Genomic DNA, 288,358 nt, shown 5'->3' with positions numbered 1-288,358 from the left:
CTGTCAAGGGATAAAGAAATTTTGGTCATGAGTATATGTATGCATGCACACACAAAGGCACACACATACTTACATATGTATGTTTTCTTCTGGCATTTTAAGGTTTGCTGGTTGGTTTGTGTTTTTCTCTTATATACAAAGCTTCATTGGAAATTTTCATCAGTATAAAGAGTGAGATAAGGATACTACATTCTTCCAAATGACTGACAATTGTCTCAAACCTATCTACTGACTAATCCACTTTTTCTCCACTGATCAAGTGCTACCTTTATTATATACAACATTTCTACTGTTACTATTTTAATTATTACCCCCGTCAGCAAGTTTTTAAACCCCAAGTTAATTACTAGTTCAAATTTTTTTCCTTGGATTTGTGCTACACACTTATAAAAAAATTATTGGCCCAAACACACTTATAAAAAAAATTATTGGCCCAAACCAAACCATATGTATATACAATGCCTCAATTATGTATTATTTTTGTTTTAATAAAAAATGTGTCCCAAACTGTAAAGAGATTTGAGCGTAAATATTGGCCTTTTCCTTAAAAAAAAAAAAAAAAATGCAGGGGAGATCCTCTATTTCTTTGATAGATAGCCATGTTATTAATCCTAGAAACTGTGCCCACCCTGCTTATTGCTGCCTACATGCTTTCCACCCAGCACTGTGGGTATATAATCCTGTGTTTAACAAGCACTCATCTGGATTTATACAGTCATCTTGTATGAAACTGCCTCAGAACCAGCATGTGGTTAGGATTGTTCATCTCCCATTTAAATGCTGCTGCATATAGCACTGCCCAGCTGGGAGCTAGGCTTACTGCTCACAAGAGGTACATTTAAGGGTTGAAAAGGACTTGGAAAATTTCAGGTTTATTGAGTTCTGAGCACTTCTCTTCTTCCCCAATATATTCAGAAGGCAAAGTCTTCCTTTATTTCTTCCACCTCTCCAAGTAGGAAAGTTCCATCTATGTTCTGTGGTGCGATTGCACTGCAGAGAAACAATTTGTACATTCCATACAATTAATTTATAACTATAATGGTAACAGGAAGAGGTTAGTGGCAATCCTGGGATAAAAAATAACTGCAGACTTCTGTTTCTGGTAGTATTGCAGACTTGATTCCCTGGACAACCCTCCCCCTACAAAACAACTAAAAATGCTAAATGAAATTATTTAAATGCTTTAATTTATCTAAATTTAAATGTATAACAAAATGTTAAATTCGAAGTTTGAGTAAGATGCCAAGATATAACTATCAGACATATAAAGCAAGTTATGAGACAGACCAAGATGAAGATGTTCAACACAGCGGGCCAAGAATACAACCCACACTGAAGGCATAAAACAGTCCAGTGACTCTCCACCTGGAACTCCACTGAGTGGGCTGGTGGATAGGGTTCCTTGTCAAGAGTGGCTACTACGTTGAGAGGGACAATGGCACCTTCTCACAACCCTAGTAAGAGGAGCTTCCAGGAAACCTCGCAGAGAGCTTGATATGGGTGCCCTGAAATTGTGAGACACAGAGGCAAGTAATATAGGGCTGGGGAAGCTCCAGGCAGAGGCTGTGGTTTTTGGTGCGGGACAGGGCATACTGATGAACCTGCTTTCTAATGTTTATATGGAAATGCAAAGCACCTAGAAGAGCCAAATTCTTTGCAAAAAAAAAAAGAAAAGGAAGAAAGTTGGAGGAGTTGCAACTTTCTTTAAGAATTATTTATATAGCTACAGGAATTTAATAATTATTATATAGCTACAGTAATTAAGACAGTGTACATTGGTTTAAAGGTAGACAGATAGAGCAACTGAACAGAAAGTTCAGAAATAGACTCACATATATATGGTCAGTTGTCTTTTGACAAAGATCCCAGGGCAGTTCAGTGGACAGAGGATGATATTTTCAACAACTGGTGTTAGAATAGTTGGATTAGTCATATGAAAAAAAAGAAAAGAAAAAGAAAGACCTTTACCTTACACCATCTATAAAAATTAACTTCAAATAGATTAAAGACCTAAACATGAGAGTTAAAATTATAAAACTTCTAAAAGATAACTGTACTATTTATCTATTGCAGAGTAACAATATTACTACCAACTTAGTGACTTAAAATAACACACATTTTGTTTGTGACTCAGAATAACAAAATGTGGTCAGGAGTCCAGGAGTGGGTAGGTGACATCTCAGCTTAGGGTCTCACAAGGCTGCAGTCAAGATGTCAACCAGGCTGTGGTCTCATTCGTGGCTTCACTGGGGACATTTATTGACAGAATTCAGTTTCTTGTAGGACTGAGGATTTCATATCTCGCTAGCTATTGGCCAGAGGCCGCCCTCAGCTTCTAGATGCTGCCCATAGTTCCTTACCACATGGGGTTTCACAACATGACCATTTGCTTCCTCAAAGCCAGAAAGAGACCCTAGCAAAATGGATGCTAAAGTCTTAAGTAACATAGTCATATAATCACACATACTCGTGAACATCCCATCAGCTTAGCCATATTCTATTGGTTAGAAGCAAGCTGCAGGTCCTGCCCGCACTCAAGGCCAAAAGCAATAGCAAAAGCAATTGAAGAATGTACATAGCTTTTCTGCATTGATGGGGAAAAATGTACACGACCATACAGATCCTTTGTTTGTTTAAAAAATAGTTCTACATAGATACTCCTTGTATACTGCATTGTATGGTGGCTTCTTTTCCATGTATGTTTTTAATCCCCTATTTAGGCCGTAAATTCCTGAAGAATGGAGCGTATCTTACACTTTATAAGTCCCAGGGAGCCTGGCAGCAGTGTCTCGCATGTATTAAGTACTCAAGAAAAATTTGGCTAGAGAGTCAAGTTGGCACAATGGAAAACGTGCAGGCTTATGGAATCAGGGGAAGATCAATTCAAATCCCAGCTCTGCGATTTACTAACTGGATAAACACAAACAGTTACTTAATATCTCCAAGCCTCTGTTTCCCTATATAACCTCAGAGTTTTGAGTCAAAATGAGATAATGTGTACAAACTGCCTGCCACGTTTGCTAAATGATAGCAGTTACTGTTGTTTGTAGATGTGGATAACTATAAAATGTTAAAAGTGAAAAAATTTTAATATCAAAATTTAAACTCAGGTTTCTGTGATGAATATTTCTTTGCATCTGTGAAAACATTGGGGTTCCTTTCAACTGCTGCCCGCCTTGTGTAAGGACAGTCTCACCCAGATGTACATGCTCTCAAGTGCCCTAGAAATGACTCTTTTTGCCAAACACCTTCTGTAAACCATCTTTTCCCTTGAACAAACTTTCCCAAATGTATCTGATCATTACTATATAAAATACAGCAGGGTGTGTCTTTTAAGTTCTAGTTGTAATAATACTTTTGCCACAAGAGGGCACAGTGTGACTGTGTATACTTCACAAAACAATTTACAATCCTAAAAGTTAATATTACAAGGCAGGATAAACTGTGCTCCAGTAACTTTTCATTTGAAGACTGTTTTTTTGTATATTTGAATTAATTTTATTCTTTAAAGCAAGAATAATTGAAAGCAGGAAATTTCCACCATTTCCTTCTGGAAGATCTTTTCCAAGGCTATAACTGGTTAAGCACAAACTTAGCATCATTCTTCTCTGTTTAAAATACTGCAATTCATCTCCTTTCTGGGAGTCATTTCCTGTAGGTCCTTAAGAGGCCTTCTAGCTCCAAATTACTGTACATTCCCAGTTCTTGGTATGTTTCCTGCAGGCCATCAAGTTCACGGGTTTTATTATAGCCTTGCAAATTAGTAGAAAAATATTTGCTAGCCCATAAACATTTTATCAACCTTACTTGCTCCTGGGGTCAGATTGGTAACAAAATAGCTGAAAGCGCTGTTATGAATAACTTACTCAGCTATGAAACTAATCATTGTCATGCAAACAGTTTCTAGCTATTTATTTTCTCCTGGCGAAGAGTGTGCATGTACACTGGATGTGGGCATAAACGTAACGAAGTAAACCTGTTGTGCAACACCACATGCAACCTGTGGCATGCATGGCAAGCATGACACACACAGGCAGATTTCACTGACAGATGGAAGTCACCCTCCTGTGAGAAGTTGCACTGGCCCCTGCTCAAGTGAATTACTGGCCAGAATGTGCTTGTTCCCTCCTCCTTCTTGCCCCTCTGCTCTCCCTGACCTCCCCTGGATGCCCAGTGGGAGAGTGGGCAGAACGTTGGCACATGATCTTACAAAGATTTCTGATGTCTGGACTGAAACGGATGCCTCCGCACTCAGGAAGTTGGTGCCTGTGTGGCGTGATGCAGTGGTCCAAGTCACTGTCTACTTTTCCCCCTTTGCAGAGTCACATGTGTTTCTTTGTGGTTGCCAGGGCCATTTCAATTTAGACTTCATGTTCCATGCCAGCCTAATGTGGCTAAGGGTAAATGCCCTTACCCCTATATTTTGGGAGTGCCTGCCCCTTTCTGTAAGTGTAGCTGTGGTTCATCATCCTTCTCTTTCATACCAATTATGGCTCTGCCCACCACATAGAACAAGGTGGCAGATAGACCACGCAATTACTAATAATGGAAGCAGGTACACCACAAAAGAGAAGCAGCCCGCAGTAAGCAAGAGGGCAGGTGAGGACAGCAATGCAGAAGGAGCAGATTCTTTATCAACCACTGGCATTTCTCCCCTCTTAGTTCAAGCCTTAGAGAAGTCAATGGGAATCTGACTGACACCATTATTGGGTGTTTGCTCCTTATTTAAACCCTGCCCCATAAGCAAAGGGAGTTGGTGAGGTCAGTGGAGAGGTGGCAGCAGGAGGATAGGGTGGCTGAAATCAGGATTCCTGGTGGTTCCTAGGCCTGGGCTGCCAAGCAGAATGTGAGGATGCCAGCAACGTGAACTTCACGACAGATTTCAGAACCAGTTTTTCCCAGTGGATGTACTGAGAGAGCTTAAGAGTTGTCCCGTGAAAATAGAGTTTCATAAAGTTTCCTTAGTACAGGACTTCTCAGAGTCTTTAATATATCAAACTTTATCTCCCAAAGAGGGATATTATTTATTACAAATCCTGTTTTTGAAATAATGTCATACAAACCTAGGGTTTAGAGTTATATACATGGGAACTGGTTTTCTAATCATCTAATTTGGACCAATTATTCTAAAAGAAAAAATCCTAATGTGTTATTCCTTATTAAATAAGAGCAAATATTGTTTAATTATATGTGACAAAAAGTAAGATTGAGGAGTACCTTTAGGGGATTATTAGGGGATTGGAGGTAACAGTATCATTGTAGATTTGCAAATACCTAGGGTCCAAGTGAAGGGTACAAAGATTGTCTTTCATCCAGGTGCATCTTTATTTCAACAAGCTTACAATGCTTTGCGGATGTCACCTTGTAAGAATTCCTGAGTTCTAGACACTGGGTTAGAGGTAGCATGGCCCATGGTGTGATGAATGAATAAATGAAGGAGCTCAGTGTTCATTAGGCAGAATTTAAATATCTGATATCTCAGAGAGATATACCCAGCAACTGTCTATTCTTGGTGAGGTATAGGATGCTACCCTTTCCAAACATCGTAGGCTAGACTATTCTCTTGCACGGAGTCAATACAAGTTGATGACCTGAAGAAGCTAAACTGATTAAAAGGAAGCAGGCTGTGGGCAAATAAAACCCCAGGAAAACCTGAAATAACATGTAACTTGATGTTGTTACCATTGTCTTATGTGAAAAGAATTGCTATGGTAACACATGAGATGAGGATGCAAGAAGACGTTTTTACTGAGTCCCTTTGCAGGCCAGGGTGTGTTTTTCTCTCATCTACAAAACTTCCCCCTGCTGATCTTGCTTTGCTCTGGACAGTGGGGGTGATGATGAATGACGGTGACTTTAGAGCATGTCCAAAAAAGTGGGGATTGGCAGGAATTATCTTCTGAATTACAAATAGTGGAAACCACCCATCAACGTTTAGGGGTGAAGAACAGATGACAGTCACTGAGTCCATAACTAATTCTGTTCATGTGATTTCGCCACAAACGATCAACACTTTGCACCTAAAGAAACTTCCTCTAGAGTGTCTGCTGTGAGTACTTGTGTCAAGTTGGTCCAAAAGTTGACCTGCAGCGTTCTGACCTGATACCAAACTCAGCCATCTATCCTGAGAAACCCAAGTCTGAATTTAAAACAAGAAAACCAGACACGAGAAAAAAAGGGGGGAAAAACCCCATAAAACCTTAATCTCCTCCAGAAACCTAGGGAGAGAGAGGAGGTGCATACCAATACTTGTGGCCACACGGAGAGAAGACTTAAATGGCCCGAGAAAAAATGTGCCATTCTAAGTGGAGAAGAAAACAGCTATTGTCTAACACTTAAATAAAAAATACTGTATAAACAGCTAACAGCTGTTTTTCAGCCTTTGCTTTTTAGAGCAAAAGCCAATAAAAGAAAAGACATACTCTTTTAAATGTGGTTTTTGTTCAGAGCCCAGATTTTTTCTTCAATTAATTCCCAGCCCAGAAGCAGGCCCTGTTTCAGATCATTCTGTTTTGAAGGCTACAAAGTTCAGTAGAGAGCTGCAGATCTGGGCAGAGGCAGAGCCAGACAGACTTTGCTGTACCAGGGGGGAAGGTGTATACACATCAGAGGGGATTTTAGTGATAAAAACCGAAACCAGTCCTCTCAAAACCTTCTTCAATAAGTGGATATTGAAAGGAAGAAAACGTTAACTTTGCATGCAGAAGTAGAAAATAAGGTGCATCTCTTTGAGCTATTGTTTGATTTCAGCACCCTTCACTACAATATCATTAAGGAGAGTAAATGACATGGTCCATCCGTTCGTTGTCCAGGGATAAAAGCCACCTGATAAGGCCAGGAGGACTCTAATGAGCACCCATCTTGTAAATAAGGAAATTATAGAGGACTTTCAAAAGGGATATTCATTTGAAAATTACTAGCTAAGTCATAATTATGAAGCCAAAGGGATAAAATAACAGTAAGGCAAGGCCTGGTTTATAAACAGAGACTCAAAGATAAGGTCTTACTGATTCCCTCTTGGTGCCTCTGTTTACTCCTCTCTGAATACCAGTTGCTGTTCCTTAAAGTCTAATACTTAACTTCACGTATCAGCTCTTCACCCATCTCTTGTTTATTATATATATAAAAATATATGTGTGTGTTATACATATATGCATGTATACACATACATACATATATATGAAGAGAGGCAGAGAGAGCTTTGAAATTTTCTCTAATTATTTCTTATATCTTTATCTTAAAATTTTGAAGTGCAGGCTAGGCCTCCTTCTGCATGTGCATATATTGCTGTTGTGTCCAAATGCCCTGAACATTATGAACACGTGACATCCATTCCCAGCATTACAGCAGAGCCGATCATCTGAAGACCCTCCTGCCACAATTCAATTAGATCCTGAATACAGCGTGGTTTTTAATGCGTGCTGCTGGGCTTGCAGGTAGCAAAGAAACCCTCCAGAGTCCAAAGAAACAAGCAGTGAGCTGCAATCCAAGTAGGAGGTGGGAAGCGCAGACCAAACTAGAACAGTAAACCCTGGGCCCGTTGCAAGGGACAAAGGCTAAACTAAGTCTCCCGCTTTAAGCCCTGACACTTGAAGGGGGCTACATTGGCCCTCTGGGTCCTGGAGGAAGCAAAGGGAGACCTCTGCTGAAGTAAGCACCTCCAAGTGAGACCTTCAGGATTCCCACAGATGGAGCAAAGTGAGCTCAGAATCAAAGATCGCCAAAGAGCAAGAAAATAAGCCACGACAGGTAAGAGAAAGCAGAAACAACAAGCAATGCATTCATACTCCCAGGACTTCGGTACTGGAATTGTTAAATACAAAGTTTAAAATATTGTATATGAACTATTTAAAGAAATCCACGATGGAATCATAAGTGTGTGCACGTACGGAGAGACTGTGGACAATGACCAGGCAGATTTGAAACAGAGCCAAGTAAAACATTTATAAATGAAAAATATAATTGTTGAAATTAGGAACTCAATGGCTAGATTAAACAGTAAATAAGACACAGTTGAAAAGAGAATCAGTTAACTAGTGTGTCTGAAGAAATTACCCAGAATACAGTACAGAGAGACAAGAAGATAGAAAATATGAAAGAGTGACTAAGACATGGAGGATAAAGTGAGGTTTAGTATACTGATCATAGGAGTCCCAGAAAAGACTGGAGAGAATAGGTGAAAAGGCAATATTCAAAGAGATAATGGATGAGAATGTCCGGCACTGCTGAGCAATTTGAATCCACAGATACAGAAAGCATCGTATATGTATACCTTGCAGGATAAATGTTTGAAAATCTACACCCAGACACGTTGAAGTAAAACTGCAGCATGCTAAGCTCAGAAAGGAAGATCTTAAAGGCAAGAAACAGAAAAAGAGGCAGATGTCCTACAAAGAAACAATTAGGTTGTCAGCCAACACCTTTGTACAGCAATAGAAACCAGAAAACTAGAATAATATCTTCAAAGTGATAAGAGAAAATAACTGGGAAAGCATGTGCAGCAAAACTACTTTTAAGAATGAGTTGAAATAATCTTCAGATAAACATTATATTTGAACAAAAAAATGAACAATATGATGAGTGCTATGCTTAAGCTCCTTTTTGGGCACCATACCAGGAATGCTTTTTCGTGAAGAAAAAGAAAGATTTAAGTATGAGATTAACATTTACTTAGTTGAGTGACAAAGAGGGTTTTTCGTGTTCCCTCACTCTCTGGGAATTCAGGAAACAATTGAGTTATGGGTGGTTTAAAATGTCAGAGAGGGCTTCCCTGGTGGCGCAGTGGTTGAGAGTCCGCCTGCCGATGCAGGGGACACGGGTTCGTACCCCGGTCCGGGAAGATCCCACATACCGCGGAACGGCTGGGCCTGTGAGCCATGGCCACTGAGCCTGCACGTCCAGGAGCCTGTGCTCTGCAACGGGAGAGGCCACAACAGTGAGAGGCCCGTGTACCGCAAAAAAAAAAATGTCAGAGAGCAGTAACCACAATATGCTTCCCACTCAATTACTTAAAGCATTGTCAGATTTTGAGGCTATTCTTGAGAACTAAAATGTTTTTCTAGTATATATTGCGTGGTTTCCACGCTCTCAGTATGACTAATGCATTAGTCACAAGTTACAATATGAGAGACCCAAGAAAAGACAGTCTTGGTCTCTGGAATGACTTTCTTCCCAGTGCTTCCCACTCCAACCAGTTATTCCCCCTGGTCACTGAGACCGGTTCTGTTCCTGGGAGGAGTTACTTCCTGAGTAGAATCTGCTGCTTCTTGAAGCCTTTACTTCAGTAAAAGCTTCATCCTCCTTCTTGGGCAGACATTCCCCCTGTATTTCTCATCCCTTTTCCTATAATCTGTTGTCTACCAGTGGCAACATGTGTGAGCCCAGCTGTTAGAGAAGTCAGCAAGGGAGAGACAAGAGGAAAAATCACATGAGGCTGATGCAACTTGCACAAAGATATTTCAAGCTGTGCTTTTTGTAACATGGAAAAGCAGGAACCAACCCAAGTATCCCATGATCAAGAACTAGCTAAACAGATTTTAGCATATAGAAAAATGGAATATTATATTGCCATGAGTGATGATAAACGCAAGACTATGTGGACAGTGGGTACATGTGGATTATGGGACTACATCAAACTGTTTAAACTGATGTCAAACTGGTAAACATAGAGCACAGACTCAGTTGTGCACAAGGGTTGCAACCATGTAAGAATCATGCGGGTATAGAGCTAAAGGTTGAAAGAGGACACAGAGCCTTCTAACTTATTAGTAAATGTATTATTTAAGCATTGGTATTTACTGTGCAAGTGTTTTTATGTTCTTATGTTGTTTTTGTTTCTTCCATGGTTCTTAAAGGAGGCTACATTTTTATTTTAAATGGTGGACTAAAAAATATAGTGAATGTATTAGTTAGAGTCCAAACAGGAGACAGAAACCACACAGTAATTTCTACAAGGAAAGTTAACTCTAAAGAATTATTGAGGGATTCCCTGGCGGTCCAGTGGTTAGGACTCGGCACTTTCACTGCGAGGGCCTGGGTTCAATCCCTGGTTGGGGAATTAAGGTCTCACAAGCCGTGCCGCATGGCAAAAAAAAAAAAAAAGAATCTTTGAAAGGGAATTAGAGTACGTGAGTTTGGCTAGTAAGTGGTAGAGATAGCACTAAAGAAAAACAGGAATAGCAAACACAGAGAGCAGCTATCACCCCTAGGGCTGAGATAGAGCATTCACGAAGAGGCCATCTCCTCCCAGGGCTGAGATCTAGACCTCATTGGAGAGGGTATGGCCACGGCTCTCTGGATGGTAGAAAAGTTCAGAGGGGACCAGACCGGTGAAACGTTGCAGAACCTACTCTCTGGAGTGCTGAGGAAGCCATCCATAGAGTGGGATACCAGGCCCCAGAATTCACTGCGAAGCTACCCGGTGGGGTGCCAAGGAAGCCATCCACCCATTTTGGCGCTCTACTATGAAGCCTCCTGTGGGGATTGCCCCAGAAGTCATTCACAGGGAGGTGCCCAGGGAAGCTACCCACAGAGGGCACCACTGCTGCTGGCTACCTGGCACTGCAGGAAGAGCTATGCCCACTGCAGGAGCCTGATGAGCAAGGCCACTGGAACCAGGAAGAGAAGCGCCTTCTTCTCACGGTGTCCCTTCAGGACCCTCTACTGACAAAACTTAACACCACACTAGCTGTCAAAGAGAACTGCTTTTCCATTATTGCCAAGCAGGTAATGAAGGGTCAATTTGGAGCCAAGAGGCAACAAAATGATAAATGTCATAATGAATTAAGCAGATGGGTGGAGCTTGAGCTATACCCATGTTCATTCCAGGTCAGAAGTCCCAGATTTTCCTGTCAGAGATCTAAGCTCATGCCAGAAGCTTGAGCTGCTGATCAGGCAGCTGAGTGAGCTGGTCTTCACCTTCTTGGGTGCAATATCTTTTATGCAAGCCCACTGGCTTTCCATAGTAATCATCATGTCTTGTCTGCCCCAAGGCAGCCTGGGCCACATGGGTCTGCTGGGTCTTAAGATTTAAAATATGCACCTTACAATACAAAAATGTCGTTCAGGTATATTAAGGTAGATCATGAGTTAAGAATACTGCATATATGTATAGTAGCTAAATAAATGCCAATCGTGGTTTAAAAATTTCTGCAACTTCCTCTTTGACGATATAGTGACCAAGGGCCTGGGCTCGGAGCCATTTACTAACTGTTTAACCTTGGGCAAATCATGTCACCTCTCTGTGCCTCAATTTCCCCATCTGTAAAGTGCAGATAATGAGAGTACCTATTTCAGAGGATTGTTGGGAGGATTAAGTGAGTTACTACATGTAAAGCTCTTAAGACAGGATAGCACATAGCACATAGTAAGCACTGTATATATTAGGTATTATTATTAATATTTGAGAACAGTAACACCTAGACTCATTTATGCTAGACTCTTCAGTACCCTACAATGTCTCCCACGCTCCTTCCTTAGAATTTTGACCTTCCTCACAAATGCTGCTCCTAAGGGGCACATGAGCATGGTACAACAGCTGAATCCTGCTGGGTAGCCCATCAGTTCCACTGGTCAGTAGGACACAAGCTTCCTCTTCTATCATCAACGCTGGACAGAAAGGCTGAAAGCCAAAACAAGTAAACCTGCCCCCACATAACTGATCCAAACAGCTTGGGGCCTGGCAGTACCAGTGGAAGAGCTTGAAAAGAAAAACAACCAAAAACAACGCACAGACTTGTCTTTGTCATGGCTGACCCAGCTCGCAGCCAGGCACGGAAACAGAGCGGCTTTATGAGAAAATGCCTTTCTTTCCACGCGGTAATTGAATCCAGTTGTGGATTGAGGTTGTACATTAGTGGGGTTTAAGAAAGGTTTGCTTCTTAGATACATCTACTGCAGCTAAACAATCATTTATTTCTGTTAAATTCTTGTTAATCAGGGTGCTAAAGCATCCATGAGCAATATAATCCTCTGGAATCTGGCTCTCACAACTCATCCTACAGATATGCTGGGAATCTTTTAGGCTCTTCAAAAACTAAAACCTCTTGGGTGGAGTCCAAGACAGCCCCTCTGGACGGTGAATTCTGCTTTGTAGCATACAGCGTTTGCAGCAGTTTTAAGGCAGCTGATTGTTCAGGTCACTTTAGATTGACTTCACCATAACTCCTCTTCAAGGGGGCTCTCCTTGTGTGATTCCCATCTTTCTCCTGGAGAACCCGTAAAGGGGAAGAGTTTGCCTGTGGCTGGAGCAAGATGGATCAGAGTCAGATTTGGTTGCATCTTGTACCGTGGCTATTGCTGCCTGCTGAGAGCATACTTCACTGTGTTAATGAAATTAAACAGTCCCTGTTCTAACAACTGCCACCCACGTCAGGACACCAAGGCTTACACCACCCAGCTGGAGTCCCGCCCTGGAGCCTTCAGGGGCACAGATTCAAAGGCCTTAGCCAGCAGCTCTTCAGTAAAGCATGGTTTTAAAAAAATTTTTAAATTACTTTGGTAGTTTTGTAATGATGAAACGCTCCGTGTGGGAAGTGGAGTGGGATATGGGTTAAGTTAAATAGAGTTAAGTTTCTGCTATAGATGTAAAAACAAAAGACGTTACTGGGCATCCACTGTGTGTGTGGGACTCCAGAGTGCAAGGCTATCATATGTGGTACAGTCTCTCCTGTCCTCAGGTACTTTATGAGCTTCTGCTTTCCAGCTTTTCCCTGGGAAAGGCTTTTCCACCATATATATCAGCTTGCTCGGCAGGGAATAAATGGCTCATTCAAACACAGAGGAAAGTTGACTTAAAGGGACAGTCATCTCTCCCTGGTTGTTAAGCGCCCACCCCTCAGTGAGGCCCTCTCTGTCACTGGAATTTGGAAGGATTGGGATGTCTAAGCAACTAATACGCATAACATTTATGAGGGGAAGGCCTGTCTCCAGGCCTCCGCAGGGCGCCACCCTTCGCCACCTGCCGCCCAGCTCGATCGCAGGCCCGCAGGTCGCTTGGCCTGGTGCAGATGAGCATGAGGTGTAAGATCCCAGGAGAGGTTCCCCCTAGAAGCCCCTGGGGACCATGCTGGCTCCACTGTCACAGCTGAAAAGATGAAAGGTGGAAGAGAAAGACATCAGGACTGTGAGATCTTTGTTGATTTTTCTAAAATTGAGAGGGAATGAGAAAAGAAAAAGTGAAGACAAAGGAAAATGATTTCTGTGAGTGAAATTCTCTTCTGTTTATTTGAGCCCCAAATTTCTAAACGAATCACTGAGCACCTAGCTGTGGTCTCCCTGGGCTCAGCACAGAACACTGAGATGCCTGAGACACAGCCCCAGGTCTGTTTCAGGACCTCAGACTGTGGCCAAATGCCTTCCCCACCCCCGTATTAGTTTTCTGGGCTGCATAACAAATAATCACAAACACGGTGGCTTAATATAATAGACATGCATTCTATCATGTCTGGAGGGTGGGAGTCTGAGATTAAGCTGCGGGCAGGGCCATGCTGCCTCGAGGAGTTGTAGGGAAGACTCCTTCCTTGCCTCTTCCGGCTTCTGGTGACACCAGGCATTCCTTGGCTGTAGCTGCGTCACTGCCGTCTCTGCCTTTGTCTTCACATGGCCTTCTCCTATTCTCCCTGTGTCTTCTCTTCTGTCTCTTATAAAGGCACTTGTCATTGGATTAGGATGCACTGGATAATCCAGATGAACTCAAGACCCCCTAATTACCCCTGCAAAGACTCTCTTTCCAAATAAGGTCACATTCATCGTTCCGGGGTTGGGACATAGACATATCTTTTGGGACATCACCACTCAACCCACTACGTGCCCTCCCCCCAGCCCATCTTCATTCTCTCCCTGCCTCTGGATCCTCACACTGAATCTAGAAACATGCTCAAGCTGCCTCATCAAAAGAAAAGTAAATTCTTTCTATCTCATTAACCTTATCAAGCATTGCCATCCATCCTTTTGTTCCTTCACTCAGCTATCAGACTCTTCCAAAGAGTAATCTGTATTTGCTACCTCCATTTCTGACTTACCACTTAATTTTTTCTCCACTTACTTTTTTAAAAAATAAATTTATTTATTTATTTGGCTGCACTGGGTCTCGTTGCTGCGCGGGCTGACCCAGGCTTTCTCTAGCTGTGGCGAGAAAGCTACTCTGCACTGCAGTGCATGGGCTTCTCATTGCAGTGGTTTCTCTTTGTTGCGGAGCACCGGCTCTAGGCACACAGGCTTTAGTAGTTGCGGCACGTGGGCTCAGTAGTTGTGGCTCGCGGGCTCTAGAGCGCAGGCTCAGTAGTTGTGGTGCACGGGCTTAGTTGCTCCGCGGCATGTGGGATCTTCCCGGGCCAGGGATTGAACCCGTGTCCCCTGCATTAGCAGGCGAATTCTTAACCACTGCGCCACCAGGGAAGTCCCTCCACTTACTTTTTAAAGCAATTTATTATGATGTATTTCAAGCATAGGAAAAGTGTAGAGAGCGATATGACTTTTGAGATGTTTAAATTTTTCTCCCACTTTTTTTGTGGTAAAATATGACAAAGTTTGCCATTTTAACCATATTTAAACGTACTATTAAATTTAATTTTAATTTCTGTTTGGTACAGTAAATACTTAGAAATTATTTATTTAATTAATTTAATTTAAATATTATATTTAAATATACATTATACTATTACAGTGACATTAAGTATGCCCACATACTTTTCAGTGCTTTATAATTTGGCTTTGACCCTCACCACTGTCCTTAATGATTCTCTCAAAGATCACCAGCTTCCATCCTCCACCTTCTCAGCCCCTTTACCAAAGTGGATACTACTGACCACCTCCTTCTTAAAACTCTTTCTTCAGCTTCCCAGACCCCTGCTCTCTTCCTGTTCAACTGTTTCTCTAACCCCTTCTCCCCCTGTTCCCGAAGTCAGGATTCTTCAAGGACTTGCCTGGTATCCCTTAGTTTTGATTGCTCCCTTGGAAACCTCCCATGTTCTCATCCAGTGTTATGGCTTCAACGAACTCAATTCAGATGACTCATTTAAGCTGAAGCTTGGACCAAAAGCTTAGCTAATAGCTTAAGCCTCCAAGGCTTTGTTGTCTTCTGATCTCCACCTACATGTCCCATTAACACCTCAGACTCAGTATGTCCCAAAAGGGGACTCATGGTCTCTTCTTTCAATCTTGTGCTTCCCTTGCCCCATGTTCTCCCCAGATCTCTACACGGCACCACCATCCTCCCACTCACCCAGTGCCTTCCATAGCCACTCTGACCCTGTAACTTTTATCTCTACAGTAGCTCTACCACCTCACCTCACCCCTGTGACATCTTTTCCATCCGACATTCTCCTGCTCCCCTTCTTCAGCCTGGGAGACTGTAGTGGACGTCTCTTGGGTTTCCCTGTATCCACTCTCTATCTTCCACTCCATTTCACACATTGTTAATACATTAGTCTCCCTAAAACACAGTTCTTATCAAAAACCCTCAGTAACTTCCACTACTTTGAGAAAAAAGCCTAAACTCCTCAGCTGAGCCTTCAAGACCCTCCCTGAACTGGCACTGACCCTCTCCTGACCGTCACATACCCTTTGCTCCAGCCAAAGGTATGAACTGTTTGTCCTTTGGACACATCCCACGCTTCCTTTCTTACCTTTTCCCATTCGAAATATGGGTTTCATAGTCTTCTAAAAGACCTCTTTTCTTTCTGTTAAAATATGAGTAACAAAATAAGAGATACTGACCAAAGAGATGATTGCCAAATTCCACAAAGTGGAATCACCCACCTCTCATTTCCTGTACCAAAGAGAAAACACACTGCAGATTATTCTTATCTGACAGGGTTACAAACAGAGCTTTGTTTGCTCATGAAATTCACCAGCTTGGAGTTGAACCATCACCTTTTGGGAACTCAAACATTTTCTTGGTAACTCTCCTGTTGGGGAAAGCATCAACTTTCCTGCTCCGAATTTCTGTAACAGAAAAGGGGCTCTGGTAGCAGATAAGGTGGTAACAAAAGCTATCACTTCAAACCTGAAATCTTGTGACTGAGAGTTCCAGGAAGTCAAACTGTGCTAAAGATGTGATGCAAAAATTAAAAGGAAACTTCAGCCTGTAGAAATCATTGGAGGCACAGAGAGGATACACTGTAAGGTACTTGCTTCTCATGTATTTCAGTTCCCAAGCCCTTGACCATACCAGGAGATGGCATCAGAATGCTTCTGAGTAGCCCACACGTGCACCTCACCAGTCCCAGCATGCCAAAAGGAAATAGCTCTTTTGGAAAACCTAAGTGTGGCATCCTTTAACCCATTTGAAAAGACCCAAGTAGTATATCTTTCTATCTATGCAATATCTGAAACTTTATTCTCTTCTTTTGGATTTCTTCTGCCATTTAGTGCTACTCTGCCCCTGTGGCCATTGAGATGTTCAAAAGCAAACTGAAGCTGCAGCTTCCGAAGGCACAAAAGCACTCTGGGCACTAAAAGCCCTCAGAAATTCAGCTGAACACAAGTTTAGGGAACTTTATGTTTTCTTATCAGAGAAAGATGTGCTGGTATATACAACCTGGGTTTGAATCAATTGGTGGGAGCTACTAGTTGTATCACCTGGGAAAGTTATTTAACCTCCCTCAGCCTCAGTTTCCTCATCTATAAAATGGGATTAGTAAGATTACCTTGCAGAGTTGTTGTAAGGATTAAAAAAAATAATATTTTTATTATTATAATAATAAAAGCACACATGCTTTAGGGCCTGTGCTCCACAACAAGAGAGGCCACCACAATGAGAAGCACGTGCACCACAACGAAGAGTAGCCCCCGCTCGCCACAGCTAGAGAAAGCCCGCGTGTAGCAATGCAACCAAAAATAAATAAATAAATTTATAAGAAAAAAAGAAGATTTGCCCCATGTTTAAAATAAATAAATAAAAAGATATTCTTAAACAAAAATTAAAAAAATAAAAAGCTCAAGACCTGGAATGAAAAAGTTCTCATTAATAGTAAAATTATTTTTAACGCTGTAAATTTGGGTGAAAAGGAAGACTGGGTTGTTCTTCAAGTAGAATCCTTTTTGTGTTTACAAGAGACATGAGAGATTTTTTTTTTAAGAAACAAAAAAAGCCCTGTAGTATTAGATAAGCTACCGTGTACCCTTCAGACTTGTGTCCGTTTAATATTCTTATTTATTTAGTATTCTTTTCAGTCACTCTTTAGACATGACTCTAGCACTTATTACATTTAAAAGCAAAATAAAATGCAAGGAGCATTTCACTATTTCCTAAGATAGATGTTCCCAGCATAGAGCTAGATTCCCAGAACAGAGCTTGATTTTCATCTAAGGGTCTCCCTCCCCCACTTTTAGTTCCTGTGGCCTGGGTGAGGCTTCACCCCAACTCCAGGGCTGCAGCAAGTGGCCCAGATATGACCAATAAAAACATCATATTCTTCAGCCACAGTCACTGGTTCAGAGGTGAGCATGTGACCTATGTCAATCCAATGAGAGGTTCACAGAGGAATTAAGGGAGCCACTGGAAAAGACACTCACTCTTCCCTGCAGGTCTATCTAGACCCAAAAGGATGTAAAGCTGAGGTTGCTGCGGCCATGTTGTCACCACATGGCACTTGGCCAGGAAGCCAGCACAAAGGCAGGCAGGCTGAGCAATGGAGAGAGCTCAAAGCCCAAAAACAGAATGGGATTTGAGCACAGAGAGGAAAAAGTCCCGAGCTGAAATGGCAGAAGGGGCAAAGGATGAAGGAATTAAAGGGTGAAAGGGGAGAGAGAGAAGAGGGGAGCCTGGAGAGGGGAAGGGTGGATACAATAGGTAAACAGGAGGAAAGGACAGGCGCAGCTTCTCTAACCTATGGGGTCCAGCTTCTCCTCTTCCTCTACCTTCTTCTCAAGGTCCTCCTCTATCACAGAAATCCAGTTACTTGTGTAGAGGAGGAAAAATCATTTTCCCTCTACCCTTCTAGGTTCTTGGCCGAGACCCCCTGTAATAAACGAGAGATTAACGAGAAAAACTAATTTAATTATGTACATATATACTAACGAGAGCCCGGCAAAGATATGAGACTCAAAGACTTGACCAAAGCAGGAAGCTTTTATACCTTTTAGACAAAGAAACAATAAATTTGTGACCAATTAACAAGACAAAGGGATTTGAGCTTGGGATAGTAAGTTGGTGATGAAGTAACGAGGTTTGTTTATATAGCCTTCTCAGTCCTAAATTCCCCATCTCAGTTGACAAGAATGTTTTCTACCTTCCTGGTCAGGGGAGGTACCTTTCACATGGGAGATTTATCTCCTGCTTTCAGGACAAAGGAGGTTCAGAGTGTCCTTCTTGTCCTGGATGTTTCTCAAGTTCCTTTAATTCACAGTAATCAATATGCCAAAGTGGTATATTGTGGGGTGGCGTATTCTGAGCCACCACTACACTACCTGTTAAAACACTGCCTATTAAAATACTACCTCCTCGGTACAGCTTTCTTCTTGGAATTTATTCAAAGGAAATTATAAAGAATATGTGCAAAGATTTGTGTGCAAGGGTGTTCATTGGACATTATTTAAGCGAACAGAAAGTTGTGAAGAATATAAATGCCCCACAATATATGTGCATAATATTTATCCATTTTGTGTTTGTGTGCCTGTATATATATATTATATATACATATGTACTATATATTATATATATATATATATATTTCATACACTCACCCAATCTGAGAGGAGATACTCAAAAATGTTAGTAACTATTTGGTGATGAGATTATGGGAGGTTGTTCATTCACTTACCTGTATGTTCTAATTTATTCTATTAAGAACATGTATTACTTGTGGAGTGAAAAAGAAAGAAAATAACCAAGTGTCAAGGTTTCAACCAGGGTAGAGCTCAGCTTCTGCTGACTTGTTGCCACGAGCTCTTCCCGGGAGAGCCAGGTAGGATGTGCCCATCCCATCCTCAGGCAGAGACAACACCTGTGGCCTTCCTATGGGACCAACCTGGACTGCAACTGCAGAGCTGAGCTTGGCCCCAGAAATCATCCCTCTGCTGAAAAGGGACACATAGCTCCTGAGGCTTTTACTCACTGGGCCAGGTCATCACTCTCTCCTGTTTTCCTTCCAGTCAAATAGACCACGGCCCAAGGACCAGATGTGCTGGGAGTGAGCCTACCAGGAACAGGGTGGTGACAGTGGGGGGCTCTCCTGAGTGCCTCCCTGGCCTCATTAGCACCTCACTCACTTCTGGGGATCAGAGCACTAAGATGAAAAGCATCTTCACAGAAGTAATTGTACCTGTGGGGGAAAGACAGGTTTTTTTTGTTTTTTAAGACATAAAAGCTTTTTATTTTTCTTAAACACTCTTCCCAAATGTACTATACCAAGTCTACCTTCCCCAATGGTTAGTAGCTCTCTTAATGGCATCTTAGGCAGATCCATAACTTTCCAGTTGTTTTCAGATACTAAGTCTCAGTGCAGTTGAAAACATCAATTCCAAACTTGATTCTATTCTCACTTCCTTCCCTCTCCCGCCCTAAGCAATGTAAGCTTGAACCTAGACCCTGAGTGATTGGAGGTGTATTTCCAGGAGCCCCTGTCGCTACTTTACCCTTCCAGTGCTGGTTTCTCTAGTTGGGCTACGAGGTAGGACAGGGAAGGGGCAGTGGGCCATATAATTGCTATGCCTGGTAGTAGCTGCTGCTTCTCTGGCCAGCCTGGACTGACTGCAGATGCTCTCTGGAAGGCAAGCACCCGAATGCTGGCTTCCTCTGGGTGATACATGTAGGTTCTTTAGAAGGACTTACAGAGCAGAGATATGGCAACTCCAGGTTCAGCCCATCCATGCCCCCTTAGCTCCTGTCACCTGTGGATGTATACTCTACAAATTCTTTCTGCTTAAGCTTCCTGGGGAGGAGGGGAGAACTGTCTTAGGATGGGGATGGCACAAATCCAACTACTTTCTAAGCAGCACGCATTTGAACCACAGGGAACTCCTTCTCCAGCCTTGACAAACTGGGTGCGTTCAGACTACCTCCTGCAACCCTTCTTTCTCCCTTCTTTTCTTTCTTCAAGATTCTTCTCTGCTCCTAATGATGTACTGGTAAATCAGAAAACCCTTTTCCTAATTAAATGTCCAAATGGGGAACTAATTTACACCCTATCTTTATGAATGATTTTCTTAGAACCCCCTCACCAGAGACCAAGTATGGCTACTTCCATTTCCCATCCCCACAGGAAGGGGAGGAATAGCATCTCCTCATAATCATTACACTCCAGACTTTTAGACTGATTTCTCTCTCTCCTTCTCTCCTTCCTAGTCTTGTTAGGTAGAAGATGGTGGTTGGTGGAACATCGATCTCCTCGTATGAATGCTTGGTTCTCTGGTTCCTATGGATGTCAGCTCAGGGATAGAGAACTTCTCTGTCTTTACTCTTTGTGTGTGTGTGTGTGGCCGTGCCGCATGGCTTGTGGAATCATAGTTCTCCAACCAGGGATTGAACCTGGCCCCAGGCAGAGAAAGCAACGAGTCCTAACCACTGGACCGCCAGGGAATTCCCCTCTGTCTTTACTCTTGAGTCCTAGTAGTCAAACACAACACAACAAAAAGAGTCCCACTCAATAGCTTGTAATGTGTTTAAAGTAAACAAAATTCCATTTCCGGAGCTCTTCATTCCTTTGTGTCAATCCAGAATTTTATTTGGTATCATTTTTCTTCTGCCTGAAGGACTTTCCTTCTTTCATTTTTTTAAAATTGAAATATAGTCGATCTACAATATTGTGTGTGTTTCAGGTACACAGCATAGTGATTTAGTATTTTTGCAGATTATACTCCATTACAGGTTATCACGAAATAATGGATATAATTCCCTGTGCTATATCCTTGTTGCTTATCTATTTTATACATAGTGGTTTGTATCTGTTAATCCTATACCCCTAATTTGTCCCTCCCCACTTCCTTCTCCCCTTTGGCAAACATAAGTTTGTTTTCTGTATCTGTGAGCCTGTTTCTGTTTTACATATACATTCATCTGTATTTTTTTTTTAGATTCCACATATAAGTGATATCATACAGCATTTGTCTTTCTCTGTCTGACTTATTTCTCTAAGCATAATATTCTCTAGGTCCATCCACATTGCTGCAAATGGCAGTATTTCATTCTTTTTAATGGCTGAGTGATATTCCACACATATACATACACATGTACCACATCTTCTTAACCCAGTAGTCTGTTGATGGGCACTTGGGTTGCTTCCATTGTCCTGGCTGTTGTAAATAGTGCTGCTGTGAACACTGGGATGCACATATCTTTTCAAATTAGTGTTTTCGTTTTTTCCGGGTATATCTCAGGAGTGGAATTGGTGGATCATATGGTAGTTCTGTGTTTAGTTTTTTAAGGAACTTCCATACTGTTTTCCATAGTGGCTACACCAATTTACATTCCCACCAATAGTGTATGAGGGTTCCCTTTTCTCCACATTCTCTTCAACATTTGTTATTTGTAGATTTTTTGATGATAGCCATTCTGACAGGTGTGAGGTGATACCTCATTGTGGTTTTGATTTACATTTCTCTAATAATTAGTGATGTTGATGTTGAACATCTTTTCATGTGCCTGTTAGACATCTGTATGTCTTTGGGAAAATGTCTATTTAGGTCTTCTGCTCATTTTTTGATTGGGTTGTTTGGTCTGTTTTTTTTTTTTTTGATATTGAGTTGTGTGAGCTGTTTGTGTATTTTGGATATTAACCCCTTGTCAGTCACATCATTTGCAAATATTTCCTTCCATTCTGTAGATTGTCTTTTTGTTTTGTTGATGGTTTCCTTTGCTGTGCAAAAGCTTTTAAGTCTGATTAGGTCCCATTTGTTTATTTTTGCTTTTATCTCTTTTGCCTTAGGAGACTGATCCAAGAAAATATTGCTATGATCTATGTCAAACTGAAGGACTTTCTTTAACATTTCTTATAGTACAGGTCTACCAGGGAGCAGTTATTTCAGTTTTTGCATGTCTGCAAAAGTCTTTCTTTTGCATTCATTTTTGAAAGATATTTTGCTGGGTATAGAATTCTAGATTGACAATATTTTTCTTTACATACTTCAAAGATTATTGTTCCTCTGTCTTGTCACTTGCTTTGTTTCTGACAAGAACTCTGATATAATCCTTATCTTTGTTCTTCTTTTCATGTCATAAGTTTTTTCTCTACTTTTAGATTCTCTCTTTATCACTGGTTTTGAGAAATATGATTATGATGTGCCTTAGTATTTTTTTCATATTTCTCTAGTTTGAATTTTACCTTGTTCAATATTTTTAAAATATTCTTGTGTGTTGTTCTGGGCATCATAAGTTACTTGGAAATAGTTTGATCCCTTCAAGACTTGCTTTTAAGGTTTGTTAGGAAGGACCAGAACAGCTTTTAGTCTAAGGCCCCACAATTGAAACAATGCCCTTGTGAGTACTCTACTCAGTGCCCCATGAATTATAAGATCTTCAACTCTGGTTTGGTGGGAATGGGGTCTATTCCCTGTCCTATGTGATCTCCAGGGACTGTTTTCTCTAATCCTTTTGGGTGGCTCTTTCCCCGACCTCATGCAGTTCCCTCATATGCATGCACTGATCAGTATTCATCTGAAAACTCAAAGGAGTTCTGTAGAACTCCAGAGTTCTCTCTCTGTGTAGCTCTCTCTTCTCCAGTATTCTGTTCTGTTAATTCTAGCTTCATTGGTCTCTCTGGGATCCCAGCACCATCTTCTCTATGAAGGAATACTGCTGGGGTCCACCCATATTCCCTTTCCCAATGCTATGGCCTGTAAGTTCTCTCCAGGCAGTAAGCTGGGGGCAATCATAAGACTCACCTCATTTTTTTCCCCCACTCTCAGGAATCACTGTCATGCACTACTGTGGTCCAATGTCTGAAAATCGTTGGTTCAAATACTTGGTCTGGTTTTTCACTTGATTCAGAATCCTGGTTTTAGTGTGCATTTCCTGGAATTCCTGGAATCATGGATGTTAGCTCTTAGGTGAGCTTTTTAGAAATCATCTGAGTCCATACCTCCCATTTGCCAGGGAAGAAACTGAATGGGAGAAGGGAGCAGGCTGAGTTTGTGGCAGACTCTGAACTGGGCCAGGTCTCCTGACTTCTGATGGAAGTTGTTTTCAAAGAAGTAAGCTCGTGGGAGAAAAGAAGGAACTTGGGGAACTTCAAATAAAGACTCCTTTGTGTCAAAGAGAAAGTAGAGTTGGTTGCTCTCAGTGTCTCACTGTCTTCCTCATTTCAACATTTGCCATTTTTTGTGCCTTCAGTGTTGGCCCCTTACCTCAATTTCTGCATTGATAATGTAGAGGCTTCCGTTCCCTCCAGATGTTCTCTATCAACTCAATCTCTTAGAAAAATTGCAAGATATTATGGAATCTCAGAACCAGGAAGGAGGCAGGTAGCAGAACTGGAATTTAAGCTCATACCCCAAAGACTTCCCAGGGGAGCCTGAAGAGCATCTGGGCCAACATATCATCTTATAAACAAGGAAACTGGGATAAGATAGGTTCACTGGTGCACCCAGACAGGGCTAAGGTCTTGGTTTTGCACTCAGATGCCCACCTCTGAAAGATGATGTGCTTAAGTGTTAAACAGTCAGCTCTTAATGGTGTTGAATTTATAATATACATTCAGCTCACTACATCATTTACCCACAAGAACTACTCCAAACCCAGCTGGAATTTTGTATCAGAAACTTTTCCAAGTCTTTTTGTCCATGTTTTCAGAGGACATATGATAGTTTGTTTTGCTTGTTCATCCACGCAGCAGGGTGAGAATTCCCAACAGGAACCTGGGGTCACTATGAGAGGAAGTTTTTGGAAAGGCAGACAAGTGTCCCAGAGAAGGAGGAGGAAGAAGGAAGGAAACAATGAAAGCAATAGCCCATTTTTCAGGTCATTTAAAAAGCCTCCAACTTGGACACAGCAGATAAGTAGCTATTTTTCTTTGCTTTAAGTACTTTTAAAGGAAATGCCCCCTCCCCATTTACTTGAACACAATACTAAGCACACACTTCTCAGCACGTAAAAAGGCAGGACGTTCCAGGTTTTGATGCACAAGGCAACCTTGGCTTTGCCTTGTTGATTAGTCATTACAATGGGGGCCTTTCACTGCAGGACCACATGGTTCCGGGCAACGTGACCCAAGGTCTGGCAAAGGCTCCAGGCAGCACAAAGGAACGGAACTTGTCTTTGTGCTGTGAGTTCAGTGTTGGTGTTTGGAGTTATTTGCGATTGCTCCTGGGTTCAGAGCTCAGTTGCACTTTTTTACCTCTCTCCTACACCTGCAGTTCCTCAGTGGCCAGAGCTAAGCCCGGCTCCCAGGGCAGAGGAGGAGGCGGGGCCAGGACGAGGCCCACCTGGGGAAACACACAGTATGTGCATATAAAGATATTTGATAGCAGTCCAAAAACACCCCTCTGTACATACCTTGGTAATTGTTTTAACTTCTTTTGTGAACTTGTAAATTTTTCGAGATTGTTGAATTAAACACAGTCTGAAAGTAGAGCATTTTCACATAGGTAAAACCGTGGGAAAATGAAATCGTTTACTCAGGAAGAACCTCATATCAAAATATACCTTGCATCCAACTAAAGGAAGAACGATTTCAACCATTGTCTTTAAGGCAGATTCACTGTGTGTTACTTAATACTCCCCACACTGCCCGTACAACCTGAGGTGATGCCTCCAGAGAATTTTTATCTCAATCCAGCGGTCCCCAATCTTTTTGGCACCAGGGACCGGTTTCGCAGAAGACAAGTTTTCCATGGACTCAGGGGTGGGGGGATAGCTCAGGAGGTAATGTGAGCGACGGGGAGCGATGGGGAGCGGCAGATGAAGCTTTGCTCCCTTGCCCGCTGCTCACCTCCTGCCGTGCGGCCCGGTTCCTAACAGGCTGTGGGACCAGACCCCTGTCTCAGTCCATAGGAAAAGCCTTCAATTTTGGCAGGAAGGAGGGAGCAGGGTACAGCTGGGCTGGCGTGGCATTCTGTCCATTGATTAGTCTTCGCCTCTTCATGAGGGCAATAGAATGCTACCCAGACGTTTTAAAACAGCAACCCCAGAGTATGGGAAGGTCGTGATGTGCTTTCCAAACCACGAACAATTCCTTATGTTCAGCACCCTTTTGGGGGCTAAGTGAAAATGGTATTCATCATGTGGAGTCTATTGAACCATGTGTACTCTGGACACGCTGCTGTCCTCCATTATCACAGTTTCACTGAGGACCAGTCACCAAAAAAATCTAGAAAGCCATGAGAATATTAATGATAAGATAAACCATGTTTATCAAATTCTTATTCTGTTCTCAGCTCTTCACACATACAGTGTCTCATTTAATGCTGAAAACAATACCCTGAGGAGGGGACCAAGCACATCCCCTATCTTACAGAGGAGGAAACAGGCTCAGCGATGTTAATGAAGTGGCCCAAGATCGCAGGATGAAGACCTAGGATTCAAAGCCAGGCGATGTGGACCCACAGACCATGCACTTATCCACCAGCTGTTGTGGGTATAGTCAGGGAACAGAGCAGGAGGCAGAAAAAGGAGGAGCATAGCAGGTAGGGTTGGATAACATGCCCCGTGAATGTCCCGAAGCCGGGGTGGAGAATTCCAGTCCACTTCTACAGACTGAGAAAATGCAGAGAAAATTAAAAAAAACAAAACCAAAAACCTGCTCCAAAGGAGGGGAGAGAAGAGTACGGATGTAAAATATCAATGAGATGCTGTGGTTTATGCTCTTTGTCTTTTCTCTCTGGCTCCCCTAGCAACAGTGAAGTAGCATCAGTGTTAACGCAAGTAACGTGCTGACTTTGTTCCTCCAGGCAGCATCGCTGCTAAACAGAAACGCATGCTGATTTCCACTCTGTTAAGCAAGGGAAACATCATCAGAGTCCGCCCAGTGGAAAAAGACAAAAAGCAGACAGAAAGATGTTTAAATTTCAAGGTTATGCAAGAACAGAGGAGAAAGAACAGATTGTAAATTAGTTTTTGAAATAGTAAGCTACTAACAAAATCCTAACCCCAATACAAAGAGCAGAGGAAGTTAAGGCGGAGGAGAGTCGTGACTGAGGCTGTTTTGCCACGGCATATTGCTGCTGCCACATTTTTCTCGAGTGTCTGAAAATATCAGGCTTTAAAATACACATGCATTAGTTTTTGAGACGTGTGTGACTATAGCCTCAGGGTTGAAAAACAAACAACTCTATTGCCCTGCGCTCACGCTGGAGTTGGTGTAAATTGTTTCGCCTCCTTATGTATAATGTTTCTAATTAGGACAATTACGGAGGATGAGCTTTGTGTGCTGTTGAATTGGCTCTTTGTGCTAATTGCGGAGGGCTCTGTACCGGCCTGTGCTCAGCTGACCTGCTTCTCAGAGGCATCACTAGATGGGGAGGGTGACCTCCGATCCCACTCTCTGACGTCCCATATTGAGAAACACCCGAGGGGGTGTTGTCTCATCCCCTCACCACACCTGTCATTAAAACAAGACATCTTTCCAAGATACATGAATAGACAATGACTGGTATCTAGTTTGCCCTTTTACTCCTATAAGACCTTTATGTTATGATGTGATTTCTTTTGCATTGTGATTCCTGCTCATCTCGTGCAAAACATAGGATTTAAGCTACATTAAGTAGTTCAAAATGGAGTCACAGTGGCCAGCGTGAACTTGCATGTTAGTTGTTTTGAAACGTCTGCTGTAGGACTGCTAGCATCTTTGATAAGCTAAGAGTGTTACTTTAGGTAAGGAATTTATTTGGTAACATTTGCAGAAAGATTTCACTGGAACAGAAGGAGCAACTGATAGAGATAAGACCCTGGGGTGTATCCATTACACCCTACTGGCAGACTCCTTAAAAAGAGACCACTGAGGACTTCCCTGGCGGTCCAGTGGTTAAGACTCCGCACTTCCAATGCAGGGGGTGCAGGTTCGATCCCTGATCTGGGGATTAAGATCCCACATGCCGCGTGGCCCGGCCAAAAAATAAAAAGAGAGAGACCACTGAGTCTAGAGATTGGAAGCCTCTTCACTGGAGGACCCAACTCCATGATGCTGAGAGCCATTGGAGGGGACACTAGCGAGGCTCTGTTGGAGCCGAGGGTGACTTCTTCCCACTCACACTTATCAGGGACCCACTGCCAGGCTGGGGCTGCTGAGATGCCTCCTTCCCGGACTTCTCCTTGGAGTGGTCATTTTCCTCTTTTCTGTTTCCCCTACTTTGACAATCCTGTGTTGTGTGCTAATTGTGTACAAGAAACCGAGTGACTTGTGAATTGAATGTTGGCTACATTTCTTGGTATCTCCGGTTCTGGGATTCTCACCTGGCCTCACTGCTGGGCCCTATGACAAACACTTTAATTAACAAAAGTCCAATTTGAGATCATTTCTCTAAGAGGGAACGATTTACCTAAAAGGAATAAGGTCAACAATAAACCCTGGCTCCTCCCTCTGCATTGAGTACTTGGGAAATGTCCCTCTTCACCGTTTGTGGCGTGAAAGTGGGCTAGGCCTCTGCTCTCCGAAACACTAAGGCCTTGGAGCAGGGGGTGACCCAGAGGGTATGGGCCTCCCTGGCTGGCACTCTCCTACTCCCCACTTGTGACATGCTTGTCTGTGCAGGTCAGAGACACTAGGGAAATCAGTCCTCAACCACCTGAGGAGCTGGTTGTGAGCAGGTGACTTCCTTCCACAGGTCAGCCTCAGTCATCCTTTTAAGAACAGCCTCATTGATGCCAGGCCCTCTGCCCTTCCTGGGTCTGGCTGTGGTGGGAGAGGCAGAAAAACAGCATTGACTTGGCTCAGAGGTCTCCACATCCTGGGTCTCAGAAGATCAAGTAAAGGTCCCTTGTTGATCTAAAAACACATTTCCACTGTGGAACCTGGAGACACCATAGTACCCAGGGGGTGTCGGGATTTCATGGAGGGTGGGGGCCGGTGCTGAAAGTCTCCCCCAGGGATTCTGCTAAGCTCAGACGGGGTGATGGCAGAGGCCTCAGGCAGGCTTCCCACATCTCAGGCTGCTTGTATCACTGCCTTGTCCAGGCCTGCGGCGTCAGAAGAGCCCAGCTCACAGAGCGAAAGCCACATTGGAAGAAGCCCAAGATGGGGCCTGAGAGCCTGACACTGCCAGAAAAAAGCTCTGTCATGGAGGCCCCAAGGCAAACCTCAGACAATAGGCAGAGCCTTCTGCCCGCTTGCCCGTTGGCAGCTCCCGGAGGACTGGAAATGGAATAGGGCGGTAAGGCTCCAGAGCCAGCAGGACACAGGGTCGTGGATGTCTGGCTGCACACCAGGACAAGGGGGTGGCAGTGGACTGTTGCTCTGAACCACAGAAGCACTCGTGCCTTATGCCTGGTGGTTTCCCAAGACCCATCTGGATGCCCTATCCATGACCTAGTTTTCTAACCTAAGCTGAAATGAGAAAAACAAGCATAGCATAGTAAGTTTTTCACTAAGCAAATTTGCTGAATTTTAAAGAACTGCCATTTGCTCTGGTACTGTGTCCTTTCTACTTTTTTGGTAGAAGAAAAGTATTTTTAAGAAACAGATTGAAGATGTTAAAAAAAAAAAAAGAAACAGATTGGATAATATACTACATGATAACACTTTTGGTTTTGCTTTTTCATATTCCTGTTTATCAAAATAAAATATGACAGTACTATGTTATTCCTCCATTTTGTTTGTGTGTTTGTTTGTGTGTGTATGTGTAGTAGATTAATGATGGTCACAAATTCTTTGGCGCTTCTCCCCCTGAGAGGTGCATCTAATTTTCTTCCCCTTGAATCTGGGAGGGTCTTAGAGACTTACTTGGCTAAAAATATATATAAAGTAATAAACTTTATTAAAAATGTGATCAGTGTGACATTCTAGAACTTCTGAAACGAGGTCATAGGAAGCTTTGCAGCTTCCTCCCGGGCCTCTTGGAGCCCAACTGACATGCTGTTAGGAAGCCCAAGCAGCCATGAGAAGAAGCCCATAGAGAGACGAAGCAAGGCCCAGACCAATAGCACTGGATGAGCTCGTAGCTGATAGCCAGCACCAACTTGCCAGTCACTGAGTGAACCCTTCTGGAAGTGGATCCTACAGCCCCAGTTAAACTGCCACAGCTGATACGACATGGAGCAAAGATGACTCCCCACTAAGCCTTGCCCAAATTACAGGTTTGTGAGGGAAATAAATGATTTGTTTTTTTTTTTTTATTTCTGTTGTTTTAAGCCACTAAATTTGAGGATGATTTTGTTACATAGAAATAGATAACCAGACAGCTTGTTTGTTTAAATGGTTTGTGAAATTCAAAAGTCAGAGAAATGCTGACTCGCATTGTTTATTTAACATCTGTATTAGGCAAAATAATGCACCCCCCCAAAGATATCCAAGTCCTGATCTCCAGAATCTGTGAATATGTTATGTTACATGGCAAAAGGGAATTAAGATTACAGATAGAATTACAGATAGAATTGCCAATCAGATGACCTTGAAATAGGGAGATTTTCTTGGATTCTCTGGGTGGAGCCAGTGTAATCACAAGAGTCCATAAATGTGGAAGAGGGAGGCAGAAAAAGAGCACAGAACGATGCAATGTGAGAAGAACTTGACCTGCTCTTGCTGGCTTTGAAGACAGAGGAAGGGGGCCACCAGCCAAGGAATGCGGATGGCCCCTAGAAGCTGGAAGAGGCAAGAAAACAGATTCTCCCGTAAAACATCTAGAAAGGAACATAGCCCTGCCAACACATTGATTTTAGCCCAGTGAGACCTGTGCCAGACTTCTGACCTCCAGACTGTAAGAAAATAAATTTGTATTGTTTTAAGCCACTAAATTTGTAGTCATTTGTTGACAGGCATAGAAAACTAGTACAGCACCTAGCCTACTCTGCTATATACTATTGACCTTTTAGAGTCAGAATTGATGGTTAAAGCTGTCTAAGAGCTTGTATGGTGTGAATTTTAAAGATGGGAACATGTAAGTCCATAGATTCCAAGGTCAAACAGCTAATTTGTAATATATACAGGAGTAAAACTTAGGTCTTCTAAAATTTAAACTCCATGAGGAAAGGAAATTTGAGGCAGCATCTGTTTTGTTCACCATTGTATCCCCAGTATCTAGAACAGTGCCTGGCACATGGTAGGTATTTGTTGAATGAAAGAAATGAAAACTAATTCCTAACTTCTGGTTTAATCACTTGCTCTAGTAAGGTTACCAAAGGACAAAAACTACAGCTTTTTTAAAGGCCCAAAAAAATCACCATTGTATCTTATAATTTACATCCGATTATTTGGCTTTTAACAATGTTCTTTTTTTTTTTTTTTTATGCTGTACGCGGGCCTCTCACTGTTGTGGCCTCTCCCGTTGCGGAGCACAGGCTCCGGACGCGCAGGCCCAGTGGCCATGGCTCACGGGCCCAGCCGCTCCGCAGCACATGGGATCCTCCCGGACCAGGGCACGAACCCGTGTCCCCTGCATCGGCAGGCGGACTCTCAACCACTGCGCCACCAGGGAAGCCCTAACAATGTTCTATTTTTAAATCTCACCATTTGTTTTATTTTAATTATAAATTACTATATTTGTATACAGATACATGATACAGATTCAATGATACAGATACAAGTTCAAAAAGTATGAAAGAAGACAATGAAAAATAACTTCTATTTTCATCCCAGCCACCCAGAGGTAACCACAGTTACCGCTTTCTTGTGCATACTCCCAAAGATATAGAGCATTTCTTTGAGAGTTGAGAGTCTGAACAGTTTTAAATATGTCTAATGTAGTCACTGGATTTTTACACTACCCTCAGCACCTCTGTCATGATTCATCACTCTGGGCTTCAAGGCACTGTAAGAGTCTGAAATATTCCCCATAAATGCTCGGGACCCATCCAACAAGGCTCACCCCACCTGCTGCAGAGGTCAAGGTCTCCTCAGGCGCCAGGGCTCCCACAGACCTCTAGGAGTGGGGCTTATGGCAGTTAACTCCAGAGCTGATGAACTGAGGCCCAGCTGAATGGGAGCTCTGTCCCATGTCGTATAGCTGGTGGAAGAGCCATAGTATGTTTTGCTGACACACTATGGTGGTTGGTGTTTATACAATCACCGGGCACTGATTTAGTTCAATAAGCTACCTGGCTCCTTTTCATCAATCACAGTCGAAGGGGTGGCCAGTGTTTATTTCAAGATGCCAGGTGAGAAGGTGGGATCAAGGAAATAAAGTGCCCTTCGTCCTTCCTCACACATCTCACCTCTCCCCGAGTGAGACTCCTCATCATACTCTCTTAGTACTACACACCTCCTCTCGGCAGCACTGTTTCCTGTTACTCACATTTATAATACATTTTCATCTTTTATATTACATGTAAAATGCATTTGCAATAATTACATTGTAATATTTGATTAGAGTCTAGACATCCCTCATTTAGACTGGAAGCCTCCTGAGGGCAAGGACAGTGCTTCCTTTTACTCACCTTGTATCTCCATCACCTAAGACAGCATGTGGCTGGCGGGCGCTCGATACAAATGTGTTGAATGACTAAATAAATAAGCTAAAGCCAATTCTTGTGACCCATGCCAGGCCTTAGCAAATGCTCTTTCAATTCTTGTAACAACCTTAGGTAAACAGGTTGCGTTATTATCCCCCTTTACATATAGGGAAACCAAGACAGAAAGTGCTTAAGTGCCCATGATTGCACAGTGGATGGCAGTCTGACACCAGAGTCCACCTGCTTAACCACCACATTACGTCACATTGCATTTTGATAAAATTTTAGGTGGGCACCTGGAGAGTGACACTCAGATGCCAAGTAAAGCAACAAGAGCCTGTGGAGCCCAGCCAACAGAAGCATGTGCAAGACCAGGGATATGGGAAGTGGAGGAAAGCGGCAGACAAGGCATGGCTCTGTGAACAGTGACCGTGGAGCTGTGCCTCATAGGTGGGAATCATAAGACTTGACCTTCAAGCCTTAAGGGGGTTTCCTCTCAGGTTCCTCATGTATGTCCTGGCCCTGGCCAAACCCAAGCAGAGCAGATTCTGAGGTGAGATGGGCAGGGGTGGTATTTTGGGTTTGCAGGGAGAGCACTGAGGCAGCCTCAAGGGAGTCAGGGCCTCACTGACACAATCAGCCTCAGGGGAAACTGCTGACACTCAGGCACACTGGTGACCCCAGGCCCTGCCCTCAGTGGGCTTCTGCAGCCTCCTCTAAGGCCAATCCTCATCTACCTGTCCCAGGCTGCCCTCAGCCACCCTGCACACTCTCCCCTAGCCCAGGGCCTCTCACACCTCTGATTCTTGTCCTGTAAATGGACTGCTCTCACCCTCAATTTCTGTCTCATGTCCTCTTCCCAGTCAGCCAACCTCCAGCCTCCTGCTGTACTTGTCGGAAGCTCGCAGCCCAGTAGCAGCATCCTTCATAGAATTATTCCTCCTGATAAATCAGGCCTGGCACCTTCTCCTTTTGATTCGAGATACACTGTGTGTGTGGTGCTTCTGGCACTTTGTTGTGTGCCCTGAATGAGAGCTGCAATTTGGTAATTATTTGTGTGAAGTCAGCCATGTTGCATCATAGAACTCTTGGTTATGTTATTTAGCTCAGAGACCCCAAGGATCCGAAGCTGTTCTCTGACAAGAATATAGAGGCAGTTTTCAGGTCTGGTGGAGAGATGGCTTCCAAACATGGGCAAAATCCTGTGGGAAGAATCCTCCATTCCTCCTTTCAGGGACCTTGAACTCTCAGCAGTCAGCTCTCTGACACAGCTCTCTATCAGTCATTTGCATTTTAGTTTGAATATCAGCCCATGGTTGTCCTTTCCTACAGTTATTAGCATTTTGGACCTTCTGTCTCTAGTGTAAATGCTCTTTTTAAAGGAATTTGGGGCATTGTCAAATACGTGGGGAGGTTTTTGGGGCCCAAGTAGAGAGGGATCCCACGCATCTCAGGCCCGGGCAGGCCCAAGGGTGGAACCCTGCTCCGTCGCAGCACTGGTACCAGCTCAGTGGGTCTGCCTCAGCTGTCTCAAGATTTAGTCTCCAAATGTGCCACTCTGGTCCAAACTGAGGGAGAAGAAGTTGTGTCACCAGAGCTGTGAACCAGAGCTTCAGGGAAAGTGGGAGATTGATAAGGAGAGAAATTGCTCTGTTTATCAACCACTGTTTCCTTCTGCAAACTGCAAAACGAAATATAAAATGAAATAAAATTACATTTTAAATCTCTGCCGGTGCTTTCAGAGGTAGGCCAGTTCTGGTCTCCCATCAGCAGAGACCAAATGCACAATAACCTCATTCAGTACCTGGTGCTAGAGCAACTGTTTACTTATAATAATGTTCAAGTTCCCAGCTAAGAACAGGGAATGAATTAATACTTAGGAATTTCTCTTTTCTGCACATGACATGCCATTTTAAAAAACTGCCACTTTGATGACTTCGTCATCACATTTCCTTCAAAGAGGAGCTAAGTGCCATGCAAATTACAAAGCCTGATTCATGTTCACATGCAAAAGCCCCCATCTGCAGGGAAGGGCTTGGGGGCTGAGGCCCCTGGTTTTCACTAAGAACTCTGCTTGACTCCTGCTTGTTTGTAGGAAAGGGGAGGGGGCATCACATATGTAAACATTTACTATTTTTTTGTTTCATGCTTTCATTTCATCTTTTACTTTGTAGAAAGTGAGAAATGTTTTTACTTTGTGACTCTTTCACCCAAATCAGTGTTTCTTCCACTTCCTATATACTCCAGGAAATACTGGAGGAAAATTCTTTGTATTTCTTTAAAATAATAATATTTAAATTCTTTTTTTCCCCTTTTTATTCCTTTTATAGCAATCTAAACCAACAAGAAAGGAACTTCCTAAAAAAATTTATGAACATTAATTTAATGAAACAGTAACTTTTAAAAACCAAAGACAGAAAATGCAGCACACATTGCTTTGGTAAAAAACTGAGAAACAGAATATTAAGCCATTAGTATTAAGCCATTAGTATATTAAATAAAAACAACTTTTAGTCCCCCATACCTTATTGCTATATCAACTAAAGATTCTTAAAATAATTTAAAGCACTTGGATGTCCTTGGAAAATAATATTAAAATGTACAATAACATTTTTGTATTACATTTTCATAGATATTATTAGAAGGAATAGTAAATTGCATATTTCATTCAAAATATGGAAATCTGAAATACTAAAACAAAATTGACAAAATTATAATTGTAACCGTAACACAAATCGTGATTTTTACTACATATTACATACATTTGAGGGTATAAGAAACATATTTTTCTTGATTACACAAAATGCTTAATTGCAAAATGCTTAAATACAGCTCTCTAAGAACATTTCCATGTTCTTATCAATGACCATAAAGTGAATACAAGGCATTTTTCAAAATTTTGAGTGTAAGTTTAGGGGAAAGCAGGATGGAAGGTGACTGAGATCCAGTGTTTAGGTGACGTGGCGAGGTCGTCCAAGTAGCAGGCTGCAGAGTTATGGATGGGACCCAGGATTTCCTTGTCTAAAAATGCTGCAGATTAGTGTACTCAAGCAGAAGGGGAAGAGAATCTAATTACAACTGTAGAAACTTTTAATTTTTCAAAACTCAATTAGGTGTCTGTATGGTCCGTTGGTGTCGAGCTTTAACACCTGTTGCCGTAAGTACCGTGTTCCACCACAACCCCAGCTTCGGCACACTTGCTGTTAGCAGCTAATTCTTTTTTGGAGAGTCACAAATTGGGAATAAAGTTCTAACCCCTCTTCTTTTCCAGAGTTAGAGTGATACTGCATGCTTCTTCCTTTTACTCTCCCCCCAAGGGTGGCTTGAGGGTTGATAAGAATGTTGCCAGGTAGATCCGATACAGAGACACGCTTGCCATTTTCTGTTTCACTTAATTTCACATTTAACAGTGTATTAACCATTTTGGGAAGAAGCTCTTTATCAGCTCCCTTGAAAAAGCACAGGTGGATCACTAATCCTCTCTGGACCTCCACCCACTGGGCCGCGGCGTCCCCTTCGGCGGGGCGTACTTGCAGCCGGGCGTGCAGGCACTGCTGCAGGAGGGCCCGGGCCTGAGGTGCCCGGCCACTTTCAGCCATGGCTCAAGCTCGCGCGGATATCCCCCAGGTTCCAGCCACGCGCCGCACAGGCCCGCCCCCGGCGCTCAGGGAGCATTGGGCGGGGCGGGACGCCTTAAATTCTTGTTGAAGAACTAAGCCATGTTCATTATTGAAAATTTAGAGGAAAACAAACTACCCATAATCCCAGGATCCAGAGACAATTATTATTTATAATTTTGATTACCAGCATAAAACCCACTAGGTTGTGATGTATTATCCTTTTATATATCCTGTTGGATTTGATTTGCTAATGTTTTGTTAAGGATTTTTGCACATATATTCATGAGGCATTTGAGTCTGTAGTTTTATTTTTTGTAATATCTTTTTCTAGTTTTGTTACCAACCCTCTCAAGTTGGTCTCCAACAAGGGTCCTTCTGCCCGGTGTCCTTTGTGCCAATAGAACGAGACTGAGTTTGGTTCAGAAGCAAAGGAAAGCTTTACTCTTTGGTCAAAGACAGGAGAGGCGCGAGCTTGCGCTCTAGAGCACGCGTGCTCCTCACAGGCTGTGGGTGGGGCTCCTTAATAGGGTTCTCCTTAATTGGGAAGGGGGCAGAATTCTCACGGAGCCTGCGCAGCTGCTCACGTTCTAGATCGCAGTGCCGGGCTGGAGCAGCGTCTCTGCACACGGCCGTGGAGCTGAGGTGTTGGCTGCAGGCATTTCGCAGGAACCCTGGTCTGATGTGCTGGGTGCAAGGCCTCTGCATGCGGCACCCTGTGAGCGAGTGAAACTAGAGAAGCCCAAGGAAAAGAAAGAGACAGGTTAGACTTTATTTTATTTCCCAGCTTCTATTTTTATTTCCCAGGAATTGTTAATTGGCTTTGCTGGTGAGAGTTTTGGTATCAGGGTAATGCTGCCCTAATAAATTGAGTTGGGATGTGTTTCCTCCTCTTCTTTATTCTGGAAAAGATTGTGTAGAATTGGTATTATTTCTTCCTTAAATGTTAGTAGAATTCACCAGTGAAATTATTTGTTTGTTTGTTTATGCAACTTAAAACTCCTTTGCTAACTCCCAGTTCTGTAGGCCAAACATCTGGCCATGGCATGGCGGGGTTCCCTGCTCAGGTTCTTATAAGGCTGAAGTCTAGGTGTCCTCATCTGGATGCTGAGCTTCTCTTCTGAGCTCAATTGACTGAGTCAGAATTCAGTTCCTTGCAGCTATAGGATGGAGCTCCGTTTCCTTGATGGCTGTCAGCTGGAGGCCACTTTCCATACTCCTCGTCACATGACCCTCACAGTCTTCAAAACATGAAGTGGAGAATATTTCTGTAGTAGTCTGCTAGGGCTGCCACTACAAAACACCACAAACTGGGTTGCCGAAACAGAGGAAATTTATTTTCTCACAGGTCTGAAGTCCACAAGTCCAAGATCAAGGTGCTTTCTGAATTGGTTTCTGGTGAGAGCCTCTCTTCGTGGATTGTAGATGTCTGCTTTCTTGCTGTGGCCTCACATGGCCTTTTCTCTTGAGTGTGCAGAGAGGGGGTGGTCTCTGGTGTCTCTTCTTATAAAGACGCTAGTTATAGCACATTAAGGCCCCAGACTTATGATCTCACTTAACTTTTATTACTTTCTTATGGGCCCTGTCTCCAAATATAGTCACATCGAGGTTAGTGTTTCAACAAAGGCGTTTTGGGGAGACACAGTTCAGTCTGTAATACTTCCTTATGTCAAATTCCTCTCATGCTTCAAAACTCTCTCACCAGGGAAAGTCTATCGTCGTTTAAGGGCCCATATGATTAGATCAGACCCACTGAGAATATCTCCCTGTCTTAAAGTCAACTGATTTGGGATCTTAATTACATCTGGAAAGCCCCCTCACAGCAGTACCTAGACTAGGTTGTTTTGGATTTGTTTTTTAGTTGAAGTATAGTTGATCTACAATATTATATAAGTTACAGGTATACAATACAGTGATTCACAGTTTTTAAAGGTTATAATCCATTTATAGTTATACCAGTGAAATAATTTACTAGAGTTTACTGAAAGGTTTAAACATCAATAGTTACTTTACTTGTTATAGATTTATACAGAATTTCTATTTCTTCTTGAGTAAGTTTTGGTAATTTGTGTCTTTTATGTTATTGCCATAAAATTCTTTTAATTTTTATCAGATTGGTAGTGATGTCCCCTCTTTTCATTGTTGATTTTGATAATTTGTGTCTTCTCTCTTATTCAGTCTAGCTAAAGGTTTTTCTTTTTTTTTAATCTTTTCAAAATACATACTTTTGGTTTAATAGAATTGATTTTGTTTTATTTTTGTTTTATTGATTTCTACACTGATCTTTGTTGTTTCCTTTCTTCTGCTTAATTAAGGTTTAATTTATTCTGCTTTTTCTAACTCTTAATGTGAACATATGTAATTGACTTGTAATATTTCTTTTTTAATATAGCTATTCAGTGTTATGAATTACCCCCAACCACTGCTTTAGCTGCGTCTCATAAATTTTGATATATTTTGTTCTGTTGATTTTAAACTCATGTTTTTAAATTTCCTTTTTGATTTCTTTTTTTGTCCATGAGTTATTTAGAAGTGCATTGTTTAACTTCCAAATATTTGGAGATTTCCCAAGTTTCTTTATGTTGATGATCTCTAGTTTAACTCCATTGTGATTAAAGAACATCTTTTAAATAATTTCAATCATTTAAAATTTATTTAGATTTGGCTTTTGGCCTCGCATATGATCAATCCTGGAGAATGTTTCATATGCACTTTAAAAGAATGTGTATTCTCCTCAATTTAAGTCTTCTCTACCATTATTCATTTTCTGTCCAGTTATTCCATCAATTATCAAAAGTTGGGTATTGGAATCTCTATAGTTACAGAATTGTCAATTTTTTTTCAATTCTGTCAACTTTTGCTTCATGTATTTGGGGCCTCTGTTGTTAGATGGGTATACACTTATAATTATTATATCTTTTGGATGTATTGACATTTCATCATTATGAAATACCTCTTTGTCTCCAGTGTATTTCTTGTTTTAAAGTCTATATATCCTGATATTAATATAGACATTTCAGCTCTCTTATGGTTATTGCTTACATAGCAAATATTTTTCCATTCTTTTACTGTCCGTCTATTTTTATCTTTGAGTTGTGTTTTATAGCCAGTGTGAGAATTTCTGCCTTTTCATTGAATGATTAATAATGTAATTTAATGAAATTATTGATAGGATTGGATTACGTCTATCATTTTGCTCTTTAATTCCTATATATTGCAGATTTGTTTTGTTCTTCTGTTGCCCTTTTACTCTCTTCTTTTGTGTTAAATATTTTAAGTGTAACATCTTTATTGCTGATTTTTAAACTATTTTTAAAATGTATCTTATTAATGATTGCTCTAGGGATTAAAATATACCTCTTACCTTGTCACAATCTAGTTCAATCTTAATTCCAGTAAAATACAGCAACTTTGCTCCAATATAACTCCATTTCAACCCTTCCTTTATGCTACTATTGTTTATATATTATATATATGTATAATAAGCTTAAATATAGTGTTATAATTACAGCTTTACAAACCATTATGGTTTTTAAAGAAATTAAGAGAAGAAAATAAATATATTTATAAGAACTTTATATTTACTGACGTATTTACCATTTCCTGTGTTCTTCATTCCTTCTTTGGATTCAAGTTACGATCTGGTGTCAGTTCCTTTCAGCCTGAAGAACTTCCTTTAGTATTTCTTGTAAAGCTGGTCAGCTAGCAACAAATTCTCTCAGTTTTTATCTGGAAATACCTTTATTTCATTTTAATTATTAAAGAATAGTTTTACTAAATATAGAACTCTTGGTTGACAGGTGTTTTTCTTTCAGCAATTTGAATATGTGATTCTACTCTCTTTTGGCCTTCGTGGTTTCTGACAAGAAGTTGATCATTAATCATATTGTTCTCTTGTACATGATGAGTCATCTTCTCTAAGTGGTTTCAAGATTTTCTCTTGTCTTTGCCTTCCAGTAATTTGACTATGATGTGTCTAGATGTGGATCTCTTTTTATTTATTCTCCTTGGGGTTTGTTGAGTTTCTGTGGTCTGTAGATTGTTGTTTTCATCAAATCTGAGAAATTTTCAGCCATATGTCATTAAATATTTTTCTGCCACTTTCTCTTTTAGCCTTCAGGGACTCCAATGACATGTATGTTGATATGCTCATTGTTGTCCCACCAGTCTCTGAGGCTCAGTTTATTTTTCCTTAATCTTTTTCCTTTCTGTTCTTCAGATTGAATGATTTCTAATGAGCTACTGGGCTGGCCAAAGAGTTCGTTCGGGTTTGGTCTGTCAAATGTTATGGTAAAAGCCCGAACGAACTTTTTGGCCAGCCCAATATGTTCAAGTTCACTGACTCTTCTATGACCTCCTCTCATAGATTATTAAATTTCGGCTATATATATTTCAACTCAATTTCCGTTAGCTTCTTCCTTTATAATGTCTGTTTCTTTGTTGAGATTCTGTTTGTTGAGTCATTGCCATTACCCAGTGCTTTAATTCTTAAGCATGGTTTCCTTTAGTTCTTTGAACCTATTTATAATAGCTGCTTTAAAATCTTTACTTGCTAAATCTAAGTCCTGGGCCCTCTCAGAGTTAGTTTCTGTTGTTTGCTTTTTCCCCTGAGCATGGGCCATATTTATTTTGGAGTATGAATCAGATTTTGTTTCTTCACATCTCATAATTTTTGTTGAAATCCTGATATTTTAGATAATATACTGTAGCAACTCTGGACTCTGATTTATTTTCCTGAGGTGGTTATTATTGTTTTTATTAACTTGCTTGTACTTAATCAGCAGAATCTGTGTCTCTGCAGTGTGATGCTGAAAACTTGGCCTCTGTGAACTGGTGCCAAATTGAATCTTGGAGACAGAGTTTTGGGTGAAGTAGAAAAGAACAGCTTTATTGCTTTGACAGGCAAATGGGGACACAGCAGGCTCGTGCCCTTAAAAACTGTGTGTCCTAACTTAGGGGGATTTGGTGAGGAGTTTTATAGCAATGGTTCAAGGGTGGGGTTGTTGATAAGGATCAGGGTGTGTGCAGGGCCTGCATCCCTTTAATTAGGCCTCAGGTGGTCTCCTGATGAGCTTCTGTGGTTCTCAAGATTATCAAACTGTGACCTTCTCTCTGGAATGAAGAATGCTTCATCAAGGAGTTAACATCTTCCATTTCTTGGGGGTTTTAGTTCTGCAGAAGAGCTCAAAGATATTGTTACGTGTGTCCCTTGAGGGGGAACCAGGATCCTGTCCCAAGGCTGCACTGTTGTTTCTTGACTGCTCCTCCCTTGTCTCTGTATCCCCTCCCTTCCCTGATTAACAACCATTTGAACCTGCCCTTTGGAACTCAGGGAAGGTCTAGAAAGGGGGACCCAGAAAGGCTTTCATGCCCAGGAGCCCCACAGGGTCCTGCTCGGTTTCAAGTGTATGGCCACTAATGTCTCTGCTCAGTTGTTTTGTTTGTTTTAAGTTCTTATATTTAATTTTTAGCCTGGCTGCCTAGGGGTTGTCCCCTGTGTCTGCATAGTTTAGTGGTCAGCCAATGATTAGGCAGAGATTGTGCTCAAACACCATAAGTTTATAAGATCCATCCTCTGCTGATGGACGTGTGTGTGGGTTAAGGAATTCATTCAGAGTTCAGTCAGTTTTCAAGGCTGCCTGACTTGTACTTTCTTCCAGGCTCTCTTGACTCTCCCTTGCATAGACACATGCATAGTTTCCTGGTCAGCCAGGGATGCATGGAGAGATTATATAGCTTTTCTATGGCTCTCTCATTTCTAGGATTTCCCCTTTACATTTCTGGCTCGTCAGAGGCTCACTTCAACCAGGACTGCAATTTCAGGCTAGGAGAGCTGTGCGTTTTCCTTTTCAATTCCTACTGAGTTTGCTACTTTTACTGACAACACTGCTGGTTGTGGGTTTTCACCTTCCATTCCAAATCAAATCCACTCCACCTCTGATAGTGAGGCTGCTGGTTTTCACAGCCAGTATTGCCCTGGTAAAATCATCAGGCTAAATGTGCTAGGGGCACAGGGGAGAGAGCAGCTCCAGGCAGGAAAGCCACAGACTCATCATTCTTTCATAAAATTTTATGCAGCTTTTCATGACAAAATGTTTCTCAATTTGTTATTTCCCTTTGGTTGATTTCCAAAGCCTTGAAATTGTTTCTTATAATTTTGCCCAGTTTTATATTTTATTTTTGGGGGTGAGAATTTGCCAACCTCTTCATTCTCCCACAGCCAGAAGTCTTACCCAATATATAGTTTTAAAATGCAATCACACTGCACATTCCTGTTTTCTACACTGAAAAGTCTAACTATTCTAGATTTTTAGTTTGATAATTTGGCTTCTTTTTATTGATTTTCTAAATTCCCAAATTGGACTTTTGGGATCATTCCCTCCTTTGACCCAGAATCCCTTTAAAAATTCAAAGAAATCTTAAATGATCATGTAGTCAGGAGATTCCTAACTTGGGCACCTTAAACCCTAAGGGTGGGAGAAAGTAGTAACAGAGACAGGGAGGAGCAATCAATACATTATTTTCAATGTTTGAAAAACTCCCCAGGGAAATTATACAATTATCAGAGATAAGGCTAAGCTAACCACAATGTCCCATTTCTAAGTTTTGGGCTGAAATTACTTCAACTCAAAATAAGAATTCTGGTAATCTTATGCTGATCAGAGGTTTTTGTTGGTAGTTATAAATAGCACCGGTTGTACCGGTTAACAAAAGTGGGATGGTAAGCCAATTATTACCTAATAAAGCAGTTTATTTTAAACTTGGGTGTGGGTCCAAGGGAACAAAGTAACAATCAAAGGGATCCTTGGAGATAAAATAGGTGGAAACCTATGATGTGGCCCAGACCCGCCCTGGTACAGATGAGGGAACCTGAAGCCAGTCCAGTAGGCAAGTTGATGGCAGGACCCAAACCTACATCTATGGGCAACTCAACTTACCCTTTAAGCCTGCAAACATATTACGGCACACAGTACCCGACCACTGTCAATTAAGTCCTATGATTTAAATAATATAAACCATAGACCAGTGCTGTCTAACAGAACTTTCTGCAATCATGGAAATGTTCATATTGTACTATCCAAAATAGTAGCCACTAGTCACACGTGGCTATTGAGTGCTTGAAATATGGCTAGTGAAATTGAGGAACAGAATTGAATTTCTAAATTTAATTTAATTACAGTGGCTAATGTTTTGGAGAATAAAGATATAGACATATATGTCATTCGTAAAACTAAATCCCTCCTCTAAGCTATTCCAAGTATAAAGCAGTTATTTTCAAACTTTAAATCACAGAATACCTTCTTAAAAAAAAAGTATATATATATATATATATATATATATATATGGGGGTGGGCACCTTGGGCACCTCCTCAGAACCCCCAAGACTGCACTGAGCACAGTGTGAAAATCAACAAAAAATACAGGAGACTAGAGCAGCAGCAGGTATTTCCCTAACAAATATTTACTGAGCAGCAGCTGGCACCAGACACTGGTCTAGAGGTTGTAGGAGGAACCTACACAGGAAATATGACCCCTGCCGTGAAGAAACCAAAAAGACAACAATGTTTATCAATAACATCTCAGCCAGGTGCTGACCACACCTTATCTCATTTGGTCATCATATCAGTCCTATGAAGTAAGTGTTATGATCCTCATTTCACAGCTTAGTACACAAGGCTCTGAGAGAGAAATTATTCACCCGAGGGCACACACACAACTGGTCAGGAGGAGTTGGGACCCACGTCGGCCTGACCCAACCCTGCGTTATGCCCCTCCAGAGCTCATCATCCAGGTGGGGAGGTTGTCTGTGCCTGGAGGCTCAAGTGAGCTCTCTTGGGAACTGGAAATGTGAGAAATAATATTACTCTATGGGGGTTAAACTGTCAATGGATCAAAGAGGAGATATTTACAAAATAGGTCCCAGGCCCAGAAGCTTCTGTGGAATATATTCAATGTCCAATAAATAAACTCAGGTGGGGCTAGGGGTGGGTCAGCCATGAAAGAACAGAAAAGGAGAGGCCAAGATAGATTAAAAAACAAGACAGACACAGGCATAGTCAGGGACCAGAACTTGGCCGAGGAGTTGAGTATTTCTAACCCAGACACAGGCTCCCAGGGCATCCAACTGTGAGATGAATACATCAGTGTGATATTGTGATGTAATAAATATATATTTGGTCTTCATTCTCAGTTCCTGGCACAGAGCTCCTAAAACCCTTGTAGTTTTCTGAGTGATAGGGGCAATAGTAACATCTTTCGTTATCATACTTGGTCTTAGTCCCTGGTTCCTGAAACAAGAGCTTCTGAGAACCTTGGAATCTCAAGAGTGATGAGTATCTTTTCGTATGGTATGAGGTGACAGATGGCTGGGGGCCCTTAGATAGTTTCAGGTTAGGGGCTGTTCACCAGAAAGACCGAGGCATGATTTCTGCCCCACTCTCCAACTTCTGGGGAGGGGAAAGAGCCTGGAAATTGAGTTAATCACCAAATGTCAATGATTTAATCAATCGTGCCTACATAATGGAACCTTCATAAAAACTGAGCAGGAGGGGCTTCCCTGGTGGTGCAGTGGTTGAGAGTCCGCCTGCCGATGCAAGGGACACGGGTTCGTGCCCTGGTCTGGGAAGATCCCACATGCCGCGGAGCAGCTGGGCCCGTGAGCCATGGCCGCTGAGCCTGCGCGTCCGGAGCCTGTGCTCCACAACGAGAGAGGCCACAACAGTGAGAGGCCCGCGTACCGCAAACAAACAAAAAAAAACTCAGCAGGGTTTGGAGAGCTTCTGGGTTGGGGAACACACCAAGGTGTTGGGAAGATGAGGTGCTCAGAGAGGGCATAGAAGCTCCACAGCCACCACTGCTCCTGCGCCAACATACCTTGCTCAGTGCTTCTTTTCTGTTTGGCTGTTCCTGTGTTGTATCCTTTATAATAAACTGGTAGTAGTAAATAACAGTTCTGTGAACTGTTCTATCATATTATCAAACCTGAGCCCAGACATTCAACCGGCCCTGAAGTGGGGACAGTCTTGTGGGACTGAGCCCTCAAACTGTGGGGACCTCACTAACTCTAGGTAGTTACTGTCAGAATTGAATTAAATTGTAGGACACCCAGTTTGTGTCTGCAGAAAATTGAAGAATGGCTTGGTGTCAAAAACCTCCCATTTGGTGTCAGAAGTGTTTTGAGTAGAAATGGATCATAGTTTCCAGCCTCTTGAGCTTGAAGTCAGGGAATCCTCTGTGTCCAGGCTCACTGTACCCTCTCTCATGGGTCCCCTGCGAGAGGAGGAAGTGCCAGAGAGGGGACACTTTCTTTCCTCCTTGGGGATGCTGTCATTGCAGTTCTTCCGGAAGACCCTGACGGCTGACTCAGGCTACTCAGCCGTGGTTCACACGTCCTTCTCCCTCTAGGGCCCTCTCTCCTTAGCCGTTCCAACCCCAGAGGAGAATGGGAATTGATAAGTAAGGCCTTAGCCTGAGAGGTTTCTATCCTCGGAGAGGGAGTTCTCATGGTGAATTTTAAAGGTAGCTACTTACAATGACATGGTTTCCCTTGAAGTTTTGACCACAAGGAGCAAATATCCTGATTGAACATTGAGATGTGAGATTCAGGTTTGGGTAGTTGCCAGAGCTCATTGACTCTGAGTGGGCCCAGAAGTTAGCAAAGACTTCAAAGCACCTATTACGAATATGTTCAAAGAATTAAAGGAAACTATGATGATAGCGATTCAGTACATAGTGAGTCTCAATAAAGCAGTAGAAATCATAAACAAGAACCAAATGGGACATTCACTTATGGCATGGAGTGAGGAGGTCAACACATCTTCTCTCAGAAATTATAAATCTGGAAAAAAAACCTGTCAAAACATATATAACATTAACTTTCTAAAACTAAGGAACCCTTTGTTCAAACAGAAGAATACATGGAACTCACCTGGTAAATGGAACAAATGGAAAACACCTGAGAAAGAAGCAGACCGACCACCCTCGACTGTGCCCCAGGCCCCGACTTGCTGCCTTCTTTGATGGGTCTGCAGCTCCCCCTTGAGAACCGTGGGGTGAACCAGTAAACTGGCATCATGGGGTTAACTCAGGCTCTCAGGGCCTTTAAAGCTGAGGGTAAGATTCTGGATTATCCAATAATAATCCCATCTTCAGCTGGCCTTGGTTTAGCTCAGCAGATTTCACTAGAACCAATACCTCCCAGAGGGCTTTTGAGAAATTTGTGGGGATTTTAGGGGTTATCTAATGATTGGGGCTTATTGCTGGCCTGCAGTGGACAAGAGCCAGAGTTGTTGGGCCTGCTAAAATGTTCAGGACTGTGCCCCACAATGAAGAATTATCCTGCATCCCTTGCAACTTTTGAATATCCTTTCAGTCATTCATAAGGTGAAAAACCTGTTTATAATTATTTGAACTTAGAACTAAACTTACTTTACATATAAACAGAAAGTATTTTTGCATAGTTTTAATACATGCTGAATTGCTAAGATTGAGCCTACCACATACATCAAGGTAGGCTGTGTTTTGGCTTTTTGTTTTTTAACTTCAGCAAATTTTGTTCATCCTTTCAGAAAGTCACATCACTAATAGCACCATGATGTGTGGTATTTGAGTTGTAAGACATCTTGTATCAGTCTGCATTTTCTCCATAATTCATTGTGGCTTCTAATGCAATGCAATCATGTCAGTCATTTACATATTGAAATAGATATTACTTTATCATAAGTTACTTTCCTATTCTCTTTTAAACTACAGCTAGGGCATTGTATTGATATATTTTGAAATTATATGTGTAGGTCAGTTACCTTATCTATGAATTTCATAGATAAATGGCATTACAAAAGTATTTCATATAAAAAGGGGGTGTTGGGTCTGACAGTTGAGAACCATCAACTTAGACAATATTCTTATCACTTCCACCTTCTCTCTATTACTTTTCATTCAACAGAGGGGCCCAGATAAAATATTAACTAATAAGAGAAACTATGGGGTGAGTACAATTAAATGCCAAAGTAAATGGTTCAGACTGGGCATCTAGGAATAATTCTTTGAGAAGGTTGCTTAGTGGAGGCTGCAGGAATTAGGGAGGTTTCACAGAAATGAGACTCAAATAGGACTTTCATGGGGGAGTAAGGCTTGGAGGACAGGGGAGGGGAACCTCACCCAGAGCTTTGCACACAGGGAGGACTCTACGCAAATGTGTTGAACACAAAGGGGAGAACAGTCTTAGCCCTCACGTGGTGCAGCACACACCAGGCCACCACAGAGAGACACGGGGCTGTTGTGCACGTTCTGCTCCCTAAGAGGCTCTGAGGGATTTCATCGGTTGGTTATGGATTTCGTTGTTGCAGCACTTCCATGATTAATTATCATCATAGCCCATTGCGGTTGCTAAGGAATAAATGTTTAATTTTCTAATTTAGTGACACTAAAAATGTTGATATTAGAGTCATTCATTTAAATATAAAGATTTCAAATCCCAGTAATAATGGTAGGAGATACTTAATTTGAAATAAGCTACTGCTTTTCAACAATTAACATTTCCAAACACATATTTTGAATGTTCTGTACTTGTGCCAGTGGTATTAAGGTTCTGACTTAGGTTTAGACCCCCATACCTGGATGATTTTAACTGCAAGTATTTAAAACAAACAAACAAAGTGACTTTTAAAATAAGGACATTTATAATGTCCCAGAAGAGAATTCCAAAGATAGAACAGTTGCAGAGCTGGTAAAATCAGTGATTCGATCCACTCGAGGATTCTGGCTCTTTCCATCTTCTCAGTGATCTTGGGTGTTTCAGCGCCTCTGAAGCTGGCTCTCTCCATGGTCCCATTGGTGGTCACAGTTGCCAACTCATATACAGAAGTCCAGACAGAGAAAATGGAATGTTAGTGTCTTAGTTTTTGTTTTTTTTTTAGTTTGAAACAAATCCTCCTAGAAAACTCCCCAAAAGGTTTTCCCTCAAATTTTATCAGCCGGAATTGCATGACATGCTCATGCTTGAACCAAAGGGAATGAGATCAAATGTGTTGGTTTTGGTCTCATCACTGTCCATCCTCTGGAGCTGAGGAGGGACCCAGCCTCTATGGAAGGCTAGAATGAACCAAACAGGCTTCTGACAGCAAGGAGAAAGCAGGGGAAGGTTGTGGAGGAGGCCCGTAGTGTGTCACTACTAGGGATTTCCAAATTGTGTTCTATAGAGCATTCTTCGGAGGTGCAGGAAAAAGGAGTTCTTTGGTCAAATAAGCATGGAAAAGGGTGCACTATATCAGTTCCTGAAAATTCACAACGTCTTCAGCATATGAAAGCCTCTGAGAAAGCCTGTACTTTGTGTTTTTTTTTTTTTCTTTTCTGCTGTTTCCCCAATATTTGGGCAACGAATTAAGTAACCTGTGTGTATGGTCAGGCTTCTCAAGATGGCTGTTCTCTTGCTCTCTGTACATCCCCTGCCTGACCAGTGCCTGTTTCACCTAAACCTTATACACAACTGATCTTCCTTTGTTCTTGTCCCGGGCCCCAGCTGGTGACTGTTCTTATCAAAGGGGCGGTGAGGGGCGTGCCATTCCACTGGTTTCCCTCGTAACTAATGAGCCCACCTGACATCAATTCCCCTATAACTGGTAATCTTCCCTCCCCCGCTCACCAAGCAAGACTGCCACCATGTCCTGCCCACCGTCAGCTGCACACAGTGGGGTGTCACTCCAGGACTTCGCTTCAGACATGTAAGATTCCTCTATCAAACCATTGATGTCTCTGCTTCTGACTCTGGCTCTTTCTTCAGTCTTAAAGCTGGACAAGTGCAGGCCTTGCAGGCCTGTGGCGTGCAGCCCAACAACGTGAGTAGGCATCAAGGGCCCCTTTCACAAAGAAGAAACACCTGGCCTCAGGTGGGTAAAGGGCCTTGACCTCAGCTGGTGATGGGAGGAGCCACGGTGTATCACCCACCACTCCACCATTCTCCTTCCTTTCCCCACTTACCCAAAGTTTTCCCTGTATACGTAGAATCAGGAGGCTGCAGGATGGCTGAGAGCCTTTCCTTTGGTGGCTAAAGGTGGGGCACCAGTGACTAAAGCCCTGAAATTGAACTCCAGGCGTGCGCCCACGTTCAGCAAATCCAGGAGGTAAAAATTTAACTTCGCATTGGCTTTTAATGGCTTCGTTAACCCAGGATTTAACCAGGTCTGCTGCTTTTGTTTTTCAGTCTTTACTTTGGGTTTTTCCAGTGATTGTTTCCCTTTATGATGGGAGAACGGTAGAAAATAAGGATAACAATCCAGTTTATGAAAGAATCACATCAGCAAGCGAATTTTCTAGCATCGCGTTTGCAATCACTCCTAAGAATGCATCTACCAGATGAAAGGCTAGCGGGCTGGGGTGGGCGCGGAGCAAAGCCTCGGCAGCATCTAGGTAACCCGGTCCATGGTCCTCTAGCGCTCTGCGCCGGGGGTTCCTCCCCTCCTCCCGCTGGTGCAGCACGGAGACGCGCCCCCGGGTAGCTCCGAGCGGCCGTGCCTGCCCCTGGGGGTTATGTAGACCCCCCCCCCGCAAGTGCAGCCTCAGCTGGGGAGGATGGGGTTAGGGGCTCCCGCGCAGCGCCAGGCGGAGAACCAGGTACTTAGGGGAGACAGGGAAGGGTGCTGATGTTCAGGGAGAAGCACCCGAGTGTTTTCCAAGCATTTGGCCATCAGATCGTGCACTCAGCCAGCGTATAAAATCGTAACGTGGGGCGGCGCTTGTATCCCCGACTTGGCTGAGGATGTGGCGGCTGTCTAGGCGCTGTTGTTCAATGCAGGCCACTCCTCCCGCCCGGAGGCCCAGTGCCCGTATCCCAGCCCCGGCCTGGCTGGCCTAGCGCGGAAGCTGCTTGCAGAGGGCAGCGCCAGCTGTACTTCGTGTTTAACCTAGAATTTTTCAGGTGTATTTGACCACGTACGGACATGTTTTGTTTGTGAAAATCTACGAAGTAGCGTTCCATGAAACACTGTTTGTGAGACACTGAGTTGAATACTGGACCTTCATTTGGCTTTCGTAACTATTTTAAGTTAGGTGTCAGTAAGTTTTATGTGCAGGTACATTTAGAAGAAGAATTTTAGACAGCTTTAATTTGGAGCGTTTTGCTACTTTTTTTAAGAGCATAAAAACGTTGCAGAATTCATTTGTTCCCTTCTCTGAATTAGAAAGGGTTTGGCGACCAGGGCAGGCTGGAGACTGACTTGTTTGCTGAAACTAGATCTGGTGAAAAGATCTAGATTCTAGGTCCGTTGTTTTCATTCCTTAGCCTTTGGAGCAAACAAAAGTTAATTCTGTTGGCCAGGGTGAGTTCCAGATAAGATGTCCAGCCTTTCTATTATTTTGTTTTCCCACAGGACACAGGGACAGGAACAATCCGAAGAGACTATCCAAGTCATACGGATTAAACCACCCTAAGGGCAATGTAATGGTTAATAATGTCCAACAATAAGGGTGTGTGGCCTCACTTAGGTCACTAACCAATTTTAAAAGTTTCCACTTAGGAAGTTATTCCATGTGCCCAACCTGAATCTTCCATAGCTCACTAACAGTGAAATTGGACATTCCTTATATTGACAAGGCCCTGGGAGATTCAAAGATGAACAAAATCAGAAACGTGGTCCTTGCTTTAACAAGCGTTATTTAGCTGGTGTCAAGATACAAGTCCAAATGTTAAAATAATAGGAGAGCAAAATGATGTAGGGAAATTTTAGAAGAAAGTCACCAGATAGTATTAAGGCTGCATGAGACAGACACACTCTGAATTTCTGCTTTTAAAAACTGATTTTCCTTTGTCCAACCCTCACTAGAAAAAAAGAACATGTTACAAACAATCATACAAGAACCGTTCACGTAATTTAGTTGGCAGGAGCCCGTACTTAACTGGTGGTTCTCTTTTGGATTATCTTCTTCAATGAAAGTTCCTATGAATTGCAAATAAGTAATTATACACACACATATATTACAATCAAAGCTAAGCTCCTTGTTCATGACAAAAGAGCTTTTATATACATAGTGTGCGTGGAGAAGCAAATATAAATCTATTCCTTATACAGAAAAATGTATGGAACTTTTAAAACCAATGGTACATCAAGAAGGTGGGTATTTTAAAAAGATTTTTAGATACGTGAGTGGAATTGAAATGCTCATCGTTTAAAAAGCTTAAGTTTCGGGCTTCCCTGGTGGCGCAGTGGTTGAGAGTCCGCCTGCCGGTGCAGGGGACACGGGTTCGTGCCCCGGTCCGGGAAGATTCCACATGCCGCGGAGCGGCTGGACCCGTGAGCCATGGCCGCTGAGCCTGCACGTCCGGAGCCTGTGCTCCGCAACGGGAGAGGCCACAGCAGTGAGAGGCCCGCGTACCAAAAACAAAACAAAACAAAACAAAACTTAAGTTTCTACAAACAGGTTAGGGGAAAAAAATTACTTTGGATTTTCTGGACCCACCTCTCCTGCTCCCTCCCGTTTTCATTTGGACCTGCTCTTTCCTTTGGCCTTGCTGCCCCTGCCTTGTTCAGTTTGGATGATGCTTCCAGCAGTTCCTCCTAAGTGCAGGAGTTTTTGGAAGGGAACTTTGTTTTATTGGTTTGGAGCTTGGGCCCAGACTGCTCCAACTCCATCAGCCCTTTTCGCAATGGCACTCACTGGCAGGCTGGAGTTCTGGAATGGCCAGACTCACCCACTACGGGCTGCTCTTCTCAGAGAGACTCCTTGTGTGGTCACAAAGAGAGGATCTCTTTCTCTTTATTGCTCCCCTCCTCTCCCCTTAGTGGGCCGGACCTTCCAAACCTAGCCTATAGGGGCTAAAAGGCAAAACTTAGGAGTTATTTTTGTTCCTGGAGATGTTTCACATGTGAATGGTACGAAAGTATTGGTAGTTGAGTTTTGCCCATTTCTGGACCATGTCTTTATGAGATTTGATCACTCGGGAGTTGGAAGTACAGGTGCTAATTTATGAGAACCACAGTGGAGAAATGGAGGAATTATGTACTCTTTGGATCCAGACTGGGTGGGTGGCTTCTGCTTCATGTTGCAATTGCTTGTCCAGAAATGAGAGTTGCTCTCATTGGTATAACTACAGCTATAAATGGTATGGAAACACAATTTAATGAACTTCTTGTTGAGGTAGAAAAAAAAAAAGAGGTGATGGGTGAAGTTACCAAAACACAAGGAAGGAGTCCCTCATTTTTTGATAGTTTCATTAAAGAAGCTAAACCCTGGTGCCCGTTACATAACCCTCTGCTTGTAAGAGCGCTCCTTGGCATGAAGGGTGGTGTCCTTCTTGACCTGCAAGTGGCCGACCTAGTAGTCTGCACAGATGTAGATGGCATCTCTCAAAAGAGAGATCATCAAAGGGTATTAAACATATCATTTACACTAGAAACACACATTCAAGCACAGAGAAATTGCAGAGGAAAGAGAAAACCAATGGCATCCATTTATTGAGTGTCTCCTATGGGCAAGGCACTCTGCTGGGCACAACACATATTATCTTATTTAATCCTTAAACTGTGAGATAGGTGCTATTTTTGGCACTTTATAGATAATAAAACAGGATCAAAGAGGTTCAGTAACTTATCCAAGGCCACACATCTCAGAGGCAGAAGGGCTGGGTTTCAAGCCTAAGTCTGTCTCCAAAATCCATGTTTTTTCTGTTATGCTGTGTTGATATGGCTGATGTGGAGGTGAATATTACAACTCAATAATTATTAGGGACCATAGTAGGATTAGCCCTGTGAGATTTAACCAGCTCAACGTCTATGTGCTTTTCTGCAATGTGGTGAAAATATAATGGGAAACACCATGAAATCAATTCATGGGAACCCTTGTTAACCAAGGGTTTTCTGCTCTTGGACATTAGAAAGGTATCCTCTCTCAAAAAAAATCTTGAGATTGGGGATTAGGTCCCCCAAACACTTTTGAAGCTATCACTTGGGGTGACTACAGATCTTTGCTGCTCCTGTATCATCCCCACTGCTGCTCAGCACACTGGCACCATGATGCAAAGTATTAATTTACTTCCTATTTGCTTCTCCCTACTCCCAAAGAATGAGATCGACTTAGGACTCAAGCTAAGCACCACATGGTTGCCTGGCAAGGTCAGAACTGTTAGGGTTGATAACCCCCCAAAATGGAAGGTCAGTAGAGCCAGAAGCCATGCAGAAGAAAGGAAGCCCAAGCAGAACAGGAGAAGGGGCGGAACCTGTCTCTCTCATTGGAAGGAGGATTGAAATACTTTTTTAAAGAGACAAGATACTACTCTTTGTCTATCAGACTGGTGTATAAAGATTGCTCACAGTGAGGTTGGTAAGGCCGAGGGATATGGACACTCTCATTCACTACTGGTAGAAATAAATTAATAGCCTTTTCGGAAGGTAATTTGGGAATATGTGTGAGAAGAGTATGGTATAAGTCAGTGGTTCTCAAACTTTTGCATGCATCAGAATCACATGGAGGCTCATTAAAACACAAATTGCTGAGCACCACCCCCAGAGTTTCTGGTATTGTGATATGGGGTGGAGTCTGAGAATTTGCATTTCTAACAAGTTCCCAGAAGATGCTGATGATGCTGGTCCAGGGAGTACATTTTGAGAAGCACTGGTGTAAGTGGTTAGGAGCTTAGCTCTGATGTTTATCAGCTGTGTGACTCATACAAGTTACTTAACCTCTCTGTCTCACCTGATTTTCATTAATTAGAAATGGGGACAATAATAATACCCACCTCATACAGTTGTTGTGAGAATTAAATGAGTTAATATATGCAAAGTGTATATAGCAATGCTCACTAAATGTTAGCTCAATAAATGTTGTCATAATTTAAAACACTCATTCCTTTTGACTTGACAGCTCCATGTGTAAGTATACATCTTAAGAGAAATAGTTACAACTTAGATGAAATAAATTCATTGAAAAATACAACTTAAAACTGACTCAAGAAGAAATAGAAAATCTGCACAGCTCTGTATCCTTTAAAGTAATCAAACTTGGGATTTAGCTGGTGGTCCAATGGTTAAGACTTTGCCTTCCAGTGCAGGGGGTGCGTTGTTTGATCTCTGGTCAGGGAGGTAAAGATCCCACATGCCTCACGGCCAAAAAACCAAAACATAAAACAGAAGCAATATTGTAACAAATTCAATAAAGACTTTCAAAAAATGATCCACATAAAAAAAAAATCTTAAAAAAAAAAGTAATCAAGTTTATACTTAAAATTCTTCTCATAAAGAAAATTCCAGGCCTCAGGCCTCACTAATTTCTTCTACCAAATATTTAAGGAAGAAATAATACAAATATTGTACAAAGTCTTTCAGATAACAGAGGAAGAGAGAACATTTCCTAAATAATTTTATGAGTCCTGCATAACCCTGATACCAAACCTGACAAAGACATCACAAGAAAATTATAGACCACTATCTTTCATAAATATAGATACCAAAATTCTTAACAAAATATTAGCAAATAAAACCCAGCAAGTTATAAAAATGATAATACATCATGAACAAAATCTATAATAGTTTCCTATGATTGCTATAACAAATTATCACAAACTCAGTGGCTTAAAACAACAAGAATTTATTCTCTCTCAGTTCTGGAGGCCAGAAGTCTGAATTAAGATGTCAGCAAGGTCACATCCCCTCCAGATGCTCTAGAGGAAATTTTATTCCTTTCTTCTTCTAGTTTCTGGTGGCTGACAGCATTCCTTAGCTTGTGGCTGCATCACTCCAATCTCTGCCCTCATCTTCACATTGCCTTCTCTTCTGTGTGTATCCCAGAAGTGCAAGGTGGTTTTAACATCAAAAATCAATCAACGTAGGCCCCAATGTACACACCTTGTATAATTCCCTCACTTGAGCAGGACTTGTGAATATGATGGAATAATCATATCTGTGATTACATTATATAAAACTCCATTGTAGCAGACTAGAGAGAAATTTTCCTGATGGCCTTGAATAAGCCAACTACCATGTTGTTGAGAGGGCAAGATGGCAAGGTACAGTGGGCAGCCTCTAATAGCCCTCCACTCACTGCAAGCAATTCTACAACAACAGGAGCTGAATTATACCAACAATTAATGATCTTGGAAGAGGACCCCAAGCCTTAGACAAGACTGAAGTTCCAATTACTGCCTTGAGATCTGGTGAGACCCTGAACAGAGGATCCAGTCAACCCACATGACCACACTCTTGACCCACAGAAACTGTGAGATAATGAATTTGTGTTGCTTAAAGCCAAAACAACAACAACAACAATAACAAAAAACAATGTTACTCATTACATTAACAACACAAAGGGAATAAATCATATAATCATCTCATATACAGAAAAGTCATTTAACAAAATTCAGCACCTGTTCATGATTAAACTTGTCAAAATAGGAACAGAAGGAACCTTCTTCTATTTGATAAAGGGCAACTATGAAAAATTGTATCTAACACCTTTATCTAATACTTTCTCTCCAAGATTGAGAACGTTGTGAGGTATTCACTCACACCAGTTTTATTCAACATTGTATTGGAAGTGCTAATCCATGCATTTAGGCAAGAAAAAGAAATGAGAGTTAATCAGATTAGAAAGGAAGATGTTCAACTCTCTTATTCACAGATGACATGATTGTATATGTAGAAAATCTAAAGGAATCCTCCCCACCCCCTGCCCCAAACAAAAACTACTAGAACAGTGAATTTGGCAAGGTTGCAAAATATAAAGGCAATATGCAAAAACCAACTGTATTTCTATATACTGGCAATGAATAATTAGAAAATGAAAAATTTAAGGTGCTATCTATACTAGCAAAAAAAAATTTAACAGAGATGTTCAGATTCTACACTGAAATTTGCAAAACATTGCTAAGAAATGTTAAGAAGAAAAAAAGACCTAAATAAGTGTAAAGGTATATCATGTTCATGGGCCAGAAGACTCAAGATACTGACTCATCCCAAATTGATTTATAGATTCAGTGCAATTACAATTAAACCCAGCAGGTTTTGTAGAAATTGACAAGGTAATTCTAAAATGTATATGGAAATGTATAGAATCTAGAGTAGCCAAAACAATCTTGCAAATAAGAACAAAGTTATAAGGTTTCTGCTACCTCATTTCAAGATTTATTATAAAACTCTAGGAATTAAGATAGTGTGGTATTGGCTAGGACAGACAATAGTTAAATGGAACAGAATGAGGAGTCCAGAAATAGATCCATATATGCACAGTCAATTGATTTTTTTGACTAAGACACAAATGCAGTTCAGTGAGGGCAAGAAATTTCTTTTTATCAGATGGTACCTGAATAACCAGATATTTTATTAAAAAAAAAAAGATCCTTGACCTCTACCTCACATCTTACACAAAAATTATTTTGAGATGGATCACAGACCTAAAAATAAAAGCTAAAACTAAAATCTATTAGAAGAAAATAAAGGTGACTATCTTCACACCTTGGGGTAATCAAGGGTTTCTTAGGATATATATATATACACACACTAAAAATGGAAAAATTGGAGCTCATCAAAATTAAAAATTAAAACAAAAAGTATTTGTGATGCATATATCTGACAATGGATTTATATTCAGACTATATAAAGAAGGCATAAAACAACTTAAAAGTGGAAAGAAGTCTTAGACACTACACAAAAAGATGATACTAATGATCTTTCATGTATTAATAAGCACATGAAAAAATGTTCAACATCATTGGTTAGCTTGGAAATGCAAATGAAAGCCATAGTGAGATACCATTGCATATATATTAGAATTGCTAAAATTTTTTAAAAGATTGACAATATTTTAAATATATGTTAATTGAAGTATAGTTTATTTACAATGTTGTATTAATTATTGCTGTACAGCAAAGTGATTCAGTTATACATATATAATATATATGCATTCTTTTTTCTATATTCTTTTCCATTATGGTTTATCATAGGATATTGAATATAGTTCTCATTCTATAGAGTAGGACCTTGTTGTTTATCCATTCTGTATATAAAAGCTTATATCTGCTAACACCAACATCCCACTCCACTCCTCCCCCAACCCCCATCCCCCTTGGCAACCACCAGTCTATTCTCTATGTCCGTGTTTCTGTTTCATAGATAGGTTCATTTGTGTCATATTTTAGATTCCACATATAAGTGATATCACATAGTATTTGTCTTTCTCTTTCTGACTTCACTTAGTATGATAATCTCTAGGTCCATCCATGTTGCTGCAAATGGCATCATTTCTTTTTTTTAATGACTGACTAGTAGTAGTCCATTGCATATATGTATCACATCTTCTCTATCCATTCATCTGTCAATGGACATTTTTATGTTGTTTCCATGTCTCGGCTATTGTGAACAGTACTGTTATGAACATAGGAGTGCATGTATCTTTTTGAATTATAGTTTTGTCTGGATATATTCCCAGGAGTGGGATTGCTGGATCATATGGTAATTCTATTTTTAGTTTTCTGAGAAACCTCCATACTGTTCTCCATAGTGGCTGCGCCAACTTACATTCCCACCAACAGTATAAGAGGGTTCCCTTTCCTCCACACCCTCTCCAGCATTTGTTAGTTGTAGACTTTTTAATGATGGCCATTCTGACTGGTGTGAGGTGGTACCTCATTGTAGTTCTGATTTGCATTTCTCTAATAATTAGTGATATTGAGCATCTTTTCATATGCATATCGGCCATCTGTATGTCTTCTTTGGAGAAATGTCTATTTAGGTCTTCTGCCCATTTTTTTTAAGCTAGTTAAGATTTATTTAAGCATTTCATGAGTAAAACAAATCAAATTTAGTCATACCTTGAGAAGAGGGCATGGTATTTGTTTTTGTTTTTTAAAATTTTTATTGGAGTATAGTTTATTTATAATGTTGTGTTAGTTTCAGGTGCACAGCAAAGTGAATCAGTTATACATATACATATATCCACTTTTTAAGATTCTTTTCCCATATAGGCCATTACAGAATATTGAGTAGACTTCCCTGTGCTATACAGTAGGTCCTTATTAGTTATTTGTTTTATTTATAGTAGTGTGTATATGTCAATCCCAATCTCCCAATTTATACCTCCTCCCCTTACCCCCTGGTAACCATAAGTTTGTTTTCTACATCTGTAACTCTATTTCTGTTTTGTAGATGAGTTCGTTTGTACACTTTTTTTAGATTCCACATATAAGTGGTATCATATATTTGTCTTTCTCTGTCTGACTTATTCACTCAGTATGACACTCTCTAGGTCCATCCATGTTGCTGCAAATGGCATTATTTCGTTCTTTTTTATGGCTGAGTAATATTCCATTGTATATATGTACCACAACTTCTTTATCCTTCTTCTGTTGATGGACATTTAGGTTGCTTCCATGTCCTGGCTATGGTAAATAGTGCTGCAGTGATCATTGGGGTGCATGTATCTTTTCGAATTATGGTTTTCTCCAGATATATGTACAGGAGTGGGATTGCTGGATCATATGGTAGCTCTATTTTTAGTTTTTTAAGGAACTTCCATACTGTTCTCCACAGTGGCTATACCGATTTACATTCCCCCCAACAGTGTAGGAGGGTTCCCTTTCCTCTACACCCTCTCCAGCATTTACTGTTGTAGATTTTTTGTTGATGGCCATTTTGACCAGTGTGATATCATATCTCATTGTAGTTTTAATTTGCATTTCTCTGATAATTAGTGCTGTTGAGCATCTTTTCACATGCCTATTGGACATCTGTAAGTCGTCTTTGGAGAAATGTCTATTTAGGACTTCTGTCCATTTTTTGATAGGGTTGTTTGTCTTTTTGTTGTTGAGTTGTGTGAACTGTTTGTATATTTTGGAAATTAATCCCTGTTGGTCTCATCATTTGCAAATATTTTCTCCCATTCTATATAGGTTGTCTTTTCGTTTTGTTTATGGTTTCCTTTGCTGTGTAAAAGCTTGTAAGTTTGATTAGGTCCCATTTGTTTATTTTTGTTCTAATTTTATTGACTTGGGAGGCTGACCTAAGAGAACATTGGTACAATTTATGAAAAGATTGACAATATTAAATGTTACTGAAAATGTAAAGCAACTGGAATTCTCATGCACTACTCACAGAGTAGAAAATGATACAAAATTAGAAGACTCTTCGGCAGTTTCTTTTAAAGAGAAAACCTATCCTATGACCTAACAATTCCATTTCTAAGTATACCCATGAGAAATGAAAATGTATGTCCACAACAAAACTTCTACAAAAATATGAGTAGCTTTACTCATAATAACCACAAAGAGAAAACCACCCAAATGTCCATCAACAGACAAATTACTAAATAAATTATGGTATATTTATACAGTGGAATATTATTCAGCAATAAAAAGAAACAAATTAGTGATATATCAAATATGGGTGATTCTTAAAAACATTATGTAGTGTCAAAGAATCCAGACACAAAAGAGTACAAACTGTATGATTCCATTTAAATGAAATTCTAAAAAGACAAAACTAATACTTGTTGATAGAACAGTGGTTGCCTCTGTGAGTGTGGGGTATTGACTGGAAAGGAGAATGAGGGAATTTTCTGTAGTGATGGAAATGTTCTCTTTCTTGATTTGGGTTTTGTTACATAGATACATACAGTTCTCAAAGTTCGTTGAACTATACACTTAAGATCTCTGCATTTTACTGCTTACAAATTATGCCAGTAGAGATTTAATCATGCATTTTCAACTCAGATATGGCACCTGCAGCTGAAGTCAGTCAAATCTTGAACATCTTGTTTATAATTTAAGATCTATAGGTTTCAATTAATTTAGGTTGATCTTGCAACCAAAAGAAAAAGCTTGGTACATGACAGCATTTTCTTGGAGGACCAGATCTTTCAAAGGTGGGTGACCAGGACCAACCAATGCATGTAAGAAAATGAATGCAGAGGACAAGACCAGAGGAAGACAAAAGTCTGAAAATTTTTTTAATTTATTTATCTTATGCAGATTTTAATTTATAATATGTAATTAAGTTATAGAAATACAGTAACAAGTACACAGGCATAAATTGGTTCTGAAACAAGCATGACTTTCAGAGAGTATTCTCTACTTCCTTGGTCTGAGTTACGTGCCCTTCTCTATATTTATTTATTGTTGGTTGCGTCGGGTCTTGTGGCACACGGGATCTTTTGTGGTGGCACATGGGCTCCAGAGCGCATGGGCTGTGTAGTTGCGGCACATGGGCTCAGTTGCCCTGCAGCATGTGGGATCTTAGCTCCCCAACCAGGGATTGAACCTGTGTCCCGTGCCTTGGAAGGCGGATTCTTAACCACTGGGGAAGTCCCCGAAGTGTTTAAGGTGCGTCTTCTTCCGCCTCAGTATGCCTTGCAACATGCTTTCTGTGTGTTGGACCTACCCAGTCCATCTTCCCCACCACCGCAAGAGAGAGCTTTTTTTTTTTTAACATCTTTATTGGAGCATAATTGCTTTACAATGGTGTGTTAGTTTCTGCTTTATAACAAAGCGAATCAGTTATACATATACATACGTTCCCATATCTCTTCCCTCTTGCGTCTCCCTCCCTCCCACCCTCCCTATCCCACCCCTCTAGGTGGTCACAAAGCACCGAGCTGATATCCTTGTGCTATGTGGCTGCTTCCCACTAGCTATCTACCTTACGTTTGGTAGTGTATATATGTCCATGCCTCTCTCTCGCTTTGTCACAGCTCACCCTTCCCCCCCACCTTATCCTCAAGTCTGTTCTCCAGTAGGTCTGTGTCTTTATTCCTGTCTTACCCCTAGGTTCTTCATGACATTTTTTCTTAAATTCCATATATATTTGTTAGCATATGGTATTTGTCTTTCTCTTTCTGACTTACTTCATTCTGTATGACAGACTCTAGGTCTATCCACCTCATTACAAATAGCTTAATTTCGTTTCCTTTTATGGCTGAGTAATATTCCATTGTATATATGTGCCACATCTTCTTTATCCATTCATCCGATGATGGGCACTTAGGTTCTTTCCATCTCCGGGCTATTGTAGATAGAGCTGCAATGAACATTTTGGTACATGACTCTTTTTGAATTATGGTTTTCTCAGGGTATATGCCCAGTAGTGGGATTGCTGGGTCATATGGTGGTTCTATTTGTAGTTTTTTAAGGAACCTCCATACTGTTCTCCATAGTGGCTGTACCAATTCACATTCCCACCAGCAGTGCAGGAGTGTTCCCTTTTCTCCACACCCTCTCCAGTATTTATTGTTTCTAGATTTTTTGATGATGGCCATTCTGACTGGTGTGAGATGATATCTCATTGTAGTTTTGATTTGCATTTCTCTAATGATTAATGATGTTGAGCATTCTTTCATGTGTTTGTTGGCAGTCTGTATATCTTCTTTGGAGAAATGTCTATTTAGGTCTTCTGCCCATTTTTGGATTGGGTTGTTTGTTTTTTTGTTATTGAGCTGCATGAGCTGCTTGTAAATTTTGGAGATTAATCCTTTGTCGGTTGCTTCATTTGCAAATATTTCTCCCATTCTGAGGGTTGTCTTTTGGTCTTGTTTATGGTTTCCTTTGCTGTGCAAAAGCTTTGAAGTTTCATTAGGTCCCATTTGTTTATTTTTGTTTTTATCTCCATTACTCTAGGAGGTGGGTCAGAAAGGATCTTGCTGTGATTTATGTCATAGAGTGTTCTGCCTATGTTTTCCTCTAAGAGTTTGATAGTTTCTGGCCTTATATTTAGGTCTTTAATCCATTTTGAGCTTATTTTTGTGTATGGTGTTAGGGAGTGATCTAATCTCATACTTTTACATGTACCTGTCCAGTTTTCCCAGCACCACTTATTGAAGAGGCTGTCCTTTCTCCACTGTACATTCCTGCCACCTTTATCAAAGATAAGGTGTCCATATGTGCATGGGTTTATCTCTGGGCTTTCTATCCTGTTCCATTGATCTATCTTTCTGTTTTTGTGCCAGTACCATACCGTCTTGATTACTGCAGCTTTGTAGTATTGTCTGAAGTCAGGGAGCCTGATTCCTCCAGTTCCTTTTTTCGTTCTCAAGATTGCTTTGGCTATTCGGGGTCTTTTGTGTTTCCATACAAATTGTGAAATTTTTTGTTCTAGTTCTGTGAAAAATGCCAGTGGTAGTTTGATAGGGATTGCATTGAATCTATAGATTGCTTTGGGTAGTAGAGTCATTTTCACAATGTTGATTCTTCCAATCCAAGAACATGGTATATCTCTCCATCTATTTGTATCATCTTTAATTTCTTTCATCAGTGTCTTATAATTTTCTGCATACAGGTCTTTTGTCTCCTTAGGTAGGTTTATTCCTAGATATTTTATTCTTTTTGTTGCAATAGTAAATGGGAGTGTTTTCTTGATTTCACGTTCAGATTTTTCATCATTAGCATATAGGAATGCCAGAGATTTCTGTGCATTAATTTTGTATCCTGCCACTTTACCAAATTCATTGATTAGCTCTAGTAGTTTCCTGGTAGCATCTTTAGGATTCTCTATGTATAGTATCATGTCATCTGCAAACAGTGACAGCTTTACTTCTTCTTTTCCGATTTGGATTCCTTTTATTTCCTTTTCTTCTCTGATTGCTGTGGCTAAAACTTCCAAAACTATGTTGAATAAGAGTGGTGAGAGTGGGCAACCTTGTCTTGTTCCTGATCTTAGTGGAAATGCTTTCAGTTTTTCACCATTGAGGATGATGTTTGCTGTGGGCTTGTCATATGTGGCCTTTATTACATTGAGGAAAGTTCCCTCTATGCCTACTTTCTGCAGGATTTTTATCATAAATGGGTGTTGAATTTTGTCAAAAGCTTTCTCTGCATCTATTGAGATGATCATATGGTTTTTCTCCTTCAATTTGTTAATATGGTTTATCACATTGATAGATTTGCGTATATTGAAGAATCCTTGCATTCCTGGAATAAACCCCACTCGATCATGGTGTATGATCCTTTTAATGTGCTGTTGGATTCTGTTTGCTAGTATTTTGTTGAGGATTTTTGCATCTATGTTCATCAGTGATATTGGCCTGTAGTTTTCTTTCTTTGTGACATCCTTGTCTGGTTTTGGTATCAAGGTGATGGTGGCCTCGTAGAAGGAGTTTGGGAGTGTTCCTCCCTCTGCTATATTTTGGAAGGGTTTGAGAAGGATAGGTGTTAGCTCTTCTCTAAATGTTTGATAGAATTCGCCTGTGAAGCCATCTGGTCCTGGGCTTTTGTTTGTTGGAAGATTTTTAATCACAGTTTCAATTTCAGTGCTTGTGATTGGTCTGTTCATATTTTCTATTTCTTCCTGATTCAGTCTTGGCAGGTTGTGCATTTCTAAGAATTTGTCCATTTCTTCCAGATTGTCCATTTTATTGGCATAGAGTTGCTTGTAGTAATCTCTCATGATCTCTTTTATCTCTGCAGTGTCAGTTGTTACCTCTCCTTTTTCATTTCTAATTCTATTGATTTGAGTCTTCTCCCTTTTTTTCTTGATGAGTCTGGCTAGTGGTTTATGTATTTTGTTTATCTTCTCAAAGAACCAGCTTTTAGTTTTATTGATCTTTGCTATTGTTTCCTTCATTTCTTTTTCATTTATTTCTGATCTGATTTTTATGATTTCTTTCCTTCTGCTAGCTTTGGGGTTTTTTTGTTCTTCTTTCTCTAATTGCTTGAGGTGCAAGGTTACGTTGTTTATTCTAGATGTTTCCTGCTTCTTAAGGTGGGCTTGTATTGCTATAAACTTCCCCCTTAGAACTGCTTTTGCTGCATCCCACAAGTTTTGGGTCGTTGTGTCTCCATTGTCATTTGTTTCTAGGTATTTTTTGATTTCCTCTTTGATTTCTTCAGTGATCACTTCATTATTAAGTAGTGTATTGTTTAGCCTCCATGTGTTTGTATTTTTTACAGATCTTTTCCTGTAATTGATATCTAGTCTCATGGCATTGTGGTAGGAAAAGATACTTGATACAATTTCAATTTTCTTAAATTTACCAAGACTTGATTTGTGACCCAAGATATGATCTATCCTGGAGAATGTTTCATGAGCACTTGAGAAAAATGTGTATTCTGTTGTTTTTGGATGGAGTGTCCTATAAATATCAATTAAGTCCATCTTGTTTAATGTATCATTTAAAGCTTGTGTTTCCTTATTTATTTTCATTTTGGATGATCTGTCCATGGGTGAAAGTGGAGTGTTTAAGTCCCCTACTATGAATGTGTTACTGTCGATTTCCCCTTTTATGGCTGTTAGTATTTGCCTTATGTATTGAGGTGCTCCTATGTTGGGTGCATAAATATTTACAATTGTTATATCTTCTTCTTGGATCGATCCCTTGATCATTATGTAGTGTCCTTCTTTGTCTCTTTTAATAGTCCTTATTTTAAAGTCTATTTTGTCTGATATGAGAATTGCTACTCCAGCTTTCTTTTGGTTTCCATTTGCATGGAATATCTTTTTCCATCCCCTTACTTTCAGTCTGTATGTGTCTCTCGGTCTGAAGTGGGTCTCTTGTAGACAGCATATATAAGGGTCTTGTTTTTGTATCCATTCAGCTAATCTGTGTCTTTTGGTGGGAGCATTTAGTCCATTTACATTTAAGGTAATTATCGATATGTATGTTCCTATTCCCATTTTCTAAATTGTTTTGGGTTCGTTATTATAGGTCTTTTCCTTCTCTTGTGTTTCTTGCCTAGAGAAGACCCTTTAGCATTTGTTGTAAAGCTGGTTTGGTGGTGCTGAACTCTCTCAGCTTTTGCTTGTCTGTAAAGGTTTTAATTTCTCCATCAAATTTGAATGAGATCCCTGCTGGGTAGAGTAGTCTTGGCTGCAGGTTTTTCTCCTTCATCACTTTCAGTATGTCCTGCCACTCCCTTCTGGCTTGTAGGGTTTCTGCTGAGAGATCAGCTGTTAACCTTATGGGGATTCCCTTGTGTGTTATTTGTTGTTTTTCCCTTGCTGCTTTTAATACGTTTTCTTTGTATTTAATTTTTGACAGTTTGATTAATATGTGTCTTGGCGTATTTCTCCTTGGATTTATCCTGTATGGGACTCTCTGTGCTTCCTGGACTTGATTAACTATTTCCTTTCCCATATTAGGGAAGTTTTCAACTATAATCTCTTCAAATATTTTCTCAGTCCCTTTCTTTTTCTCTTCTTCTTCTGGAACCCCTATGATTCGAATGTTGGTGCATTTAATGTTGTTCCAGAGGTCTCTGAGACTGTCCTCAGTTCTTTTCATTCTTTTTTCTTTATTCTGTTCTGCAGCGGTGAATTCCACCATTCTGTCTTCCAGGTCACTTATCCGTTCCTCTGCCTCAGTTATTCTGCTATTGTTCCCTTCTAGAGTTTTTAATTTCATTTATTGTGTTGTTCATTGTTGTTTGTTTCATCTTTAGTTCTTCTAGGTCCTTGTTAAATGTTTCTTGCATTTTGTCTATTCTGTTTCCAAGATTTTGGATCATCTAAAGATTTACTATCATTATTCTGAATTGTTTTTCAGTTAGACTGCCTATTTCCTCTTCATTTGTTAGGTCTGGTGCGTTTTTATCTTGCTCCTTCATCTGCTGTGTGTTTTTCTGTCTTCTCATTTTGCTAATCTTACTGTGTTTGGGGTCTCCTTTTTGTAGGCTGCAGGTTCGTAGTTCCTGTTGTTTTTGATGTCTGTCCCCAGTGGCTAAGGTTGGTTCAGTGGGTTGTGTAGGCTTTCTGGTGGAGGGGACTAGTGCCTGTGCTCTGGTCGATGAGGCTGGATCTTGTCTTTCTGGTGGGCAGGTCCACGTCTGGTGGTGTGTTTTGGGGTGTCTGTGGACTTATTATGATTTTAGGCAGCCTCTCTGCTAATGGGTGAGGTTGTGTTCCTGTCTTGCTAGTTGTTTGTCATAGGTTGTCCAGCACTGTAGCTTGCTGGTCGTTGAGTGAAGCTGGGTGCTGGTGTTGAGATGGAGATCGCTGGGAGATTTTCGCCGTTTGATATTATGTGGAGCTGGGAAGTCTCTTGTGGACCAGTGTCCTGAAGGTGGCTCTCCCACCTCAGAGGCACAGCACTGACTCCTGGCTGTAGCACCAAGAGCCTTTCATCCACACGGCTCTGAATAAATGGGAGACAAAGTAGAGAGAAAGAATTAGTAGAAGTAGGAATAAAGAAAGAAAGAAAGGGAAGGAAGGAAGGAAGAAAGAAAAAAGAAAAGGAAAAGAAAGGAGGGAGGGAGGGAGGGATGGAGGGATGGTGGGAGGAAGGAAGGAAGAAAGGAGGGAAGGAAGGAAAAAAGAAAGAAAGTAGGAAGATAAAGTAAAATAAAATATAATACAGTTACTAAATTAAAAAATAGTTATTAAGAAAAAAATTTTTTAAAAAAACAAAAAAAATGGACAGATAGAACCTTAGGACAAATGGTGGAAGCAATGCTATACAGACAAAATCTCACACAGAAGCATACACATACACACTCACAAAAAGAGGAAAAGGGGAAAAACTCATAAATCTTGTTCTCAAAGTCCACCTCCTCAATTTGGGATTATTCATTGTCTAAAGGAGGAAAGGAAGGAAAGAAAAAAAGAAAGAAAGAAGGAAAGTAAGATAAAGTAAAGTAAAATAAAGTTATTAAAATTATTAAGAAAAAAAATTTTTTAAAAAAGGACGGATAGAACCCTAGGACAAATGGTGGAAGCTAAGCTATACAGACAAAATCTCACACAGAAGCATACACATACACACTCACAAAAAGAGGAAAAGGGGAAAAAATCATAAATCTTGCTCTCAAAGTCCACCTCCTTAATTTGGGATGATTCGTTGTCTATTCATGTATTCCACAGATGCAGGGTACCTCAAGTTGATTGTGGAGGTTTAATCCGCTGCTTCTGAGGCTGCTGGGAGAGATTTCCCTTTCTCTTCTTTGTTCTCACAGCTCCCAGGGGCTCAGCTTTGGATTGGGCCCCGCCTCTGCGTGTAGGTCGCTGGAGGGCGTCTGTTCTTCGCTCAGACAGGACGGGGTTAAAAGAGCTGCTGATGCGGGGGCTCTGGCTCACTCAGGGCGGGGAGAGGGAGGGGCGCGGAGTACGGGGCGAGCCTGCGGTGGCAGAGGCCGGTGTGACGTCGCACCAGCCTGAGGCCTGCCGTGCGTTCTCCCGGGTAAGTTGTCCCTGGATCTCGGGAACCTGGCAGTGGCGGGCTGCACAGACTCCCCGGAAGAGGGGTGTGGATAGTGACCTGTGCTCGCATACAGGCCCCTTGGTGGTGGCAGCAGCAGCCTTAGCGTCTCCCGCCCGTCTCTGGGGTCCGCACTTTTAGCCGCGGCTCACGCCAGTCTCTGGCGCTCCTTTAAGCAGCGCTCTTAATCCCCTCTCCTCGTGCACCAGGAAACAAAGAGGGTAGAAAAAGTCTCTTGCCTCTTTGACAGCTCCAGACCTTTTCCCGGACTCCCTCCCGGCTAGCCGTGGTGCACTAACCCCTTCAGGCTGTGTTCTCGCAGCCAAACCCAGTCCTCTCCCTGCGCTCCCAAAGCCCAAGCCTCAGCTTGCAGCCCCGCCTGCCCTGGCGGGTGAGCAGACAAGCCTGTCGGAGTGCCGGTCGGCAACGATCCTCCGTGCGGGAATCTCTCCGCTTTGCCCCCCGCACCCATTGCTGTGCTCTCCTCCGCGGCCCGAAGCTCCCCCCTCCGCCACCCGCAGTCTCCCCCCACGAAGGGGCTTCCTAGTGTGTGGAAACGTTTCCTCCTTCACAGCTCCCTCCCACTGGTGCAGGTCCCGTCCCTATTCTTTTGTCTGTTTTTTCTTTTTTTTTTCTTTTGCCCTACCCAGGTACCTGGGGAGTTTCTTGCCTTTTGGGAGGTCTGAGGTCTTCTGCCAGCATTCAGTAGGTGTTCTGTAGGAGTTGTTCCACGTATAGATGTATTTCTGGTGTATCTGTGGGGAGGAAGGTGATCTCCGCGTCCTACTCTTCCGCCAACTTCCCCTCCGCCCAAAGAGAGATCTTTTAAGAGCAATTTCGTTGCTCAAAATTTCTACCTCCTACAAAACACTAGAGCACAGTTCAGCTAAGTTCTTTGCCACTTTGTAACAAGGATTGCCTTTTCTCCAGTTTCCAATGACCTGTTTCTCATTTTCATCTGAGAGCTCAGCAGAATGTCATTTAATGTCCATGTTTCTACCAACATTCTGTTCATGATTATTTATGTTCTTTATCCTAAGAAGATGGAAGTTTTCTCTCCAGCTGTCTTTTCTTTCTGAATTGCCTTTTTTTTGTGTTTTTTTTTGCGGTATGCGGGCCTCTCACTGTTATGACCCCTCTCCCGTTGCGGAGCACAGGCTCCGGACGCGCAGGCCCAGCGGCCATGGCTCATGGGCCCAGCCGCTCCGTGGCACGTGGAATCCTCCCAGACCGGGGCACGAATCCACGTCCCCTGCATCGCCAGGCGGACTCCCAACCACTGCACCACCAGGGAAGCCCCCTGAATTGCCTTTAACACTTTATATTTCTAGCATGCACATCTTTCAGCTTCTACCCACTACCCAGTTCCCAGGCCCCTTCTACATTTTTAGGTGTTTGTTACTGCAGCACCCTACTTCTTAGTCCAAAATATGTATTAGTCTGCTCAAGTTCCTATAACAAAATACCATAGACTAGATGGCTTAAATAACAGAAATTTGTTTTCTCACAGTTCTGGAGGCTGTGAAGTCCAAGATCAGTCTGGCAGGGTTCAATTTCTGGTGAAAACTCTTCCTGGCTTGCAGATGCCACCTTCTTGCTGTGTCCTCACATGGTGGGGAGGGGTGGGGTTGGGGGGAGAGAGAGGGAGAGAGAGGAGGGAAGAAAAAGAAGGGGAGAGAGAAAGAGTAGGGAGAAGGGAGTGGGGAGAACGAAGGGAGAGCATGAGCGCATTCTCTTGTGTCTCCTCTTACTGGGATACTAATGTTATTGGATCAGGGCCCTACCCTTGTGACCTCAAACATGGACCTCATGTTTATGTCCATAAACATCCCATCTCCAAAATAGCCACACTGGGGATAAGGCCTTCAACGTAAGAATTGGGGGGAGGACACAAACATCTAGTCCTTAATAGCATCTTTGTGTGACAGAAATTCAGCAGTACTTTGCACAAGTCTGAAGAGCAGAAAGTGTGAAAAATCAGGAGGAATGTGCTAAATATATATTAATGTTTTAAGTCAGTATTTTCATTTCTTTCCCCTATATTCTCTCATTTAGATCAAATGAACAAACTTTCCTGTTATGTTTGTGTGTTGCTTGTCCAAGCTGGCTTTCCGCTGCCTGCTAGATAAATGCTATGCGAGGCTTTAAGATGCCCTCCTCTAGGAGGACCAAAGGAAAGATGGCATCTAAAGAAGATGGCAAATATGACTAACTTGGCCTAATCTTTTATTCAAATGCAGTTTGAATTGTTTGTTCCTCTGGGGTGATATTTTATTATGACTTTGCAGCCAAAAAATATAAGAAATGAACCTATTTTAAGAAAGTAATGCCCCAAGGGAACCCTGTACACTGTAAATTGGTGCAGCCACTGTGGAAAACAGTATGGAGGTCCCTCAAAAAGCTACAAAATAGAACTACCTTATGATCCAGCAATCCCACTCCTGCGTATATATCCAAAGAAAATAAAAATGCTAATTCAAAAAGATACATGCACCCCAATGTTCATAGCAGCATTATTTACAATAGTCAAGATATGGAAGCAACCTAAGTGTCCATCAACAGATGAATGGATAAAGAAGATGTGATATATATACACACACATATATATCCCATTTTATATATATATATATATATATATATATATATATATATATATATATATAATGGGATACTACTCAGCCATAGAAAAAGATGAAATTTTGCCATTTGCAGCAAAATGGATAGGCTTGGAGGGTATTATGCTTAGTGAGACAAGTCAGACAGAGAAAGACAAATTATGTTATCACTTATATGTGGACTCTAAAAAAAATACAACAAACTAGTGAATATAACAAAAAAGGAAGAAACTGACTCACAGATATAGAGAACTAGTGGTTACTAATGGGGAGAGGACAGGGAAGGGGAGAGGACAGGGAAGTGGCGAGGGGCAAGACAGAGGTAGGAGATTAAGAGGTACAAACTACTCTGTATAAAATAAATAAGCTACAAGGATATATTGTACAACACAGGGAATACAGCCAATATTTTATAATAACTATAGAGTATAACCTTTAAAAATTATGAATCACTATGTGGTACATCTGAAACATATAATATTATACATCAACTATACCTCAACAATAAATGAATAAATTTTTAAAAAGAAAAAAAATAAAGTAATGCCTATTTCTAGCATTTTCATTATTCATGGAACAAAAATATATTGGTTCATCCCTGTCCATATACAAATACAGCATATCAAGGAATTCTGTGCCAATGTACAAAACTGATGCTAATGACTCGCCATGTTAATCGTCTGCTCTGTGCTGGGCATCATGCCAGGTGCTAGGAGTGCAGGAGGAATAAAATCCAGACCCTTCACAAAGAACTTACAGTTGGCTAGGGAGATAGACCCATACTTTCAAGCTATTTTCCCAGGAGTGGTAAGGGGTTTGTGCAGTCGTCTGCTTTCTCTTACCCAGGTGGCTGCTTAGAAAGGCAGCTGTGGTCAAAGAGGTCTTCCAAGAGAAGCTCTACCCTGTAAGTATCACAGTATTAAATATACAATCTGTGTCAAGCAGTGAAGCATTTGGACATGTGCAATATCTATTTTAAATAGAAATGAAGTTTTGTGTTTATGTCACTTAAACATTCTTCAGTTCACTCCATGATGCCTTTAACCATTGGAATAACCATAGAAGATTCATCAAGTAAGTTGTAAGAAGAGGCAGCCAGGTACAACAGAATGTCCTTATAAAAGGAGAAACTCCCATTGCCATTCTACCCACAAAATGCTGCCTACTTGTTTTTTCTAAAACATTCTAATTTTCTTTTTTTTTTAATTAATTAATTAATTTTTGGCTGTGTTGGGTCTTCATTGCTGCACGTGGGCTTTCTCTAGTTGCGGCGAGCAGGGGCTACTCTTCATTGCGGTGTGTGGGCTTCTCATTGCTGTGGCTTCTCTTGTTGCGGAGCATGGGCTCTAGGCGCACGGGCTTCAGTAGTTGTGGCACACGGGCTTAGTTACTCTGCGGCATGTGGGATCTTCCTGGACCAGGGCTCGAACCCCTGTCCCCTGCATTGGCAGGCGGATTCTTAACCACTGCGCCACCAGGGAAGCCCCATTTTTTTTTTTTTAAAGGATATTTCCCCTAGAGATGTTTTAAAAAACTGTCATTTTGCTTCTGAGGTATTTGCAAGCCTTGCCTCTTTGGTTTTTTGATGTCATAAGCATCCTGAATAAAATAACATACTGTAGCTCACAGGGAGACTTTGCATCTCTGCAGGACAAGTGTAATCTGAAAAGCTTCGAGGCACACACATAAAAATTTAACATTAAAAGTTGTTGTAGCAAGAGTTTTTCCTATATTTAAAAAATTCACACTGAAACAAGTCAATTAAATTTTATTACAACCAAGAATATAAAATAAATGCAATGTAATTTATTTTTGTCTTAACAGTCATTTCAGGAAGGATGTCAGGACAACTCAAAAGCGGGAAACACTCGGCTCCAAAGCAGCAGCTCATCCTGCACCCCGCGGAGCAAGCCTCGCTGGAAGGCAGGGTGCAGGGGCGGGGGGCAGCTGGCTCTGAGTGCACACCTCGCAGCAGTGTGTGGAAAGCACACACAGTCATGTCTATAATCGTATAAAGAGGGACGCGTGCAGAAAATGACTGAAAAAAGAGACGACGACAGGTACACTTCACAAATAGGAATTATGGGAAATACAAACTAGGCAGTTTAGAGAGGATATACTACATAACATATATAAAAAGTAATTTAAATTGTTAAAAAGGACATCTTCAGTCCAGATTTTGTGTAATACTTTTAGTGTCTACACAGACAAATCTTTAAAAAAATTAAATAGTATTAATTTACTAAATATTTAAGAGAACAGTGCATTAAGGATTTTTTTTTTCATATAATACATACATATCACTCCTTTGCAGTGATAGCACAGAAGAGTAAGTATGGCCTTAGGTACAACACATTTTAAAAAAATCCTAAAACAATGAACTTTGCTTTATGATATTTGTGACTATTCTTGAAGATTAAGGAAACCTAAACAGCTATGTTTTATATAAAATATTATTTATACTTGAATCCTTCAAGCCTCCTTTAGTCTAACTGCCATTTCACTGCCTTTCTCCATTCCCCAGAAAGATAACACCATAGAGGTTAGGATTCATAATTTTCATAGAATATTCCTTCATTGTATAGTTTCTGTTACATACAAATATTCAAAGCAGATTAAGCTGCAAGTCTTATTGTCCAACTATTTTTTCTTTTATCTTTAGCAGAGAAAACAGCATCCTTTTAGAGGCATACAACTAGCAGTTGCTTCACCAGGAATGAGGCAGTGAACACGTAAGCAAATGCCATCCCTTTCCATTCTTAAATGTAAATTGCGTTTACAAGAGCAAAGAGTAGTGCAGAAGTTCAAAGTTCTAAGTACTAAAGTTTTAAAACCACACAGATATAAAAATATACATGTCCTTGGTTTTTGTATGTTACTGCATGATCTACTTCATCATAAGGATTGTTTCAGCCTCATAGTATCAGTCCTGCCACCAGGCTACCTTACCCTTGACTCAGCTGTCCTGAAACCCTAGAATCCCTTTTCCCAACCACACAACTTACCAGAAAGAGCTAACTCGGAAACTGATTTGTACTGTGGAGCGCAGAAGACCTTCACTTTGCTTGCTTCCTTCCTTCCCATAACCTCCCCTGGTTTGGAAGTCCACCCTGCATTCTCAGGGGACACTGACGGTAATAAATTTTTAAAGAGGAATGGGGTCATTTGGGGACCAAAAAGGTAAATTTTAACCTCAAAAAGCCTCACAGGTCTCCTTCGAGGTCCCCCAGTTTTAGGGCCCATAAGTATGTTAAAGGCTTTGTTCCCCTTTACAAGGAAAAGGAAATTATGAACCAAAATTATTTCAAAGGGTAATGAGCACCAGTGGGCATCACCAACTCTCAGGCAAGAGCACAGGAGGAAAGGGCCAGTACCAGGGCAGTGACCAGAAACCCAGTCACACGTGTAATTGGCGTATCTGGCTAGATCCTGTGTGGAGAACACCGGGAGCAACTGAAAACATCCCCTCACGGTTTCTGTATCAGTTCTGCCACTAAAATTCACTACATACAAGGAAAGCAGGGTAGTCCCATGATCATACAAGCGCATATCACAAGGATTTATATCAAAGTTGCTTATAAAGTATTAAGGGGCATGATATTTTGGTTCATGCACATATTTGGGTTCGTCTTTTACTAAATGTAAGCTCTCCTTGAGGGCAGGAACAGAGCTTCTATTTTCACTGTAATTTCCTACAAACACTTAGTTGTGTTCTGCCTACAAGGGCCACCCAACTATTGTTGAAAGGCTGCTGTGAACATTTCAAATATATATTAATGCCTGTGGTGATATTAATTGCTGGCTTTCTTGAAGGCAGACAAACATAGAAACCTCTCCATGACACTTGTTTATTACAGAGCAAAATTTGGAATAATAACTCTCTCTAAGTGGGTTTAGAAGTAAACGAATAGACCTTCATGTTCTAAGATGGTTTCATTTATGAGCCTGTCATCCCAGGAAAGCGTCCTGTCATGGAATCAATCATAACCTTTTCAAGGACAGAAAGTAGGTCTTGCCCTTTGTGTCTCACCCCCCAGCATAATGCTGGGCACGAGGTAAGGGTGCAGTGAGCATCTGATGACAGTGAGGCTTCAGGTCACAGGACAGAACTTTACTTGGGTAGCTACGTTATGCAGAGGGCTACTAATTTCTCATTTGCAAAAATGGAAGGGGTAAATTACTATGGAGACAATCAGAAATTCCTTCCAGTGGAGCATGTCAACAGTTTCATCTTCAGTGTTGATGAGTGTCACTGTATAGTCTTTGTTATTAATAAGCATTATTATGCTGAGATCAGTAAGGTCCTTGCTGGCTACAGGATCACATCAATAGTGCAAAATGTATACTGGCTTCTGTCTAAAACTTATTTTACTTGTATATGGACCCAGAGTATCATAACCAGGTAGATAAGTTCACAAAGAAGAGTTAAAAAATGCATATAACTTGCATATACAATAATCAGCTATTTCTTCTAGCTCAAGAAAACATTAAAACGAGGCTGGTGCTGCTAGTAGCATTTAGAAGAACACAAGTTTCTTGCCCCTTACATTACAACGGGAGCTCTAAGTCTTTACATTTCCTTGTGACTCTGCTGAGCGTCCTTACGTTGGCTAAGAAAGAGCTCAGTCTCTAAGTCATAGATCATAGAAATGCAAATAGCACTTATCTAATAGGTCGTATACTATCTGCCCATAGTTTAGGCACAATTATTAAGTTTTCTCCTAGGGGCAAAAGAAAGCATTCAGTGCAATGAAAAGATTCTTGATAGAATTAAGTTTCAGTAATAACAGCAAAATTATGCATACATAATACATACTTTAAACATGAACAAAACCTAAATTTTTAACATGCTTTAAAAATAGTCACTCTATGTCTAATGCAAATACGAATGGAGAACACTGCTCTTTATTTTAAAAGCAGATTAATTTGCAGGCTTCTATTTGAGTACCCTTGATTATGTAAGAAAGTTACTCAAACTGACCCAGATGTGAAGAAACCAACAGTTCTTTAGAGAAGCCAACTTTATGTACAATACACACTAAAAGCTTTTCCTTCCCTTTGATCAACATTACTCCTTAAAGAAATCCTAGTGCAGTTAATATTCTCTTCAGTTTTCTGGTGTGGGTCACCAGAGGACTGTGTTTCATCAAAGCTCTTGAAACCCTTTTTAAAGTAGACGTAAGCTACATGAAGGTTAAAATTATAATTCTTAATTACTGGATACTATTCAGAATAAGATGATTCTGGGAACTAAGTTCCATATGAATGGTTATATGAAAATTACCACGTACTTTAGTTCTTCATAGCATAAAGCATAGTAACTGCAAAGATCTAGGCTGTTTTTGGTTGCAGGTTCCCTCTGTACCACCATTTGTCTTTTTATTAGACCTTCCCTGAAACTAGAGAAATAAAAACGTAATAGTAAAGTACTGTGGGACAGTAACAGTTCCCATTTAAGACTTCCATGAGCAAAAGAGTTATATTCTGTGAAAACAACATAGTGCTTTAAAAGGTGCATATTTACCTGTGTTGCTAGATCAGTTCATGAAGTACAAAACTATACACCACTGGAATCCTGTTTCTAAAACATTAAAATCCTAGTAAAAGAGCTTTGAAAAGATAAATCATAGAGATTGCTACAGCATGAGAAAGGTGCACCAGGAAATCCTCCCCCAAAATGCTGAAGGTTACAGAAGTTAAGTGCTGGGATTAGATCAGACGCTTTATCAGAGAAGTCACAATGGAACACATGCAGGGAAAGGGTGCTGGGGAAACCACAAAAATCTTCTTTAAGTCAATAAAGACATCAGTCAGTCCTGCAAAATGCTCAGTAAATAGTTTTCCTCCTAAGTGGATGAGTTTTAAACAGCATCAGAGTTTGCATTTTTGGTTCTCTTCAATGCAGACGTCATATTGCTGGAGTCTGTGCTCTGGCTGTAGCGGGTCAGTAGCGGTGGGCCTGGTGAGATGGGTGGTACTGTGCGCTCTGCTGAGATGAGGAGGAATAGCCTAGTGAGCTCTGCGACTGAGAGGATCCCTGAACACTGCTTTGGTAATTCAGGCGCGAACTGGAGTGCTAGGAGAAGGAAACAGGAAAAGGGAGTGACTGATGGAGGAAGGGAACAGCTCAAGATGCTAATCACAACAGGACGGAGAGATGAGCCATTCTCATCAGAGGCTCCCGGTTCTGACCCATCGTAGCGACAGTTAATTTAGTTTGTTATTACATTTTGCTGACTTGACATCACAGCCTGCCACCACTGTTCTGGCATGCACGAAAGTTGGCTGGATTTCTTTGGGAGATAAGCTACACTGGCAACGAAAGGTAGAGGAGAAACTTAGGCTAATTCTGATTAGTTTCTCTTTGCATAACTGAGATTTGCAAACAGGAATAATCAGTTTGGCATATTGAATCGGTGGTGTTCATAATGTATACTGATGTGCTGTTAGTTTTCTCATTATAAATAACAAAGTTGTTGTGATTAAGAAAAGAGTTTTCAGAGGGAGAGGCTAGAGTGGCTTCAGCAGCTTCACCTACATGACAGAGCCAGGCAAGGCTGGGTAGGGGTGGCAGCAATAAGTGCTTTTTATAAACTTCAGGTGACATTTATTTTTTTTTAATTAATTATTTATTTATTTGGCTGCACAGGGTCTTAGTTGCGGCACCCGGGATCTTTAGTTGTGGCATGAGGGATCTAGTTCCCTGACCAGGGATCGAACCCAGGCCCCCTGCATTGGGAGCGTGGAGTCTTAGCCACTGGACCACCAGAGAAGTCCTTCAGGTAACATTTAGAATTTTAAAAAATTTCATATGTGAAAATTCTCTCAAGAGAAGGCTGAGACAAATGTATTTCAGTTCAATGTATTTTTATTACCTTAAGTGAAACATTCATCTTCATAGTACCAAGGGCAAATATGAAAAAAAATATGTAAAAGAAAAATTCACCTATAGAATAAGAACAGGGTGCCTGGTTAAATATAAGCATAGCTGGAACCAGTGTCTTTGGCTATGCCCAGAAGGCTGGTTCTTCCTGTGAGCGAAGTGGGAAAGATCATATGTAATAAAGCTGTTACTTGGAGTTAAAAATGTAAATGACCTTGAGGTGGCACTGGCGGTTTGCGGAAGGACAAATAAGCAAGCGTGCCCCACTCAGCGCACAAGAAGCAGCCAAGCTGGACTTGCAACATCGGGTCCAAGACAACAGAGCAATAAGATAGTCTTGGTTAAAAATAATCTCGCTTAACTCCTTCCTGTGTTACACAACTCTGACGAGTTGTGTTGTTGTAAGAAGCCTTTCCAGATTCTAACTATGTTTTATTGTCAGTTTATTATGGGAAAAAAAAATGTCCTTTCCATTCACAAGGCCTACAGTTGCTGAGCTGGCTACAACTGCTTTCACTTTAGCTGATTAGACTCAGCATAGTAGCTCCTCCGTACTGGATAAAGAACAAATGTGTCGATGATATGAGAGTTGCAGACAGGTGCAATGGGACTCCCTCACCCCTCATGCTAGTCTTTCCAACTAACTAGCTGAGAAAGCTACCCATTTCACAGATATGCTGTTTTATTTTTAAGTAGACAGCTCAGTATGGACAAAGAAAAGCATTTGAAGAACTCCTGGATTTGAAAGGAATAAATACAATAGCTAAGTAATCTGTCCATGATCGACTATAATCAGGTTAATATAACACAATCAGAGACACAAAGATGAGCCAGTATATAGTAAAGGTTTGTTGCTCATATAATAAGAATAAACTAATGTTAGGGGGAAAACTGACTTTATAGTAAAATTCAAATATGTTCATGACTACTACCCAAATAGCAAGCTGTTTTTAGCAGATCAAACTGATGCCTTGATTACTTTAATTGGAACCAATGGAAGTGCTATTATATACTCCTCTGCTTGCAGGGAATCTTCCAAGATAAGTTCTCAAAGTAGTTGTGCTGAGATATTCAGAATGTAAAGCCAGTTAGACAGCTATTTATTATGTCTTTCTTGTTAATGTTTCTCTTGTTTCCAGTTCCTAATCAGTGAGTTTATGTCTTCCTTGCCCACGGTTTTGTTTTCTGTTATCTATCTCCTGTGTGCTTCTTCTCCACCAGTTCCCTGAGGGACTGTGGTTCTAAACCTTTTTTTTTTAAACCTTTAAATTCCTTTCCCTTCTTAGATCTTTTCTTACCTTGTTACTACCTTGAAAACTTTTTTTTCTCCCAAGAATCCCTACAGTTTTCACCAGTATTTTTACCTCTCTCTCCAAATACCAATCCTTAGACTTTTTTCCTTTAATTTCCTGAATTGGTAATACCTTTAATTTCCTGAATTGGTAATATAATTGTAGTTTTCTTTTAAATCTTAATAACAAAATGTATTTTCTAGCCTCAAAATTATTTCTAGTGAGATTTAACAGTTATTCCTGAGAAGTCTCAATCTTAGTCCCTTTCTCTTCTATGTTTATGTGGCTACTTACTGATTATTTCCTCCCAGTGATGGCAGATCCTTCTGAAGTATGCTGCTTACTTTTTTCAAAATAAGCCGCCATTCCTCTCCCTTTTCAATTGCTTATCTATCTAGGTATCTTTTTCTGACTCAAACCTGATAGGCAGCTGTAAGGGTAAAATGAGACATTTTCTTTGAGGAGGAGCTGCCTGCCTCACCTTCCCTCCTCAGGGTTTTAGGATAATCAAATCAAGAAACAAAATATCTTGCAATTACATGAAATGACAAAAATCTTCATTTTCATATAACGCCCTAGAAACAGGATTGTACAGTTTGTATAGTCAAACTTTAAAGTACCACTTAATTCTAAAAGGATCTACTATAAGTCTACTTCCCATTTTATAAAATGTATTGTTAAAAAAGAGACGACAGGCTCAAAATGGAGTCACTTGTGCTAAGCCCACATCACCAAACTGAGACAGTGCCTAACCTAACTGCAGTTTCAGCCCCTCCCAGGAATGTACTCCTCCCCAGTCAGTCTGGAATCTCCTAGTCAGCATTAGAGAAGTAATCTACTTGGTAGACTCCTGTAGTCCCCAAAGGAAGGTTCCCCGGGCCTGAAACAATCATCTCTCTGTTAGTGTCCTTGTCCCACCTCCTTCTGCCGATAAACGTCTTCCATTTTGTACAGCTCTTCAGAGCTTCTCTGTATTTGCTAGGGGAGATGCTACCTGACACATGAATCACTGAATATAGCCAATAAGACCTTTAAAATTTACTCAGTTGCATTTAGTTTTTTAACAGTATATGAAAATTAAAAAGTACAAAATTCAGGGGAGTACCTGATAATCTGACGGCATTACAGGCCCGCCTGAGTTTGTGCCTGAAGGCCCTAGCCGCGGTTTCTTGTTTGGAGGCACCTGATTAAGGCCGGAGTCCTGACTGTGCTGCAGCCCTGCTCCGGCGGCCCCGGGCCCCGCCCCGGCCCCTCCTGCAGTCCCGTTGGCCTGGGTGCTGTTCTGCTGCTGCGGGGCTGCCTGTGGAGGGGCTGCTGCCTGCTGCGGCGGGGCTGCGGGCTGCGGATGTTGGTTCTGCTGCTGTTGCTGATTCTTGTAGAGAGGGAAAAAAAGCAAGCTTGCTGTGGAACTAAATTACATCTTCCATGACACGATATGCACATGAGACTGCTGACCAACCTGGGGAGGGACCTCTGTGGGACACCAAAGTGACTGGAATGACCAGAGAATGGAGCAGCCAGGGAATACAGCAGCTCCAGAAGTCAAAGTACTGAGCCCCGAACAGGACCCGTTCTCTGAAGTTCATTTAGATTTGCACAGTAACCCTCCAAGTCAGTCACAGACATCCCACTGAAGAGCACAGGCACACAGGAAATAGCAACTCATTAAAACAGCTATAATAGTCTTTTCAATCAATTTGGAAAAGTAGGGCTGTGTGGGGAGGAGTCAACTGCAATCAAAGAATAGAGCGATGCTTTAAAAGCAGCCTGCATAAAGTGACAGCAATGACATGAACAAACAGAAAGCAAGAATTAAGAATCAGGGAATAAAACAGGCAATAGAACGAATCAGGAAGTTCATTTATCTGTGAACGCATATTTCAAATCGCAAAGTACATCTACAATAAAGTAAGTACATAATTAAATAAAAGGCAGTTAAATATATGGGAATTATTAAATTATCCATTCCTAAGTGCAGTATATACCTTGTCACCTTTCTCTTCAGGTTCATCTTCATTAAGGAATTCTCGTTTGGGGTATGGAATCTGGCAGCCAGCAAACACACTAAAAACCATGAAAAGGAAAAAAAAAGAATTCATGTCATGACGTAAAACCTACAATATCACTGACCTTGTTCATTTAAAATTCCACTATTTTTTCTTAAAAAAAATTCCCCTTTTTTTTCCTACTCTTCATCTGTGGCTGGTTATGCCTCTCAACACAATTTAAGCAATAAGAAAAGAACAATTTGTCATCTAAGTTTTACATGAATTGCCACTTTCAATAACAAATCTTAACTGTGGTTATAGCTAGTTGACATATATGACATAGAAATTTCTCCACACAAACTTCATCAGCACTAAGAACAACTGAATGTGTGTTTGCTTCAACAGTGAAAATAATTTTCTCAAGAAAAGCTGCATCTCTAATAAATCCAAGCACAATTTATATATGTGGGTGTAACAAGGATGGGGAAGTGGAGGAGTCTGGTTGTACAGTAGACACACAGAATTTTAAAATCTCAGTTCCCTACTGATTTGGTGTGAACTGTTCTGGCTGACCGATCTATAAAAGTCTCCTATGTTCTCAGCTTTAGTTTTCATCTGTAAAACGGATTAATGGTCATTCCTAAAATACTTGTTTTCATTCACACCTCTCTACAGCTTTGCCTGTTTCAAAATACAGGACCTCCCTCTTGACTAGTTTTTCTCTGCAGCAGTATTAACAAAGAAAGTAAAATACTTCAGTAACAAGTGCTTCTCTTGCTTTCAGCCACCATCCAATGTCCTCAGCCTGGAGCTAAGCACACAGAAAAGGAAGGATACATACTCTAATGTCGGCAAGGGGTCCTCCTGAAAATAGGGATCCTGCAGAGCCTGCTCTGAGGTAATTCTCTTGGTTGGATCCATAGTAAGGAGTTTCTGAAGCTTGAATAACACATAAGAAATTGACAGCACATGAAAAGTTTGTTTCCAAGTCAATGTTTTGACTTTTGTGTTGATGTCTAATAGAATATCAAATGCCATTTTGTATAGCTCACCACAATATTAATACACTAGACACATTTATGTGAGACTAGCAGAAATCATTAGCATTAGAGCCCTTTCAGAATTTAAATTTTTTTCTGCTGATAAACCACTGGACAAGGCTAAAAGTCAAGGGTGACATCTCAAAAGAGAAAGATTTAATTTTGCCCCAGCATCCACCAATTTCCTTTCTTTCTAAAGAGGAGGAAGAGCTGGGACAATTCCGTGGTAAGCAGGGTGGGGTGAGGGCTGTGCTAAAGGATCCAAGTTCCCAGTCTGGGAGAGATGCACCTACCAAGAGGAACACTTTGCTGTCAGGCTTGACCTTGTGTTTCTCCATGTACTTTATGAGGCTACTGTTGGCGTACCTGTAGACATGAGAATCACACACTATTAAGAACACTCACACAATTTACAATTTTTAATGGAAAGTTCCAAGATTGGTTTTCCTATATGGTATGTGTTAAGTTAAGCCATTGTTTTTTCTAATTAAAAAGGAACACATAACCAAATGTTGGTAAATGTGTGAAGAAATAAGAATTGTTACACACAGCATGTAGGAGTTTATATTGTTACAATTACTTTGTAAGATAATGACTCATGAACTATAAGAGTTGAAAATGTGAGTATCCTGTGACCCAGCAATTCCTTTCCTAGGTACATACTCTATATCAGGATATCAACCCCTCAGGCTGAAGGGTGAGTAAATGGGTATTATTCATTTTATTATCCTAAATAGACTACATATTTTCATCATATATATTGTTTCCTATATATGAAATACTTCAAATTAAAAAGGTCAAAAAATAGGTGATCTATGTTCATGGTAGAAAATTTAGAGAATATAGAAAAGCATAAAGAAAAAAATTGAAATCACTCATAATCAACCTAGCAGCAATAAAAAAACACTGTCATCAAGATTTTGATAATTTTCTTTTGTCCTTTTTCATGCATATATATGATACAAACACAGGCATTTTTGTCTTTATAAAATTAGAATCATACTATATAAATTGTGCTAACTTTTTTCACTTAATATTGTTTCATAAACATTTTTCCTTGCCAAATGCTCTTTAAACTTATTATTTGTACTGAATGTATATTTTCTACTGTTACTAACGATGTTTGTTTCACAACAGTTGTAAAATGCAGGTTCTTGAAGGTCAATCTAGTACACATGTAGGGAGACAATACTGCATGGCAGGTGAGAATCAGAGACCCCTACCAGACCCTGGCACAATCATTTACCAATTGTGTGATCTTGGGCAGTTAGTTAACCTCTAGGAAAGCCTTAGGTGCCTCATCTTAGCTATGTGTGGCTGCTTTGACTGCCTTCTCAGGATAAATTCTTAGAATTATTAGGTCAAAGGGTATGTACATTTCAAAGTCTTCTTGCTACACAAACCTGGCCCTCAGACCAGAAGCATGGGCACCAGAGAGCCTGCAGTAGGAATGCATGTACTCAGGCCCTATCCCAGATTCTGAATCACAATCCGCATTTTTAACAAGGTCTCCATGTGATTTGTAGGTACATTAAAGTTTGAGAAGCATTCATTCTCTCACCAGTAGCATATAAGTAAGCGTGCCCATTTATTATATTACCCTTGCCAACACTAGGTATTTTTATTTTAAAAAATCTTTGCCATGTATATTAATTTAACAATTATTTTCCTCCAATACCAGGAACATTTTTATTGGCAAGGTAGCCATTAAGTTTGGTAATGGAAAGAAACTTTAAAGTTTATGTAGAAATGGAGTCTGTCAACATGGCTTTAGTCTTTATGTTGAATCAACTGATTTCTTGGGTTAACTCCAGATTCTAGGTTATTTGTTTCTATCATAATATAAAAAGTCTTGAAGTTGAGAAATCCTATTGCTCAATTCCCATTGTGGTTTCTTATTTTTCCTAGTATTAAAGCTAAGATAAATTCTTTGTCATTTTCTGAATTATCCTCTTCCAGATTTGCTACAGTTTAAGAGCTGAACAGTTTTCAAAGTGACTCAAACTTTTTATACACATTATAAAGCATTTTATCAGACCATGTTTATTCAAACATTCAATTTTTAAAGTCAACTTACTTATTTCCTTTTAATTCTATTTTCACCTTGCCTTCTAATGAGCTAATGAGAGCTGACAGCTGACATTGGAAAGATTACAGCAACTTCTGTTATTATCCTTCACAATTCACTTTAAGGGTAATTTTTTTGGTTCTTTTTATCTAATATAAACAAGTTATTATTCGTTTACTTTTTATGTCATCTGATATAACATTTTCTGGAATTTTTTTCTTTATTATACTTTGACATGTATGTATTGTATTAGATTTAGCTAATTTTTAATAAATTCCTTCTTGTCTTATGCATCAGTAGCCTGATTTTATGTGGATAAAATTGTCTGCTTAGGAAGTATGGCTCTTATCTCTGAACTTTTCCTATTACCTTTCTAACTGAATTTCAGTTATCTTTTAAAATTTCTCTCCTTTTATCTCTGGTTATTGTAAATACTATCATTTTATGTAAAATTCTTCCTCTGGCCTTTAAATACTAAGATAAAATGTTAAGTGCCTTCATTAATTTTCTCTATCTTTTATATTACTAGCGTATCTTCAATTACTTGAACCACTTTCTCTTCTTTTTTTTTTTTTTGAGGTACGCGGGCCTCTCACTGTTGTGGCCTCTCCCGTTGCGGAGCACAGGCTCCGGACGCCCAGGCCCAGCCGCTCCGTGGCATGTGGGATCTTCCCGGACCGGGGCAGGAACCCGTGTCCCCTGCATCGGCAGGCGGACTCTCAACCACTGTGCCACCAGGGAAGCCCGAACCACTTTCATTTAATACCCATTTGACAAGTAACTAATGAGACTGCACTATGTACCAGGCCCTGGGGATACCTATAATGGTGTATAAAATAGGCACCATCCATATTCTAGAGGGAAAGATGGTAACTGTTCAAAAGCCAACTGCAGAGCAAAGTGATCAGTGCCAAGAGAAGCAGCACAGGATATGCTATGGGAGTACAGAGGGGAAGCACCTAACTCAGACTAGCAGGTCAAGGGGAAATCTCGTCAGGATAGAAAGGATAAATAAAGGAGTTAATCGGATGAAATAGGTGGGAGGAAAGTATATCCCAGACTGAAGGAACAGCATGTGTAAAAATCCAGAGGTCAAAGGAAACTTAGGGGTTTTGAGGCTCTTAAAGAAATTCATGATGTCTAGGCTATAGAGTACAAAGTGGACAGAGGTTTAGGAGATGAACTTGGTGATGTAGAAGCCAAGGCTCTGTAAGCTATATTAAGAAATTGAGAGCAATGGTGAATTAAGAGCAACTTGAAGACTGACAAGATCAAATGTGCTTCTGGCAATGACTGCAGTACAGACAGTGAGGTGGAGTGAAGACTGAAGGTAGAAATCACTTAGGAGGCCGCTGCAGGATTCCAGGCGAGAGACAGTGGTGGTCTGGCCTACAACAGTGGAACGGTAGATGGAGAGAAATATAAAGATCCAAAGGATATTTAGAACAAAGAATTTACTGGATTTGCTAATTGTTTAGACACTGGGGGGTAAAATGGAAGACAGTGAGATAGAAGAAGGATCAGGGATTTGGCTTGAACAATCAGATGCATCATGGAGCTATTTCCTAAGATAAGAAATATAGTGGGAGGAGAGGTTTAGGAGGACAGATGATGAGTTCAGTTTTGGACATGTATTTTGAAGTGTTTATGGGACATTCAAGTTGGGATTCCATAAGGCAATTAGATAAATGGGTCTGAAACTTGGGAAAGAGATCTGAGTAGGATGTATAAACTGGGAGCTATCAGCATAACTGATGGTACATTGTGGCCATCAAAATCACGGAGACTGCCTGGGGAAATGTCTAGAGTGAGAAGAGAGCCCAATTCAGACCCTTGAGCAATGTCAGTGCTCTCTTTAAGGGATGAAAAGAGGCAAGGACCCTACCAAGGACTGTGTAAAAGAGAGGCCCAAAATGATTAGTGCCATTCCCTGCTTCTCTTTATGATGTCTGCTTTTGTTCCTACAAGCCATCCAGTCCTGAAATTTTTCTGTTAAGTTGCCCAAGAGAGAACCTCTTCCATCTTTTCCTCTAGGTGTGCACATTTGTAACAAACTTCTCTCACTTCTACTCAGCATACATGTCCCCACCAGTTTGTTTTACTCAAATCCCAGGCCATGTGTTCTTCCTCCTGCCACCCTTCCTGGTTGCCTAGCCCAGCATTTCAGTCACCAGTCATTAGTTAGATAAAGACAAAATCATAGTTGTGGCCTTGAACTGAGCCTTTATCAAGCTAAAACAGAAGAGACATTTAAACTATCCACTGACCCTTAAATTCTTAAAAGTTTTTAAATACTACAGCCTAAGCCTGGCATATATGTTAACAACATCTGGAATATCTTCTTTAAATCATAAACATAATTAATACACTAAAATCTAAGTTTCTGGTTGAAATAATATCTTTTTAAAAAAGGATTAATTTAAATATTCCCATTGAATATTACTTATATGTAATATGGAATTACTTACGTTGTTCTTCTAAAGTCTTTTTGAAGTGTGGGGTATTCTGGCATCTTTCTAATATCTTCCCAGTCTTTATCTTACAAAAAATATTGAATATTGTTATAGGAAATAGTGTTACTTATCAAAAATCTAGTTATTTTAGCTTAAAAATATATATTAAAACTAAATATACATTAAAATATGCTTTTCAAAAAGAATGTTTTTGAAATATGACTCATTATTTTGAAATAAATAAATAAATTACCTGCAGGAAACCCCATGACACTAAATATCCGATCTAGTTGATCATGATGAAAAGGATTGCTTGTTTTTATATCTTCCTGACGACAGTGAAAAATAGGTTCTGAAGTCAACAATTCAGCAAATATGCAACCTATTGCCCATATGTCTATAAAGGAAGAAAAACAAGTTTTTGCACACATTTATTATATTTCTTTGGTTATAATTTCTGGGTATAATCACAACCTACATATAAAAATACTTTTGGGGGTGGGGGATGGACGAAATAGGTAAAAGGGATTAAGAGGTACAAACTTCCAGCTATAAAAAAGTCAGAGGGATGTAATGTACACATAGGGAATACAGTCGATGATACTGTAACAACTTTGTATGGTGACAGATGGTAACTGGACTTATTGTGATTATTTTATAATGTATAAAAATATCAAATCACTATGTTGTACATGTTAAACTAATATAACATTGTATATCAAGTATAACTTTTATAAAGTATCCCCAAAATAAAAAAAATTTTTTTAAACTTTTCAGTGAAGCAATACACAAAATACAATAAGTATATTAAGAAAACATATATATCACATGAAATAGCTGTATCATCACATAACATACTGAAAGCCAAATAAAATACATTTTCTTGTAAATTTCCTGATCAAGATAAGCTTGGGAAACTCAATTTAGCAAGCAATGCATTTACATTTAGGCAAAAGCCTTTCAAACCACTATTAATAATTTAATCGCCAAAGGAGTCAACTGATAACCTACTACAAGGCATAATACTCAAGATCTGACAGACTGAAATAATATCATCATCAGGTGCGGTGATACATTTCTTTAAAGCAATCAAATGCATAATGACAGAGCAGAATTTCTGAGCTGTCAGTCTAGACAGACAGTACAGATCGCACAAGATGATTTGGAAAAACTCAACTTTTGTCTGAAAGACACCAGCTTCAGTTTTTTCAACAAACAGTGAGCTCTAGAAGCTGATAAATACAAGTATATATAGACACTGTACGACACCAGTAGAGGTAGATGTGATCCGAACATATTCACTTAGATGGTGCCCCAACTCTCCAATGTGCCAAGATAAAATTAGGCATCTTTCAAAGTTTTATTAACTATTTCAAATAACCAGTTATGGATTATTCTATTTGGATTTTATACATTGAAAGACTATAATAGTTTTAATTTAGATTCTAAGAGTATAATGTTATATTCACAATGTTTTGCCAAATGTACATGTGAATTTTTGTAAGATGTATGTTCATACTCACCCACTTAAATAAATGCTGTTTAATAAGTATTTTAAGTATTTTATTTATTTTTTTAAATAAATGCTGTTTAATAAGTATTTTTTTTAAAAAACAACACACAGGACTTCCCTGGTGGCACGGTGGTTAAGAATCCACTTGCCACTGCAGGGGACACGGGTTCGATCCCTGGTCCGGGAAGATCCCACATGCCGCGAAGCAACTAAGCCCATGCACCACAACTACTGAGCCTGCGCTCTGGAGCCCGTGAGCCACAACTACGGAGCCCACGTGCCATAACTACTGACACTCGTGCGCCTAGAGCCCGTGCTCCGCAACAAGACAATCCACCACAATGAGAAGTCCTCGCACCACAACGAAGAGTAGCCCCTGCTCGCCACAACTAGAGAAAGCCCACGAGCAGCAATAAAGACCCAATGCAGCCATAAATAAATAAATTAATTAATTAATTAAAAAAAAGAATGAGTGAATGTGTGTGTATTTATTACATCTGCTATGAATACACTTCAAGCCTAAAGATAACTAATGTGGGGATTACTCTTTTTCTATGTCTTAGCTTTTTTCTTAACTGCTATCCAGAATAAGTAATTGGGACTTGACTAAAATTAGAAATTAGCAATTATGTTTTTATCTTTAATTTGTAAATCTTATTTTTACTGAGCAAGTAAGTCGCAAGCTGGTTAAAATTCAATTTCAGTTCTCTTTACCCTGAGGAAATAAGAAATACAGTTGGTTTCCAATTCATACCCAATTACCTTTATTTCCAAAAAAACACATCTATTTTTTATTCCAACAGTAGAGCAGTTAATCAGAAAATATTCATAAAACTATGCTTCTGAAAGTGTGGGGACCACATACAACAGAATCACCAGTGGCACCTGTTAAACAGAGGCCTCACTACCATGGGTTTGCTAAGAATCTCAGAGTGAGACAGATTTTGGTGGGGCATCATTTAGTTGGTTTTTGGCTGAACCTGCCTTTTCTTCCTGGAAATCTCCCTTCTAGACATAGACTGCATAGTGCTTGGTAAGAGCCCAATGCACATGGGTGTCTGCTGTTGTCACATCCTGTACTCCCACCCTATGCCCTGGGTTATCTCATCATCAGTCCTGTTCTAAGGCACCCCCTGTTGCTTCCAACTGACACTCCCCTTCTCTCTGGCTTACATTTGGTTTCTTCCTATCCTCTGGTACCTTCTGAGATTGTCTAGATTTTACTGTTCTCAATAGAGAGACCTAATAACAGAAAAAGCAAACATAATTCTAAATGTCTCAAAAACATAGCCCCTCAGTAAAAGTCATTCATTGGAATGTAAATAGAGTCAGGGTCTGATTTTCACTCCTCATTCTAAGGACCGCTCCATCCCTTCCATTTGCTTTTTGTAGTTCTCCTTTATTCAAAGACAGCTGCCACTGTCCTTGGCAGACAGAGTGGCAGCCTCTGGTAAGGGGCCTTATTACTATAAGCTCAACTGCCAGGGGACAGGTCTAAGGTCAGTCTCACACTCCTCTACTATCAAACACAAACTGGTTTTCCTCACAGTGCTGTGGCTACTCATAGCCTTTTTCACTAATTTAACAAAATCCTTTAGCAGTATTTACGAAGAATTATAATATTCCGCACTGTGCTAGTGTCTCAATCCCTAGACAAAGAAAGTATAAATGTGTTCTGGGTATCTGAGTTTTGCAGAAATCAGACCTCCTGACGAATGAGGACATTACTATATTTTTGTTTCCCTTTTTACCCATGAATAGGTTAATTACGAGTCTAATGTTTTCAAACGTGAGAACTTCATTTATAGTTCTTTGGCTGCCAGCAGGTTTTTCATAAGCTTAACAGAAAAAGGATTGAGCTGACTTGTCTATTTTTAATAATTTTACAGCTTAAGTGCCTTTATCAAATAGAACTCAACAAAAGCGGCTAAATGTAGTCAAAACAGATATTAGTCTAATACAAGTAAACAGAAAATTCAAGAAAAGGAAAATTTAAAGAAACACACTTAGAGCAAATTTAAGTACCTTACAGAACTAGCCCTTCACATTAACAGTACTATTTACTCCCTCCCTCCCCTCTCTTTTTACCTCCTTTAAAGCAATATCTAGGTCTGAGGACAGCTCTCTCTTCCTGACTCCCTCAATTAGCAGCTGGGACCTCTGAGGACACTGTAATGACAGGTAGCAAAATCTCTGATGCCTCTGTTCTGAAGGAGACTTAAAATTTTACAGAGTCTGTTTATAACAGGTTTTCTTACTCAGTTTTTTCACTTGGTGAGATGGCAAGATGCTGAGCACAGCTAATCTACCCAGGCTCTATTTCCTACCTTAATGGAGAAACTGCCATTCTGAAAACTGTAATGGCAAGAGAGAAAGATGAGTCATATTGTTTCTTGCTTAGGAAAGGACTGACTGACTAACTTTTCCCCAAATAGAAGGGGCTCTCTCCAATAACTACACTACTCCCGTTTTTCTGTTTTTTTCTTTTTGTGAAGAAAACAAGTCTAAACCTCTCTCCAGTTCTTCTGATTGATAGTAAGTAAAAAATAACATTTGCATGTTATTGTTTCTATAGCAACTCAACAAGATCAGATACTTCTATCCTCTGAAAGAAAATTTCTTTTTTTAAAGGAATCATATTCTCCTATACAGTTAAAAATCCAAATCTACCAGATTACAAAATCTGGGAATATAAACAACAGGACTTTTACAAAGAAATTTAAAGTGGTTTTTACAAAGCAGCTTTATTATTATACCATTTAGTATTTATGATAATGCAATATCATATGATAATGATATGATAATGTAATACTTACCAACTATAAGTAAATCATTTTAGACTAACTTACCAATGGCCTTTGTATAATGCCTTGCACCAAGCAAAAGTTCTGGAGCCCGATACCAAAAAGTCACAACTACTGGATCCAAATCTGCTAGTGGCTTTAGAGGAGAATTGAATAATCTGGCAAAACCCATGTCAGCTAAAAAATAAAATAATAAGAAATCAGGTTGGCATGCTCTTATAACCATGCAAGGTTGATGACAATAGCCACTAACCTTATAAAGCAATCCTTTTTCCTCTCTTTTCAACCAGTGGTCTGTACCAGGCACCAAATCTCCCCTTCTGAGGTAGATACTACTATTGTGCCTATTTTACTGATGAAGAAACTGAGGCTTAGAGATATTCTGACTTGTCCAAGGTCATAGAACTAGTAACTACAGAGTCAGAATTAGAATCCAGGTCTGACTTCAGATTCCTGGCTTTCAGAGACAGAATAATATTCTTAAATATTTTAAAAATAGAAAATAGTCTAAAAGTTTCCATGATTGATTATGACTTTTGTATGCCTATATATCAAAAAAACCTGACTATATCTTAGTTCAGTGTGTGCTAGAGTTGGTTGGCTCTCATGGACCCAGCAGAGCCAATTCATACACATCTTTTGAACTCTGTTCAGTAACGTCATGTTTGTGGCTTGAAATTGGCTATGGTGGGAGTATTTACATCATGGAAAACAGCAAATGCTACAAATTGGGGTTTTCCCCCCCAGAGAGCCAGTTGTTGTACAGTTATCAGCACATCACATACATGGTTCCAAGAACATAGAACACATAAGAGAGAATGTTATAATTCAGCATTTAACAAAGGTCTATACCAAAGATAACTAAAATATTAGAGGTACACAAAAGTAGTAAAAAGACTATTACTATAATAAGGTGTTGGTGACTAATTTTCTTAAGATTTCCTAAAGAATAAATACCTTATACCTATAAAGCACTTCAGAGTTTACAAATGGTTTTCACATACATCATACATCACTTCGTCTAATCCTCATAAGAATGCTGGTTTAATAAGTACTGCCCTTGCCACACTTCTGTGATGAAGAATCTAAGGCCCAAAGCAGTTCAATGACTTGCCCAAAGTCACAGGGATAGGAAGTGAAAATGCCAGTACAAACAAAAAGCATGTTATAATTTAGCAGCTACATTCTTAACCATGGAACTGATATCCAATAGATTACACATATGATAACTGCATGTCACAAAGGCAAAAATCACAAAAATGATAAACCTCTATAATATGAAATATATACACAGTATATTTTGACTGTATAAGGGTCCCTAGTGTACTATACAATGCACAAATAGTAAAGTTTCAGCTACAGAGTATCATTTAATCGAAAACCAATATACTATGATATACATTAAATTTTTAATTTACAGTGACTTTGTTTCTTTAGAGTTTGAATAATTTACAAGACTTTCTGAGAATGCTTTGGAGGACCCAGGTCTTAAAAAATAAAGCTACCCAAGGATGCCTATGCTGATGCCTACACTTTCTTAAGCAAATTTCCCTATAGCAAACGCAAATATTCAAAACCATTCTACCAATATTACACCTACCTCAAAGCACTGCTCTATATATTTAGTAGATGCTGATTGTTGTTGATGGCAAAGTAATATGATGGAATACTCTTTCATACATAGAAAAGCATGCTATTTTTAAGTAAAGGCTAAAGCCAGTATTTCTCCCCTTATTCTCCAGCTTCTAAGTTTTATATAAGCCACATCTATTCACTGAAAAATGAAATCAAGGCCAGACGAAACAATAAATATTCTTAAAAACAATTCCCATCTATTGTATGAACTTTAAAGGAGTTTCAAACCATTTTTCAAATAATTACTAATTTAGACAAAAGGTAATTAGCCTAAACATTCCTAACACCTATTTTCCTAATAGGTGTTTCCTAATAGATATGAGAGTGAGTTTATGATATAAACACCTAATAGGTGTTTCCTAATAGATATGAGTGAAATTGTTCAATTCAACAGACAGGGGTAGTAAAATTCTGGTGTGGGTGCTAATTAGACAGTATCAAATGATAGAAAAGCAGCAGAAGGCAGTGTCTACTGCCAAGGAGCTTACATGAAGGTGAGATGACAAAATACATGGAGTAGATAAAAATAAAAAGGATAAGTACTGTAAGACTAAAGGAGAGTTGCTGCTGGTTTCTACTAGACTTGAAGTCCCTTGAGGGAAGGGGTTATGTCTCCCTCACAGTTTTATCTGGAACAATGTCTGATAAACATTTGTAGGAGTGGACTAAATCGAAAGTGGAACTTGAGCTGGATTCTGAAGGATGGATCACTGTGAACAGTAAAGGCGGCGATGAGCATTTTAGGTAAGACCTGGAAGTCTTCAGGTTGCTGGGGAGGGGAAGCCTCAGATACAGGGAAGGGCACAGTATGTTTTCCATTTGACTATGCTTTCTTTCCCTTTCAGTCAAAAAAGAACTGTTATAAAGTGTGAAGCATAGACATCAGAGCATTACTGATTTTTTTAAAAAATAATGTGCTATTAAAACAAAATTTAAAAACAATTTAATCAACTAGATTAATCGTTCACTAGACCTTTAATACCAATTATTGCTTACTTTTAACCCTGATTTTATCTTTAATCTTGGATAGAATTATAATCCTAAAACTCTTAACAATAAGGCAATTAACTGGCCTGGCTAGAATACAGAATTTATGTTGAGGAGTAGTAGGGCTATTTGGGAGAATAAGGAGAAGACATTAAGTTTGGTGACTGGCATAAATGTGATGACTGGTACAGCATGGGAAAGTATAAGAAGATGATGATGATGAATTTGGTTTGGAATTAATGCAATATAGGTTGCCAGCAGAACATCCAAATAGAGATAAACATTTCATCTAGGGTGAGAGAATAGAATCTGAGATGCAGATCTCAGAATCATTTTCATAGAACCCAAGCTTTTGAGGCCACAACGTATCAATTCCCTAAAGAAGTCATTGTGGAGGGAGGCCATGTCCCAAGCCAGTACCTAGGCTGTCTTGAAACAAAAAGGTAATAGGAATAAGAGGCAAAAATGAATAAAATACAGAAGTAACAGCAAAAGTAGTAGGTAGAAAAATAGAATTACATGATGTCATATAGACCAAAGGAAAAGACGGTCACAAGGCCAGACTAGCCAGAAGAACAAATAACAAGACAGTAAAGGAAAACAACAATTAAACACAGGCCATTATATTTGGTAAGACAGAGATCATAGATGGCCTTTTAGAGAGCAGTTTCAATAGAGGGGCAGAATTAAGACATCAGATAATAACAAATTAGGGTAAGTGAAAACAATGTGTAAACATCATGTATTTTAGAAGTAGAGGAACAAGGGGAAAAATTGAACAAATTGTAAAGAAAACAAAATGGATATGAGAAAATTTATGTTAAACTGGGGTGAGGACTATGGAGAACAGTATGGAGGTTCCTTAAAAAACTAAAAGTAGAACTACCATACGACCCAGCAATCCCACTACTGGGCATAGACCCTGAGAAAACCATAATTCAAAAAGAGTCATGTACTACAGTGTTCATTGCAGCACTATTTACAATAGCCAGGACATGGAAGCAACCTAAGTGTCCATCGACAGATGAATGGATAAAGAAGATGTGGCACATATATACAATGGAATATTACTCAGCCATAAAAAGAAACGAAATTGAGTTATTTGTAGTGAGGTGGATGGACCTAGAGACTGTCATGTAGAGTGATGTAAGTCAGAAAAACAAATACTGTATGCTAACATATATATATATAGAATCTAAAAAAAAAAAGGTTCTGAAGAACCTAGGGGCAGGACCGGAATAAAGACGCAGACATAGAGAATGGACTTGAGGACAGGGGGAGGGGGAAGGGTAAGCTGGGACGAAGTGAGAGAGTAGCACTGACACACACACACTACCAAATGTAAAATAGATAGCTAGTGGGAAGCAGCTGCATAGCACAGGGAGATCAGCTCGGTGCTTTGTGACCACCTAGAGGGGTGGGATAGGGAGGGTGGGAGGGGATGCAAGAGGGAGGGGATATGGGGATATATGTACACGTATAGCTGATTCACTTTGTTATACAGCAGAAACTAACACAACAATGTGAAGCAATTATACTCCAATAAAGATGTTAAAAAAAATTGGGGTGAGGATTATGAATGTTTAAAGGTGAAGAGGAGAAACTTGAGAAGGAGAGAATGGAGATACTGTAATAAGAAGGGCTCAAGTACAGCAGGAGATATTTAGAAGCTAGGAAGGACATCAGATAGGACTTAGGAGAAAGAGACACTCTTTCTCTGAGACTGTTTCAAAGGCAGAGCTGTGCTGACAAAAAGTGGTCAGTGAGGTCATACCAGATAACTCCGATATCACTAGGCAGCAGTGTTTGGAGGGAAAGAGACCCCAGACTTGGACTTCAAGTCCTTCCTTTGAAAGGCTGAGTAAGCTACAGTCTCTCTAAATCCAGCTTTCCTTATCTGCAGTATCTACCATAGAGGGTGGTTGTGTAAAGCAAATGAGATAACATTTGAAAGTATCTATCTTAGTGTCCCCCATAGAAGAACCATCCTTTATTTCCCTTTCACGAGGGTCTAGAAAAACTAGGTACTCAATAAATGCCTCCAAGTAAAAGTGTGAGAGTGAAACAGAAAAGTGAGGAGCGGTAGAAAGGGGATGGGAGGGAGGAGGAAGGAAAGTGGAAAGGGAAGGAAAGCAGCCACCTGGTTCTTAACTAACAACAACAGAATTTTTTTATGACTCAATCTCAGTAAAGTCAGAGTAGAGGTTTAAAGAAAGAAAAGTTGGTTTAGAACAGCTTCTTCAGGAACTGGGCTAGTGAATTAATTGAAGAAGTAGAAAACCAAGCAGCAGGGCACACTTGGTTGAAGCAGGACAGAATGAATTTGTAGTATGTCAAGTTAGCACAATTCCGCACCACTTCGACCATGATATATTCTAACAGCAAAGAAAGCAGGTTGCTGAAACAAAATTTACTTTAAGATCTTTCTAAAAAGCATTGGACATCAATAAATGTTAAGTTCTATTGTAAGAAATTAGAACAAAGCATTTCTTAGCTCATTTTCTCCCCAAATATGTCATAGGTATAAATGATGCCAATTTCTTTCAGAACTTTCAAGTTGCAAAGAAATTTTTAATACAGAGACAAGACTTCTGCCAGTGCCTTAATCTAAGACTGGCAAGCAAGAGAGTCTATAAATATATACATTCATTTGGAAAAGATATGTTGGTACCTGGCACAGGACATGTGGTGGAGGGAGGGGAGGGCGGGGGGAGGTATCTGTGAAGATCTGTATGTACTAGGTCAGGGTGAGAGGGATGTATTCCGGGAAACATTTGGTAAAGCTGAGACAAAAGTAAGATTCAGAGATTATGTTTAGGGTGACTGTGCAGGACAGTAATAGTAGCATAAACGCACACTTGGGCTATTGTATGGGAATGAATTTTTTGCTTGCTTCAGCTTAGAATTATAGAACCTTATTTTGGGAATAAATCTGAGGGATTTTACAAACTATCTATCTACATTTCCCAACATCTTTTCTACAAATATTATGAGGAATTAATTTTTAAATTAACTACTTAAATAAGAGTATTAAAAAGGGAAACCATCTTTGCAGTCACTTCAGTTTCTTAGTAAATTATTTTAGAAATAATTACCTACCTATTTTGACTCTCCCCCTCTCAGGACCTTCTCCCATTACTAGGATATTTGCTGGTTTCTAGAAATAAAAATAGAGCATTCAAATTACTATATTTATTCTTTTGACATGCTCTAAAATGGAAAAAAGTTCTTATAATATGAAAATATCACTTTTGGATTTTCATCAAAACTATAATTGAATATCAAGTACCCTCTATATAGTTAAAGCATTTGACATACTTGAAGTTAGCACTAACTTTCCAAAAACATCCTTGCTATAGAAACATCTTATTTTCAAAATCATATCATACAAAAAATCACAAAGGAATTAAAGCTATCATTTCTATTTACCCCACAAAAGTAATGAGTAAGAATAATTCTTAAACCTGCACAAATTATAAGCTGTCCTATTGCTGCCCACAATAAAGGGCTTTTGTGGTTGAAAATTTTTACATAAAATTTCCAGCCACAATATAACTACCTTCATTTAAATGAATCAAGTGGAATATTCCTTGCTAAATATTTCTAAGCTACTACTATAGGAAAACATGGTCAACATTCAGCAGACTCCATTAAAATTCATACACATTTTCAGCCATAGTTCATGTAAAAGTGAGAAATTCCAAATATAATCTCAAGATATAGGAAAATAAAAGCCAAGGCTAATACAGAGCTATATAAAGAAAAGAGTAGGCTGCAAATGTATCCAGCATCTTTTAAGTCATCCTTTTTTGTAGACATTTGGAAACAGAGAAACTGTGAAGATACACACTTTTCGGCAAGTAAGTCTCCTCTGTAAACTCTTTGGAGAGAAAAATTTATGATTCATTTATTTAATCAATGAATATATATTTTTAGTGTCTTCTAGGGAGAAAGAACCAACCATACTAACCATACAAAGAATTAAGAGGAAAAATAAAGGCACAGTAAACCAAGTTCCTAACCTCCAGATGCTCACTACATAAGTAGAAAGAAATATCAGAAGTTTTGTATAATTCTAGAAGGTAATGCTAATTATGAGTTATGGAGAGGACTGAGATCTTGGGTTAGAGGCTAAACTAAGATTACTTTTAAGATCTCTTCCAATTTTCCAGCTCTTTTTAAAGTTTCAATGAAAACAATAAGCATTAAAGAAAAAAAAAGTTCAAAGAAGGAACTGATTAACAAGAGCTTCCATTGTTAAGGGAAATGTTCACTGGAGGTGGGGCAGCGGCTATGTCCATCATCCAGATCCTGAAAAATGAACAGAAGCTAGAATGGCAGAGCAGAAGAAAGGTAAGGGCTGGGTTTCCCTGGTGGCGCAGTGGTTGAGAGTCCGCCTGCCGATGCAGGGGACACGGGTTCGTGTCCGGTCCGGGAAGATCCCACATGCCGCGGAGTGGCTGGGCCCGTGAGCCATGGCCGCTGGGCCTGCGCGTCCGGAGCCTGTGCTCCGCAACGGGAGAGGCTGCAACACTGAGAGTCACGCGTACCAAAAAAAAAAAAAAAAAAGAAAGGTAAGGGCTATGCACGAAGCAAGCTTAGGAGAGAGTAATAAGTCTGACTTGACAGAAGGCAGAGGACTCATGTTGGAGGTGGTAAAATGAACCTAGACCCTGCAGAGTCTTAACTGCCAGGTGAAGTAATCGGACCTTTGTACACATTACAGGCAGTGAGATTACAGGAAAGAGGGAGGTATCAGAACTGGGTGTAAGGTGATAAGCGCTTCATCCAAGGACTTCTCAGCTGAAATGACGAGGGAGTTATGGAGCTGAGGAACATTTTAAAGGAGAAATTAACAGGACTTTGTGACTAGTTGAAGGCAGAAGATTAAGACAAAGGGTGATAAAGATTTCATTAAGGTTTTGAGTTTATGTGACTGGAAGAATGGTGCCCTTGTGATAGAAAATTTATGAGAGGTACTGATTTGGGAGGGGGAACAACAAAGAGAAGGAGACGGCACATTGAGTTTGAGTGATATGAGAGGCCTAGTTGTACTAGCCAGGGGAGTGGAAATAGGAAGATTTAGATTTTTTTAAAAAATAAATTTATATTTTATTTATTTATTTTTGGCTGCGCTGGGTCTTTACTGCTGCATGCGGGCATTCTCTAGTTGCGGTGCGGGGGCTACTCTTCATTGCAGTGCGCGGCCTTCTCATTGTCGTGGCTTCTCTTATTGCAGAGCACGGGCCCTAGGTGCATGGGCTTCAGTAGTTGCAGCACGCAGGCTCAGTAGTTGTGGCTCGTGGGCTCCAGAGCGCAGGATCAGTAGTTGTGGCACATGGGCTTAGTTGCTCCATAGCATGTGGGATCTTCCTGGACCAGGGCTCAAACCTGTGTCTCCTGCATTGGCAGGCAGATTCTTAACCACTGTGCCACCAGGGAAACCCAAAGATTTAGATTTGAAAGTAATTGTCACTGGAGTGTGATAATTGAAGACATGAGACAAGATTAGTTTACTGTAGCAGAAAGAGAAAAATGCATCAGACAAAAAACCAAACCTTCAAAATTCAAGTTTAACAACTATTTATCAAAGATCCATTATGTATAAAACACTGTCCTGCAGACTTTCAGGAAACAAAGAGAAATAAAACATGAAGCCCTTGACTTCAAGGAGTTTAATATCTAGTAGGGAAAGACAGACAGATTACTTTTTAGAGTACAAGGCAGATTACAGAAAGTACCAAAACAGCAAAATAAATTGCCAGGAATAGATGATTCTTCTCAGTGAATATCAGGATAGTCTTTAGAAACGAGATGACTTTAGATGAATTTAAGAGTGCCTAAGATTTTGATAAGCATAAACAGAAGAATGACTTTTCAGGCTTAGAGAACCCTAAAAGTAAGAGCCTGGTCACAAAGAAAACCCAGGGACATGACATACTGGGAGAGCCTACAAGTATTTTGATTTTGACTAGAGCATAGAATGCTCAGTGTAGAGCATTCCTAAGGCTAGGAACTATGTTGGAAATTAAACGTCACATTAAAGAAACTACAATTTATGCTATAGGCTAAGCCGACACAAGACAGTGAGACAATCAGATCTATATTTAGGAAAAAACTCTGGTAGCACTGTGAAGGATGAACTGAGAAGGGAAGGTGGACCACAAAGTAGAGACAGAGACCAGTCGGAAGTGGTTACAATAGTCAAGGGAAAAGTAAGGGGTCCCTAACTTGTGACAATGGTCATGGAGCAACACATAAGAGCATTTCAAGGGAAAAGTTCAAGATTTGGCATTGCTTTTTTGCACCACCTTCACTTCCCTCCATAGTCACTCATTCAACAAATACTGATTGAGTATCTAGCAGTGATTTAGATGCTAGAGATACAGTAGTAAACAAAACCAGGCAAGATCCTTGACCTCATGGAGCTTACATTCTAGTGGGAAGAGAAGGGCAATAAATAACAAATGTACAGTACATCAGTATTGATAAGTACTGTGGATAAAAATTAAATAAGGAGAACACAAAGAGATTTCCGCATCTGGTATTATGGCTGAGTAGGTGCTCTAGGAGACCCTGCCATTACAGAACAACAATATATATGCTGCCTAAGAAACGTTCCTTGAAGGATCCTTGATCTCACAAGAGATAAGGCAGGGGTCCCCAGCCCCCGGGCCGCAAACCAGTACCAGTCCGGCTGCACAGCAAGGAGGTGAGCGGCAGGCAAGTGAGCAAAGCTTCATCTGCCGCTCCCCATCGATCCCCATCGCTCGCATTACCGCCTGCACCATCCTCCCCACTCCAATTCATGGAAAAACTGTCTTCCATGAAACTGGTCCCTGGTGCCAAAACGTCTCGGGAACCACTGAGATAAGGATATCTACAACAACCCCAGCCCCACCCCCAAATAAGGGCTGGAGAAGGAAGGAAAGGCAGGATGGACCTGGGAGCAGATGCCAGTAACACACTTCACTGGGGACACTGAACCCTGGACCACCAGCAAGGTGAAGAAACTGAGCCTGTTCCCTGACAATCAGTCAAGACTCCCATGGGGACTAAAGTAAACCAGAAGAAGCAAAAGGAAACCCTTTCTGTAGGAAAAACTTCCTAGCTTAGGCCTAAGGACTAAAACAATACATTTTCCTGCTAAAAACATACTTTAATCCATTCACATACTATTTACAAGAGATCCATCTGAGTGGAAGGACCATAAAAGCTGAAAGTAAAAGCCTATTAAAAGAGCAGGCAAACTGCTAAAAGAATCAACTATAGTAATGTCAGACAAAATAGCTTTTAAGACAAAAGCATTATTAGGAGTAGAGATGGTCACCATGTAATGATACAAGATTCAATTCACCAGGAAGAGAGAACACTCCTAACACTCATTATGTACTTGAAATATATATGTATTTGATATAATTTCAGGGAGGGAAAAGACCAAGGATAACAAACGTTTCTCAATAATTGATATGTCAAGCAGACAAAAGATTAGTAAGATATAGACCATCCAAAGGACACAATTAACAAAGTTGATCTAACAGGCATATACACAACTTTTTAATTAGAGAGTACACATTTTTTTTTTCAATCATACATGGAACATTTACAAATGTTGTTAGTGTACTAGCAGGTCTCAAGAAATTTCAAGGAATTGTTATCAAACAGACTATGTTCTCTGACCACAATGAAATTAAGTTAAAAGTCAATTACAGGGACTTCCCTGGTGGTGCAGTGGTTAAGAATCAGCCTGCCAATGCAGGGGACACAGGTTCGATCCCTGGTCCTAGAAGATCCCACTTGCCGTGGAGCAACTAAGTCTGTGCGCCACAACTGCTGAGCCTGCGCTCTACAACTACTGAAGCCCATGTGCTGCAACTACTGAAGCTCACACGCCTAGAACCCATGCTCCGCAACAAGAGAAGCCACCGCAATGAAAAGCCCACACTCGTCGCAACTAGAGAAAGCCCACGCACAGCAATGAAGACCCAATGCAGCCCCCCCTCAAAAGTCAATTACAAAAGTATAAATCTAAAACTCCATATATTTGGAAATGTAAAAATACCTCTAAATTATTCAAAGGTAAAAGGAGAAAGTATGAAGAAATTTAAAATACTCAGAAATGGAATAATGATAGTATGACCTATCAAAACCTGTGGAACTTACAAGGGAAATGTATAGCCTTAAATATTTACGTTAGGAAGAAAGGCTCAAAATAATTATGTGCCTAAGTTAAGAAGTTAAAACAAAACAAAATTCAACAGACTAAAACAAAAGAAAGTAGAAGTATAAAGGTAAGGACAGGAATTTATGAACAAGAGAGGATTTATGAAGCCTTTAGGACAACTACATCAAAAGGAGAGAAAGTGCAAATAGATGATATTACAAATTTTAAAAAGAAACATAACTATAGATTCAGTGGAGGTTAGAAAGATAAAAGAACCCTATTAAAAAACTATATCTATTAATTTAAAAATATATACAAAATAGGCAAATTCAAGAAACTGTAACCTACAAATTGACTCAAAATGAATTAGAAAACCTGAAGAAACCAAGAAGTAGTAAATAAAGTAAAACTGGACTTAAAAATCTTGCTACCAAAGGGTAAGCTGGGACGAAGTGAGAGAGTGGTATGGACTTATATACACTACCAAATGTAAAACAGATAGCTAGTGGGAAGCAGCCGCATAGCACAGGGAGATCAGCTCGGTGCTCTGTGACCACCTAGAGGGGTGGGATAGGGAAGGTGGGAGGGAGACGCAAGAGGGAGGAGATATGGGGATGTATGTATATGTATAGCTGATTCACTTTGTTTAAAGCAAAAACTAACACACCATTGTAAAGCAATTATACTCCAATAAAGATGTTAAAAAGAAAAATCTTGCTACCAAGAAAACAGATGATCACAGAGGCAAGTTCTCTAAATTTTCAATGAACAGATTGTTTCAATTTTATTCAAACGTTTTCAGAGAATAGAAGAAGAGGGAATACTCCCAACACATTCTAGAAAGCCAGTATAACCTTGACAGAAAAACCAAAAAAGGATAAGAAAGAAAAACTTCAGGCCAACTCCACTCAAAAATATTAAACAAAATAGTAATAAGCCAAATCCAGAAAAAGGAATGCCAGGATGGCTTAATATAAGAAAATCTATATAAGTCCATCACCACAGTGACAGATTAAAGAAGAAAGATGATTTAATTATCTTGATAGAGGCTGAAAAAGCAGCTCATAAAATTTAACACCCAGTCATGATAAAAACTCACAGCAAGTTAGACTAGAAAAAACTTCCTTAACCTGATAATGGGTATATATCAAAAACTAAGAAAGAAACATTGAAATCATTTCCTTTAAAATCAGGAATAATGTAAGAATACCCACTATTAACACTTCTAAAATCAACACTGTACTATAAGTCTATTACTATAAAACAATAATTAAAGACATATATATTAGAAAGGCAAAAATAAAACTATTGTTATTTTCAGATAATATAATTATCTACATAGAAAGCCCAGAGTATTTACAGGCAAATTATTAGCAAAAGTAAGAGAGTTTAGACCGTCTGGCTACTTGAACAATATGAACAAGTCAACTGTATTTCTGTATATCAGGAAAAAAAAAGCTAGGAAATATAATTTTTCAAAGACAGCATTTCTATAGCAACAACAACAAAAAAGTATAAGGTGCCTAGGAATAAATATATCAAAAGATTTATAAGATTTTTATACAGAACACCTTGAAACCTTGTTTTAAACGATATTAAGAAGTTCTAAATAAATTAAGAGCTCATGTTAATAGATAAGAAGACTCAATATAGTAAAGACATCAATTCTCCCAATACTTCTCTGTATATTCAATGCAATTTCAATCAAAATTCCATCAGAGTTTCCTTGTGGAACTTGAAAAGCTGATTTTAAAATGTATGTGAAAGAGCAAAGAGCTAAGAATAGCCAAGATATTCACAAAGTGTTAGGGGTAGGGGATGAGGAGAGGAATCTGGCTCAAAACATTATATCAAGATTTATTTTAAAGCTATAGTGATTAAACAGTGTGGTTCTAGTACAGGGATAGACAAACTGATCAATGGGAGAGAATGGAGAACCCAGATGGAACCAAAATACTGAGAGAGAACTTCAGATCAGTGGAGAAAGGAAGAACTAATCAATAAGTGGTGCTGGCACAACAGGTTATCTAAGTGGGAAAAAAATAAGTAAAATGAATCCTCACCTCATATCATATAAACAACAATTTCAGGAGGATTAAGGAATTAAATGTGAAAAGCAAAACTTTAAAACTTTGGAGGAAATAAAAACTGGAGAATATCTTTCTGAGGTGAGGAAGAATTTCTTAAACAAGATACAAAGAATAACCATAAGAGAAAAGACATAAATTTGTCTATTAAAATAACTTCCAATCATCAAAGATAAGGAAAATAAAAAGACAAAGCACAGACAGGCAGAAGTATTTGCAACACTTATCAGTAACAAAGGTTTAGTATCCAGAATAAAGAACTCCTACAAATCAATATGAAAAACAAGCTAACAGAAAAATGGACAAAACGTCCAAACAGGGATTTAACAAAAAGAAGAAAATGTTTAACCACTAAGCATATGAAAAGATGATGCTATACCTCATCAATAATGGGGAAAATGCAAATTAAAATCACAGTGAGATACCATTTTACACCTAGTAAATTGGTTAAAAATTAAGAACAGTTGAGTAGGAAGTACCTCAGGGGAGCTCCAATACATTGCTGGTGGAAGAATAAATTGGTACAACTTTTTTGGAAAACAATTTGGCATCATCTTGCAAAACTGAACAATTGCATACCCTTTGACTCAGTAATTCCATTTTTAGAAACACCAAAGAATGTTCATAGCAGCACAGTTTGTAATAAAAAAAAAAAATCTGGACGCAACCCAAATTTCTAGCCAATAGGAAAATGGAGAAATTAATCGTGGTAGAGTCACACAATGAATTTTAAAACAGCAGTGAAAATCACTGAATTACAGACAAAAGTAAAAAATGTTCAGATCTTGGAAGCATTATGTTGAGAGAAAAAAAGCAAGTTTTAGAAGACTATATACACAGGATGCCATTTTCATAAAACTTAAAACCGAGCAAAGCTAAAAAATGTTCTGTTCAGGCATATATACAAATGTGATAAACCTATTTTTTAAAAGGAGTGAATAATAGGTTCAAAATTCAGGATATTTGTTACCTCTTGGGAGGAGACAAGAGGACAGGATGAGGGAAAAAACATAAATAGAAGCAAGCTATTGGTAATATTCCAGTTATTGAGTTAAGGGATAGGCTCTTGACTGTTATGCCTTTTAAGATAATATATAAAGCAAGGAATGGGGATAGGTACTGTTGGGAGTGGGATGACAGGGTGTTATTTCCAACATCATTTAAGCATAATTTTAAATTACTTACATAATGCCTCTCTGAGAAGGTAACATCTGGGATAAGACGTGAAGAAAGTGCAGTAATAAGGGAAGAGCAACTTGAAAGGCTTGAGGCACAGGTAAAGCAGAGACACGTTACGGAGAACAGTGGGCATCGGGGAGAACAGAGTGGTAAGGCACTGATGATTCTAAAGAGAAGGAAACCCTAGGTAGTGCTCGCTTGCTGTTTGCAGTGGTTCTGCTTTTGGCACAAGTCATTTGGGTAGCAGAACTGGATGGGTTTGTGTGTGTGTGTGTGTGTGTGTGTATGTGTGTGTGTGTGTGGTACGCGGGCCTCTCACCATTGTGGTGTCTCCCGCCGCGGAGCACAGGCTCCGGACGCGCAGGCTCAGCGGCCATGGCTCACGGTCCCAGCCGCTCCGCGGCATGTGGGATATTCCCGGACCGGGGCACGAACCCGTGTCCCCTGCATCGGCAGGCAGACTCTCAACCACTGCGCTACCAGGGAAGCCCCTGGATGGGTTCTTGAGCACTGTCTAGCCTGTGCTCTGAGAGTTGATGAGGGCTACCACGAGATCTGCAGCAGAGCAAGATCATGGTGTTCGGAGCAGTGAGGAAAAACCTTGGTGAGCTGGCAGGGTGACTCACTGGAGAAAGAGCAAGGAGGTCAGTGCGGTTGCAGTCAACGTGAGAGGAGGGGAGTTTGCCCAGGGGCAGCAGAGGAGGGGTGGGGCAAAGGTTAGGGAGGGGTGCCGGTCAGACAGAATGACGTGGGGGCTCGGAAAGACTAGGTTTTTCATGACTAGAATTAGCATCGTTTTGTTATATTATCCATCTTACCCATAATTTTTACAAATTGCATAATTTATTTTATATATATCCTGCCCAATCTCTGATAGCAGGGTTTGGAGAGATTACCATTTTCTACTATATTATATATTTCCATAATGTTTGATTTTGTATATTTTGGTATTGTTTACAAGTAGATAAATGGTATTTTAAAAATATAAGAAAAAAATAATGCTGAGAGGAATAAAGGGTAGAAGAACAAGAGCCAGTGAAAGAACTGGTGAAAGAGCATCCAAGGTAAGAAAACGGTCAGCATAGGGTTCTAGAAGCTAAGAGTTTAAAAAGGAAGAGGTAGCCTTCAGGTGCAACAGAATGAAAGCTGAGAAGAGGCAACCTTGGGACAATGAGAAGGTCACTGGTGACACAGAAAAAATAATTTCTGTGCATTTACAGAAGCTAGACACAATAAATGAGACCCAAATAAGTGGAAAAAAGGTAAAGGCAGATTTAGAGTACATTTTTCAAGGCCTTAGTGAGAATGGGAATCTCTGGGATACAACGATTTTTTAAATTGTAAAATCATCAAATAAACCATTTTATGTACCATTTGTTACACTGTTCGCAATTCCTAAATTTTGGATTTAGGAATTAAATCCTTTTAAAATAAATATATAAGACAAAAACACAAAGCATGATATAAGGGAACAAAAATTGCTTCGTATAAGAAATGAAAATAGATTATGAGCTGCTGAATGGGAGAAAAGCAGGAAGTTCATCTTGGACCACTGTTAGCTCTTATTAGAAGTTCCTGCAGTCACACCATATGGAAACAGAGAATATGAATATGAGCACAACCACAATGGAATGAGGAGAGAGAGAGAGAGAGAAAAGAGGATCTAGCTAGTTCTGAAGACAGTAGAGAATACCTCTGACGTGATCTACTTGAAGCCCATGGAAGCTCTAAGAGTGAGGCCTGAGATGAGGGCAGAAGTGGTGACATGGTTTAGGGGAGCAGCGACTGTGAGCTCTTTTGTACAGTCTGAGAAAGGAACCTAGAGCTTGGGCAGTATCCATAGAGAAGGGTTCCTGTAGTCAAGTAAAAATCTTGAATCACAGAGGGAATCTTTTTTTTTTTTTTTTTTTGCAGTACGCGGGCCTCTCACTGTTGTGGCCTCTCCCGTCGCGGAGCACAGGCTCCAGACACGCAGGCTCAGCGGCCATGGCTCACGGGCCCAGCCGCTCCGCGGCACGTGGGATCTTCCCTGACCGGGGCATGAACCCGTGTCCCCTGCATCGGCAGGCGGACTCTAAACCACTGCGCCACCAGGGAAGCCCGGGAATCATTTTTTAATGCACACCTCTTAACTGGGATTTATCTGTCCCCTTCAGGACGAGTGAATGTGTTATGGTCATAAGATACTTGATGTTTCAAAATAACAACAATAACAGCAAAATAAATAACATGATCACCATGAAAATGCATTTAACTTAGGGAACTATATTCAATATCCTGTAATAAATCATAATGGAAAATAAAATAAATAAAATGCATTTAACTTTTCAAAGCATTTTCACATCGATTTTCTTCTTCTTAAGGGAAATACTCAAGGACCTACAGGGCTAGGGGCAAGTCTCTGAACAACTCCATATAACCCTCAAGATTCCACACTGAGTTGTGTTTACAGATATTATGCTGAATTTTCAAAAGACTAACTTTGACAGTGATTAATTAAGTGAAGGTATATGCTATTAAAAAACAAAGGAAACTGCAGCTCATGCACACACACCCACACACACACGTACAAACCTAAAAGAATGAAAAAAGGATACCAAAATTGTTCTGACCTAGTTACATCCCAGTTAACACAGACTATGCTTTACTAAAACCCCTCTTCTTACTGTGAACACAAAATGCCAGCTGTGAAAGAAAGTGATACTGCTGGGTTTGCACACTTTAGTTACCATAGAAACAGTAGAAATGGCAGGAGTTGGATGTCTCATATTCAAGTTATCAGCAATAAAATTGGACAGACAAATCAAGGCTGCAGGGTTCGTTTTAGTTAAATTGTATTTTAAAGGCAAAAGTCAGGGAATTAATGTGATAAACAGTATGGTTACTCAGAAATTATTCTTGAAATATCTATATTTTAGCAGAATTTAGTTAATTCTTGAATGTACATTCATGATGTTTTGCATGTATTCTAGATTTGCTTTTTCCTTTTATAGAATCAATTTTTTTCACAGGGTTAAATTTATTTCAGTTAATTGGCACATCATAAATAGAACAGCCTAAAGATATACAATTATCCTACTACATTTGCTTTACATTTCCTACACCAGGACATTTGGAACAAAAATATGAAACCCACAAGATGACTCTCATCAGCACCAGTAAAGAAGACAGAAAAACAAACACAACTGTCTACAATCCTGAATAAGAGGAAAAAACCAATCAGACATCAACTGGACTAGTTTCTGAACAATGAACAGTGCTAGCCTAATATTAATGGCTACAACTATTCTTTTCTTTAAATACAGCAGTGGCATGACTCTCGTCACATTTCATACAGAAGTACATTCCCAGGAGAAAATTTTCAGTTTATGTTCCTTTCTTTACACTGTTCTCCATTGTTCACCTTGAACAAATAAGATTCTGTATTGTAACAAACAGGACAAAGAACTAAGAGTGAGAGACATGCTTTTTTTCTTAAGCACAATAGTCATTTGCTAGTAGCATCAGTCTATCATAATTTTACCTCTTAAAATAACTTCATTGACAGTAAAGGATTTAAAAATATAGAGAATCTGATTATTGTGACTGCAACCTCCTAAAGGACAGGGAAGATATTTCTATCACCACTTTATGTATCTGCTGAAATCCAGGCATACAGCGTTTAATAAATATTTGTTGAATGGGTTCGCAGAGCGAGTTGAAGGTGAATGCCAGAGGACTTGGATCTCAGCTAAAGGACAGTATTCCAGTTACTGAACTTTCAGCAAGTGGACCTTTTGAAAGTCATGATCTTCTTCGAAAAGATTTTTCTTGTGTGAAAAATGAACTTTTGCCCAGTCATCCTCTCGAATTAACAGAAAAAAATTTCCAGCTCAACCAAGATAAAATGAACTTTTCCACACTGAGAAACATCCAGGGTCTATTTGCTCCACTAAAACTACAAATGGAATTCAAGGCAGTGCAGCAGGTTCAGTGTCTTCCATTTCTTCCCAGCTCAAACCTTTCATTGGATATCTTGAGGGGTAATGATGAGACTATTGGACTTGAAGATATTCTTAATGACCCGTCACAAAATGAAATAATGGGAGAACCACATTTGATGGTTGAATATAAGCTCGGTTTACTGTAATGCAGTGTGCTGTTCATGGAAATAGAGGGGCTGCATCTTTATAGTCATTTTTTACTATAATTTGATGTGCACAACATTAAAAGTACTGACACATGAGAATTTTTGCCTAAATAGTATCTGTGATCATTTGAAATTATTTGGGTCTTTGGTTTATGTGATAATTGAAAGCACTAAAGGGAGATGGTTTTAAAACTTCTAATTTATATTAAAACAATAGCTTTCTATATCTTTAAAAAAATGTTGCTAATTAATATCATAAAACTATCCACAGGTTCCAATTCAGTCTGTTTTCTAGTTATTCCATAAATTTACTTTTACGTAACGATTATCAGTATTTGAGTCTGCAAACTTCATAGTAGCATCTTTCAGAATAAACATCTGTTCAGTGGCAGCATTTCAAAGTAAGTACAAAATAAGAGTATTATATTTTACCTTCTTTCAGTATAGTCCATTAACACTCATAAGAATAACACTTGCTTTATTGATGCTGCTTTAGAATTATAACTATATTCTTTGATTCTTTCAGGTTGAAAAGTATAAGTTCAGAGGTTTTGATTTTGGTCTTGTTTTTAAAGTGAAAAATTAAATAAAACAATCAGCAGATGTCAATTAAAAAAACAGATTTGTTGAATGAATGAACAATTAAATGAATGAATGAAAATTGCCAATGCTCAGTATTCATCGTCCTTTGGTAGGCAAGTTCTCAATTTTGAAAGAAATTGTTAAGAAACCAGAGTGAGCACTTACCATGAAATATGCCAGGCTCACTTCTGAATATAGATTTTTTAAAGACCTAATTTTAATTCAGTCCAGGGTTTCAACAATCCCTCATATGCCAATGACTCCAAAATCTATACCTCTAGGTCTCTAAGCTTCTATATATCTAGAGATATGTCAACTGTATGCTGGCTATCTCCACAATCATCTCAAATTCAACTTGTTCAAACTGAATCTTCACTGTCTCTCTTTCTGATAGTATTCCCTTCTCAGTCACTCAATCAACAAAAGCAGAAGTCTGAACACCTGTCCTTTATTCCTAAAATCTAACCAATCCTCAGGCCTGATTATCTTACCTCCTAAAGATTTATCTGCTATCTCCCCCCCCCATCTTGATTACCTCTGACCTGATTCAGGCCTTCATCATTTCTCAACCAGCTCATTACAACAGCCTGAGAAAGCTGCTATCCCTGCACCCTCAAACCAATTCTCCACATCCCTGTCTCAGTAGTGTTTCTCAAGCAAAAACCTGACCAGCTCAGCTCTGACTGACCACAGGAAAAACCCATGCTTCTAAACGTGACAATTAAGATCCACTGTAATCTGGTCCCTACTTCTTTCTTCTTCCTCTTCTTTCACTACTTTTTTGCTTTGCCCCAGTAATATCAAAGCGCTCACAGTTTCTTACCCCATTCCCTTATTCATGCTGTCCCCTCTGCCTGGAATGTTCTCCCCACCCACGTCCCCCAAGTCATTCTTATAAATTTCTACTCATCCTTTCAGATTCAGCTCAGTCCTCCAAGAGAGCCCCATCCCAACTGGTTAGGTATGCTTCTGTACTCTCAGTACCTTATGCATAGCTAATCCCGGAACATACTTTACAGTTTCTCTTTTGAACCTTACTATTTTATGATTATCAATTTATGTGTATCTTCCCCACCACGCATTCATTACGAAAGGGACTGTATTTTACCCATCCCTGTATTTCCAGTGCCCAGCATACTGTCTGGAACACCTTAGAAGGACGAAATATGTTTATAAAGCAAACATTCTAGGTCTAAAAACCAGTACTTCCCCCACAGAAATCCAGAAAAATGGACATTAGGTTCCATAGTTCTATTAGTGTCATACTTTAGGTGTACTGTGGGTTAAATAGGCCTTTGTATTCAGAGAACCTAACCACTATTTAAAGTGCTCTTTCTCAGCGAAAATTCCTTCCCAGTTAGAAATTATGTATCAATAACTAGATGTAGGCTGTCTTAAAATGAGCAGTCTATAATACTAAAGGCTGTGATTAATTTCATTTTACCTTAAAATGGTCTAGAGGTATCTGTAACGGGTACTTATGTTAATTAAACCTCGGTATTCATGGTAAACAGCTGCCAGCCCAGCTCTGCACAACAGTTAACAATGCACTTCTTTGTCTTTGCCTTTTAGGAGTGGTTACAGGCCTGAACAGCAGAGATAAGGTTTTCTTTTCTCTAACAAGAACCAATAAAAAGCAGCCTTTATAAAAAGCTTTATGCAAGACAAACACATGTATCTAGAAGGCAATTTACCTAACAAACTTCAAGGTCACCAACAGTATAATCAAGATATATTCCACACTGACAGCAAGGCCAGGAAACAAGGCTACAAAGGTATTCACAGATGCTATCCTGTTCATTAACTAGTACAATCCATCTGCAGAGAAGCAACACTGGTAGAAAGTAGTTTTCCATTTACATTTGTGACAGTCACATTCAAATCAAATAATTCATTCTTATTATCATGAGAAATTAAGAATGCCAGAGGTAGAAGTTATCAAACAGCCCTCTCATTTTACTCATGAAGAAACACAAAAAACCTATAACCTCAACTAAGTCCACTGTCCACAGTGGCAGACCCAGGCTTAGAACCTAAGTCTCTCAGAGATGCACCCCAGGCCAGGGTTATGAGAACAAAAGCACACTTGGCAAATAAACAATACTTAATTGACTTATAGTCCTCACCAACAGAAGACTTCTACCCAGATGTGTGCTTAGTTGAAAATATGATCACACAAAATAACCATCATAAATAATCTCCCAGTGAAACGAATCATCAGTCCTTAAATGCAAGATCCCCTCTTGACGAAGATACCATCATTCTCAGTAAGGGATCTTGAATCATCCTACGGTGTTGGTCACATAGAATGCCTGTGGTAGCATACACATTTGTCCTAATTCATCAATTTGTAATTAAAATGGGTATATTTTATTGTACATAAATTCTACTTCAATAAAATTAATTTAATAAAATAGGATGTCTGAATTGATTCTTCAGTTCTAAACATAGGCCTCAAAGTACTGGGGCTCCTTCTGTAAGCCTTCACTCCTAACCAGTTTCTGCCATTGCTGTCACTGTGGAATATATCTTGACTATATACCCTTTTAGGGACTATGAAGTTAACTTGGCAAATAGCCTTCTAGAAATGTGTTTGTCAGTACAGGCTAAGAGAACTATACTAAAGTCAGGATCATCAAAAGAGCCCTGTCGCCGAGCTGAACCTTCAGAGGCCTCATAAGCCACTGTGAGTCAAACCACGTCCCCTTTGAAGCTGGCCCTCTTAGAAGTATGATTCTTAGTGTGTATCACCTGCTTGTCAAACAGATGGTAGAGCACTATGCTCTAACTCAAACCAGCAGATGTGCAGGGCTCTGCTGCAAGCTCCGGTTACTGGGCTATGGTGTGGATGATGGAAAAGCTGACATGCCAGAAAGAATCACAGCCCCGTATCTAGAACACACCTCAATAATACCTTCTTACATTTGTAAGCTGTGTGTCACAGTATCCAGAGCATTGTAAGAAACACTACCATACCTATCTTTACAAGGCCTTGTATAGAAGCAGTAGAAGCATCTGTACACAGATGACACGACTACCATCAAAGGTCTTCAGGCTGCCATCATGAGCAGCTGAGCCACAGACTGTGGAGGACCAGCTCTAAGGAACTAGTTAGGAACCAAAGGTCACCAGCAAAAGCCCTAGTGTGATTCAATTACAAGATCTGTAATTGTCCAAAATCACCTAAAATTGAAGGTTAGAAGATAACCAGGCCATACTTAACTTTTTTCATTGTTAGCTCTGCATTCTGAAAGAAATTAGGGTGACTAAATCATACTGAAATAAATGCTGCTTTCTGTCACAATTTGTCAAGTGAAACGTTAATAAATCAAATGAAAAATAAGTCATTTGATTAGCATGGAATTGTTAGAATGAAAAATTAAGTGAAACACTAACTTTGATCTATTTAAGCCAGTTTTTTAAAACTTTTTAAAATATAAAATATTTAGCAATAATTAAATATAAACTAGATGAAACATGGGCTACTTTTTTTTTTTTAAACACCAAGAAGCATGTTTCACATATTTACAGTAGGGCTCTACTCTGTAAAGCATAAGTGGCTAGGAGGAATATCAGGCTACAGGAATTCTGGGGAAGCAAGTGGTTAAAAGAAAGGGCATCGCTGCACTGCTGATGATATTCAGAAGAATGGACAGAAGCTTCTACAGAAAGGAAATCAGGAAGAATTCAGGAACTCTGGAGCTAAGACAATGGAATCAACAACAATATAAAGCACTTATCATTATTGCCATTTTACAAATGAGTAAACTGAGGCTTAAGTAGCAAGATTAACTATCTTGGAAATATTTTTTTTAATTTTTTTTTGGCTGTGTTGGGTTTTTGTTGCTGCACGTGGGCTTTCTCTAGTTGCGGCGAGCGGGGGCTACTCTTCGTTGCGGTGCGCGGGCTTCTCATTGCAGTGCTTCTCTTGTTGCGGAGCACAGGCTCTAGGTGCGTGGGCTTCAGTAGCTGTGGCCCGTGGGCTCAGTAGTTGTAGCTCGCAGGCTCTAGAGTGCAGGCTCAGTAGTTGTGGCGCACGGGCTTAGTTGCTCCGTGGCATGTGGGATCTTCCCGGACCAGGGCTCGAACCCGTGTCCCTTGCATTGGCAGGTGGATTCTTAACCACTGCACCACCAGAGAAGTCCAGAAATAATTTTTTTTTTAATCTAGGATCTCAAAGCTCCCATATCATAAGAACTAAGCAAAACTAAAACTCTAAAACATTATGAAAATGCTTGCAAAATGCTGCCATGATGGCTACAGTAAGATTTTAAGGGTTTCTTTGAATTATAAACATTTGCCTTATCAGGCCCTGTTTAGCATAGACAAAATTAAAGACTTGATGCATCTCCTTGTCACACAAGTTATGAAGAGAAGCTGTGAGGCAAAGAGAGATTTCTAGACAATTCTCCAACAACCAAGCATTTATTTTAATCAAACTTTCACAAAGAAGAACAGCACAGCACTTTTTTTCCAGCTGAGTAGAAAACAGAGGGCCATCTTTGACTTCACATATTGGATTTTCATACTGTGCTGTTCCTAAAAAGTCTTCAAATGCTCTTTTTGGCTAAGGACTATATTTCATGCTGTCCTTTCACTGCTTGTCAGCTAGCTGTTACAACTCAGCAGCATTACCAAACTTGGAAAACAAAGGTTTTGCTATCATTTAAAGTTTCCTTTGCATTTTTACTTTTGCTTTACACAAGTGTGTGAAAAAGAAAAATAGAAATAAAAAAGTACTAATATTAGTGATAAGCATATGCCTCAGACTGCATAACAAAGAAAGAACCTCTAGGTATGTTCAAAGTGAAAAATCCTGGATCTCAATTGAACACACCCTCCAGATTTAAGTGGATTAAACTTGTGGTTCAATGCAGGGTGGGAAAGGAGGGAGGGAAGAGAAGAGGAGGGGAAAAGTAAGGAACATATACCAAATTCTGGGAATAAATCACTGAAGAACGTAAAAGGGAAGGAATAATTGGTACATTATAATGTTTTTTCACTCTCTAGAACTATCCCGAAACTCTTACTACACAAGCAATTTTTATACATGGAAAAAATTATATATGAAAGCAGGGGGCTTCCTGCATTTTCTATACCATATTATAACTAACTTAAAAGGACAATAACAGGATCCAAACATCATTTAAAAGCCTCTCAGACTCTATGGTACGCAGCTTCAGACACGGTTTCCAATCATCCCCACCCCCAGTATACACACTCTTACGTAACTACTCCTCTTGAGTGTAGGCTATACCTAGTGACTTCTAATGAACAGAATACAGCAAAAGTAATGAGGCGTCACTTCCATGATTAACTTACAGAAGACTGTGACTTCCATCTTGCTAACACACATTCTCTCTCTCTCGCCCTCAAGTTTGCCACTCTGGTAAAGAAAACTGCCATGTTTTGAGATGCTCTATGGAGAGGTCAACGTAACAAGGAAACAAGGAGGCCTCCACCCATCAGCCTGTGAATCCTGTAAATAACCACGTGAGTGAACTAGAAGTGGACTCTTCCCAATCAAGACTTGAGTTGACTGCAACCTTTCAAAGAGACTCTGAAACAGAGAATCCAAGTAAGCCACACCTAGATTCCTGACCCATAGAATCTGTGAGATGATAAATGTTGTTTAAACTTGGGACTTGCTGATTAACTAAAATGAAGCAACAGACATTCTAGCTCCAGAGAAATGTGTAATAAATGACTCTGGGTGATTTTGGCATATTAACTGGCAAAACTACATAGTTTTGGTTTGGCGATATTTTTTTTTCTTCCTTATGACACACCGTTGGTTCAGGCAGAATTTTTACTGGATTTTCAACAGCGCTGTAGGCTGTTTATGACATGTTGGCTATGTATATTTTACGTGTCTATTAATAACAAATTGCCCCCACATGTAGTATCTTTATTTTTTAATTAATTAATTAATTAATTGTTTATTTTTGGCTGTGTTGGGTCTTTGTTGCTGTGCACGGGTTTTCTCTAGTTGAGGCGAGCGGGGGCTACTCTTTGTTTCAGTGGGTGGGCTTCTCATTGTGGTGGATTCTCTTGTTGCAGAGCACGGGCTCTAGGCATGCGGGCTTCAGTAGTCGTGGAACGCGGGCTCAGTAGTTGTGGCTCACGGGCTCTAGAGTTCAGGCTCAGTAGTTGTGGCGCACTGGCTTAGTTGCTCCGAGGCATGTGGGCTCTTCCCGGACCAGGGCTCTAACCCGTGTCCCCAGCATTGGCAGGCGGATTCTTAACCACTGCACCACCAGAGAAGCCCAAGAAGCTCATAATTTTGAAAAAGAGATAAACTATATCTTGGCATTCTTCCAACCTACCAGAATAGTAATCCCATAAAAATGAGTCATCCTGTATTTCATCTTCTTACTCTTAGCTGTATCCTGCTGTAAAATTAAAATACATCTTTCCTCCCTTGGTGTTTACAAGTTCCAAATATTTATAAACTTATGTCTCAACTGTCTCTCTGCTAAGATGAATATATTTAGCTCCTTTTCTCCTTTCCTTTTAAAGCAATTCCTCAATATAAGTCATCTTTTTGGTGACTTTATTTAAATTCTCTATTTCTGTATTAAATTCTAGTATTCAAATGACATAATTAAAACACTGTTCTAGATATGAAATCAATCACAATGAAAAACACCAACCTCACTGATGATGTAATGCTTCTTTGTGTGAAGTCCAAAACACTGGTTTTTATTTACTTTTTAAATTTGTTAGGTTATACTATTACTGCAAATTTATATTTACTCTAACACCTTTAATTGTATGGATTTTCTAGGTTTCTCACACCAAATTAAAATTTAAAGATGGTATGCACTCTGAAACAGTTGTGACTAACAAATAGTGTAAAGCCAGATTCCCTATCATAATAAGAAATGAAGCATTTAAAAACCCTAACTCATTGACTAAAAATGCAACTCTACTCTTCAGCTCACATACAAAATAATAATTTTTCAAATGTCTCCAACATATCCCTTTTAACCATATTCATACTTGATATACTCTATCTTTCTGTATCTACCACTGAATATATCTATAAAGTAAACATACACTTTAAATCTTCTACTCCTGAAAATACTTTGGCAAAACCATGACAATATGACAATATGGTCCAGATAGCAGACCTCATGATCAGAGAAAGAATTGAGTAGGCTATCACAGACTATATTCCTACTGGCTTAAAGTTTCAAATCTTATTAGAGTTACTTAAGCAGTAGAGGCACTAGGGGAATGTATAGGTAAAATACAAACAAGTGTTATACTAGGTCAGAACCACCTTCAGAACACATCTTCGATATTGTGTCCATGCTAATACAGACGGCCAATAGGCACATGAAAAGAGGCTCCACCTTCCCTGTTGGCACAGTGGTTAAGAATCCTCCAATGCAGGGGACACGGGTTCAAGCCCTGGTCCGGGAAGATCCCACGTGCCGCGGAGCAACTAAACCTGTGCGCCACAACTACTGAGCCTGCATTCTAGAGCCCGCGAGCCACAACTACTGAGCCCACACGCCACAACTACTGAAGCCCACATGCCACAACTACTGAAGCCCACATGCCTAGAGCTCATGCTCTGCAACAAGAGAAGCCACCACAATGAGAAGCCCACATACCACAATGAAAAGTAGCCCCCGCTTGCCACAACTAGAGAAAGCCCAAACGCATCAACGAAGACCCAACACAGCCAAAAATTAATTAATTATTTTAAAAAAGAGTGTCCACATCACTAATTATTAGAGAAATGCAAATCAAAACTACAATGAGGTGCCACCAGTCAGAATGGCCATCATTAAAAAGTCTACAACTGGGGCTTGCCTGGTGGCGCAGTGGTTGAGAGTCCGCCTGCTGATGCAGGGGACACGGGTTCGTGCCCCGGTCTGGGAAGATCCCACATGCCGCGGAGCGGCTGGGCCCGTGGGTCATGGCCGCTGAGCCTGTGTGACCGGAGCCTGTGCTCCGCAACGGGAGGGGCCACAACAGTGAGAGGCCCGCATACCGCAAAAAAAAAAAAAAAAAAAAGTCTACAACTAACAAATGCTGGAGAGGGTGTGGAGGAAAGGGAACACTCTTATACTGTTGGTGGGAATGTAAGTTGATGCAGCTACTATGGAAAACAGTATGGCGTTTCCTTAAAAAATTAATAATAGAGTTACCATATGATCCAGCAATCCCACTCCTGGGAACATATCCAGACAAAACCATAATTCACAAAGATACGTTCACCCTTACATTCATAGCAACACTATTCACAACAGCCAAGACGTGGAAACAACCTAAATGTCCATCAACAGATGAATGGATAAAGATGTGGTACGTATATAAAATAGAATACTACTCAGCCATAAAAAAGAATGAAATAATGCCATTTGCAGCAACACAGATGCAACTAGAGATTATCATACCAAGTGAAGCAAGTCAGAAAGAGAAAGACAAATACCATATGATATCACTTATATGTGGAATCTAAAGTATGACACAAATGAACCTATCTATGAAACAGAAACAGAATCACAGACATAGGGAACAGACTGGTGGTTGCCAAGGGGGGGGGTTGGCGGAGGGATGGAGTGGGAGGTTGAGGTTAGCAGATGTAAGCTATTATATATAGAATGGATAAACAACAAGGTCCTACTATATAACACAGGGAACTATATTCAATATCCTATGAGAAACCATAACGGAAAAGAATATTTTTAAAAAGAATGTGTGTGTGCGTGCATGTGTGTGTGTGTGTGTGTGTATAAATAAATATAACTGAATCACTTTGCTGTACAGCAGAAATTAACACAACGTTGTAAATCAACTATACTTCAATTAAAAACATACATATTGTGTCCATGCTATGGATGAAGTAATAATAATCAATGGTGGCTTCTTTAATGGAGAAAAATAATTTCATTTGGGAAAAAAAAACTTCATTCTGTTGCTCACAAACTTTTAGCACTTAAAAACAAACAAACTCCCTAGCCTGATATTAGGGCCTTCCTCGATCAGGCTCCAACCCATATCTTCCTAGTCTTACTTGATACTACCCTAATTCAGCTTATCCATTTTTGAGCCAGACAGAACTACACACTCTTTCTGGGATAATTCAAGTGCTTTCTCACCTCAGAAATGTTACATCCAACACTTCATTAGGTTACCCTCATCTCTCAAATCTCTATTTAAACTCTACTCATCCTTCAAAGTCCAGCTCAAATGGCACCTCTCTGAAGCTTGTCCTTTTTCCCCCACTCAGAACCTCTTCTAACCCTGAATAGCATTTAGTCTGTACTTCTCACATTGCCATGTTCACATTCTCTCTCGTCTATCGGATAGTAAAATTGTTTGTGTACATGTCATTATTTCTTCTCTCAGACTAAACTCCTGAGACGGTCTTGATACAGTCATGTTTGTACTGTCCTCACCCTTTCATGCTTTGCACATACAAGGAAATAATAAAAATTTATTTGAGAAGTGTGCTGAATACATATGTTACCTGATCCAAAAACATTCCGTAGTAATTAATATTCTTACTGATATTCATTCACTAAGGAAATATTTACTCAGTATCTATTGTGTACTGGAGCAGTAGTGTACCAAAATGAGTCATAGACCCCACTCTCTCCATAAGTTTATGGTCTAGAACATCTTCTAGGCATCTATATAAATTACTATAGTACTAATAGGCAAATGCCAGAAGAGAAGTAAAGATGAAGTACAACAGCAACCAACAAGGAGGAGAGATTATTTCTAAGTAATGATGGATATGAGGATAAGTTTTAACATTTGTGCAGGTCCTGAAAGACAGGTAATATTTGAATATGTAGAGATGGGGTAAGGAGTTTTAGCAGGAGAAATAAAGGCCACTGAGGCAGGAACTCTCAGGAGGATCCAGGGAACAATCAATAGTTAAACAGTACAGTGTAAGTAAAAGATTACAGGGATACAGAAGAAAATTTTTAAAGGCAGTTGGAGCTATACCTGAGAAGACCTCAAAAGCCAAAAAAGGAACTATAGCTTTAGTCTGTAAGCGATGAGGAACTGTTTCAAAGTTCTTAAGCAGGGGCTGAGTAATTATTCAGAAGATCTAAAGTGGACTGGAAGGGAAAGAGATTGTTGATAAGGAGGCAATTTAAGAGGCTAGCACCATACTACAAGAAAAAGATAATAAAGGCCTGAACTAGGAATGAGGCACTAGGAATGGAAACAGATGAATGGAAGAGATATTTTAGAGGTGAAACTGACAGGATTAGGCAAGTTCTGGATGTGGAGTACAAGGGTCTGCAAGTGGTAAAAGAAGTTTCTAGGCTAGGAGGCGGGTGCTGCCATAACCAAAATAGAGGACACTAAAGCAGCAGCAAGTTTGGATGGGAGAAAACTGAATCCTGCTTATATTAGGTTTTAGTACCACTGGATATTCAGGCAGTGACATCACAAATAAAATGTGTTAATCTATGCTATGTAGAACAAAATATACAATTTTGTCACAAAAAGAGAAGAGTTGAGATCAGTTAATCTTCAGTAAAGGATTCTGATCAATGATTCAAACATGAATATGACCTCAAAAATGTAACTCACATAGGCTATGTTATATACAGCAAATTAAAATCTAAAACCATTTATGAAGGAAGGTTTGACCTAGAACAACTTCAGGTACCCAAGGATCATTTTAAAACATGCTGATTCATGGTTAATAGTAACGTGGATAAGTGGAAGGCTTTGAGAACCTTAGTTTAAAATTATGAGGTGAAATGCTTCTATTGAAATGGTAAATGCATTTTTGTGGTTCCTGTCATTTGGCCCCAATGTAACTTCAATGCCACATCAAGAGATGCTCAAGCCAGAAGACTAGGCCTGACTGACAAGGTAGCAAGGGGTACTATCTAGATCCCCTTATGTATTCATTCCTTTCTATAATAAATACTTCTCCTCAATTAAAAAAATTGAGTCGACCTAGATCTATCTCTACTATATCCCTAGAATCTGCAAAAGCCTAAGCAAAATAAAACTTGCAACTATAAACTCAGTGGTATTACAGCTATTAAGTACCCATATTTCTTAAGAACAAAAAATCTCATCAACATAAACTAAAATGATAACAATGAAAAGACGAATAAAATAACTTGACATTAATAAATGTTTGTTATATGTGTACTGAGTAAAAAAGTAAAACCAAACATCAAACATTTGAATTATGGATAATATGCCTAATAAGTATTGATATATTTCCCCTGTTAGTTACTTATTTACTTATTGTTAATACTAATAACATTCTATTTACTGGAGGCAGTGTCATTATTTCAGTTTAGCTTTGAAAACAATGTGAACTCAGTCTTTAATTATTAAACTGTTTACTAATGGTGAGCAAAATTACGAAAAACAAAATGAATCAAAAGGTACTTGTTTCGCATATGGCCATCCCATTAAGATTACGCTCATCGTAAATCAACTATACTCCAGTAAAAATTAAAAAACAAAAAAGATTATGCCAATCATTTGTTGAAAATCACAATGACATTTTATAGCTGTGCGTAAATGTAAGAATATACACCAAAAGTTAATAATGGTAATCTTTTGATCATAGGCTTATGGTGATTTTTATTTCCTTCTTTTTTGCTTATGTGTATTTTCAAATTTTTCTATAATTCATGTTCATCGTAACTGTACCAAGAAGAAAAGATATTTCTGAAAAGAGAAAGACACATATTGAGCGATTTAAAAGAAACATACTTACCAGATCTCTGTGAAGCACCCAATTTGCATGGAGGTAATGGATACCATCAAGAATCTGGTAAAGTAATGATTTAACCATAGATCTTGGCAACTGCATGGGCTTTTTATTTGCTTTTGATGCACGATGAAACTTAATAATATGCTAAAAATTAAAATATATATATTATAATAACATAGTCTTTGCCTGTGTCAATAAAACACAATCAAGGCTGCAATAAATTCTCTACATTTTAAGATTACTTATTAAAGGCCAATAATGACACAAAGAAAAATAATTTGAATAATAAGATCAAACCAAAACAATCTATATTGAGGGTAAATATGACAGTATTAATGTGGTTATAATGACTACATTTACTGAAACCATTAAGATTTTCATTAAATAAAACCAAGAAGTAAAAAGCGTTGGTATTTAAAAACCTGCCTAAAAAATTGTATTAGTTGTATTCCCTACTGACAGAAAGAGTAAACAAAAGGAAAAAAACCCTGTAAATCTTTCCTATTCTATAAAAAGTTGGTGCATTTGGGTAACATCACTGGCTATATGTATTATTAGAATTATTGGAAAGTTCACCTTCTTTGGCACATAATGAAATTAGGATATATTCTTAGTAGTCAATATTAAATAGCAAATCACTACTAGAAAGGAGCAGGGAGAGAAAAAAGAATTCAGTCCCATTGAAATAAATACATCCAGATCATCATATTCAAATTTTTATGTACACATGTTACATTGTGGGTTATAAAACTTTGTAATGAAGGGGAAGAAATTCTACCTGCGCCCACCCCTCACATCCACCTCTATCTCCACTCCACCCTTGTCCAAAACATGCCAAAATGGGTACTAAATATCCATGGCAGAGGAGATTGTTGTCAATACCTGCTATAAAAGCATAAACTGAAATCTCCTTCAAGACCTATGAGTTTGCTAAAGTTATTCCTAAAAAGATTTATAATTTTTATAGATGACAAACCACACTATATTGAATCAAAATTTAATTATCCAAAATTTGAACTTACTGCCAAATTGGAATTTTTTTACTTTTGGCAACTCCTGGGATAAAATGTTTAAATGCCCTGATTCCTAACTTTAAACATTTGGAATTAAAAATTTTGGCTTCTTTTATATATTGATAAAAACAACCCTAATATTTGCAAAACCGTAGGTACTCTTCCATTTGGTGGAGTCCATTTTAAATGGCAAAATGCTGCAAGATTGACCTTAATTTAGAGAGAGAAACTATTCACAGGTACATAACTGGTTAAATTTGAACTACTGTGTGGACCACAAAAGAAAGCAATTTTCACTACACATATTAGTAAACTGCCATTAATTACCTGGCTAAAATTACAATTTCCCACTCAGTAAGATTTTTGGAAGTGAAATTTCTGAATGTTACAAATACTATCTTCTCAGTAAAACAGGATGCTAATGTTTATTGCTCTAATTCTTTTAAATCAAAATTTACATTTAGTATATTTATTTTGAACTATGGTCAACAGAGCAAGTTTTCCTTTCTGTGCATTAGCAGTATGGAACACATACATTTATTTCTTCATACCTATATAAAAGTACCCTAAAAACAAAGTGAGTTTAGACTTACCCATAAATCATGCTCAGCATAATCAAACAGCAGCCACACCTTCCTGTCACTGTGAGAAAGGAACACCTTCTGCAGGGCGATCACATTAGGGTGCTTCAATTCTCGCAAAAGCTGAATGCAAGAGGAAGAGAGGGGTCACTATCCTGTTAGCAAGGGGAGGGGGGATGATGCATACTGGCATGCTAGTTTTGCCTTAACTCCCATAACTTCAAAATGAAATTTTTGAAAATTTAGACAATCCAGATAAGCAACATTAAACACACACACACACACACACACACACACACGCACGCACGCACACCCAAATACCGCTACTCAGAGATAAGCTTTGTTAACATCTTGGTGCATTTCTTTCCAATCTTTTTTCTATGTGTATGTGTGTGTTTTTAAAATGGGATCCTTTTACATGGTAAAATGTAAAATAGTAAAAGCAAAAGTAATATCATATTGCTAAATAATTAAATATATTTTACATGTGCGTATTTTTTTTTTTAACTAGAGGAAAAACTTGGGAAGCAGAAATACTGTTTGTATCCACTCCAGCACAGTATGTGCTCAATAAATATTAGACAAAAGAAGGAAAGATATTTAACAATCCCTAACTTATCCATGCCTAGAGCATGAGACTGAGGTTTTTTAGAAGAGTAATGAGCATAAGGCAATGATTCTCAAACCCACTGATAAAAATTGGTGTGGAGAAGAGGTCCTGTAAATAGGGAAAAGAATAGGCCTACACAAAGCAGAAAGCTTCAAGCTGGACTCTGATAATAAGAAGGAAAGATAGACCAGATCAGCAAGTGAAAACTTAGTACTTGGCACATAACAGGCAGTTGCTTGATAAAATATTTAGCAACAATAACGTTAGCTGCTCAAGGTGAAAGCCTTATAAATATGCCTGCCTCATGCTGTCCTTAACCAGGGTTCAGACTTAATAGGTAGAAACATACTCAGTTTGATAAATATTTCAAATGCCTTTTAAATGTAAAGCTCTGTGGAAGATACAAAAAGGGAGAGTTTATAAATTGTTTTTCTCACACTTAATCCTCCTAACAACACTATGATGCACACAGAAGCTGAGGTTCAGTGTAACAAAAATAACTTGAGCAAAGTTCAACATTAGAAAGAGAAGAGGTTTGGATTTAAATAGATCTGCCTGATTCCAAAGTCCATGCTTTTTCCAGTTCAGTTAAAGTCCTTGTCTTCAATTCCTACCATGTGGTAGGGAAGACAGACATACAAATAGATCAATGAAGCAGAGAGAAATAAATCACTTAGCCATCTTAATAACTTTAAATGAGTAGCGCATACCTTGAATGCTTGTGCTGGAATCATGTCAAAGTCATCTGAACTCCACCTCTGCAACTTTTATAGGCCACTTCCCAGTTGTGTATTTCTTCACTACTTTCAATGACAGATTTCTCAATTCTCTCATTTTGCCTCTGTCACTCAGCTCTTTCTCTTCACCTACACCTTGACAACCTTGCTGGAAAGTGCTCTACCAGCTATAACTTGGGCATGATTCCCAGATGTGACTCCCTGGGTTCTCCCTCCAAACCATATGCCCTGGAACACAGCTAAGAAATAAAAGTAGGATGGGCTGAGCTGCCCCTAGCAGGTCTTTACTTCTCACAGCCTGCCTCAGGATTCTACCTGTATTTCCTGTTGGATGTAGGTGGGAAAGAAGGAGCTGGAAGAAAAATGACCAGAGAAGATACAACAGTCCAACTCCTTTGCTGAGGGGTAGGGTTGGGGGTGCAGAATTAGGTGGGTGCTCAGCTATCAGCTACTGTCTCTGCTCCCATGGCCTAAGAAACCTTAAGCAGTCCTGCTTCTGGCTTCAGATGCAAATGTTACACATCATATGTTCCTAATTAATGATGGAATCAGAGAAAGCGGCATTTTAGATTAATGCAGAGCTATATTCAGACAGTTTCCTGCTTTTTGAATGCTTTAGGCTCCTAGACTCAGTCAAATAATGTGTTTAATGATGACCTCACTTGCCATGGTCAACCTTGCTACTGATGAACTTAGAGAATTTGATTTTATTAAGTGTCTACCCAGAATATATGTTCTCTTTCCTGCTTGCAGGGGAAGAAAAGGTGAAACTCACTTCTGCATCTAAACCAGGCTCTTGAAACACCAAACACTGGCACAGACTCCTGAACCCTGGACCCCACTTGTCTGGGAGAGGGCACGTCACATGTAGCAATATTTAATCAATACCTCTAAAAAAATTATGTTTTTTGTGACTACAAATTACTGATCACTCTACAATGAATCTACCTTAAGTCCTATGTTATTTTGTTTTGTTTTTGTTTGTTTGTTTGTTTTTTGCAGTACGCGGGCCTCTCACTGTTGTGGCCTCTCCCATTGCGGAGCACAGGCTCCGGACACGCAGGCTTAGCTAGCGGTCATGGCTCATGGGCCCAGCCGCTCCGCGGCATGTGGGATCTTCCTGGACCGAGGCACGAACCCATGTCCCCTGCATTGGCAGGCGGACTCTCAACCACTGCGCCACCAGGGAAGCCCTTAAGTCCTATGTTTGAACATTATTTTGAACAGGTTATACATCTATATAGTTCAAAAATCCGAAGTACATAAAAGGAGATACATTGAGATGTCTCATTATCACTCCTGCTTCCAGTGACCACAGGCCCTCTTGCCTCCTAGAAGTAACAACTTTTATTAGTTACTTGTTAATCTTTCCAGTGTTTATTTATGCAAATAAAAGCAAATATGAATATTTACACAAAAGATAGCACCTATTTATTTTTAACTTTATCCTGTAAATCTCACATTACCAGTACAATATTAGTTTACAGAAATCCTTCTGTTCTTTCTTACAGCTCCACGGTATTTCCAGGTCACTTTTTTTGTGGTAAAATATATATAACATAAAATTTACCATTTTAACTATTTTTAAGTATGCAGTTCAGTGGCATTAAGTACATTCATATTGTTGTGTAAGAACCACCACTGTATCCTTTCTTCAGAATGTTTTCACAAACTGAAACTCTGTGCCAGTATGCATCTCCCATTCCCAGCCCCTGGTATCTGCTATTCCATTTTCTGTCTCTATGAATTTAACTATTCCAGGTACCTCATATAAATGGATCTGTTCAATATTTGTTCTTTTGTGTCTGGCTTTTTTCACTTAACATGTCTTCAAGATTCATCCATGTTGTAGCATGTATCAGGATTTCCTTCCTTTTTAAGGCTAAGTAGTATTTCATCGTATGTACACACCACATTTGCTTATTCATTCATCCCTCCCATCATCCCATGGACATCTGGGTTGATTCTACCTTTTGGCTATTATGAATAATGCTGCCTTGAAGACTGATGTACAAATATCTGTTTGAGTCCTTGCTTTCAATTCTTTTATATACTCAGAAGTAGAATTGCTGGACCCTATAGTAATTCTATGTTTGATTTTTTTGAGGAATTGCCATTCATTCAGGTTACCTTTTAATATGACATACAGGAGGGAAGAGGGTAAAGTTTGCGACTGCATGCATTTACTAGAAAATTTCCCCTTATCTCCAAAATTGCATTATATAGAAACATACACTTTCCATTTCTGCATACCTACTATGCCTTTTCTACCCTACAGGTCTTTTTGCTTTTTGGCCACACCACACGGCATGTGGGATCTTAGTTCCCCAACCAGGAATCAAACCCGTGCCCCCTGCAGTGGAAATGCAGAGTACTGACCACTGGACCACCAGGGAATTCCAACCCTTCAAGTCTTTATAAGTCACTAAATATCAATGTGAAGGCAGGCTGAGGCTAATAAATAGCAAACTATGCCTGTTTCATTCCCTCTCCTAATTCATTTTTCACTCTATAGCCAGAGTGGTGTTTAAAAAATACAGAGTTGCAGCCATAAAAAAAGAAGGAAATTTTGCCATTTGCAGCAACATGGATGGACCTGGAGGGTATTATGCTAAGTGAAATAGGTCAGACAGAGAAAGACAAATACTGTCTTACATGTGGAATACACTTAACACGTGGAATCTAAAAAATACAACAAACTAGTGGCCACAACAAAAAAGAAGCAGACTCACAGATATAGAGAACAAACTAATGGTCACCAGTGCAGAGAAGTGGGGAGGGGCAATATAGGGATAGGGGATTAAGAGGTAGAAACTATTATGCATAACATAAGCTACAAAGACATATTGTACAACACAGGGAATATAGCCAATATTTTATAATAACTATAAATAGAGAATAACCTTTAAAACTGTGAAAGACTAATATTATACGTCTGTAACATATAATATTGTACATCAGCTATACTTCAATTAAACAAAAAGAAATCGATCACCTCTGTCACTAGGGACAGAACTGAGGAAGTAAAGCAAGAGATAAGGCAAAGGGCAAATAATAAGGAGGCTTGTAAGCCATGCAGAAGTGTCACCAGCGAGGTTCTCCAATATCACTAGAAACATGCTGGGTACAGTGGGTTAGTGGAGAAGTCAGCTGATATACAAGGTACCACGCTGTGACTTTCTTCCGTGAATGTCTCATGGTCGGGCCACTGAATGAGTGAGTTTGGGGGTGATGGAGTTTAGGATGACTCAGATTTGACTTCCCTGAATCATCTGTACTTGATATGTATTTATCTTAGTATACTTGATATGTATTTGTATTAGTATACTTTTATACAGTATTAACTGTTTACATCCACCTCCTCTAGCAGACCATAGGCTTTTTGAGGACAAACACAATTTTAAATATATCTCTACAGGGACTAGCACAATGTGTGGCATGTAGAAGTGATCTCATCCAGTTTGGAGGCTTTAAATGTCACCTGTACATATTAACTCCCAAATGTTTATTTCTAGCCCACACAGATTCCCTGAAGTGCAGCTACGCATGTATATATAACTGCCTCAACATCTCTACTTGAATGGCTAAAAGCCGATACTGAGGTTGTGATCTCCACCTCCCCTGCCCTCTTCTCCAACTGCTCTTCCCCAATCTCAGTTAGAAGCAACTCCATCATTCCAGTTACTCAGGCAAAAAAAATCTCATCTACTTTAGCTCAATCCTCAATATCACCTCCTCAAGTCTTCTACAGTCCTTCTATTTAAAATGATAACCACCCCTCTGCATCTTTATTTTTCTGCAAAGTACTATCACTATCAAATATACTATAGTTCTATATCCCTTATCTATAATTCTAGAGAGCTCAGAAAACCAAAAGCTTTCTAGTAACTCAAGTAAGAGAAAAAATTTACACTTCAGTGGAAAAATGCATTGTCAAAGGCACATCATTTCAGGTTATCTGATTCTGATTCTATGGAAGCTATTTTACAACTCTGTACATTATAGATAACTGACAATGATGCAGAATAAGTCATGTCTATCTACACGCAAATTCTGTCCTGTCCAGTAGATGTTCGTTGACTTCCCTCTCCCATTGTGGGAGATGCTAGTTTTGCCTTAATTTGCACATCATTTCAATATTCCTGATCTATAAATGTGTCTGTCCTATGAATTCTTCTTTGAATGGGTTATAACATCTACTTGGTTCCTTCATTTAAAAAGTTAAATAAAATCTTTAAAATGTGTTCATTTTACATCTGGATCACAGTCATAATTTTACCTATTTTGAAAACTCCCCTCTAATACTCATTTTATAGAAGTATCTCATTTGCACTAACATGAAGTGGCTATAGTCTTTATTTAGTCCATTGAGTGTGAATCCTCATACTTCTATTATAAAAGAAATAATAATAGGTTTGGTTACTGCATCAGAATTCCCCCTGGGTGTTAGGTAATACATAATATATATACCACATTATCTTCCTAACAATAATTTACTTTATGTTGTTTATTGTCTGTTTCTCTCCATTAACATATAAACTCCATGAAGGCAAAGTTTCCACTGGTTTTATAACCCCAGTGCTTAAAATGGTACCTAGCACACAGTAAGTACTCAATAAATATTTGTCAAAAGAATTAAATATACTGAACTTACCTGGTTCTTACAAAATCAACCAGTAAATAGCTTGGAATATTATAAAACGTTGCTATCCTTTCAAAAGGCGTTTTGAGAGATTTTGTTTTTAATAAATTGAATAGACTGTGTTTAAAATAGTTCTTCTAGGGACTCTAACTTTCCACAAGCTCCATTTACTTTAGGCTTAAAAAGGAATTTTTCTCTCAACTAGCACCCACTCTAGCAAAAGTATGAGTGCTGGCTTGATGTAAAGAGCAGAAACATAGCTCTTAATAGCTCAGGGTGAGATATTTAACCTGGTACAGAACCGAAAGAGCCCCTAAGGGGTACTATGAGGGTGTTCCTTGAAAGGACTGTGAATGCAATAAATGCTACAAAATCCTGAAGAAAATGATACATAGGGGGCTTCCCTGGTGGCACAGTGGTTGAGAGTCTGCCTGCCGATGCAGGGGACACGGGTTCGTGCCTCGGTCCGGGAAGATCCCACATGCCGCGGAGCGGCTGGGCCCGTGAGCCATGACCGCTAAGCCTGCGCATCTGGAGCCTGTCTTCCGCAATGGGAGAGGCCACAACAGTGAGGGGCCCGCATACCGCAAAAAAAAAAAGATACATAGGAACAGAGAACAAAGGGAGACACACTGAGGAACTAATAAAGCACAGATTAATCAAATCACTGTTTACTTTCAACGCTAGCAAAAATAAATATGCTAGGTCCTAGACAAACGCCACATGAAAGTGTATTCTGTCTCTATTTACTGAAACAAACAAAAAAGTAAATTTCTCTACTGCTATTTACTGAAGAAACAAATGAGCAAAAACAGTAAACAACACAAATGGCCAGCCAATAGTCAGAAAACTGATAATTATGGTATATCCACGTATCACAGTCTCAAATATATATGCCAAAAGTTTTTAAATACATGAGAAAAGACTTCTGCTCTAATGTTATAATAAAAGGCTGTGTGGTGATCGTTTTGTAATGTACAGAAATATCGAATTACTATGTTGTGTACCTGGAACAAAGATAGTATTGTAGGTCAATTATACTTCAATTTTTAAAAATCAGAGAAAGGGAAAAAATGTGTTTTTTTCCCTAGCCAGGCACACTGGTACAGAGTTTCCCATTTATTTGCCTTCATCAGATTTAAATTTCATCTTTTATTTTGGAGGAGGGTGAAGGGGATCAGAATATGCCACTCCAAAATATGACACTTTGGCATAAGAATGATTTTGAGCTGAAGGCATTTGACATTCAACAGATGCAGAAAGGAGCCTTCCTGCAGCTTCCCTTATCTGACTAAAAGTAGAAACTCTAAGAATTGAGGACTGCCATAAATCCCCTCTCCCAGGGAAGTTTTATGACCATGAAGAAGACATAAAGTCAGCATTGCCTTGGACCAGCACAAACAAGCCATGCTAAGACAGCCCTTATCTTCCATTGGTTTCCCCTATACATTTACCTTCCCACAGTTTGCAGCCCCTAGAAGTCTAAAAACCCTTTCCTTTGTCTTGTAATGTCTCTGAAATTTATTGCTCTTTGTTAAAAATGACATCAGGTCTCAGGCCTACCCATTTCTTGGCATCTTCATTTCTTTTCTAGGAAAGCCCCTGTGTCACACAAAACTTAACATCAAATAAAATTTGTATGCTTTTCTCTTGTTAAAAAATAAATTAAAATAAATAAAGGCTGCAAAATATAAAATATGTTTATAAACCAGGAAATATATCAAAACGTCAACATAGTTATCTCTGGGTAGTGGGATTATGTGTGATTTTTCTTTCTTCCTATTTTTCTACAAGTTTTCTAAATGAGCGTTACTCTTATAATGTACACATACACGTGAGCGCGCGCGCATACACACCCACACACACACACACACAGAAAAGACAGCTCTTTCTCTCCAGAAATCTACCTGCTAAGATATCAATACTATCATGCTAGCTAAGCTTCTTACACAGTTGATCTGAGAAGGGATAAAAGAAAGGAGATGATCATGCTTGTACTTTCCTGAATTCTTGGCAAAATCAGATTTTACCAACGGAGTTTAATCTCTTGTCACACAAATATTTGTTCAACGTGACATCATGCAACTACAAATATGCTTTAATCACATAAAGAGCAGTTAAGTATAGCATGATTTTCCTGTGAAAATCCCACACTAAGTGATAACATCCCCTGTGCCAGACACTTACAGAGTACTAATGTGATCCAAAAGGAGCCTAATGAAGAATGTGCAGTGGGCATGCCAAGACTTTTATCTGATCCCCCTTCCAGGGCATCTAAGTGACTATTTAAAGTGTCTACTCTTCACTATCCTAAACATAAAACAATCTAAAGCTATAATCCTAAACTTTTTTCTCTAAAGCACTATTTAGGATCCTGACTCCATTGAGCCTTGTGCTAAATTAACATTTACAGAATCCATTTGTATTTTTATCCACACATCTTTCTTCCTCTTTCATCCGTACTTTCTGTTCTCCAAGTCTCTGATGCCCCCAGGGCTTCTAGATTTTTCTTTTTCAGGGTATCTCATTGGAAAGGGTCCTCTTATACTTCAATAACTCACTTATCTCAAAGTAAATCCAATTTTTTATTCTTATTTGATCTGTTATAAGTAATGGTAGTGATTCATTTGACCACTGATCTTTATTTTTAGAAAACTTTATTTTAGAGACTTCCCTGGGGACGCAGTGGTTAAGAATCCGCCTGCCAATGCAGGCGACACAGGTTGGATCCCTCGTCCAGGAAGATCTCACATGCCGCGGAGCAACTAAGCCCACGTGCCACAATGACTGAGCCTGCGCTCTAGAGCCCATGTGCCACAACTACTGAAGCCCGCGCGCCTAGAGCCCGTGCTCCTTAACAACAGAAGCCACCGCAATGAGAAGCCCGCGCACCGTAACAAAGAGCAGCCCCTGCTCGCCGCAACTAGAGAAAAGCCCGCGCGCAGCAACAAAGACCCAACACAGCCATAAATAAATAAATAATATTTTTTTAAAGAAAACTTTATTTTAGAAAGCACTCATGGAGTGTATCTTTTTTTTTTAATGTGTAACCCTGCCCTCTCTGCAAAAAAAAAAATGACGATAAATGAGGCAACGTACTTTATGGCAAATAGGAGATTCACCTAACTTCAAAATGCCCCAGCATTCCTAAACTGACATTTAAAAACTTACATTTTGAAACCTGACACTTTCACACCTGTGACCACCTTTTTGGAAGGACTTTACAAGCACGTAGATACATTATAACCTTCCAGCAGGTGGCACTCATATGCTGAAGAGGGGTCTATAAAACAGTTAACCAGCCCTGGTTCAAGGCGGCCCTAAATTTTCTGCTTTATTTTACTCTAGTGACACTGCTCAGGTACCAGTCAGAAGCTTCAAGGAGGTCAATGTTCCCCATCGCCACTCGACAGAAGTAATAGTGAGGTAGCAGGTATAATGCAAAAAGTACAGATTTTAGAATTCAGAGACCTGAGTTTAAGCCCTGACCCAGCTCTATGACATAAAGCAAGTTGCTTAACCCCTCTAAGCGTTATGGAGGAATAAAAATATCTACTGACAAACATACAGTTTCTGTAAGGATTTAAAAAAATGTACATTAACTACATAACACAATGCTTAGAAAATATTAAATACTTGACAAATTATAGTTATTACTCTTCTACCTACCACTATTGGCAAGAACGTTGTGAGGACTAAATGAGATAACAGATGTAGAATGCCTGGCATGCTACAAGTTCTTGACAAACAATAGCTGTTACTTATGCTGTACATAAGTGAGAAAGGTTAAGCACTCCAGGCAGTCAGAGATACTTGTTTGAGAGATGCTGCAATGGGAAATGCCATCTCATCTCCTTCCCAAAGTGCCTAAAACACTCCTCTAGTAGATTCTATAATAATAGTATAGCTATAGGAAAGTTATTTCGCTTTCCATTTGCAACAAACAATCTAGTTTCCTCTTCTCTGACTTCAAGTACTACATGTACTTGGTCTGAGAAAGATATTTGAAACCAAGTGCAGTCTGTAAGAAATAAGTTTACATCCCCTTGACTACAAGAGCATATATGTTCTTTTAAAATATGAGTATTTAATCTTTTATGTAACATATTCCATATGAGAAAATTGGATACACTTCTTGGATACAGGAAACTGGTTGAATAAATTAAGGTCCATCCCTACAGTAGAATATTATATAGCCATTAAAAAGAATGCAGTAAGAATAAGATAGACCTGTATTTTTGGTTTGGAATGATTAGTAAGATATAGTACTAAGTGATAAAGATGGAACAGAATATATAGCATCCCTTGGTATTTTTAAAAGATATACATACATGCTGGTATATGCTTAAAAAGCACTGGTAAGGCCAGAGGTCAGCTACAGTAGTTACTTTTCAATGGGACTCTGAGTATATAAACTTTAAATACAAAAAATAAAACAGACACAAATCAAAATAAAGAGTTTACAAAGTAAAACCTAAATTACCTGGAATTCTCAGGGGCATTTTGATTCATTGAGGGGTAATAAGAAAATCTTTCCTTGCTTCAATGATCCTTGCTGTAAACCTTCCCTACCTTCACAATTATCAAAACTAAATTTATCTTTGACTTTAGGCATATTTTTAGTGTTTTGGGGTTTCAGTAAATATGAACTCCTAACAAATGTTTATTTCCTCCTCATTTATCCTTTTTTCTCCTTGAAGTAAAATGAGGAGAAAAAAAAACTAACTTAAAACTCCTTATTTAGATTCTGCCTTCAAAAGAAAAAAAGTATTTTCTTATTCCCCTCTGCCTCTAGTCCTCTTTTCCTTCTCCTCTATTCTGCAGTCTCTTTTGATACCTAACCCATGTGTCCGAGGTTTAGCTACTACTTCTATTGAGAATCTCAAACCTCAATCTTTACCCCTAATCTCACCCCTAAACTCTGACATCAGTTTCCAACTGTGCATTCTATACATCCATATGGAAATCCCACTGTACCTCAAAACCCACAGATCCAAAACTGAACATCACTTGCCCACCTCCACCCAAGAATAGTGGGTCCACTATTCTTGCAATCACACCAGTATGTCCCAATCACCAAGGCACATTCAAAACCTTAAAACCAATCAGTGTTCAGTTACTGAAGAAGTGCTATATACTCCACCTTTTAAATATCACTCATGAATTCTCACCTTGACAATTAAAATAAACCTTTAACTGGTATTTATACATGTGCTCTTGTCTCTGCCTGGAAACATCTTCCCTACCCTCTTCACCTGATTAACGCCTACTTGCTTTTTAGAAAGGACTAATTTATCACTGCCTCTAAAAAGCCTTCCCTGAAACTCCTAGTCCAAGTGGGTGCCTCTCTCCTGTGTTTCCTTCCATCCTGTATTTCTCTTAACATGCCACTAATTAAATAAAATTATAATGTAGTTTAATTATCTATCTCCCCTAATAGATTGTAAGGTTCTAGAATGCAGGAACTATGTCTTCCATCTCTACATTTCCATTGTCTACAAGCCTGACACAGGGTTGGTATTCAACAAATGGTGGCTGAATTAATGAGTGATGATCTATCGCCTATCTTTTCACGCATTGACATGCATATCGCCTACATTTCATGCACTGACATCAAGATATCTTCCTAAAATGAAGAGTCTAATAATGTTAATTCTCCCATCCTAAAATCTTAAATGGCTTCAAAGGTAAAACTCCCAAATAAAACATTCAAAACCATCCACTCCAAAGGCTAAATCTATTTTTCCTACAAATAATTTATTGGTGGGGGGAGACTGAGATTCAAGATAAAACTGCACTGTAAAGATTTTAACCAGGGCTTCCCTGGTGGCACAGTGGTTGAGAGTCCGCCTGCCGATGCAGGGGATACGGGTTCGTGCCCTGGTCCGGGAAGATCCCACATACCGCGGAGCGGCTGGGCCCGTGAGCCATGGCCCCTGAGCCTGCGCATCCGGAGCCTGTGCTCCGCAACGGGAGAGGCCACAACAGTGAGAGGCCCACGTACCGCAAAAAAAAAAAAAAATTTAACCAGCAATGAGGCAGGTAGATAAGATCCAACTTAAGGACCAGTGAGCTTTGCCCTGATAAAGGGAATGTCATAACTGGCATAAGTTGTGGCCTTCACCTTTGGGATACTCCCTTTACAATCATCATGAATGGGCTCCCAAGGTCTCCACTGCACAGAATTCTACCCATTACCTATTGTCTCTTGTAAAGCCTTGCCCTGGGACATGGGGATGAGGCAGAAACATGATGGAAAGTACCCATCAGGTAGCAATGACTTAAAAAAGTCAAAATTCATTAATAAATATTTAAGTGCCCAGCAAATTCCAGGCACAGGGAGCCTCAGGGAGTTTATGGCCTAATAGAGACCAAAGAGAAGGCAGATAAAGCAAATAATTTTAAAACTATAATTATGATGAGGCTATTAAGAAAAATACAGAATATGCATATACAGCAAACATAACCTAGTCTGGAAAGTCAGAGAAGGCACTCCTAATGAAGTATGCTTGTTGGAAAGAGGGAACTGAGAATTACAGAGACTCAACCAGCAAGAAAAGTGTACTAGCAGATATTCTCATCATGTCATGAATATACTGAATCTAAGAACTCCTTCATTACTCATCTTCTAGGAGTAAATATTAAATGAAATCCCTACTTTATTCTAAATTTGCTATGGCAGACTTCTATCATATGTAATAGAGCATAGCTCTCTTCTTTCCAGATGAATATTTATAAAACCACTTATAGCACAGGACCTGGAACAAAGTAGGCATTCAACAAGTTTTCTTGAATAAGAAAATGAAAGCAATGGTACATGAATTGGTTTTTGAACACGTTGGTTGACATTTATCCCACAATGACATTTATCCCACAATGCGAGAATATTGTTTTCAAAACTGCCATTATCAATAAGAAACTGACAAACAGAATTAAGAATGTTCAAAAAAGTTAATGGCTGAAAAATAACTTGAAATTGGTAATTAATTAATTCAGCAAAATAATATAGTAATAGTTTTATCTTAGATGCCCATAATAAACCTTATTTTTATCTCAGTGCACTCTCAAGCTATCTGGTTTTATATCTAACCCATATCTTTATAACTTGGTTGGCCAAAAAGTTCGTTCGGGTTTTCCATTAAGATGTTATAGAAAAACCTGAATGGACTTTTTGGCCAACCCAATACATTTCTAAAATGCACAGTTTACATTTTCTTTAGTAAAAACAGGCAGCCAAGTAGCCCTGGAATTCATCTCTTCCCCCCCACCGCCCCCCAGTTCCTAGACAGTACTGGCTGAGGATGTATAGGGAGAGGGTAAGGCTTTTGCTTTCTGAAGGAACTTGTCTAATGTGTGTTAGATGTTTCACTTTTCAGAATGACTGGTCTGACAACCCACCCCAGATGCTACAACGAAATGTACTAACATTTACAATTTATAGCTAAGGGTTTTAATTAAGTATTAATGGCTAAATTATCAGTACCAATAATCCAATGTATTTCATATCACTGTGCTTCTAGAGAAGATAAATGCAGTGAAGTCAAGGCTCAAATAAATTAATCATTTGTAGTTCCTGAAGACCTCACAGGAATTTTAACAGTAGTAATAAGGAAAGCTACTAAATGATCTAACCAAAATATAATCCAGGAAATGTCTACTGTATTGTTTCCATTAAATAGAAAATCTACTTCCTTCCTACTCTGCTAAGAAATCTTTATACGTATTATGAGAAAACACAGAGGGGGATGAGTTTCCACAATGAAATAAATTACTTCTTTCTTTTAAAATTATTTCTTTTATTATTTTCTTTTAAACATCTATTAGATTTAATCAATAAATTCTATTTCTACTGAGTGTTAACTTTAATTTTTTTTAAATAACTACAATGTGACATATGTGGTTTTTATGAAAATATGTTAAACACTGTTTAGGAAAAAACTAGAAATCACCATAATAATTAGAATAGTTCAGGGCTTCCCTGGTGGCTCAGTGGTTAGGAATCCGCCTGCCAGTGCAGGGGACACTGGTCCGGGAAGATCCCACATGCCGCGGAGCAGCTAAGCCTGTGTGCCAGAATTACTGAAGCCCATGTGCCTGGAGCCCGTGCTCCGCAACAAGAGAAGCCACCACCACGAGAAGCCCACGCACTGCAACGAAGACCCAACGCAGCCAAAAACAAAAACAAAAAAAATAGTTCACAATACTATAACTTTCCATAATTTTGTGTTTATCAGAGCACATATGCAAAAAGGACAACATTAAAGTAAGCTTTCTGTGAATGATTTTGGAGCTTTGAAATTTAATATCTACTCAAGGCTGCTTGCAATGTACATATAAAATGTCAAATCTCACTAGACTGTCCTCTTTGAAATGTTCTTCTCCAACATAAGTTCTGATCACACTCTTTAAACTTAAAAGAAACAAACATCCACTCTGGGGAAAGCTCCTTTTAAATAAAATCCACAGGGAAAAGGTGGATTAATTTGACTACAAAACTATCTTTCACAGAAAATATATTCTAAACAAAGGCTAACAACAAACTTGGAGAACATCACCAAATTGTAAGACATTAGAGGGAATTTGCTTGATTTATAGAGCTTATAAAAAATCATTAAAAAAAAGAAAAACACTTCAACAGTGGGTAGGGAATACGAATAGACATTTCAAAAAATAGATATAAATTTAAATAGTCAAAAATTATATGATAATATGGCTATCTCACTTAATTTAAGAATACAAATTGAAGCAATGGAGACATATTTTTCATCAGACTGGGGAATTTTTTAAAAGCTTAATAATATCTAAGTGGTATCGACAGGAAACTGATTGAATAAATTAAGGTCATTCCCTACAGTAGAATATTAAATAGCCATTAAAAAGAATGCAGTAAGAATAAGATAGATCTGTATTTTTGGTGATATTAAGTGATAAAGATGGAACAGAATGTATAGCATCCCTTGCTGTTTTTAAAAGACATACATGTGCTAGCATATGCATAAAAAGCATTGGTAAGGCCAGAAGAAGTCATCTATAGTAGTTACTTTTGTGCAGGAGGACTAGGTTGAGGAAAGTAGAAGTGTAAAATTTTTCATTTTAAGTCTTTCTATATCTTTTGAATTCTTATTATGTTTATATATTCTTATCACTCATATTTTTCTTTAATATTTCTGAAATGTCAACAGGAGTTACCTAGAGGAACAAATTATGAATAATTTTGATTTGCTACCCTATAATGTTCTACAATTTTTAAAAATTAATTTTTAGAAAAATCTACTCTAAGATATTGTCAAACTGCAACTTATAACCCATTAGTGGATTATGAAATCAGTTTAGTGAGTTGCAAACAGCATTCCCCACCCCGACTCCCAAAGTGAAATCATTGAACTGGACTGGAGTAGAAAATAATTGAAAACACCAGTGCACATCATAGGTTATGAGCAAGAGAGAGCGCCAGAGCAAGAGTGGATCACAGTCAAAAAGTTTGAAAACCACTGCTCCAGGATATTATGTTAAAAAGTATTTTGAATAGAGCATTCAGGAAAAATCTTAACAACCTTATAATTTCTATTTCAAAACCAAGAATTGTTTTATATTAAACTGAGTTTTTATGTGTCAATTCTTACTTTTAGTACGACCAACTTGAAAAACAGTACTAGTTGAAATGGTAATGAAGAAAAAATATAATTTTCAAAAGTCACAGAGAAAACTCTAAAAAGAGGAAAAAGATGTATTAATAAGACAGATGACATATGCTAAGACTTGAATGATTTCTAAGAAATGAACGTATATACATATATTTGGAATGCCCCCCATTGTAACTTATACATATCAATAATCGCTGGAATTGACAAGATTGAAATTAAAAGTTTAGTTAAGATTGTTTATAAAGAGATCACCAAAATAACAGATTTTTGAAAATGCTAGGCTATCTCAGAATTTTAGAATACTGACAAAAGACCACATAGCTCAGATACACGTACAACGGATCATGAGGGCATGTATTTTAAGTTGTTTTTCTGGTGTCAAAGGATGTGTTGGTTCTGGTTACAAACACAATCTATTGCCTAATTGCGTGTTTGATAAGAGCAGATAACTACAAAATGACTAGCCAGGATTAGGAACATAGTCCAGTCCCTAAATTAAAGGACTACAGGGCAATGAAATCAAAAGACTTTGGTTACCAAAGGGGAAAGGTGGGGAGGGGGATAAATTAGGAGTTTGGGATTAACATATAAACACTATTACCTATAAAACAGATGATCAATAAGGACCTACTGTATAGCATGGGGAACTCTATTCAATACTCTGTAATAACCTATATGGGAAAAGAATCTGAAAAAGGATGGATATAATGTATATGTATAACTGAATCACTCTGCTGTATACCTGAAACTAACACAACATTGGAAATCAAGTATACTCCAATATAAAATAAAAATTAAATTAAAAAAAAAGATTTTGTTTTCACTAACATGGCAACCACACCATGTATTTTAGGCAGCCAGAGCATCCACAGAAAGCTTGTTTTTTAATTTTACTAACTTCCGTTTCATGTATCTTTATGACTTACCTTACGTTATCTTTTGCTCCCTTTTATCCACTCCCGATCCTTCACTAGCCTTGCCAGCTGTCTACTTCCTTTGTTCCTTTCCATTCATTAAGGACTTTACTATTAACAATCTCATGCCCTTCAAAACCCCTATGGCAATTATATGTACCACTCATTTGGAATTTAACAAATGGCCTCTTGAATTATTTATATTTTTATACATATCCTAATGTTTTTATATACAGATATATACCTATATTAACTACTTGGTAAACTCTATGGTCATTCCATATATGAGTATAGTCAGTATCAGTAAATCCTTTTAGTTATATTTTTAAGTTCTCATATAACCTAGAAGTCAAAAGTTGTTCAAGGCATAGGTTCCATGACTAAATAAATTTAGATAATTTATATATGCCCCAGGAGTGTGGAAGTAGGAGTAGAAGAAAAACAAATCAAGGGCTCCCCTGGTGGCACAGTGGTTAAGAATCCGCCTGCCAATGTAGGGGACACAGGTTCGAACCCTGGTCCGGGAAGATCCCACATGACGCAGAGCAACTAAGCCCGTGCACCACAGCCACTGAGCTTATGCTCTAGAGCCTGCGAGCCACAACTACTGAGCCCACGTGCTGCAACTACTGAAGCCCGCATGCCTAGAGCCCGTGCTCCGCAACAAGAGAAGCCACTGCAACGAGAAGCCTGCGCACTGCAACAAAGAGTAGTGCCCGCTCACTGCAACTAGAGAAAGCCCGCGCACAGCAACGAAGACCCAACGCAGACAAAAATAAATAAATAAAATAAATTTTTTAAAAAAATCAAGCAACATAGGATTATGATACAGAACAGCCTCCTTATGAGCGAGTGAGTATGGTGAAATCAACTACTAAACCACTATATCTTTTCCCAGCTTCCTCCCTTCCTTTACTTGTAAACTCACAAATTCTTTAAAGATGTCCCTGTAACAGTGGCAACAAGACCTTGTAAAAGTCATTGGTTGGTAAGGCTGAGGTGGTGAGGAGGGGGCAGAACTAAGGGAAAAGGGAAGGAAGAAGAAGGAGCTGAAAAATCCTTCGGCAAGGATATTCTTAAGTCAGGAACTACTACTAACATAGTCTCAGTTGTCAATATAGTGATATGGTAAGATCCACACCATATAAAAAACAAAAAACATGATCTCACATAAACTCCCATGGTTCAGAACACCTCAATTTTAAATCTATGCAATCTATTAAATGTGAGCACTTTCTTGAAAAATCTGATCAAACAAAATAATGCTACTTTGTCAGCAGTTGCTCTTATCCTAGAAATATTCCTGAAAATATCAACACTGAAGCCCCTTGACAATCCTGATTCGCCCGCTTTCTCACTGACTGGCCTCTTGCTTGCATCCTACCTCGACCACACCAAACCGCCTCTAGGCTACCTGATGCACCATGCTGCCTCATACCACAGCTCCTTCCTTGCCAGAAAGTAATTTACCCCAACCTGCAAACACTCAGACACTCACTTTCAAGAGTCAACTCAAGCATCCTTTTTTTAAAAAATTTTATTTATTTATTTACACAGCATGTTCTTATTAGTCATCAATTTTATACACATCAGTGTATACATGTCAATCCCAATCTCCCAATCCATCACACCACCACCTCCACCCCCCCGCGGCTTTCCCCCCTTGGTGTCCATACGCTTGTTCTCTACATCTGTGTCTCAATTTCTGCCCTGAAAACTGGTTCATCTGTACCATTTTTCTAGGTTCCACATATATGTGTTAATATACAATATTTCTTTTTCTCTTTCTGACTTACTTCACTCTGTATGACACTCTCTAGATCCATCCATGTCTCAACAAATGACCCAATTCCATTCCTTTATATGGCTGAGTAATATTCCATTGTATATATGTACCACAACTTCTTTATCCATTTATCTGTTGATGGGCATTTAGGTTGCTTCCATGACCTGACTATTGTAAATAGTGCTGCAGTAAACACTGGGGTGCATGCGTCTTTTTGAATTATGGCTTTCTCGGGTATATGCCCAGTAGTAGGATTGCTGGATCATATGGTAATTCTATTTTTAGTTTCTTAAGGAACCTCCATACTGTTCTCCATAGTGGCTGTATCAATTTACATTCCCACCAACAGTGCAAGAGGGTTCCCTTTTCTCCACACCCTCTCCAGCATTTGTTGTTTGTAGATTTTCTGATGATGCACATTCTAACTGATGTGAGGTGATACCTCATTGTAGTTTTCATTTGCATTTCTCTAATAATTAGTGATGTTGAGCAGCCTTTCATGTGCTTCTTGGCCATCTGTATGTCTTCTCTGGAGAAATGTCTATTTAAGTCTTCTGCCCATTTTTGGATTGGGTTCTTTGTTTTTTTAATATTGAGCTGCATGAGCTGTTTATATATTTTGGAGATTGATCCTTTGTCCGTTGATTCGTTTGTAAATATTTTCTCCCATTCTGAGTGTTGTCTTTTCTTCTTGTTTATGGTTTCCTTTGCTGTGCAAAAGCTTTTAAGTTTCATTAGGTCCCATTTGTTTGTTTTTATTTCCATTACTGTAGGAGGTGGATCAAAAAAGATCTTGCTGCAATTTAAGTCAAAGAGTGTTCTTCCTATGTTTTCCTCTAACAGTTTTATAGTGTCCGGTCTTACATTTAGGTCTCGAATCCATTTTGAGTTTATTTTTGTGTACGGTGTTAGGGAGTGTTCTAATTTCATTCTTTTACATGTAGCTGTCCAGTTTCCCCAGCACGACTTATTGAAGAGACTGTCTTTTCTCCATTGTATATCCTTGCCTCCTTTGTCATAGATTAATTGACCATAGGTGTGTGGGTTTATCTCTGGGCTTTCTATCTTGTTCCCATGATCTATGTTTCTGATTTTGTGCCAGTACCATATTGTCTTGATTACTGTAGCTTTGTAGTATAGTCTGAACTCAGCGAGTCTGATTCCTCCAGCTCCATTTTTTTCCCTTAAGACTGCTTTGGCTATTTGGGGTCTTTTGTATCTCCATACAAATTTTAAGATTTTTTGTTCTAGTTCTGTGAAAACTGCCATTGGTAATTTGATAGGGATTGCACTGAATCTGTAGATTGCTTTGGGTAGTATAGTCATTTTCACAATAGTGATTCTTCCAATCCAAGAACATGGTATATCTCTCCATCTGTTTGTGTCATCTTTAAGTTCTTTCATCAGTCTTATAGTTTTCTGCATACAGGTCTTTTGTCTCCCTAGGTAGGTTACTTCCTAGGTACTTTATTCTTTTTGTTGCAATGGTAAATGTAAGTGTTTCCTTAATTTCTCTTTCAGATTTTTCATCATTAGTGTATAGGAATGCAAGAGATTTCTGTGCATTAATTGTGTATCCTGCAACTTTACCAAATTCATTAATTAGCTCTAGTAGTTTTCTGGTGACATCTTTAGAATTCTCTATGTATAGTATCATGTCATCTGCAAACAGTGACAGCTTTACTTCTTCTTTTCCAAATTGTATTCCTTTTATTTCTTTTTCTTCTTTGATTGCCATGGCTAGGCCTTCCAAAACTATGTTGAATAATAGTGGTGAGAGTGGACATCCTTGTCTTGTTCCTGATCTGAGAGGAAATGCTTTCAGTTTTTCACCATTGAGAATGATATTTGCTGTGGGTCTGTCATATATATGGCCTTTATTATGTTGAGGTAGGTTCCCTCTATGCTGACTTTCTGGAGAGTTTTTATCATAAATGGGTGTTGAATTTTGTCAAAAGCTTTTTCTGCATCTATTGAGATGATCATATGGTTTTTATTCTTCAATTTGTTAATATGGTGTATCACACTGATTAATTTGCATATAATGAAGAATCCTTGCATCCCTGGGATAAATCCCACTTGACCATGGTGTATGATCCTTTTAATGTGTTGTTGGATTCTGTTTCCTAGTATTTTGTTGAGGAGTTTTGCATTTTTATTCATCAGTGATACTGGTCTGTAATTTCCTTTTTTTGTAGTATCTTTGTTTGATTTCAGTATCAGGGTGATAATGGCCTCATAGAATGAGTTTGGGAGTGTTCCTTCCTCTGCAATTTTTTGGAAGAGTTTGAGAAGGATGGGTGTTAGCTCTTCTCTAAATGTTTGATAGAATTCACCTGTGAAGCCATCTGGTCCTTGACTTTTGTTCGCTGGAAGATTTTTAATCACAGTTTCAATTTCATCACTTGTGATTGGTCTGTTCATATTTTCTATTTCTTCCTGGTTCAGTCTTGGAAGGTTATACCTTTCTAAGAATTTGTCCATTTCTTCCAGGTTGTCCATTTTATAGGCACAGAGTTGCTTGTAGTAGTCTCTTAGGATGCTTTGTAATTCTGGGGTGTCTGTTGTAACTTCTCCTTTTTCATTTCTTATTATATTGATTTGAGTTCTCTCCCTCTTTTTCTTGATGAATCTGGCTATTGGTTTATCAATTTTGTTTATCTTCTCAAAGAACCAGCTTTTAGTTTTATTGATCTTTGCTATTGTTTTCTTTGTTTCTATTTCATTTATTTCTGCTCTGATCTTTATGATTTCTTTCCTTCTGGTAACTTTGGGTTTTGTTTGTTCTTCTTTTTCTAGTTCCTTTAGGTGTAAGGTTAGATTGTTTATTTGAGATGTTTCTTGTTTCTTGAGGTAGGCTTTTATTGCTATAAACTTATCTCTTAGAAATGCTTTTGCTGCATCCCATAAGTTTTGGACCATTGTGTTTTCATTGTCATTTGTCTCTAGGTATTTTTTGATTTCGTCTTTGACTTCTTCAGTGATCTCTTGGTTATTTAGTAACATAGTGTTTAGCCTCCATGTGTTTGTGTTTTTTACCTTTCTTCCCCTGTAATTCATTTCTAATCTCACAGCATTGTGGTCAGAAAAGATGCTTGATATGATTTCAGTTTTCTTAAATTTACTGAGGCTTGATTTGTGACCCAAGATGTGATCTATCCTGGAGAATGTTCTGTGTGCACTTGAGAATAAAGTGTAATCTGCTGTTTTTGGATGGAATGTCCTATAAAGATCAATTAAATCTAGCTGGTCTATTCTGTCATTTAAAGCTTGTGTTTCCTTATTTATTTTCATTTTGGAAGATCTGTCCATTGGTGTAAGTGAGGTGTTAAAGTCCCTCACTATTATTGTGTTACTGTCGATTTCCTCTTTTACAGCTGTTAGCAGTTGCCTTATGTATTGAGGTGCTCCTATGCTGGGCGCATATATATTTAAAATGGTTATATCTTCTTCTTGGATTGATCCCTTGATCATTATGTAGTGTCCTTCCTTGTCTCTTGTAACATTCTTTATTTTAAAGTCTATTTTATCTAATATGAGTATTGCTACTCCAGCTTTCTTTTGATTTCCATTTGCATGGAATATCTTTTTCCGTCCCCTCACTTTCAGTCTGTATGTGTCCCTAGGTCTGAAGTGGGTCTCTTGTAGACAGCATATATATGGGTCTTGTTTTTGTATCCATTCAGCAAGCCTGTGTCTTTTGGTTGGAACATTTAATCCATTCATGTTTAAGGTAATTATCGATATGTATGTTCCTATGACCATTTTCTTAATTGTTTTGGGTTTGTTTTTGTAGGTCCTTTTCTTCTCTTGTGTTTCCCACTTAGAGAAGTTCCTTTAGCATTTGTTGTAGAGCTGGTTTCGTGGTGCTGAATTCTCTTAGCTTGTGCTTGTCTGTAAAGCTTTTGATTTCTCCATCGAATCTGAATGAGATCCTTGCCGGGTACAGTAATCTTGGTTGTAGGTTCTTCCCTTTCATCACTTTAAATATGTCATGCCACTCCATTCTGGCTTGTAGAGTTTCTGCTGAGAAATCAGCTGTTAACCTTATGGGAGTTCCCTTGTATGTTATTTGTCGTTTTCTCCTTGCTGCTTTCAATAATTTTTCTTTGTCTTTAATTTTTGCCAGTTTGATTACTATGTGTCTCGGCGTGTTTCTCCTTGGGTTTACCCTGTATGGGACTTGCTGTGCTTTCTGGACTTGGGTGGCTATTTCCTTTCCCATGTTAGGGAAGTTTTCGACTATATTTCTTCAAATATTTTCTTGGGTCCTTCCGCTCTCTCTTCTCCTTCTGGGACCCCTATAATGCGAATGTTGTTGCGTTTAATGTTGTCCCAGAGGTCTCTTAGGCTGTCTTCATTTCTGTTCATTCATTTTTCTTTATTCTGTTCCACAGCAGTGAATTCCACCATTCTGTCTTCCAGGTCACTTAACCGTTCTTCTGCCTCAGTTATTCTGCTATTGATTCCTTCTACTGTAGCTTTCATTTCAGTTATTGTATTGTTCATCTCTGTTTGTTTGTTTTTTAATTCTCCTAGGTCTTTGTTAAACATGTCTTGCGTCTTCTCGATCTTTGCCTCCACTGTTTTTCCGAGGTCCTGGATCATCTTCACTATCATTATTCTGAATTCTTTCTCTGGAAGGCTGCCTATCTCCACTTCATTTAGTTGTTTCTCTGGGGTGCTATCTTGTTCTTTCATCTGGTACATAGCCCTCTGCCTTTTCATCTTGTCTATCTTTCTGTGAATGCGGTTTTTGTTCCACAGGCTGCAGGATTGTAGTTCTTCTTGCTTCTGCTGTCTGCCCTCTGGTGGATGAGGCTATCTCATCCTGTCCTTTTTGAAGCCTTTTCCTGATGGCCCCTTTTTATCTTTCTCTGCCCACCACCCACCCTCTCTCAAAATACAACTGGACACGCTTCACTGGTACCAAACTGAAACAGAGTCACTTATGTCAGGGATAAACTGGAGATGGTCAACCCAGGTGCATAAAGGAAACTAACCTAATCTTACAGGAATTTAGAGCTCCTATCAGAAATCAACAGAGGACACCAGCCAATCCCCAAATGCCAAGTCTTTCATGTCACCTCTGGACTTCCTTGTTCACATGACTCAGGCAACCATCCAAAGTCAAGAAAGAAGACCACTAGGCAATCAATCAGCTGAAAAAGCCAAATAACTGCCATATCTATCCCATAAAAATTCCTTAGTCTGTGAGCGACTCAGAACTCATTGCTCCTGTAGCCTTGAGTTTCCCAGCTTACAAGTTGAAGCCTCCCAATAAACTCATCTTTCTGCTTTGTTTTATTGAGTATGCAGAGTTTGTCTTTTGACATATCCCATTATTCTCACTTACCTCTATCATACCACTTATAACATCTGATTGTTTTATAGCACCTGACCGTCTAGACAGTCACCTGCCACTGGAACAATCCTTTTTCATTCATCTTATTCCCCAAAGCCTATGACAGAACTTGACATATAACATGGCTAGGCAAAGTGAAATACAAAAGATTACTGCCCAAAGCTTTTTTAATACAAAATTCAAGACTATCCACCAAAGCAACACCCTAACTAGATATCTATAGCTTTGCCAACAATCCACATCACCATTAGACCTACTGAATTTGAGCCCTAGAAATAAGCAATAACAAAACAGAATCATTTCCAAATAGAAATAAATGTACTATTTTTGCCCTGATTATGAAGGATGTAAGTTAAAACATAACTCAGTGTACACTATATTTCTTCCCAGATGTAAATGGGATTAAAACTATAATTCTACATGCAGAAATGTGTTTCAATTATATTGCTATGTTTCCATCGGCCTTAATTTTACAGATTTTCTATAGTCACAAAAATGGCTGTTGCAGTTCTGAAAAGAGTGATGAAATCTATATTAGAAGTCATAAATCTTTCATTCATCTACCATGAGTCATTTTTGCTTAACTGGTATATCTTACGTTAATAACTTAGGGTAGGGACATAGAGAGTTTTAAACATTTTTACATTGTAAAAGTAATACATGCTCAATTGCAAAATCTGAATCAGAAGACATAGAAAAGCACAAAGAAGAAAATGTACATCATTGGTAATCCTACCAACCAAAGACAACTTGTTAATATTTTGATATGTATCTCCTAAACTTTCTCCTATGCACATATACATATGATAATAATAACAATCACCATGACCATGAAAAGGCTGCCATTTTTTATGATCACAGAATAATACAGGAACCATACTAAGCAATTCAGCCACATTATTTCATTTAATCTTCAAAAAAACCCAATGAGATAGGTACTGTTTCTAGCTCTCTTTCAGAGCAGAAAAACTAAGGAGGCTTAGAGGCTGAACAACTTGGCACAAAGTCACAAAGTTAATAAATGGCAGAATAAGAATTAAGATAAATCTTTTGATGCCTAGGTTCCAGATCCTATCTGTCTATCTATGTACATGTGTATGTACACTCACATACACACACATAATATTTTCAAATATGTACACCAAAATATAGGAACACACTAACCACAGTTCTGTAACCAGCCTTTTTTCACTTAACATATTGGAAACAACTTTTCTGTCAATAAATGTCTGTATCAGCAGTTTTGATGGCTGCATAGCATTCCACTGTCTGGTTACGAAATAGACTGCTTTAAATAGTACATTTGTGTTATTCCAATATTATATATGCTTTTAATAGTATAAATATTAATATTATAAAAATTATGATTATAATTATTAAAACTATAATTTATAAAAATTATAAATATAAATAAGCATTTATCAATGCTGTGATAAATAGCTTTGTACATTTGTCTAATTAACTCCTTAAGATAAAAATAACCAAAAGAGAAAAGCTCTTTTTTAAGGCTTTTGGTACTTATTCAGTTCCTACCTACATTTCAAGTGCTCAGAAGTCCTACAACTAGTGGCTACAGTATTGAACAGCACAGCTACTTCCCTCATTGCAGAGTTCCATTTGACAGCGCTGGTCTAGATTGTTCTAGATCATGCAGATCATTGTTCAATTTCTAAATAGTGCACAGCTTCCCCTCTCGACGTGAAGCTGGTTAGGGTAGGAAGCCCCTCTATATACACATACTCCTGGAGACCACCCTCTGCTCTGACCCTACAGCTGCATCACATAGGATGTGCTCTAGAGCAGCGGTCCCCAACCTTTTTGGCACAAAGGACCGGTTTCGTGGAAGACAATTTTTCCATGGACCAGGGGTGGGGGGGTGGGGGGGGGTCAGGGATGATTCAAGTGCACATTTATTGTGCACTTTATTTCTATTATTATTACATTGTAATATATAATGAAATAATTATACAACTCACCACACTGCAGAATCAGTGGGAGCCCTGAGCTTGTTTTCACTTGCCACTCACTGATAGGGTTTTGATATGAGTCTGCAAGCAATTGACTTATTATGGTCTCTGTGAAGTCAAACCTCTCTGCTAATGATAGTCTGTATTTGCAGCCGCTCCCCAGCGCTAGCATCACTGACTCAGCTCCACCTCAGATCATCAGGCTTTAGAGTCTCATAAGGAGCGCGCAACCTAGATCCCTCGCGTGCGTAGTTCACAGTAGGGTTCGCGCTCCTATGAGACTCTAATGCCACCGCTGATCTGACAGGAGGCGGAGCTCAGGCGGTAATGCAAGCAACAGGGAGCAGCTGTAAATACAGATGAAGCTTTGCTCCCTCGACTGCTGCGCACCTCCTGCTGTGCAGCCTGGTTCCTAACAGGTCACAGACTGGTACCAGTCCGTGGCCCAGGGGCTGGGGCCCCCCGCTCTAGAGTGTCAGCTCCCTCCTCCTGCAGCTCCACCGAGGCTAGGAGATCGAGATTTTACCTACTGATATTACTGTTCCTATTCTTGTCTCCAGCCCTGGCTCCCAGCCTGAACATGTTACTAGATTTACACGGAGGAGCAGGCTTTCTGACCAACCTTAGTAAGTTTCCCTTGAACGTGCTGGCTGGCAACTGGCAAGTGTGCCCTCACTCTACTCTTACCTTTACTGTTTCCTACCAAAGCTCTTCAATATGATGACTCTGGGAATGAGACCCTTTTTTAATTTTCCAAGAGTGAAATAAATTCTTCTGAATTCTACCATTTGGGTTCTTTCAACAGAAAACTGGTAAGAGGGTGAAAGGTGAATCACTACCTTGAACTCAGAAATTAACGCTTTTAAAATACATAGATATTAAAACAGTTTTCAATAACAACTTGATATCTAAACTGGCTCTCTTTACTCTTCCATTTAAAATCTACTTAAGAAATCAGTACCTGGAAAAGGTTTCCCTTAGTAAAGTGTCAGAATATAATAAGCAAGAAACAGCAAATTGTCACAAATTTATTTTGTAAACAGCAACTGGACTCTACATAGTATCATTACTCATGGAAATGCAATTTCCTTGAGGTAGAAAGGAAAGAGGTATTGTCCAATTTTCTACATAAGAAAATAAATATCAGCTCCCATGTAATTACAGAATGAAAGAGCAAAGACAAAAAAATAGAAATTCTGGGAATGTAAATTGATACAGCCACTATGGAAAAGAGTATGGAGGTTCCTTAAAAAACTAAAAATAGAACTACCATATGACCCAGCAATCCCACTACTGGGCATATACCCTGAGGAGACCATAATTCAAAAAAACACATGAACCCCAATGTTCACAGCAGCACTATTCACAGTACCCAGGACATGGAAGCAATCTAAATGTCCATCAACAGAGGAATAGATAAAGAAGATGTGGTACATATATACAGTGGAATATTACTCAGCCATAAAAAGGAATGAAATTGGGTCATTTGTAGAGACGTGGATGGACCTAGAGCATGTCATACAGAGTGCAGTAAGTCAGAAAGACAAAAGCAAATATCGTATAATAACACATATATATGGAATCTAGGAAAATGGTGTAGATGATCTTATTTGCAAAGCAGAAATAGAGACACAGAGAACAAATGTATGGATACCAAGGGGGAAAGGGGTGGGGTGGGAGGAATTGGGAGGCTGGTATTGACACATATACATTATTGATACTATGTATAAAATAGACAACTGATGGGACCATACTGTATAGCACAGGGAACTCTACCTAATGCACTGTGATAAGCTAGGAGGGAGGGGATATCTGTATACGTGTGGCTGATTCATTTTGTTGTGCAGTGGGGGCTAACACAACATTGTAAAGCAACCATGCTCCAATAAAATTTTTTTAAAAAACAGAAATTCTAATTCAAATTCAAATTCACAATCATACCAGGAAGCCCATTTTAAGAAGCTGTATTATTCTTGAAAACTTTATATACCATCAAAAATATATATGAGTACAATCTGACCAAAATTAATATTAAAGATAAAACCTCTTATGCGCAATCACGTTATTTGTTAGCGATATACAACTGTACTGCATGACGTTACTGTTTTGCGAAGCAGACAAATAGGATTTTGACTTAAGGAATTCATCATCACAAAAAAGATTACAGTATCAATTCTTACTTCATGCTCAAACTCACTCTAATTCAGAGTACAGAGTTGAAAATATTATGACATACAAAGTAGATCACATATAACAATGCAAAGTACATACTAGACACCATTTAAGAAGAAAGGATGCTTGTGACCAGAAAAAGCAAAAAACAATAGAAAGAAATTAATTTCTAAACAAAAAAACAAAACTAGTCTTCAAGCCAACTCAAACAAAAACAGTTTTGTTATATAAGCTTTCACTTCATGCTTTGTCTAAGTGCCAAGACTGTCTTGTGAGGGAAGATCTGTTCTGTCTCCTCAGCAACTCACCTGGGAGTCATTTTATCTCATCTGGGAGAAGCTCTGAAACCACCATGTTCTATGACTGCCAGACCTGGCTGACTTGTACATAGGATCAGGAGCCAACCACATAGAAACAACTCTGAACAGTACCCTGGGGCAACAGTCAAAAGATAGAACAGGTCTGAATAGAAATATAACACACCCCTAAAACACACAAGAGGAATCTAATCCTCAATGCTACAGACTTCACTTCCCATTAGATTCAAGTACTACATCCAAAAAACAAAAAAGAGGCAAGCCACAACTGATCTAATCTTATCCTGTCTATATAATAAGAGCTTCAAAATAATTTACAGCTATTAGGGGTGCCCCTTATAAAGTTCTCAAAAGCAAGAAAGGCAATGTAAGAAATGAGAGCCATTTTATACAGAAAAGAAATTCAAGTACATGAAAAAGCTAATGCTTTTTCAACCTAAAATCCGACACCAATTAAACCTGATGAAAAGAGAAAAAATGACACCTACTATAGGTTTCTTAGGGATATACTGTGATACATAATATTAGTGTCTACATATTTATATGTTAATAATAGATAAACACTGAATGCCAGCTATTTGCTGTAGGGAAGTATTAACAAAGTAATGAATTGTGCCTATTTATTAATTATACTTCTACATCCAAGGCTAATTAGTTTTTTAAGGAAGGGCTTGTCTTTTTTTTTTTTTTTTTTTTTTTTTGGTACGCCGGCCTCTCACCGCCGTGGCCTCTCCCGTTGCGGAGCACAGGCTCCGGATGCGCAGGCCCAGCAGCCATGGCTCACGGGCCCAGCCACTCTGCGGCATGTGGGATCTTCCCGCACCGGGGCACGAACCCGTGTCCCCTGCATTGGCAGGCAGACTCCCAACCACTGCGCCACCAGGGAAGCCCAAGGAAGGGCTTGTCTTGACAAAAGTGCTTAGTAAATGAAAACATGATTTGGATTTCAAAAGGGTGTTTGAATTATACAAGTCTTACATTTTATACCGGGCTCAACAGACTTTTTATGTACTACAGCTTTAACAGAGGTAAGCAAATTTCATCATCAATTAAAACTGGGAAAGTCCTAGTGCTTTATCCATCCCTCAAAAAAAGATTTTGGTATGATTAAGTAAGAAGGAGCAAGAAAATCACTGAAAGACAACAATCTGACACTTGGAAGTAAAAGGAAAGAAAGTGAGATTTATCTTAATGGAGAATTTATAGGCTAACTAAATACATATATTGGATTACCCAAATAGTTTGCTCGTGTTTTTCTGTAACATCTTAACAGGAAAACCCGAATGAACGTTTTGGCCAATAGAAGACAATAAGTTTATTAAATAGATCATATGAACCGCAGGTATTTTTTGGTCCTAGCTGGTAAGAGTAGCTACCTTTTCCTTTTCTTTTTTTTTCTTTTTTACTGCAGTTGTACAAATTCGCCATGCTCTGAGATAGTGTCTCCTCGACTGATGTTATGTAAGACTTCAATAGCTGTGCTCCCCTCTCTCCCCTGCCAAAAAAGTTCTGGGCTCAAGTAAGTTTGGAAATCCTGAGTTGAACAGGTTTCTTGATTACATCTCAGAGCCCTTAGCATGCTAAGGTATGCTATGGCCCTCCAGCAACCTTTCCTAAATATATTTGACCATGGAATCCTCCCCCTTCCAAAGCAGAGCTTCCAGTAATATTTGCAGGTACCAGTATTCTGTGCAACATGATTTGGGAAAGAAATACTACTCTCAAGACAGCCTACATGTTCTATGTTGAACAGACACATACATTTACTAGATAAGCTGTACAATAAACATTAAACAACATTGGATCTTTTGAAATAGCAGGCTTATATGGAACCATAGTGCTAACGTCTATGGACAATTTCTCTTCTAACAGATTTCACAAAGAAGACAGGGCCTTTGCTTTATTAGCTCTCATTCTCCCCTCCTCCTTATCCCTGTCTTTACGGTCCTTGCTATCCAGGTTTCCTTGGTAAGGCAGAGGAAGCAAGGATGATGAAACATAAAAGGATCTATGTAAGTGAACAGGACCATGGGGAAGCAGGATAAACAAGATGTTTATCCACAGTGGCTGGAAACTGTCACTAGAGGAGTAGGTTAGTTAAAGAAAGGGAGCTAGGGCTTCCCTGGTGGCGCAGTGGTTGAGAGTCCGCCTGCCGATGCAGGGGACACGGGTTCGTACCCTGGTCCGGGAAGATCCCACATGCCGCAGAGCGGCTAGGCCCGTGAGCCATGGCCGCTGAGCCTGCGCGTCCAGAGCCTGTGCTCCGAAACGGGAGAGGCGACAACAGTGAGAGGCCCACATACCGCCAAAAAAAAAAAAAAAAAAAAAGGGAGCTAGATTAGTGCTAATCAAGGAGAATATAGTTTCACCTCAGAAAGGCATGCATGAAGCTCACAACAGCAGGAAGTCAAGCAGATCTAGAGTAAGATAGCAAGGGAAAGTGTAAAAGGTCGCGAGACACTGTTCATGACTGAAAAGAGAGCCGGCTAGTTAAAAAGCAACGTACTAGCCACAATACGCTGCATGAGACTGCCTTGTAGTGCTTTATTCTAAGGTTCTTTGTACCTAACAAAATTCCTTTGAATGAGGCCTAAAACAGACATATCTTTAATCAAAACCTCTAAAGAATGTTAATTTGACTTCATATATATTTTCACCAAACAATGTTTTATAATTTTTATAAGTACAAAATAACAATGTTGAAATAAAGTTTCCTTTGATTTTAAAATTTTTACTTTGGTAATATTTTACTAAGAAAAGGATTATAATCATACTGCATATTCTTTTTTTTACTGGGATAAAATTTATATAACACAAACTTTACCATTTTAAAGAATATAATTCGGTGACTTCAAGTACATTCATTCATAATGTTGTGCAACCATCACCACTATCTAATTCCAGAATATTTTCATCATCCCCAAAGAAATCCCATACCCAGTAAGCAGTTACTCCCCACTCCTCCCTCATCCCAGCCCCTGGCAACCATTAACCTGCTTTCTGTCTCTATGGATTTGCCTACTCTGGACTTTTCATAAAATGGAATCACCTAATATGTGGCTTTTTGTGTCTGGCTTCTTTCACTTAATGTTATTAAGGTTCAGCCATACTGCAGCAAGTATCAGTACTTTACTCATTCTCATAGGTGAATAATATTCAATATATAGATACACCACATTTTGTTTATCCATTAATCAGCTGGTAGACATGTGAGTTGTTTCCACATTTTGGCTATTATGAATAATGCTACTATAAACATTTGTGTACAAGTTTTTGTTTGAACACCTGTTTTCAGTCCTCTTGGGTATATACATAGGAGTGGAATTGCTGGGTTGTACGGTAATTCTATGTTTAACTTTTTGAAGAACCACCAAAATATTTTCCACAGCATCTACACTATTTTACATTCCCACCAGCAGTGTATGAGGGTTCCAACCTCCACATCTTCACCAACAGTTATTATTTTCCTTTTATTATTATTGTTGTTGTTGTTATCATTCTAGTGGATATGAAATGGTATCTCACTGCGGCTTTGATTTCATAATATCTAACTTATCAAATAGTAGCTTACTAAGTGAGACTCAACATTATGTTAGTAGGTTAACGGGGTCAAAATTAACTTGGTCATTTAAACTCAGCCAATATTTTTTGAACATTCTTATATACAAGACACAGTGTAAGCTTTAGGTACTTAATTAATTAAAAGTCTAACGAATCTTTAATGTCTTTACAATGGTGCTATCATTCATTTTGTGTGTTCAGCTCCTTGGCAAAAACTTTATTTAAATGATCATCAAATCTCTGAACCTTGAAATGTCATGCAATTTGCTTTTCATAGCATTTTTATATGATTAAGTAATAAACCAAAAACAATGGAACATCTTTCTTTCATAAGAATAATTTTAAAGTATTTTTGGATTGTAAATATTTTTATATTAGCATCCTAAAATAGTTGGCACTACTCAGTGACATTCTTCATGAACAAAAGCATATTACATTTATTAAGAAAGCATACATTTTCTCTATGGAAGGAAGTGTAACAATACTAATTGTGTTTTTAATCCATGGGGACCATTAAGTTGAGTTACATAAATAATATTGTAACTTCTCTTCTGAGCTTGGGATAGGCAGATAATGAAAAATATATATAACGTAATTAATTTACAGATGTAAAATGTTTCCTTAATTCCACATCTAACACTTAACTTTTAAGAATTTTTTAAAAATTTAAATAATACTAAAGTAAATTTGTGATTACAAATTTACCAACATATTTATCATGTTTATCAGAGTATTTAACATATTACACCATAGAATTAATAAGCACTCTCTGTATAAAAAAATAAGCCAAGCCATAAAACTCATACTTCATCTATTTATAAAAAGTATCCATCACTGGGCCATTTGCGAGTTCAAGCATTTTATTAAACTTTAATTTGAAAATCATGACAAAGAAGAATATCTAATGAATGACATGGGAACAGTGTGCACTGTGTAATCCCAGGTAATGCTGGTGCTGAGGATTCAGTAAACACACTGTGAGAACCACTACCTTAGATCACTGCAAAGAGTCTTCCTACAGAAAGATCCATTTAGAGAAGTATAAAATAATCTTTCTAGAATATTTAGTCAGACATGCCTAGGATAGTCGCAGGCTTTGACAGACTCCTCAAGATAAACAGGAAACAGGGGCTCAAGTGTATCACTCCACAAAGTCTACATATTTCTCAAAACAACACTTTAAATCCTTTGGTGGAATAAAGCAGACAATCAATCAATAAGAACTTAGAGCTCTGTACATATTATACACTTCAACTAACATTTACAACAGCACTCTGGAAATCTGAGATGGAGAAATAAATCTTGTTTCAAGTCTTTGATTCCATTAGAAAGTCACTCTTGTTTTCAAGACTCTCATTTTTTGATTCTTCCTGTTGAACACATTTTAAACATTGAATATGAAGAGACAAAAAAGGAAGATTCCCAGGTGCCAGGAACAAAGAGAGAAACTGAATCAGAGCCAAAAGAAGGAGCTGATATGAAAAGCCTATGGGGATTTGAGACCTGGAAACAGGTCCTAGAAGCTGGGGTTCTAAATTCGTACTCAAAAACAGAAGATGATGTCTTAGTTGTGTATGTTTGAGGCACTGGAACGAGCCTCCTCCACAGAGCCCAGAGCCTATGAAGAACAACAGTGAGAAGTTGGTGAAAAGAGGACTAGAAAAACTCTATCCAATGGCCTAGTGAAGCAGTAAGAAGTGTGCTGCATGTCCTGGGCCTTGTGTTGTGCAGTATGTAGAACACATGCAAGGCAAAGAGAAACCTTAAAATCAGAGAGAAAACAGATTTCCTAGAAAGGCAAGGCTATTACACTGACAGCAGACATCACATCAGCAGAAAACAAGGCCAGAGGACCATGAATCTTCAAAGTGCTGAAAAAACTAACTTCTAATTCTATATCCAGCTAAATTCTATTTCAAAAATGAGGGCAAAATAGACATTTTTGGTCAAAGTCCCCCCAAAAAATTGTCGTTAAACAAGGCCTTGATGAAAAAAACACTAAAAATATACCTCAATAAGGAGTCTGCACAAAAAAGAATTATGTAAGTAAATCTAAATAAGCCCTGACTGTAAAGAAACTAAAAATATACAAAGTTGGGGGGGGGGCGGTAGTTAAATTAAAAAACGGTAGAACTAAAATAATAGAGAGAAATAACAGGAGGGAGAGAGCTAAGTTAAAGAGTTCTAAAGTTCTTGTACTACTTGGAGGAAGCTAGAAAAACTTGAGAATTTAAGTCAAATATGTATGTAAAAATGCAAGAGTAATTATAATTACTAAATCAGAAAGAATATGTTATTTCCAAATCAGAAGTCTAGAAAAAAAGGAAACAAGGAAAACTCGATCCATACTTCAGAAGTCAGAAAAGAAGGGGGAAAAAAATCAAAGCATGGGACATAGAAAACATGAGAATAAGACAGAAATAAATCTAAATATACAAATAAGCACATTAATGTAAACAGATTAAATTCTCCCAACTCAAAAAGGATGCCTAGATTAGAAAGGATATTAAATTTAAAAGAGAATTAAAAATAATTCCACTTTAAAATTCGTGAATCACTATATTATACACCTGAAATTTATATAATATTGTACATCAACTCTACCTCAATAAAAAAATAAACAATTTTTTAAAATTATAGTTCCACAAAAATCAATTTCAATTAGAAGGGTGTTACTGTTTCTCGGGAATAAAGAGCTAGAATAGTAAGCAGAATAGTTTTTTAACATGCCAGTGGTTTAACAATCTGATAGATTACAAGTGTTCTGAAAATCCTGATTCATGAAGCTATGTAGCAGCAAATGGAATCAGCATCCCCCAGTGCTTTGAGACTTGTACTTTGGAGAATCAATGAACTTCTCTGCAATAGAAAACAACCTTACATTGCACTGCCATTTCAAAAGAAGCTTTTGACAAGGCAGTGATTCAGGGCCCTGACTGGGATAAAGTGTGACTTTCAAGACACTGGACAAGACTTCTTTCAGGATCTTTGGCAGAGTCTCTGATGCTAATGTAAAAGCAATGATTCATAGAGACCTATGGAGCGTCTTCCTTCACCAAAACAGCAAAACCAGATGTGTTACCAGGTACCCCATCAGCTTTGATGGCAAGCCACTTTTCACTGTTTTATCTCTCAATGGTCTTTCCAGTTCCCAAAATGAGTTTACAAAACAAGAATTCTTGATGGCATCAGCATGCTCTTAAAGGACAAAAAAGAGAAACTAGCTTCACTAAGTATCATCAGAACTCATTCGGTTACATGCTGAAAGAAAATAGCATAAGTGCTGACTCTTTTAAAAGCTTGTTTGAGGGACTACCAGGAAAAAAATGTCCATGATTCTAGAAGAGGCCCTCGTTGTTCTACTCTTGCCCACAAACCATCCAGAGTTCAGAGGGCTTCACCCAGGCCTCCCCAATCTTACTGCTACTTTAGGTTACAAGATTTTTAAGATAAGGCTTTTGTGTTGGGGCAAATCCAAATTTAGGTAAGGTTCCAACCTTTTCAAATTAAGCCACCTTCTTGTCAAAACAATTTCACACTGTCCAGTAAGCTTTCTATCTGGGCAGACATAGGGGCCTCTTCAGCTTTGCAGGCTTCCGGCTTCCATTAGCAAGAACCTTGCCAGATGAGAGAAAGCTCAGCTCTGTATCCCTGCACCCTCAATCTTTTAGAGTAAGACCAAAAGACACACAAGTTTTGCCCTACTTTCTTTTTCTTTTCTCTACTTTTTCCCTTTTTTTACTGTAGTTATTTTTTTTCCATTTAAACTAGACTCTGCATAAATACAGATGACATAGTAAAGTTTCATTGATTCTTATCAATGGGAAACTGTTCAATATAGTCGCCTATACATGAAGCAACAATGAAAACTACACATAATCTAAATGGAAACACTAATGATCCATGAACCTTGTACTTGTGTAAAGTAAGGGAAGGTAAAAAAATACCTATACAGTTTTGACTTAAGGAGAAAAAAAGCTTTAAAAAGGCAATTTTCAAAGTAACAGAAAAATGTATTTTTAAAACCCTTTTTTTGTTTGTTTTCAACCTTCAGTTCACAAACTCCTAAAGTCCTAAAATCCATTCATGGATAAAGAATTCCTGATCGCTTACCTTTAAAGTCATAAAATATGGATTTGCAACCAAACAAAATACTGGCAAATATTGGACTTGACTACAATAGGCAGAATGTATTTTCCAAAGATGGCCACAACAGTAACTCTGGTACTACATGCTCTTCTAGAACTTGCCACTCTCCCAGCAAGAGATGACATCTATCTGGGTATGCATATGATCACTTGTAACCACCAATGCAGTGAGTGAAAGTGACAATGCATAGTTTTTGAGGTTACCATGTTGTGCAGAAGCAAGGCCACATGTAGGCACTGTGGTCAACAGTCCTAGCCTCTTCAAGTGCTCCCAGACCAAGTGCCAGACATGGTGGTGAACAAACCTTCAAATTATCAAATAATTTTTCAAATTATTCCAGCCCGGGACTTCCCTGGTGGTCCAATGGTTAAGACTCTGTGCTTCCACTGCAGGGGGCTCGGGTTTGATCCCTGGTCAGGGAACTAAGAGCCTGCATGCCTCGCAGCCAAAAAAAACAAAAAACAAATTATTCCAGCCCCAGCAGTTGATCCCAACCTTCAAGTCTTCCCAACTGAAACCCCAGCCATCATACAACTGAGAAAACCATCCCTACTGCGCCCTTTTGGAGTCCCCAACTCACAGAATCCATGTACATAATAAAAACGGTTTTTATGCCACTAAGTTTTGGAATGGGTGTTAAGTAGCAATACTAACTGGAATAGCTATCTCAGGGGGGAAAAGTTAATCCAATCTCTAAAACTGCATGTTTTTTTAGCCTAAACAAAGTTAGTCTCCCTGTCTTCCAACAAAAGATTGATAAAATTATATATGGGCTTTCTCTTGGGTCTACCACCCCAAATTTTTAAATAACTAAATCAAACTTATACTAGCGACTCCTGATTTTCACAACTGACATTAAAGGCCTTTTATACTCTTTTTTTATACACTTTTTTTTTTTGGCTGCGCTGCACAGCTTGTGGGATCTTAGTTCCCCGACCAGGGATTGAACCCAGGCCCTTGGCAGGGAAAGCGCCGAGTCCTAACCACTGCACCGCCAGGGAATTCCTATACTTCAACTCTTAAATAAGTCCCACAGAAATTATATGAACAAAGTCATGGCCACTGGCTCATGCTAGCTAAATTGCTCATATAAATTGTGATACTTCCCCCTGCTGAGTATTAGAGAAATATTATCTCCCCATTATTTAGAAATGATTAACAAAGTCCAATAACTCCTAATATGTCTTTTTTACATAGTCAACATTTGATGGTAATCATTTCTTGCAAAAGCTAAGCGACTAGAAAATATACAAACATTCTGAACAAACCAATTTTAAAAGGAAATAATAAAAAACTAGCCATTATAAATGCAACAAAGTACATGAAATCTTACTTAAGTGCAATCATTGACTCAAGGCAATAGAAACTGGTTCTGAAATACCCTCTCTAGCACTATTATTCAGAAGATCCCTTTTGTCTATTCCAGTATCTGGAAAAAGAGAAGAAAAAACACATATCAACAAAACAAGTACATAACCTTGTGAGAGGTGAAAATGTATGACTGACCACTGCCCACTGATCCATCCTCCAAGGGACAACAAGGTTGGGTAGCCTAGCACCACTTCCTTACCAAATCTTAGTGTAATGGTTCTCATTCTAGCTGGAAACATTCTGGAGCAGAGGAGTGATACAATCATATTTATAGTTTAAGAAGATTAATTCAGTGGCTATATTTAGAATAGGGTGGTAGAAAGGCAAGAACAGACTACTACTGCTAAAGTTTAGGCACAGAGAGATAAGGGCTTAGATAAAGGCAGTAAAAGTAAAATTGGAAAAACTAAGGATGAAATACTTCTTGAACAAAAAATTAACAAGATTTGGAAATCAAGTTGGGTAAATCTGGAACTATTACATAAAAGACTCCTTTCAATAGATGAGAGAAGATATATAGGTAGATAAGATTAATTTTTAGTTTCTGTGCCTGAATTAAATATGAAACTATAGTGCAACATCAGGAAATATTAATATACAGGCCCTTTCCTAGCTGGAAAATAAAATATACACAATCACCTAGACTTCTAAATTATACAGAATGAGGATGGTATCAGCCAGCGGAGTCTTTGAAAATGGCACTGTGAATATAGAGATGAATAGAGTCAAGTAAGCAAATGCAAAGGGTCTTGACAAAAGCATCCAAAACAGTTAAATCTCCAGCTGATATCCATCCACTAAGTAAGCTACGTTAGGACAGAATTATTATTGTCTGTGTTTTTTTCACTACTGTATCTCCAGCATCTGGAATTTATTGAATGAGCCAGTAATTAAAGTACATTAAATACAACCTCCATAAAATATAATCTATGATAGCTTCAAAGGATTTCTTATGGATCCGTAGCTTTCAAAAATTCCAGCAAGAGAATGGAAACGAAAGAGAATGGTGGCCAAACTAGAACATATGGAATTAGTTCATGCTTTTAGAACCTTGAAAAAGCCAACAAGTCTGAGTTAACAGAAAATTAAACCAAATTTAGCGGGAGAAAACTAAAGTAAATAGAAGAGGAAAACATAGGATTAATAAGCTTACTTATAATGTCTTTCCCAAACCCTCTTGAAAAAATAATGAAGTAAATGCTGAGATGAAACGTAATATTACTAAAGATCAATAGTATTGTAATAGTGATAGTAAGAAGAGCTTAAAATGGATAATACAATTTATACAATTTAAATGTAAAAAGATTTAAAATACCTTGGCATTGATTTTACAAAATTGGTAGACCAAATAAATAAATAAATCAGAGGAACAGATCCTGAACAAAATCCATCATGCAGCCTAAGAGGTTAGAACATCATTATAAGAGTATTATGAGCTTGCTCTAACAGTCTCATAAGCAGCCTATAAACTTCGGGATACAGGTATTATATTTAAATAGAACTTAAGAATTATTTAACTGAAATCTGGCAGGATTTAAATTTTCTATTTAAACTGTTCAAGTCTAATTAAAAGGGGAAAAATATTGATTTAATACAAATTCAAAAATGAACTTCTACATAAGCAAGAAACTCACTGGGAAGCTCACTTTACATCAACGTGTAAAATCCTTGGTTACAGTCTGCTTAAAAATGCTTTTTAAAAAATAAACTGTTGGGCTTCCCTGGTGGCGCAGTGGTTGAGAGTCCGCCTGCCGATGCAGGGGACACGGGTTCGTGCCCCGGTCCGGGAAGATCCCACATGCCGCGGAGCGGCTGGGCCCGTGAGCCATGGCCGCTGAGCCTGCGCGTCCGGAGCCTGTGCTCCGCAACGGGAGAGGCCACAACAGTGAGAGGCCCGCGTACCGCAAAAAAATTAAAAATAAACTGTTAAGTTCCATTGGCTTGATTTTATAAATAAACTCTTTCAGGAAGCATTTCTCTTTTTCAACCCAACTTGTAAAAGATGTAGTTTTTGCCATAAGAAATCGGTAGGGTGTTGCTATGGGAACAATATTTTAATATCATTTTAAAACACCAGTAGCTTCAAAGAACAATGAGGTAAAGAAAAGAGAGGGGGAGAAGTATTTCACAATACTATTGTATTCCTAGTATTTCACAATACAACCATTATAATCATGCTGCAACAGAGCTTCACATACTTTTTTCATTCTGTACTTTAGAGAGAAAGTATTAGGAGATACTTTAGGAGCTAACAGGAGAGTATTAGCAAAGGCAAATTAACACCAGCTGTTTTGAGACAGAATAAAGAATAAACAGATGTAATGAGGTCCTTCTCTCAAAAGTTAAAGAAAGGAAAGGATTCTGATGTGAGGTAGAACTACTGAAGGACTACCCCACTGATAATCCTGGAAAGCCCTCAGAATCAAAAAATGTGTTCTTTCAACTCAAGCCTGGAGAAAATGGGGAAGGGGGAATTGACTAAAGGAGGTAAGGCCCGAAAATGTTTCCCACTTATTGTTACAATGGTTTCCTCTCCCCTCCTCACTTACTTATCCTTTAAAGCCCACCTTAACTATTTTCTTACCTATGAAACTTTGAGAACACCTGTCCAAAGTGGCCTCACTCCACTTACTGTACTCCTCTTTCAGAATGTATTCAATCACATCACCATAGTACTAATCACACTTGAAAATGTGTCTTAGCTCTCTGATCAACATATACGCTCTGTGATGGCGCTTCCCTGGTGGTGCAGTGGTTAAGAATCCACCTGCCAATGCAGGGGAACATGGGTTTGAGCCCTGGTCCGGGAAGATCCCACATGCCACGGAGCAACTAAGCCCATGCACCACAACTACTGAGGCTGCGCTCTAGAGCCCGCGAGCCACAACTACTGAGACCATGCACCACAACTATTGAAGCCTGCGCACCTAGAGCCCATGCTCCACAACAAGAGAAGCCACTGCGATGAGAGGCCCGTGCACTGCAACGAGGGGTGGCCCCTGCTCGCCACAACTAGAGAAAGCCCGCACGCACAGAAACAAAGACCCAACGCAGCCAAAAATAAAATAAATAAATTTTTTAAAAAAAGCTCTGTGAGGGAAAGAACTATATTATTTGCACAATCTGTTGTACATCATTTTCACCATCCAGATCATCATTGTCTCCTCTCCCTCCTCCTCCTCTTAGATGTCTCTAGGCATCTCAAATTCAACATGTTGAAAAAGAAAAATCCATCCCTCTGCTCTCCAACCTAGCTCTCTGCTAGGATTCCCCTCTCAAAAAGAGGCATCACCATCTACTAAACTAGCTGCCAGAGCCAGAGAAATCTAGAAATTCTTGCCACCTACCTCTTCCTCACTACCCATAGGCAATTCAACAATTTCTATCAGTTTGACCTCAGAAATATCTCTCAATTTTTTCCACTTCTTTCTATCTCTCCTAGGCTGAATTTCTGCAATAATTTTCTAACTACCCTCCCTATATTTTCTTCCTCATCTCCACTCTCATCTACTGACACTAGATGAGAGTAGTAATTTAAAAAAACAATCTGGGAATCCCTGGTGGTCCAGTGGGTAAGATTCCATGCTCCCACTGCACGGGATCTGGGTTCAATCCCTAGTCAGGGAACTAGATCCCGCACGCTGTAACTAAGACCCGGCACAGCCAAATAAATAAATAAATATTAAAAAAAAAAAATCTGATCATGCCCCAAATCTTTCCTACAGCCTACACAGTTCCAAGTGCTGGCCCTGTTTTTTTCTCTTAGGTCATTTTCATCCTCACTTGTCATTCCAGACACACTGGCATCCTCTGTACCCTCAAATGTGCCATGCTACCTCATACTTCTACACAATGTTCCCTCTACTCTGCCTAGTCAGTGCTTATTCATCCTTCAAATCCCTGCACAAGCATTACTTCCTTGGGGAAATCCTCCTTGATGCCCTAACTTCAGCTGATATTCTCTTGTTATTCTGCCATGTACTTTTCCTTAGCTCTTGTCAAACTGCACAAATACTTGTTTATGTAAACATTTGCTTATTAACTATGTTCCCCAACAGGCTTACAGGGCCTAGCATAGAATAGCCAAAATATACTTACTAAACGAATAATAATAATAGAATCAAATATTTAATGAACCCTATATACCAGACACTATGCTAAATCTTCCATAAATTAGCTCATTTCATCTTCCAAATCCTTATTAGATAAATAATATTATTATCCCTATTTTTTACAGACAAAGAGAGATTAGTAATTTATCCAAGATCACAGGGCCATTAAGTATTAAAAGCTAAGACGGGAACCTCAATCTCTCAAATACAAAAACTCATCCTTTTTACCATTAATTGAATTTGCCTCCCTCAAACCACTGCCTATAGGACTAAATAAATACTTGTTGATTATTTTAAATGTCTACTCAAAATAAACAGATAGATATTAAGATACTTTCACACTAAGATAAAGAGTAATGGCAAAAAATATTTAATCAGAATTTCTTTTAATTTGGAGATATTAATCCACTGAGTTAACCAACATAGCAGGGTTACTAGCTGGGTCCCAGAAATAAAGAGGTAGTTGTCCTGGAACTAAATAGCTGGGGAGACAGCCCTCTGCTGATGTGGAGCAAGGCTCTGTGCTAGTGTAACATGAGCCTTGCTATGGGCAACTCAGCCCCTACTTCTGACTTCACTAGGAGTCAACAACCAAATCCAAGGACCCTTCATGGGATTTATTATACCCCAATTAACTGGAGATTAGGGAAGAATCTTAATGAATTCTCAAAATGTTTTTCTGTGTTCAGCTTAACCAGGCTAACTTACCAAAGGAGGTAGCAATCATGGTTGTTTTACTTCCTGGCAAACCTAGTCAACCCAAAGACAGTACAAGGAAACCCAGGTCTACCCAGAACTGGATGGACAGAGAACTTGATTTGAGTTTGTCAATAATCTACTAATATGAAATTTGTAAGAAAGCTTCTTTCAGAAAGAAGTCAGAGCTGAGTATTGGAAAATGTTTAAACAAGAACAGAGTCATACTTACAGAACAAGCTATAATTCAGCTTTCTTAACTTTGATTTCATTAACCTAATTATGGGTACAAATAGGGCCATAATTAAGCGGCCTCATACATGCAAACAGTCAGGATGTACAGAGAAATCACTTTCAAAGATAACTGACAAAGAAACAGTACTAAGTAAACTCAGTATATTAGAATATTTCCCCTAGATTCGAGCCAGCTGCTATTTAATAATTCACTTACATTTAGAGTTCAATTTACATTTAGAGTTCAATTTCTTCCGACTGAGACATCTTTGAGCCTTACTACTCAAAGTGACATCTTTGGACCAGCAATATAAGCATTCTTTGAGAGCTTGTTAGAAATTCAGAACATCCGGTTCCACCCTAGACTTACTGAATGAGAATCTGCATTTTAACAAGATCCCCAGGTGATATGTAGGCTCATGAAGTTTGAGAATCTCTGGATTACAGAATGACCAGCTGTGATAATGCTGTAGACAGCTAATATAAAAAGAATATAGGAAAAAAAAAAGAATATAGGATAACCGATTCATTTGCTGTACATCTGAAACTAACACAACATTGTAAATCAACTAAATGCCAATAAAAATTTTAAAAAAAGAATATAGGATAATCGATTCACTTTGCTGTACATCTGAAACTAACACAACATTGTAAATCAACTAAATCAACCCAATAAAAATTTAAAAAAAAAAGAATATAGGAAAATCCATAAAGACAGAAGGCAGATTACTGGCAGCCAGGGGCTGAGGGGAAGGGGGAAAGGGAAATGTGTCACTACTCGGTACAAAGTTTCTTTCTGGGGTGATGAAAATGTTCTAGAATTAGACAGTAGTGACCATTGCACAACTGTGTGAACCAATGAACTGTATACTATAAAAGGATGAATTTTATGGTATATGAATTATATCTCAATTTTTAGAAAAGAAGAATATAATAGCACTGGGCCCTTTGCAGTCTCCCCCCATGAAGGAGTCTAACTGGTTATTTCAATACTTAATGGTTGGCTGGTTTCAATACTAGCTGTTGGCTATTAAAATTAAATATGGAGGGGGGACCTTCAAGATGGCAGAGGAGTAAGACGTGGAGATCACCTTCCTCCCCACAAATACATCAAAAATACATCTACATGTGGAACAACTCCTACAGAACACCTACTGAATGCTGGCAGAAGACCTCAGACTTCCCAAAAGGCTAGAAAATCCCCACGTACCTGGGTGGGGCAAAAGAAGAAAGAAATAACAGAGACAAAAGAACACGGTGGACCTGCACCTCTGGGACGGAGCTGTGAAGGAGGAAACGTTTCCACACACTAGGAAGACCCTTCACTGGCGGAGGCGGGGGGTGGGTGGGGGGAAGCTTCGGAGCCACGGAGCAGAGCGCAGCAACAGGGGTGCGGAGGGCAAAGCGGAGAGATTCCCGCGCAGAGGATCGGAGCCGACCAGCGCTCACCAGCCCGAGAGGCTTGGCTGCTCACCTGCCGGAGTGGGCGGGGGCTGGGAGCTGAGGCTTGGGCTTCGGTCGGATCCCAGGGAGAGGACTGGGGTTGGCTGCGTGAACACAGCCTGAAAGGGGCTAGTGCGCCACAGCTAGCCGGGAGGCAGTACAAGAAAAATTCTGGACCTGCCTAAGAGGCATGAGACCATTGTTTCAGGGTGCACGAGGAGAGGGGATTCAGAGCACCGCCTAAATGAGCTCCAGAGACGGGCGCGAGCGGCGGCTATCAGCGCGGACCCCAGAGACGGGCATGAAACGCTAAGGCTGCTGCTACAGCCACCAAGAAGCCTGTGTGCAAGCACAGGTCACTGTCCATACCTCCCCTCCCGGGAGCCTGTGCAGCCCGCCACTGTCAGGGTCCCAAGATCCAGGGACAACTTCCTCGGGAGAACACACGGCGCGCCTCAGGCTTCTGCAGCATCACGCCAGCCTCTGCCACCGCAGGTTCGCCCCGCATTCCAATGATAACTACCGTACCCCTCCCTGCCCCCGGCCTGAATGAGCAAGAGTCCCCTAATCAGTTGCTGCTTTAACCCCATCCAGTCTGGGCGTGGAACAGACGCCCTCAGGCAACCTACATGCAGAGGTGGGGCCAAATCCAAAGCTGAACCCCAGCAGCTGTACGAACAAAGAAGAGAAAGGGAAATCTCTCCCAGCAGTCTCAGGAGCAGTGGATTAAATCTCCACAATCAACTTGATGTACCCTGCATCTGTGGAATACCTGAATAGATAATGAATCATCCCAAAATTGAGGCAGTGGACTTTGGGAGCAACTGTAGACTTGGGATTTGCTGTCTGAGACTGATTTCTGATTTTTATGTTTATCTTAGTATAGTTCTCAGCACTTGTTATTGGTGGATTTGTTTATTGGTTTGGTTGTGCTCTTACTTTTTTATTTTATTTAATAATTTTTTTTCTTTCTTTTTTTTCTCCCTTTTCTTCTGAGCTGTGTGGCTGACAGGGTCTTCGTGCTCTGGCCTGCTGTCAGGCCTGAGCCTCTGAGGTGGGAGAGCTCAGTTCAGGACATTGGTGCCCAAGAGACCTCCTGACCCTACATGATATCCATCGGCGAGAGCTCTCCCAGAGATCTCCTTCTGAACGCTAAGACCCAGCTCCACCCAACAGCCAGCAAGCTCCAGTGCTGCAGGTCCCATGCCAAACAACTAGCAACACAGGAACACAACCCCACCCATTAGCAGAGAGGCTGCCTAAAATCATACTAAGTTCACAGACAGCCCAAAACACACCACCAGACCCAGCCCACCCAGCAAAACGACAAGATACAGCCCCACCCACCAGAACACAGGCACCAGTCCCCTCCACCAGGAAGCCTACATAAGCCACTGAACCAACCTCACCCACTGGGGGCAAACACCAAAAACAATGGGAACTACAAACCTGCAGCCTGCGAAAGGGGGCCCCCAAACACAGTAAGTTTAACAAAATGAGAAGACAGAGAAATATGCAGCAGATGAAGGAACAAGGTAAAAACCCACCAAATGAAACATATGAAGAGGAAGGAGGCAGTCTACCTGAAAAAGAATTCAGAGTCATGATAGTAAAGATGATCCAAAATCTTAGAAACAGAATGGAGAAAACATAAGAAACATTTAACAAGGATCTAGAAGAACTAAAGAGCAAACAATGATGAACAACACAATAAATGTAATTAAAAACTCTCTAGAAGGAATCAATAGCAGAATAACTGAGGCAGAAGAACAGATACGTGACCTGGAAAATAAAATAGTGGAAATAACTATCACAGAGCAGAATAAAGAAAAAAGAATGAAAAGAATTGAGGACAGTCTCAGAGACCTCTGGGACAACATTAAACGCACCAACATTCGAATTATAGGAGTCCCAGAAGAAAAAGAGAAAAAGAAAGGGTCTGAGAAAATATTTGAAGACATTATATTGCAAACTTCCCTAACATGGGAAGGGAAATAGTCAATCAAGTCCAAGAAGCATGGAGAGACCCATACAAAATAAATCCAGGGAGAAATATGCCAAGACACATATTAATCAAACTATCAAAAATAAAATACAAAGAAAAAATACTAAAAGCAGCAAATGAAAAGCAACAAATAACATACAAGGGAATCCCCATAAGGTTAATAGCTGATCTTTCAGCAGAAACTCTACAAGCCAGAAGGGAGTGGCAGGACATATTTAAAGTCCTGCTTTAAAGATGAAAGGGAAAAACCTACAACCAAGACTACTCTACCCAGCAAGGATCTCAGTCAGATTCGATGGAGAAATTAAAAACTTTACAGACAAGCAGAAGTTAAGAGAATTCAGCACCACCAAACCAGTTTTACAACAAATGCTAAAAGAACTTCTCTAGGCAGGAAACACTAGAGAAGAAAAAGACCTACAATAACAAACCCAAAACAATTAAGAAAATGGTAATAGCAAAATACATATCAATAATTACCTTAAATGTAAATGGATTAAATGCTCCAACCAAAAGACACAGACTGGCTGAATGGTTACAAAAACAAGACCCTTATATTTGCCATCTACAACAGACCCACTCCAGACCTAGGGACACATACAGACTGAAAGTGTGGGGATGGACAAAGATACTCCATGCAAATGGAAATCAAAAGAAAGCTGGAGTAGCAATTCTCATATCAGACAAAACAGACTTTAAGATAAAAGACTATTAGGAGAGACAAAGAAGGACACTACATAATGATCAAGAGGTGATTCCAAGAAGATATGAGATAGACCATATCTTGGGTCACAAATCAAGCCTTGGTAAATTTAAGAAAATTGAAATCGTTATCAAGTATCTTTTCCGACCACAATGCTATGAGACTAGATATCAATTACAAGAAAAAATCTGTAAAAAATACAAACACATGGAGGCTAACAATATGCTACTAAAAAACGAAGAGAGCATTGAAGAAATCAAAGAGCAAATCAAAAAATACCTAGAGACAAATGACAATGAAAACACGATGATCCAAAACCTATGGGATGCAGCAAAAGCAGTTCTAAGAGGGAAGTTTATACCAATACAACCCTACGTCAAGAAACAAGAAAAATCTCAAATAAACAACCTAACCTTACATGTAAAGCAATTAGAGAAAGAAGAACAAAAAAACCCCAAGATTAGCAGAAGGAAAGAAATCATAAAGGTCAGATCAGAAATAAATGAAAAAGAAATGAAGGAAATGATAGCAAAGATCAATAAAACTAAAAGCTGGTCCTTTGAGAAGATAAACAAAATTGATAAACCATTAGCCAGACTCATCAAGAAAAAAAGGGAGAAGACGCAAATCAACAGAATTAGAAATGAAAAAGGAGAAGTAACAACTGACACTGCAGAAATACAAAGGATCATGAGAGATTACTACAAGCAGCTATAAAATAGACAACCTGGAAGAAATGGACAAATCCTTAGAAAGGTATAACTTTCCAAGACTGAACCAGGAAGAAATAGAAAATAGAAACAGACCAATCACAAGTAATGAAATTGAAACTGTGATTAAAAATCTTCCAACAAACAAAAGCCCAGGACCAGATGGCTTCACAGGCGAATTCTATCAAACATTTAGAGAAGAGCTAAGGCCTAACCTTCTCAAATTCTTCCAAAATATAGCAGAAGGAGGAACTCTCTCAAACTCATTCTATGAGTCCACAATCACCCTTATACCAAAACCAGACAAAGATGTCACAAAAAAAGAAAACTACAGGCCAATAGATGCAAAAATCCTCAACAAAATAGTAGCAAACAGAATCCAACAACACATTCAAAGGATCATACACCATGATCAAGTGGGGTTTACCGTAGTAAGGTAGATAGCTAGTGGGAAGCAGCCGCATGGCACAGGGATATTGGCTCAGTGCTTTTTGACCGCCTAGACGGGTGGGATAGGGAGGGTGGGAGGCAGGGAGACGCAAGAGGGAAGACATATGGGAACATATGTATATGTATAACTGATTCACTTTGTTATAAAACAGAAATTAACACACCATTGTAAAGCAATTATACCCCAATAAAGATGTTAAAAAAAAAAAAAAAGAGGACTTGTTCTAGGGCTTCCCTGGTGGCGCAGTGGTTGAGAGTCCGCCTGCTGATGCAGGGGACACAGGTTCGTGCCCCGGTCCAGGAGGATCCCACATGCCACGGAGCGGCTGGGCCCGTGAGCCATGGCCGCTGAGCCTGCACGTCCGGAGCCTGTGCTCCGCAACAGGAGAGGCCACAACAGTGAGAGGCCCGCGTACCGCAAAAAAAAAAAAAAGTCCACAAACAATAAATGCTGGAGAGGGTGTGGAGAAAAGGGAACCCTCTTGCACTGTTGGTGGGAATGTAAATTTATATAGCCACTATGGAGAACAATATGGAGGTTGCTTAAAAAACTGAAAATAGAACTACCATACGACCCAGCAATCCCACTACTGGGCATATATCCTGAGAAAACCATAATTCAAAAGAGTCATGTACCACAATGTTCATTGCAGCACTACTTACAATAGGCAGAACATGGGAGCAACCTAAGTGTCCATCGACAGATGAACGGATAAAGAAGATGTGGCACACATATACAATGGAATATTACTCAGCCATAAAAAGAAATGAAAGTTATTTGTAGTGAGGTGGATGGACCTAGAGTCTGTCATACAGAGTGAAGTAAGTCAGAAAGAGAAAAACAAATACCGTATGCTAACACATATATATGGAATCTAAAAAAAAAAAAAAGGTTCTGACGAACCTAGGGGCAGGACAGGAATAAAGATTCATACGTAGAGAATGGACTTGAGGACACAGGGAGGGGAAAGGGTAAGCTGGGACGAAGTGAGAGAGTAGCATGGACATATATACACTACCAAATGTAAAACAGATAGCTAGTGGGAAGCAGCTGCATAGCACAGGGAGATCAGCTTGGTGCTTTGCAACCACCTAGAGGGGTGGGACAAGGAGGGTGGGAGGGAGATGCAAGAGGGAGGGGATATGGGGATATATGTATACATATAGCTGATTTACTTTGTTATACAGAAGAAACTGACATAACATTGTAAAGCAATTATACTCCAATAAAGATGTTAAAAAAAATTAAATATGGAGAGTTACAATGTAAACCACTCTCAAATAAAATCACCCAACTTTCTCTTTCCTACTGTGTAAACTATCCAGTGTTCAGTAGCTGTACTATGCATAGCCTATGAACGGCAAATCATCTAGCTCTTCATAAAGACAGAAGAAGGGGTAATGAATAGTTTGAACAGAAATAAATATATAATGATTATATTGTAAAAAATCCTTGAAATTTTACAGTATTATATTTCTTATTATAATATTACTCTTATACGATATTCTACATATTTCCCCAAACAATTAAGCAATCAAGTCTGAAATTCAGTTCACCATCCTCACCTAACTACCCCCTCGTGCCCAACTCTCCTCTTTTGCTCAGTAAACTGGACCATCATCTACCTAGCTGATCAAGAGAGAAACATTGTGTTCAACCTTATCTTCTCTCTCATTCACCATCACTAAATGTCTCCTTCCTCCAACCTCTCTGCTACGATCTAATACAAACCACTATCATCTTTCATTTTGGCTTCAGCAAAAACTTTTTAACAGGTCTTCCTACATCCATTCTTGCCCCTCTCCAATCCACTCAGAAGGCAAAGATGGTTTTAAAATTCAAACTTAATATTATCCCTCTTAAAAATCTGCAATGGCTTCCTGATGTTCTTAGGATAATCCTTGGTAATTTACGAAGTCATTCAAGATGGCTCCAGCCTATCACTTCACATTTCTACTTCCAACTCTTCTTCTCAAGCCAACCATATTAGAGTTCTTTCATTCCTTTGATGCACCAAGCTCTCTAGTTTTTACTTTGTATTTTTTATACCACTAGTACTTTATTAAGTTACAATTTATATACAGTAAAATGCATAAATCTTAAGTGATTAGCTTGAATTTCGACAAACTTATACACCTATGTAACCACCAACCAGATGAAGGCTTAACATTTCCATCATCCCTTTAAGTTCCTATGTGCCCCTTTCCACTCAACCCTTCCCCCCACTCCAGGAAACTATTCTGATTTCTATCATAGTACAGATTCTGTTGTTCTTGAATTTCATATAAGTGAGATCATGCCCATATGTATTCTTTGGAGTCCAGCTTCTTTTGCTCAACTTAATGTTTCTGAGATGCATCCATGTTAGTGTACGTATCAATTTTCTTTTTTAGAGTTGAGTAGTAATTTTTCTTATAGGTATACCATGAATTGTTCATCCATTCTACTGATGGACATTTGGATTGCTTCCTGTTTGGGGTTATGAATAAAGCTGCTATGAACATTCTTTACAAGTTTTCTGTGGGCATATGTGTTAATTTTTCTTGGATAAATGTACATAGAAATTGAATTGCTGGATCATACAACAGATATGTGTATAAATTCATCAGAAACTGCCAAACTTTTTGAAAAAGTAGCTGTACATTTTTATGCTTCCACCAGCACGTTACTCCATACCCTTACCAACAATGGTGTAATCAGTCTTCTTAATTTTAGCCATTCTAGTGGATGTACAGTATTTTTAAATTTAGTTTAATTTTTTATTAAAATAATATATTTATACTGTTAAAAAATAACATAGCAGAGATTATACAGTAAGTCCCCTACATACGAACGAGTTCCATTTGGAGAGAGCATTCGTAAGTCCAATTTGGTCGTAAGTCCAACAAAGTTACCCTAGGTACCCAACTAACACAATATGTACTGTATTGTAATAGGTTTATAATACTTTTCACACAAATAATACATAAAAAAACAAACACAAACTAAAGAAAACATTTTTAATCCTACAGTACAGTACCTTGAAAAGTACAGTAGTACCATACAACAGCTGGCGTAGAGGGGCTGGCACTGAGTGAACAGGCAAGAAGAGTTACTGACTGGAGGAGGGAGAGGAGGTTGGATATGGTAGAAATGAAGGATCGTCAGCAATAGGAGACAGAAGGCAAGCTGCAATTTCACTCACGCCTGACACTGATGGCACAGGTTTTGGTTACTTGCTGGAACCAGATGCATGTTCGCATCTTTGAAAGTTCACAATTTGAAGGTTCGTGTGTAGAGGACTTACTATAATTAAATAATCCTCTGGTCCATCCTTCCCCTTCCCTATATACAACTACTTTAAACTTTACTGTTTTTGGTTCCTCTGATTATTTCATATCTCTAAGTAAATATTTATATCACTATTCTTGACTCACCAACTTTAAACATTATTGATTTTCTGATATAATAGATGCAACTATAGCTCATTCACCAACCCCCATCTCCATCTTCTTATATTCATATGATCATTTTCAGTTTATCTACTGTTTACTTTAAAAATTATTCTTAACACCAATTTTTTGTTTCAACTTTGGACAATGCCTCTATTATTCACACATTAGTGAAGGTAATCCTAGCTGCTGCAGTAAATAAATACCCAATTTCAGTTGCTTAACACAACAGAAATTTACATACTGTTGCCGTAATAACTAAATAATTTGGTAAGCTTGAAAGGACTTAAACCAGCACACTCCTCCATAGTTGTTCATAAAACTAAGAGTACCCATGCCCTCTCTCACTTCTGGGCCTTCCTACATGTGTTTCCTCGGGCCACATGCTCTCCCCCACTTCCTTCCTTCTCCTTCACCCAGCCAACTCCTATTTGTCTTTCAGACTTGTAGTACCTCAAAACGCCCAAGGAGTCCTCCCAGACTCCCAGGAATGGGCTAGCTGCTCCTCTAGCACTCTGTGCTTATCTCGTCTTGGCCTTGATTATAGTGTTGAAATTGGTGTTTTCTTCTATGTCTCCTCCAAAACTATAAACTTCTTCAGGGAAAAATTTTGTTCACTACTGTATCCTTAGCATTTAACACAATGCCTGGATTATAACAGATACTCAAATATTTCATGAAAAAATCAACTTCTTTGAATAATTATTCATATAAATATTATTTCCACCAGTTATTCATTAAATCATACATGGTTATGGGAATCAGAACGGATCCAAAATTTTAGATAATGAAAACAGTTCACAAAGTTTAATATTAGATTTCAAATAATAATTTGCCCAAACAGAAAGTTTAAAATCTAGTATTGAAAAAACTTCAGCCTTTAATTGTTAATATTGTTAAAATAACAAATTCAAATAAACTGTTGCATTTATTCAATAATTAATTAAGAGCCCACTTTGTTCCAAGCACAGTATTAGACAGATTCCAAGGATTCAAGAGTGAATATATCAGACACAATCCCTGACCTAAATTTTATGAAGGCAGAGTGAATCCACACTAAAAACATTTTTTAAATGCTAATGTATGAACAAAAACAAAAAACCTACAACAATGGAAATCTCAATTCCATAAAGCCCACTGGACTGTTAACTTTTGTTTTAGAGAAAAATGAAAGCATTTCAAATTGTGAATTAATAACTTAGTTGAGCAATTTTTTATGTAATAAAAAATTTCCTTATGCTTCTGGGGAAATTCTGCTATAAAGCTACCTACCATCTGAGTATGAACCTACATACCATGCATAACTGAATAGATAGGAAGACAGTCCCAGATAAGAAGAAAAACAGATAACCCAAGTACAGACATTCTTTGTGGAATTACAAACAGCTACAGTGATGGAACAGACCTACTTTTGGCAAATGGTAGAAAAAAAAGACAGAAAATACATAAGACATAAGAAACAAGAAGAGAAACAACAAACAGGATAAGCAATTAGAGAAAAAGAAGTGAAATGAAAAATCAAACGACGAGATAAAGATATTAGTTAGCATACTAATAAGCTTCACACTGTTTTGAATTCAAGGTAAGAATTTGGGGAACAATTAGAATTTCTTTTCCAAATCTCCTACTGACTTGTGAAGCCCACAAGCTCATCAATTCACCTATACCACAGTACAGATTTAGCACAACACACACAAAAAAATGATAATGCAACACTACCCAAACCACACACTGAGTGTCAACTCGATTACATGTTCCACAATTGGGTATGCATCTATGACCTGATTAGCATTTAGATATTATAATTAAAATGTCTGATTCTTACATATTTAAACATGTTATTTCATTATAAATTATTACCTTTTTATTTTTTATAATATATTAAGGGATTATGGTGATTTTTTAAATTAGGCATATCATCTATGAATTTCAGTTCAGGATAATAAAGGGGACTAGGGATTAATTATTATAAAATGGGAGATTGGGTCCATTGGGGCTGAGAAGCACTGCTACAGCATAGATATCTAGGAATGAAGTTGTTCGGTAAAAAGGTATGTGTATCTTAACTTTGCTAGACAAACAAACTGTTTTCCTCAGTGTTGCAATATAATAATTTACAATTCCACTAATACTACATGCCAGTTCCAGTATTCTACATCATTGCAAATACTTGATACTGTTTACCAATCTGGAGGGCAAAAAAGTATATCTTACTATGGTTTTATATTTCTCTGATCATTAATATAATTGAGCATCTTTTTTATTTATTGGCTATTAATGTTTCAATTTTTTAAAAGTTCCTGTTTAACTCTTTAGCCTGTTTTTCTACTGGATTAAAACAACCTAACTTTAAGAATTCTTTCTGAGGAGAATTAAAGTATAAATACCATGCCAGCAACATCCAAAGACCAAAACCACAAATAAAGTTAAGCTTATTAATCAGATTAATTTAACATAAGGTGGCAAAATTCAGAAAGGCTGGCAATCCAGAAGAAAAAAAAAAAGCTTCTTTTTAAAATTAGAATTTACTTACAGAGAAAAAAGGTGACAAAACAGCTTGTACCCATAAATCAACTATACTTCAATAAAATAAATTTTTTAAAAAACAGCTTGTACCTAAACCTTAGTTACTTACTACTCTGCAAATAAGATTTTCAAATATCTTTTTCTTTTCTAATATTATTTTACTATATAAATACCAGGCGGGCTTCCCTGGTGGCAGAGTGGTTGGGAATCCGCCTGCCAATGCAGGGGACAGGGGATAGGGGTTCAAGCCGTGGTCCAGGAGGTTCCCACACACCGCGGAGCAATGAAGCCCGTGCACCACAACTGCTGAGCCTGCGCTCCAGAGCCCGCGAGCCACAACTACGGACGCCCGCGTGCCTAGAGCCCGTGCTCCGCAACAGGAGAAGCCACCGCAGTGGGAGGCCCGTGCACCGCAGCGAAGAGTAGCCCCCACTTGCCACAGCTGGAGAGGGCACGCACACAGCGAGAAAGACCCAGCACAGTCAAAAATAAATAAATAAAATTAATTAATTAATTAAAAAAAAAGAATACCTAACATTATCTTAAGCAAACTGTAATCTGCTGGCAGTCATTTTGTTTTAAATGCTGATTTTCTTCAACTATTTGAACGCTATATTATCTAATAACATCACTACAATCTAAAAACTGTAAAATTTCCAATTAATTAGAACAATCTTCTAAGAAAAATAGCCCATTCAAGCTTTGAAATTACTGAGCTGCTGAGTATACTAAGAAGCTTGTAAACCAATACAGTAAGTCCTTCTACATACAAACAAGTTACATTCTGAGAGAGCATTTTTAAGTCCAATTTGTTAGTAAGTTCAACAAAGTTAGCCCAGGTACCCAACTAATACAATCGGCTATATGGTACTGAACTGTAATAGGTTTATAATACTTTTCACACAAATAATACATAAAAAACAAACAAACATAAAAAATAAAGAAAACATTTTTAATCTTACAGTACAGTACCTTGAAATGTACAGCAGTACCAGCTACATCACCGCTGCTTTTACACTTGGTTCCGGACATCCTGGGCTTGAAATAAAGATACTGTACTACTGTACTCTATACAGTACTGTACAGTAAAGTACACAAAAGCACAACACTTGGGCTTCCCTGGTGGCACAGTGGTTGAGAGTCTGCCTGCCGATGCAGGGGACGCGGGTTCATGCCCCGGTCCGGGAAGATCCCACATGCCGCGGAGCGGCTGGGCCTGTGAGCCATGGCCGCTGAGCCTGCGCGTCCGGAGCCTGTGCTCTGCAGCGGGAGAGGCCGCAACAGTGAGACGCCCGCGTACCGCAAAAACAAACAAACAAAAAAAAAGCACAACACTTGTAGAGGATGCATGCATGTCAGACCCGTGAACTAACTTAACGTGATTGGACACGCGAACACAGGTTCACATCTTTGAAAGTCTGCAACTTGAAGGTTCATATGTAGGGAACTTACTGTATCTATGTTTTATCAGTTTATCTCATTCCCATTATAATAATATATAACTGTCCATTATAATAAAATACAATTATCTGGTTTTGAACTATAATCTTCATCCTTTCCAAATGCAGTCTATTAACTCTAGTTTGTATCTGTTAAAGTTCTACTTCATCTTGACTTTGCACTGTTCTGATTGGTTACTGTTTGTTTGTTCGTTATTTTATGTATTTATTTATTATTTGTTTGGCTGTGTTGGGTCTTCGTTGCTGCATGCGGGCTTTCTCTAGTTACGGCGAGCAGGGGCTACTCTTCGTTGTGGTGCATGGGCTTCTCATAGCAGTGGATTCTCTTGTTTCGCAACATGGGCTCTAGGTGCGTGGGCTTCAGTAGTTGTGGCACGCAGGCTCAGTAGTTGTGGCTTGCAGGCTCTAGAGTGCAGGCTCAGATGTTGTGGCACACGGGCTTAGCTGCTCCATGGCATGTGGGATCTTCCCGGACCAGGGATCGAACCCATGTCCCCTGCACTGGCAGGCGGATTCTTAACCACTGCACCACCCGTTCGTTCATTATTTAAGTCAAAGATCTATATTAAAAATGTGAACAGCTTATATCACCAGAAGTCATATAAGGCCAAAGTAAGAGAAGAATAATATGTGAGACTATGTCATTATGATAATCTACTGGTACCTGAAGTAACTAAACTCCTTTTCCCAAATAATCTAAATTTTTTGTTAAAATGTGTTATTGTACCAAAATCCTAATTACGGCCTTTCCCTATTTGTGATCCCTATCACTTTAGACTTCCCTGTCCACTAGCTCTCTCCACTGACTCAAGATGGCTACTGATCGGCCAAGTGCCTCCATTCCTCGTTTTCCTGGTTACTACCTGAAACCCTACCAGCTGCCTAACAGGTCCCCCAGCCTGCCTTAACTCCCTCATTATCTACTCCCTACTCTTTTTCTCCCAGGTGAAGAACTATCCCCCAAACCCGCTGCTTGGATAATACAATTTCCATTCCATACTTCTGGGTGCCATAAAACCACCTATCCTCTGACACTATGGCTTATCTCCCCCAATCCCTACTCTAATTTCTAATGCCTTGAATTCTTGGCCAGTGACCTGAACCTGAAGAACCTGTTCCCATTTAAAAAACTATGACAAGGCAAGATGTATCCTGGCATGTAAGATTTTAATTCTGAATGTGTTCTCCATAGAAACAATGTTATAAGTAGCCCTCAAGTACTACAGTACTAGAGTACCATAATTCAGCTACCCATAGGCCAAACAGGTTTTGGTGGCAGAGACCAGTAACCTGGGCATCATTTATGTCAATGTTTCCTGAGGGAAAAGACATTTCACATTCCCAAAAACTGATTTAAAAAGACTGCCACCTTCCTGAAAATACTGCTCTGTATTCTCTCAGCAAGCAACACTATGTGTTCCAAAGAGTAGTGATCAATATCTGTTAACTGACTGATATATTTGAGGAAGGGGCACAACTGTATCTGCCGCTGAAGTACATTTTAAATATAACTTAGCATTCAGAGACCACAACAAAGTGACTGAATTTTTAAAAGACATTTACCGGCCCCCTATTTATTATTACTGATCTAAGCTAAGGCCACCCACAATTTACTTTTCCATCACACTAACAAATTCAACTTAAAAGAAAATGGGAAAGCTAACCTTCACTGGGAACTGAAGGTTATGAGCCAAAAGGCTTACATACTTTAATTTATCCTTAGTACAATTCTGTGAGATTAGGTACTATTAATCTAATTTTAGACATGAAGAAACTAAGGTTAACAGAAATCAGATATGTTGATAGTTGGTTTATAGGATTAATAATTTTTATTAGGCCAAAAAAAGAAAAAAAGAGACTGCACAGACTGAGAAAGATGTTTAATTCCAAATCCAGATAAATCAAAGTAGTCTGAAAGATGAACTAGAAATAAGAGTGGAAATTAGCCATATTTTAACCCAAAAACTTAGATGCAGTATGTACCACTAACATATATGCAAGGCTCAGACTCTCTCCTCTCACATGCAACTCCTCCCTCCTAAGAACTTACATGATTCTTGAACATATTTGAAAAGAAGTGTTTTGTCAAAATATTTATGAGATTTAGTTGATAGTCTGGTTATAAGGTGAAGCTGAGGATGATCTGGAACATCAGCAAGTTAAGAGGCTCAGGGATTCTGAGAATCCGAGCAACCTGTGGACTGCTGCATGGCCTGCTTCCTTGGCACTGCCAGCCCTCGAAGCAAATCAGGTACAACCTGATTCTCCCTGAAAACACCTTCATTTCTACAGCCACCTAGAAAATGGGTCCTTGCTCAAGATATAGAGAAGTAATGGTGAAGTCCAGATACAACCTCAAGTCTATCTGATACCAAAGTCCATATTCTCTCCCCCTTTACAATCTGAAACCTAAGGCATATTTTTTTTTCAAATAAATACTTTGTTTTCCCACTTCAGTCTCTTATTTTGAATGTAGAATTACCAAGTTTGTTAAATTTTATAATTCAGTATCTTCTATAATAATAAACTTTAAAAATTAAATGTGTAGTTCCTTAAAAATAATTTACTTTGACCACAGAAAACAATTTTAACTAAAAGTGATGTTTTTTTAGTCAGAGTTTAAATAGGAAAAAGTTACTATCAATAATAATAATAAAAGAACCATTGACACACACACACACGAGAAACTGGTGAGCAAGACCAGTATTATCTCTTCTCAAACTGTTCCTTCTCACATTTGTCACCTTTATACAAAACCCCAGAAACTTATATGGCCCACCTCTTTTCTACCACTGGCAACAATAGGTATTTAAATCTGCTGCTGAGAATACAAAGATTGGTCACTTAGTCTTCTCAGAGGAAACATAAAGCAGCTTGAAACATACTCCAAAAGGTGCATGCATGCACACACACGTACACGTACACACACACACACACACACACACAAATAATAATAACTTTGAAGAGACTCATGACCTAATATCTACAATAAGGTAGACAGATACACGAAAGGACTGGAGAATCTATCTTGCTTGCTGACTCCTTCTACCCGCCCCCTTGCACTTTTTCAGCTTTTGAAAGGATTTATTTTCTATCCTATGATGGTTCCTCCCTTTGTGCTGACCCTATATCCATCTCCCAGACTCATCCTAAAATAATCCCAAACCCTACTCCCCAACTCATACAAGGCTTCATTTTTCATTACAAGAGTCAGCAAGAATATATTTATTTAAATGCCAAACAAACTAAATATATTATCTTCATGAGAAAAGTAGTAAATATCACTATCCAATGCAAGGGGAAAAAAAAAATCCCCACATTTTAAAGAAGAAAAAAATCTATGCTGAGTCTTCAATCCCAAAAGTAAACTTCTGTTTGTCTCTAAGGAGAACACAAAGATCATACCAAAGAACAGATTTTGCTCCAAGATGATTTCATACATGATTAATTTAGTTCTAGTCTCCCAAATCATGCCAAACTTTTTATGAAAATAATTATTACAGAAGACCATGTTAAAAGTCTACTGAAAAAAGAAAACTTTTTATACCTTTAGTATTTTTCACAAAAATCTTAATACTATATTTTGATTTTGTCCCTTGCATAGAAAGGGTAAAGTACCTGAATCACAGATTTATTTCCACAAATCTATACTCTTAGAAAGTTGGACACATATTTAAGAAAAAATCTGCACTCAGTGCAACATAAAAGCAATTGAGATACAATTAAATAATCTTAATGAAAATAAACAGACATTTCTCAACTTTCAATTCATGAAATTTAACAAAACAGTTTTAAGATTGATAAAAATAAATGTATTAGTAAGAATTAGAGCTTTGAGACTTCCCTGGTGGCACAGTGGTTAAGAATCCACCTGTCAATGCAGGGGACACGGGTTCGAGCCCTGGTCCGGGAAGATCCCACATCCTGTGGAACAACTAAGCCCATGCACCACAACTACTGAGCTTGCACTCTAGAGCCCGCAAGCCACAACTACTGAGCCCGCATGCCACAACTACTGAAGCCCACGTGCCTAGAGCCCATGCTCCACAACAAGGGAAGCCACCACAATGAGAAGCTCGTGCACCGCAGCAAAGAGAAGGCCCCGCTTGCCACAATTAGAGAAAGTCCGCGTGCAGCAACGAAGACCCAACAGAGCCAAAAATAAAATAAATAAAAATAAGAAAAGAATTAAAGTTCTCAAGGAATCCACAGCAAACACACATTTTACCATTTCCATTTCATAAAAAAAAAAGGGCTAATTCCTTGAAGACAAGGGAAAGTTCTAAGCATTCCACTTAAGTTCACATAGCGGCCTGCTACGCCACCAAGGTGGCAAGACAGGGAAAAAAAATAGTAGCAAATAATGTTTTAACTGCCACTCCACCCTGCCTGCTTTGTGCTATGCAGAAAAACGGCAAGCAACAATCCATTACAACTGATCCCACGCGTCACCATGGGAGCATCGATTCTGGGATGCTGGCAGATACATACACTGGGCAAAACTGAGCAGAGGTGACTGAGGAAGTGGCTTCTCAGCAACACAAGGCAAAACTGAGGAAGACGCAATCTGACATGAAGTCAGGTTTTCTCTATTCCTCTTCCCTCCTCAACCTATGCCCTCCATCCTTCTTCCCTTGACTAATTTTCCTTCCAGTCTGTCTTCACTTTCTTTGGGACCATCTCAATTTTTTGAAGAGTACTCCAGAGTTATAATTTTTCTTATATCCCACAGAACTAGCATAATTTTTTTTTTTTTTTTTTTTGCGGTACGCGGGCCTCTCACTGTTGTGGCCTCTCCCGGACCGGGGCACGAACCCGCGTCCCCTGCATCGGCAGGTGGACTCTCAACCACTGCGCCATCAGGCAAGCCCACAATTATTATTTTGATAGTTAAAATTTTACCTTTGTATTACCCCAGATGAAATTACATTTTATAAAAAATTGATGGACTCCTCACTCTTATGGGAAAAAAATCCTCTGTATTTTTGCAAAGAAAAAAGTCTAGAAGACTATACACAAAATATTAATACTGATTATTTCTAAGTGTTAGTGTTAACAGATGCTCTTAACATGATTCTTCCACACTCTCTGAGAATTTTTTTTTTTTTTTTTTTTTTTGCGGTATGCGGGCCTCTCAGTGTTGTGGCCTCTCCCATTGCAGAGCACAGGCTCCGGACGCGCAGGCTCAGCGGCCATGGCTCACGGGCCCAGCCGCTCTGCGGCATGTGGGATCTTCCCAGACCGGGGCACGAACCCATGTCCCCTGCATTGGCAGGTGGACTCTCAACCACTGTGCCAGCAGGGAAGCCCTCTGAGAATTTTATAATAAACACTTTTGAATTTCATAACCAGGAAACAAATTAATAGGATCTGAATTAATGGTGTTTATCACTTTTTCAACCTAGCAACCTTGTGATTACACAGGCCACAAAGGTAAAAAAAAACTTTACATTAGAACTCCCCTGTAACCTCAAGCTAAAAGGGCTCATGTTCACGTGTTCCTAGTATGTTCATCACCCAGAATTATTCCCTGTTACGGCATATTGTAAACTGTAAAGCACTGTACAAAGATATGGGGTTATAATTCACCTGTGATCAATAAGGTTCAAATGAAATTAAAATGTGATACGATTTTCTTTATTGGTGACACTTGAGGTAGTGATGCATCTTAGTTCTTAAACTTCTTCCCATCCTGTACACATTCTTCCAAGTTCACTCCATGGCTACAAGTTCTTTGACTTCTTTTCTCATCATTCAACCCTGCTCTCAGAAAGTGTCCTGCAGTCACAGTCCCATTCTTTTAGAGTAATGAGTGAAACTGTTCCTAATTTTCTCCAAATCAAAAGCCTCCTACCTATGTGTCTATATATGAACGAGAAAATGCCAGGAGGTAGATAATATTATGGGATACAGAAGGAAAAAGGCAAAGAACAAGTTCTATCTGCTTTTTCATTTATGATGTTGTCTACATTCTCCCCAACCTATCAGTCCCTCCTAACCTCTCTGACTCTCTACCACCTTACATTTCCTGTCCTACTGCATCAGTCAAAAAAAATTCGAATTCTCCCTTCTTACACTGGGCTTATAATGAAGAAAACAGTACAGTCATGCAGACTGGTGCCATGACTGGTCTCCTACTTTAGGTGGACTATAACACTTCTATAACCTTATTTTTGATCAGCACATTTTCACATAGCCTTCAATAACTTAAAACATTCACCACATTAACATTCACACACACACAAAAAGAGGCACACAAGAATGTAACTACCTCATCATCTCCCTAGCAAACTGACATATGTTGACACCATCCTTTCTTCCGTCACTGTAGGTTCACAGGATGAACTATCTGTTCCATTTCCTATTCAAGGCCAATCCCTCCAGTTTTGCTTGTGATCCATTGATTCTTACAAATTCCTCTTTCACAGACCCTTGATCCACTAATAATCCCATATGCCTTTACTGATTTCCCCCTGAATTTACTGAGCTATAAGTGCATACCATTTTCGAGTTTTATTGTTGATACAAACCCATGAAACCATCATGACAATCACAATGATGAAGACTTACATCATCCCCAAGAGACTCCTCATGCTCCTTTGTAATATATCCCTGTTTCTATTCCTATCCCCACACAGTCAATGATCTACTATCCACCACTACAGATTAGTTTTCATTTTCTAGAATTGAAACTAGGTAATAAAGACTGTAACCATGCCAATATGCAAAGCTGTGGGTATGTCCAGGAAATATCCGAAAAGACTCTAATCTCACATCTCTTAATGCCATACAAGCAGGACTTAAAGCCTAAAGCAGAGTTTCATTAAACAACAAGATACCACTACACACCTATTAGAATGGCTAAATCCAGAACACTGACAACAACAAATATTGGTGAGGATGTGGAGCAACAGGAACTCTCATCCACTGGTAGTGAGAATGCAAAATGGCACAGCCACTTTGTAAGACAGTTTGGTGGTTTCTTACTGAACTAAACATACTCTTACCATGCAGTCCAGCAACTGTGCTGATATTTGCCCAAAGGAATTGAAAAGTTATGTCCACAAAAAACCCTACACACAATGTTTACAGCAGCTTTACTCATAATTACCAAAACTTGGAAGCAACCAAGATGTACTTTGGTAGATGAATGTGTAAACAAACTGTAATACATCCAGACGATGGAATATTATTCAGCACTAAAAAGAAATGAGCTATCAAGCCATGACAGATATGGAGGAATTTTAAATGCATATTATTAAGTGAAAGACGCCAATTTCAAAAGGCTACATACGGTATGATTCCATCTATATGACATTCTGGAAAAGGCAAAATTATGTAAACAGTAAAAAGATCTGTGATTATGGGGAAGGGGGGTGGGGAATGGGTTTAGGATGAACAGGTGGGGCACAGAAGATTTTTAGGGCAGTGGAACTACTCCGTATGATACCATAATGGTGGATACATGTCATTAGACATCCGTCCAAACCCATAAAATATACAACACCAAGAGTGAACCCTAATGTAAACTATGGTCTTTGAGTATCAGCATAGGTTCATCAGTTGTAACAAATGTACTACTCTGGTGGAGGATGTTGATAATAGGTTAGGCTATGCATGTGTGGGGGTAGGGAGTATATGGGAAATCTCTAGAACTTTCATTCAATTTTGCTGTAAACTTAATACTGCTCTAAAAAGTAAAGTCTATTTAAAAAAAGAAGAAGAACCATACAGCAATTTTGGAATCAAAAAGTAAAATAACTACAATGAAAATTTCACTAGAGGGGGGCTTAGCAGCAAATTCAAGCTGGCAGAAGAAAGAATCATTAAACTTGAAGATAGGCAATTGAAAACATCCTGTCTGAGCAATAAACAGAAAAAGAGAATTAGAAAAAAATCAACAGAGCCTCAGTGACCTTTGGGAGACCATCAAGCCTATAAATATACTCATAATGGCAGTCTCAGGAGGAGAGGAGAGAAAGAAAAGGGCAGAAAGAATATCTAAAGAAATGATGGCTGAAAACTTCCCAACTCTGATTAAAAAAAAAAAATTAATCTCTACATCCAAGAAACTCAACGAATTCAAAGTAGGTTCCACACCTACACATACAATCAAACTTTCAAAAGACAAAGACAAAGAGAGAATCTTGAAAGTAGCAAGAAAATAACTCCTAATGTTCAAGAGATTTTCATGCATTAACAGCTGACTTCTCATCAGAAACCATGGAGGCCAAAAGGCAGTGAGATAACATAGTCAAGGTGAAGAAAGAAAAAGACTGTCATTCAAGAATTCTATATCCGTCAAAACTATGCTGCAAAAAACAAAGGAGAAATAGGTGATAAAGGAAAAAAAGAAGAAATTAAGATAGTCCCAAATACAAAAACTGAGAAAATTCATTCCTAGAAGATCTGCTCTACAAAAAAATACTAAAGGGAGACCTTCAGTTAAAATCAAAGAACTATATATATGACAGTAACCCATATCTACACAAAAAATAAAGAGCACTGGTAAAGGTAACAACATGGGTAAATAGAAAAGACAGCATAAATGTATTTTTGTTCTTAACTCTTTTTTCTTCTATGTGATTTAAAAGACAACTGCATAGCACATATATACAATGGAATATTACTCGGCCATAAAAAGAAAGGAAATTGAGCTATTTGTAATGAGGTGGATGGACCTAGAGTCTGTCATACAGAGTGAAGTAAGTCAGAAAGAGAAAGACAAACACTGTATGCTAACACATATATATGGAATTTAAGAAAAAAAAATGACATGAAGAACCTAGGGGTAAGTCAGGAATAAAGACACAGACCTACTAGAGAATGGACTTAATGATATGGGGAGGGGGAAGTGTAAGCTGTGACAAAGCGAGAGAGTGGCATAGACATATACACTACCAAACGTAAAACAGATAGCTAGTGGGAAGCAGCCGCATAGCACAGGGAGATCAGCTCGGTGGTTTGTGACCACCTACAGGGGTGGGATAGGGAGGGTGGGAGGGAGGGAGATGCAAGAGGGAAGAGATATGGGAACATATGTATATGTATAACTGATTCACTTTGTTATAAAGCAGAAACTAACTAACCATTGTAAAGCAATTATACTCCAATAAAGATGTAAAAAAAAAAAAAAGACAACTGTATAAAGCAATAATTATAAAACTGTGCCCGTGAGCTTATAATTTACAAAGTATGCACTTAGCCACTATGCAATAACATACATGCTAACTCTCTGTCAAAATCCCTATCATGTTGCAGTTAAGTCATTCAGGAAATGATAAAAAAAATTACTCAATCCAGAAACTCTGCATACTTCCTAAAGTTCTATTAGGCAAACCCTCAATAAAAATATAGAGACTGTGAATGAGTTTTCCAGCTTCTGCACAACAAAAGAAGCAATCAACAAAATGAAAAGGCAACCTACAGAGTAGAAGATATTTGCAAACTATTTATCTGATAAGTGGTTAATATCTAAAATATATCAGGAAAGCATACAACTCAATTGCAAAAATCATCATCAACATCATCATCCAATTAAAAAATGGGCAGAGGGACTGAACAGATATTTTTCCAAAGAATAAAATATACAGATGGCCAGCAGGTCCATGAAAAGGTGCTCAACATGACTAATCATCAAGGAAATGCAAATCAAAACCACAGTAGGATATCACCTCACACCTGTTAAAATGGCTACTATCATAAAACAAGACATGACAAATGCTAGTCAGGATGCTGAGAAAACGGAACCCACGTATTCCTCAGAAGATGTCTCTGTTTCAAAAAGAACATCTAGAATTGGGTTTTCATTTCCTAATAATCAATATCTTAAATTGCAGCTATTAACCCAATTAACTCACGGAAGTTGAATTAATGCTATACTAAATTCTGATACTCTAAAATAGCAAAATTGCACACCAGTAATATTCATATTGATTGAAATAATAATGTTTATGACTTTCAGGGAGTTAAAAATCACATATCAAATGCTTATTCTGGTAGGGCATTATAAACACCAATTTACAGTTAATGGAAAACTGCCAAAATGAACATTTTAAATAATAAATTTATATTCTAAAGCAAACTTAGGATCATATAGAACTTTTTTGTTCTGTTTATTTATTGATTTATTCAAAAAACATTTATGGGGCACCTGCTATGTGCCAGGTAGTTATGCTAGGAACTAGGGATAAAAAGACAAGGTCCCTGCCCTTCAAACTGTGCACAGTCTACTGAGAAGCTCCCATTCTGAAATCAAAGAATTTATGACTAGAAAGGACCTTATAATTCCCTTATTTCACAAATAAGGAAACTGAGACTCATGGCTAGCTTAGCCACTAAGGCAGACACTCAGTTGTAAATAAATCCTGCCTCATGTGTTCTTTGCATCATTCTTTTTCTTATGATTAAGAGTGATGATGTAGTGCTTCCATGTGAGTGAAGTAGAAATATGGAACCGTGGGCAATATATGTAATAATTACCAAATGAGAGACAGAAATATCTAATGGATATGGACAATATATTTAATAATTTAGAGACAGAAATCCCTTATAGATGTGATATCATGATAAAGCCCCAATAAGAAACTAAAACACTAAAATAAGAAACTGAAGAACTATAATAAGGGAACATAATATTAAGACTTCTAAGCCATAATTATGATTTTGCCTCTGTTTACTGATCTGTAAAATGGGGATATTAAAAGTACTTATTTCATGATTGTGAAAATTAAATTAATTAATACTTTAAAGCACTTAGTAAGCCTGGTACCTGGTAAATAGGAAATGTTAGGTATTCTTATGGACAATCATTTCTTAAATGTACAAGTATGCCATATAAAGACAAAAAAAAATGATCTTTCTTTAAGGAATTCTCCTATTATTATGATACTCTTATTTTTCTAGCAACTAGTAAAATGTAATACCAAAACACTTATTTCAGAAAAAGTATTTTATATGCATAGTATCTAACAGTATCACCCTCTTCTCTATAAAGACATATATCACTCCTAAAACTACAGAAAAGACAGATATTAAATTACTAATTTAAATTAATAATTATACTCAATCATAATTCAAATTAATTAAATAATCATTTAGCTCAGTATTCCTAAGATTATAAATCCTAAATATCATTAAGACAATGTTCAACGATGACTTTCAAGTAATCAAAAAGTTTATGCAACTTTTCTCATCTTATATAAAATATCCTTAAACTAATTAACATCTTTGAAATAACATGCATTCTATATATTAGTGAAGCTTTTATATTAATATCAATCACCATCCAATATCATAACAAAATAAATAATGTATTTATGTCCACTTACTGCAATCTCTCTACAAGCCGACATGGATATTCCTGTGCCTTCAATTTGCTTCAATGCATATTCCTTTTCATCTTTTCTGCATATGAACAAAAAAAATTATTTTTTTCTACAAGTTATTTTCAAATTCAAAACTGTAACTACAAAAACAATGAAATGCACAACTCTCAGTAATATGTAAACACCCTCACTATGCATGCATTGCTTATTATTTCTGATAATATTTCCATTACATTAATGTGAAATACCAAACAAATTCATGTCACAATGAAAACACTAGACAGAGCCAAAACACGAAGTACAAAACTGAAACAGAACAGGATACTAAACACAGCACTAGTTTCAAAAAGTAAACAAGCATAAATATAAACTCAAGCATATTGTAAGATAATTCTACTGTCTTAATTATCTGGAGTCCATGAAAGCATTCTGTTATAAACATTAATTACAAAAATAAATGACAGATGTAAACTTCTACATTTGTTTAAAGTAATTTCACAGTATAAGACCCACTTAATAAATGGGGGAGTTATAGAAGAATGTTTACCCACTAAGACACGCTAGTTTTCACCTAGGATAGGGGACATTCAAAATCCCTAAGACCTCAACCAAAAGCCTTGGAAACACTTCAAAATTGGCCACCAACACCTCATTCTCAAGATATCTAGGAAAAACTCAGTAGTTACAGTGAATTTTCCAATTAATGGAGGTAGAATTAAGGAATTCTGGGAAACCCCGCTAGTTACCAGGGTGCTTAACCAAGGGAAGACAACAGATCAATAATGGCGATAGGTCCATAAAAACAGTAATAGTATCAGATGAGTGTCTAGTGCAACACTGTATCCTCAGGGTACTGACACCAGAACCAGCCACAGCAAGGCCCCAGCTGAATGTCACAAATGTGATTCCTACCACTGGTTATTCTGACAAGAGGAGTATAATCCATGCCCTCTGAGTTTTGCCTTTTGACTATATTAGAGCCTCAACAGGGTATCACCATGTCATGAAGGTTTTGTCAAATGATAGTACCTAAGTAGTGCTGCATCTGTCCTACTTACCTATTCCTCATTTTCCCCATTCTGTGTTTACTAGCAGATAAAGCAGTTTAAGAGGTTACTCATAATATGCATTTTAAAACATCATTTTACGTGCATTTTGAAGATTTTCACAATCGTCTGTTTTGAGCAAATAATTGAGTTATGGTTACTTTTTCCCACAGTCTGAAAATTATATCCATTTTTCTTCCAATATATGACATTCAGGAAACAATTAAGCAGCATTTTGATAAACAGAAATTGTACCACATATGTCAACAGGATAGACTGTTACGCAATTATTAAAATGATAATCATGGAGATCATTGGAAACATGGAAAATGTTTACCATATGTTGCTGAGAAAATATATAAATCATACCGTATAAAAATATGTACATTTAGACATATGTTGAAGGTGATATAAAAAAAGAAAAAGTTGTGTTAAGATGTAGAAAGTTATGTTAACTACCTTAATGCCAATATTACATTGTCTTTTAAATTAGAATTAGAGGGAAAAAGAAAAAATACAAAATAATTTGATACTCTGAAAACAGTCACCTATTAAAACAATCTTTAGTATTTTCAAAGTGATATCTTAGGCATGTTTTAAAGAGCAAAGTGTTCCTTTTTCTCCATCCTGTTTCCTCCAAACATAAAACTACACGTTTTTCAGACCACCCAGAGGCCACTAAGAAGTACAAGCAGCAGGTGAAGGTGACTGAATGTAATTAAAGCCAAATATCCCCCATACCTTGAAAGTATGTATGGGTATGTGTGTGAAAGCATTTGTGCCTGAGATGCTTAACACAATGCTTACAATGTAAATTTCATACAAGTAATAATTAAATTAACTACCAGGTATCTACTACTAAATGTTTAATTGAATAAATTCTTAAAGTTATACATGCTTTCTGACGAAACTTTCATATGGAATTATAATTTTCTTTTAAACAGAAATATTTCAATCCCCAGTTCCCCTAAATGAAGTGCTCCAAAAGCTCATGTAATTGCATAGTTTTATTTTTAATACTGTAAAGAATATTACACAATCTGGATAGGTTATTGTTGCTATGGAAACTATAAGATTTTTGCAGTAAGTCAAAAAGTGCAAAATTAACACATCACATTAATGACTTTTGAATTTCACATCCAGGCTGTCAAAAGAATTTGAAAGCCTGAGCAGAATAGACTGAAGCATAGGCCTCTTACTCTGAATTATATGGATAGGATCTAGGAACAAACCCAGTAATTATTTCACTTAATAAGTTTAAATATAACTTCCATCTGCTAAATTAATAAAATACTCAAAAATCTGCAAACTTAAGATTTATCTGCAGCTTTTGCATTGAGAATGAAATAAAGTGCATATATCATCACCAGTTCTCTTGTACATTAACTGTTGGATGATAAGCAATGATGTAGCACCTCTGAGGTTCACCATATGAAGAAGTGGCAGAATCCCAGCGGGCATATGGACTCACTTTCATCACTGTGCTATTTCAATGCTAATCTGTGGTCAGATGCCAATACCTTAGTTATGAAAACTAAAGATTTGTCCTTTCCCACAATGCCCACAAATATTTCAGTGACTGGCACATGGGGCAGAGAAGCCTTATTGCTCTCGTCCCATGTGAGAGCCCTTCTCCGGGAGCTCGTGTGAAAATTCATACCCCATGGCTTACATGTTTCAGGCACACATAATATTAAGTATCATAAAGGTATAATTTGTTCTTTTACCCGACAAGGCTGAAAAGGAGGTGAACCTGGCCTCCATGGCTGTGATAACCTGGCTTTTAGAGGCAGCCCAGTTCTTCCCTAAAACTATTTTATTTCTAAATTACTTTTATCTAAATAAAAGAAGTTTATTATTTACTGTAATAAAGACAGAGCAATTCCAAAGCCTTCAGGGAAACTGCTTTCTAAATTTTAGTGCGTATTAGATACTACCGTCAGAGCAACTGCACATTGAAAATAATTAAAGGAGTTTACTAAATAAATCCAGGTGAATTAAAAATAAATTTATAGTATAAACATGGATTTATTTAATATAGAATGTTTTGAATTTAAAGACATTTCTCCTATACATCTGTAATATGTATCAAAACCATGCCAGCTTCCCTCTCAGCATTCATCACAAAGAAAAACAAGTGTTCAATGGGAACATTATATAACTACAAAATAGAAAAATTAATTTGGCAGAGACTGGGATTCTATTACATTTTCCATCTGAGACACTATGTTCTGGAAAACTCTTGATGCAAGCAATTCTATAGATAGTACAAAAAATAAGAAGCACATATTTGTGCAAATTGTAGAAATCACTGCCTTAAAATGAAAGCATTATCTCAGGCAGAAAACTAGGCTCAGTGGTAGAATTTAAATGTAATTCAGGGAAGAATTTCTCAAGCCTAAAGATGCAGTTTCAGTAGGAACAACTTTTGAATGAACTATTAGGAACTGGTCTGATGAAAAAAAGTCTTATACCTTTCAAAAATGTCCAAGTTTGATGACCAGCCTCCAGTCACGTTTAGCAAGGTGAAGCACCATTCAGCAGCTCGTATGCACAAGTGTAGTTAAGGTATGGTCAAACCCCACTCGTTACAATCATAATTAGACAGGTCCAAGGCTTTTTGGCTCCTATTAATAATACTACCAGGTGTCCAGATCAGCCCTGGGCCATCTTTGGTCCCAAGGACCTATGACAGACAAAAAATTTAGAAGAATCTTTTAAGAAAAGATGAAGGAATTCAAGCTCAAGCAAAATCAAGGGAAAAATTTTAGTCTTCAAACTAACAGGGTTAAAATCCTTTTTTGTTTCTAAGGAAAACAGAGGCTCCTTACTGTTTTATTTTACATCAAGCAACAAACAAACACAGAGTCAATATTCTGTGTTCCAATACTGTGCCAAACTCTGAGGATGAACAAAATTAAAGACTAGCTACCCTAGATATCAGAGTTCACAATCCACCTGGAAAGAGGTTCTGAGTGGGAAATATAAACAGATAACTCTGATATGACCCCCTCTGCATCCAAGACGTATGCATAACAGGCACAGAGAGAATGAGATTAGTATTTCTTCTCAGAGCTTTAAGGAAGATAACTACATAGTGATGCCTTTGAGCGAGGAGTTTCCCAGGCAGAAAAGGATGAGAGGGTCAGAGAACTCCAGGTAGAAGCAGAGCGTGAAAGAAATAAACAGGAAACCGCTGGTATTCAGTATGGCTGGAAGCTGGGGGCATGATGACAAGGTGCAAGAGATGAGGTTAGGTCAGAAAAGTAAAGGGAAGGGACCAAATGAGTTCTGCAAAGAAACTTGTACTTCATATATAAACAGTGTGGAGCAAAAGGTTTTGAGAACAGAGAAGATACGTAACAGATCTTTGCTCAGAGAGATAAATCTGGTAACTACAAACTGGTGGCAGAGCAAACATCTGGGAGGTTGCTCAAACGTCCAAAGAGAAGATGAGGACTAGATTAGAATAGGCAGAGGAGAACAAATATGGACTCAAAAGACATTTCTAAAAAAAAAAAAAAAAAAAAAGACATTCCTGCGTCAGAAGTGATATAATTTAGTAACCAATTTGATTCTGTAGGTGAAGGAAAGGAAGGCTGTGAAGATGGGTGAAGCTTCCACTTTGCCTAATCGAGCCAATGATAATGATTAAGCAGAGAAATGATGACATGAATAAATGGAGACCCGGAAATATAAGATTTTATCCTAAAGGCAATGAAAGTTACATATGAAGACTCATTTTATTAGGAAGGACTGAGATTAGAGGTGTGAAAAACAATTAGGAGTCACTGCAATGAAAGGGTGAGAAGGAAAGACCCTGGATTAGTATAACAGAATGTTAGCTTCCAAAAGGGGCTCGCGACAATCCTGTTACAACCTCCTCATGAAGATGAAGAAGTTAGGCCATCAGCCAGAAGCAGAGCTCAGATGAAATCTTCCAAATGCAACATTCTCCATAACAGAATAGTAACTAACAATAAGACTGGAGAAAAGAAGAAATACTTGTGACAGTCATTTTTAAAGAGGAATTGGCAGGACCAAATGAACAAATGAGGAAAATCAAGAAGGCTGAATCAAAGATAAGTCTGGGGTTCTGGCTTGGTTGATGGGGAGGATGATACTATTGAGAACAAAACTCAGGTCACATCTCAGAAGGTTCTTCAGCTTGTAAATGATTCCTTCAGATAGAAAGAAACTCCAACCAAAAATATCTGAGAAGTTCAAAAAGAAGATGCCCTGAAGATGTTACCAGGTTTATTGTGGTGATCATTTCACAATACATACAAATATTGAATCATTACAATTTTTTACACCTGAAACTAATATAATATTATATGTCAATTACACCTTGATTTAAAAAAGAAAAAAGATGTTTACTGAGGGCCTGCCATAGGAGTTTCAGATTTAAAGGACTTGAGCTTACAAACATGATATTGGATTGGAGGAAGTAGCACGTAGATAAATAACTTTTTTGGTGCCCAGGAAAGAAGTTGAGGCAACATGGGAAGGAGGAAAGGAGAACAAGAGAGAGGGAAGAAAAGAAGAAAGACAGAACAATTTCTGAACACTTCTCTCTCACATCCCTTAGGAAGACAAACAATTCTATGAATTCGTCCTTTAAGTTTTCTTTTCCAAACCTTAAGACTAGAATTCAAATTAATGGAATCATCAGAAATATAGTACTCAAGATGGCACAGTATGACCATCTACAGATTTTATAACCAGGTGTTACCAATAAGACTTTATTCAAACAATATGACACCTGAGTCTTGCCAACTTTTTTTTTTTTTGCAGTTTTTTAAAATTGAAGTACAGCTGATTTACAGTGTGTCAGGTGTACAGCAAAGAGATACAGTTATGCACATATATAATCTTTTTCAGATTCTTTTCCCTTATAGGTTATTACAAGATACTGAATATAGTTCCCTGTGCTATAACAGTAGGTCCTTGTTCTTTATCAATTTTATATATAGTAGTATCTGTTACTCCCAAATCCCTAACTTATCCGTCCCCCCTTTATGTCTGTGAGTCTATCTCTGTTTTGTAATCGTATGGTATTTGTCTTTCTCTGACATACTTCACTTAGTATGATAATCTCTAGGTACATTCATTTTGTTGCAAATGGCATTATTTCATTCTTTTTTATGGCTGAGTAATATTCCACTGTGTATATATACCACATCTTCTTTATCCATTCACCTGTTGATGGACATTTAGGTTGCTTCCATGTCTTGGCTACTGTAAATAGTGCTATGAATATTGGGGTACATATATCTTTTCAAATTAGAGTTTTCTCCAGATATATGCCCAACAGAGGGACTGCAGGATCATGTGCCAACTCTATTTTTAGTTTTTCAAGGAACCTCCATACTGTTCTCCACAGTGGCTGCACCAATTTACATTCCCACACCAACAGTGTACGAGGTTTCCTTTTTCTCCACACCCTCTCCAGCATTTGTTATTTATAGACATTTTATTTTTTTTGGCTATGCTGCACAGCATGTAAGATCTTAGCTCCCCAATCAGGGATCGAACCCATGGCCCCTGCAGTGAGTGGAAGCATGGAGTCCTAACCACTGGACTGCCAGGGAATTCCTGTAGGCTTTTTAATGACAGCCATTCTGCCCAGTGTGAGATGATACCTCATTATAGTTTCAACTTGCATTTCTCTAATAATTAGTGATATTGAGCATCTTTTCATGTGCCTGTTGGCCATCTGTATGTCTTCTTTGCAGAAATGTCTATTTAGGATTTCTGCCCATTTTTTTATTGAGTTGCTTCTTTTTTTTTATATTAAGTTGCATGAGCTATTTGTATATTTCGGAAATTAATCCCTTGTCAGTATCACTGTTTGCAAATATTTTCTCTCAGTCTGAAGGCTGCCTTTTCATTTTGTTTATGGTTTCTTTTGCTTTGCAAATGCTTTTAAGTTTAACTAGGTCCCATTTGTTTATTTTTTGGGTTTGTTTTCCATTACTCTCAGAGATGGATCTAAAAAAATATTGCTGTGGTTTACATCAAAGAGTGTTCTGCCTTTGTTTTCCTCTAGGAGTTTTATAGTGTCCAGTCTTACATTGAAGTCTATAATCCATTTTGAGTTTATTTTGGTATATGGTATTAGAGAATGCTTTAATTTTATTCTTTTACATCTAGCTGTCCAGTTTTCCCAGCACCACTTACTGAAGAGACTGTCTTTTCTCCATTCTATGTTCTTGCCTCCTTTGTCATAGATTAATTGACCACAAGTGCGTGGGTTTATTTCTGTTCTTTCTATCCCGTTCCATTGAGCTATGTATCTGCTTTTGTGCCAGTACCATCCTGATTTGATTACTGCAGCTTTGTACTACAGTCTGAAGTCAGGGAACGTGATTCCTCCAGCTCTGTTCTTTCTTCTAAAGATTGTTTTTGCTATTCGGGGTCTTTTGTGTTTCCACACAAATTTAAAAAATTTTTGTTCCAGTTCTGTGAAAAATGTCACTGGTAATTTGAAAGGGACTGCATTGAATCCGTAGATTGCTTTGGGTAGTATAGTCATTTTCACAATATTGATTCTTCTAATCTAAGAACATGGTATATCTCTCCATCTGTTTGTGTCATCTTCAATTTCTTTCATCAGTGTCTTACAGTTTTCAGAGTACAGGTCTTTTGCTTCCTTAGGTAGGTTTACTCCTAGGTATTTTATTCTTTTTGATGTGATAGTAAATGGGATTGTTTCCTTAATTTCTCTTTCTGATATGTTGTTGTTAGTGTTTAGAAATGCAACAGATTTTTGTGTATTAATTTTGTATCCAGCAACGTGACTGAATTCATTGATGAGCTCAAGTAGTTTTCTGGTGGCATCTTTAGGATTTTCTATGTCTAGTATCATGTCATCTGCAAACAGTGACAGTTTTACTTCTTCCTTTCCAACTTGGATTTCTTTTATTTCTTTTTCTTTTCAGATTGCTGCGCTTAGGACTTCCAAAACCATGTTGAGTAAACATGGCGACAGTGGGCATCCTTGTCTTATTCCTGATCTTAGAGGGAATGCTTTCAGCTTTTCACCACTGAGTATGATGTTAGCTGTGGGTTTGTCAATAATTGTTTTCTTCAAGAAGAATGCTGCCATAATTCAATGTTATATCACTTTTGCTTAATATATGATGATTTCCCTTAGCAGATTAAGAGGCTTCCATATCACATAGAAAATAAGAATAAAACATTCTTGGGGGTGGGGCTAATGGCGGACTCTGGGAAAGCTCACCCCAAGGAGTACTTCCAGGAGCTTCTGCTGCCAGTGTTCTTGTCCTCACAGTAAGCCACAGCCAACCCCCCCTCCCGCCTCTGCAGGAGACCCTCCAATACTAGCAGTTTTTCAGGGGAGAAAAAGCTCATATTTGAAAATGAAGCACAGATATCTTCAGCTTCTCCAGTGAACAGAGCAACTGAAATCAGATATTCTAATAAGAGTACTCTTAAAATCATAACAGGTATTCTGATAGAGGTAAAAAGATAAAAATAGCCTGGGTCAGAATATCTTTGTAAAATTTAAACAATTCTTCCACAAATGTTCTTCATACCAAAAGAAAAGAAATTTTCCGACCAGATAACAGACAGCAGAAGCAAGAAGAACTACAATCCTGCAGCCTGTGGAACAAAAACCACATTAACAGGAAGAGAGACAAGATGAAAATGCAGAGGGCTATGTACCAGATGAAAGAACAAGATAGAACCCCAGAGAAACAACTAAATGCAGATAGGCAACCTTCCAGAAAAAGAATTCAGAATATGATAGTGAAGATGATCCAGGACCTCAGAAAAAGAATGGAGGCAAAGATCGAGAAGATGTAAGAAATGTTTAACAAAGACCTAGAAGAATTAAAGAACAAACAAACAGAGAGGAATGATACAATAACTGAAATGAAAAGTACACAAGAAAGAATCAATAGCAAAATAACTGAGGCAGAAGAACGGATAAGTGACCTGGAAGACAGAATGGTGGAATTCACTGCTGTGGAACAGAATAAAGAAAAATGAATGAACAGAAATGAAGACAGCCTAAGAGACCTCTGGGACAACATTAAACACAAAAACATTCGCATTATAGGGGTCCCAGAAGGAGAAGAGAGAGCGGAAGGACCCAAGAAAATATTTGAAGAAATATAGTCGTAAACTTCCCTAACATGGGAAAGGAAATAGCCACCCAAGTCCAGGAAGCGCAGAGAGTCCCATACAGGATAAACCCAAGGAGAAACATATCAAGACACATAGTAACCAAATTGGCAAAAATTAAAGACAAAGAAAAATTATTGAAAGCAGCAAGGCAAAAACAAAAAATAACATACAAGGGAACTCCCATAAGGTTAACAGCTGATTTCTCAGCAGAAACTCTACAAGCCATAATGGAGTGGCATGACATATTTAAAGTGATGAAAGGTAAGAACCTAAAACCAAGATTACTCTACCCGGCAAGGATCTCATTCAGATTCGATGGAGAAATCAAAAGCTTCACAGACAAGCACAAGCTAAGAGAATTCAGCACCACCAAATCAGCTCTACAACAAATGCTAAAGGAACTTCTCTAAGTGGGAAACACAAGAGAAGAAAAGGACCTACAAAAACAAACCCAAAACAATTGAGAAAATGGTCATAGGAACATACATATCGATAATTACCTTAAACGTGAATGGATTAAATGCTCCAACCAAAAGACACAGGCTTGCTGAATGGATACAAAAACAAGACCCATATACATGCTGTCTACAAGAGACCCACTTCAGATCTAGGGACACATACAGACTGAAAGTGAGGGGATGGAAAAAGATATTCCATGCAAATGGAAATCAAAAGAAAGCTGGAGTAGGAATACTCAAATCAGATAAAATGACTTTAAAATAAAGAATGTTACAAGAGACAAGGAAGGACACTACATAATGATCAAGGGATCAATCCAAGAAGAAGATATAACAATTTTAAATATATATGCACCCAACATAGGACCACCTCAATACATAAGGCAACTGCTAACAGCTATAAAAGAGGAAATCGATAGCAACACATTAATAGTGGGGGACTTTAACACCTCACTTACACCAATAAACAGATCATCCAAAATGAAAATAAATAAGGAAAGAGAAGTTTTAAATGACACAATAGACCGGATAGATTTAATTCATCTTTACAGCACATACTATCCAAAAACAGCAGATTACACTTTCTTCTCAAGTACGCATAGAACATTCTCCAGGATAGATCACATCTTGGGTCACAAATCAAACCTCAGTAAATTTAAGAAAACTGAAATCATATCAAGCATCTTTTCTGACCACAACGCTATGAGATTAGAAATGAATTACAGGGGAAAAAACATAAAAAACACAAACACATGGTGGCTAAACAATGTTACTAAATAACCAAGAGATCACAGAAGAAATCAAAGAGGAAATCAAAAAATACCTAGAGACAAATGACAATGAAAACACAACGATCCAAAACCTATGGGACGTGGCAAAAGCAGTTCTAAGAGGGAAGTTTATAGCAATAAAAGCCTACCTCAAGAAACAAGAAACATCTCAAATAAACAAACTAATCTTACACCTAAAGGAACTACAGAAAGCAGAACAAACAAAACCCAAAGTTAGCAGAAGGAAAGATATCATAAAGATCACAGCAAAAATAAATGAAATAGAAACAAAGAAAACAATAACAAAGATCAATAAAACTAAAACCTGGTTCTTTGGGAAAATAAACAAAATTGATAAACCAATAGCCAGACTCATCAAGAAAAAGAGGGAGAGAACTCAAATCAATATAATTAGAAATGAAAAAGGAGAAGTTACAACAGACACCCCAGAATTACAAAGCATCCTAAGAGACTACTACAAGCAACTTTGTGCCAATAAAATGGACAACCTGGAAGAAATGGACAAATCTTAGAAAGGTATAACTTTCCAAGACTGAACCAGGAAGAAATAGAAAATATGAACAGACCAATCACAAGGAATGAAATTGAAACTGTGATTAAAAATCTTCCAACAAACAAAAGTCCAGGACCAGATGGCTTCACAGGTGAATTCTATCAAACATTTAGAGAAGAGCTAACACCCATCCTCCTCAAACTCTTCCAAAGAATTGCAGAGAAAGGAATATTCCCAAACTCATTCTATGAGTCCACCATCACCCTGATACCAAAAGACAAAGATACTACAAAAAAAGAAAATTACAGACCAATATCACTGATGAACATAGATGCAAAAATCCTCAACAAAATGCTAGGAAACAGAATCCAACAACACACTAAAAGGATCATACACCATGATCAAGTGGGATTTACCCCACGGATGCAAGGATTCTTCAATATACGCAAATCAATCAACGTGAGACACCATATTAACAAATTGAAGAATAAAAACCATATGATCATCTCAATAGATGCAGAAAAAGCTTCTGACAAAATTCGACACCCATTTATGAAAAAAGAACTCCAGAAAGTGGGCGTAGAGGGAACCTACCCCAACATAATAAAGGCCATATACGACAAACCCACAGCAAACATCATTCTCAATGGTGAAACTGAAAGCATTTCCTCTAAGATCAAGAACTAGACAAGGATGTCCACTCTCACCACTACTGTTCAACATAGTTTTGGAAGGCCTAGCCATGGCAATCAGAGAAGAAAAAGAAATAAAAGGAATATAATTTGGAAAAGAAGATGTAACACTGTCACTGTTTGCAGATGACATGATACTATACATAGAGAATCCTAAAGATGCCACCAGAAAACTACTAGAGCTAATCAATGAATTTGGTAAAGTTGCAGGATACAAAATTAATGCACAGATATCTCTTGCATTCCTAAACACTAGTGATGAAAAATCTGAAAGAGAAATTAAGGAAACACTCCCATTTACCACTGCAACAAAAAGAATAAAATACCTAGGAATAAACCTACCTAGGGAGACAAAAGACCTGTATGCAGAAAACTTATTATAAGACACTGATGAAAGAAATTAAAGATGATACCAACAGATGGAGAGATATACAATGTTCTTGGATTGGAAGAATCAATATTGTGAAAATGACTATACTACCCAAAGCAATCTACAGATTCAATGCAATCCCTATCAAACTACCAATGGCATTTCTTACAGAACTAGAACAAAAATCTTAAACTTTGTATGGAGACACAAAAGCCCCCAAATAGCCAAAGCTGTCTTGAGGGAAAAAAACGGAGCTGGAGGAATCAGACTCGCTGAGTTCAGACTATACTACAAAGCTACAGTAATCAAGACAATATGGTACTGGCACAAAATCAGAAACATAGATCAATGGAACAGGATAGAAAGCCCAGAGATAAACCCACACACCTATGGTCAACTAATCTATGACAAAGGAGGCAAGGATATACAATGGAGAAAAGACAGCCTCTTCATTAAGTGGTGCTGGGAAAACTGGACAGCTACATGTAAAAGAATGAAATTAGAACACTCCCTAACACTATACACAAAAATAAACTCAAAATGGATTCGAGATCTAAATGTAAGACCGGACACGATAAAGCTCTTAGAGGAAACCACAGGAAGAACACTCTTTGACAGAAATCACAGCAAGATCTTTTTTGATCCACCTCCTACAGTAATGGAAATAAAAATAAACAAATGGGACCTAATGAAACTTAAAAGCTTTTGCACAGCAAAGGAAACCATAAACAAGATGAAAAGACAACACTCAGATGGGAGAAAATATTTGCAAACGAATCAACTGACAAAGGATTAATCTCCAAAATATATAAACAGCTCATGAAGCTCAATATTAGAAAAACAAACAACCCAATCCAAAAATGGGCAGAAGACCTAAATAGACATTTCTCCAAAGAAGACATACAGATGGCCAAGAAGCACATGAAAGGCTGCTCAACATCACTAATTATTAGAGAAATGCAAATTAAAACTACAATGAGGTATCACCTCACACCAGTTACAATGTGCATCACCAGAAAACCTACAAACAACAAATGCTGGAGAGGGTATGGAGAAAAGGGAACCCTCTTGCACTGTTGGTGGGAATGCAAATTGATACAGCCACTATGGAGAGCCGTATGGAGGTTACTTAAAAAACTGAAAATAGAATTACCATATGACCCAGCAATCCCACTACTGGGCATATACCCAGAGAAAACCATAATTCAAAAAGACACATGCACCCCAATGTTCATTGCTGCACTGTTTACAATAGCCAGGTCATGGAAGCAACCTAAATGCCCATCGATAGACGAATGGATAAAGAAGTTGTGGTACATATATACAATGGAATATTACTCAGCCATAAAAAGGAATGAAATTGGGTCATTTGTAGAGACATGGATGAATCTAGAGACTGTAATACAGAGTGAAGTAAGTCAGAAAGAGAAAAACAAATATTGTATATTAACGCATATACGTGGAACCTAGAAAAATGGTACAGATGAACCAGCCTGCAGGGCAGAAATTGAGACATAGATGTAAAGAACAAACGCATAGACACCAAGGGGGGAAAGTGGCGGGGGGTGTGATGAATCGGGAGATTGGGATTGACATATATACACTAATATGTATAAAATGGATAATAAGAACCTGCTATATAAAAAAATAAATTCAAAAATCCAAATTTCTAAAAAAAGGAAAAAAAAGAATAAAATATGGAATAAAATTTTTGAAAAACAAAAACCAAAAATATCATTTAGTTTTACATTGGTAATTCTGAATTATTCAATATCATGAACTCTATATTCACTCAGCCTAGCAGCAATGATTCCTTATTTGGGGACTCTTTCCTTTATTATACAATACCATAATGTTTTTTAATTTATCATGAAATTTTCCAAAAATGAACAAACAAAAAATCAAAATAAATGACAGTGATACTCTATGTAACTCTCACACAGCTTCAACAATTATCAATACGTGGCCAATCTTATTTCTACTGCCTCCACTTTTCTTGATTATTTTGAAACAAAACCCAGACATCCTATCATTTGCCATAACAATTCAATACCATAGCATTTTTAATAAGCAGGATTTTTTCATTTAAATGATAATAGTCCTTTAAAAATAATTCTGAAATATTGAAAATCTTGTACCAGAGGATACTGTTATTATTTTGTATTCCCCTTATTAACGAATAATGTCAAATAACACTAGCACCTTCTTTATGCTTTCATGTACCATATATTTCATCTACTCGTTCTCTAAGTATCACCAAAGTACAGTAATAGTCTCTCTTATTCAAGTTCAGTATTTCCCTGCAACATGGAAATCTGACAGTTTATCTTTTTGCCTTCATTCTTTAGAAAGACTGCTTTTTATTTAGTCTCTTTTCTTAAAAACTAATTTATTAATATATCTCTCTTTCTCTAAAAAACAATCTTCATTTTATAATATTTCTTTTATTCAGAATTCTAATTCAGATAAACATTTACTGTTTTAAAAGCTCTAAAATAATAAAATTCCAGAAACTCCTATTATGGCAAATTCTTATTGCTCAGAAGTGATTTTAATTAAAACAAACATATCCGCAGTAATGCTTTAAGAATTCAGGTATCAAAAGTGTTAAGTTTAGGGCTTCCCTGGTGGCGCAGTGGTTGAGAGTCCGCCTGCCGATGCAGGGTACACGGGTTCGTGCCCTGGTCTGGGAGGATCCCACATGCCGCGGAGCGGCTGCGCCCGTGAGCCATGGCCGCTGAGCCTGCGCGTCCGGAGCCTGTTGCTCCGCAGCGGGAGAGGCCACAGCAGTGAGAGGCCCGCGTACCGCAAAAAAAAAAAAAATCCATGCTACATTCAAGAAATTAGCAGAAGACAAGTATAGCTAGAACACAGAGATGAAGTAATACATAAAAAGAGTAAAGAAGATGGAATTACCATAGTCTTGTATGGTATGCTAAAAAAGCTGGCATTTTTCCTGTATAATGGGAAGCCATCAGAGGTTTTCAAGCAAGAGAAATATATGATCAAACAAGTATTCTCAATTAGCAGATAGTATGCAGGGTGAATCAGAAGGTTTAAAGCCAGAGGTAGGCAGACCATTGTAAAAGTTCTGGGAAGGACTGCGGAAGGCCAAAATTAGAGTAAATAAGGTAAGAATGGAGGGAATGCATTCAAGAGGCCATCCAGATATAGACTTATCTACTGTGGTCAAATATATATATAGAAACACTGTAGGCATTAAAGATGTATTTGATGAATAAATGTGTATGCACATATGTGTACATGTAAATAAGAGAGTGCTAAGCAGACAGCCAGAGAAACAGCTGAAGATGACTGAGGTTTCCAGTGAGTGAAAGCAAGGCTATTTACACCACACCTTCTACTACCCCTGCCCAAGAAAAGAATAATACTGACAATGAGCCAGCTAGCAAGTAAAGAATAAATTCATTCTGGATGTGTAGATTTTGAAGTGACTACTGGATAGCCAGGAGAAGATGAACAAAAGGAAATAAAGTGCAATTTAGAAAAGAAAACATCACTACACAGGCAACTGTTAAAGTCACAGAAGTAAACGTGATCACAAAGAGAGCACAGAAGAAAAGAGCTGAAGATGGTAGCCTAGGCTCTTTCACATCATGGCACCTACCTAATGTTAACATTTATATTGCTTACCAGAGTCAACTGACAGTGCTCATGGGCTGCCACTGCCCCAAACTCCACCAGTGGCTGAAGAACTTAGAGGATTAATAATAGGACCCATAACTTATTCACAGTAGCCATGCCACAGGGATTGGGAAGCCCTTCTCTGCTGCATGCCACTACCTTCAACAGGCTGCAGGAGAAACATTTAAAGGTCCTTGATAATAGGTAAATCTAGATGTGAGACACTACAAGAAAATTGGTCTGACTTCTAAAAAAAAAAAGAAAAGACTCATAAAAAAGGTAGGGTTGGGGGAGAGTCTACTCAAGACATGTAACAACTAAATATTATGCACAAAAACCTTATAGATTGTAGTTTATAAAAAAACAGCTACAGGGCTTCCCTGGTGGCGCGGTGGTTGAGAGTCCGCCTGCCGATGCAGGGGACACGGGTTCATGCCCCGGTCCGGGAAGACCCCACATGCCACGGAGCGGCTGGGCCCGTGACCCATGGCCGCTGAGCCTGCGCGTCCAGAGCCTGTGCTCCACAACGGGAAAGGCCACAACAGTGAGAGGCCCGCATACCGCAAAAAAAAAAAAGTTCACCAGAAAGCAACGATCTCCTTCTAGGAGGGAAGGAGAAAAATATAAATATTTTGTCATTCTCTAGTCTAGCACTATCAAATCAGATAGAACTAGATCATCAACCTGCTCCTTTAGGTACACTTTCAGATTTCAGTCTTCATGAAATCATCTCAAATCATAAGTATCAATGAGAAAACAAACACTCAAAAAAGAAATCCACAAGTCAAGATATCAAAATCAACACTTAAAATTTAAATATATACTAGTTTTTCACCACACTCCTGAAAGTTCAGCCAAACTGCTGTGGCCTCTCCCGTTGCGGAGCACAGGCTCCAGACGCACAGGCTCAGCGGCCATGGCTCACGGGCGCAGCCGCTCCCCAGCATGTGGGATCCTCCCGGACTGGGGCATGAACCCGCGTCCCCTGCATCGGCAGGCGGACTCTCAACCACTGCGCCACCAGGGAAGCCCAGGAATCTTCTTTCGATAACGTTTAAGCTATTACATGTTTTTCTTGGCTGATCTTAAGTACTATGATAACAGAGAATGTGATACTGTGATATAATAAGAAAACATATCGTGGGGTCTTCCTCAGGGGTTCCTCGCTCACAACTCCTAAAATCCTTGTAATTTCCTAAGTGATTAGAGCATATGAGCATCTTTTCTTATAATATTTGGTTTTTATTCCTGGAATAGCTTCAGAAGGATAAAAATAAAAGAAGCTCTTTTGTTATTCATAACAAGCCCCTTTCAACCACACCTGAGTTTATGTTAATGAAGTGACTTTTGGAAAGTCCTTAGAGAACCACTTGATGGGGACTGGTTGCCTGGGGAACAAACCAAGTAATCAGAACTTTGAGCATGCCCACCGCCACCCCAACCCCAAATGGGGCCCTGGGGATTTAATTATTCACAATGGTCAAGGATTTAATCAATCACACCTACATAATGAAGCCTCCATAAAAATCCCTAAAGTACAGAATTCAGAGAGCTTCTGGGCTGGTGAACAAGAACACATCCACTTGCTGGGATGGTGGTACACCCCAAAACTCCACAGGGACAGAAGCTCTTGTGCTTGGGACCCTTCTGGACATAGACCTAGCCCTATATATTCTTCATCTGACTGTTCATTTGTATCCTTTAATATATCCTTTGTAATAAACCAGTAATCTAGTAAGTAAACTGTTTTCCTGAGTTCTATGAGCCATTCTAGTAAATGACTGAACCTGAGGAAGGGGTCGTGGGGACCTTCAATTTGTAGCTGAGTCAGAGGTTGTGGGCAACCTGGGGGACCCAACACTTGCCACTGGCATCTGAAGTGAGGGGCAGTCTTGTGGGACTGAGCCTTTAACCTGTGGGGTCGAAACTGAGTTAAACTGTAGGATACCCAGCTGGTGTCGGAGAATTGGCCAGTATGGGGAAAAAACCTGCACATCTCTGGTGTCAGAAGTAATTTGGGAAGTGTTGGGTGTAAGGGGAGTTGTGAATAGAGAGATAAACAGAGTTTTTCCTTTCAGATAGTCTATTTCCTAATACAGTAAGTATCCGTGCTAGAATCCGAACCATTTGAACCATTATAATCCACAATCACTGAAATACACTTGAAAAAGCAAATTCCTTTAAATGACTTTACTTGAAACTTTAATCAACATGACATATATCATAAAGTAAAAAGTCAGCTATTAGCTATAAAGAATTAATTTTTTTTAGAAGTTTCCATATAGGTTAACCTGGATTAGTCTGTATAAAAATTCAGGTAAACCTAATGTTGTCAGATGATCCATTTCATAGGAATATCAACCTAAGATCAAATTCTAGTCACTAAAAAGCTAAAAAACAAAACAAGAAGTTAGGAAAATAAAGCTGTTGCCCAGACAAGAACAAAGATAAATACCAATAATAGGGACTTCCCTGGTGGCACAGTGGTTAAGAATCCGCCTGCCAATGCAGGGGACACAGGTTTGAGCCCTGGTCCGGGAAGATCCCACATGCTGCCGAGCAACTAAGCCCGTGCACCACAACTACTGAGCCTGCGCTCCAGAGCCCGCGGTACAACTACTGAGGCTGCACTCTAGAGCCTGTATGCCACAACTACTGAAGCCCGTGTGCCTACAGCCCGTGCTCCGCAACAAGAGAAGCCACTGCAATGAGAAGCTCGCACACCGCAACAAAGAGTAGCCCCTGCTCGCCGCAACTAGAGAAAGCCCGCATGCAGCAATGAAGACCCAATGAAGCCAAAAATAAATAAAATAAATTTATTAAAAAACAATAATAATGAATCAAGTCATAATTTGAGAAAAAAAGCATTTTTCTTTTATCATTAAATCACCTTTAAAACATAAAAATTTATGCTATCCAGTACCACAACACATTTATAATAAGAGTTATAAAAATAGCTACATTTATATAGTACTTAGTATAAGGTAGGTATCGTTCTTTGAGCCTCAACCACATTAACTCTTTTAATCCTCACAACGTGCTAGGAAGCAAGTACTATACTCTCTCCATTGTACAGATGAGGACACTAAAAGCAGAGAGGTTAGATCACTCTAGGTCACACAGCTAGTTAAGGGGCAGATCCAAGATTCACCAGGATCTAGGAAGCCTGGCTCCAGAGTCTGTGCTTTTGGTCACTACAGCTTCACTTCTTCTTATCCCCCTTCTGCAAAAGGGAATAGCACGTGTCAAGGCTCAGAGGCAAAAAAGAACGATGAATTTGAAGTTTGGTAAAGCTGGTTTAGAATAGGGGAAAGCAAGTTAAAGCTGAATGAAAAGAAGGCAGGGCCAGTTCAAACAGGAACAGGTAAGCCACATTAAGGAAACTGGACTTCATCCCAAGCAGAAAAGGATTTTAATCAATCTGTGTTTTTGTGAATAGTTTGGAGGTGAAGAGGGAACAAGGAGACTAACATTAAAAGGCCTTTGCAGGAATTTAAGAGATGACTACAGTCTAAATTAGAATGGTGGCAGAAGAAATAAAAAGTAGATGGAACTGAAAGATAATTAGGAAACAGTATCAACAGAACATGCGGTTAAGAAACAAGAGAAAGTAAAGCAAAAATGATTCTCACTTTTTGACTTGGACAACTGGGTGACAGTGGTGCCATTCACTGAGCTAAAAAGAACAGACTGGGGAAGTTTTTGTAAATTGAAGTTGAGAGAACTTGTTTAAATGGAGATGTCGAAAAGGCATTTGGATAAACCTAGAGCTTAGAAGGAAGATGTGGGCTAGAGACAGAGAGTGAAAAAATTTAGAAATGAAACTCATGACAATAGCAGAGAGGACAGAACCCTGAAGAACATCATTTAAGGAGAAGAACCTCCACAGTATTAACAGTGTATACTACACTACATGATGCTTAACACTGCTCAGTGGTTTCTAATTATGTTACTTTACTCTGGTCTTCCCAACTAACACAAACGTCACTGAAAGCAAGGACTCGTTCTATTAGGGCTTTGCAACTCCCCAGCTTTTAACATATCAATGGCTAGTTGTGGGGTACTTAACCAACTGAGATATGCGAAAGGGATACATAAAATATAATTGACTTTAGGAAGCTCCTTTTTTTAGGGTTCCTCTGATCTTTCAATTTGCCCCAGGCTTTTGCTCCCCTCCACACTTGCTGCACTGATTGCTCTAACTCAGCAAAGAAGTTGTTGGTAATTGATGATGTGGGACTTACACAATGGTTCTGTGGTAGACTCTCTCGTTCTCAACACCTATAAGCAAATCCAGTTGAAATTAAGAGAAAAATGGAGGCGTTCTTATTTAAGATAATAGACACAGTTTGTTCTATTGCATTTTACTACAACAGTAGAAATGTTTATATTTTTATATTATACTGTCAAATCACAAAATACTTGTTGTGTTTGGCCCTCGGTCTTTTCCACACTGATTGATCTTCCTGATCTCTCTTTCCTTTATTCTTCTCTACATCAGACAAGGTTGACCTTTCCAGAAATTTTGTGAACACTCTACTCTAGCCTGAGGTCAAAGCTCTCTGCTCTGCATTCACCAAGCACATTTCTGTACTATACACATGACATGAGGTCAAAGCTGAGGTCAAAGCTCTCTGCTCTGCATTCACCAAGCACATTTCTGTACTATACACATGACATGCATCATATACCACTTCGTAAGGTAACTTTTCCATAGTATGTGATTTAAAGAGCTTAGATGATGGAATTATACACCTATTATATTGATGCTAAGTCACACAGCTAAGAAATTACTTATACCCTCATAGTACCAGTTTTTGCACCTGTTAATTAAGAATAATACTAACATTGCACAATTTTCAAGATAAATGAGATCACATATGTAAAATACCTAGCACAGTGTTATAGCTGAGATATAGTCTTTGCCCTACAGAAGTTCACCAGAGAGTAGAGGAAGTAAGTAATGTGCACAGTTACTAAATATAAGGTATTATGTGAAAAAGTGCCTGAATCCCATCATTTAAAATATTTTTACAACCATCAATTTAATCCTATCTTTCTCAAAGAAGTTTAGGTGAGGGAAAGGGACTGCAGGGTGGGAGAAGAGTCCTCTTATGACCTGATATGAGCAATACTTCACATCTTTTATATCACTAATTAGGATAATCTATTGAGATTATCATAGGTCATGAAAAGAAACTAGATGGTTTCCCCGATAAGATCAGGAACAAGGCAAGAATATCTGCTCACTCTACTCCTGTTGAAAATCATACTGGAAGTCCTAGCCAATACAATAAAATGTGGAAAGGAAATAAAAAGTACACAGATTAAGAAATAAAATTGTATTTGTATAACTGTCTGGAGAAAATCCAAAGAACAAGAGAACTCCTGGAACAAATAAGCAATGATAGCAAGGTTGCAGGATACAAGGTTAATATACAAAAGCAATTGCTTTCTTATATACCAGCAATGAAAAGTTGGAATTGAAAATTAAATACACAATAATATTTACAATAGCACCCAAAAAAATGAATTACTTAGGTATAAACCTAACAAAACATGTGTAAGATCTATACAAGGAAAACTATAAAACTGAAGAATCAAAAAATATCTAAATGAAGGGAGAGATATTCCATGTACATGACTAAGAAAACCTAATATTGTCAAGATGTAAATTCTTCTCAATTTGATCTATAGATTCAACATAATCCCAATCAAAATCCCAGCCAGTTATTTTGTGGACACTGACAAACTGACACTCAAGTTGATATGGTATAATCACATTGGAAGACAGTTTGGCAGCTTCTTACAAAACTAAACATACTCTTATCATATAATCCAGCAGCTGCACTCCTTGATATTTATCAAAATGAACTGAAAACTTCAGTCCCCACAAAAATCTGCACACAAATGTTTATAGCAACTTTATTCATAACTGCCAAAACTTAGAAGCAGCCAAGATATCTTTCAGTAGGTGAATGAATAGATTAACTGTGGTATATCCAGATGGTGCGATATAATTCAACACTAAAAAGAAATGAGCTATCAAGCCATGAAAAGGCATGGAGGAAGCTTAATGCTTATTACTAAGTGAAAAAGGCTCAACTGGGGCTTCCCTGGTGGCGCAGTGGTTGAGAGTCCGCCTGCCGATGCAGGGGACACGGGTTCGTGCCCCGGTCCGGGAAGATCCCACATGCCACGGAGCGGCTGGGCCCGGGAGCCACGGCCACTGAGCCTGTACATCCGGAGCCTGTGCTCAGCAACGGGAGAGGCCACAAGAGTGAGAGGCCCGCGTACAGCAAAAAAAAAAAAAAAAAAACCTAACCTGAAAAGGTTACGTACTGTATGATTACAATTATGACATTCTGGAAAGAGAAAACTATATAGACAAAAAAAGATCTGTGCTTGCCAGGGGCTCAAAGGAAGGGAGGCAGGGATAAATGGATGGAGCACAGGTGAGAGACAGGAGGGAAGGGAGCAGGGCAGAACCATTAAAAGAATAACACAGCTGTTGAGGATATGGCAAATACTGGTTAGAACAAACTAGGCCCAAGATGGAGGAAGAATCTACTTCCAGTAGATCCTGAGCCTCAATATACGCTCATTGTAATACACCCACAGGTGCCATGACAGTTCCAAGGCTGACCCTAAAAGGCCAAAAAGTGGGCAGTGGCCCAATTCCTAGAAATCCCCACCCCTTCTCCAAGATAGTTAGAATATTCTTCCCACTTGTTAGCCTATGAAATTACCCAGCCCATAAAAACTAACCACCCCACAGCACGGGGCCACTCTTGCCTTTGGAGACATCTGCATTGTGCCTATGGAATGTGTATCTCTCTAAATAAACTTGCTTTCACTTTACTATGGCTTGCTCTTGAATTTTGCCCTGCACGAAGCCAAGAACCCTCACTTGGCTGCCCGTCCCAGGAACTCGCCCAAGACCTGTGACATGACCAACCTCTTGTGCCCCATTCTCCTGCAACAGGGGATATGTTTAGAGCAGTAAAATTATTCTGTATGATACTGTAATGGTGGATACATGTGATTATGCATTTTGTCAAACCCACAGAATATACAACACAAAGAGTGACCCTTAAGGTAAACTACGGATTTAGTTAATAACAATGAATAATAATGGCTCATCAATTGTAGCAAACATACCACTAAAGCAAGATGTTAATCATAGGGAGATGGGGGTGGGGAGGATAGGGTTGAGGCAGTAAAAGGGTATATAGGAACTCTCTGTACTTTCCACTCAATTTTTCTGTAAACCTAAAGCTGCTCTAGGGACTTCCCTGGTGGCGCAGTGGTTAAGAATCCGCCTGCCAACGCAGGGGACATGGTTCAAGCCCTGGTCCGGGAAGATCCCACATGCCGCGGAGCAACTAAGCCCGTGCGCCCCAACTACTGAGCCTGCACTCTAGAGCCTGCGAGCTACAACTACTGAGCCCACGGGCCACAGCTACTGAAGCCCGTGCGCCTAGAGCCTGTGCTCTGCGACAAGAGAAGCCACCACAATGAAAAGCCTGCACACCTCAACGAAGAGCAGGCCCCGCTCGCCAGAACTAGAGAAAGCCCACGCGCAGCAACAAAGACCCAACGCAGCCAAAATAAATTAATTAATTAAAGAAAGAAAGAAAGAAATTACTTCCAATCTATTGTTGGTAAATAGAAAATATCCTCCAACTGGCCAGTGAAAAAACCAAAAGAGGGACTTCCCTGGCAGTCCAGTGGTTAAGACTCCGTGCTTCCAATGCAGGGGGGTGCAGGTTCGATCCCTGCTTGGGGAACTAAGATCCCACAGCCTGCGTAGCGTGGCCAAAAAATTTTAAAAAAAAGAAAAAAGAGAGAAAGGAGAAAGGGCGTAGGAGGTAAAATTGCAGCTAACTCAATAAAAAGCCTGAAACTCCTCTAGTTAAGAAGAGCAGCTCCTCTGAATAGAAGGAAAGTGAAAGAAATAGTGAAATTGGGTTGATCGTAAAATGGAGTGATCCTGTGCAGGGCACAGAGTAGAAACTTAATAAATATATACTCCCCTAACTTCACATAGGTGTATATCCTTAATATACAGTATAATATGCAGTCACTTGATATCAATACAAATATAATTTCCAGAAGACATAAGAAAACCATTCCTCTACTTCCCATTCAGAATCTATCTGAAAACTAGCCATGTTATTAACTTTAAGAATACAACACTGTTAGCTGCTATAGGTCTTTAAAAAAAAAAAAAACCCTACTCAAGTATCATCTGAAGAAAGTTCATAAATGGTTTCATAAATTCAAAGAAAGTAATATCTGTGATATCTGACACCTAAATGGCAACATATTTGTATTTTTTTAAAAAATCAAAGAAGTATTACCCAGGAAAGTTATGTCATATTATTTTCTGAAAAATAACTCATTAAGAAAGTCTCTATAAAAACATATTTTACAAATGTGTGGGATCTGTCTGTTTCTCTACTGAAACAAGAACTAACTTGAGAGAAGAGCATATTAACAAGTTCTGAAGAGAGAGGTAATTAGCATATTGGAAACTCAAGATTTTTGGCACATGGGTCTGTCCTCCAGTCATGAGTCATGGACTAGGCTGCCTATTTATTGTGAAGCAATCTTTCAGTAAAAAGGGCAGCAAGGAAGAATACAACATGAATAATGACTTGGATAACTTCTGAGGAAGAAATCATAGTGAAATTAGGTCTGAGAAAGTTAGATAGCATATACTATACATTATGCTAATGCTCTTTTCCTTTTACTCTTACTGTTTAGTTAACAGCAGAGAAACTGAAATTTAGTCCTTAGTTCTATTTAACGTTTTCCATTTTTTATGGATTTTAGTAATACCGAATAAAATTATTCAAGTATTAGCTTGGCTTTACGTTTTGTGAAATGCACCATTATAAATTATTTTGTGATAACATTTGTGAAAACCTCTCACCTGTCACATACCCACCCCAGCACACACACACAATGACACCAGAAGGCAACACTCTGCTTTACCTTCTGCTGAAAAGTCTGCTACCTCCAACGCTTGAGGTCCATACACGAAGCCCTCCTGGAATCTATGAACACAGCAGAGGCAAAAGGCAGAGAAGTTTATGTAGATTTAAAGTTACACTGCCCAAAACATAAAATGCCAAACGCCTACCACAAGTCTACATATCTGCCAAGGATATCAGATTCTGGATTCGACAATGAGTAAATCAACACTATACTGATATCATTCAGGGTTCATTATACATTATGCAGCTAATTACCTGAAAAAAAACAAAAGTTGAGCCTTAACTAATATATATTCTCACCAATATAGGTGATTTACACTATCAAAAATGTTAATAACAAATTTTTAAAATCATGTGAGAGAGCCAATACATATATAAGGAATATATAAGAAATTAAGTAGAAAAATATACTTCACATAATGAAGTGTGATAGACTCTACAGCTCAAGGTACATTCTTTCTTAGGACCGGAGACTGCTGGGAATATAGGAGAAAAACGGTTAGAAACAGACATGCATAGGGGAAAGGGAAAAGTAGAACTGTAAAGATATTCTAATGCCAAGATTTAATTTAAGTCTGACAGCAATGTTGAAATGAGTCAGATATTACATATGCTAAGCAGTATAGGGGAAATCTACCTTGTTCGAATCATATAAAATATAAACATGAAATGCTTTTCAGAAAACATTCATGTAAAAAAATTAAGAATTTAGGGACTTCCCTGGCAGTCCAGTTAAACTCTGCGCTCCCAATGCACAGTTAAAACTGCATTTTTAAACTCTGCGCAGTTAAAACTCTGCGCAGGTTAAAACTCTGCGCTCCCAATGCAGGGGGGCAAGTGTTCAATCCCTGGTCAGGGAACTAAGATCCCGCATGCCCCACAGTGCAGCAAAAAAAAAAAATTAAGAATTTAATCAGGTGTATAGCTGATTCACTTTGTTATAAAGCAGAAACTAACACACCATTGTAAAGCAATTATACTCCAATAAAGATGTTAAAAAAAAAAGAATGAGATACAAATAAATTACACTATATAGCAAAAAAAAAGAATTTAATCAGGTAAAACATTTAGATCTCAGATTTCATTTCATTCTTTGCTGATGTTGGGCTTAAAGACTACAAAATGCAGCTAGTATATGAGAAAAGGAGTCAGATAAATTTTACTAGCTATTAAATTTAAAAGAGGGAGGCATGCTATCTTTATGTAATATCGAGAAATCCTTAAAAATACCATCAAACAATGAGGAAAGAAAGAACGAAGCATTGTCTTAAAACATGATGATATGTCGGGCTTCCCTGGTGGCGCAGTGGTTGAGAGTCCGCCTGCCAATGCAGGCGACACGGGTTCGTGCCCCGGTCGGGGAAGATCCCACATGCCGCAGAGCGGCTGGGCCCGTGAGCCATGGCCACTGAGCCTGCGCGTCCGGAGCCTGTGCTCCGCAACGGGAGAGGCCACAACAGTGAGAGACCCGCGTACCGCAAGAAAAAAAAAAAAAATCCGCCTGCCAATGCAGGGGACTCGGGTTCGAGCCCTGGTCTGGGAAGATCCCACATGCCCGTGCGCCACAACTACGGAGCCTGCACTCTAGAGCCTGCAAGCCACAACTACTGAGCCCACGCACCACAACTACTGAAGCCCTCACACCTAGAGCCCGTGCTCCGCAACAAGGAGAAGCCACCGCAACGAGAAACCCACGCACCACAACGAAGAATAGCCCCTGCTCACCACAACTAGAGAAAGCCTGCGCTCAGCTATGAGGGTCCAACACAGCCAAAAATAAACTTATTTTAAAAATAGTAATAATCACAGAATGTTATATTTTGCAAAAATTTAAATCAGTGCATTTGACATAAATTAACAATTTAATAAAAGTTGTTAACTAAGAAACACAGGGAATATAGAGTGCCAAGCCAAAAAATTTGGGGAGGAAACCCAAAGAAGCAAAGCAAAAGGCTGAGCTGGTCAAAAGAGCCTAGAGTAACAGACAGGGCTAAATGGCAGCCAGTAGGTCACAGTCTCCAAGAGATGGTTGTATCGTGTTACTAATTTAGCAGTTTGCCCAGTACTCTCTGCCTTGGGTGTATCTTAATTCCCAAAACAACCTTATAGACTACACCCTCCTCTAACACAGTGCTTGTGACATTTTAAGCTAAGGACCTGATACACAGTAACTACTTTCATATTGCATATATTTTTAAAAACCTGAGATAAGATCCCACCTAATAAAACAATAATGGAGCAAAAGCTTATCTAGTATGTATGATGTGCCAGGCACAGTTCTAAAGCTCTACAAGTACTAGCTCACTTGGTCTTTACAACTCTGAGATAAGTTCTGTTATTATCCTCACTTTACAGATGAAAAACTGAGACACAGGGAGCTTAAGAAACTTGCCTACGGACTCCCCTGGTGGTCCAGTGGGTGAGACTCCACGTTGCCAAAGCAGAGGTCCCGGGTTCGATCCGTGGTCAGAGAACTAGTTGCATGCTGCAACTAAGTTCGCATGCCACAACTAAAAGATCCCGCGTGCTGCAACAAAGATCCCGCATGCTGCAACTAAGACCCGGTGCAGCCTAAATAATTAATTAATTAATTTAAAAGGAAAAAAAAAAAACTTGCCTAAACGCACAAAGCCTTAAATGGCAGACCTGCGATTCAAACCCAGACTGTCTACTTCTAGACCACACTCTTAGTCACTGTATCATCCAGACTATGGAATTAAAATCACACAAACCAAGCACTTAACTATAGGTAAAAAGTTAAACAATTAAAAACTGTTCTTAAGTATTCAATCATGTTATATATATTCTTCAGCATTTGCGACATTTCCTTGGAAAATTAAAATTCAAATGATTGTTGTACAAAATATGTTAAAAAATGAGAAATGCTTACAATACAAAACCAAAAGAAAAAATTTAAAAACAAAAAAAGGCCTAAAAAAGACTAAAGAACATATATCCAAATAACATTCAAATAATATTGGTGTTAGAGTAGCAAAATTGAGTGATTCCATTTCCATTTATTAAAACGTGTTGTCATATGATTACACAACTAAGACATTTTTAAACCTTCAAAAAAATTCAACACAATGGATACTACCACATACCAATTAGGATGGCTACTATCAAAAAAAAATTTTTTTAAGGAAAAAAACAAGCGTTGGCAAGGTTGTGGAAAAGTTGGGACCCCTATATACTGTTGGTGAGAATGTAAAATGGTGCAGTTGCTATAGAAAATACTATGACAGTTCTTCAAAAGATTAATAATAGAATTACTACATTATTCAGCAATTCCACTTCTGGGTATATAGCCAAAGGAGTTCAAAGCAGGGATTCTCAAAGAAATATCTGTACACCCATGTTCACAACAGCCTTATTCATAACAGCCAAAAGGTGGAAGCCACCCAAGTCTCCATCAATGGATGAATGGATAAACAAAATGTGCTATATACATACGCTGGAATAGTATTCAGCCTTGAAAAAGAAGAAAATGCCTGCACATACTACAACATGGCCTAACCTTGAGGACATTACGCTAGATAAAATAAATAAGTCCCAAAAGGACAAATACTGATGATTCTTCTTATATGAGGTACCAGAGTCATCAAATTCATAGAGATAAAAAGTAGGATGGTGGTTGCCAGGGGCTGGGAGAAGGGGAAAAATGGGAAGTTATTCTTTAATAGGTACAGGGTATCAGTTTTACAAAATGAAAAGGATTTTGTGAATAGATGGTGGTGATGGTGGCACAAAAACATTAATGTATTCGATGTCGCTGAACTGTACACTTAAAAATGATTAAAATGGTAAATTTTATTTTATGTGTACATATGTTGTCACAATTCTTTAAAAAAGTAATAGGTGTTAAGTGTATAACATACAAAAAGGTATGTATAAAAAAAGATAAAGAAAATTATGTTATTTCATCTTCCAGAAAAAGTACTATAAATCCTTTTTTTAAAATGTATTTCTTTTATTTATTTATTTTTGGCTGCATTGGGTCTTCGTTGCTGTGCACGGGCTTTCTCTAATTGTGGTGAGTAGGGGCTACTCTTCGTTGCAGTGCGCGGGCTTCTCATTGCAGTGGCTTCTCTTGCTGCAGAGCACGAGCTCTGGGCTCGTGGGCTCTAAAGCGCAGGCTCAGTAGTTATGGCGCTTGGGCTTAGTTGCTCCGCAGCATGTGGAATTTTCCCAGACCAGGGCTCGAACCTGTGTCCCCTGCATTGGCAGGCGGATTCTTAACCACTGCACCACCAGGGAAGCCCTATAAATCTCTTTTTAATGTATATTGTTACATGGTTGAAACAAGTATACTATACACTTTTTTTAAAAAAGTAATTACTATCAATGCTATGCTTACCAATGTCAATCCTCCTTAGTACTGAAATAATTTTACTAAACATTTAATTGGAAAAAAAATTTTTTTAACTCAAAAGTTAAAATAATTAAAGCATTAATTTTGCACCAAGAACTTAAAGAGTATAATATCAAAATAATAGTTTAAATTTTCTAGGTTTCCCAGCAGAACAGCTTCTCTACTCAGAGTTACCAAAGTTACATTCTTGTATTTTAAGACTTTCAATCAAATCTCTTTTGTAAGAGATTACACATGTATTATTACTACTTAGGCTATATTGGTCTCCCTACCTCCATTCTCAATCCCTTTTGCAGCAGACATACTGGCGGCCTACCATATACCCATTCTCCCTTTCTTGCTTAGTAACAGACCCTAGTTTTACTCTGGGCAGCATACCCACATAAGAGTGTACACTTCCTAGCCTTCCTTGCTGCTAGGACTGGTGAATGAGCTAGAAGTGGAAGTCATTGGATGGGACTTCCAGGAAAGCTACTGAAAGGGGATGATTTGGTTGTGTGTCTGTCTGCAACTTGGACAGGATGAATTGCACTACAGCAGTCATTTTGGACCATGAGGTAACAGAATTTATGCCAAAGGACAGTGAGGCAGACAGAAGGAACTCAGGTCCTTGATGAACTCAGATCCTAGAGTCGCCATACAAAGCTTCAGTGTGAGAAATATACCTCTATCTTGTTGAGACCACTTGTTTTGTATCTAGGTAAACCAGAATCTAATTAAATAACTCACTTTTATGCTGCTATTAGTGATCTTTCTAAAATGTAAATCATAATTATCAAAATCCTTATCTTGCCACATAGGCCCTTCCATGACTTCTTTGGCCTCTGCTTATTTCTGCAGCCTTACCTTAACCTTAAGCTCCAGCCATAAAGAACCACATGTAGGATGGTGACCGCAGTTAACAATACTGTATTGCATGTTTGAAAGTTGCTAAGGGAATAGATCTTAAAAGTTCTCATCACAAGAAAAAAGAATTTTGTAACTACGTATGGTGACATACTAAAAAGAAATAGGGAGAGAATATGTATTCTGCACCCAGGATATGGTGTACAATCTATGCCATTAGGTCAATTTTATTAACTGTGTTACCTAAATTGTCAAAATCCTAAAGATTCCTAACTGTACTGTTGTATCATTTACTATGAAACGTATATTTAAACTTTTACTCTGGAAAAAATAAGGAAAGAAATTCAAATGTGATTCATTTCAAATCACAAAAATTCTGATATTAAGGAATATATTAGAAGACATCAGGATTCTAAGCCAGTTGATAATACTTAATTTCGTTAACTATAAAATATCATTTCTCTTCCCAAACAAACCAAGTATCCTGAGTGGATAAATAAATCTTTTTTTTTTTTTTTTCAGTACAACTTTTGAGGTCTTGAGGAGAAAAAGGCAACAGAGAACATTTTCTCTCTTGCAAGACATCCTTACAACAAATATTCACTGAGTATCATTTATGTGCCAAGCATTGTACTAGGCAGTTAAATACAGAATAATGAGCTCTTTGAAAAAGCACCAAGGTACTAAGAGTGTATTTATCCTCATCTACGTGAGATGAGAAGCTTAGAGGAGATGGCATTTAAATTGTTTTAACGGGAAAATGAAACTTAAGAAAAAGAGGGATTTAATTTTCCATATTTTATGAGCTCCATTTGTTTTTAGGTAAAATAGGAGGAGCCAGTGTCTTTTTAGTGCCCACTATGTAGCCCTGTACCAGGTTCTTTACATTTAATTATCTCAATTAAGCCTCATAAAATTTCTGTGAGATACTTCTTAACCTCATTTTAAAGGCTAAGAAATATAATACATAATTTGTTAAACAGCTAGGATCTGAGCTCGGAAATCTCTGCCTCTAACAACTGATACTCATTACACATTAGCTCTTAAAGTTTTAGATATAAACATAAAATATAGGGGCCAAGAGAAAGTTATCAATAAATAACTCACCAATTAACTTAGCTTCCATATGCTTCATCACTAACTACAACAGTTTAGCTGGGTATAAGGAAGCCACTTTTTAAGTGACGAGGAAAAAACTGACTTTAAAGAGCACAACTGATAGAATCAAAATTCAAACTTTCTGAAGTAAGCTTTAAAGCATAAATAAAAACCAACAGCAAAACTTCAGAATAAACCTTTCTCATTACAATCGTCTTTCATTCCCTCCAGTATTAAGTAGGAGAATACATTGCAAGAGATAACGTCTCTCCTAAATTCTATGTATGTTTTACAATCCCAATCGATGACCCTGAGAGAAAGCCTATTTCTCACCACATAATACTGATATTTAGAATAATACCTCAGATGAGTAACTACATCCATTAAAAGTTTAGTAAAAATACTAATAATAATAGAGTCCAAACAAGAAAATAACTCTAGGGAAAAAATTAATTTAATGCTATGACTGTTGTGATTCAACAATCCTTACCCAGATCTCCTCAAGCCTCAAAAGAAATGTATTGTTACAACAGTGCATGTATCCAGGCAACTCTTTATAAGAGGTTCAGGAAAGGATATAACCTAAAACTAAATAAGAAGTCCCCGGAAATGGTGGCACAAGACATTTCAGATAGGTAGAATAAAGTGTCCCAACAGTGAGGATGGTTCAATGCAATGGTGAATAACCAAAAAAGCTTTAAATTTTCTCCTATGGGAATATTTTAAAATTCAGAAAATTTTATCTATACGAAAGTTCATGTTTAATCCTATCTGAAAACAAAAGAGGTTGGCATCAGCAACCTAAGTCTTTCTCACCCAGGAACAAATGCCTTAGCCCCATAACCCCCAGCCATTAACCAACCAATCATATTTTAGTCACCTGGTTACTGAGGATCTTCCACTGGGTCCCAGAACTCAGAGTCCACATCAATAATGCCTTGTTATGCATATTTTTACACAACATAGAACAGAGGTTTCACACTGCGAATTTTACAGCCCTGTTCCCCATGGTGAGAAACACAGCAGAACCTGATGAAAGTAAGATCCTACTCAGAGACCCAAATAACCCTTAATTCAGAGTCAAAGAACCTCTGCCAACAACTCGCCCAGGTGCCTCTCCCACTGCACTCTGATCCCAATTCCTCAGAATAAAAATTTAAAGATTCCAACAGGAAAGTTGTGAAATATAAAAACTAATGCTGGGACTTCCCTGGTGGTGCAGTGGTTAAGAATCCATCTGCCAATGCAGGGGACACGGGTTCAAGCCCTGGTCCGGGAAGATCCCACATGCCATGGAGCAACTAAGCCTGTGCGCCACAACTACTGAGCCTGCGCTCTAGAGCCCACGAGCCACAACTACTGAGCCCACGTGCCACAACTACTGAGCCTGTGCTCTACAGCCCACAAGCCACAACTACTGAGTCCGCATGCCACAACTACTGAGCCTGCGCTCTAGAGCCCGTGAGCCACAACTACTGAGCCCGCGTGCCACAACTACTGAAGCCCGCACGCCTAGAGTCCGTGCTCTGCAACAAGAGAAGCCACCGCAATGAGAAGCCCGCGCACCACAACAAAGAGCAGCCCCTGCTTGCCACGAGAGAAAGCCTGCATGCAGCAACAAAGGCCCAACGCAGCCAAAAATAAATTAATTATTTTTTAAAAACCACTAATGCTACAGTTACACACCAAAACAGAAGCAGCTTCTCAAAGGAACCTGCTATCCTCAACTAATTCAAGGGAGAAACACAATTAGTAAGAGAAAAGGACATGATATAACAGTTCTTACCTGTCAAAACAGAACTGAATTCTTACTTTTATACTACCTGTCTAAATAAACCTGGAAATACAGGAAGAAAATAAGAACAAAGGATACACTTTCCACTCTGTAATTATGCAGTTGGTAAAACTGCTATTTTTCCTTTTATGCCACCTCACTGACCCCACAATTTGGACCCAGGTTCTGGGCAACCCACTCAGCTACCTTCCTGGCCTTTTTCAGAGCTGCAAGAGCGGGCTCTTCACCCCACTCATCCAACTGGTCACTGAATCCCACTTATCTCCTAAATATCTTTTGACCTTCCTCCCAGCTTTGCCCCTTTTCTTTCTTTTTAAAAAATTTTCAATTTATATCGGACTATAATTGATTTACAATGTTGTGTTAGTTTCAGGTGTACAGCAAAGTAATTCAGTTATACATATACATATATCTATTCTTTTTCAAATTCTTTTCCCATTTACGTTATTACAGAATATTGAGCTGAGTTCCCTGTGCTATACAGGAGGTCCTTGTTGGTTATCTATTTTAAATATAGTAGTGTGTATATGTCAATCCCAAACTCCCAATTTATCCCTCCCCCCCACCTCCGCAACCTTTCCCCTTTGGTAACCATATATTTGTTTTCTAAGTCTGTGAGCCTGTTTCTGTTTTGCAAATAAGTTCATTTGTATCATTTTTTAGATTCCACATATAGGTGATATCACATGGTATTTGTCTTTCTCTGTCTGTCTGACTCACTTCACTTAGTATGATAATCTCCAGGTCCATCCATGTTGCTACAAATGTAGCTTTGCCCCTTTTCTACCCCCACAGCTGCCACTAAGAAACAGGTCCTCCTCATTTCTCACCTGGACCTCTCTAACAGCCGCCTGCTCCACTCTCCTCCCTCTCTGGTCCACTCCACCATCCACACTGCTGCAAAACTGATCATGAAATTCCACTCTGTGAGGTTACACACCCAACTGTTAGCAGTAGTTATCTCTAGTGAATGCCTACATTTCTGGTGTTACTTGTTTGCACTTTATAACAAGCATGTGTCCCTTTTACAATCAGAAAAGAATGTTTACTATTTCCATTTTGGGAACTATTAGAATCTATTCCATTTGAAATCTATTACCCCACTTCATCAGGTTAAAGGTCACATTCTTTATCCAGGCACACGATGATCATGCTCTGCCTTTCTCAGACATATTTCTAATCTCCATCCCCAGTACTTACCTTAGCCATACTGAATTACCTGCTATTGTGTTTCTTGATATCCTAATTTTATTTTTTTAACATCTTTATTGGAATATAATTGCTTTACAATGGTGTGTCAGTTTCTGCTGTATAACAAAGTGAATCAGCTATATGTATACATATATCCCCATATCCCCTCCCTCTTGCATCTCCCTCCCTATCCCACCCCTCTAGGTGGTCACAAAGCACCGAGCTGATCTCCCTGTGCTATGCGGCTGCTTCCCACTAGCTAGCTATTTCACGTTTGGTAGCGTATATATGTCCATGCCATTCTCTCACTTTGTTCCAGCTTACCCTTCCCCCTCCCCATGTCCTCAAGTCCATTCTCTACATCTGCATCTTTATTCCTGTCCTGTCCCTAGGTTCTTCAGAACCATTTACTTTTTTTAGATTCTATATATATGTTAGCATACAGTATTTGTTTTTCTTTCTGACTTACTTCACTCTGTATAACAGACTCTAGGTCCATCGGCCTCACTGCAAATAACTCAATTTTGTTTCTTTTTATGGCTGAGTAATATTCCATTGTATATATGTGCCACATCTTCTTTATCCATTCATCTGTTGATGGACACTTAGGTTGCTTCCATGTCCTGGCTATTGTAAATAGTGCTGCAATGAACATTGTGGTACATGACTCTTTTTGAATCATGGTATTGTCTGGGTATATGCCCAGTAGTGGGATTGCTGGGTCGTATGGTAGTTCTATTTGTACTTTTTTAAGGAACCTCCATACTGTTCTCCATAGTGGCTGTATCAATTTACATTCCCACCAGCAGTGCAAGAGGGTTCCCTTTTCTCCACACCCTCTCCAACATTTATTGTTTCTAGATTTTTTGATGATGGCCATCCTGATGGGTGTGAGATGATATCTCATTGTAGTTTTGATTTGCATTTCTCTAATGATTAGTGATTTTGAGCATCCTTTCATGTGTTTGCTGGCAATCTGTATATCTTCTTTGGAGAAATGTTTATTTAGGTCTTCTGCCCATTTTTGGATTGGGTTGTTTGTTTCTTTAATACTGAGCTGCTTGTAAATTTTGCAGATTAATCCTTTGTCAGTTGCTTCGTTTGCAAATATTTTCTCCCATTCTGAGGGTTGTCTTTCATCTTGTTTATGGTTTCCTTTGCTGTGCAAAAGCTTTTAAGTTTCATTAGGTCCCATTTGTTTATTTTTGGTTTTATTTCCATTTCTCTAGGAGGTGGGTCAAAAAGGATCTTGCTGTGATTTATGTCATAGAGTGTTCTGCCCATGTTTTCCTCTAAGAGTTTGATAGTGTCTGGCCTTACATTTAGGTCTTTAATCCATTTTGAGTTTATATTTGTGTATGGTGTTAGGGAGGTTCTAATTTCATTCTTTTTACATGTAGCTGTCCAGTTTTCCCAGCACCACTTACTGAAGAGGCTGTCCTTTCTCCATTGTATATTCTTGCCTTCTTTATCAAAGATAAGGTGACCATATGTGCGTGGGTTTATCTCTGGGCTTTCTATCGATATCCTAATTTTATACATTTTGCTTCCCCTGTGTAGAACACAGAAATGTAACAACAATCTTGAGTCTGTTCCTAATAATCAACCTACCTCCCACTAATAGCTATGTCATTAATCTAAGAAAAATAGACTTATCTCACCTAGCAGCACATTATGTCTAATTGTAGCCCACAGTACCACAGTGGTACCAACATACTAAATTCTTTCCTTCTAACCAGGGAGGAACTGGCGTTTTTAAAAGGATAAATTAAGAAGGCACTCTGCATCCATAGCCAAAGAGATGATATGGGAAGAGGCACAATGCAGAGCGCTCAATTTGGGTAGGGGATCGAAGAGTAGAGAAAAATAGGGCAAGTACCCTGGATACATTTGCAGCACAACTTCTCACTGAGTGGAACAGCTTTATCTGAAGTGTTACAAATTTTCATCAAGTAAAAGCATAATAAAGTTAAACTGGAAATAGTACGAATATTTATATTATTTTCCCTTCTTTTAGCATGAAAATTTAAAAGTTGGCCACTTTTTCAAAGCACATCATTGGTTTCACCTTCCTTCAGTTTCTTCTACTACGTAAACAAGTACAAACAACCATATGGAAATTACAGAGACTGTGTAACAATGAAATCTCTTCTTCTGATTATAAATTACACACAATTCTCTCTTTCAAACCATGTTAAATACAGAAGCAAAACAAAGATCTTTACAACTACAAACCAAACACATGAAAATAAGTCAAAACATTCCTTTCATTTGATTGTGTAACTGGGTAAAATAAAACCAGCAAATTGCATTGCCCAATACAGATTTCTACCTAAAGAAATAAATCAAGAAAAAGATAGGGCTTCCCTGGTGGCGCAGTGGTTGGGGGTCCGCCTGCCGGTGCAGGGGACACGGATTTGTGCCCCGGTCCCGGAGGATCCCACATGCCGCGGAGCGGCTAGGCCCGTGAGCCATGGCCGCTGAGCCTGCGCGTCCGGAGCCTGTGCTCCGCGACGGGAGAGGCCACAGCAGTGAGAGGCCCGCGTAACGCAAAAAAAAAAAGAAAGAAAAACACCAACTTTATGCAGATCAATACAGTAATACTAGGCAATACTAGGAAACACCAGTTCACTTTGAAGCTCCTAATCATAATCTCCACTTTAAAGTCAAATATTGTTGAGCATAGTTTGATTTATGTACTCTCTCTTTTCACTTTATATTTTTCACTTTAGAAATTCCCTCTCTCAGGGACTTCCCTGGTGGCGCAGTGGTTAAGAGTCCACCTGCCAATGCAGGGAACACGGGTTCAAGCCCTGGTGTGGGAAGATCCCACATGCCACAGAGCAACTAAGCCCGTGTGCCACAACTACTGAGCCTACGAGCCACAACTACCGAAGCCTGCAGGCCTAGAGCCTGTGCTCCGCAACAAATAGAAGCCACCACAATGAGAAGCCCGCACACTGCAACGAAGAGTAGCCCCTGCTCTCACAACTAGAGAAAGCCCATGCATAGCAACAAAGACCCAATGCAGCCAAAAATTAATTAATTAATTAATTTTTAAAAAAGAAATTCCCTCTCTCAGAAAAACAAAGTTTTAACTAAATATCTGTTGATCACGGTGCTACATGTAATAATAAAAAGTTACAACCTAAGCATCAATCAACAAAGTAAACTGGTTAAACAAATAATGGCACATGTATATGGAGAAAGTCATTAAAAACATAGAACAGTGACTTTCTGAGGAAAGAAGGTCAGAAAACAGACTTTTAACCCAAACCCTCAAGAGTAACTGCATATAATTGATGCTATTATTGATGGAAGGTTTGTATATGGGAATGGTATAGATTTTCTTGAAAAGAAAACCACTGCTGAAAAAGAACATTTCATGAATTGAGACAATATCCATTACATATTGTTAAACAGAAAACACAAGTTACCAAAAATCATGTAGAATATGATCACATTCTTGAGAAAATAAAAGCATATATTTGCTCAGAAAAACATGTATAAAAATATATACTACACCATTCATAGTGTTCATCTATGAATTATTTGAATCCTTTTGCTTATCTTTATTTTTTTCCAGCTTTGAGAATTATATAAATTTAAGGTGTACAATGTGATGATTTATGTGTATATACTGCTGATTATCACAATAGGGTAGTTAACACATCCATCATCTCACAGTTAACAATTTGTGTGTGTGTACTTATCTTTAATTTTTCTTAAACATGTTCTATTTATAAGAAGAAAATTTTAATTAAAAAAAATAAGACTCTCCTCTTTCATTTACAGGCTTAAAGTAAAATAGCCCATCATGGAATCCATTTTTCTTTCCTAATATAATAAAGTTTCTTATAATAATTAATTGTAGATGGGGAAAAAAAATTCTATCTTCCTACTGAACCTAATAAGGTTAATCCTCATTTTCAAAACTACAAGGTGACTATAATTTTTACTCAATACCTACCCTTTCTTTTTATTTGCTAATTTAAGCCTCAGGGAAATTTACTGAGGAAACCCCCTTATATTTTTGGAGAAAAAATAAACCAATACTTTGGTGGGGACTTTTATACTCCTCATAGCAACCACATGAGATGGTAATTTATCATCATATAAATTTTACAGGTGGAGAAACTGAGATTGAGATATATTTTACCAAAATACCACAGCTAGAGAGTATTAGCCCAGATTTGAAATAAGTTTCCAGTTCCAAGGTTTCCTTATACCACAAGTGTATCTTTATATTTTTATCTTTAATTGAGAATCAGAAGTAAAAATCCCTCTCTGAGAAAGGAAAATTCAAGTGGTTCTTTAAGAAGGAATAAACTTTATTTAAATCATTTGAACCCAAAAGTACTTTGTTTATTTAAAGGCCTTTGTGACTGGAAAATGTCTTTCTGATAAAGGCACTGAATTTACCACCTCAATAAACTGGACCAAAAAGCTTAGTCAGTTGGTGTGGAGCAAGGGTCACATGTAAAATTTAATATGTCTAACTCCTGTTCTCTTACAAGCACCAAATTTCTCTGTTGTGTTTTCCTTTCATTTGTACAAAACAGACAAGAAGCCCCATAATGCAATATGGCTTTATTTAAAAGCCCATCTTTACCCATCTAAATTTTAAACCTTTATATTTACATGGATTTAAAGGTCTACAAAATTTGTATTGGTTAATTATGTAAAGTCTTTACATAGTGTGAGAGACAGTGATACTTCATTAACTGTATTTATCATTAAGCACTTTGGTAATAAGGCCCAAAATAGAGTCACTTATGCTAAGCCCCACACTAACAAACCTTGACTTAATTACAATTTTGCCCCCCCCAACCCAAAAATGGAATCTTAAAATGAGTCAATCAGGAATCACCTGATCGGCACTAGTTAGGTAATCTGCCTGAGAGACCCCTGCCATCCCCTAAAGGAAAGCGACCTTGCCATAACCAATCTGCTTATGTGCCTAGTATAACGTCCTTGTTCCTGCTGCCTTCTGCTTATAAAAGTCTTTCATTTTGTACAGCTCCTTAGAGCTCCTTTCTGTTAAGATTGAATGCTGTCCAATTCATGAATCATTGAATAAATCCAGTAAGATTTTTTAAATATACTCAGTTGAATTTTGTTTTTAAACAAGTTTGGTGGCAGTGATGGGATCCAAAGGAGACTTCTGATGACTTCGTGGATGAGAAACACAGGCATTGGTACTGTGAACCCTTTGAGTTCCGTGTCTTTCCAAGAGCCATCGGTAAGCTCCTCTTGGTTCTGAGCTCTTTTCTCTGTGTTGAGCTCCCAATCTAACTGGCTTCCCAGTCCAAGGCTTAGAGGGTCAGCTTGAGCTGCCAGACAGTTCCACCTGGAACCCGAGTCCCTAGCCCTTGGTTAGTCCACAGTGCCCATTTGTTGGGATCTACTGGTTCAGTCCAAAATTCTACTTTAGAAACTACCGACAGTTGCACTTAGAAACATCTAAGGCCTTCTCTTGGCAAGTCCACAATACCATCTCTTTGGTTACTGCTGGTGTCCACAGTTCCATTTCCTTGGTTACTGTTGGGTTCTGTTACTATGCACATGAGGTAAAGGAATAATAGATCTACTGTGAATGGGAATCTCAGAAGCCAAAGTGACAACACTGATGGGTACAGGTCAGGTACTTAAAAGTTGTTAGAGTACTCACTGCTCTAAGACACCCATGCTAGAATAAGTTGGTCATGGAACAGGTTAGATTTAACACTAGGTCACCCACCAACCTCAAGAAAATTTCCGTGCAACAAGATACACTGTAAAACATCACAAAATCCCCAACCAAGCAGCACATCCCTATCAGGTATTAATTTGCTCCAAGAGACCCAAAGTATAGGTAAAGAAATAGGATCCTCAAGTTTCAAAGGATTGAGCACATCACCTTCTGATACAACTGCTTATTTTAATTCTAAGAACTATGGTCCTGGAAGCTGTTGATATCTATAAAAATGGCAAAATCTTACTAAGACAACCTAGAATTATAATGGTCATTAAGGGGGACATTCCAACTAAACAAGATCAATCATTTAAAAAGTGCAGGGGCTTCCCTGGTGGCGCAGTGGTTGAGAGTCCGCCTGCCGATGCAGGGGACATGAGTTCGTGCCCCAGTCCGGGAAGATCCCACATGCCGCGGAGCGGCTGGGCCCGTGAGCCATGGCCGCACTAAGCCTGCGCGTCTGGAGCCTGTGCTCCGCAACAGGAGAGGCCACAACAGTGAGAGGCCCGCGTACAGCCAAAAAAAAAAAAAAAAGTGCAGTTGAAAGCAAGGACTCCAAAGCAAACAAACAGAATGGGATACCTATTTTAATTAACATGCAGAAGCTTCCAAAAGGCTTCAAGATTCTAAAATAGCTTGGGACTTCCCTGATGGTCCAGTGGCTAAGACTCCACACTCCCAATGCAGGAAGCCCTGGGTTCAATCCCTGGTCAGGGAACTAGATCCCCCATGCTGCAACTAAGGAGCTTGCAGGCCACAACTAAAAAATCCCGTGTGCTGCAACTAAAGATCCTGCAGGCCACAACTAAGACCCAATGCAGCCAAATAAACAAATACATAAATGAATAAATATTTTAAAATAAATAAGTAAAATAGCTTCATTGAAAGACTTATAGTAAAATGCTAATGAAAAATTAAAGACACAAGAGGTACCTAAAACAGGACTACAAGACCTACGTGAGTCCTACTACTCCCCTCTATCCTACTTTACTTGAGCACTTATTCTACTAATCCTCTGTCTGAATCATCTTTCCACTCTGAAGAGACTACAAGACCATAAACAAAAGTCTCCCAATTAGTGGCCTTACAGACACCCCCATATTTACCCTCAAAGGTGGGCCCCCATGTGGGCCTCTCTCAGGGTTGACAAGATTCTGGGGGATTTTCTGGTTATTCCCTTAAACAACCAATGGGAAACTAAAATTAAAATTAATGGAAAATCTTGCCAAATTCTGGTAGATACCAAAGGTACACTCTCTACTTTAACCCCCACTCTGAAGTCTGCAGATGGGATCCTGGGAAAATCGTCAGAACCTGGCAAAGGATGAGAATCTTACCAGAGTCAGCTCTCCTGAATATATGCTTGTAGTGCCAGAGAGAGAAAGGTAAAATTTCATGTTGTCCCTTCCTTTCCAAATCCACACTGGTTATCCACGCTGGTTATTAATCCTTTCTCTCCTAGAGACACCTATTGCCTTCTTGTGTGTCTCTTTTTTGTCCTGAGAATTGTCTAAGTCTTTCTTTCTTTCTTCCGGGTATCTTTGAGAGTGACTCAGGCTCTTGAAAAGGTAGTATATTTTGCACCCTCTTTGGAGATGCCTCTTGAGTCCAAGGGGTTGTCCAACACTGCCAGGAATATTTACTGTTAGTCCCAATTGAAACCTGATAAGATATTTGAAAGGATTTTTTTAAAGTAGCTCTGGGTCAGAAGTTGGCCAAATTGTAAGCGATATTCAAAGCCTGACAGGAACTTTCTTTTAGGCCTTCTCCCCTAAGCTGAAATGAAAGGAAACTATGTCCCCAGAGTGGGGAAAACTACTCCAAAGACAAATAGGTCTAGATCTAGAACACAGGAATCTTTTGATTTCTATCTTAGTTGAAGATCTTCTCCCTGACATAAAGAAGCAAACTGAAAATAATGCAGTCAGATGGGAGGGTCAGCCCTTTGAAGTCATTTTGGTTGCAACTCAATTCTTCAAGGAATTAAAAATAACTGTCCTCGTCTTATAAATGCAGCTCTAGAAGAAATTCAAAACCTACCTATCCTTTTTAACCAATCCCAAAACCTCCCCTATTCATCTCAAAAGGTTTATAGGTATTATTAACATTCTGGCCTTAGGAAACAAAAGTCCTTCTAGGAGGAACTCTCATTCTTTCTCTGTGCCTTCAAGATATAAATGTTCTGCCTGGTCTTCCCTAGAAACTGAAGGCCCTATCTTTGAAATGCAAACTTCAGGGAGGTAGTTCTTATCAGAAGGAAAGAAAAAAAGGGGGTGAAATGTTATCTGGAAACTAGGTGAATGAAAAATCATAAGTATCTTCTCCACAAATATTAGTGAAAAGTTCAAGCATCTGAGCAGGTAACCTTAACTTATTCCATCTGCCAGAAACACAATTTGGACCCAACTGTTCTTTTATAATCTACTGATTTTTGCATATCATACCTATCTCATAGCTAAAATGTTGGAATGGAAGCTACAAGATCTGTTTGCAGTCTGAATGTTTATGAATGTCCACGCATGTATGTTATAGATGGGTGATATTTTCCTACCTTCAGATGATACTGCCAGAATTAATTTGTAAAAAGCTCTATTTAATTGGCTTAAAAACAAACAAGTGCTATGCAAATCAAGTATGCGTTCAGAAATTTAAAAACCCACTTTTTTCAAGTTCATGTGATCTAGAATAAACCTTTAGTAAATAAAAGCCAGTGTAAGTTTGTTGGTTTAATTAGAATAGGCAAGTCCTTAAGAGTTATCAACATTAAATATAAAACTTACTCTACCAAAAAAAAAAAAAAAAAACTTACTCTACAAAGGTGTACCAAAAGTCAAGCTCATGTTATCTGTTACAGAATTTGTCAGCAAGAAAGGTAACTTAAGATGATAGTTAGCTGTTAATGTCTCATGAAATTCTCATGAGTAATCTAAACTTAATTGTTAAGAACAAGTGACATAAATAGATGTAAGTTTGTAAATAAACTTCAAAAATAATTGTGCTTTATGGTATATGTACTTAAAAATAGTTTCCAAAATCTTTTCAGTAACTAACACATTGTAAAGCAACTATACTTCAATAAAAATTAATATAAATAAATAAATAAAAATCTCTTTGGTTACTTGAAATCTTAAAGATATACTGAGATAAGTTAAATGATGGAGATTCATTGAATAGCTAGACCATTTCCAAATAAGATAAAATACTAAAACATCAGTTATTGAACATAGGTTTACCAAATTTGGGCTTCCTTTCATAGAGGAACTAAAAATATTTGGGTCTTTTATTAAAAATATTTTGTGTTACATTGTAAAATTTAATATGAGGAGGAATATGCTTAACAAATTATGAAATGTATTCATAAATTTGCCAGTAACAGTTCACAATTGTTTACTTCTTAATTTTCACTGGAAATCAGGTTTTTAAGGATTAAAAATTCTAATATAAGTAATTAAAATGACTAGAAATAATAAGGGAAACATCTCTGTATGCAAGGAAAGTAGGATGTGTGTTTTCAAAAAGAAAATGTATGAGAAAAGGAGATGTATTTTGGTTAAAAGAAGTTAATGTTGTCCTAAAGTATAGATGGTTATTTCAGAATGGGAAAGAAAAGAAAAAGGAACAAATTATGGACACAAAAAGTTGAGGAGAGAGGGAGACAGACAAAGAGAGAGAAAAGGAATCTTGTGTGGTCAAACTGGCTAAAAATTGAATTATTATTATAACAGTTTTTAAAATAAGCTTTAATACCTATACTGTACTTATATAAAACGAAAACTTAATTTTCTTTCATCTGCTAAAAAGAGAAAGCTTCATTGGACTAATGGTCTGCTCTTGATAAGCTACTGTGAAAGGTTTCCATTTTTAAGTAATCTGCCTAGAGAGTAACAATTTTGTGTTTTATCAAAATAATTTCCTGTGCTTCGTGTATCTTTATCACCAGGTCTTTGATTACTTGAAAAAACCTAGTTTTCTCAATATTAAAGTTTTGCTCAGAACTATGTAGTCTTCTGTATTTGCCTTTGAAATCCTTAATTGTCACTTTGGTTAAATGGATAATTAATTATTGTTTCATAATGATCTGTGATCTTTTTTAGTCAAGTGTTCAAAACCTTTTGATATTTTGACAAACTTCCCAATATTGAATTCTAAATGAAGTCTTTCTGACCTCCAACTAACTTTGGGATTTTCCAGAGGGCCCCTGGAAATTTGTTCTCTCTCCTCATAAAAAGAGAGATATTAAACTAGTTAGGCTTATTTGGTATGTTAAATTACATGGGAAGCATTGTCAAGTAAGAAGTAATGCTAAACTTTGTATCAAGATACATGTTCTAGAAATTGTATGAAATTCCTAGAAACCTGATATGCCCTGGTAGAATATTATTAGTCGTAAGATTATAATTCTAGTTATAATCTTAAAATGTTTTGTGTCACAGAAATAACCAAATTTCCTTGTCAATAATGAACTCTCATCAGATCTTTAGCAATGGACATTTTTAAGTCTTTTGTCATTTACAGACAGTTATTGTTTTACTCTTATGCTTTTGCAAAAGTGAGACTCACGGAAAGGATGCTACCAAGAATTCTTTACCACTGACACCACTGTAAATTATAAGGTGTAAAACCTTGGGTACATATTTTACAACTGAAGAAGGTTCCACTTGACACCTTGTCCTGTGCAAATGCTGGAGGCTTCGAAATCAAAATGACTAGGGAACGACAAAGTAGCCAACATCTATGTAGACTGCTTCCTCCTAAAATGTCAGATCAGGAAAGTTTCTTTCCATTCCTCCTTCCCTCTCTAACCATACTTTTCCTAATTCTTACACCATGAAGGTATTTATGATTTTTTTGTACACTTCTTACCATGCTCTGGCCTGGAAATAAAATGCCATTGTCTACATACCCCAGGCCACTGCAATCCAACTTCCAAATGACTGTTGAATTTGCCATGATTCTGGTGATCCTATAGTTCTGCCTGTCACAAAATTCTCCCTGATGTCCAATGCCTCACTTTCTTGGAACAAACTCAGTCCCTCTCTATGATGTCATACTCCCTAAATTTGGGGGTTTATTTCCCTGTCTCTGGTTAAACCCCCTCTTTGTAAAGAGCCTAATTACAGGGAAACCTGTATTTAGGCTCTTTACAAAGAAAGGGACACAAGGGAAGGTAACCAGAATAAAAATGCCTGTGTGGTCTACAGAAACCTTAAATTTTAAATTATCAGGAGGCATTCATGATTCAAATTCGCTTCCTTTGGCAGATCCCTCCTCCCTTGGCTAGGGAGTAAGTGCAAATGAGGCTATGATCAAGAACCTCTCCTTAACTGTTAAAGATACTGCAAAAACTACTGCTAAAAAAAAAAAAAAAACTACTGCTAAAGCAACAGCGGCCCAAGAAAAATCTCTAGACTCTCTGGCCAGGTTGTTCCTGATAACAGGATAACCCTTGATTATCTTTTAACTGAGGAAGGAGGTATCTATGACATGGCCAAACACCACTTACTGGACTTGGATTGACACTTCTGGGAAAATTGAGACCCAGCTACATAAGGTCACTAAACAAGCCAGTTGTCTTAAGAAAGTTACTTATTTAACAGAGTCTTTCTTTGACTTATTTGATTCTGATTGGTTTGGGTCTTGGGGACCATGGGTCTGAAGTACACTCCAGACATTAGGAATTATCCTGCTTATATAAATAACTATAGTAGTCTCCCTGGAACACTGTATTCTCTCAAAAGTTTTAAATACATGTTTCCAGCCACTACAGCAAGTAAATGATCTCCTTAGCTAAGACCAGAATGTCAGAAAAGGAACAAAGAGGGAATTCCCTGGTGGTCCAGTGGTTAGGACTCTGCACTTTCACTGCTGAGGGCCTGGGTTCAATCCCTGGTGAGGGAACTAAGATCCCACAAGCCGCAAGGCACGGCCATGGAAAAAGAAAAGTGTTAGTCTTTGCTAACTGACATTTCTAATGGTCCCTTTCCCCTTTCAGCGATCCCTTATACTAGTGCATCTGCCTATCATGACTGACCTCTGTTGTGCCCTTCTTGATAGCTGTTTGAGTAAGAACATTTTTAAAGAATTATAACCAGCTTTTACAAATTTAGGAAAGTGTAAACCAGAGATTTTGTTTCAATCCTTCCAACTATATTATAAACACAGGGGCCTCAAATTTGCAGCTAGCACAGGATCAGACACAAAGTAGAATTCAGTAAGTTATTATATTGATTATAATTCCCTACACATTGATAAGTAAAATATAATTTCTCTATGAGTGAAAACAGAAAATGTTCCCATTGTCTTGGTCTAGCACTCAGATTATAAGAAAAAGAAGGAAAAGCTAAAAATAGCAAAAAGAACCAAAAAATCACTAAAGAACTGCTTATAATGGTGAAACATCAGAAACAACCTAAATATAAATAGGGAATTTATTTATTTTATTAAAACAATGCCTTGTTGAATTCAGGCAGACTCCTGAATCCAGTTCTTGCTGAATAAAAGAATAGCAACCCCAACTGAAGACCAAATTGGTAATCTAGAAAATTAAATAAAAGAAATCGTCCAGAATGGAGATGGGAAGGAGTTGAACATTTTGAGAATGAATTTGAGACAGGGAATATAGTGCATAAAAAGGTCAACATTTCTTAATAAGCAACCTGAAGAAGAGAACAAAAGAGGTAACAGAAGAACTAAATAACAGGAGATAAAAATTGCCCTAAACCAAAGACAAAAGAAAGGGCCCACTTAAAAGATCCATAAGAAACTGGCAGGATTGGAAATGGGAAATGAAGGCATGAAGGTAGGAGGAATGCTACTAAAGCTATTGAATACCACCTTTTAACTTTTGAAGTTGAAGTTATGTTCATAGATCATCTATTCAAAAAATAAATAATGTATAAAAGACACAAGAAACAAAGCTAGATAAATGAAGGGAAAAAAAAAAAAAAGACTTACACTTTCAAGACAGACTTTGGTGAAACTTTAGAATGCACGGATCAAGTGAAAACTCCTAAGAGTTCCACAGAGGAAAAAAACAAGTTTCCAGAAAGAAACTTCCAATGAGCAATAAGAAATGCCAGAAGCCATGAAGCAATAGTTTTGGGTTCTGAGAAAAAATATATTCTTAATATAGAATTCTATATTCAGCCCAACTATCAATCAAGTATGAGGACAAAAAACACTATCAGACATGCAAGAACTCAGAAAATCTACACATCCTATATGAAAAAGCTACTTAAAAAGATATCCTCAACTAACCAACGAGAATAAAAAAGAATCCAAGTAAAACCAACCATGGGATATAAAGAAATCTGCTAGCTGAGTATGACCCAGAAGACTTGAAAAAAGGGCAAAATAAAGAAAATCCATTGGGCATTACTACCTGGAGGACTGTTTCAAGCAGCACTTATTTGGTACACAAGCCTACATTTCCTTCTCTATGGGTCTCGATATACTAATTCATTCAGCAATAAATAATTTCATAATCGTAATATTTTAAAGCTGCTGAATGGCTTCCAGTGTTCACTTTTTTAAATCAACCCATAGACAAAAAGCAATGGATAAACTAGAAAGCTATAAAAATTATACTTTAAAAATCAGGAGATAGAGAAAAAGAACAGGAAAAAACTTTGTTACTTTCCTTAACATTCACACGAGGAAGACCACAGATAATATCTGAATTGACAAACCAAGAAAAGGAAATTTAAGTTTATAGCTTAAAGTCATAAAAGTAATCACCACCAAAAAAATTTAAATAACAAAGATAAAAAATTTGAAGGTTGAGATGGGAAAACGGAAAACAGGGGATAGTGAAATCTCTCAAAATTGCTCAGCTCTTCTAATGGAAAGTCAACAGAAACTGCCTAAAGTTGATAAGACAGAAGTATACGTATGCTACTTAAAGTTATAATGGTAAGCAGCAGCAAAACTTAAAACGGAAACAGTTAACACTGGTTATCTCTGAGAAGTGAAGGGGGCTTGGGAGTGGGCAGTGAGAAGGAAGTACTGTTGGAGTTTTTTAATCATGTGCAACTATTATTTGATAAATTTTTATTTATTTATTTATTTTTGGCTGCATTGGGTCTTCATTGCTGCATGCAGGCTTTCTCTAGTTATGGCGAGCAGGAGCTACTCTTCATTGCAGTGGCTTCTCTTGTGGCGGAGCACGGGCTCTGGGAGCACAGACTTCAGCAGTTGTGGCACGACGGCTCAGTAGTTGTGGCTCGCGGGTTCTAGAGTACAGGCTCATTAGTTGTAGCACACGGACTTAGTTGCTCTGCGGCATGTGGGCTCTTCCTGGACCAGGGATCAAACCCATGTCCCCTGCCTTGGCAGGTGGATTCTTAACCACTGCACCACCAGGGAGTCCAATTTGATAAATATTAATAGCATAAAAATAAAAATATTTCCACTTTGATACAAATTATAAAGATGAAAAGATTGCTGAGAACTTAGTTAATAGAACTTTGGATTTCTAAATTACACAAGCTCAAATTACATATAAATTTCCAGAAGAAAGGAAGGTCACAAACAGTTTTATAATTTGCACCAAAATCCAAAACAATAGGATTCACTCAGGTTTAAGTCACTCTTAAAATGCAAATATAATTAGGGACTTCCCTGGTGGCGCAGTGGTTAAGAATCCACCTGCCAATACAGGGGACACGGGTTCGATCCTGGTCCAGGAAGATCCCACATGCCGTGGAGCAAATAAGCCCATGTGCCACAACTACTGAGCCTGTGCTCTAAAACCCGCGAGCTACAACTGCTAAGCCAGCATGTCACAACTGAAGCCTGCATGCCTAGAGCTCATGCTCTGCAACAAGAGAAGTCACCGCAGTGTGAAGCCCACGCATCACAAGGAAGAGTAGCCCCCGCTCGCTGCAACTAGAGAAAGCCTGCACGCAGCAACAAAGACCCAATGCAGCCAAAAATAAGTTACTTAATTAATTTTTTTAATGCAAATATAACTGTAAAAGGGAAAGGGGAAAAGGAAACTAACTTTTGTAAAAAGCAACAATAGTTTGTGCCTCAAACTGCTTAGGTCTCTCACCAATGAGCTTATTTAACAATCATAACTAAAATAACTTTTCTACAGAAAGATGCAACTAACCCACCTATGAGGTGAAAGTTTTACCTTATTTTTCCAGCAGCCATAGACTTACCTTTCTGTCCAAATGTAAATATCTATAGATATCTGCAAAAGTTTGCCATGACAGGGCTTTGGTCTGTGATCACAGAACAAAACAAAGTTAGCTGGCCTACCTGGTAATTAAATCCATATGCTGATCACGTTCATCTTAGTAACTGAGATCAACCACAAAGTCTCACTGAAATAATATTTTTAAATAGAAAATATACAAGTTCAAAGCCTCTGTAAGGAGGGTATATTTTTCCTTTAGAAAGGCTGACTCAATTAGAAATTAAAAGTATTTTATAAGGACATAAATTATTTGAGGACTTTACAGGTTATTTCTCTTCGATCCATCACCCACTTCTGTATAAGAACTCACACCCTCAATAAAAAACTACTGCTGCACACTTGTATCTTGAATTACATCCTGTCCTCTCTCTCGAGATTCTTTTATCCTGCACAATGCATGCTCAAAATGGCTATTACAGGAAGTGTTGGACTATCAGCTATTTATAAATGGACAAAAATCTTTAAATAGCTCTGTTAGCTACCTCTTTATGGTTCTAGACCTTAAAAACTACCTGTTTTCAAAGACATAGTCATGCTGGTAATTCAAAGTGTTCAAAGTGTCCTTTTATTTTGGAATCCAAAGCTGCACTAAATTATATAGTCACAATATCACAAGATAACAAACAAGCTGATCTTTAAAAACACATTAGTCGAATACTCTTAGTCTAATCATTTACCACCAAGAAAATTCCAAATTGCAATATATTGCCTTCAAGCCTTCTATATTGATGTCTAACCCACACTACACTACTTCAGAATTTTGCAAAAGACACAATTTAACACCACATATTAACTTTTTATCCAGTATATCCAGTTCAAAAATATAGTACACAAAAGTAAAAATTCTTAATTCATCAATATTGATATCCATTGTACTGAAAAAAAAACCCTTTCCATTGATCTACTTTTTTCCTATCTAAAACTGACATGTCTTTCCCATGCTGCTAAAACAGTAACTTGCATTTCCTATGCAAACTAATAATTTAGAACTCATTTTGTATGTATTAATAATTATTATTTTTAAAGTCTTAACATTTCTCTTCCTTATTCTCAGCCCTCCTGTCTCCAGTCTTTAGAGATTTATATCGGGTACATCATCATATTTACAGATCATTTCAAGGCATTACTTCCAAAAGTAAGCAGCTTTTAGAAACTTAACTTACAGGGATACTAATATGCACAAAATACTGTACCTACTAAGGATATTCACCACAGTGTACTTGCAAAAGACTGGAGACAGCCTAAATGTCCATCAAGAGGGATAGTTAAATGTATGTAAGTCAATACAATGTAATATAATGAAACTATTATAAGGAACTAGGCATCTCTGTACATAACATATGTAATGATCTTCAAGGTTATATACAAGGTTAAAAAATATACAGCAGGAACAGTACAGCACACTACCATTTATCATTAAACACACACACCTCCGAGAAAATCTCTCTAAAAAGGAAAACCAAGAATGGTTGCCTCTAGAAAGGGAAAAGGGTGACTGGGAAAGGGAAGGCTTACAGTATGTTGTATAATCTTTTTTTTTTTTTTTTTTTTTTTTGCCATTGAAGAATTTATTGAAGCATCAGAATACTCAGAACAAACACATTGAATGTATCACAAATTACAGATTTGGCAAAACATGGAGGGTGGCAACCAGATTATATAAGCTTTTTTATGCACACACATTTACTACTTACTAAACACATATGCTCTTTTTATAAAATGAAATACTTTTTTTTGAATAGTAATCAAATATCCTTGATAGATTCCATTCACAAATTGACAGCTTTTCAGTTCAAGTATTAGCAAACTAATACTCAAATTTTCTATTACTTGAAAGAAAAAATACAAACTTTCCTATTTCATTTGTCCACACCATCAGTTATACGTTTTTATTAAAAGGTCACTTCATGGATTTACGAATTGTGTTGCTAAGCCGCTTGTTCCAAAAAACTCTAAACCTGAGAAGTCCAATATCACAGCTACTAGCCAGTTTCTCGGTCACACTAACTGCATTCCTTGAGCCACACGTGGCTAGTGGCTGCCATACTGGACAGCACAGATGCATTTTCATCATTGCAGAAAGTCCTACTGGACATCACTGCACTAGACTAAGGGCTGGCAAACTAAAGCCTGTGAGCCAAGTACAGCCCACCACCTTTTTTTTTTTTCCTCCTGGAACACATTCTAATTTGTATTCATTTATACATTGTCTGTGGATACTTTGGCACTACTATGACAGATTCAAGTAATTGTGACATAGATGGTAGGTATGGCCCACAAAACCTGAAATATTTTGTTTCTGCCTCTTTACAGAAAAAGTTTGTCAGCCAGTGCTCTAGACAATCAGAATTCATTGAAAAGAACATTCCCCTGGGCTCCAAAAACAAAGTTCTGAAGGCTTGCAGTGCATAAAGAACCAATTAAACAAGCTGATGTCCACTTGATTTACTAAGTGATAAAAGTATTTAGTTTTTTTTAACATGAATCCATAATACCAGAAAATTTCCTAAAATATGTTTGAATGCTGACGTTTTCTAAGCATCTCTATAACATCGCTAGTAAAGCACAGAAGACAGATTACTATAGTCTAGCAATTTTAGAAGAACTGGCCTAAGAAGAAAAAAAAAGTGCTTAATAATTCAAAAAATTACCCATGTTACTTATCAAACTATTACAAGAAGTGTTATCAACTGTCTTGAAAAGCAGCACATTATTTCTTACAGAAAAAATTACACTAGACCTAGTTAATGTTACATAAATATTTACATTGAACTGCTTATCTCATATAGCATCCCCATATTTCAGGCTTTCAAAACAATTACTGAAAACACCAGTTAAGTATGTTTACCAGAACAAATATATATATGTTTTCCAATTTAGGGCATTTTTTTTTAATTTAATACAATTTTTGAGTGTGCTTACATACCCAACCCTGTACAAGTTGCTGGAAACAGGATGATGATGATCCATTTGTAGTTAATAGTTTATGGAGCAGACTAGTATCACAGTGATATTATACACATAAGAACAAGAGGGGCAGACGCACAGATAATGAGTACACTGGGTAACTAAGGGAAGACTTCTAGAAGAAAAGCTATTTGAATTGGATATTGAAGTGGGAGCAGGACTTCCCCAGGTTTGTGGGAGGGGGAAGGAAGAAAGGAATGGCAGAGCAACACCATTCTGGTTTGAGTGCAGAAAAAGAAAATGAGACGTGAAAAGGACTTAGCAAATCCTAGGAAAAAAATGAGCAGTTGAATGCTACAGAAGCATATGGCTTGAACACACTGGGAAAAAAGGAGGGAGGTGGTGGCAGGCGTAAAGGCTGTAAAGACTAAAGACTTTAAGATCCAAATGCAAATGGCTTTACACGCCAAACTAGGGAATTAAGATCTGATGTAACCGTATGAGCCACAGAGAATATACAGCTTTACAAGAAGAGATATGACATGATTGATTTTATTTTGTTAACACTGGCAGCAACTTGGATCTTGGACTTCAGTGAGGGAAGACTAATGGCAGAGACCAATTCGGCTATTATGCAAATCAGAGATGATGGCCAAAAGTAATGAGACTGAAGATGAAGAGAAACCAGATAAAGAGAAGCAACTGCATGTGGTAGAATCTCCAGGCCTGAACTCCTACATTTTTAAAATGCCCCTGATATGTGATACTTTCCCTTTTCCATATTTTTCGGTACAGATGTAGTACCCTTTGCATGGAAGAAGTTTATACAATAAGATTGTCAAAAGTGGAAGCAATGTGGTCTTTTTTGTTTTTTCTCCCAAGGTATTAGGAGGGAAAACACATTAGGAAGTACAAGAGCTCAAGAGATCTGGATTACAGGCTTGTCTTTGCCAAGACTATGGGCATGACAACCTCTAAAAGCTCTGGTTTTCTAATTTGTAAAAAGAAGAAATTAGACTAGATGATCTGAAACTCTTGAAAGCTCTAAAATACTATGATCACAGTGATACATCTTCAATCTTTGGAAGGTCTCCAAAAAAATGCAAATACAATTATCTATTTTAACTACGAACAAAATGTGAAAAACCTGTTAAAATCATACTACACTTATTGTGAAGGATTCATGACAGACATTAAAACATGTAGTTACCAACGACTTCTCATCTGAAACCCTAAGGCAAAACTGAAACTCAGTAAGATAACTCTGTCAGCCATTTCACTTTCAATTACTATATTTCAAAATAACTCCAAAAAGCAGCATTCTTTTATTGGAGTGGTTCAAAAGACTAAATGAATGTCTGCAAAGTTGAATGGTAGTATTGTTGGGTACAACAGTTTTCAGACATAACACTAGTCTATGGAATCATGTTTGCTTGAACCTCTTATTCACAAAAGAACTTTTTAACAATATTCCTTTATCAATCAAAACAAGAAGTGTTTCAAACTTGATAAATATGGTCTTGAGATTTGTAACCACACTGTTATGTGACTTTTTCCTAATGTTGAAAACTGTATTACAAATTCTTGCTCATAAAAAGTCTAGAAATATTCTAAACTGGTTTCTCTTCAAGAATAACTTCTAAGCCTGATTTTTTATTTTAAAAAAAAGGATAGCTGGGTCAAAAGACCCCCTTCCTTCAAAACAAAAAGATGGAACAAATAACATTGCTATTAAAGGTGAAAAACCCAGATGTAAATCTTGCATTTCCAGTCCATTATAAATTTATGTAGCATAATTAATACAGCCTAAGTTAAAGTCATATTTCAAGGGAAACAATATTCTAAGGTTCTATGAACTCTAGTATTAAACTATAAGCAGAGGCTTTTCTAATGATGTTTTATGTTACATTACTTCTTCCAGTGTTTCTTCTAGAGACCTGAACAATTTTGGGATTATATGCTACATTACATACACCAGAATAGTTCCTCTTTAAGGTACTCACGTGATTTCTCTCTTGCTCCCTAAAATAGCATTATACATCTGAGTTAACCAAAATAAATTCTGGAAAGAGCTATACTGTAATTTACTATGATCTGAGTGTAAAATCCTTTACTATGCGAATCTGTATCAGTTTAGAACCATCACTAAAAACTTTCTGTTCTTTCAAATCACCGGTATCAATGAACATAAAACTAATCCTGCTACCAACCCACAAGAGACGTGGGTGTTTACTATAAAGCCTTAAATCTCAACTAGACTCTTGGTCCAAGAAAAAAAACTTTATACTGATTTTTCTTACATGTAATTTAGTGATTTAAAGTAATGCTTTCAGATCCTGAAAGTTTTTTTTAAAAGCATATATTTTGAAGATATACAAACTGATCTTACTCTACTAAAGAAGCTTTATTAATTCTAATTAAACAAATTTCACTCAAGAAGGAAGTGTATTCAAATCAAGAATTTTATAAGAGGGGAAAATATTCAAAGAACAAATATAAGCGGGAATTAAATTATCTGTTCTTTGTTGTAGCCCGTGCTATCCAAATACAATTCAGAAGCAGAATTTAGCTTTTCTTAAAAGCTGCTTGCTAAAAAACAAAAAACTTTTTTTAAAAACAGAATTAAAATACATTTTTAAAATTCCAGTCCAAATATATTATAAAGTTAGCATGAGGAGTATGAAAAACACCGCCTCTGATTTGTTTTGTAATGCCAGTGCCGAAATAGGAAAGCTAGATGTGCTTTCTCCAAATATATCTGATAAGATTCCCACAGGAACACCAATATAACAAGTAGAGTGGATATTCCAAAGACAAAACACAAGTTAATTACAGTACTTCACATTCCAAGACACTCATCCAAGGACACCTGGCAATTAACTAAGGAATTATGAGAAAAGTTTACAAACAACTGAGTACTATGGTGTCCGTTCACTTACAACGAGAAGAAATTATTTGCAATAATAATAATCCTTTACACTTGTAAAGTACCTTGTAGTTTTCACCATGCGCGCGCACGGGCGCGCGCACACATACACAAACCCCCCTACCTACTTTGGTCCTAGAGTTCATCAATCAACCCAGAGAGTGTGCAGAACGATAAGCAGCACTTCAGGTCTTACTAATATCACTGTGGCTGATATTCAATTCATTCAGAAATGTTTCGCTATGATCCTAAAAACTCATCCACATAGTTTGATCGTCTTTAAAGTTTAAGCGGGATACGCAGATGTTCCCGGGCTCCCTAACTCTGGGGAAGGGGAACTCCTACCAAGATGGGCCCTGAGGTGACAAATGGTTTTAACCCACCCTTCGCAGGCAGAGAACTGGTTCCACCTGTCCTGGAGTACGAGCCGTGTGCCCTCCAGTACGAAGGATAGGCATTCTCAATACAACGTCCAGCTCTCCTTCTCCTATGAGAACAATCAGTAAGGGCTTCCTAAGGGGTTCCTACGATTCTCCCTCAACTCCCAGGAAGACAAAGGTTCAGACCCACTGTGTTACTCGAATTCCGTTCTGGATAATCTAGGTGCCCCATAAACCTCAGCACGCAGTCATTTGGCAGAGGATGGAGGGGAGGACCTAAGAATACCCAAGGTGCGGGGAAAGGAGCTACCAGAGCAAACTCTGAAGTTCTGCGAGCAAAACGCGGTTAACCTCTCAGAAGGTCCTACATTCGAGGGAAGGTGCGGAACTGAGAACGTGAGAAATCGAAATCGGAGGCAGGCGAAGCGGCGTGGAGAAGTGGCCGGGTATACGACTGGGACTGAGGGACTGCGCGGAGGGGCCATCGGGTTGGCTGGCCCCAAGGGCGAAGGTGCCCAACAGCTCAAATCCGTGAGGCTGGCGAGGACCCAGACGCACGGCCGGCCGACGGACTCCTCGGCTAGGTTTCAAACCGCCGCCCCCGGGAGGCGCTCAGCCGATTGGAAGTTCCACCACGACCGTCACCAGCCCAAGGCCGGAGCGGCAACTCCTCGGCGGAGCTCTCCCAACCCTCCGCGTCTCCCCTGGAGACCAGACACCCACAAACTCCACCTCCCACCGAGGTCCCAACTCGAGTCCCGCCGCCAGCTCCATGCACGCAGAGGGCGCCCCGCAGGACCGGACCTACGCCCCCCGACCGGGCTGCGCCGCGGGAGTTCAAGGGGTGCGACGGGGCCGCGCGGGGGGCGAGCAGAACCCACGTCCCTCAGAGTCTGCCCCGGGACGCGGCCCCGCGACCACCTCCGCCTCGCCCCCCGGGCACGGCCCGACCCGGCTCCGACCCACCCATCCCGCGCGGTCGCGGGCAGAGCTAGGACCCGAGCAAGCCTACTCCCCCCCGCCCCTGCTCTTACCCATCTTTTCGCCTCGCCTTGTAGACGTGCCCGTAGGTGCCGCGTCCCACTTTGCACCCTTCGTACTCAAACAAATCCTCCACCCGCTCCCGCTCCGCCGCCAGCTTCGCCTTGAAATCATAATCCATTGTCTGCTTTCCCCATAGAGGCACCGGAACGCGGGGGCCGCCGCCGCTCAGTCCCTCCTCCTCCTCCCCCCGCGACCGCCGCTCCACTTCTCGGGCCACCTCTCGGGCGCGCGCGCGCGCCGCCCGCCGCCCTGCAATCCGCCTTCAGCAAGGGACTCCTCGGCGGCCGCGGCAACCACCTCCTCCACCTCCTCCTCCTCCGCGGCAGCGGCGGCGGCAGCTCCCGCAGGAACCCCCAGTCCCGCCTCCCCCCTTCATTTCCTTGTTTTGGAACCTGGTGGGCCGCGCCGCGGCTTCCTCGAGCTCATTAACGAACCAGCCCGCCCGCCCCGAGATCGCGGAGACTCCTGGGAAATGTAGTTCCTCGGGCCTCAGGAATGGCTTGAGTTTTGCGGCTGAAGGAAATACAACTCCCAGGCTGCCGTGGGCCACTACAGCCCCACCTTCACAAGGCGTGCACGCCTGCGCACTGAGACCGCCCCCCCTCAGGTAGCGTTGGACTACCACCAGTTCTTGTTAAGGTAGAAAGCGCAAAGTTGTGGTGTGCTTTCTGCGAGTTTGTGGGAGCTGGTGGAAAGAAGGCGCTTGTTCTGGTGCAAGGAAGATACTCTATTATAATTGCCCCCGTGCGAGAAGGAGAGTGGAAAGTGTTTAACAAGCGCCTTGCCCAGGAGCTTGCTCCAGTGGTTTACGAGGGAAGGACTGTGGTTAGGGCAGTTGTACTGAAGATTGTTGTTTGTTTTTTTGTAGCAATTGTCCCGCCTCTTACCCCGCCCCCATCCAGCCGCTCATTGGCGGAGAAGAGAGAATGACGTCCTCGTTGGTGCGTGGGTATCCCCAGGCTTTGGCTTCTTTCCGACTCTTGATTGGTAATTGGATGTGCTAGGTTCTTCCTGATAGGATAATCTTTTTTCTTTACGATGCAAAAACCGTATTTCAAAAGCTGAACATTCAGCGGTTTCCAACTTCTAGCATCGGCCAGAGAACATGTAACTTCTGCGCCCTAGTCAGCCAATCATCCTTTTCTTGGCGCTCTAGTCATGGTCTCCTCTTACCATATGTGATTCCCACAGCCAAGCTTTTGGCCATCTGTCTAAGGACAATTAAGGTGCCTGCGGAACGCAGCGTTTTGAAAACAATCATTTGGGTTGGATTGTAAAGGGATTTTTTACGGTTTATGCATAATGGTGTCGTTGTCCTAGAATGTTTAAGAAAGTCTCCTTTATCAAGGTGAACGTTGATTCATTATTGCATGCATAAAACGTAGCAAATGTTTGGGATGCAATCTTAAACATGGTGCTAGGATGGGACTTACACACCACATTCAGTGGGAGCATAGAGCAGGAAATAGTCAATTCTACCTGAAGTGGTAAGGAAAGTTAATAGTAGTGACCCGCCTGCTAGGTTTTGGAAGAAACCTGGAAAACTAGAGAGAGGCGTGGGGGTGGGGTGGGGGGAATTGTTTACTTACTACAACAATGTTTCCCGGGAAACTTCCTCAGATCTTGAAGTAAATCATGAAGTATCTGAGTTTCTGTTATTTCCAAGCACTATGATAAGTGCTGGAGATACCAGATGAAAATTGGTCTTTTCCATCAGAGACTAAAATGTATTGAAAAAATAAACATGCAAACAAATTAAAAACTATGTGGGTACAAAGAGCAATAGTAGAATAGGAGGGCTTCCAGAAGAGTCAGGGTAGGCATCATTAAGGGGGTAGTTTTCAGCCAAAATTTAAATAGTCTTATTTGAAGGACAAGTGGGGAAGTAGAAAAGAATTATTTCTGGCAGAATGGCATGTGTATATATCATTGACAGAACCTGATATATTCTGACAAATGCAAATAGCTTGAACATTACAGATTAAGACAGGAAAAGATGATGGCTAAGAAGAGACTGGAGAGATAAGCAGAGGTCAGAATATGAAGACCTATATATGTCAAGCAGAAGCTTTAGATTTCCTCATTCTATAGGCAATAAAAAGCCGTTGAAGACTTTTGAGCCAAGAAGTAATCAATATTGTGTATTCAAAAAAATACTTCTGGACTTCCCTGGTGGCACAGTGGTTAACAATCCGCCCGTCAATGCAGGGGACGCGGGTTCAATCCCTGGTCCAGGAAGATACCACATGCCGCGGAGCAACTAAGCATGTGTGCCACGACTACTGAGCATGCATGCCACAACTATGAAGCCTGCGCACCTAGAGCCCGTGCTCTGCAACAAGAGAAGCCACCACAGTGAGAAGCCTGCACACCGCAAGGAAGAGTAGTCCCCTCTCGCTGCAACTAGAGAAAGCCCGCACACCCCAACGAAGAGCGATGCAGCCAAAAATAAATAGAATTAAATCTTTAAAAAAAAAAAAAAAAAAGAGTTTGACCACACCGTTGTTACCAAGGATGGGGGAAACAGACATTCTCCTGCATTGCCAGTGGAAGTATATATTCACAAAATATGTACCAATACATACATTAGATTTTGGTTTGGCAATATCTATCAAAATTACATAACAGTATCCTACAATTATACTCCTTGTGGCAGATGCTCTGATAAGCCTTCCTAGACACACACCCCCTCAGGACTAAAGGATGTACTATTCCCCCAAGCTGCTGGGAGTGCTGCCGCAGCCTTCAGCTCTCAGCCCTCTTCAGGAATTGCCTTGTCTAAAGAGCCACCTCATCTCACCTCACCTCACCATTATCCTGGAACACCCTACATCCAATGACTGATTAATGCAGGGATATAAAGGCCCAGACCTCTCACCCCACTTCGCGACAACCCTGATCCTATCTTCAGAACTCCCTGTTGGGCTGACTCAGACCGTCACTGAGAATGCATTGCAGACCAACTTCTCAATCTCCCCCATCCTGCTTTCTTCCTTTTCCTTCCACAAGATTGATCCCATCAACATTCTGTAATAAACTGATTACATGTTAATCTCCATATCAAGGTCTGCTTCCCCAGGAGCCCAGTTTGTGGAATTCCCCATGTGTGCAATATGATACAACTTAAGGTTATTCATTGAGCATTGTTTCTACTAGGAAAGGACTGGGAAACAACAAAAGTGTTCATTAGAAAAGGACTGAATAAATAAATTATGGCACATGCACCAATGGATTATTATGCAGCCCTAAAAATAATTCAAAAGCTATGAAATATGCCCCTCAAATCTCCTCCTTGCAAGAAAGCCCCAGTTGCTAAGCTCTGGATCTACCACTGCATTTGCAATGAGGCCACAGTCCCCAATGGTTGCTCCTAGCCTATGACTGACCATAGCAGGATACTATGCTGGGAGTGCTGCATAGGCAGGTCCATTCCTGCAAGATGCAGAGTTCCTCTGACAGGTGAGTTGAGCCTAAGGACTCCCCAGGCATAAGCCTGTCTGACACTTCCTTTGAACTCTGTTGCAGTCTGAGTCACTGCCTACCCAACCCTCCTTCCTTCCGTCTCTCCTTCACAGGGGCAGATTAGCCTCACGATCTGACAGCTCCTTCAGCTCCCCCCCCGTCCCCCCCCCACCCCGTTCTCACAGGCATTTCCTCCAATAAGTGTCTTACAGGTCTAATCCCATCTTGGCATCTACTTTTCAGAAGACCTGATCAATGAGGAAATTGTTTGGGTATTGAAATGGAAAGACCTCCAAGATATCAATATATTTTTAAGTGAAAAAAAAAGCAAGAATCAGGAGAGTGTCCATAATATGCTAACATTTTTATACAAAAGAAAAAATACATACTTTCTTGTGTATGCATGACTTATCTGTAAAAGGACCACAAGAAACTGCTCAGGGAAGGAAAACTGTGCTTGAGAATCAGAGGTAGGAGGGAGAATTTGTACTGTATACCTTTCTGAATTCTGATCCATGAAATACTGCCTTTTCAAAAGGTAAGTAAATAAAATTTAAATGAAAAAAAGTAGAAACTTGGCTAAAAAGGAAGGAGAAAGATAGATAGGATTGTAGCTACCATGGTCAAGGGAGGTTCAGAGTTTTGTTATTAGTTTGTGTTTAATAAGGGGAAGGAACTTTTCATATATATTTTTTTATTGGAATATATTTGCTTTACAGTGTTGTGTTAGTTTCTGCTGTACAGCAAAGTGAATCAGCTATATGTATACATATATCCCCTCTTTTATGGATTTCCTTCCCATATAGGTCACAACAGAGCATTGAGGAGAGTTCCCTGTGCTATACAGTCAGTTCTCATTAGTTATCTATTTTATACATAGTAGTGTATATATATCAATCCCAATCTCCCAATCCATACCACCCCCCTTCCCCCCTTGGTATCCATACATTTGTTCTCTACATCTGTGTCTCTATTTCCACTTTGCAAATAAGTTCATCTATACCATTTTTCTAGATTCCACATATAAGCGTTAATATACGATATTTGTTTTTCTCTTTCTGACTTACTTCACTCTGTGTAACAGTCTCTAGGTCCATCCACATCTCTGCAAATGGCACAATTTCATTCCTTTTTATGGCTGAATAATATTCCATTGTATATATTTACCACATCTTCTTTATCCATTCCTCTGTTGATGGACATTAAGGTTGCTTCCATGTCCTGGCTATTGTAAATAGCTGCAATGAACATTGTGGTGCATGTATCTTTTTGAATTATGGTTTTCTCCAGGTATATGCCCAGGAGTGGGATTGCTGGATCATATGGTAGTTCTCTTTTTAGTTTTTTAAGGAATCTCCATACTGTTCTCCATAGTGGCTGTATCAATTTACATTCCCACCAACAGTGCAAGAGGGTTCCCTTTTCTCCACACCCTCTCCAGCATTTATTGTTTGTAGATTTTTTGATGATGGCCATTCTGACCAGTGTGAGGTGATACTCATTATAGGAACTTTTCATATATTGAAGGAAAAGAGCTGGTGGAAAAAGAAAAGGCGAAACCAATACTCTTCAGTACGGCGTTCAATAAATTACATGAGATATTGAACACTTTATTAAAATAGGCTTTGCGTTAGATGATTTTGCCCAACTCTAGGCAAATGTAAGTGTTCTGAGCATATTTAAGGTAGGCCAGGCTAAGCTATGATGTCCAGTAGGATAGGTGTATTAAACCCATTTTCAACTTAACAATATTTTCCATTTAACGATGGGCTTAACGGGACATAACTCCATCGTAAATCAAGGAAGATCTGTAATAACTTTTCATTTCTATATGACATGGGAAGCATGATCAAATGCAGAGAAAAAAAGCGGTGGCAGTAAGGGCAGGGGGCTTGAAGAAGGAATGATGATTTTGGCAAGTAAGTGGAATGAGAATGAGAGCTAACATTTACTGAATCCTAGGCATTTTATATAAGCTAGCTAAATATATAATCCTTACAACCACCATGGGAGGAAGGTATGCATTATCTCCATTTTACAGATAAAAATACTGAGGCTCCAGGAGGATAGTTTGTGTAGTCAGTCAATGATAGGATTTAATCCCCAGTCTCTAAGACAATAGAGAACAAAGACTGCACTGCCAAGTATCAGTGTCATTTATCAAGATCAAAGTATCCCAATGAGACATTTATCCTTTTGTCGCACTCTATTTTATATGTTGAAATTACTGCCTCTGCTTTTTTTCTTCATATTTGGTTGATATCAGTCACTAGTTCCCCTTTCTCAGTGCATGGAAGAGTCATAGAGCTTATGAAATACAGAAAATTTATAGTTGCCACTGCCACTGAGATGTTCATTGTCTCAGTATGTATAAGAGGGCTTCCTTGCCTTTGCTCTTTCCACTCAACCAGCAACAGTTCTCTGGCCAATCAGATTTTACATGTAAATACCTGTTATGCTTCTGGGAGGCATATTCAGTACTTGTGGCACACGGGCTTAGTTGCTCTGCAACATGTGGGATCTTCGCGGACCAGGGCTCGAACCCGTGTCCCCTGCACTAGCAGGCGGATTCTTAACCACTGTGCCACCAGGGAAGTCCCTATCCTTTCATTCTTTAAATTTCTTAGCCCCACTATAGCATGAATTGTTCCCTGACACCAGAATGCAGCCTGCCCTAGGTGTTAAACAAAAAAACAAATAAATGATAACCACCCAGAAATTAATAGGGCCTAATCACATGCCAGTAAGGAATTTGAAAAGTTTGATCTAAACATTTAAAAAATGAGTTTATTTGACATAGGTAGAGAATGAAAGAATAAAGTGATGGTTTCAACAGTTTGTTCAAGTCAAAAGGAAAGGTTGGATTTCCCTGGTGGTGCAGTGGTTAAGAATCTGCCTGCCAATGCAGGGGACACGGGTTCAAGCTCTGGTCTGGGAAGATCCCACGTACTGCGGAACAACTAAACCCGTGCACCACAACGACTGAGCCTGTGTTCTAGAGACCACGAGCCACAACTACTGAGCCCACGTGCTGCAACTACTGAAGCCCTCGCACCTAGAGCCTGTGCTCCGCAACAAGAGAAGCCACTGCAATGAGAAGCCCCCGCACCACAACAAAGAGTAGCCCCCACTCGACGCAACCAGAGAAAACCCGCGCGCAACAACGAAGACCCAATGCAGCCAAAAATAAATAAATAAATAAATTTATTTTTTAAAAAAGGAAAGATCGGTGTGCCCAGCTTCCAATGGGTTAGTCGTGAGGAGAACTGAGCTGCAAATCTTGCATAACAGGTTCACTGCATATGTGATGGAATTAGTAAGCAAAGTCATGAATTTTTTAATGCTTATGCCCTTAGTCATGACCAGTTTATAAGCTATGTGGAAGTCAAATTTGAATATGGATAAAATTTCTCTTAACAGTCGTATCTAAGTCAAGGAAATTTATTGAAGTGATTTACTAAGTTGTTTCCTCATGGTTTAAGGCTCAACTCGCGATCATCTCTTTCAGGAAGTCTTCTCTTCCCTCCCCCAGACTAGGTTGGGTGCCCCTCATCCGTACTGGTAACAGCCTGTGAGACCTCTCTGCACTTTGCTTATCTTATGCATACCATGTTTATCTGTCTTTCTTCCCAGATAGTCTATGACCTCCTCAATGAGCAAGGATTAGATTGGTTGCTTTCCACATTCTTATATTTGATTATTTTTTTGTCTGGGTATACAATTCCAAGTTAAAAATGAATTTTTCTCAGAACCATGAAGGCATTACCCCCACTACTTTCTAACATTCAGTGGTTCAGATGTGTTATAAGACTGTTTTACCCCTTTTTAAGTGTCCTATTTTTTCCATAGAAATGTTTAGCATCTGTTCTGTAATCTTGAAGATATAATCTTTCACAGGGATGTGTCTGGTTGTGGGTATTTTTCATTCATTTTGCTCTGTCATTTCCTCTGGTATTTTCCTTCCTCTTCTCCAATGCTGTCACGTCACTACCCCTTTTTGCACCCTTTTCCTGTAAACTGAATCACTGTGCTGTACACCTGAAACTAAGACAATATTTAAATCAACTATACTTCAATTTAAAAAAAATCAGGCGAGCTAGTGTCTTTGGCAGGTGATTAATATATGTTAACAATGATACTAATCAGTCTTAACACTTCTGAAATGTTAATTCTTTATTAGCTGAACCTAAAATAAATCAATAAGAGTATTGAAACATAATAAGGATGAAATCCAAAATATGTTGAACAGGAACAATATCAATGGTATGTCCTATATGAAGATTATTGTGTGTGATCATTTGGTTTTATGATTATGATATGTTTTAGTAAATGCACTAGTTATATCCTTGCTGATGTATTTTTGCTAATCTTTCATAAAGTGAAAGTTTTGTTGTGATGATACATATCAGACGGTATTCAGTGTTACAGAATCAGTATTCTACAGAGAATGAAGAAATAAAGCACTAACTTAACTGGAAAAAAAAGAAAAGAATCAGGCAAGTGTGCAGTTATATGTACAAAGATGAACGTGACTATGGTTTTTATGATAAAAGTTAGAAACAGTTTAAATAATGGTTAAATAAATAATAGCATATCCCTTCAGTGGATTACACTGCAGCCATTTAAAAGAATGGTATAGGGCTTCCCTGGTGGTGCAGTGGTTGAGAATCTGCCTGCTAATGCAGGGGACACGGGTTCGAGCCCTGGTCTGGGAAGTATACCACATGCCGCAGAGCAACTGGGCCCGTGAGCCACAACTACTGAGCCTGCGTGTCTGGAGCCTGTGCTCCGCAACGAGAGGCCGCAACAGTGAGAGGCCTGCGCACCGCGATGAAGAGTGGCCCCCGCTCACCGCAACTAGAGAAAGCCCTCGCACAGAAACGAAGACCCAACACAGCCAAAAATAAATAAATTAATAAAATTAAAAAACAAAAGAATGGTATAGATCTAATTTGTATTAATAAAAAGGAATATCCATTTATAGTGTGGAGTAAACAACAAACAAACAAAAAACCTCACAATAGTTTATAAACTATGGATAATTTGCCATACTATTTTTCATATAGGGTATCTCCCAAACATTTCTGATCATGCATTTTTGTTTTAAACTGTTAGGAAATTCATAGGAATTCTATGCTAATATTTTCATATTTAAATCATAATAAAACATAAGATATCAAATGGCTTAAGTTGGGAGGTTTTAAATATCTATATACACCTTCATTTATTTTACTGAGAGTGAACCTCATGGGAAGAGCAAGTTAATAATATTTATAAGCTGATGAAGGGTTGGTCCCTATTGGTAGGTACAAAAGGATATTTTCTTCCAGTTGTCTACATGCCTTCTATAGAGATTAGAAGAATTCTGCCTGAAGTTTTAGCATCCCCGTCTGTACCTGATACATAAAATATTCCTCTGATTGTGTAAATTAAGTCTTCCAAGAATTAGAGATAATCCATTTCTAAAAAGCTTATTAAGAATTTTTTTCAGCCTCTGCTGGGTTTTAGTAATTAAGGAAGAAGAAAAAATTCAGTCTATATTCCATCTGTATTTAGTCTGCAAGTATAAAGAACCATAGACCCCGTAAAAGTCACATTTTCATTTTCTTAACAACTACTTTCTAATTGCACCCTTGAAATATATCCCATTAAATTGTTTGATGCTCCTTGGAAAAGGACCTATGTTATGTGATACATTCCTTTTGGACCTTAATACCAAGGAAATTGTCTCTGGAATAATTTCCTTATGTAATTTACTGAGTTTTCCTTTTTGATTTGGTGATTAGGAAGCTCAGTGTTAATATTTCAAACTCGCCTATAGTAACTGTGTTAGGCTATGTGGTAGGTGTTTTCCTATTCTACTTTCACTGATTCTAATTTAATTTAAACTTTTCTGTATGTGTCTCATAAACTATTTCATTCTTTATGGAAACTTTTATAATTTATATCTTACCTATTCATGAACAACTGGTCATTATTTTAATACCTATCATTTCTTATGGATTTATAAAAATGGTGTCTCCTACACACTTGAGTGATACAGGGAAAAGTTATTTTATTCTCTCCAGGCAAGACATGAAAAAGGAAAGTAAATAAACTAGCATTACTGCATACCTACCATGTGATAGGCACTGTCATAGGCAGTTTTTAGCATACATTATCTTTTTATCCCTTTAACAATCTTGTGAAATAAGATCCTACATTTAGATATGTTAAGTGATTTGCTGTCACACTGTTATTTAGGAGTGGACCTCAAATTCTGATTCTTTAAATCATGCTTTCTCCATTGTATTATAACCACCTCCAAATTTTATTACTGCTAGAGTCATCAGCAACTGCACCTTTAAAGCATTTTTCTAGGGCAGTACCTCTCAAACATTAATGTACAGATGAACCACCTGAAGATCTGGTTAAAATGCAGATTCTGATTCAGTAGGGCTGGGGAAGGGCCTGAGCGTCTGCACTTCTAACTGCATGCAGTTGGTGCTGATGCTGATTCTGTTGATCCTGGGCCACACTGAGTAGCAAATTTTCAGAGTGTGTTAACACCACGGTTATCTAAGTAGTTACTATGTCAAAGGTATGAAATTGAACAGATGCAGCATTTCTAAAATTGCCAACAGGGCTTCCCTGGTGGCGCAGTGGTTGAGAGTCCGCCTGCCGATTCAGGGGACACGGATTCGTGCCCCGGTCCGGGAAGATCCCACATGCCGCGGAGCGGCTGGGCCCGTGAGCCATGGCCGCTGAGCCTGCGCGTCCGGAGCCTGTGCTCCGCAACGGGAGAGGCCACAACAGTGAGATGCCCGCATACTGCTAAATAAATAAATAAATAAAATAAAATAAAATTGCCAACAAAATAATCAACGAATGCAGCTGAAACCTCACACCTAGTCTCACAATGGGACTCAAACCCAATCACACCTCACATGGGATTCGAATGTAGCCGAAAGTCAGATTGGGACTTGAGCCCACGGGCCGGGACTGAAACCCACGTCTTTTAATTAAAATCACTCACGTGGTATCCGGACCTACTGAAGCTCAGATTCTTTTATATATATATATATATATATATATATATATATATATAGGCTGCATTGGGTCTTCCTTGCTGTGTGCAGGCTTTCTCTAGTTGTGGCGAGCAGGGGCTACTCTTTTTTGGGGTGCACGTGGTTCTCTTTGCGGTGGCTTCTCTTGTTGTGGAGCATGGGCTGTAGGCACGCGGGCTTCAGTAGTTGTGGCACATGGGCTCAGTAGTTGTGGCTCACGGGCTCTAGAGCGCAGGCTCAGTAGTTGGGGCGCACGGGCTTAGTTGCTCCGCAGCACATGGGATCTTCCCAGACCAGGGATCGAACCCATGTCCCCTGCACTGGCAGGCGAATTCTTAACTACTGCACCACCAGGGAAGTCCTGAAGCTCAGGTTCCTTATGTCTTGGCACAGAAGGAATTCAGTGAGAGGCAAAGTGACAGGCAAGTAGATTTATTAATATAGGACTCTTGTGAGGGATACAAGCAGGCAGCCAAGGGGACTCTGCCCTGAGGACTAAGTGGGAAAGCAGGTTTATTCAGGGAGATACACACTCCATAGACAGAGTGTGGGCCATTTTTATGGCCTGGGTAATTTCATAGGCTAACAAGTGCGAGGATTATTCCAACTATTTTGGAGAAGGCACAGAGATTTCCAGGTATTGGGCCACCGCCCACTTTTTGGTCTTTTATGGTCGGCCTTGTAACTGTCATGGCACCTGTAGCATGCTAATGTATTACAATGAGCATATAATGAGGCTCAAGGTCTACTGAAAGTCGAATCTTCTGCCATCTTGGGCCGAATCAGTTCTAACCAGTTTATGTCTTATCCTCAATGGCTGTGTCATTCTTTTAAAGGTAGTGCCCTGCCCCCTTCCTTCCTGTTTCACAACTGTGTGCAGTGACTATATACAACTTAGAGAATCCTGAGGCTTTGCTTCCTGTGTATAACAGCCTTATGTGGGGTGGTATTACTCCCAAAGCAGACAATTCTTCAGATAACTAGAGGAAAAATCTAGTCAACTGAAAAAACCTCATTTCCTAATCATGTTGGTTAAGTATATTCTTTTCCAAGCTTGCCAGATTTCTGGATGAATCCAGCATTCATACAGATGACTCATGATACCCTAAGCTCCAATCTTTATTATCTTCCCTCCATTTCAGCCACCCTAGCAGTATGGGAGATTAGAGACACAGAATAACCCTCTCTCTCTCTCTCTCACACACACACACACACACAAACACACACACACACAAACCTTCATAGAACATGAGAAACATCTGTTCAAATACATTATTGAGCTAGCAAAAAGTTAGGAACACTCAGAGGCCAAAGCCAAGTGAAAGCAGGAATTTGGAGAGGAAAAGAAGCACAAAAGGAAGATTTTATAGGGGGTGGAGGGTATCTTCTAAATTCTGGTGACCTTGAACTAGAGTTCTAATGGTCATGAAGGATATGGGAACAGGAAACAAGGCCAAGACCCCAGCCAAGGTAGCGAGTCTAATAGGAGATCCTCACAAACAAACTAGGACACCTTACCTGTCTTGACCTTGGCTTTAGATAGAAGGGAAGGAAAAGCTACCCAAATAATTTGCAAATACAAGCAAAGATTCGTGGCCCAATTCAAACTACCTTTTTTTTTTTTTTTGCGGTACGTTGGCCTCTCGCTGTTGTGGCCTCTCCCGTTGCGGAGCACAGGCTCCGGATGCGCAGGCTCAGCGGCCATGGCTCACGGGCCCAGCCGCTCCGCGGCATGTGGGATCTTCCCAGACTGGGGCACGAACCCACGTCCCCTGCATCGGCAGGTGGACTCTCAACCACTGCGCCACCAGGGAAGCCCTCAAACTACCTCTTGTTAGGAGATAATTCTTCATGACTCTGTCAAGTTTCTGCACATCTTGTGAGCAGAGGTACTGTCTTTTCAACAGTTTATATAATGAGCAGTCTTGGAGGATAATGATGGCACCTCCTTCTGGAGACAGATTTGCTTACAACCTTGGAAAATAGCCATAACGTCTACCTCTGGGAAAAAAGGCAGTCATGCTTACTGCCCATTATAAAATATCCATGTTCTATAAGTTCTGTGTTCCTTTCCGGTAGTGAGACCTACTGCATGTATAGATGTCACCTAGCCCACTTTGTGTGCCCTGTGGGAATTGGGACTTGGGGAGCCAACACAAATGCTGACACTCTGTTATTGGTTTGAGTAATAACCTGCCCTTAGTCTCTGTCACAAGAGTAGCATGTCTTCTGCTAAAATCCATGCAACTATGGCAGGCTAACTGTGGCAGGTAAAATCTCAGACCTTTCACAGTTCTTAATGTCTAGGTGGCCCCAAACACTTTATGCTGAAATTTTATTTTAAATTGGTCCTAGATTGGTAGTACCCATAGACAGCTAGTATAAGCAAAAGAAAATCCTCTCTAGAGAACACCCTTCAACTCAGGCCTCAAACATTTCCCACAGATAATGTAAAGGAGCCATGAGCTTTTAGTCAATTTATAAAACACACAAGAAAAAAAGGCATGATGAGTTAGAAGCAATTTCAGAAAAGCTTCAGATATTAGAATTGCTACAGAATATAAAATAAGTGTGTTTAACATCTTTAAAGAAATAAAAGATAAGGTTGAAAATTTGAGTAAGAAACAAGAGGTTGTTAAAAAATGACTAGTCAATTGCAAAGGAACCAAATAAGACCTCTAGAAATGAAATATATAATTGTTGAAGTGAAAATTTTAATGAACGGGTTAAACATCATTAGAAATGTAGCTGAAAAGAGAATTAGTACACTGGAAAATAGATCTACAGAAATTACCCAGAATGTAATGGAGAGCAAATAGGAAATGTAAGATTACAAGCCATGAAAGATAGAGTAAAAAGGTTGATATATGTTGAATCAGAGTCCAGAAGAAAAGAATGAAGAGGCAATATTAAAATGATAATGGCTGAAATTTTTCCAGAATTGGTGAAAGAAACTGTTAGTTTCCTACCACAATGTAACAAATTACCATAATTTAATGGCTTAAGACAACACAAATTTATTATCTTACAATTCTGTAGGTGAAAAGTCCAATTCAAGTCTCACTGGGCTAAAATCAAGATGTTGGCAGGTCTGTGTTCCTTTTTGGAGTCTCTAGTAGAACATCTATTTGCTTGACCTTTGCAATTTCTAGAAGCTGCCTATATTCCTTGGTTCCTGGCCCTCTTCCTCCATCTTCAAAACCAGCAACAGCAGGTCAAGTTTTTCTCATATCACATCATTTCTGACCCTTCCTTTTCTGCCTCCCTTTTCCATAATGAAGGACCTTTGTGATTATATTAGGCTCACCTGGATAATCTAAGATCATCTCTCTATTTTAAAGTCATCTAATTAGCAATCTTATTTTCATCTGCAACCTTAATCCATCTTTGTCAGGTAACCTAACATATTCATAGGTTCTGAAGATTAGGACATGGACATCTTTGAGGGTTTATTAATCTGCCTACCATAGACATTAATCTACATGTCCAAGAATCCCAATAAATTTTAAGTAGAATAAAAAGAACCTATGCCTAGTCAAAATCCATAGTCATGTCATAAGGAAACTTCAGAATGCCAAAGACAAAGAGAATATATGAAAACAGCCAGGGAGAAGAGAGATTTCCTACAAGTGGACAATAATTATACTAATAGTTGACCTAATGCAACAACTCAAGTCAAAGGCAAAAGAATATCTTTATTCTTTTAAGAACAAATAATAGTCAACTTACACTTATTTACCCAAAAATTATATTTTAAGAACAAGTGATGGGGAGGGGATAAACTGAGAGATTGGGATTGACATATGTACACTAATATGTATAAAATAGAAAAGTAATAAGAACCTGCTGTATAAAAAATAAATAAAATTCAAAAAACAAAAACGCTTTGGGTGACTTTGATTGTTTGCTGATTTTCAGAAGTGTTTTGTGTGTGTTTTATGGGGGAAAGAGAAGGAACTCTTAAATAAATCTAAAAGAAAAAAACCACGTGATTAACAATTTTCTAACCAAGTGTAAACTCAGAGAATTTTCCACTCAAAGACACTCAAGATCTTCTAAAGGGCACACTAGGCTGCAATTAAGCACACATGGATCTGAGATGCAAAAAAGAATGATGAAAAAAGAAACTGCAGAATATGCATTAGCCAGACTTTTACTACAATGTGCTGCATAATAAACCACACCATAAATTTACCAACAATAAGCATTTATTCCCATGCTTACTGGTCTGCAGGCCCACTATGGTTTAGCTGATCTAGGTTGCCTCAGCTCTGCATCAAGCTTCAGGCTGCAGGTTGGGCTCAGGCTTGCTCTTCTTGTCTTACTCTGGGTGCAAGGGCTGAAGGGGAAGTAACTATTGTTGACCAGTGTGTGCATCTCCCACTAGATTGCAAGTACTTTGGGGAATGGCGAGGAGCATACTTTATTCACTATGGAATTCCTGGTAGCTTGTACTTTGCCTAATACCAAGTGGGAATTCAAGAAGTTTTTGCTAAAGAGATGCATAAATCAACCATAATTGCCATTATGAATTGTAAGTATGTTACAGTTATGGATTGCATTCATAATTGCCAAAGAGCCCAGCAAGTGTTAGTACTTAGTACATGTCCAATAATATATTTCAGCACTTTAAAGGAAAGAGAGAGGCACTTCCCTGGTGTTCCAGTGGCTAAGACTCTGTGCTCCCAATGCAGGGGGCCTGGGTTCGATCCCTAGTCAGGGAACTAGATCCCAAGCACTGTAGCAAAAAAGATCCCGTGTGCCGCAACTGAGACCCAGCGCAGCCATATAAGTAAGTATTTTAAAAAAAGAAAAAGGAAGGAGAGAGGGAGGGAAGAAAGGAGGTAAAAAGAAAGGAGAGAATTTGATAGATTTTTAAAGTAAATGTATCTAAAATGACCTGTGCTTACCTACTAAACCTTTCAATCACTTGGCCTGTTGATAACAAAATAATTTTCTATTGTTAACATGGCCTTTTGAAGATAGGTCTCCAAAATACAGAGACAATGTTTAAGTTGAAGTATAGTTGATTTACAATGTTGTGTTAATTTCTGCATTACAGCAAAGTAATTCAGTTATACATATATATATATATTCTTTTCCATTATGGCTTATTACAGGATATTGAATATAGTTCCCTGTGCTATACAGTAGGTCTGTATCTGCTTTATATATAGCAGTTTGTATCTATTAATTCCAAACTCCTAATTTATCCCTCTTCCATTCCCTTTCTCCTTTGGTAACCGTAAGTTTATTTTCTATATCTTTGAGTCTGTTTCTGTTTTGTAAATAGTTTCATTTGTGTAATATTTTAGATCCCACATGTAAGTGATATCATATGGCATTTGTCTTTATCTTTCTGATTTACTTCACTTAGTATGACAATCTCTAGGTCCATTCATGTTGCTGCAAGTGGCATTATTTCATACTTTTATATGGCTGAGTAGTATTCCATTGTGTATATATATCTCACATCTTATTTATTTTTTAAACCAGCTTCATTCACTTTATTTTTCTCATATAAAACTATGTGGTGGCTCCAGCTGGAGCCTGGGTCCTCTGCAGGGAAGCTCTGGTGTGGGTCTCTACAAGGTGGTCAGTGAATTGCTGACATGGAGACTTGGTGAACACCGTCTCTTTCCAGAGATCAGGAGTGAGATAACTGTAGGTCTTGGAATGGCATCAAAAGTGGTCTTGGGGGCTTCCCTGGTGGTGCAGTGGTTGGGAATCTGCCTGCCAATGCAGGGGACACGGGTTTGAGCCCTAGTCTGGGAAGATCCCACATGCTGTGGAGCAACTAGGCCCATGCGCCACAACTACTGAGCCTGTACTCTAGAGCCCGTGAGGCACAACTACTGAGCCCACATGCTACAACTGCTGGAGCCCTCGCACCTGGGGCCTGTGCTCCGCAGCAGGAGAAGCCACCACAATGAGAGGCCCGTGCACCACAATGAAGGGTGGCCCCCACTCGCCGCAACTAGAGAAGGCCCGCACGCAGCAGCAAAGACCCAATGCAGCCAAAGATAAATAAATTAAATAAATAAATTTTTTAAAAATTAAAAAAAAAGTGGCCTTAGTGAAGTTGCCTAGTGTGGTGGTGCAGCTCCTGGGAGAGGTGTAGCAGTCATTGATTCTGGCCATCTTCAGTAGCTCCTTGGGCACAGGGGCTGAGATGATGCCAGTGCCCCTGGGAGCAGGGATGAGGCACACCAGCACAGAGCCACAGTGGCCAGTCACCCTGCAAGGGACGGTATGGGGCTTGGCTGATCTTGTTCCCTCAGTAGCATCACCACACATGGACGATGGAGAGCTTGGCCAGAATGATGGCCTCATGGGTGGCAGTGGCTACCTCCTTACAGCGCTCGACACCCAAACCAACATGTCCATTGTAATTCCCAATGGCGACAAATGCCTTGAACCTGGTCCACTAGCCAGCACGGGTGTGATTTTACACAGGCATAATCTTCAAAACCTCGTCCTTGAGGGATGCCCCCAAGAAAAAATCAATGATCTCAGATTCCTTGATGGACAGAGAGAAGAGATAGATCTTCAGGGACTTGATCTTCATGTCCTTGACCAGGCAGCCCAGCTTGGTGTTGGGGAGCCACTCCTTGTGGCTCCTTGTCCTCAGCCTTGCCTCCGTGAGCCCTGCCGTCTCTGCCCCCACCGAGACCCGGGCCAAAACCCCGGACCCAGACGCTGCTACCAAAGCCTCTGCAGAAGACACTGGGGCCTCCCATTCCAGGGCCCCGGGGCCTCTGGGTCCTCCCGCAGCACTGCCGTCATCCACCATTTGGTGTTTTTACAGCGAAGAAGCTATACCACATCTTCTTTATCCATTCATCTGAATATGGACATTTAGATTGCTTCCATGTCTTGGCTATTGCAAATAGTGCTACTATGAACATTGGGGTGCATGTGTCTTTTCGAGTTAGAGTTTTCTCCAGATACATGCCCAGGGGTAGGATTGCACGATCACATGGCAACTCTGTTTTCAGATTTTTAAGGAACTTCCATAATATTTTCCATAGTGGCTGCACCAGTTTACATCCCCACCAACAGTGTAGGAGGGTTGCCTTTTCTCCACACCCTGTCCAGCATATTCTACTTGTAGACTTTTCTTTTTTTTTTTTTTTTTTTTTTGGCGGTACGCGGACCTTTCACTGTTGTGGCCTCTCGCGTTGCGGAGCAACAGGCTCCGGACGCGCAGGCTCAGCGGCCATGGCTCACGGGCCCAGCCGCTCCGCGGCATGTGGGATCTTCCCAGACCGGGGCACGAACCCGTGTCCCCTGCATCGGCAGGCAGACTCTCAACCACTGTGCCACCAGGTAAGCCCTATTTGTAGACTTTTTAATGATGGCCATTCTGACCAGTGTGAGGTGGTACCTCATTGTAGTTCTGATTTGCATTTCTCTGTTAGTGATATTGAGCATCTTTTCATGTGCCTTGTGGCCATCTGTATGTCTTCTTTGGACAAATGTCTTTTTAGTTCTTCTGCCCATTTTTTGATTGGGTTGGTTTTTTTTGTTGTTGTTATTGAGTTGTATGATCTGTTTGTATATTTTGGAAATTAAACCCTTGTCAGCTGCATCATTTGCAAATATTTTCTCCCAGTCTGAAGGTTATCTTTTCATTTTTGTTTATGGTTTCCTTTGCTGTGCAAAAGCCTATAAGTTTGATTAGGTCCCATTTTGTTTATTTTTGCTTTCATTTCTGTTGCCTTGGCAGACTAACCTAAGAAAACATTGGTACAATTCATGTCAGAGAATGTTTTGCCTATGTTCTCTTCTAGGAGATTTATGGTGTCATGTCTCATACTTAAGTCTTTAAGCCATTTTGAGTTTATTTTTGTGTATGGTGTGAGGGTGTGTTTTAACTTCTTTGATTTACATCAGCTGTCCAGCTTTCCCAATACTACTTGCTGAAGAGACTGTCTTTTCTCCATTGTATATTCTTGCAGAGGTATTTTTTTAATTCATAAGTTATCTATCTGCTTTTATATTTGAACTTAAAATGTTTTTTAAACTTTTATGAGAAGTTCTGAAATGAATTTTATAAATTTACATTGAAACATGACTATTTATGCCTGAAAGTTCTTTTGAAATTAAAAGATTAGAAAACCTTATTTTAATTTTCTTTAATTAAGGGTTTTTTAAAATTTTTTAGTTTAATATTTTTATAATATCTAGATTAAGGCTACTTTATTTCTAAAGGAATCACTGGGTCTGAAGGTTTTCCCTGTCTACTCCTGTTCCCCCTCCTTTTATCTTTCACAGACATAACCCTCAATAAATCTATTGTGCTCCTAATTCCTTCTTGACATCTATTTCCTACAAGACCCAGTCTTCATAAACACTGACCATATATTCATTTTTCAGTAAACAGACTCTCAAGAAGAGAATTTGGGGATTGGATTGTTTACCTAGCATAGCATAAATGAAGTGAAATTGGAACACTAGTAAAACATGCAGGGCTGCTTCATGGGCCTCTGGGCCTCACTCTCAGAAAGGCCTCATACTTAATTTTATCTTTGAACTTGTGTTTTGTAAGTGAAGTTCAACGGGACAATAAAGTAGTCCTTTGGGTAAGGGAGATACACTTGGGGAGAAAGGAGGCAGCACATGCAGACACAGGTTCAGACCTGTGGGCATAGCAGACAAGCCTGGGTGTTCAGCAATTGGTCTGACAGCCCAGCACACTTGCCTATAGCTGGGCCAGGGTCTGGGTCCAGACTGGTATTGGTGATGGTGGTAGCAGCAGCACAGAAAACAGAGGTGGCACCCCCTTCTTCCTATAAAAGCCTTTCATTTTGTACAGCTCTTCAGAGGGAGCTCCTTTCTATTTGCTAGATGGAATGCAGTCCAATTCATGAATCATTGAATAAAGTCAGTTAGACCTTTAAATTTACTTAGTTGAATTTTGGTTTTTTAACAATTCCAAGAGTTTACAAATAAAAACTGAATTTAAACATTGTCACATTTAACAGAAAAGAATACTGTTTTCATACAAAGCTTCAGGTGAACAAATTATTAAGAATGATGACAATTTTAAATTAATTTTTCCTTTTAATTGAAGAATGCATAGACAGCCATCTTGAATTTATACAAATCAGAAAACCACTTTCAATTTCTTATATGACTGTTACAATTACAGGAAATGTCAGAGGAAACATTAAATTTTCATTTACAATGAAATTCAGACTTAAATGAAACTGATGTATATGCAGAGTTGTCTTTTTAGAAAAATTATTCCATCTGAATTATTAGATCTATACAAATTAAAAGATATATTTCAAAATAATTTATCAGAAACTTAGCCCAATATTATCATAGTCTGTATAATGCCTTTTTTTCTATAAAATACTCTTAATAGCTCCAGTAACAGTTGCATCAGCAGAAAAGTCCTTTTCAAATTTTAAAATTATCAAAAATTATTTGCCATCTGGCATTTACCAAGACCACCTGGTGTAGCTTTCAATTACACTGATTGAAAATGAAGTTGCTAAAAGTATCATGATGGCCTACTATAATGAATTTGCAGACAAGCAAGCCAGAAAAATCTTATGATCAATCAAAATATCACATTAATAAAGTATTATTTATTAAACATTATGACACAAAAATCAGTTTTTAGTAATTTTATGTTGTGACTCACCTCTGTATGTTTTATAAATAATAAAAAATTTTTAAAGGAAAATGTTTTATATTTTAGTACCTTTGATAGCACTTGTTTCCTGCTTTTTGAACAAGGGTTCTCATGTTTTCATTTTGTACTGGGCCAGGCAAATTATGTAGCTGGCCCTGAATCCATGACATGTGTATCAGTCAGGGTTCTACCATACAAACAGAACCCATCATATATATAACATATACATACATGTACTGTTTCTCTCATACACACACACATATATATATATATATGTATATTGCAAGAACTGTTACCTTAAGCAATCTTGGGGGCTGGCTAGGCAAGACTGAAGTCTTGAGGGCAGGCCCTCAAGCTAGGAACTCAGGCAGAAACTGAAGCTACTGCCCATTAGATGCAATGTCTTCCTTGGGTGTTTTCTTAAGGCCATTGAACTGACTGGATGAGAATAATCATCTAATTAATAACAATAATAGAGGATAATCTCCTTAAAGTCAAAGACAACAGAAATTAATCCCATCCCACCTACAAAATTCCTAATAGCAACATCTGGGTTAGTGTTTGATTGAATAACTAGGTGCTATAACCTAGCCAAATTAACACATAAAACTAAGCATTACAGGATGGGACAACAACATGATTCCTTAAAATGTAATCTGTTTGGGAGGAAGTGTCCAAAAAAACAAGGCTTTGAGAATTCAAGTATGGGCTAGTCTAGTATAGTAATAAAGATGACCACAAGGTGAGATTTCTTTTAGTTGTACTGGAGAATAAAAGAATATTCAGGACTTTCCTGGTGGCGCAGTGGTTAAGAATGCAGGGGACATGGGTTCGATCCCTGGTCCAGGAAGATCCCACATGCCGCAGGGCAACTAAGCCCTGTGCCACAACTACTGAGCCCTCGTGCTGCAACCACTGAAGCCGATGTGCCTAGAGCCTGTGTTTTGCAACCAGAGAAGCCACCGCAATAAGAAGCCCGAGCACCGCAATGAAGAGTAGGCCCTGCTCGCCGCAACTAAAGAAAGCCCACGTGCAGCAACGAAGACCCAACGCAGCCAAAAATAAAAAAGAATATTCAGTAAGAACATGAAAATGTCAGGGTGTTGAGCTCTGAGCTGAAGGAATAGGTAGAGAACCAGAGAAATTCTATGATAACCTTAAAAGAATTGATCTCGCAACTGCCTGGCAGACAAGGCCCCAAATTTAATTTTGCAGATAGAATTACAACAGAATACACAACCTCACCAAGTCTTTTCTGTTAAGATTAGGATATTAGTTGGGAAGGAGGGAAATTCTTGAGACTTGAGTTAGGGATATTTGGATGGACTCTGACAAAACTGGGAATCTTGTACCTTCAAATTTCCCTGCACCTGCCTTGCTGGTGAAGATAGAACCTCCTTACCTACCTGAGTTTAAGGATCTATCAAACCTTGCCTTAAAGCAGTAATCTTGCTCTAGGGCAGCAGTCCCCAACCTTTTTGGCACCAGGGACTGGTTTCATGGAAGACAGTTTTTCCATGGACGGGGTGGGGGTGGGGGTGGTTTCAGGATGATTCAAGTGCATTACATTTATTGAGCACTTTATTTCTACTATCATTACATTGTAATATATAATGAAATAATTATACAACTCACCATAATGCTGACAGGAGGCAGAGCTCAGAAGGTAATGAGAGCGATGGGAGCAGCTGTAAATACAGATGAAGCTTCCATAGCTTTCCCACCACTCACCTCCTGCTGTGCAGCCCAGTTCCTAGCAGGCCAAGGACTGCTACGGGTCTGTGGCCCGTGGGTTGGGGCCCCCTGCTCTAGGGGATGCCTAATCTCCTGAAGACCCACCCCCACCTTCCTTTCTGCCTCCAGAAGCCAGTTAGCTCCCAGGATGCCCTAAGCGGGAAAGCGCACTGTTCCGAAGAGATATGCAAATGTGTGTTAATAGGAAACTGGGAAACTTGTGAGAATGGATTCTAAGAGTTTTAGAGCAAGGAAGATGGAACATAACACCAAGTTGGGCAAAATTTATCAATCTAAAGGTTCTGACTTGTGAGTCTGAATTCAACATTCAAACTGGAGCAGCTGAGATTAGTTTGCTTGATGAGCAACTAACAGCTTGCTTGATTAGTTGACTGAAACCTAGACTGAGCAGTGATTATTTGAAAAGAAGACATCCTGGTTTAAGTTCTATTTGTGATTGATTTTTCAAATATTCAAAGTAGTGTTTGAAATGCAGAAGAAACATATGATCATTGTAAAACCATTTATCTAGTAAAAAGGTATATAATATAAAAAATTAGTACCCAGACTGGTGATTTCATTCCCCAGAAGTAACCACTGTTAACTGTTTGGTGTGCATCTTCCAAATCTTTTTCTTTTAATGTGTATGTAAATATGTTTATTCTTTTTTTATATTGTATGTGAATATAAAGACATACTTTTTAAGGACTGAGAGTAGGAATAAATCACATTACTACCAGGAATGCAGGAAAGAATGCAAGGAGTGTTGAAACCCTGCAACTCAGATAGGGACTTGAACCTGGTCTTTTAATTGAGATCACACACCTGGTCTCAGGAATTAATGAAGCTCAGGTTCTTGATGTCTTGTCGCAGAGAGAATTCAGTGAGAGACAAAGTGATAGGTAAGAAGTTGGATTTATTTAGAGAGAAACACACTTCACAGAGTTTGGGCCATCTCAGAAGGAGAGAAGCCCCGAAATATGGCGTGGTTAGTTTTTATGGGCTGGGTAATTTCATAGGCTAATGAGTGGGAGGATTATTCCAACTATTGGTGGGAAGGGGCAGATATCTCCAGGAATTGGGCCACCACCCACTTTTTGGCCTTTTATGGTTAGCCTCGGAACTGTCATGGCGCTGGCGGGTGTGTCATTGAGCATGCTAACGTATTATAATGAGCATATGATGAGGTTCAGGGTGCACTGGAAGTCGAGTATTCCGCCATCTTGGACCTAGTTCTAACCAGTTTTTGTCATGTCCTATGGCTATGTCATTCTTTTAAAGGTTGTGCCCTGCCCCCTTCCCTCCTGTTTCAGTGTCATCACTACAAGGATTCTACATCCTAAATTTTCTAAGCTGAAACAGATTTCAATATTCTACCCCCTTATTGGACTATCAATCAAATCAAAAACTAGATACCTCAGAAACTAGATACAAAAGCCCTGTACTTGATTTATTTTTGATTTGGATTTGGAACTGTTACAGATCTGACAAAGGATGTATCCTGCAAACAGTTATGAAATATTCCCTGTGCCCTGGCCCTCATATGACAAACAGATCCACCTCATGAAATCCTGCAAATTCAGCCTTCTAATTAGGGCTCAACTAATACATTGTGAAGTGTCTTTTTTTTTTTTTTTGGCCACGGGATTTTATTTCTCCGACCAGGGATCAAACCAATGCCCCCTGCATTGGGAGAGCAGAGTCTTAACCACTGGACCACCAGGGAAAACTTCCCCACTGTGAAGTTTTGAGTAAATTTTTCACCTCTCTAAGCCTCAATTTCCTCCTTAATAAAAAAGGGCTGGGGCTTCCCTGGTGGCGCAGTGGTTGAGAGTCCGCCTGCCGATGCAGGGGACACGGGTTCGTGCCCCGGTCCGGGAAGATCCCACATGCCGGAGCGGCTGGGCCAGTGAGCCATGGCCGCTGATCCTGCACGTCCGAAGCCTGTGCTCCGCAACGGGAGAGGCCACACCAGTGAGAGGCCCGTGTACCGCAAAAAAAAAAAAAAAAAAAGGGCTAATAACACCTACCTCACAAGATTAATGGAAGGAACAAATGAAAGGATATTTATATGAAGATGGATTTAAAACATAAATCATCATAGAAATAAAGGTCATTATTATCTCAATATTACTTTATGTAATAATAACTTACTATGTGCAGGCACCCTTCTAAGGGCTTTACGTGTATTAACTATTTCAATTAATTAAAACAAGGTTTAATAAGATGCATAACAAATAATTATTCATTTTATATACTGTGAAGACTTTAATTATTTCATTTAATCTTCAAAACGACTCTGTAGGAAGTTACTACTAACACAATCTCCATTTTGCTTATGAGGAAGCTGAGGAATACAGAGCTTAAGTAACTCGCATGAGGTCACTTACCTGGAAAGTGGCAGTGCTGGGATTTGAATTCAAATGCTACTGTACCTATCATTTTGTGTGCAAATTATGTGAGCCAGAAATCTTGATAATTTTTTTCTTTATTTTATATTGTGCTTAATTTTGTAATATTTCTCTTAAGTAATCTATTTGGAAGTATTAGGAAAACAAGCCCAAATTTCTTTTCCTTTTTTTGGCCATGCCATGCGGGGATTTTAGTTCCCTGACCAGGGATCAAACCCAAGCCCTGGTAATGAGAGTGCAGAGTCCTAACCACTGGACAGCCAGGGAATTCCCCAAGCCCAAATTTATTTATTGGATGTCATAATACAAAGCTAAATTTCATCCTAAATTTTCATGCACAGCTATAATAAAACATGTTTTCTTCATTTCTGGTGAAGACAATGTTTTTCCAGTTCCCCAAATGGTGAGGCATATCAAAGACATTGTTAGCAACAGATTCCTGGGCCCCAGTCAAGACTCAATGAATCAGGATGTCCAGGGTAGAGACCTGATAATCTACAAATTTGATAAGTGGCCCAGATTCTAGGGATGTTTGGGAAACTAAAGTATAGAGGAAATGGGCTCCTGAATCCTAATAGCCCTTAGCTTTGCTTAAGATTTTTTGACCATCCCTTTCATAGAAATATGTTATCTTATCACTCCTTAGAAATTTAAAAAATTATTTCACGATTTTATTATGGTCTGTGATGAAGAGCTGATTTTAAATATAAAATACTTTAGAATTATTATTAAAAATAATGTCAGTTCATTTTAATATGTTGTTTAATAATATCGATCACACACATGTTTGTGTCTGAGGGAACCCAGTAAGCATTATCTCTCTTCCCCACCTGCGATCTGAACTAATTGAGAGATAAGACAGGGTAGGTATGTGAAGAACCAAGTTATCCTCTTTATTAATATTAAAAGCGGATATTAGAGAATATGGCTTACATCTGTGGGCATGAGGGCTTCCTAACTCTGAACTCCTATGCAGGCATATTTGCCTGTCTTGTCACAGGTAATGCTGAAAAACCACAGGCTACACTTGAAGAGACCAGCCCCTTTCCCCATGTGACATTAGTCAGGACACACCTAGAGGCTGCCAGCTATCAGGAGGATGGAACTGAGTGGGATACACATACCTGGTTTCTTCCCCCAAATTCATTAATCAAATTACTTACCTTAGCTAAGAGGCATAGGGGAAAGTAGCTTGGATTGTTAGGCTAGTGAATCCCTCTTCACAGAAAAGGAAACATTTCCCATTTCACAAGAGAAATATGCTGTTTAATTTACTTTAAATTCATCGTGTTAAAAAAAAAAAGCATAGTTTGTTGATTTTTAAAAATCTTTAGCATGTTCTTGGTTTTGTTGTTGTTGTTGTTGTTTTTTGCGGTATGCGGGCCTCTCACTGCTGTGGCCCCTCCCGCCATGGAGCACAGGCCATGGACGCGCAGCTCATGGGCCCAGCCGCTCCACAGCATGTGGGATCTTCCCGGACCAGGGCACGAACCCGTGTCCCCTGCATCGGCAGGCGGACTCTCAACCACTGCGCCACCAGGGAAGCCCCATGTTCTTGTTTTTAAGACAAAATGCGTGGGCTTCCCCGGTGGTGCAGTGATTAAGAATCTGCCTGCCAATACAGGGGACACAGGTTCGATCTCTGGTGGGGGAAGATCCCACATGCTGCGGAGCAAATAAGCCCGCGCGCCACAACTACTGAGGCTGCATGCCGCAACTACTACAGCCCGCGTGCGTAGAGCCCATGCTCCACAACAAGAGAAGCCATGACAATGAGAAGCCCGCGCACCGCAATGAAGAGTAGCCCCCGCCCACCCACCGCAACCAGAGAAAGCCCACGTGCAGCAAAAAAGACCCAACACAGCCAAAAATAAATAAAATAAATTTTTAAAAAAAAATTTTTTTTTAATTGCTGTACGCGGGCCGCTCACTATTGTGGCCTTTCCCGCTGCGGAGCACAGGCTCCAGACGCGCAAGCTCAGCGGCCATGGCTCACGGGCCCAGCCGCTCCGTGGCATGTGGGATCCTCCCGGACTAGGGCACGAACCCGTGTTCCCTGCATCGACAAGCAGACTCGCAGCCACTGCGCCACCAGGGAAGACCCCTAGTTCAACACTTTTAAGTGTTAGAAACATCTTGATGTACCATATGAAATTTTTTTTTCTTTTTTAGTTGCATTGGGTCTTCGTTGCTGCGCGCAGGCTTTCTCTAGTTGCAGCAAGCCCCCTCTTTGTTACGGTGCAGGGCTTCTCACTGCGGTGGCTTTTCTTATTGTAGAGCACGGGCCCTAGAGCGTGCGGGCTTCAGTAGTTGCTGCGCATGGGCTCTAGGGTGCACTTGGGCTTCAGTAGCTGTGGTTCGCAGGCTCTAGAGCGCAGGCTCAGTAGTTGTGGAGCACAGACTTAGTTGCTCCATGGCATGTGGGTACTTCCCGCACCAGGAATCAAACCCATGTCCCCTGCATTGGCAGGTGGATTCTTAACCACTGCGCCACCAGGGAAGTCCCTACCATATGAAATTTTGATCAGGAAATGCAATGAAGCTCATGGGGAGTTGTATAGCATAGTGATTAATGGGGAGGGTTCTGGAGACAAACTGCTCAGATTTGATTCTGTAGTTCAAGCTGTATGACTTTGGGCAGCTTACTTAACCTTAGTTTTACTATCTATAAAGTGGCGATAATGACAGTATCTACTTAGAATGTAAAGGAGATGAAGCATGCAGAATTAACATCTCTCCAACTTGTATAAATTAGGTGCTCAATATTAGCAGTGTTTATATATTTTAGGCATATTAAGTTTGCCAGAAAAAAAAGGAAAGTTATCCTAGACATAGAATAGGGGATGAATATGCAAAAGTAAATAACAAGCACAGGTCACTTTAGACAATAATATGCTTTTATTTAAAAATGTGTGTAGGGCTTCCCTGGTGGCACAGTGGTTGAGAGTCTGTCTGCCAATGCAGGGGACACGGGTTCGAGCCCTGGTCTGGAAAGATCCCACATGCCGCGGAGCAACTAGCCCCGTGAGCCACAATTGCTGAGCCTGCGCGTCTGGAGCCTGTGCTCCGCAACAGGAGAGGCCGCGATGGTGAGAGGCCCGCACACCGCGATGAAGAGTGGCCCCCACTTGCCGCAACTAGAGAAAGCCCTCGCACGGAAACGAAGAGCCAACACAGCCACAAATAAATAAATAAATAAATAAAATTTTAAAAAAATAAAAATAAAAATGTGTGTAAACTGGATTAGAGTCAAACCAAGAGCTTCTTGTTTAAAAGGGAACTCTGGTAAATTCTTCTGTAACAATATATTTTCTAATGTGTATTATGTAGCTATTGATGTTTGGATTTCCTCTCCACCTTCCATAATAATTGGGAAATATCTGTTCTGTAACCCATAGCCATATCAAATAAAAGCATATATTCTAGCCTTATCTTAAAAGTAAATAATAAATGTTATTGCAACGATAATAAATATTTTAAGGAATTGCTGATTTTGATCTTTATGCTTTTTCATTTTGATAACAAACTTCTGATGGAAACCTCATGATATCAATATATGAGTCTCAGTTTTAGTACTTAAGATGTAACAATGCCATAATAGGTACTCGATGGATAGTTGTTGAATGAATAAATGATTGAACTAATTCATGAGTTCATGAATACAAAAAGATGATACCTGACCCTAAAAGTGTCCGGGGAAAAACAAGACTAACAAGAAAAATTCAAAGGTATAAGTAACCATATCATTCTTAAACTACCTGATCTTTTAGAACTAACAATTGAGGTTAGGAATTCTCTGTTTTGCCTCTCTGTATCTATATAATATTGCAGCTCTTTTATTATATTGTGGAAAGATTGTGAACCAGCAGAAGGCTCGAGGTTGTGTCATCTGATAGGCCCACTACAGAACTGTACCCCGTGTGTTACTTAGCAACATTTCCCTGCCCCTCCTCTCTCATCTCCTGTTGGGAAACCTGCTCGGAGGCTGTGGAGCTTGGCAGGGATGAAGGAAAATCCAATGACTGATATAGATGACTTTTGGTTTGGGGATGGTGTTTTTTCTTTTTTCTTTCTAGCTTTTTCCCTTTATTTAAGGATTAGAACATATATATCAGAGAGTTTACTGCACAGTGGAAGATGAGGAGCAGGAACATGTTTGACTGGAATTGGGTTATTTGGTACCGGTGGTGCCACGCCTTAATTGCTAAAGACGTTGCTGTTGGGAAATGCTGACACTTCCCTTCTCACACTTAGGGTTACAACCCTGTTGAATTAAGCAATACCCTGCTTCACACTGGAGACTTGAATTGAAATAAGTGACAACTAACTTTTTTGTTGTTTGTCTTAATTTTTGAATTTTATTTTATTTATTTTTTTATACAGCAGGTTCTTATTAGTCATCAATTTTATACACATCAGTGTATACATGTCAATCCCAATCGCCCAATTCATCACACCACTATCCCCACACCCCTGCGGCTTTCCCCCCTTGGTGTCCATACGTTTGTTCTCTACATCTGTGTCTCAACTTCTGCCCTGGAAACCAGTTCATCTGTACCATTTTTCTAGGTTTCACATACATGCATTAATATACGATATTTGTTTTTCTCTTTCTGACTTACTTCACTCTGTATGACAGTCTCTAGATCCATCCACGTCTCAACAAATAACCCAATTCGTTCCTTTTTATGGCTGAGTAATATTCTGTTGTATATATGTACCACAACTTCTTTATCCATTCGTCTGTTGATGGGCATTTAGGTTGCTTCCATGACCTGGTTATTGTAAATAGTGCTGCAATGAACATTGGGGTGCATGTGTCTTTTTGAATTATGGTTTTCTCTGGGTATATGCCCAGTAGTGGGATTGCTGGATCATATGGTAATTCTATTTTTAGTTTTTTAAGGAACCTCCATACTGTTCTCCATAGTGGCTGTATCAATTTACATTCCCACCAACAGTGCAAGAGGGTTCCCTTTTCTCCACACCCTCTCCAGCATTTGTTGTTGGTAGATTTTCTGATGATGCCCATTCTAACTGGTGTGAGATGATACCTCATTGTGGTTTTGATTTGCATTTCTCTAATAATTAGTGATGTTGAGCAGCTTTTCATGTGCTTCTTGGCCATCTGTATGTCTTCTTTGGAGAAATGTCTATTTAGGTCTTCTGCCCATTTTTGGATTGGGTTGTTTGTTTCTTTAATACTGAGCTGCATGAGCTGTTTATATATTTTGGAGATTAATCCTTTGTCTGTTGATTCATTTGCAAATATTTTCTCCCATTCTGAGGGTTGTCTTTTCGTCTTGTTTATGGTTTCCTTTGCTGTGCAAAAGCTTTGAAGTTTCATTAGGTCCCATTTGTTTATTTTTGTTTTTACTTCCATTACTCTAGGAGGTAGATCAAAAAAGATCTAGCTGTGATTTATGTCAAAGAGTGTTCTTCCTATGTTTTCCTCTAAGAGTTTTATAGTGTCTGGTCTTACATTTAGGTCTCGAATCCATTTTGAGTTTATTTTTGTGTATGGTGTTAGGGACTGTTCTAATTTCAACCTTTTACATGTAGCTGAGTGACAACTAATTTTATGTAGGAAAATAAAAGAGTACAAAGGAGAAAGGAATCACTCCTTTTTATGTAACTCCTTAGACAGAAGTATAAATCTGAGTGGATAAAGTAAATATTCCTTGAGTGTAATTAGAATTCTGAGTGGATAAACTATATACAGTTGACCCTTGAACAACACAGGTATGAACTGCACGGGTCCACTTATACACAGACTTTTTTCACTAAGTACACACTTCAGTACTATGTGATCTGCAGTTGACTGAATCTGTGGATGCAGAACTGCAGATATGGAGGGCTGACTGCTCAAGGGTCAACCGTACATCAACACCCGCCTATTTGGACAGAGCTAGGCTAAATTTACTGCAAGAGAGTTTGGGGGTTTTGAGCATGAACCACCCATTCTCCTTGCTTGGCCCTGCAATAAAACTTCCTCTGCTCCGAAAAATAGAATAGAATAGAATAGAATAGAAAGAATAGAATAACTGCAACACTTTGTTCACATAATTGTTCTTTAAAAAAAATTAAGCTTTAAAATATCTAATGGAAAATTAAAGTAATAATTAGGTAAATTGAATACTGAATCACTATGTTGTACACCTGAAAATAATATAATATTGTGAATCAACTATACTTAAATTTTTAAAATTAGATAAATTTGGGACTCCGCTGGCAGTCCAGTGGTTAAGACTGCCCTTCCAATGCAAGGGATGAGGGTTCCATCCCCATTCAGGGAACTAAGATCCCACATGCCACATGGCATGGGCAAAAAATTAAAAAATAAAATAAAAATTAAAAATTAGATGATTTGAAGTGATTACCTCCTTAAATATTGTTTTTCTTAGGAAAAGCTTATACCCTTTATTTATTTATTTATTTTTGGCTGCGTTGGGTCTTCTTTGCTGTGTGTGGGCTTTCTCTAGTTGTGGTGAGTGGGGGCTACTCTTTGTTGCAGTGCACGGGCTTCTCATTGTCGTGGCTTCTCTCGTCATGGAGCACAGGCTCTAGGTGCGTGGGCTTCAGTAGTTGTGGCTCACGGGCTCAAGAGCGCAGGCTCAGTAGTTGTGGCGCATGGGTTTAGTTGCTCCACGGCATGTGGGATCTTCCCGGACCAGGGCTCGAACGCGTGTCCCCTGCATTGGCGGGTGGATTCTTAACCACTGCACCACCAGGGAAGTCCCACTTATACTCTTTTTAAGGTTAAGTGAAAATAATGCTAGATATAAAGTAGGTTGTAGAAATATCAAGGTGAATGGGAAAGTTTCACGTTTCCTTTAGGTATGAAACTAAATAAACAGTATCGTGACTTCACTATTCAGAGTAGATAAGAATTGTCATATATAGTTAAACATATAAAATATTCTACTTTTTAATTAACTAAGGATAAAAATAACTTATTTCCTTTCATCCAAAATTATGATGATTTTCATTTTTGGTCTTCCCTACTGTCATAAGAATTTAATGAGTGTAAATAGTGTGACCAACTTATAAATAAACATATGGTTTTTATTATCTCAGAATTTGAAAGTCATTTAAAGAGGAAGCTGCTTTAAAAGTGCAACTTTGTGATATGACCTCATACAAAAGTCTACATAATTATCTGATGTTTACCCATACATGCTTTACACACTTTACTACTCATAACAGTGGCATCTCCCCTACTTCAAATTTTTGTAATTCTTACACTCTGTGGAATAAAATTCATTAGTTGAGTTTATACTGAAATGTATAAATTCCTAGTTTCATGCATTTCATGTATAGTCCTTTGAAGGGTCCTGATCTTTGCTTTCACATAGTACAAAGCACACAGGAGACAAAACAAAGTTTTGCTAAGTTGAGAACTACGGTTGTGGATTTTGAATGAGTAATACCAAACTGGTTCTGTAAAAATTATGAAGGTTAGGTTTGTTCATGAATATCAGAGAATGTTCTCTCCACATGCTCTGAATACATGACTGAAAATTGATAATTTCTCAGCAGAGGCTTTCTCAAATAGAGATATCAATACCACATAGTTTGTTAAAATAAAGATTCAACAAGGAACCAAGAAGGAAACTGCATCCCCACCAGAAAAAAAAATGTGATTTTATTTTTTTAATTTTTTGGCCACACTGTGCGGCTTGCAGGATCTTAGTTCCCTGACCAGGAGTCAAACCCATGCCCTTGGCAGTGAAATAGCCGAGTCCTAACCACTGGACCGCCAGGGAATTCCCCTCCACAAAATGTAATTTTACATTTTTTAAAACAACAAAAAAGGGACTTCCCTGGTGGTCCAGTGGCTAAGATTCTGCACTCCCATTGCGGGGGGCCCAGGTTCGATCCCTGGTCAGGGAACTAGATCCCACATGCTGCAACTAAGAGTTGGCATGCTGCAACTAAAAGATCCCACATGCCACAACTAAGACCCAGCACAGCCAAATAAATAGATAAATATATTTTTTAAAAAGTAACTATCTTGCCTGATGTGGAGCAGTGTTTTCAATGTCTGGTGGTGAGGAGCTCGGAGTATTTTTGTCCAGCAAAGCATTGTCAGTTCCATTAATTATGTCAGTGTATAAAGGAGAGTTTTTAGACTTTAATTTACTGAGTGTCTTAAGGTTATAATTTTAAATAATAACTTTCTCTATTGTTTTAGAATCTGCTCTCTCTAGCAGATAAAATCTATCTTGGATGATAGTTTAATCAAATTCATTTTGGTTTTTGCAAAATTCCTTTTTTTTTCAGATTTTTAAGAATCCCGAGGTCAAGGAAATAAATGAAAAATTTCTAAAAATGTTCATGTATACTTAAAATACTGTAACTATATGTATTAAATCTACAGAAAAACTGATGGAAGGAACCTGCAACTAAGGTTTAATAGCTTTATTTTACAAACCATAATAAATTTAATAACTTTATTACAACATTTACTTATAAATTACAGTTTGACATAATTATAAATTAATAAATGGCATCAAATTATATGGATTATTAATCCAGTGGCTGATCATCTGGCTGCTTCTAGCATCTACCAGAACTACTGAAGAGCAGGCTGAGTCTTGAAGAAGGTGATCCTTTAAGCACCTATGAACCCCTGTGACTAGAAGGATCCAGGCATCTCTTCTGTAGGACAATGCAAAGGAAATGTCTTCTCCTCTCCGATATTTCCCTGCCCCCAACCAACATAAAATATATTACAAGAGAGGTATGAAAACGTAGAAGTGTGGGGTTCCAAACATGCACTTTATTTTTCATTTATTTACTTATTTGGTTGCACAGGGTCTTAGTTGTGGCAGGCGGACTCCTTAGTTGCGGCTCAAGGACTCCTTAGTTGTGGCATTCGAACTCTTAGTTGCGGCATGCATGTAGGATCTAGTTCTCTGACTAGGGACCGAACCTGGGCCCATTGCTTTGGGAGCGCAGAGTCTTATCCACTGCACCACCAGGGAAGTCCTGCAAAAATGCACTTTAAAAAACTGTTGGGTCAAGGATTCTTTGGTTATAAGCAAAATGAAGCTATCCAGGGCTTCCCTGGTGGCGCAGTGGTTGAGAGTCCGCCTGCTGATGCAGGGAACACGGGTTCATGCCCCGGTCCGGGAGGATCCCACATGCCACGGAGCGGATGGGCCCGTGTGCCATGGCCGCTGAGCCTGGGCGTCCGGAGCCTGTGCTCCGCAACGGGAGAGGCCACAACAGTGAGAGGCCCGCGTACCGCCAAAAAAAAAAAAAAAAAAAGAAGCTATCCAAATTAACTCAAGTAAAAAGCATGAGGTTAGAAATCCATAGGGAAATCTCATGGATCCCAAATACAAGTATAGGAATCATCAAAGCTATCAGACCACTGTTCTCTCAGTCCTTCACTAGGGCTGTATGATTTCTGCTTCCTTTAGCACATCTAGGTTATGGCTTATTTCTGAACGGTTTTCTCAGTTTATTTGTACGCACACATCAAAAAATGGCGCCTGTCCTGAGTCTACCTGACGTTACAGCTCTACAGCCTCTATGGAGTTACTGACTCAGTATCTAGGTCTCTGGTTAAATAATCAAACAGAAGAATCTGTTTGGGCTAGGTTTCTCCCCTGGTCCCATCAGCTGTGGGTCTGGAGACAAAGTCTAATGCCAGTAGGGCTGCCGCTACCAGGAACTGTGGGTGGGGCAGATTCTCTGAGAAGGGCATGCAGGTGGGAATGAAACAATTACTATTTCAAGTTCCCAGATACAGGATATGTTGAAGTTGGACTTTCTCAGTTGGTTTCTCCCTCTCTCCCTCCCTCCCCCCCTTCTTCCCCCTCTTCCTCCCTCCTTCCCTCCCTCTTCCTTCCTTCCTTCCTTTTTCTTTCTTTTCTTGCTTTCTTTTTTGTTGGAAGTTCAGGCTATGGAAGACAGAAGCATATTCTCCTTATTTCAAAAAAAGGCAGGGTTTTGGTATGTGGCAGGTATACCTTACTCTATTAAAAATGGGAGAGGACGGACTTCTCCGGTGGTCCAGTGGTTAAGATTCTGCACTTCCACTTCAGGGGACACGGGTTTGACCCCTGGCTGGGGAAATAAGATCCCACATGCCAGCGGTACGCGGCCAAAAAAAAAGGGAAAGGGGTATACTAAGGCTACTGGTTTCCCAAGTAATTTTCTAGTGTCCAGGTTGAGAGGAAGCTTTGAGTAACCAACTAAAACCTGTTTCCATTTGCCAGAATAGTTTTTGTTCTAAAGCTCCAAATAAAGATATCCTAAGAGACTGGCATCTCCCTCGTGGTCCAGTGGTTAAGAATCCGTCTTGCAATGCAGAGGACACCGGTTTGATCCCTGGTGGGGGAACTAAGATCCCACATACTGAGGGGGAACTAAGCCTGGGTGCTGCAACTACTGAGCCTACACACCACAACTAGAGAGACAGTGTGCCTCAACTAGAGAGCCCACATGCCACAAACTACACAGCCCATGTGCTCTGGAACCTGTGCGCCACAACTAGGGAGAAGCCCCCACACCGCAAGGAAAGATCCCATGTGCCGCAATTAAGACCCGACACAGCCAAGAATTAATTAATTAATTAATTATTTTTTTAAAAAGACATCCTAAGAGAGATAACATATTGATACTGATAGTTTATTGATCCAATTATTCCTTTAATTAACTTTCTCAAACAGGAAGATTACAAGAGAATAAGCCACGAACAGAACTTAATTCTTTAATCTTTTGATTCCATTGCCCTAATTGTAATACCATTCTATGTGTGATGAAAACAGAAAAATCACATTTTACTTCTGATTTTTAATAGTTTGAGGGATCACTTCCTTTTATTAATTAATTGTTAATAGGTTATAATAAGTTGCAGTGACAATTTGCTCTTGCTAGTGCTTTGCATAAAACATGATACATTCAGTTTAGCACAGTGCCTATCCAGAAACCAAGGTACTAATGTACAGCATGGTGACTGTAGTTAATAACACTGTATTCCATATTTGAAAGTTGCTAAGAGAGTAGATCTTAAAAGTCCTGATCACAAGAAAAAGAAAAAGAAAAAAATTTTTTGTAACTATTTATGGTAGCAGATGGTAACTGGACTTATTGTGGTGATCGTTTTGCAATGTATACAAATATCGAATTATTATACTGTTCACCTGAAACTAATATAATGTTATATGTCAATTATACCTCAACAAAAAAATAAATAATTGAGAAAGAAAGAAAGAAAGAAAGCCTAGGTATAGAGTTCTCAGGTAAAAATACTTTTTTCTCAAAATTTTGAAGATATTGCTCCCTTGTCTTTAAGTTTCCAGTGTTGCTGCTGAAAAGTTCAGTGCTCTCTGATTCTTTATTCTTTGACCTTTTTTTCCCCCCCACTTGGAAGCTTTCAAAATCTTTACCCAATGTGTTCTGAAATTTCAGTTATATGCCTTGCTTTGGGTCTTTTTTTTCTTTCTTTCTTTCTTTCATTGTGTGGGGTACTGAGTGAGTCCTTTCAATCAATATCCTTTGTTCTGAAATTTTTTATTATATTATTTTTTTGATAATCACCTCCTCTCTCTTCTTTCTTTCTCTTATTATTTGGGTATGGGGACTCTTGGACTGATCAACTAATTTTCCTAATCTTTTCTATCTTTCATCTCTGGCTTACCCTGCTTTCTCAGAGATTTCTTTAAATTTATCTGCCACCTTTTTTTTTTCTTTTTTTTTTTTGCCGTACACGGGCCTCTCACTGTTGTGGCCTCTCCTGTTGCGGAGCACAGGCTCCAGACACACAGGTCCAGCGGCCATGGCTCACGGGCCCATCCGCTCCGTGGCATGTGGGATCTTCCCGGACCGGGACACAAACCCGCATCCACTGCATCGGCAGGCGGACCCCCCAACCACTGCGCCACCAGGGAAGCCCCCACCTTTTTTTTTTTTAATCACTCTCAGCTATCCTATTTTTAATTTCCAAGTACTCTTTCTTGTTCTTTGAATGTTTCTTGTTTATATATTTTATGTAGTATTCTATTTTTGTTTGTTTTGTTTAGTTTTTATGGATAGACTCTCTTCTCTTATCCCTATGGAGTATAATTATGGTCTTTTTTTCTTAGAAGTTTACTTCTACTTCCTATTATTATTTGTTTTTTCTGGCTTCTTTTTTTTCCTATTTTCTTTGATCTCCCGTCAAACACTGAAGGCTTCCTTCAATCTGATACTTGGCTATTAGTATTTAAGCGTGAAGCACAACAGAACAGATTGTAAGCTGTTGGATTCTGGACCTCACCATAAGAAGACCAGGTTGCATTTTCTTTTATTGAAATGAGCCTCAAATGTCAGTATGTAGATAGAGCTCTTTCATTTGGAGCTACTCAGTGTCTACTGAGTAGAAGCCTCCAAACTCTGGGATATAAACTTGATTCTGCTTTCTGATATTAAACATTAGCACTGGGGGTAGGGGGAGAATAGGGCTAATTTTCTCTAAGACTTATAAATAAATACTCAAAAGAACTTACTTCCTGTAGTACTTGACTTAAATATTTACCATAAGCAATAGACACAATAACTAAATTTCTCTAAATATTTGTCCTTAGAAAATGCGGACTTTTAAATTTCAATCTGACAGGTTTTTTAAGATGGAATGGACAGTGGGACCCAAAAGATTAAAAACCTCTACTCTAAGAAAACTTTATGTTTACCAGCGGCATTGGAAGACTAGAAGAGAACTGGGGGTTTGGGGCTTTAAGCCACAGTTATAAAAGGCTTTTAGAAGCAGCAATCTAGAAATAACAATTCTGTGAACTTTCTGGAACCAGTACCTGAGACCCAGGTGGAAGAGCCCTGCCCTGGACCCCACATGTCACAAACATACCTAAAATGAACTTATTAAATAACACACAGGCACCTCTGATACTTGGAATCCAGTGCATATTGCTGGCACAATTGTGACTCATAAACATCCATTCCTGGAAATAACACCATTTAGTCCCCAAGGAAATAACTCTCCACATCTTTTGCCCTACGTCCACAATACAAAAGGCAACTGAATACAAATACCATGGAATACAGTTTATGGTGCGGTTGACATAGGAGAAAGAACTTGCTTTGGAATGTGGGGAGGATTTGAGTAGCAGAGACAGATAAGAGAAAAGACAAAATAATTAACTTGTCAAATTCTTCCTCTCATTGTGAATGCAATAGCTTTTGGCCTAATGAAGTATCTTCCCTAGTGCCAAGTATCCATTTTCTTGCTTCTCTCAGGACACCAGAGATACTCTCAAATTAAAGTAAAATTTCAAACAGTTGAACATAGTAGCTGAGGAACATTTTACAATACTGAACACTTTTATATTATTTTTCAAATTGTGTGTATGTAGGTGTAGACATAGCATACACGAAGTGTGATACAAACTCTACATTAGCAAAATGGACGTGTTATACTAGAATTGCAGATAGTTTGATTTTCATAAAAATATGTAATAAGGTTTCATTAAATTTTCAAAAATTAAATTTAAAAACTTTATAATTGTGACTTTGAGTTGTTAATATTAAATAAAATTCATATATTTATTTTTTTAATTTTAATGGGTAATTATACATTTGGTAGGAAAATAGCTTTTTGAGTTATCTGAAAATAATTTTAATTTGTGATTTTTTTTACACTTACTTTAATTTATATTTTATACACATTCAAAATAATCACTTTTTTAATCCTTTGGATGACAGAATGAGTACAAGTTGAGATCATGACAGAAAAAGAAGATAGAAGAGTGGAGCTCAAAAACAGTAAAAAAAAAAAAAAAACCTCAAAAGGAAAAATAAATTTAAAAACCTTCAAAGAGGCTACCGGCTCGAATATTTAAAAACTGAAACAATGAAAGTGTTCATGAACCACATGAAATTTGCAAACAGCACATTACAAATTCTTTGCTTACTGAATATTTAATTACTGATGAAAGTGACTAAGAAACTTATGCTAACATATTTGGCCAGGACACTGGTCAACTACACTGTTTATAAATGACTTTGTCCTTTTACATTAAGGTCATTGTATATCTTTTCTTATTTTCAACTTTACATCTACTGTTAAATATTTAATTCGGCTTAGGAAACACCATCATCACTAAATTTGTTATATTCTGAGTTTCTTATTCTCGCTTAGTAGTTTCACTTTCTTCTGTTACCTGTCTTTCCCCTGTGTCTGATAAGTTGAATACAATACAGAAGATGAAGGGGAGTCATTCCAAACAAAACTGCTTTTCTACTTTTGGCATATCTCCTCTTATCCATGTTAGTCACAGCCAAGAAGTCAAATAGCTTCTGGGACACATTATATCTGGGCACTTTTGTTTCACGATTTAATGTAAAACATCTCAGGCATTGCAATAGTGTTCCTTTCTTCGGTACTTTTGCTTCTGTATTTTGTAGTAATAATACCATACCTTATCTACAGTTTCCAAATCACTTTTATTACTTGTAATGCCAGTGAAGCCCCACAACAGCCATGGGTGGTAGAACTCACATTTACAACAGAGCAAACCATGTTTTTAACACCATCAAAGTGACAGATTTGTGACAACCAGTGATATACTGGTAAATGTTTAACAACTGTCTCTTGGAGGATATGGAGAGCCCTGCTTGTAGAGTTTACCAATTTCCTTGAAGTGACTACTCCCAGCATGGCCAATGTCAAGCTACCTATGTGATGTCAACTGGCTCCTAAAAGTTCTGAAAAGTTAACAAAGGGCTCTTGCAAACAAGAGGAAGTGAGCTCCAGCACACCAACAGTCACTTTAAATTGAATCCAAAGTATATGAAACATATACATGCATATGTGCCTTGTTTTGAGATTAGGATTATCAAAATAAAAAAAAATTGGATATGCCAATGTAGTTGGTGGATTAAACCAACAATTAAGCTATTAAGTGGTAAATTATCAATATATGTGGTCTCAATTACAAATCCTTTTGGAGTTCTCAGAGGGTAGTGAGTTGATGGACAGTTTCTAAACTGGCCTTCAATGACGTCCAACTCATGGTACTCATGCCCTTGTGGAATCCACTCCCTTCAGTGTGGGCAGAACTTGTTACTTTCTTCTAACCTCCTTAACCAACAGAATATGGCAAAGGTGATGGGATGCCATTTGTGTGATTATGTTATGTTAGACTGTAACTTTTGTCTTACTAGCAGACTCTGTTTCTGGCTTTGATGAAGCAAGCTGTCATGTTGTGAGCTGATCTATGGAGAGGTCCACATGGCAAGGAACTGAGGTCCTCAGTCCAACAGCTTGTAAGGAACTGAATTCTGCCAACAACTGTGTGAGCTTGGAAGCAGATCCTTTCCTATTAGAACTTGAGATGAGACTGCAGCATGGACCGATACCTTGCTTGCAGCTTTGTGAGATACCATGAAGCAGAAGACCAGCTAAGCCATGTGCAAACTCCTGACCCCACAAATAACGAGATAATAAATGTGTGTTGTTTTAAGCCACTAAGTTTGTGTAATTTGTTATGCAGCAATAGATAACTAATATAGTCAGTGTGTACTGGAGTATTGTCCTAGAGAATGTTATATGGGATTGTAGTATTAGAAATTTAAAATTTAATGAGTTTTGATAGTGCAGGGATTGGAGGGGGCTTTGAGGGAACGTTGGAAGATAAGCTTAGTTTGAAAGAGTAGGGTCTATTAAGAAGGCACTTAAGGGTTCGTGACCTGGTCCGGGAAGATCCCACATGCCGCGGAGCGGCTGGGCCCGTGAGCCATGGCCGCTGAGCCTGCGCATCCGGAGCCTGTGCTCCGCAACGGGAGAGGCCACAACAGTGAGAGGCCCGCGTACCGCAAAAAAAAAAAAGAAAAAGAAAAAAGAAGGCACTTAAAAATTCATTTATGGGGCTTCCCTGGTGGCGCAGTGGCTGAGAGTCCGCCTGCCGATGCGGGGGACACGGGTTCGTGCCCCGGTTCGGGAAGATCCCACATGCCGCGGAGCGGCTGGGCCCGTGAACCACGGCCGCTGGGCCTGCGCGTCCGGAGCCTGTGCTCTGCAACGGGAGAGGCCACAACAGTGAGAGGCCCGCGTACCGCAAAAAAAAAAAAAAAAAAAAAAATTCATTTATGGGAATTCCCTGGCAGTCCAGTGGTTAGGACTCAGCGCTTTCACTGCTGGAGCCTGGGTTCAATCCCTGGTCATGGAACTAAGAGCCCTCAAGCTGTGCGGCATGGCTGAAAACAAAAATATAAATAATTTCTTTTAAATAAAATAAAAATTCATTTATTCAACTAATAATGATTTAATACCAACCTTATGCCAAATACTTTTGGAGGGCAATGCTATACAGTATTGAGAAAAGACAAACAAGATTTATGGAGCTTAAAATTTAATTGCAGGTAAGAGGGAGCTGGCAATCAACAAACAAGTAAATACAAGAGAACAATAAGGATTATGCAGAGAATTAAAACAGAATGGCGTGTTAGGGAGTGACTAGCTGGCTACTGTAGATTAGGTGGTAAGAAAAGGTGTGGCAGGCCTGTAAATTGTCCCATGCATCCATTTTCTCCCTCTTTCCTTCTAGTAACAGAATCCCCCAAGTTTTCACCAGGCAACTTGAAATGTAGACAGGTATGGACCAGCTTCAATCATGTGAACAAAGATTGAACCTTCTGAACAATCTAGAACAGGCTAGAAGGAACCTGGGTCCCTGAATGATTTCATGGAGCAGAGCTGCCCACTCACACTTTACCAACTGCCTACCTCTGGACTGTTATGTCAGAGAAATAAACTTTAATATTTTTGAGTTACTATATTTCAGGACCTCTTCGTTATAGTACTGAGCCTATGCCCTGCTACTACAGGTGACCTCTCAAAAGAGGCAACATTTAAGCTAAGACCTAAGTGACAAGAATGAACACACCATACAAAGAAGAGGAGAAAGAGCATTTCAGACAAATGTAAAGGACCTAAAAGGAGAAAGGTCGGTATGGCTGGGGCACAGGGAGTGAATGGCAGAGATAAGCTTGGAGAATTAGCCTGGGACCAGATCACATAGGGGTTTCAAGGCTACAGTAGGGAATTTTTAGTTTAAATGTTATGGAAAACCATTCGAGAATTTTAAAATATTCAAATAAGAGAAGTGTCATAAATGGATTTTAAAAAAATCTCTCTGCCTGCTCAGTGGTAAGTCATCTGAGGGGGCAAAGTGAAGGCACAGAGATTTTTTTTTAAATCTTTATTTATTTATTTGGCTGTGTTGGGTCTTAGTTGTGGCACGTGGCATCTTTCATTGCGTTGCGCGGGCTTCTCTCTAGTTGCAGCGCATGGGCTCCAGAGCGCACAGGTGCGGTTGCCCCGCAGCACGTGGGAGGGATGTTAGTTCCCCAACCAGGGATCGAACCCTCGTTCTCTGCATTAGAAGGCGGATTCTTAACCACCGGACCGCCAGGGAAGTTCCAGAGAAATTGTTTAGAAAGCTACTGCCGTAGTCCAGGGGAACAAATTTTAGTGCTCTAAACTAAGGTAGCAATGAAGATAGAGGATAAATCCTTGAAATGTTTTAGAAGTATCAACAAGAAAGCTAATGATAGATTGGATTGGTAGGAGGAGTGCAGGAAAGAGTGGAATGAAGGATGACTTTGGGCTTGAGCAACTGCTATTATTACTTTTTATTTTTTTGCGGTATGCGGGTCTCTCACTGTTGTGGCCTCTCCCGTTGCGGAGCACAGGCTCCGGACGCGCAGGCTCAGCGGCCATGGCTCACGGGCCCAGACGCTCTGCGGCATGTGGGATCTTCCCGGACGGGGGCACGAACCCGTGTCCCCTGCATCGGCAGGCGGACTCTCAACCACTGCGCCACCAGGGAAGCCCAAGCAACTGCTATTTAATGAGATAGCTGCTACGTGAAGGATGGACCATAAGGATGCAAGAGCAGAGCAGAAAGGTCAGCCAGGGAGCTTGAATTTAAGACAGCTGGATTTTTTGTTTTTGTTTTTGTGGGGAGGGGGCAAGTTTTGCTGTGAAAATGAATAGCTCTGTTAGCCACTTTAGCTTCAATATGCTTATTAGACATTCAATCTGAAATGCCAGGTAGGCAAGTGTCCCAAAGGTCTGGAATTCAAAGGAGATGTCTGGGTTGGAGATATAGATTTGAAAGTCACTAGTGTATGGATGTGTTATAAAGCCATGGACTGGGTGAAGTAGGTCACTCAGGGAGAAAGTGCACATGGAGAAGAGGGCGGAGGAGAAGCCAAGGGCACTGCAGTGTTGGATAGTATAGATGTCAAAGGAAAACCGAAAAAGAGAGGTGTCACAAAAGCCTGGAGAATTGTTTCAAGAAGGAAGGTGTAGTTAATTGTGTCAACAGTTATTGAAAGACAGTTAAATGAGGACTGACATCATTCTTTGAACCACTGGCTTTGACAAGATGTGGGCCTTGAGAAATATCCATTTCAAGGGTGAAGAAGAGATGAGGAGGTGAAGACCAGAAGTATAGACATGTCTTTTAGGGAGTTTTGCTGTTGAAGGAGAGCAGAAAAATTGGGTGCTAGCTGAAGGCAGAAGTGGGGTCAAGTAAGGATTTTTTTAAATTTGGGTAAGATTTCAATAGGAAGGATTACTAAAGAGAATGAGGGGTGAGGGGTACAGTTAGAGGTGTCTTAAGAAGGTCTAGGGGATGGGAATCCTTTAAGTCCTTTAGGCAATCGTTTATGTGCAAAGCAAAAAATGTTCAATAAGAATTTCTTTTTTAAACTCGTTAAGTGGGAAAAATCATCAGTGATAAAAATAGGGCAGATGGGGCTTCCCTGGTGGCGCAGTGGTTGAGAGTCCGCCTGCCGATGCAGGGGACACGGGTTCATGCCCCGGTCCGGGAAGATCCCACATGCCGCAGAGCGGCTGGGCCCGTGAGCCATGGCCGCTGAGCCTGCGCATCCGGAACCTGTGCTCCGCAACAGGAGAGGCCACAACAGTGAGAGGCCCGCGTACCGCAAAAAAAAAAAAAAAAAAAAAAAAATAGGGCAGATGATAAAGGAGTGACAGATATGTTTTGGACATATTAAGTTCAGTGAAATATTTAAATAAGATTAACTGACCAACTTAGTACAAGAGACTTTGAGCTTCAAGATAGTAATAATCCTTAAGAAAAACAATATATTTTACAAAGGATCAGTCCAGTTGGCAGACACCATTTAAATTATCCTAGGAACTTCCCTGGTGGTCCAGTGGAACTAAGATCCCACATGCTGCAAGGCATGGCCAAAAAAATTATCCTATATAAAATTAACAAGGACTTACCTTGCCAAGATTCTCGGCACTTTTATATTCATTTAAATTGCATTGGGAAAAAGCATAACAGTAATTGAAAAGCAACTAATTATAAGCAATTACAAGCCAAATTATGTTTATACCAAAATTAGTGTTTGAGGTGGTTTAGTAGACTGATTCTTCATTTCAATAAGCAACTATCAAATAATTGAATAGCTTGTAAAACACATAAATACTTCTTTTATCTTTATTCCGAGTGTAACCACCGCATTCTCTTTGAATTATTATAATAAAATAAGCAACATTCATTATTTTTTGTCCCAATCCCCAGTTTGAGTTGGGTGCTTTTAAAAACAAGGCAAGAGTAGCATATGTACCTAGTGCACAACATAGCTTCTTTCAACAGGTTTGACATAGAAATGCGAACAAATTCATGCTCCTGTAAAGACAACTACTATCCTGCAGGGAATCTAGAGTACAAACTCAAAGCACTTGACGCTTACAACATTGTCTTATTTCACTTGTAGTTGAGGTAAGTCTTTCTCTAAGGATGATAAGGAAAGGTCTTTTGTCTTGTGACTGCTGATTTTTACATCAGGTTGGTTTTTTTCTCCCATATTTCTGAGTAAAAGTCACAACTTTGTTACCACAATTTTGCCACCTCAGGTTAAACTGCTTGACTACGACTCGACAACTTTTACAGTTTACTTGATTACTGAAATTACAGATTCATAACTCTAAATCACGACTAGTGATAGCTCTGAATCCCTGCAAACAATTTCAGATTATATTTATTTTTGGTTCATTTTTATTGAATGAAGGAGTCTTTAAACTCTATAGTGCTTCACAATTTTCAAGTCTCACACAGATGATTTCATACAATCCCAAAATAACCCCCCCTTTCCCTCCTACCCCTTTATGTCCCACTTTCAAATTATACTTAATAAATCAGGTTCTAGAAACAGTTTTGCAGAATAAAGTCCCACCAGTTGACCTAATTGAGCGCGGAGTTGCCAGTGCTTCACTGCAGCTACTGCGCTGGGCCAACTCGGAGGCTTGGCGAGCCACATGCTGGGAGGTAGGTAGAGCCGGAGCCCTTCGAGGCTGGGCGCCACGTTGCTTCTCCCTTTTTGAATAGGGAGACAACGCTTCTGGCTATTGTGTAAACCGGTCGAGAACTGCGTTCATTCGCACATAAGCTAAAGCGAGAGCAGCATTAAAGCGCCTTCTAATCCGACCCCTGGTAACATGTGCGTCACGGACCAATGTTGAGTTTTAATGCCTGGCTTCGTTCGCCTTGGGGAAGCTTACTTGAGAGAATGGCCGAGTACCTCGACAATCGCGACGAAGTGCACAGGCTCAAAACCCCCACGCCAGCCCAGCAGTGGCCACCGCCCCCGCCGAACCCCGCCAACCCTC

The 288,358-nt window shown here is 39.1% G+C and overlaps 1 protein-coding gene and 3 pseudogenes across 3 annotated transcripts; 1 reads left to right on the top strand and 3 right to left on the bottom strand.

The window, feature by feature from the left end:
* Nucleotides 1–34,294: 34,294 nt before the first annotated feature.
* LOC137205004 (D-aminoacyl-tRNA deacylase 2 pseudogene) lies at nucleotides 34,295–35,146 on the bottom strand (annotated as a pseudogene).
* A 35,406-nt stretch (nucleotides 35,147–70,552) lies between these two features.
* Nucleotides 70,553–243,755, bottom strand: CDK19 (cyclin dependent kinase 19). Of its 3 annotated transcripts, XM_067702349.1 has the most exons (14): nucleotides 243,394–243,534; nucleotides 211,907–211,968; nucleotides 187,258–187,333; nucleotides 120,934–121,044; nucleotides 119,331–119,471; nucleotides 94,564–94,621; nucleotides 88,888–89,019; nucleotides 84,779–84,922; nucleotides 84,541–84,610; nucleotides 80,298–80,370; nucleotides 79,806–79,903; nucleotides 78,962–79,040; nucleotides 78,082–78,348; nucleotides 70,553–74,877 (listed from the first exon to the last, which is right to left on the bottom strand). In XM_067702349.1, exons 3-14 carry the CDS (start codon nucleotides 187,279–187,281, stop codon nucleotides 74,746–74,748), a joined length of 1,329 nt encoding a protein of 442 aa, XP_067558450.1. In that variant the 5' UTR covers nucleotides 187,282–187,333; nucleotides 211,907–211,968; nucleotides 243,394–243,534; the 3' UTR covers nucleotides 70,553–74,745. The 3 variants fall into 3 exon arrangements, with proteins under 3 accessions (XP_067558450.1, XP_067558448.1, XP_067558451.1); XM_067702347.1 differs by lacking the exon at nucleotides 211,907–211,968 and having other exon boundaries at nucleotides 243,394–243,755; XM_067702350.1 differs by lacking the exons at nucleotides 78,082–78,348; nucleotides 211,907–211,968 and having other exon boundaries at nucleotides 243,394–243,754.
* Nucleotides 106,573–107,134, top strand: LOC137205003 (proteasome maturation protein pseudogene; annotated as a pseudogene).
* A 15,657-nt stretch (nucleotides 243,756–259,412) lies between the features above and the next one.
* LOC137205002 (small ribosomal subunit protein uS5-like) lies at nucleotides 259,413–260,704 on the bottom strand (annotated as a pseudogene).
* Between the last annotated feature and the right edge of the window lie 27,654 nt (nucleotides 260,705–288,358).

The sequence above is a fragment of the Pseudorca crassidens genome, chromosome 13 (assembly GCF_039906515.1).
Source record: "Pseudorca crassidens isolate mPseCra1 chromosome 13, mPseCra1.hap1, whole genome shotgun sequence".
NCBI lineage: Eukaryota > Metazoa > Chordata > Mammalia > Artiodactyla > Delphinidae > Pseudorca > Pseudorca crassidens.
Note: the sequence above shows the minus strand (reverse complement) of the source record. Positions and strands in the feature narration are given on the sequence as shown.

What these genes read in the sequence shown, in the direction of transcription:
- CDK19 (XM_067702347.1), bottom strand. Translation starts at nt 243,521, where the DNA reads ATGGATTATGATTTCAAGGCGAAGCTGGCGGCGGAGCGGGAGCGGGTG. An exon ending in TGTCATGGGGTTTCCTGCAG is followed by an intron (nt 84,611 to 84,778) that starts GTAATTTATTTA and finishes ATTTTTTGTAAG; the next exon opens with ATAAAGACTGGGAAGATATT. An exon ending in AAAGACTTTAGAAGAACAAC is followed by an intron (nt 80,371 to 84,540) that starts GTAAGTAATTCC and finishes TCATGTCTACAG; the next exon opens with GTACGCCAACAGTAGCCTCA.